The sequence below is a fragment of the Microcebus murinus genome, chromosome 1, assembly GCF_040939455.1.
Source record: "Microcebus murinus isolate Inina chromosome 1, M.murinus_Inina_mat1.0, whole genome shotgun sequence".
Taxonomy (NCBI): domain Eukaryota; kingdom Metazoa; phylum Chordata; class Mammalia; order Primates; family Cheirogaleidae; genus Microcebus; species Microcebus murinus.
Genome location: NC_134104.1, coordinates 57,054,271 through 57,310,202, shown reverse-complemented (window position 1 = coordinate 57,310,202; position 255,932 = coordinate 57,054,271). Strand labels below are relative to the sequence as shown.

The 255,932-nt window shown below is 38.0% G+C and overlaps 4 protein-coding genes and 1 long non-coding RNA gene across 10 annotated transcripts; 2 read left to right on the top strand and 3 right to left on the bottom strand.

Moving 5' to 3' along the window:
* Positions 1-33,816: 33,816 nt before the first annotated feature.
* On the bottom strand, positions 33,817-59,294 carry QTRT2 (queuine tRNA-ribosyltransferase accessory subunit 2). The gene is made up of 9 exons (XM_012787561.3): positions 59,158-59,294; positions 52,961-53,181; positions 52,119-52,174; positions 50,385-50,461; positions 48,167-48,379; positions 43,869-44,068; positions 41,356-41,507; positions 38,197-38,314; positions 33,817-35,809 (listed from the first exon to the last, which is right to left on the bottom strand). Exons 2-9 carry the CDS (start codon positions 53,158-53,160, stop codon positions 35,578-35,580), a joined length of 1,248 nt encoding a protein of 415 aa, XP_012643015.2. The 5' UTR covers positions 53,161-53,181; positions 59,158-59,294; the 3' UTR covers positions 33,817-35,577.
* Positions 59,295-59,499: 205 nt separating this feature from the next.
* On the top strand, positions 59,500-145,177 carry CCDC191 (coiled-coil domain containing 191). 4 transcript variants are annotated; one of them, XM_012787557.3, is made up of 17 exons: positions 59,500-59,637; positions 61,987-62,025; positions 67,679-67,820; positions 72,064-72,207; positions 77,918-78,096; positions 79,635-79,858; positions 83,478-83,631; positions 94,053-94,243; positions 102,462-102,711; positions 108,499-108,695; positions 110,270-110,382; positions 112,403-112,485; positions 113,247-113,348; positions 129,387-129,530; positions 131,517-131,669; positions 132,191-132,336; positions 144,009-145,177. In XM_012787557.3, the coding sequence occupies exons 1-17, from the start codon at positions 59,551-59,553 to the stop codon at positions 144,160-144,162; spliced, it is 2,502 nt and encodes an 833-aa protein (XP_012643011.2). In that variant the 5' UTR covers positions 59,500-59,550; the 3' UTR covers positions 144,163-145,177. The 4 variants fall into 4 exon arrangements, with proteins under 4 accessions (XP_012643011.2, XP_012643008.2, XP_075857680.1 ...); XM_012787554.3 differs by having other exon boundaries at positions 108,235-108,695; XM_076001565.1 differs by lacking the exon at positions 144,009-145,177 and having other exon boundaries at positions 108,235-108,695; positions 132,191-132,340.
* A 1,527-nt stretch (positions 145,178-146,704) lies between these two features.
* Positions 146,705-162,480, bottom strand: ZDHHC23 (zDHHC palmitoyltransferase 23). Of its 2 annotated transcripts, none has more exons than XM_012787551.3 (5): positions 162,006-162,480; positions 161,212-161,381; positions 155,318-156,028; positions 153,504-153,671; positions 146,705-151,368 (listed from the first exon to the last, which is right to left on the bottom strand). In XM_012787551.3, the coding sequence occupies exons 2-5, from the start codon at positions 161,370-161,372 to the stop codon at positions 151,101-151,103; spliced, it is 1,308 nt and encodes a 435-aa protein (XP_012643005.1). In that variant the 5' UTR covers positions 161,373-161,381; positions 162,006-162,480; the 3' UTR covers positions 146,705-151,100. The 2 variants fall into 2 exon arrangements, with proteins under 2 accessions (XP_012643005.1, XP_075857668.1); XM_076001553.1 differs by having other exon boundaries at positions 153,504-153,662.
* Positions 162,481-163,486: 1,006 nt separating this feature from the next.
* GRAMD1C (GRAM domain containing 1C) lies at positions 163,487-242,561 on the bottom strand. Of its 2 annotated transcripts, XM_012787545.2 has the most exons (18): positions 242,195-242,561; positions 237,601-237,750; positions 228,309-228,393; positions 215,832-215,935; positions 215,150-215,245; positions 209,628-209,708; positions 196,824-196,942; positions 193,648-193,780; positions 189,366-189,528; positions 180,147-180,284; positions 178,737-178,855; positions 176,790-176,932; positions 175,937-176,040; positions 174,386-174,562; positions 173,208-173,265; positions 170,573-170,683; positions 170,218-170,323; positions 163,487-165,397 (listed from the first exon to the last, which is right to left on the bottom strand). In XM_012787545.2, exons 1-18 carry the CDS (start codon positions 242,219-242,221, stop codon positions 165,314-165,316), a joined length of 1,998 nt encoding a protein of 665 aa, XP_012642999.1. In that variant the 5' UTR covers positions 242,222-242,561; the 3' UTR covers positions 163,487-165,313. The 2 variants fall into 2 exon arrangements, with proteins under 2 accessions (XP_012642999.1, XP_075857658.1); XM_076001543.1 differs by lacking the exons at positions 209,628-209,708; positions 215,150-215,245; positions 215,832-215,935; ... (1 more) ...; positions 237,601-237,750; positions 242,195-242,561 and adding an exon at positions 199,427-199,757.
* Positions 242,562-249,604: 7,043 nt separating this feature from the next.
* Positions 249,605-254,220, top strand: LOC105883929 (uncharacterized). Its single transcript, XR_012918877.1, has 3 exons — positions 249,605-249,776; positions 252,795-252,909; positions 254,142-254,220. It is a non-coding gene; the product is annotated as an uncharacterized LOC105883929 (long non-coding RNA).
* Positions 254,221-255,932: the final 1,712 nt, after the last annotated feature.

Genomic DNA, 255,932 nt, shown 5'->3' with positions numbered 1-255,932 from the left:
TAAGAAAGCTCCCTGTCCTCAAGGCGCTCGCTGCCTGCTCCTATGTTTGCACATGTTCTTGTCAGAAGGTGGTAGACAACCATGTAGGCTGCCAGATAATCTCAGAACTGAGAGCACCAGGCCAGGTGGCTGCCCAAAGCCATCATATGGACAATCTGTATAAAGTCCTAGGACAGATCCTAAACATCACCACTCCAACAACTAACATTAAAGGTATAATAGAAATAATTTGTAAATGTCATTTAAAATTACATTTAGAAGGAACTTGAATATCCTCACCATTTACCTTCTGACCCACAGAAGCTATTTTTTACTGATTGCTGAATCATGGTAAAAGTATAGATAATTTATGAAATATCATCCTGAACTTCAATAAATTTACTTTTAAGAGCTGTTAGAGGCTGGGTGTGGTGGCTCATGCCTGTAATCCTAGCACTCTGGGAGGCTGAGGCAGGCAGATCGTTTGAGCTCAGGAATTTAAGACCAGCCTGAGCAAGAGTGAGACCCTGTCTCTACTTAAAAAAATAGAAAGAAATTAGCTGGACAACTAAAACCATATAGAAAAAATTAGCCAGGCATGGTGTCACAGGCCTGTAGTCCTAGCTCCTCAGGAGGCTGAGGCAGAAGGATTACTTGAGTCCAGGAGTTTGAGGCTGCTGTGAACTAGACTGATGCCACAGCACTCTAGCCCAGGCAAAAGAGTGAGACTCTATCTCAAAAAAAAAAAGAGCTGTTAGTGTATAGACATGACAGATACCTGCTGCAATGCTCTTAAAACTTTAAAATGCACAAGAACTTTATAAGGAATTCAAGGCCTCCCTTGCCCTGTATGTATTCCTCTAACCCTTAAGTATATAATTAGTAAATATATACACTCCCAGTGATTTACTTACCTGTTACTCCTGAATGCTTTTAATGCCAGAATTTTTTAAATGTCTATAATAATGTTTATATTGTAGTGCAGTGGGAAAATTCTGTCTGCCCACTAGTTCCTATACCTTGTACCAGCTAGCTCAATAGGTTTATTGTATAAGCAAAGCTCGATCTTGAGACAATTAAAATCTGCAAAAGTAAAAATAAAAGTTTTCCCATGCAAAATAAACAGAAAACAGGTGAGACGGTGGGGTAAAAGATCATAGAATTTCACATCAAAATCAGAATTCTGTAGCCTGGACAACATAGTGAAACCTCATCTCAAAAAAAAAAATGCAAAAAATTAGCCAGGAGTGGTGGTGCACACCTGTAGTCCCAGCTAATCAGGAGGCTGGGGCAGGAGGATCACTTGAGCCCAGGAGTTCAAGGCTGCAGTGAGCTATGATTGCACCACTGCACCCCACCCCAGGCAACAGAGCAAGACTTTGTCTCAAAAAAAAATAATAAGAAGAAAGTTTCCTTTCTTTACATCACATATTCAACCTCTATGAGAAGCTTAGGGATGATAAACTCCATTTTATAGATGGAAGAAACTGAGGCAGAGGTTAAGAAAGGAGGTTAAGGAGGTTAAGAAGGAGGTTAAGAAATATGCCCTATCTGATAATTAGAATCTATTTAGAACTCAGGAAAATCAGCAAGAAAAATTCAAACAACCCCATCAAAAAGTTGGCAAAGGACGTGAACAGAAACTTTTCAAAAGAAGACAGAATAATGGCCAACCAACACATGAAAAAATGCTCAACATCTCTAATCATCAGGGAAATACAAATCAAAACCACAATGAGATATCACTTATTTCCAGTGAGAATGGCCTTTGTTAACAAGTCCCAAAACAATAAATGTTGGCATGGATGCAGAGAGATAGGAACACTCTTACACTGCTGGTGGGACTGCAAACTAGGTCAACCTCTGTGGAAAGCAATATGGAGATACCTTAAAGCGATACAAGTAGATCTACCATTTGATCCAGCAATCCCATTAATGGACATCTACCTGAAAGAACAAAAGATACTTTATAAAAAAGACACCTGCACTCGAATGTTTATAGCAGCACAGTTCACAATTGCAAAGATGTGGAAACAACCCAACTGCCCATCAATACATGAGTGGATTAATAAAATGTGGCATATGTATACCATGGAGTACTACTCAGCTTTAAGAAACAATGGTGATATAGCACCTCTTGTATTTTCCTGGATAGAGCTGGAACCCATTCTAATAAGTGAAGTATCCCAAGAATACTAAATCAATCACTTATTCAATAAATATTTATTGATCACCTTCCATGCACCAGGGACTGTGCCGGTGCTGGGGAACTTCAACAAGGAAAACACAGTCCCTGTCCTCAGAAACTTAAAGTCTAACAGAAAGGTAGAATATATGTGTGTAGTGATGGAGCTGCTTGTTGCTGACAATAAAGAATATTCATGGTGTTTGGAAGCCTTATATTCATCCTAGAGAAGGCTTCTTGGACAAGTACTGTCAGGATTGAGACATAATAAAAAACAAAAAAATGAGAAGGGTATTCCAGGCAGAGTAGACCCCGGAAAAGCTAAAGATAAGAAGCAAGGAACATGCAAGAAATTTCGAATAATTCCATCTGGCTGTAGAGAAGAGGCCCTAGGGATAGGGTGGGAAAGGAAAAGCCCTCATTTTTAAAGACCTCCTCCAACTCTGCTCAGGTGCCAGCTGAGCCAATGGTGATACTTCTTGCAGATGACCTCTAGATCTTGCCTCCTCGGCCCTCCATGTGCCCACCTCTGCCACACCACAGAACATCCAGTGCTGATTTATTTAACTGCTTCTCTCTGAGCAACACTGAATTTCAACAAATGCAGAATTTAATTTTAATTCCTCACTCTAAAAGAGGAGGAATGGCTAGTTGAATGGATGTGGAATCAGAGATGGTTAAAATTAAGGCAGTTCTGAGACTTTAAGTCAGAAATCAAGGGAGGTCAGGCAAAGAGATTTGTTTTCCTGAATGCTTGGGTCAGAACTACACAGAGAGGCAGAAAGGTTAAGGGGTACACTTAGGACTGGCTGTTTCCTGGAGGTCCTGACTACCAGGCCTGTGCTCCGATCATTCAGTATCTGCTGACATTAGAAAACTAAAAAAGCTTAATTTGAATCAATACGCAGAGAGCAGAGAGGGATGACAGGCAATTAACTTGATTCCTCCTTTCTACCTAATTGTCCCCTCATCAGCTTAGGAAGGGAGTGAGTTTCCATGGCTACCTCCTGACACAGAGACTCATTGTAGGTGATCCCAGTGTCAGCTCAGCTCTGTAGCACACACACCGGCAGAGGCACAACACAAGAGTCCGTGCCAAGCACAAGACCTGGGACCTCTTGCTCCACCCGCCCTCACGTCAATTAATCACCCTCTCTCCATCATTGTGCATTGAGTTCCTGCTTTGTGTAGGGTCTGCTGAGCACCGGGAGGAGAGGAGCAGTAGCTGTGGGCCTCTGAGGATGAATGTGCCCCAGGGAGGGTGCCCAAGGTGGCTCTGACCACCTCATGGGAAAGACGATGGAAGGAAATAAGTCAAGAACTGGAGTTCAGGCTGGGCGTGGTGGCTCACACCTGTATTCCTAGCACTCTGGGAGGCTCAGACAGGCAGATCACTCAAGGTCAGGAGTTCGAAACCAGCCTGAGCAAGAGTGAGACTCTGTTTCTACTAAAAATAGATTGAAATTAATTGACTGACTAAAAATATATATACAAAATATTAGCTAAGCATGGTGGCACATGCCTGTAGTCCCAGCTACTCGAGAGGCTGAGGCAGTAGGATTGCTTGAGCCCAGGAGATTGAGGTTGCTGTGAGCTAGGCTGATGCCATGGCACTCACTATAGCCTGGGCAACAAAGTGAGACTGTCTCATAAAAAAAAAAAAAGAAAAGAAAACAAGAACTGGAGTTCTAGTGCTAGCACAGACAAGTGACCCCAGGCAAAGGGTTTAGCCTCTATGTTCCTCCATTTCCTTGTGAGTAAAATGGGGACCTGAAGGCCTGGCCTTCCTTATTAGACCATTTAAAGATAGACAAAATCATGTATTAGAAGCTGTCTTAGTCTGTTCCTGCTGCTACGACAAAATAACTCAGCCTGGGTAATTTACAAATAATAGAAGTTTATTTTCTCACAGTTCTGAAGGCTGGGAAGTCCTAGTTGAGGGCACCAGAAGGTTCAGTGTCCGGTGAGGGCCTGATTTCTGCTTTTAAGCTGGAACTTGGTTGCTGCATCATCCTGAGGAGGCAGACACTGTGTTGTCACATGGCAGAAAGGCAGAAGAGTGAAGGCCTAGCTAGTTCCCTCTAGTGCTTTATAAGGCACTGATCCCGTCCATAAGGGCAGAACCCTCATGACCTAATCACCTCCTAAAGGTCCCACCTCTTAATACTGTTGCATTAGGGAATAAATTTGAACATGAATTGTAGAGGGGACACAATCTTTTAAACCATAGCTGAAGTGTTTTGTCAACTATAAAGCCCTAACAAATGTAAGCAATTATTATTATCATTGCTATTATTATTATTATCATTATTATTATTATTCCCCTAAGCATCTGTTTCTATCATGCATTCTATCTGGTTCACAACTCATCTAGAGCCTCTTTCTCAAGTTATTTGGCATAGTCTTTTCAACCTCCCACATGAAATCTGATTTTTCTCTTGTCTTTTAATCCCTACACATGCCCAGGATACTTGGTTGATTTATAATCTAATTGTTAGATGAATGGATAGCACCTACAGGGCACCCTTTCCGCTTACACAGCCAAGTGCATAGTGTATGAGCTAACACCCAGGCTGATGATGGCAGATGCTTGCTGAAGGCTACCATGGGTCCACTGTTCCTCTCCTCATCAGGAAATAAGGAGCAGAACACATCAGTTCTTCAAAACTGTCTGTCTTTGTCCCTTACAGTGTCTAAGCTGACACCTCTTCCTCTTACTCCATCTCTTCCTGCCTGGAAGAAGTGCCTTGGACATAGTGTTTGGCTTCCTAGGGCTGCCATAATAAAGTACCACAAACTAGGCAGCTTAAAACAGCAGCAATTTATTCTCTCACAGTTCTGGAGGCTAAAAGTCTGAAATTAAGGTGTTGCAGGACCATGCTATCCCTAAAGTCTCTAGGAGAGGATGCTCTTTGCCTCTTCCTAGCTTCTGGTGGTTGCTGGAAATCTTTCATGTTCTTTAGCTTGTGGCAGCATAATGCTTATCTCTGCCTACATCTTCACATGGCATTCTCCCCGGTGTGACTGTGTTCAAATCTCCCTCCTCTTATAAAGCACTGGATTAGAGCCCACTTTAACCCAGTATGACCTTATCTTAACTTGATCGCATCTGCAAAGACCCTATTTTAACATAGGATCACAGTCAGGTGGTAGGACTTCAACATACCTTTGGGGGGGGGACACAATTTAACCCATAAAATATGATGAGAGTAGTCTGGAATGCAAGATGACTTGGAATTTGTATGACATGGGAAAATGTACAAAAGGTGTTTCATTTAGAATACAAAATGCCAGATTCCAGCCTTATATTATTAAAACTACTTATACTATTCCAGAGTATAGACCCTCCGGAGGCATAGGTCAAGTCTAAAATTCCTGGAGATTAACTTTCTTATCAGTAAAAGTGACAAGTCTAGATTCCTAAGGCTATGATAAAATTAGGCTAACAATGCTAGAAGTATATAAATTATCTTCTGAACCCTAAAACCTGTGAACATGCTTATTAATAAAAAGTCAAAACTGTTCAAAGAAACCATTCTCTGTGTCTTAAAAGAGGTATATTCAACAGAAAACTCATTGGGGTTGGGGAAAGCTAAAAGGATATATCATGTATTTATCCCATTCCATGTGGGATAGAATATTCTATTCCACTCTGACTAAAGGTGGTAGAAGGTATTTTTCCCTGTAAGAAAAACTGATATGATTGAATCTTGTGTTATGCTTACACAGTTTCCATAAGACTCCATATTAAAGACCCTCAAGAAGTGTGTAATTTATCGCAATCTATAATCATGGGATTTGAGAGTTGGAAGGGACTTGATTCCAATCCCTTAGTAATTGCAGAAATTCTCTCTCAAATGTCTGCGACCCTTGATCATCCAGCTGTATTAAGGAGCTGGCTTACTTCTTCCCAAGACATGTGACAGTTTGTCCTTTAGAAAATTCCTCCCTCATTAAGCCAAAATCTGCTGCCTTATAAAATCTACTTTTTAGTTCCTATTGTCTTCTTTAGCACAGAAACCTCTATTCCATCTTTTCCCATGACAGCCTTTGTAGGATTAAGACAGTTCTCCAAAGTTGCAATTGCTTTATTGCTACTTCAAGTAACATTTTCTTACACTATTCATCTTGGTTGCTTTCCTTTGTATGTAGCCATGTTATTAGTTTCTTTTAAAATACAAAACCCCAAATGGAACATAATCCTCTCAGTGTTGTTTAACCCGTTCAGAATGCCATGAATTCATTATTTCCCATGATCAGGATATTCAATTTTTAATGACTCAACTCAAATTGCATTGACTTTATGGATTCATATTGAAATTCTAAGGAGGTTTGCATGCAGAATGGATAAGTTTAACGGGATATATGCCTTAAGGATCAATACCCATAGGAGACTGAAGGGAGTAGAATTCAGCAGGAGGAGGAGAAAAACTGTATTGAAGTCACGCAAAGAACCCAGACAACCCCAAAGGAAGCTCCGAAGAGGCAGAGCATTTACGGCCCAGCCAGTCATAGGATAGGGGCTACCTCTGGGAGAAGGCATGCTCAGGCAAAGAGGCTGTCTTCAACTGAAATCTTTCAGCTTTTAACACCCCTAGCAACTGGGGGAACAAATTCCTCAATAGGATCTGGGTGTCACATCACAGCATTCACTGCTGTGGTGCATCTTTTATGCCACTTTCTTCATATAATAAATTCCAAAAACAGTTTCATCAAGAATCTTTTTTTTTTTTTTTAACAGCACACCCCTCTCTGAACATCAAGAATCTTGTAGGTCTTTTTTCCTGTGGAAGGTTAGTGGGATGAACTATAATCTCTGCCACAGCAACTGATCTCAAAGCCAAAGTAACTCTCTTCATCACCCTCTTTCATTATCTACTCCAGATTTCTCTCACTATTGATTAGCACTCTCCTAGTCTCGGTGGTTGTGACAGTTTGGGTTTTCCAGAGAAACAGAACCAATAGTGTGTATGTAGATACAGATGCATGAGAGTGGATTTATTATGGGAATTGGCTCACAGAATTCTAGAGGCTAAGAAGTGCCACAACATGCTGTCTACAAGCTGGTAAACCAGAAAAACCAGTGGCTTAGCTCAGTCCAAGTTCAAAGGCCTGAGAACCAAGAGAGCTGATGGTGTAACTCTCAGCCCAAGACTGAAGGCCTAAGAACCTGGGAAGCCTGGGAAGTCCTGGAGTTTAAAGGCTGAAGAACCTGGATTTCTGATGTCCAAAGGTAAGGGAATATGGAAAGTGAAGGGAGAAGAATCCAGCAGGAGGAGTTGAACTGTATTCGAAGTTCAGAAAGAAGAAAGAAAACCCCAAAGGAAACTCTGAAGAGACAGAGCATTTATGGCTCTAGCCAGTCATGAGATGATGTCCCAGCTCCAGAAAAGAGAACAGGCAAATTCACCTTCCTTCTACCTTTTTGTTCTATCTGAGCCCTCAGCTGACTGGATGGTGCCTGCCCACATTGGCTAAGGACAAATCTTCCTCACTCACTCCACTGATTCAAATGCCTGTCTGTTCCAGAAACATCCTCACAGACATACCCAGAAATAATGCTTTACCAGCTATTTGGGTATCCCTTAATCCAGTGTAGCTGACACCTAAAATTAACCTCCATGGTGGTGGAGTGACCCTGAGGAACATAGTGACTTTCTCAAGCCATGGTTGCTGCACTTATCCAATTACAATCAACATTTGCCAAGGGAATATAAAGAGACAGTTCAGTGGATCAGCCAGGCACAAAGTGTATTCTTCCATGTCCCCACTATATGACAACATCCCTGCCTCCTTCTGGCGATCAAGATTCCACTACCCTTACCAGGAGGCTCCATCACTTACCCGATGGTCTCTTGGCATGAGGAGCTTCAAATGACTAGGTGGAAAACATAACTTAGAGCTTAATGGGATTTTAATGCTCTGGAGGACATATCCTTCTTGAAGAACAAAGATCTTTACCTCAAAACATAGCATTAGTGTAGGATTCAGTAATTCCACTTCTCATTATATAACCCAAAGAATTAAAAACAGGTATTCAAACAAATACTTGTATACAAATGTTCATAGAAGCACTATTCACAATAGGCCAAAAGATGGAAAGAACTTGAATGTTTGTCAATGGATGAATGGATAAATTGTAGTACATACATACAATGGAATATCATTCAGCCAGAAAAAGAAATGAAGTTGATACAAGCTATAATGTGGATAAAGCTTGAAGACACTATGCTAATGAAGAATCCAGACACAAGGTCACATATTATATGATTTTATTTATTTGAAATATCCAGAATAGGTAAATCCATAGAGACACAAAGAAGATTGGTGGTGTCTAAGGGTGGGAAGAAAGGGGAATGAGGAGTAACTGCTTGATGGGTACACAGTTTTCTTTTGTGGAGAGGGAAATGTTTTAGAACTAGATAGAGGTAGTGGTTGCACAATATTGAGAATGTACTAAATGTCACTGAACTGTTCACTTTAAAATGGTTAATTTTATCTTATGTGAATTTCACCTCAATTAAAAAATATTTAAATTATGAAAAAAAATTAAAAATAAAAAAGAGCAGGAACTGCTAACATTCCATGTTCTGGGACTGGAAGACTTAATATGTTAAGATAGCAATTTTCTCCAAATTTGTATATAGACTTAATGCACTCCCTCTAAAAATCCCAACAGGATATTTTTTCGGAAGCTTGCAAACAGATTGTAAAGTGTATATAGAAATGCAAAAGACCTAGAATAGCCAAAATGATTTTTAAAAAGAACAAATATCCAGAATAGGTAAATTCATAAAGACAGAAAGAAGATTGGTGGTTTCTAAAGGTGGGAAAAAAGGGTTTGGAGAATGTTTATTCCTTTATTTTAAAACTAGCTGTAAAGCTAGTTATCAAGACAGTATGGGCCAGGTATCACCATCAGCCTGTGATTACAGGCTCACACCTGTAATCCGGGGTGGGAGGATCATCTGAGCTGAGGAGTTTGAGACCAACCTGAGCAAGGGCAAGACCCATCTCTACTAAAAACATAGAAAGATATTAGCTGGAGAACTAAATATATATATATATATATATATATATATATATATATATATATTAGCTGGGCATGGTGGCACATGCATGTAGTCCCAGCTACTCAGGAGGCTGAGGCAGGAGGATCACTTGAGCCCAGGAGTTTGAGGTTGCTGTGAGCTAGACTGATGCCACAGCACTCTAGCCCAGGCAACAGTGTGAGACTCTGTCTCATTAAAAAAAAAAAAAAAAAAAAAAACAGTATGGTATTGATATAAGGATAGACATATAGACTGGAAGAAAATTGAGAGTCCAGAAACAAATTTTTATATTTATGGTCAACTGATTTTCAACAAAGTCAATCTATAGAGAAAAGAGAGTTTTAAATATATGGTGCTAGGACAATTAGATATTCACATGCAAAAAGATGAATTTATGCTAAGTGAAAGAAGCAAGACACAAGAGATTACATATTGTATTAATATTATTCCATGTGTACAAAATGTACAAAAAAAGAAAATCCATAGAGACATATAGTGGATTAGTGGTTGACTAGGGCAGAGGGTGACAAAGGGAATGACCAGTAAATAAACATGAGGGATCTTTTTTGTTATGCACTGATTTGTGTCTCTCCAAAATCCATCTGTTGAAGCCCTAACCCCCAATGTGACTATAAGTTGGAGATAGGGCCTATATGGAGATAACTAAGGTTAAATGAGATCATAAGAGTGGGACCCTGATATGATTGGATTAATGTCCTTATAAGAGGAGACTAGAGAGGTGGGTTCCCAGGTCCATGTATTCTATTGATTGGGTCAGCACATATAACAGTCACTGATTTAGAATGCATACTTTTCTCTAGAAGCTGGTGTCTCATCATTAGAAGGTATCATCTCCAAGCTGATGCCTCAGCCGTGCGTTTGAAAAGCTATTCTACGTTCCATTAGGCTGGAAATTTCTGGGAGGTGTGATATGTGATAGGAGCAGTAGATCCCATAGTCATGTGCACACAGCCACACCTCCATCTATCTAAGCAGTTACTTTAGCCTGATGCAGTGTTTGGCAGGATCCTGTTTCCATGGATTAAATGCTACATAAGTGCTGTCTGGCTGATGTTATATGAACAGGAAAGATAAGTATCAATTCCTATCAAAATGAATCAGAAGGTGGAAAAGGCCCATTATAATAAACTTGCCATTAAGAAGCTGGTTGGTCTCCTTGAAGGAAGAGAACAATGCTGTTGCTGGCAGGCTGGGTATTCAGCAGTGGTAAGAATTAGATCTGTCTTAGCAAGAGACAGACCGTGTTGTTGGGCCTATTCACATCTTCCATCTTAGCCACCATTTCTCAGCCATTTACCATCAAAATTCTGCCCCCATTATGTAAGAGAAGAACTATCTTCTCCTGATTATGAATATCAGTTAGCCTGGCTAGGACAGTGACCCCATTCCTTACCTGTTAGTCTGTTTGAGATAGGGAACCAGCAGGTCCTCTTCGATAAAGAGCCATAAAGCCTGAAATCTGATAAAATAAGAGATGCTGGAGAAACCAGCCTAGAGAAACTAGCTAGAATCCTGACGGCCATGAGAAACGACCTCAGGTTACCCTCACTGCTCATTATACCCTGCTTATAATATATTAGCAAATTAAAAGAAACTCCCTCCAGTGCCATGACAGTCTGTAAATGCCATGGCAACTCTCAGAAGTTACACTTTATAATTTAAAAGATAAGGAACTCTCAATACCAGGAACTCTTCGCCCCTTTACCAGAAATCATACGAATAATCTCCCCTCTGCTTAACATAAAATTAAATAGAAGGTACAAAATAAGACCCCAGAAACTCACAAAGTGCTATTCTCTGTTGTTCTGAGGGCTAGCAGCTGCCCTGTCTCTGCAGCAGCCTCCTTTTTTTTTTTTCCTAACTTTAATAAACTTGCTTTTGCTTTACTTTGTTGGCTCACTCTTGAATTCTTTCCTGTGTGAAGCCAAGCACTCACTTGACCTTCAAACGGATGCCAGTTCTGGGGTCTACTTTCCAGTATTACATTAAAGTGCCTGTTATGCCAGCACTGATAGAAGCTGGCTGACATCGACTAGCTAAGACATTCTGTTTCCTAGATTGCGTAGGGTCAACTGGCTAAATCATTTGCTACTACGCATAAGTAATATATTAATATATTCTTATCTCAGAGCATTTCTCTTGACAGGTGCTCTGCCTGGTGCTTTATCCATTAGGAATAATTCCCCTCCTCCCTATCTTTCAGGGACATCCCTGGGTGGGACTGCACTCTTGTAGTATACTAGTAGTCTATTTGGAGCTTGCTATTACATTCAGATCTTACCTATCCATAAACCAAATCAGCTTTTCTCCTCACTCCACACTGCCACATATGTGACCTAAGGGTGAGGCATCAGTGCAAGACTGGTAGGTGACAGAGGAGTCTAGGCCGTCTACTCACACAGCTTATTTGTGCTCTCTATCTCTGCCAATGCTTGATCCCAGATGTACCATTTTGTTTTCCTTATGATTGTTGGTGGGCCTGCCTGGCTTCATGACCGGGGCAGGGCGGGGGGGGGGGTCTGTCAGAACTTATGATGGGCAGTTCTGGCAGAATGGACATCTGGCATCCCATAGTCAGATGCTCTGTTTCTACCACAAACCAGTAGCACACCAGGAGCTATTTGTCTAAAGGCGTATAGTTCTTTGCTGCAGATAGTTTGCCTTGCTTCCAAATCCTAGGGGTATTTTGGGTTTTCCTATGGAAGCTTGCCATAAAATCACACTACATTTTTTCCTATCAAGGATACCTCCTATACCACAAGCTTTGCCACATCATGTGACCCAAATCACAGAGCAACTTGCACTACAGCCTGGTCCTGAATGGTTCTGCCAACTACAACATATGTCCATTCCAATTACAAATTGGAACATACATATTTGAGAACTAAGGAAATGACCCACTGTGAGTCATACTAGGCCAGTGTTACATTTACTACCTGGCTCCTATATGAACCCCCTTCTAATGAGGACCATGACAGCACTCTTGAGTTTCTAACAAATACAGACTCTGAGTTGGAAATTCACCCATAGAAAGTTTATTGGAACTTCAGTTTCAGTGCCTGTGTGGGACAAGGGACGATCAGGCATAGGAAAAGTAGAACTCTGATTCAGTCATAACAAAGTCTTCAGCAGATCCCATGGGGTTTTCAGAACCAGGGGTGGTCCTTCAGACTTGCCCTGCCTTTAGGCATATGGACTGGGCTTTTATAGGCCCATAGTGATGAATTATAAAAAGTATCTGTCTCCAGAAGGAAGCACAGCCTTGGGCTGATGGTTCTCTTCAGCTGAGGATCAGGCCTAGAGAAGGACTCAGTTGAGAGCCATTGGCCATTAGCTGCCAATACTCCCCACAGCTGGGGGAATTACTGCCTGAGTTCTGACAGGGGACTATAGGCAGTGGACCATAGCATCGACGACATAGATGCAACTAAAATTCTCAGGTGTTTTCTATTGAAGTTTTATTAACCAGGTCTCATTCACCTGGAACTTTTGAAGTAGATTTTTGGAGCCAATGCTGGATCTTGTATTTATCATCTATTCAACTAGTTGGTTTTAGCCTAGCATTCCAGCCTGATAAGTCACTTTGAATTTTAACCATGATATCTACTGTCTTAGAAGTCCTTTGATATTTAAATTATCTTCAAATGGAAGATGACATGAAAGGGCAGGCTGTCATGTTATTGATAGACCATTGAGGCCTAAATCCTTAGAGTCAAAGTCATATGATATTTGTAGGACTTGCACAGGCTATATCACATACTCTTTCAGCATCCATGAATACAGTTATCATCATCTGGCCCACAAGTTACTTTCATATCAGGGACAATATGAAAAGATCCCTGAAATGTTTTATCAAATTCAAAATTTGCCATTATATCAATTAGAATGTCTTTGCCCCAAATATCAGAAAACTGTGACTCAAATCTTCTTAAACAATGAGAAAGTTTATTATCACCATGGAGAAGTCTATAGGAAGTATGAGCTTCAGGCTGGTGAATTCAGTGGTTTAGCAATGTCATCATGGATTCAAGCTCTTCCCATCTCCCCTGTCTACTAACCTCAGAGGACTGCTTCACTCTCAGGCTGGCTCCCACCCCACACCTCCATGGGTACACGGTAATGATGGAGCGGTTTCAGGAATTATATCTGACATAACAACGTCCAGCAGCAACAGAACCACTCTTCTCATGTCATTTCTTTGCCTGATACCCCCAGTAGAATTCCCCCTGTGGCCTATTAACCAGGATTAAAGCACAGCAGCAATCCATCCTGGCAAGATGAATGGAATACCGTGATTGGATTAGCATTGAATTAATCATTTGCAGTGGAATAGACATCAAGGCTTGCTTACTGATGTCTAGTTGATAGAATCTAACCTAGTCTCCTTTATGAAAAACCTTTGGCCTTCAGGCACCTCTCCCATTTGCTGTAATTCCCAACAGATTATTGATAGAGGCTCTGAGAACCTCTCTACATTGCATATTATTTCAATTTCCTAGCATTTAATAAGCTTAAATCCACTTAGAGAGGTTTCCTATTTTCTTACTCTCTCACCTATGTGGTACTTCAAGCCTCACTGCATCTTCCTTTCAAAATTGAAGGTGGTACATCCTTGTATCTCTTTCCTCTGGCTCTTGCATCTGAAAGTTGGCTTTCATTTTCCCCACATCTCCTACAGAGCCAAGATGAGTTCCATCCTCTGTTTCAATAAGAAATCTACTCACACCAAGCAATTAATAAGTCTTAGTACAATTATCCAAGATTTACACAGTTCTGTGGCTGAAAGAAAAAAAGAAAAGAATTATCCAAGATTTGAGCAGAGTGGGGAAGAGAGGTAGCAGATCACTATCTTGCTGGTTTTGTCTCTCTCCTGTCTCTGCTTCTCACTACTTCTCTCCCAAACGTGGCTCCTAAGTCTTCTCCAATCCTTGTGCCCAAGCTCTGGGGCTCTCTATCCCTTTCCCAAGTGGGCTAATACCAATGGACTCCTTCCACACAAATACACTGTCTCTCTAAGAGAAATACCATTTTCTCCATCTTGTTACAATGACTTTTTGCACCTTGGAGAAGACAGAAGCAAAATAAACAATAGCAAAATAAACAACAAACAGAAAGTAAGAACTATTTCTGTTAACATCTCACTACCTCACTTACTCACAGAGCAGGGTGCTCCATATTTGTGCTTCTCCTTACTCTAAGCCTTTAACTCTGTTTGTATAGCTCAGCTCATTCCTGACTTTAGCTTCTTTTATTCTGTTCTTGAAGGTTCATGACAGTCTTTTGTGTTCAAGCTTATCTATAATCCCCACCCTTTGCCTTTTGTTCATGTCCTTTTTAAAAGCCTGAGCTCTGCAGAGAGCTCCCTGTACAACCACCTCCTTTAGCTGTCTCCCCCTTTATCACTGGAATTATTTCCTATTATATTATAATCAGGATTTTATTGTTTAAATCTCCCACCTCTCCCAAGTCGTGTTCTTTTCTAATGGTCTCACATCACAGCATCACACCTGTGGTAAATACTCTTTTGAAGTGAAGAGTTAATTTGTAATGCAAATAATGACTTCTTTATCTCATTTTCAAGTAGGAATTTTCATATATCAAATTTTCATAAAGATAAATTAGGGGCAAATTATTTCACACCTTTTCCTTCTTTGTCACTCTCCTTCCCCCTCCCACTTTCCTTCTGTCCTTTTCCCCTCTGGTTGTTTCCTGCCTCCTTCCAGGATTGGTATAAACCCTCTGGGTCTCTCTCAGGCTCTGCATTTACTGAGCTGAAATCCTGTCCATGGATTGGAGCGAGGCAAACTCACCTACCACCTGCCTCCAGAGAACTCCATGAGTGGAGCCAAATGAAGAAAGCGCTTCTGCAGGGCATTGGCTGTCTTGTAACCCTGACAGGTGGGGATTTCCATTTCCTAACAGCCCTGCTTTTATCAACTTCAATTAAAGTCCAGTTTCTTTGGTTGACAAATTCTAAGGAATAAATCTCTCTACGCCCCAGCTTTCTTAGGAGTGAAATGAGGGCAATGATCTTTGTCCTGTCAACTTTACAGAGTTGTTGGGAGAAAATATGTAAGAAAGTATAAATCAGAAAGCATGATTCATATATAAAAGAATGTCTACTACTTATGCTTCATCATAGGCATGTCGCCTGAAAATATCAAAGACAGAATTTTTGAACATGAAAATGAACAGAAAAAAAAATTGTCTTTAGGGAAGATTTTGAGCCAGGAACACTCAGTTTGTTAAATCAAGAACTGCCCTATTCCCACCCACATGGGGAGAAAGGAAAGGCCAGGTAAGTGGGCGTGCTTTGTGAGATAAAAATGTAATTGTCCTCCTCACTGACTTATTTTGCTGTTGAAAATACTATCAAGACAAAGCCATCTAGACGACTGAGATGGATGAGAGTGGAAAGAAGGGCAGGGCTTGCTCAGGATTTGCAAAAGGAGGTAAACTGGGGAGCAGAGGTTCTCTGAGATAACTAAAGTTGCCCTATGTAGAAAAGAAATAGAAAGGAAATAAAAAATGCTCTAACAAGAGAAATTAAATTATGCTTTAGAAAAAATAGTGAGAAACTATGAGATGCCTGTTAATGAGAAAGAAAGAATTCAGTAAGAAGCTAGAAAGAGGAGTAAATCCTTTCAATCCAGAAGAGAGCAAAAGCTGGCCTGGTAACTGCATGGCACCATCTCTCCACTCACACCCACCGCCACATTCAAACCTTTATCAGGTTTCACCCTGAGGATGTGTAGGAGAAATTTCAACATTCTTGAATTATTCATTTCATAATGAATTTCAATTGATGAGCAACATCACAGGGTAGAAATCACAATATGAGTTTTATTTCCTGTCAAGAAAAAAAATAGGAAGAACAAATAAATAGTTGTTTTTGTTGGGCTCCCCTGGTGATTACACACATATGACCTCATACTAATTCGCAAAGAGGAGACAGAGAACCAAGAGAGGAGAACTGGAGCATCCGACTGGCAAAAACACTAAATTCTGCAACCTAGATGTGGTTCATGAGAGTAAAAATGTCACCTAATTCAATGATTTATTTCACTTTTGAAATTTTTTTTAGAAAGTACTAAGGATTTTTATTCTCAAAATGAGAGATCATAACAGAAAACACAAATAAATTAATTGTTCTGATAATTGTAGACTCTAGGGCATCTCTATGGAAGAGTCAGCTGTTTATGTACTGATAGATAAAATACTATCCAAAACATGACCAGGAATTACAGACTCACACCTGTAATCCTAGCACTCTGGGAGGCTGAGGCGGAAAGGTTGCTTGAGGTTGGAGATTCGAGACCAACTTAAGCAAAAGTAAGACTCTGCCTCTACTAAAAATAGAAAAATTAGCTGGGTGTGGTGGAATGCACCTGTAGTCCCAGCTACTCGGGAGGCTGAGGCAGGAGGATAAGCTGAGCCCAGGAGTTTGAGGTTGCTGTGAGCTAAGGCTGATGCCATGGCACTCTAGCCCGGGCAACAGAGTGAGACTCTGTCTCAAAATAAATAAATAAATATAAAATAAAATAAAATACTATCCAAAACAAAAAGCAAGCATTTGAGACAGTGTTCAGGACAATGATGTACACAGTGAGAAGGAATAAAAGGCAGTTTCCCTACTTTCTTTCCTTCAGTAAGGTATGCATTGCATAAAGGTATGAGGCTCATTCTGGTGACAAATGCTTTCATACAGAAAATTTTGAATTCTTCTATCTCCTCTCCCTTAAAACGTTTCCGGCCCTCACCTGATAATGAACAAGGAAATCAAAATAAGGTGACACTACTTTCACATGAACTCAACACTATAATCTAACTGTAGTTACCATCTTTACTTAAAAAGTTTAACATCCATGTATCTATACAAAATCATTAGACTGAATTTTCTCCCTTAGTAAGTTTTCAACCAAATTGGAGTTAAATTAATCTCACATTAAAGTGCAAGAAAGGATATGCAAGACTAGTGTTTGTTGTTGCATGAAAAAGCAGTGTCCCTCCAACAGCACTGGCCCAAGAGGTACCACATGAAGAATAGACTGCAGGACAAAGTGATCCATTAAGTCTACCAAAATGCAAAATAAACCTCCAGTTTAAGCCCGGAAAAGGTGGTCCCTGCCAGGTGTGGCTTTTAACTGGACCCAGGTCTCAAACAGATCTTAGGCCCACCTACCTGACAGGGCTGGCACGCAGCACCAGCATAGTCAAGAGGCCCAAAGTTGTCTAATTAGACAGCGAACATCTCTATGGCACGATTTGTCAGCGCTCACATTGACAGTGGTAAAAGAATCAAGAAGCCTGAGTTTTTGGACTAGAACAAACATTTATTAACATTTATAGTAGGGAATGATCAAGTTTGTGTCTTGGGTAAATGATACAAAAATAGGTAATGAGGTCCCACATACACCACTGCTGAGATTTAATCTAACTTTAGAGCAATAAAAAATATCTTCTTCCATACAGCAAGGGCAAACTTTGTCTTAATGGTTCTCAAAAACCAATTATGTCTCCAGCTCTAGCCTCAGTTTAAGAGGTTTTCTAAAAATATACCTTTTCTATGTTGGAACAAAGGTAAAAGGAAATCTGGCACAAGAAACCCTCTATCTAGAGTCCCTGGAATAGAAAGAGCTCTAGAAGCCAGTGGTGTGAGCATGTTCAAGGCACAAGGTTTGAGATTATGGGTCTGTGAGGGTTGTTTCTTCCCTTCTATCATTGGGATGTCCATCTTGGGTGGCTTGAAGATTGCTGGATCTTTAGCCATTCTGGTGGCCTGGGCTGGGATTAGTTCCACTGGAGAGGGTTTCTGGGCTCCTCCATAGGCCTGGGTGGCAAAACTACCTGAATCATACTTCTGGAGGGATCTTGGTCCAAAGAGGCTCAATTTGCCTGATGGGTTTCTGTCCTTATCTCTACTTCCAGAATCCATGGTGCAAGGACTGGGGCCAGGTAAGGCTGTGGAAGGACCAGAAGTGAACCAGCCTCTGGGCCTCTGCTTAGGGGCAGAATGAGGGGTGCTGCTTGGGGTAGACTGGGCTGACATATGCTGCCTCTCTTCTTTTGCTCTCTCTCCACTCTGTAGCATAGACTGAGTGGCTTAAACAACACACATTTATTTCTCACAGTTCTGGATACTAGAAAGTCCAAAACCAAAGAGCCTGAAGATTTAGAGGCTAGTGAGGGCATACTTCCGAGATTGCAGATAACTGCCTTCTTGCTATATGTTTACATGGCAGAGAGCAGAGAGCAAGCACTCTGATCTCTTCTTATGAGGGCACTAATCCCATCAACAGGGCCTCACCATCATGATGTCATCTAAACCTAATTATCTCCCAAAGGCCTTACCTTCTAATGCCATAACATTGGTGTTAGAATTTCAACATATAAATTGTGGGAAGAAACAAATATTCAGCTCATAGCACCCTCTAATGAAATAGTGGATGTAAGAAATGATTATTAATTGCTGCTAAATCCATTAGTTGATGGTATTCTTGAAATGGATGAATCCAGCTGTAATACCTGAACCACTGACCAATCTTAGCACAATAAGGTGGGACTGCAAATTATTAAGAAATTAAATATGAAATGTCTGATTTCAAATCAAAAATTTAGTTTATTATATCTCAAATAAGAAGCAGTACAATTAATCAAAGTAAGCGCCTAAACAATTGACACAGTTTTGCCATCTTAATGGTAGCTTGTTTATGCCAGCAACAAAGAAGCCTGGAGAGCAAGTGGCGATGAAATCGCAAAAGGCATTTTCCACAGCTTGTTGAGAATTGAATTTTTTTCCTGGCAAGAAGTGGGCCAAAGCCTGGAAGAACTGGTAGTCAGTTGGTGCAAAGTCTGGTGAATGTGGTGGATGACAGAGAGTTTCCAAGTCCAGCTTGTGTAATTTAAGCATCGCTGTCTGTGTGACATGTGGTCGAGCATTGTCTTGCAAGAGGATTGGCCTGTCTCTATCGACCAATTTCAGCTGCTTCATTGAAGCATCCTCTTCATTTCACACGATTGGTTGCAGAAGACATTTGCTGTAATGGATGGACCAGGTTTCATGAAGCTATCTATAGTGGATAATACCAGAGCTGGACCACCAAACACACATCATTAGCTTTTTGGATGAGTATTCTGTTTTGAACAGTGTTTCAGCACTTCATCTTTATCCAGCCATTATGCCGAACGCTTGCAATTGTCAAAAATCATCCATTTTTCATCACACATAACAATACGGTACAGAAATGGTTTGCTTTTATGTTGTGACCGCAAAGAAAGGCAAGATTAGAGACAATTTCTCTTCTGACACTCGTTTAATTTATGCAGAACCCATCTATCCAGCTTATTTACCTTGCCAGTTTGTTTCAAATGGTCCAATATTGTTGGAATAGTAACGTCAAACCTTGCTGCTAATTCATGAGTAGGTTGAAATGGATTTACTTCCGCTGCAACTTTCAGCTCATCATTATGTCAGGTTCCAGTTCCCTGGTTCTTGGTTCCCAGTACTGAAGAATGGCTCCTGGTACTGAGTGGAGGGAATAAATGAGCAAACCAAGTAAAAGCAAGTGGGCAAAGCACCAAGATTTACTGAAGCACAGTACATTCCAAAGAGGGAATAGGTTTATCTCTATGAGTGAAGACCCTGAGATTGAATAGGATTCGCTCCTTTATACTAAGGTTTTAATTCTGTTAAGTTAGGGCTGAATATTCATGGCTTTTCTTGAAAAGGGGTGGAGAGTTCCCAGAATAGCAAGTCCTCCCCTTTCTAACCTTGTAAGGCAATTTCCAGGGGTTACCATGGCATTTGTAAACTGTAATGGCACAGTTTACAAATGGGTGGGTGTGATTTTACTATGCTAACAAGGGTAGGTCACTTGAGGGCACTGTCACCTTGCTTGTACGCGTCCTCCAAAGACCCCCTTTGGTGGCCTTGATCATATCTCTGCCTCTTTCAGGTTGGTCAGTCCTTGGAAGCCCCCTATCGTAGACCAAATATCTGTTCTGTTCTTGGGGACCCCCTTGACAAGGCATCCGTTCCTTCTTGGAAGCCCCCTCTGGTCAACTTGTTCTTCCCTGTTGTAGACAAAGCATCTCCTAGTGCCATCTGTCCCTCTTCCTCCCTCCTTATCCCTACCTAACAATTATCCACCTTGATCTCAGGTCACCCACGTGGTTCATTTTCAAGATTAAAATCACCACAATGAAACTTCTCAAACCATTGACATACTGTATGTTCATTAGCCACATCCTTCCCAAACACTTTGTTGATATTTCAGGCTGTGTGCACTGCATTGGTTCCATGATGAAACTCATATTTGAAAACAACATGAATTTTTGACTTATCCATGGTTTCACAAAAATTGTTCTAAAAAAATTTTGAAAGATAATCACAAGTCAAAACATGTGTTTGAAAGACTGAGGATGTACCTTCACAATAAATATAAAACAAGAAGTGTCAAAGTGAAATGTCAGAGATATCAACTGTCAAACTTAGCATTTAAGGAAATCAGACATTTCATAATTAATAACCTAATGGTACAATCTCTACAGAAAACAGTATGGAGATTCCTCAAAGAACTAAATGTAGAATTACTACTCCATCCAGCAATCCAACTACTGGGTATCTACCCAAAGGAAAAGAAGTTATTTTATAAAAAAGGCAACTGCACTCAAATGTTTATCACAGAACAATACACAATTGCAAAGACGTGAAATCAACCTAAATGCCTATCAATTCATGAGTAGATAAAGAAAATGTGGTGTATATATACACCATGGCATACTACTACTTATTCATAAAAAAGAATGAAATAGTGTCTTTTGCAGCAACTTAGGTGGAACTGGAGACGATTATCCTAAGTGCAGTATCTCAGAATGGAAGAACAAACATCACATGTTCTCACTAAGCAGGAGCTAAACAATGAGTACACACAGGGAGAAAAAGATGTAAAGGATATTGGAAACCAAGAAGGGAGGAGGATGGAAGGGAGTGAGGGATAAAAACTTACCTATTAGGTACAATGAACCCTATTCTGGTGATGGATACATTAAAAGCCCTGACTCAAGCGTTATATAGGCTATACATGTAACAAAAACATTTGTACTCTCTTAATATTTTAAAATAGAAAATAATAAATAAATAAAATCTTAGCACAAGAAGAGGGCCAACCATTGTCTGCCTCCAGAAGAAAAAACACACCACCACCTATGAAATCACCTTGCCAAAAAATCAAGCCCAAATCTGCTCAATCCTTTAGATCAATACCATCTAATGAAATTTAGTGCAAACCACTATATTTCATTAGAATATTTTTTGTAATTTATAAAGTTATATAATTTTAAATTTTCTACCAGCCACATTAAAAAAGTAAAAATAAATAGGTGAAAATAATTTTCATATTTTATTTAGCCTGATATACCAAAATCATTGAAATTATCACTGAAACATATAATCATTAATTATAATCAATAATTAATGTTTTATACCTCCATTTGTGCTACGTTTTAGAAATCTGTTGTACTTTTTACATTTAGAGCATATCACAATGAGATTAGCCACATTTCAAGTGCTCAATAGCCACGTGGATGCAGATTCAAACAAACCAATGGGAAAGAAGTAATGAGATAATGGAGGCAATGTGAGTACTGTCTAGGTATTTGGTTATAGTGAGGGCTTATTAGGTGTAATTAAGGGAGTCCTTATCTTTTAGATACATATTGAAAGATTTACAAATGAAATTATAAAACGCCTGGGATTTGCTTCAAAATAATCCAGTGGTGTCAGTAAGGGGAGTGAATAAGAATGTAGAAGACACGAGATTGGCCATGAGCTGATTGGCTGACACTAAGAAAATGGCACCAGCTTGCTGTTTAATGTTCTGTCAAGAATAGAGAGGGTCTTGTTTATTGAACCCACTGCAAATGAGATAATGGAATTAGGATTAGCTGTTATTACTGTCAATCACTTCTGACCCCAGGGGAGGTTATAACAATGGCCAGGATGCCTCCTCTGACTTTGAAGCAGACATGCAATTGTGGGCCCCCCTACACTATCACCCCCAAAGCTGAAGAAAAATAAAAAGACTGTGGCTCTAAATCTGCTCAGTTATATGGAGGGAAAATGAGGAAGTTTCAGCTGCTCTCAGGGAAGAAAACAAATGTTTCCAACCCAGCTTGAGCAAGAGTGTTCCCGGAGGAGAAGCTAGCATGGTGGAGACAGCACTCGCCTAAAATGAAACCTCCAAAGGGAAGATAAAACTCAGAGTGACAAGACTGGAGCTGCTATGATGAGTTAGCCATTCCTTCTGGTACTAAACTTTGGAGGTCTGGGTTTTGTTTTATCAAAGAAGGCAATGATCCTTTCTTTTGTGTCACTCACATAGCCTAGTCAGTCAGCAAATTGTGAATAATAGAATGAATGACAGAAGTGTAATCGAAGGCAATGTGGCATCATGGAAAGAGCACAGTCAAATCTGGGAGGAATTCCCAGGCCATTTTATTAGTAGCCTGGAATATTCTTCCCTTCGTAAAACACTACACATCCTTTTAAAAATTACTAAGTCAACCATTATCCCTATTGTCCCCATAAGTACAATAGATTCATATTAATCAAAATGCATGTTCTTGTTTTATTATAGTTGAGAAAACAAGGTGAGAAAGACTTTCACACTTTTCATACCATGGCACTTTGTATATCCCACTAGCAAAGTGATTACTATGCTGTTTTGTAATGAAGTATTTATTTCCTCCATTAAGCTGTGACTTCAAAAGCAAAAACCCTGACATTTTCACCTTTGAATGTCCACCATCCAGAAAATGTAAGACATAGTGAGAGGCAATACATGTTTAAATGAACAGATCTTCCATTCAACAAATATTATTGAACATCCAAATATATTAACAGTATGAAATGGTAGCTTTTAAAAACTTTTTACCTCCCAGTGAACATTCCAGTCGTGGCTGCTTTAGCTAGGATCTTATCACTGACTTCAAAATCACACACACAAAAAACCCCAGTAAGTTATTTTATAGTCACTATAACCCATATAGCCTCAACTTTGAAAAATTCATAACCAGAACTACTTTGTTTGATTTCCTCATGAGACATGGATTTAAATGACTTTTTGTTATTTTCTGAAATTTAAAGTGCATATACAACGCTATCACAATGAACACTCAACTGAATGTGCTGCCCAGTCTGAACTCTATTTCCAAATGTTGCTCCAAAAAGGTTTAGAGTAAATGCAGTGTCATTATAAAAGACCTCTACCTCCTGTGATTATCTTCTTAGACATCCAGATTAAATCACCTTTTTCAAAATTCTGTTAAAAAAAAAAATCAGAGACATGACTCTATAGAAACACATTTATTGAGAGTAGTCGGGTTATACTGTTTTTTATATCCATTGCAATGTCTTACCCCAGCCCCCAAGTGCCAGTGATGGCACAGTCTCTGGACCCAGATATTCCTAAAATCAAAGATAATTTTAAACAGTTATTTATCTGTTCCAGCCCTGTTTCCTCAAATATAAAATGAGAAAAGTCATATTTTGGGGAGGGATTATAGATTTGTTGGGAACCTTAAAATGAAGAACACTCAACTCAAACAGAATTAGTGTGAACTAATCCAGGCAGCCAGGTAAGAGGCAAACTCCACTCACTAATTTGGCCTACGGTTCTATTTCTTGATAATGAACAGACAGATAATGAATAGACACTTACAATTTGAATTTTTTAATCTATAGATATTGTCATTTGGTGATTTTTCTACCTTCTCTCATCTCTTAGGACAGTTCTTTTGTGGTTGGAATATGGTTTGATAGACTATATGAGTAAAGTGAAGTTTTTTAACTCTATGTAGAATATATGTAATTTTTCAGTTTGCTTCTGGTCTTTAAATTCCAAGAAGGCAGGTGATGTCTGTGGGGCTTTTGTCATTTGATCCCAAGTGTCTAGAGAGTTGGAAGTGAATACATTGAATACATTGAATACATTCATACAGTGAATACATTGAATACATTCTTCTACTAGACTAGAAGAATGAACAAATGCTAGGTATCAGAGAATTGGGATGAAGACTATGTGTATGATTGAGCCATACCCCTGCTGCCAAGATATTGGGAAGTCCCTGATCAAGATGTTGGCTTTTATGTGCTGACAGGCTGGGAAAAAAATGCCATAGACCACCAAAGACCCATGAGAAAAAAAGGATCATTTGATGAGACCCTGGAAAATGAATACCAATGCTTACTCCTTCCCTTCTTCTGATAAAACCCAACAACCCATAAAAATTAGAAAGGTATAATTATGGGAGACACATAGACGAGGGAGGAGATTATAAATGGCATAGTACATAGGAAAGGTTTGGTCTATATGATCTTCCTGAGCTGGGCTTGAAACACCATTTGCCACATCCCAACATGCCCATGATTATAATAATAAGATCAATGAAGCCCCCAAATTTTATCTAAAAATAGAATGGTCTCTGTATTCAAGAATCACTATTATCCCAATAGCTGGAGAGGCTACAGCCACTACTAGAGTGTCAACAATAATAATGTTTATACAGGCTGGGCTTGGTGGCTCACCACTGTAAGCCTAGCAACTTTGGGAGACTGAGACAGGAGGATTATTTGAGGCCAGGAGCAAGAGCAAGAGCAAGACCCCATCTCTACAAAAAATAGAAAAATTAGCTGGGCATGGTGGCACATGCCTGTAGTCTCAGCTACTCAGGAGGCTGAGGCAGGAGGGTCTCTTGAGCCCAGGAATTTGAGGTTGCAGTGGGCTATGTGTTAGGGTGGAAAGCCTAGTAGGTGCTCACCGGCATGGGTGGAGAAAGATTTCTCACACAGAGACTAAGATATGTAAAAGTAAAATTTGTTTGAGCCTCTTAAAGGAAAGAGAGAGAGTGAAAGACAGAGGGGGAAAAGTGAAGAGGGGGAAGAGAGCAGGGAGATGATGAGGCATCCCAAAGACAGAGAAGGGGGAGCCAGCAGCAAAGCCAATTTTAAGGGGGACAACGAGAGAATAAAATAGTGATGGCAGTTGCTAACAAAAGTGGCAGCAGGATGTCAAAGTTCAAGACTCGGTTTCTTGCCCTTCCTTGGAGAATTAATTATCACAGGAGATGTGAGTCTGTCCTCAAGACATGGTTGAGGCTTGGAGCTTGTTCTCCTGCGGTTTACTCAGGAACTCTGTAAAAGCAGAGTCTCAAAAAAAAAAAAAAAAAGATTTGAGAAGAGAGAGATATACATCTCTTTTCTGTTCATTCAGCTCTTTTCAGAAGTTGTGCAAAACAGAACTCCTGCAGGGTACCTGTTAGTGAGAGAACTCGTAGGATTGATCTTTAACTGTTATTGGGGAAATTGTGGGATTAGGTGTTCTCCTGTTATTTTTGTAAGGCCACCCTTTTCATTATGATCATATCACTGCACTCTAGCCTGGGTGACAGAGCGAGACCTTGTCTCAAAAAAGAAAAAAAAATTCTATACAGCACCTAGTATGTGAGGTAGGAGCAGTGTTAGAGCACCGAGGCGGCACTGAGGCAAAACAAGAGATAAGAAGGTAGAGAAGGGCCAGGGCTGAGAAAGGAAAGCTAGACCCCCGCTCCAGCCTTGCCTCTCCTTTCCTGTTGGACCTTGCATTAGTCACACTCTGTCTGGGCCTGGGCTCTGCCTCTATAAAAACGAGAGGGTTGGATAGATGATCTGTAACGTTACTTCTGGCTCTAAAATCACATCCCAAGTGTCACCAATGAAGCCTCTTTCTGACAAGGAGAAAGACTAAGCTATTTTTTTTCCCCTTTCTACAATTTAAATGTCCCTTTGCTTTTCATTTATATGTAAATGTATGAGCCTTTGACCAAAACAAAATTACCATCTCTGGGTCACTCCTCAGCCCTCTCATCATTAAAATGCAGAGCAGATTTCTGGAGCCAAAAAAGGATAAGGGAAGAGTTATTAAGTCATCCCCAAATACCAGTCCTACAGCAGCAGGGAGTCATTAGCGGGGTGGCCTGGAGGGCAACCAGGAGACGTGATCGCACAAGGAAGTTCAGCTTGGCACAGGCTTCCACCTAACTCTGGCCTTGCTTGTGAAGAACAGATGCTCTGTATACAAAAAACACAATTTAGGGAACTCAGAGAGTGAGATGTGGGAAAATCCTGGGCTTCTGGGTGATAGTACTGAGTTCGAAACCTGAATACCCTGCTTCGTGTCCTTGAGTGATTCAACCTCTCTGAGCCTAGTTTCTCCTCTATAAATTGGAGAAGATAACATCCACCTCAGAGGGCTGCCCTGAGCAATAAAGAAGGTAATATGCTGAAATACAGAAAGTACTGAAAAAATTGTAATGACAAGACATGTGACTAGCGATGTGTTAGATAAAGATGGAGAGGCAGAGGGCATGCTGTAGGCATGTGGTGAGAAGAAAATTAGTTACACATTCCCACTTTAATTATTTCAGTGGACAAATATGTCTCAAGCTGGGGCAGGGGTGGGGATGCAGATGGGGAGAATATTGAGGAATTATCCATACCTTACAGAGCTGATAGTCTGGTTGGAAGATGAGGCTCACAGAATTGAAGCCCTTAGGAAACCAAAGGCCTAGAGCACTGGTTGTTGATGCCTTCATGAACAAGGGAAGCCAGAATAGAAAGAAGCCCTACTCTTCCAATCTTGAGAGTCTAGGATTCTAGAAAAGCTTTTCAAGTTTTTATGGGAGATTGGTGAAAGAGGCAGCTTTGCTGAAATAACAGGAAAATATCTAACCCCTGCAGTTTTCTAATAAGAGCTAAAGATCAATCATGAGCTCTCCCAGCTCTTTCTCTCCCTAGCTAGCGAGCACCCTGCAGGGACTCTGTTTTTCACAAACATCTGAAAGGAGCCCAATAGACAGAAAGGAAATGTAAATTTTCCTCTTTACTTTCACCGGAAACTGCTTTTAGAATTTGTTTTACATCTCCAGGAAAGGTGATTGGAAAAAAAAAAAAAAAAAATTTGTTTTACAGCCTCAAGGTGTTCCAGAGAAGCCCCTGGAAGGACAGCAGGGAGCAAAGGCCAGGCCTCAGTTTCCTGCCCCAAACCATATCTCAGGGGCAAAAATCATATCCCCTGTGATAAACTTGTCTACATTTAAGAGATAGAGGGACAACTGAACCTCTCACAGCTGCCTGCTAATTATTACTCAGCCACTTCTGTTTCAACTGACATCACTATTTTTTTCTCTTCATCCCCCTTAAAATCAGCAAGCCACTTGGCCTCACTGCTGGTACCCCTTTCTCTTTCTTTGGGATGCCATGCACCATATCCCTGCTTGCTCTACCTGTCTTTCCTCTTTCTCATTCTCTCTGTCCTTGTAAGATAAACATTTTTTTTTTTTTTTTTTTTTTTTTTTTGAGACAGAGTCTCGCTTTGTTGCCCAGGCTAGAGTGAGTGCCGTGGCGTCAGCCCACAGCAACCTCAAACTCCTGGGCTCGAGTGATCCTTCTGCCTCAGCCTCCCGAGTAGCTGGGACTACAGGCATGCGCCACCATGCCCGGCTAATTTTTTTATATATATATCAGTTGGCCAATTAATTTATTTCTATTTTATAGTAGAGACGGGGTCTCGCTCTTGCTCAGGCTGGTTTTGAACTCCTGACCTTGAGCAATCCGCCCGCCTCGGCCTCCCAAGAGCTAGGATTACAGGCGTGAGCCACAGCGCCCGGCCAACATTTTTTTTTTTTTTTTTTTTTTACTTTTAGACATATTAATCTCTGTGTGAGAAATCTTTCTCCATCTACACTGTGAGCACCTATTAGGCTTTCCACTCTAACAATTGGTTCTTGGGTTGGACCTTACAGAAGGGGTAGAATTAGAATATGACCATTTGGAAAAAGTGGAAAAGCCCATGGCAATTGGAGGGGGTCAGATGATGGCAGGCTTAGCAATTCAGGCTGCCAACTTAACGGTGGTCTGGATGGTATTGGGAGCCACTGAAGGTGTCTAGTAAGGGAGTATCCCAACGAACATAATATTCATGAAAGCTTAGCGTGGCAGCAGTGAATGGTAGACATACAGGAGGTGGAGCATGTAGTTGGGGAGGACAGGGGTGAAGGCAGGATGGCTGGTAATCTTCCTTGAATCAGGCCTTGACTGCCTCCCCTGAGCCAGTCACCAAGTCTTGTAGATCCTCCCTGGAATATCTTATACCCATCCTTTCCATTTCCATGTATTACATCATTCATCCAAGGAATAGGTTTTCCAGCTGGATTTGACTGGAAGACAGGTGCCATTGACATAGGCAAGGAAGTTGAAGTGGAAACTAGTCTGACTGAAAGAAGATAGACAGTGAATTTGGTTTTTGACAAGTTGGATTTGCAGTAATAGCTGAATGTTCAGGTGGAAAAGTCAAGTAGAACTGATTTGTTTCAACATGACTGGAAGGGATGTTTTACCAAAAAAAAAACCTATGAAATCGGGAGAGTCTAAAAAAAGTTGAACATACTCTGTCACTCTCTTCTTTTCTCTTTTAATGTGTAATTACTATGTGGAAACTGAGCATATCTGCATAGTTTGTGTTTTCTTTAGTTAGCATTATGGGAAACAATAAATAGAATGGTGATGGAAAGGTTATTTAAGTTTGTTAAATTAAAAAATACATGAGTAGGAAATGGAAAATGTGGGTAAATATTTTAGCTTTGGGGGGGATGTGAAAAACTGGTATCTACTACATAATTGGATTTTATGAAGGATTTGTGACCAATATAAATGATGCTGGGAGAGTTAGTTCTAAGACAATATTTTATTGCTTTGGAAGGAAAACAGATCTTTAGAGGGGAGACCATTTTCTCACCTGTCCATAAAAACTAGAGGAAAACTTTACCAGACCACAGAGCTTGCAATGTTCGGTCTTGAGGGCTAATCTTGCCTAAATTTCTTCATAAAGGAAGAGTCCTGAAGATGCTTGCCCTGTTTCTCAGTTACTGCAGTATTCCTTTCCCCTCTCCTTTTGGTTTCTCTCTCCTTGCGCTTATCTATTCCCTCATGTGCCTTTTTAGATAGCAACTATAGGCCAGTGTGGTGGCTCACGCCTGTAATCCTAGCACTCTGGGAGGCCGAGGCAGGAGGATCCTTTGAGCTCAGGAGTTCGAGACCAGCCTAAGCAAGAGCGAGACCCCCGTCTCTACTAAAAATAGAAAGAAATTAATTGACCAACTAAAAATATATAGAAAAAATTAGCCAGGCATGGTAGTGTGTGCCTGTAGTCCCAGCTACTCGGGAGGCTGAGGCAGGAGGATTGCTTCAGCCCAGGAGTTTGAGGTTGCTGTGAGCTGGGCTGATGCCATGGCACTCTAGCCCAGGCAACAGAGTGAGACTCTGTCTAAAAAAAAAAAAAGAAAAAAAAAAGATAGCAACTATAAAGCAGCAGTTATGAAATGGTTATACAACTTTTGTTTGAAGCAGAGATGATTATGTGGTTTGGGAGGGAAAGGGGAGAAGGACTAAATAAAAAGAAGTGACTCTAAGCTGTTAAGAAAGAGAAGACCATTAATAGCAACATCTTGATTTTGTTATGAGACAAGCTGAAGCTATCCAAAGCAGGCAGGGAACAAGGTGATAATAAGAGAAAATGTGTTTCGCAGACAAAGGAGCAGACAGCAGGGGAGAACAGATCAGGGAGAAAGGCGAACATTAGGAAGAGTGAGCAGAGAGGACATGCTAATCCCTGTGAATCGTAGTGGGGGGTAGCACGGGGCTGTTTGAACTCCTTGGCAACTTCGGCCTGATCTCAAAGTGGATTGTGAGAAATGAGAACAAAAGAAAAGTTCACTCTGAGTTCCCCTTGCCAGAGCAGGGCAAAGTGCTTTGAGGCCAGCACTAAAAGATGGTAATGGTAGAAAGTAGAACCGTGTAACAGACAAAAATAAAAAAATAAAAAAAACAGTGTCAGGACAGTGGGAACTTACCTCGCACAAAGTGAGATAAAACCACCATTGACAAGACATTCAGCATAGGTCCTACCTCTGCTGTGTAAGTCACTTCTAACCAGCACTTAGCTGGCTAAAATCTGAAGATAATGCTTCAACTACTCTGAGAATATTTGTTCACTTGACAAGCAGTAATTGAGATTTCGATGTGTGTTAGCCAGGACTATTGCTATTAAAGCTGCAAGGTGCAATAGGCGCTCTTAAGTCCTGTACCAGTTGGTTTTGTGAGGCCAGAAAGCATCACTGGAAAGTGAGTACTGGGAAACTGATGCTGACCCTAGAAGGGTACAGGCCCCGCAGAAAACTGGGATGAGATGTAGGCCATCCAAAGTGGTGACTAGAAAGAAATGTGTTCACATTTAAACTTCTTGTGATGGACCAAATGTTATGTTCCTCCAAAATGCATATGTTGAGATCCTAACCCCCAATGGGATGGTATTCAGAGGCGGGGGCCTTTGGGAGGTAATTTAGGCCATGAGGGTTGAGTCCTCATGAATGGGATTAGTGCCCTTGTAAAAGAGACCCCAGAGAGCTCTCTAGCCCCCTTTCCACCATGTGAAGATATAAAAAGAAGAAAGTAGTCTGCAACTGGGAAGAGGGCCAGTTGTGCTGGCACCCTGATCTCAGACTTCCAGCCTCCAGAATTGTAAGAAATCTTTTTTTTTTTTTTTTTCTTTTTGAGACAGGTTCTCACTCCATCATCCAGGCTAAGGTGCAGGAGTGTCCTCATAGCTCACTACAACCTCAAACTCCTGGGCTCAAGCAACCCTCCTGCTGTTAACGGAAGCGCAGCACTTGTCCACGAGGCTGGATCAGAAGAACGAGGACAAGTAGTTGAAAAGAAGGAAAGAGATTATTTATTATTTTGCTGGCAAAGGAGGAAAAATGGCAGACCTTCTCTCAAAATCCAAATTTCCTGAACACAGGCAGAACTACAGAGCTTTTACAGGGAGGGCTACTCAGTTCTAGGCTATTGTGGTTAAGTATTCTAATCCTCCCCTCTTGGCCAACGACAATGCCTGTGACCTCAGCAGCCAGCAGAGGGGGCTACCTGGGAGATATCTCTTTTAACAAAGAACTTAACAGTGCCTCAGGGATGCAGGCCAAGTTGCAGTTACCAAAAAGGGTGGGGGAAGTTTTAAAGAGACAGAAAATCTTTATTTTTTTCCTAGGTCCTTCCCTCTGTTACATTGCCTCAGCTTCCCAAGTAATGAACTACAGTTATATGCCGCCACGCCCAGCTAATTTTTCTTTTTTCATACAGAGGGGATCTCACTCTTGCTCAAGCTGGTCTCTAACTCCTGGCCTCAAGCAGTCCTCCCACCTTTGCCTCCCACAGTGCTGGAATTATGGGCGTGAACCACAGCACCTGGCCTAAATTTCTTTTGTTTATAAGCCACCCAGTCTATGGTATTATGTTATAGCAGCGTGAACTAAGACATTTCTTAAGAAGAAAGATGCAACTGACTGCTAGTTTTTCCTCTCTAGGCCTAAAATTTCTTACCCATAAAATAGATGGTTGAACAAGAAATGCATACCTTCCCTTTTGGCAGATTTAGAACGATTCTGGGAGTTATCTGGGAATCATGCAATGGAGATGGATAACATGGATTCTCTTAATGTGGGAATCTGTAAACAGCTGCAGGAACTAGAAACTACAGGTACATTTTTTATACATTTTGATCAGTTGTTCGGAAATTTTTAATGCTAAAGATGCCAAATGCTTCCTTCCAGATTCTAAGCCAAAAGTTGCAAACGAGGCATCCCTAAGTTTTGATTGGCTAGCAGAATATTTTTTAAAAATTGATCATCTAAAGACTGTGAAATTTCATCTGAAAACCCAGATTTCTGGCTTCTCTTGAAAGATTGAAATATCTGGCAGCACTGGACCACAGCAGCAATTAGCTAGAGGTGGGTAGCAGCTGTCTTATTTAGATGGGGCACCTGTTCTCTAGTTTGATTGTCTCTACCACTCACATTAGGGCAATCATATAACTTGTCCAAACCACGACACTTTTGAGAACAAAAGGGGTGGGGCTGTTAGTAATTACACCTGAACCACAGGCATAAACTGGGATTTTTATAAACTATGAGAATGTATGATTATGCTAATTCACATTGCTTATACTAGGCTTGCTTCATTTTTCTTTGCACACTGTTATTTACATTTTGTGCTCACAAATCAGGGAGTCTCATGAGAAAGAAGTGAGAGAAAAAGTATAAAATGAGGAAGAGACATGAAGGTTGGAAAGAAAGCGAAGAAATTAAAAAGAATATTAAAATGAATGCCAATTATACCAAACCTTTAGGTAAAGGCAGAGGCTGGCTCAGCATGTAAGTTTGACCTTCCAGACTCCCTGCCCTATGCAGCACTGTCAGTTTTAATAAGCTGTAATCCCGTAGTTACAAGCAAGACTAATCAAACTGCAAAGAGCAGCCTGTTCCTAATCAGGAAGGCACAGTATAATCATTTAACTCTGTGGTTTCTCAGTGAGCTCCATGCTTCCTCTACAGAAAAAACATCCTGGATAAGATAGTTGCTTCCCACTCTAGCCTTGACCTTTTGATGGTCTTTGTTTGAACTTTTTATTAAAATGCTTTAATTACACAAATATTTGGTTTAAAAATGTTTTAGAATATTTTCCCTTTATCTTATTCCAGGGAATAACAAAATATTCCTCCCCAAAATATTAATATATAGGAAATCTCAGACTCCTATTGATCACCCGAGTTCACTTGAAATAATCACAGCCCCCAAACCCTTTCAACACTGTTCAAGGTGTGGTCAGTATCACACTGGGAGGGAGGAGGAGATTTGGGGACATGGAATGTTATAGATAACCCTATAGGTGCCAGCTCTGTACCATGGGCTACAGGTGCCAGGGCCAACTATTGCCCACAAGAGTTGGAGCCAGGGCCGAGTTGCAGCGCAGCTCCTAAAACACCCAATTCCCCAAGGCCAGGAGCCCCCCTATTGGGTCCTTGATTCTCTTAGTCCCTTTAACCCAGGAGCAAGTCAAAATAAGTAAGAATCTATTTCCTGCAAGAGTTAACTGTTGAGTTTTAGTCAGATGGAGCTAGAGACTAACTGGGAGCTGAGTAGCAATAGGCCCTTAGGCAAACTACTCAACCTTCCTGAGATTTCTGGTAGGCCCTCAGGCAGGTGATTCAACCTTCCTGAAACTCAGTTCTCCACATAGGAATAATAATACTAACACCTCACAGCCATGCTTTAAGGGTCAATAAGTATGGAAATCACTTACTAAGGTCCCGGTACATTAAAAATGCTCCATAAATTGTGAAATTGTGGTTATTATTTGTATTATGTGCTAGCATGTCCTTAAAGTCCCTAATTATAAAGAAACAGGTAAGGAAATTTTCATAATGTTTGTCTTTGAATGTCTCCTTTTAGGATTCTGCACTTAGTGCAAATGTTCTTAAAACAATGAATATAGATGAAATACAGAAAAAAAAATATTTTTCCAATAAGAAATCTCTGAAACATTTCTGGTACCACAGAAATTTAATATTTTGTTTAATAGACTCCCTATGACTTAAAGAAAGCAAAACACTACATTTTTTTAAATTAAAAATGTTTTACTGGCTATTGCCTTTAATAGATTTACTACATTAAAGAAAACGAACATTTTTTCAAATGTGACAATAAGAAAAAGACCCAGCAAACTAAACAATACTAGAAACAATTTTCAGTGTTTTGGACATAAATAAAACTCATAAATTTTATATGGATTCTGGGATATTTACCAATACTCCTCCAACAATGGGTTTGGCACTAAGCAGAAACAGGAACATATGAATATGTCCAATACATTTCAAAACAACCAGATCCTTGAGAAAGGAAACTGTCCTCCATAAGTACCCCTTGCCATTCATGGAGGAGAAGTTATAGGAATGTTCATGAATTTTTGAAATTTATGGATATTCCTGTACTACCAGAAAGAAAACCATATAAAGGGGCTCCCAACACATAAAACAAACAGTAGCTGCATAATAATCAGAAACAATATTTAGTAATGCCCACTAAATTTTGAACAAACAGGAAAATAGAGCATAAAATACATGTATTTCTTGCCGCTACAAAAACAGGTACATCATTTTGGTTTTGTTATTGTGGTTTTTATAAAAACTATATGTGTACATGTACATGTATATGTATTCCTTATTGAAAACTTGACAAATACAGAAATGACTTAGGAAGAACCCCCAACCCCAGCCTCAGGACCTGCTGATGCCAGTTCACCAACCACTTTAAAATCCATAGGCCAAACCTCTTTTTAGGCTCTCAAATATCTCCACTGTTGCCTATCTCAGGCACTACTACATTTTTTATCAGGCCAATAGTAATTAATAAACAAGGACAACAAGTAAGGCTTTAACTTTATCTGAAACTTTTTGTTCCTCAAATTTTAGAGCTAAAAGAATGCTGGATGTTCATTTAGTCCTATCCACTATGCCTGTTCCCATTTATTTAGGAGGAAACAGGCAGGGAGAGCTTAAGTGATTTGCCCAGGTGTCACAGCTGAGCAAGACTGAAACCAAAGCTCTAATTGCCAGGCCAGGGCTCCATCTAAGTGAACACACTGGAAATGAATCTTCACAAGTGATGGGACTATAGTTATGTGGTTAGACTATTAATGAGCCTGGAAGGCAGACCACAGTGGATCTGTACTACCAGATTGAAAGCCAGGCAAACTTTTGGCCCTAACAGGCAATTGCCTTGGCTCTAGAAAGACAAGTCACAAATACACCATGTGGCCAAATGAAAGAGTGTGACCTGGGCCAACCAATCACAGGAGCAATGTTTGAGCCCAAAATTCCAGGAAGATGTGAGTCCAGTTATGTCACCAGACCCATTTCTGATTGAAATGGCCACGGAAGCATGGAAGGCAAAAGTGTTCCAAAGAGCCTTCTAAGTATGAGAAAGAAAATCAGCCAGATTCCTTCTCCAATCAACAGGCACATGTCCACAGAGGCCAATGCTTCTCACAGTCATCTCCCATGAAGCCTCCATCCAACTCAGTGGTACCTCAGATCTCATCCCCCCTATTTCAAGGCTGTCCATTCCCATCTAAAGCTTATGCCTTTGAATAAATGAATCTCTATCGATTAAGAAAGCCTAGAAATTTTAAAGGTCATAGTTCAATTCTCTCTGATCAATTCAGGTCATTTAAGTCTTCAGAAGAAATCTTTTCACCCTTATGTGGCCAGTTTGATACATACATTCTTTATTTCAGCAGACCTTATTCCCAAACATAAATGATTAAAGCTAAGATCATTTCTTTTTCATTTCATCCCATGTTCTAACAGTGGTACAAGCTCAATGTGAAGAATCAAGCTTGTATTTGCAAGGTCTCAAGGTATTTGCCTGTGGATAAGCTCTTTCAACTGTGCCAGTCTGTCACTTTTTAGTGCTTCCCGGATAGAGTGGAAAAATCCAAAATAGTGTTCAAAGTTGTGCATCATAAGCAGGACTCCAGCCAGCAGCTCATTGGTCACCAGCAGATGGTGGATATATGCACGAGTGTGATTCTTACAACAGTAGCAGGAACATCCTCTCACCAATGGGTTAAAGTCCTCTTGGTACCTAAGAAAGGAAGTCACAATAACAGTCCAGAAAGTGAGGAGTACAAGAAATCCACAACCTAGGCTATCTGTTCTGCTGGTGAGGTTACCAATGGTTAATAACATCACCGGCAACTGTTAAGTGCTGTACATCTACTTAGGATGGCAATATAGTTAAAAGTTAAGAAAGAACACAAGCCAGGGAGACTTAGGAATTTTCCTCTGACTGATACAACCTCCTACTCTGGAGGTTTCAAAGGAGCATCAGAAGAAATTCACATGGTCACTTACTCATGTTGAGCATTACTAGTCACATGGTAAAAACACATAATGTTAGGAAATACTGTTCTAGTAAGTGACACTTCTCTCCCACTTGCTGCCAGAACTAATAACAGAAGACATGGTATTACCTTCTACTTGCATAGCTTTTTTGCAGTTTACAAAGCACTTTCACACACACTGTCTCATTTAATCTCTGCATCCACTCTTAGAGACAACTCACTTTTGTCATTTTACAGATGGAAGCTATGGGAGTTGAGAGGGAAGACTCTGGAGCTAGCCTGCATGGGTTTGATTCCTGGCTCTACAACTCACTTGAGCAAGTCACTTAACCTCTCCTGGTGTCTTTATTTCTCATCCATGAACCAAAGATAATAACAGTGCCCACCTTAGAGAGTCGTTGCAAGGATTAAATGAGTTAATACAGTAAAAGGGCTTGATCACTGCTGGGTGCATACTAAGTGCTAATAGGTGTTATTTTTTTTTATTAGCTATTAAAGAGAAATTAAGTGACTTGACCAAGGTCACATAGTCAAAAACAGAGCTAGGATTTGTCTTGAAGAAGCTATGGAAATTTCACCCCAAAATATGACTCCTTAGTATAAAGGATATTTTGAATTAAAGGCTCTTATGGATTAACAGGCACTTGGAAAGGGCTTTCCCTCTATCTGCATTAGGCAGACTGAACTGAGCAAAAGATCAAAGTGGACTTCCCTTCCTTTCCCTGTTATCTCAATATATTACAGAAAAGATCAAGAATACAACCAGACCTGGCCCAAATCATTTGAAACATAATACTTGTCTCTCAGGTTAATTTATTAATACAAGTCAATCTGAGTCCCCCTATCTATTTATCCTCCCTAGCTACTGTTTATGGCCCCTAAACAGAATTGTCTATACTCCTCATTTTCCCTCCTCCCCTCTAAAAGGTATGTATAAACATATATGAACTTCATTGAGATATTGGGTAATCATTATGTGATTCTCCCATGCACATGGGATTAGTAAATAAACATTTCTCTTATTAATCTGCCTTAATTGTGAAGTTGATCTTTCAGCCAACTTTTAGGGAAAAGGGCAAGTTTCCTGTCACCCGTATAGTTTCCAAATCTCTAAAACTTCAAGTCTAGTGCTCATAATAAGAATACTACAATTTCTAATTAAATCTATAATATAAAAATAATTTTAGTAGTAACCATCTATATTCTCTAACATTTTAAAAATAGAAATAAATATCTTTGGCTATTTTTCAAGAAGTTAAACGTGATAGACATCACCATTTCAGATCTACAGTCAAGAAGCCCAATAGAATATAGGGAAGAACTATAATTTTCACATTCTTTCATAAATTCTCAAGTCTATACTATTACTAGGTAGACATAAATAAGTCAGAATCCCTAGAATGTTCCTTCCCATAAGCCAAAAACACCCCAGCACTAAAACAAGTGTGCCAGACTCAAAACTATTCACTGGTTCACTGATGATTACCACTTTTGGCCAAATACAAAGTTGCAAGATTCAGGTTGAATATCACTAATCCAAAAATCTGAAATCTGAAATGCTCAAAATCCCAAAACTTTTTGAGTACCAACGTGATGCTAAAAGGAAATGCTCACTGGAGAACTTCAGATCAGGGATGCTAAGCCAAGAAGTATGATGCAAATATTCCGAAATCCAAAAAAACCTGAAATCTGAAACTTCTGGTCCTAAGTATGGCAGATAAGGGATACTCAGTTTATATCTTAGTTCATTCTTTATAGAGGCAAATATTTTATTTAAGACTTATAACCTATATCCTACTTTGTTGTGTTTTATCTTGAAATCTTCATTGTGCTGTCATTATTTAAAGTATTGGAAGGAATAAAAGACAGCAAACAAATGAATTTGGTCTAATATTTCTGACAGCTTTTCTAAAGCAATAGTCATCTAGCCTTGATTTTCTGACAAGATAAACAAATTCATCTGCAGAATAAAAAAGTTTTTCTGGAACCATATTTGAGAAGGCCTAAATGATATCCAACTATAAATATTTTATGAAGTCATAAATTGAAAAGGGAATAGTTAAACTTTTAAAACAGACTAAAATTAAAAAGTTTGAAACCAAAATCCAAACTTTAAAAAATTTCTTACTTTTTTTCCTTGAGATTAATTTCAAATGATGTCATTTCTTGATTGCAATCAGTTGTTTTAATTTTCTTTATTTGATCCACACATTTTATTTCTTCTTGTGTCCCATTCTGCTGTAATACTGAAAGACAAACCAATAAAAAGGCTTGAGTGAAGATAAGCAGCCACTGGGAGAATTTTATTTCAGTTATTATTTCATGTCCTTTGACCCTATAATTCCATTCCTAAGAATTTATACTAAGGAAATTGCATAAGAAAAGAACAGCGTAGCACTTTGGGAGGCTGAGGCTAGAGAATCCCTTGAGGTAAGGAGTTCGAGACCAGCCTGAGCAAGAGTGAGACCAAGTCTTTACTAAAAATAAAAAATATTAAGGCATGATGGCGCATGCCTATAGTACCAGCTACTCAGAGGCGGAGGCAGCAGGATTGCTTGAGCCCAGGAATTTGAGGTTGCCGTAAGCTAGGTTGATGCCTAGCACAGGTGACAGAGCAAGACTCTGTCTCAAACAAAAAAAAAGAAAAAAGAAAAAAGAGCAATATGCTCCAAGATGGTCACTGACCCTTTATCTACAACACCAAAACAATTTAGAGATTCGATAATATCTAAGCAAATTATGGTTACTAGTATATATTAATAACCTAAAATCTTACCATTAAGGAATGATTAAAAAACAGTTGTGGAGGTGTATGTGTACATGCATGCTGGAATTATTCCTATTCCTTTTTACAATGTACATGCAAGTTAACTGGGCTTTGTAACTGCCTATATTCCAAATAGATTAAAGTAGAACGTGGTTTTAATTGATGTATTCTGTATGGAGATCCTGGCCCTCCAAGAAACTCAGATTGTCTAGAATTAAATGGGAACCTGAGTTGTTCCCTTGAACTCTTTAGAAGGAACATTCCTGGCACTGCAGAAGAAAAACTAGCTACTCTACAAAAAGCCAGCTGCCTTGAACAGGGGCAAGTAGATAAGAAGTATTTTGAGAACAAATGACAAGAATCTTAGTGATAGCCGTAGGAGAAGGACAGATGGTATTGGGAAGGTAATTTTGTAGAGGTGAAAGGAAGAAGAGAAGTGACCTGAGCATTGGGCACAGAACTGTTATAATTTTGTTCCCATGAATTTGCATGCTGAAGTGGGAAACCATAATAAAGCCTTGATATTTTAGAAAATTCTTGTCATTTAAGGGAATTGGTGACAACTTATTTCTTTGGAAATTTCATTGTGTAGTTGGCAAAGGACTTTACTATATACACATACACACACAAATATGATTAACAGTTTAATAAAAATGTTCAAACTATTTCAGTTTTCCTAATCAATGAAGAAACTTGGCTTTCTATAACCAAAAAGGAATTTGTTCGTTACAGAGAACTCAGAATCAGGTTTTTAGAGCTTTGGATATTCATGGTACTTAAAGAAACAGTTACCTCGGCCGGGCGCTGTGGCTCACGCCTGTAATCCTAGCTCTTGGGAGGCCGAGGCGGGCGGATTGCTCAAGGTCAGGAGTTCAAAACCAGCCTGAGCAAGAGTGAGACCCCATCTCTACTATAAATAGAAAGGAATTAATTGGCCAACTGATACATATATAAAAAATTAGCCGGGCATGGTGGCGCATGCCTGTAGTCCCAGCTACCCGGGAGGCTGAGGCAGAAGGATCACTTGAGCCTAGGAGTTTGAGGTTGCTGTGAGCTAGGCTGGCGCCACGGCACTCACTCTGGCCTGGGCAACAAAGCGAGACTCTGTCTCAAAAAAAAAAAAAAAAAAAAGAAACAGTTACCTCTGTCCTGGTAGAAATAATTTAGTTTGTAAATGAAGTCATGAAAATTTATAAAGTATTAATGGTACATCTATTCACATATATTAAGTTCTGAAATGTCTAAAAGGACAATAAAATTGACCTCCTATAAATAAGAATTTGATCAATCTGATTTATTTTTATTTATTTTATTTGAGACAGACTCTTGCTCTGTTGCCTGGGCTAGAGTGCCGTGGCGTCAGCCTAGCTCACAGCAACCTCAAACTCCTGGGCTCAAGCAATCCTTCTGACTCAGCTTCCTGAGTAGCTGGGATTACAGGCATGTGCCACCATGCCTGGCTAATTTTTTCTATATCTTTTTAGTTGTGCAGCTAATTTCTTTCTATTTTTAGCAGAGACAGGGTCTCACTCTTGCTCAGGCTGGTCTTAAACTCCTGACCTTGAGCGATCCTCCTGCCTCGGCCTCCCAGAGTGCTAGGATTATAGGCGTGAGCCACCACTTCCTGGCCAACCTGATTTATTTTGCTTCTACAAGTAATCCAATTTAGATTAGTGCTTAAGTTGCATTGTGAAAGTACAACTTCTTTTGAATTAAGTTTTAATTATTTGTGGGGAATAAAGACTCTTTAATGAAGTTTCTGGCACTATTCAAATTTAAGGTTGGTAAGATGGAGGAAGAGATCAAAGGACAGTAGGGAAAAGGTAAAGAGAGCCCATCTGTAAAAGCCAGAGGGAAAACTGGACATGTAACACTGTCCTACAGAACTGCTTCAAGGAATCTCACCCCAAAGTCTGCATCCCAGTTCTTTTGCCATTTCCAGTTTAGTGTTATAATCTGAAACTGATTCTCTTAACTTCTGAAGAGCTGAACATGAAAAAAAAAAGGTAGCGCTGCAAAGCAACATTAGCAGAAAAAAACAGCTTTCACATCTCAAGTGTATTAAAAAAACCAAAAAAGCAAAAAGAAACACTAGGATCAGAGGATGGTGAGTCTCCCTGTATTTTAATAGCATGGGGTTTGTAAAAAGCAGACAAGAACTCTTTTGTGAAAAAATAAATTAACTTTTTACCAAGTAGTTCAAAGGTTTTATTTTCTTGTGATTTTCATCACAATTCACTCTGAATGTTCTTTTTTCATGTTGTTAACAAAAGAGGTTTTGTTTTTCTTGGTTCTGCTCACTACAAATATCATACCCTAATATTGATGAGCTACATGTATAGTATTAAGTACCTGGTTTTGTGTGCCAACATGCCACAGCACACAGATAAGAGATAAAGATGTAGTTTTATAAAAGACTGGCTTATATGTACATATTTCTGTCTTGTGACTCCAGTCAAAAATTAATAGGAAATAGAAGAAACTTAAGAATAAGACAGAGATTAAGTTCAAAAGACCTACATGTCTCTTCAGGATTTGGCTGGTAATCAAAGCTGAAAGTCAGGGCACAGCCCCGCTCTGTCACTTGATAAGGGAAAAAACTCTCAAATAAATCCACTCCTCTTTCAATACACTTGAGCACCTCATCTGGTCGGCTAACACCAGAGACGAGCCTGTAAAAATAACAGTAAGAACAGTAACATGAGGACAATGCCAGGAATGAAATCAGTCTTCCCAATGAACAGGGCACTAAAAACAATAGTAAGGAGAAACACCAATCATGGTTAGAGTGGCAGAGAGTGGACAGCAAGGTATGGTAGAAAGAACACAGGGCTTTGGAGGCAGAGACCTGGGCTTGAATCCTAGCTCTGCCATTTATGTACTTGCTGTCACTTTAGGAAAATTTCTTAACCTCTCTGTGTTTTAGTTTTCTCATTTGAAAAACAAGATCAATTATATATATATATATATATAAAAAATATGAAAGTATATATAGTCACTGACCACAGAGAAAAGCTCAATAAATGTTAGTTTCCTTCCTTTCCACTCTTAAGCCTTCTGAACAACCTCCTGGTGTTAGACTGAACTTTATAGCCTATCTATATACATTGTGTACATTTTTTAAGAGTACAAAGTTGTGTGCTTTATTTTCCCTTTCAAATACTCGGCTCATTATAACTGTATTTTGCCTATAATTATGTTTCAGAATTGGTTCAATAAAGACATTTTTTTCTATTACATTCCTCATAGGTTCATTTACAAAGCAACTCTTGCTATTAGAATTTCAACTCTGGCCATAAGCTCTAAGAATCTAGTTGACTTTCTTTATATTTTCTCCATTAATAAAATGTCTGCACTGTAGAATGAGATGGTGTTTTTCAAGGTACAGGTGGAACATCCCTAATCTCAAAATCTGAAATGCTCCAACATACCAAACTTTTTGAGGGCCAACACAACACTCAAAGGAAATGCTCATTGGAGCATTTCTGATTTTGGATCAAGGATACTCAGCCAGCAAGTATAATGCAAATATTCCAAAACCCAAAAATATCCTAAATCTGAAACACTTCTGGCCCCAAGTGTTTCAGAAAAGGAATACTCAACCTGTAATGGGTAAGGCATTCTGAGAGTGTTAATGACACTCACCCAGGTTTGGCCACTAATAAAAGATGTAGAGATCCACTATATCAGAGTGGGCTGGCTGGCTGATACAGTTATATGTTTGTTTTTCTACCCACAGCCCCTGTTCATGAACTGGCAAAGAAAAGCTTACAGACTCCCTGATTTCTAAAAGAAGTTCAAAAAAAGGCTTATGTAATATTAAACAAGCAGAACTCTTAAATATATGCCAGTTTTCCTGACTACAGTTTCCTTCAAGTAATGTAATGTTTTAGAACTCCTCTCCAACTGAAGCTGGCATTTCTACACATTTATAAAAAGAAAAACAATCCCAGCTTTCGAATTCAGTTAACAGACATCTGTGAGCACTTAACGCAAAGAAGTCCAGAAAATGACTAGAAATACTAGTGCTGAATTGTTATTTGTACTAGAATGAAACAAGTACAGCAGGGACAGCAATGCACCTAAGAGAACTAGGTTAAAATTAGGGGGCAAAGGCTGGCTGGGGTGATGGAAAATTCTTGTTCTGGGTGATGTTGATGCACATGTATAGATGTGTAAAAATTGAGCTGTACATAAGATTCATACACTTTTACTTAAGTTATACCTGGATTTTTTTAAAAAGTGGTAAAATTACATATTTTACATATCCAACAGCCCTAGAGATAATCAAACTTCCTAATATATGTTCAGGAAAATAAACAGCATGAAAAACTCACACTAAGTGGGATAGAAGGTGATAAAGAAAACTTTGGGTGGCCTAATATGACAGCTGCATTCAGAAACTTGGAATTTGTAGCTTTGTATCTTGCAGATGATCTCTTCTCACCAGTACACAGTGAATCCTGTGACTTATGGAAACATGAGAACTAGCCTGACTAGTGTTGCCGGTCCCCACATTTCAAAAAATGACACCACTCACTACCTGCCTCCAATCTAAGAACTTCTTATTGATAGAGGCCATCTTCATTCCACTAGGCATCCCAAATCTGTCCTCAGTCTGTCCTCAACTTTCCTCAATTTAAACCAGAGTCCTACATGACTCTAAACCTATAAACCTAGTTCATAATCTAGGTTTATGTCTCTAGGTTCTACATTATAATGAACAAAGAACAGTATTTGTACCAGCACAAGAATGAGGAGAAATAGTACAATATTTTCTCTTTCTTATGAAGATCAAATAAAATAACTCAGATGGCAATTATCATCTGATCTACATTCTGAAATCAAGGGCAGGACAGCCTTGATGGAAACTCCTCTCACAGTCAGCCTCAGCAGATTCAGCCCAGAAAGGACATAATCAACACATCCAAAGACACACCTCTGTACAGACTCTCTATATAATAACACACAATCAGCCAGCACTCCCGCCCTCTACTCCAGGAGGTCAGCCTGCATCCCAGCGGAACACTAGCCTTGGTTTGTCCTCCGGCAGCTCTGCAGTGACTGATGACAGCAAGTGCAGTCTAGTATCCAGCATTGTTGGATTCCCCTGAAAGCCATCCAGAAGGAAGCCACCTACAGGCCGCTTGGCTGTCTCTCGTGCTGACCTCAGCCTCTCCTCCATCACGTCTCCACCTTCAATCACTCCAATGATCACACTTTTCTGAAGGACCTGAGGTAAGAAAGGATTAAATGTTTTTAACCATTTTCAGTAACAAAGACCTTTGTTTACCAGCTCAATGGATGAAAGATATCAGTGGAGCTGCTGCACCTGAAGCATGTAAAGCGGATAGTGCTTCCTCCAAAGAAGCTTTAGGGCTCCAAGGAACACGCTTTGAAAAACACAAAACAGGTAAGAAAAGACCGAGGAAAAGGAGGTAATCAACATATGTATTTATAGTTTTGTTCTGGCTTAGATTAAATTAAACATACACTGAACAGGTGCAAGAGAAAAAGAATAAAAGAAAGAGTTTTAATTTGTTTAAATGACTATTCAGGTCTGCTTTAAGCTACTTCCAAGGCTCTTAGCTAGAGAGAACTTTAGGAATTTAGAAACTATTTAGTTGAGACAATTGACTATCCATCTGGAAAAAATATATAATAAAGACCACTACTGCATAGCATCTCCAAAAACAAACTCAGACCTAGTATCTAAACATAAAAAATATAACCATCCAAGTATTAGAAGAATACATTGAATATTTTTATAATCGTGGGGTGAGGAAGACTGTCCTAAGCATGCTAAAGTTTACAGGAAAAGGTTGACACATTTAAGTACAAAAACATTAAAACTTCTCTAATAAAATATACAATCAACAGAGGGAAAGGAAAACTTATTTGTGGAGGAATAAATATCTATACCATAAAAAGAGCACCAAAAAATCCTCTAAGGCAGGGATCCTCAAACTTAAAGTTAAAATGCAGATAACAACACAGTGGAGGTGAAAGTGTTAGGGAAATGGCACTTATATGCCCTGATAACCTGAAAGTAAAAATTAGTTCGGCCTCTTAGGAGGGGGCAAGTGGACAACACTTATCAAAATGTCAATGCTTTTATCTTTAGATTCTAAAATTCTACTTCTAACAATCTCTCCTATAAATTCATTCATATGCATCAAGGTATGTTTACAAAGACACTTAGAATAATGAAAAACTGGAAACAATCTAAATATCCATCAAGAGTAAAGGCTTAAATAAATTATGATATATTCACAGTATGACTCCCTACACAGCTGTTTTAAAAAGAATACAGTAGATATAGCAATACATGCAATGACAGGGAAAGAGTTTCAGAATATTATTAAATGAAAAACAAGCAAATTGCTGAACATATGATGATATTCATGTAATATATACATGAATATCTATATATTAATTATGTGTATGTAATTGCAAAAAATAAGGTTTGTAAGAAAATACACAAATCAACAGTGGCTCTCTGGTATAAAAGAGATGGTAACACTTGTACCCCCATAATACGCTAAAAAAAAAAAAGAGAGAGAGATAGGGAGTAAGCCTGGAACATTCCTGCTTCCATGGTAGACTTAGCTAACAGACGATTCTCTTCCTGCTACACCTAGGCGTGGCTCTAAGCACCTTGGAGGAAACCCATTTGCCATTCTTGACCTAGGGAATACATAGAGAAGAAAAGAAAGCCAAAAACAGAACCTTGAGAAGCTTCAATATTGGAGGACATTTAAAATAAATGGATCCAGTGAATAAGAGGCGAAAAGAATCATAGGAAAAGGAAAAGATGTATGCAGATATATAAAGCAGATATACACAGGCCTGCCCCCTTACAGTAATAGCACAGCTCTATTTGGAAAACTCCCTTTCAAGGGTATAAAAATGATCACAAAATTATTGTCTAAAAGGAACACTTAAGAATAAAGGGAGCACTATTAATAATTATACCAAGAAGAGTGTAAACATTAGAGATACAGAAGGACTCCAGCATTTGATCAATACAAAGAAGTAAGGTGAAATGATCAGGTTGATTGTAACAACATAGATGAGGGACTTGGTGCTCACCAGGCCTTTTCTAATAATCATCTTTGTTACACTCCCTGTCCTGCTTTTTACTTACCCAAACATTACCAGTCCTATAAGGATAATTATTGGCTCAAAACATTTGCTAGCAAGCCACCAACACTACCCAGACCATAGCAATGTCCCCACACTGAACTCCAATGGCAGATACTGTGAGTTCTATTCAGAACAAAAACTAAGTTTCCTCTAACTTTTTTCATGTATATTAACTTTATAAGCCAAATTATATATGTACACATATGGAGGAATATAATATATAATATATTAATGCAATATATTATATATTAATATAATATGTATGTGTGTGTGTATATATATATATTTTGAGACAGGGTCTTGTTCTGTTGTCCAGGCTAGAGTGTACTGGCATCATCATAGCTCACTGCAACCTCAAATTCATGGGCTCAAGTGATCCTCCTGTCCCAGCCTCCCACAAAGCTGGGGCTATAGGTGTGTCACCACACCTGGCTACGTTTTTTCTTAGTTTTTGTAGAGACAGGGTCTTACTATGTATGATGCTCAAGCTGGCCTCAAACTCTTACCCTCAAGTGATCCTCCTGCCTCAGCCTCCCAAAGTGCTAGGATTACAGGTATGAGCCATCATTGCCTGACCCCAAATTATATTTTTATTGCTAAATTCAAAATAACAATGTTCCTCAAACTCAATATGCTTTATCATAGCAGGACATGATCGTTGCTCAGGATTATTCCATATACATGATCTCAGATACTGAAATTCTTCCCTCTGATTCTTATCTTCTGTTCCCTTACTTCCTTTGCTCTCTGCTAGTAAATGCATTTTTTTTCCAATTTCATTAACTCTGCTATCATAATCCGTTATTTACTGCTATAGCTCCATCTTCCTCACCCCATCATAACCATTCACCATCAGCAAACATTTATTATATGTCAGGCCTTCTTCTACTTGATGGAGATACAAAAATGACACATAGAAATTGAGCTTAAGGAGGCCACAGTTTTAATAAAGACAAACACATAAGAAATCACTGTAATACAGTATGATTGGGGCTGTAATATAGCAGCACACAAATTAAAGGGGTAGAAAAGAATGACCTGAAGTTCCTGGAAGTAGCAGTGACTACTTTCATAGAATGATGAATGGAATTCAATGAGCCCAACATGGAAACAAGAGAAGGAATATGGCTGGAGATAAGAAACAGTCCAGAAGGAAATTTGTGAACAGGAGCACCATAATGAAATAGGCTAATGCCTCTAGGAATTGTAAGTAACTCAGAAAGGCCAGAGTGGAGTGCAGGCCACAGGAGAAAGTATTCCACAATGAGATAGAGGAGTAGGCAGAGGCACACATCACAGCATGCTATCCATGCCATGTAAGAGCTCAAGTGGAGAGTCATTAAATTCTTTTACGAAGTCGGTGAGAGGCAAAGGAATCATACTACTTATACTTATGAAAAAGAGTTTTTCAAATAGGGCTGTGCTAGTTATGTAGGGGCAGGCCTGTGTGACTGTCTGTTTGTATGTCTGCATACACCTTTTCCTTTTACCGTGATTCCTTCCCCATTTTATTCACTAGATCCTCTTATTCTGATTGCCCTTCAATATTGAAGCTCCCCAGGATTCTGTTTTTGGCTTTCTTTTCTTCTCCATCTTTTTACAAACATCTCTCAGATAAAAGAGCTGAAGATGGATTGGATAAAAATGAGAATGGAGGCAGAAAGAACAATTCAAAGGTAATCGTGTACAAAGAGATAAAGTGGTTATGGCTTAAGGTGGAGATAAGGAGAAGGAAGATTCTAGACATATTTAGGCAGATAGAATTAAAGAAGAGCAAACAACTGGAATATTAAATGTGAGTGGAAAAAAAGTCTTAAAAAGCTCAAATGTATGGACTGATGAAGTTGGTGGATACTATAAAAGAGATAAAGTGTTCAAGAAGAGCAAAAGGAAGCACAGATTTGTGCAGGTAAGACAAGGAGCTGGTTACCTCTGAGTCTGAGGGACAGTCTAGTGATATGACCTAGTTATAGGCTGGTAGTTATGTAATTCTAAAGTTACATAGAGTGATCTTGATAGTATATATAATTTTAGAATTATTCAGCAATTAAAACAAGGGGAGAGTAAAATAGACCAAGAAGTGAGGAGAAAAGAAGCAGGAGGGAGAACAGAAAAAGTGGTATCATGGAATGTGAAGGAAGTTGAGAGTTTCAAGAGAAAGGAGTGGTTAGTGGTGGAGTCTTACCTCTGACTCTTCCTGTAACCGCAGACAGTTATCTAGGAATAGAAGTGACCGGTCAACAGACTTTCTGGCCCTTTTCATGGAAGTTGCTTCCTCACAAGATGCCCCTCCATCTGAGAGGCACTGGAACCAGTCTGGCTGAAGGGCCTGCTGAATTGCCATGAACTTGGAAACAGTCATTTCCACTCGTCCTCCAATACCCCACACAGACACAGACTGCCACAGAGTAAGACAATGAGGAATTAGCAAAAGTAAAATGAAAATAAAAGGGAAGTAATAAAATGATAAAGCAATAATTCTTTACAACTGAAGAGATGGTGACACCTTAATATCTTAGACATGGTAGGCAACACAGTAGTACTATGGTCCAAATTCTCTAGGGACCTCATAGCTCATAGAGAATTCTTCAATGGCCATGCAAGCCAACATCTGAGCTAGCCAAGGATTTTTTGTTTCATTTCTCTAGCTTAGTCTTCCATTCTCCCCATCCACCTACTCTATCCCCATCCCATCCTTGCTGCTCCTGAATACACCAGACTTTGATTCTTCTCTGCTTTTGATCACATTGTTTCTTTTGACTGAAATTACTTCTTACTTACTTACTGAAATTACCTATTACTTCTTATTTTTTGTTAATACATAGTATGTATACATTTTTATAGGGTACATGTAATATTTTATTATATGCATAAAATAGGTAATGCATAGGGTGTTTAGGGCATGCAATGCATCACTTCAAGTATTTAGCATTTCTACGTGTTGGGACTCCTCCCACTTCTTTGCCTGGCAAAATACTGTGCATCATTTAAGACACCGAGTTCACATATCACCTACTCTAATGTGTCCCTAAACCTTCCTTGGCATAATCAATCACTCTCTCCTCTAAGCTCTTACAGCAATTTGGACTTACTTATTTTATAGAAAAAATACTGCTTATCACACTATTGTATATTTGTCTGACTAGAGTATCCCAGTTCATGTTTGTATCCCAAAAACACAGTCTAGGACCCCAGATATTATTAACATTTGGTCAGTGATTACTAGATTGAGTTAGATACAGAATTATGTGCAAAAATGCCATAGTTCAAGAGAATCTCTATTCTGCACTAAGGCATAAAAATTACTGCTTAAATGAATTCTCTCTCCCTTACAATTGGGGTAGATAATGAAGGTCAAAATATTTTCTTCTTTCTTTTTTTTTATTTATTTATTTTTGACAGTCTCTCTCTGTAGCCCTGGCTAGAGTACAGTGGGGTCATCATAGTTCACTGCAACCTCAAACTCCTGGGCTCAAGTGATCCTACTGCCTCAACCTCCGAGTCACTGGGACTACAGGCACCTAGCATTATGCCTGACTAAGTTTTTCTATTTTTAGTAGAGATGGGAGTCTTGCTTTTGCTCAGTCTGGTCTTGAACTCCTGACCTCAAGCAATCCTCCTGCCTCGGCCACTCAGAGTGCTAGGATTATAGGCATGAGCCACCACCCTGCCCCACCAAAATATTTTCTTTAGAATTCAAATTACAAAATAAAAAGAAGCTTAAAACAGAAGAATAATTGAAAATAGTGTTCTTAGGTATGGTTAGTAAGTATTGCTGACATTAATAAAGTGAGTGCAGGAAAAGTGTGTTTTTAAAGCAGCAGTACACACTGGAGCCTTGCCAGTATGCTGTTCTCAGGGATAATGCCAATGGGGCCACCTCTCAGATGAAGATTTTTAATGAAGTCCTTTTGATACTGTTCTTCAGTAGATAAAATCTCTGGCTGCGGACCCTGCTTTTTCAAATTCTGTTCTACCAGCAGGCAGTATTATAATATATTAAAGTTCTACTATATATAGTAGTACATGTGATAACACTCCTCAGCAACTTCCTCCACTCTTCCTGAAATTGTTAAAATTGCAAATAAAGCATGGAGTCAAAAGATTATTGTTTTTTCTTATCACAGCAATTTCTGTTTCTGGCATATAGCTGACCCTCCTCCACCCTCAAAGTTTTTGCTACACAGAAAACGCTAAGGATACATTCTTCACCTTAACCTCATCCTTAGGCAACCTCATCCTTACTCTAACTCTTATAAACCATCCCATCCCACTATAATCACTGAAATAAAGAGAAGGCATAAAAGGATCATCCCAAACGGTGGGATGCTAGCATCTGAGGAATACTACAGGCTGACTTCTGGAACAAAGCTGTAATCTTGGAGGCCCTTCTGAGAACACACCTTGTTTGTTACATAACCAGCTGGGCAATGGCTGACCGGATCATGCAGGGAGCAGTACAAGAGTGATTCTGGCATGCCTGTACAAACAGAAAAAAGAATCCCTGAAAGTCTTTACATTAACAATGACAGTGTGTGGTAACAGGGAACAGGGAACAATGTGTACTACTGGAGAAAGCAACTCTAAAGACAGTAAATAATTGTAAATAGTTGTGGGAGGCCTATCAACATGAATTAAAAGATTACTTTGAAACCTACTAATCTAAAAAAAGAATTAAATTTAAATGTTTATATCTAATATATAATGAGTTGCTACAAAGGAAAGGTGTATCTTAAAGTATGAGATACAATGAAGGTATTTAGTGACATGTTGATCCCACCTGATTTGATTTCAAGAATTTAATATCAAGTATGCTCATTCTAGGTACCATCCAAGGGGAACTAGTTCCTGGAAAGATGAAATGATATGGTCATAAGGTAATCTCATTAATAATAAAACTCATTAATAATATCATGGGTCCCTAGGGGCAGAATTTTAGAGAAGGTGTAGAATACTGCAAAGGGATCTCATTCTCAGTAAATTTCAGTGGCTTGAGATGACAGTTTCTTTGGTTCTTTAGTCAAAAAGATAATCATTAAAAAAAAGAACAAAAAAAAAATGGTTAGTAAACAAAATATGCTACCCCACATTTTCCATAAGAAGAAAAAAATAGGATTCCACTAAAAAAGAGAAAAATAAATAAATAGAGCATGCTAAAAATCTCTGCAGTTCTCCACCTTATTTTCCACAATTTCAATTATTACAATTATCTCCACAAAGCTTATATTATTTTCACTTAACTATATGCTCGTATACTTTAAAGCTGGTTATTAACACTGGCCTCAGATCAAGGAGAATGATATTACATAAATTCCTCTACTGAAATACAGGGCCTTGTGACAACCAACAAGTCATCATGCGTCTGCCATCAGAAGCAGAGGACTTAATAACCAACAGAAACAGGACTTTCACTCAGTTAGGCTGAGTCTTAGATATTGGGAAAAAGCTTCAGGAGAAAGTCTGCAGGAGATTGGTTCTCTAGCTATCACCGCTAAGCTTTTCCTATAAATAAATGGACATATACATCTGCATATAAAATCCTATTTCTGGAACAAAAGGTACCATCAACATATCAGAATATAGCTGTATATAAACTCTTCACCCTCTCCTGTCTGTCTGAGGTTTAAGCATAATGAGACTGCTTTGGATCTCACCTATCCCCCATGCAAGTTCTCATCCCTGGGTTTTTGCTCATTGCCCGGAGTGTCTTGCCCAACACCTGTAGGTTACCACCTGCTGCTAACGCCTGCTCTGCCTTGACCAGCTAAGATGACCCCTCATCTTCTCTCTCAATAATCCTTTCTTTATTCTGACACCTTCCTCATACACCCCAGAGCAGGGTATGTGCTCCTGCCTCTGGCCTGTCATGATATATGTTACATGTAAAGCAATCACTACATTCTTACTAGAATCATCTATTTATCTTTATGTCAGCTAGGCTCCAAGTTCCACAACAGCAGCAACTGTTTCCTATTCAACTTTATACTCCCAGTGCCAGGTTCTTAGATGTTCAAAGAATGCATATTAAAATAATGAATAAATACATGTATGAAGGAAAGTTGGTCAATATAGTCAACATTCAACCTCCAAACTCCAAATTAACACACACAAAGCACACACAAATAATTAATTTTTACCTATAAACTTTCCAACTCCTTCCTTATATTCTGCCAAGACTTCATGATGTTCTGCCCTATAAACAAAACAAAAAAATATATAACACAATAATGAATCATTCTGCAGATACTCCATACAACAACTGAACACCTCTTCTTACACAAATAAGCTATGTGATAATAAATGCAGTCTTAAATAACAAGTACACCATTATTCAAGAGTCCCAAGTAACTAGGCTAGGTTCATTAACCACAATAAAGGTCTTCAACTGGCAAGTGATTCTATGAGAAGAGAAATTGGCAAAGATCAGTTGCTTTAGAATACTTGGAATTTCTTTCTCCTCTTAATCCTTTAAAATCACTGTTATTAACACAGTACTGCAGAGGTATTTAGTCATATAGCAGCCTCTTCAATTAAGTATATAGTTAGTATGTACATTGCACAAAATGATCTAACTTCATTAGTTGTGTTTCCATAAAGTAGTACTAGCAAGTACTACTTGTACAGAGGCAGAAAAAATTTTGACGCTGGTACATGATGACGGTGCCTGAACTCCACGTTTAGCTCTCATAGAGCATTTCCTGCCCTATCACCCTGGGTGCAGTGGCGATGAGGCTAGTATAGAACTGTGGGTTTGGAGGAAAAGTGAAGCACATCCAACAGGTAGGTCTGGCCTGTGGCTTCCAGATTAGGGCCAGATGATATATAACGTCTGATACCTTTCTTTCTGAAAATCTAAAATTATGAGCAAAATCTAAAATCTAAAATATGAGCAAAAGAAATCTGTCTCTTTGTTGTACCCAGTTAAGGTAACTAAGCTGCTGCCAGAATCAACACTTGAATGATTGGTTCTAACACTTACAGGGATGACAGCGTAAGCTGAACCATGGCAGGAAGCCCATGAATATTTTGCAGCATTTGATGGGTGAGGTGTGGGGCAGAGCCAGTCTTGGTGTACAGAAGGCAGCCTGGAATGTCCATGGTGCGGTCCTCTGTTTTGCCCAGGTTCTTTATTTTTCCCAGGCGACAGCCATTAACTACCTTGGTAAGACTCAGCTTCATCCTAAGGGATTCCTCTAGGTCCTGACAAGAAAAGAACATTAAAGTTAGAAGGACCATCACAACATCTAAAGTCTAAGCATTTTGCACAGAAAGCAACCTACAGAAGAATGATAGCATGTTCCTTACTACTTCCAGTCTACAATTATCTTAGATATCACAAAAAGGAGAACAGGAAAAGACACAGAGAAAATAAAATACTTTCCCCAAGGTCCCAGAGTAATATGATGACATCAACTACTTTTAAATTAATTGGAATTTTTGTCTGAGCTGATGAAAACCAAATAAATGAGAGGACCGAATGAGAAAGACTAATCATGGAAAGGATGCCATGAAGCCAAGGTTCACTCTCAGCCTTGAAAATGTATATAGAGAACAGTCATACTGCTTAGGCCATACTGATTATTTTTTTCTTTCTCCAGTTTGAAAGAATACTAAACAATATAGCAATTTTTCCTAATAATGTTGTTAAGTAAAGAAAACAGTTTCAAAATAGCATTCTGGTGTTTATTAAAATATATGGAAGAATATACAACAAAAGATGAACAGAGATTATCTCTGAGGTAGGATTATTTTCCAATTATTCTTATATGGCATCTAAACAGGTAAGAAACTCTATAGTATACATGTAATCTATAAGCAATTTGTCATTACTTTTATAATTGGGAAAGACAAATATTTCCATAAAGAAAAAACAAAGAAATACTTTCTAACTTCTATAGCTAACAGCAGGGAAAAAAATCAGAAAACATTAATTATTTGTTGGCTGCTTTTAAATAATTTAGTATTCAGAGAAGCAAAATACTGAGTTCCACTTTTAAAATGCACTACAGAACTTGATAAGTATGCATGGCAGATCATTTGTAAAATGTCACCAGACATACCAACATTTTACAAATACTTCATTACATCTCTACAGCAAGTACCATACCCTCTGGAATTCTTACCAATTTAGCCAGACCCAGTTTTATTCCTTGATAAATTATTATAGCTATCTGACAGGCTCCAGCTATGGAGCCCATGCTCTTAAGTGTTATGCTACACCATACTCTGAAAGTCAACCATTGTTTAAGATGCTGCCAAACAAATAAGGCTTATCCATCATTAGTTAAAAATATTCAGAAATGCAAACATTACTTTTTTGAGAGGCATAAATTCTTATATTTAAATAAAATAGCCAGTATAGTCATTAGATAAGAATAACTACTTTGTGTATGGTCAAATAAGAGATTTCATGTTTAACATAGATTATAAAAGCTAGTATAACTGTTTAAGGAAAGCCTGGTCAATTTTCTATTTTCTATGACTACAACATCATTATTTCAAGTTATCACAAAGATAGAAACACAAAAATAAATGTTATTAGAACCCACTAACATAGAAACTGTTAAGGGAAAAAAGTTATATTTTAACAAAAATAGTGTAAAAGCTGTTTGATTCACTATTGTTACACATTAAAACTGCTAAAAGAAGAAAGTTTATTTCAAAAATATTAAAAAATATAATTATAGGCTAATAAAAATGTAATCTAGAAAACATAATAGAGGAATCATATTCCTTATTTATCAGACAATACTAATTTCAAGTGATAAAAATATTTTTTGTATTTTAAACCAACATAACTCTAAAGCAAAATTAAAGACAGTATTTTGCAATCTAAGTAACTCTAAAGAATTGAAGCAGGGTGAGCAAAGTACAAAGAAATGTACTTCAAAGCTAATACATCAACACCTGTTATTCTGACTGAATATTGAAATCAACCAATATGGAACACTAGATTTTTGAAACATAAATAAGAACTAATGAAAATATAATGATGGACCAAGATTATTAATACTGAAATAACTTAAACACTTCCTATCCTCACACACATCTGAGAATGGAAGAAACTGTATTGTCTGGAGCTATCTCAGAAAGGGCTAGAGACAAGAACTCATTGGCACCTCTCCTCACTCCAAAAATTGTCTTGCCTGAGCTGTCTAAAGTATGTAATGAGTTTGAATGTACAAACATGAGCTGCATTTTTGAAATTAAATTCATATTAAAGAAAGGAAGATCCTTCATATAGTAAAACTAGTATGTTTGAAAAATGATGTTTAGGATTCTAGAATGTTACCAACTTTCATTATCTCTCCCTATCAAACCCATGCTCTCATTTCTGTAGTTTATTAATAAATGATATAAATGACCAATAAAGTTTCTGATGAGCAAGAGATAATCTGCTTTTCCATGCTGAGTTAACTCAATGTTAGGTAAAAATGACAAACCCCAATGCTTTAGTAAAGTTGTACTTAATATCCCAATATGAATGATTGCCATTAGATTTTAGAAATGCTGAAAGTAGTTTCAGAGTTCCACCATTACCACCACAGACCCCAACCTGGGAACCCCTCATCACCATCATCACCCCCTCTGCCATTTTACAATAACAAATCTGAGGCTCAGCAAGATTAATTACAGGCATGGTCTAGAACCTAGGCCTCCTGCAGAGGCCTGTGCTATCTTTATTATGCCTTTTAAACGAGAGCAAATCTAACATGCTACAAGATGCATTCTGACTTTTTTTTTTTTAGAATATCCTGTAGCATACCATGGCCACTCAAAGGAAGAGAAGACTTTTCAAAATTTTATAGGACATCTGTAAAATATCTCCCCCCACAACACATGTGGAAAGTCATAAAAAGAAAGGAACTCTGAGCGAGGCATGGTGACTCACACCTGTAATCCTAGCACTCTGGGAGGCCAACATGGGAGGATTGCTGAAGGTCAGGAGTTTGAGACCAGCCTGAGCAAGAGCGAGACCCTTTCTCTACCAAAAACAAAAAATTAGCCAGGCGTGGTGGTGTGTGCCTATAGTCCCAGCTACTGGGAAAGCTGAGGCAGGAGGACTGCTTGAGCCCAGGAGCTAGAGGGTACAGTAAGCTACAGTGATGCAACTGTACTTTAGCCAGGGTGACAGAGCGAGACTCTTGTCTCCAAAAAAATAAAGTAAGAAAGTAACTCTCAAGCCATTCGACCTATGCCAACAGAATGACACACATGGTCAAAGAATGGCCACCTGCTATTCCCTCAAAGGCCTTACAGCCTTGTACTGCTTGGTGGGCTGGCTACTAGTCAGCCTTCTGCCTGGCAAGCTCTGAGTCTGATCTTGTCCATACACCCAGCACAGATCCATCACTCAGGGTTAGGCTCAAACCAACTAACCTCCAAGATTAAACAACAAAATCAGACTGCACAATTATTAGTCTGAGAGCCAAAAAAAGGAAAGTGGAACAGTCAATGCATTTTTGCCCTACAGAATGCCATACAGGAAGTCAAATATGCTGTGTAAGCACCGAATCAGCATAGGAATAAATCATAATCATACACATAAAGGCAACTAAAAGGAACCCCACTGGTTCTCTTAATACAGTAGCCCCCTTTCACACAGTTTCATTTTCCATGGTTTCAGTTACATCATCTGAAGTCCAAAAATATTTAATGGAAAATTCTAGAAAGAAACAATTTATAAGTTTGAAATTCCACACTCTTCTGAGAAGCATGGTGGAATCTCAAGCTGTCGTACTCCATCCCACCTGGGACATGGATCATCCCTGTGTCCAACGTAAACACACTATACACAGTCCCTGCCCATTAATAACTTAGTAGCTGTCTCCATTGACTGTCAATACAGATCAATAGTCTCCAAAATATAAACTGATTTTTATTTGCTTTTATCATCATCCTTTCCCTTTTCACTTGTTGTGGGTCTTTTCTAATATTTCTGGTGTTGTGCTTTTCTAAATATTCAAATATTCACACTTCACTTCTATAGATGGAGTTCCTAGGAAAGTATTAAGGAAAAACCATTAGAGTATAAGGACAAATGATAAGCTAGTGAATCTGTACCTTTATAAGAACACAAATTCCCTTCGGCAACCTGTAGCTGTACTAATGCCTCTGGTGCCACCCCCAAACCTCTCATCTATCAGGAGAGAAGGAATTTTTAAATGTTTGTTAGATGAATTCTCTACATACACTAATGGAAACATCCAAATTTCCTAAGGGAAAAGAGCAAGCTTGGGTGACCACATTTTTTTTGTGGAAAGAAAAACTATGTGCATTTAGAAGTACACAACTACATCTCTACCCCCAACCCCACATTCACACTCTATCTATGTTTGTCTATGCATAGAAAAAAGTCTGAAGGACTTCCAAACAATATGGTACACTGTGCTGACTTACAAATGACACAGAAATGCTAAAATTCTAAAAAACAGTAACACAAGAAGACTTTTCAGAGGTAGAGTTATTACGAAATCCTTACACTATTTGGTAGGTGGAGAGAGATACTGAATAATGTTAAACTTTATTTAGTATGTGTATTAAAAGTTCAGAAGTAACCAGTAAAAGATGAATGATAAGAATGCATAATTTCCAAACCCATTGGAGAGGGATGGGAGAGGACAAAGAAAAATTGATCAATCCAATAAAAGGCAAGAAAAAGGAAAACAGACCAAAAAAGTACATCAAAAATAGAAAAACAGAAAATTACAAAATAAGATGGCAGTAGTCCAAATGGCAGTAATCACAATAAGAGTTAAATTAATTTCACCACCTGAAAGATATAACAATAGCAGCAACTAATATTTATTGGGTATTTACTATATATCAAGCACTGTTCTTTACATATTAACTCCATTAATCCTCATATCAAATGCATAATATAGATGTTATTATTATCTGCATTTTACAGATGAGGAAACTGAGGCTGATTGATAGTCACCAGCTGGTAAGTGGCAGAGCTAGGACTTAAATTATAGAAGTCTAGCTTTAGAAGTTTACTCTAATAGGCTAGCAGCGTATTAGAAGTTCTATCTTGTCCGTAAACATAGGCAATGTTTACATATTAACAGTAATATTAAGATATAATTTTATAATCATAGTTTCCATTTTGCTACAGTGTTCTTGTTGTTCTCTACCCATTTTCTCTCCTCTGCCTTTTCTCCATCCTTCCAGCTTCTACAACCTTTCTCCATACTCATACAAATATTTAAATATACTTGTATATAAGAGGGGGTGTTTGTGGCCATGGTTTACTTTTACAAAAATGGAAACATACTATACTATATGCACTTCTCTGTCATCTATTTTTCTCTCAGGAATACACAATTGATATCTTTATCAAAGAAGAGACAGAGAACTAACTTATCCTTTTTAAAAAAACTACTTCGTGATACTGCATAGTTTTTATGAACACAACTTATTCAACCATGCCTTTTCTGATGGACACTTAAGTTACAGAGCTGGTTCTAGGATCACTACAATAGTCTGAGGTTTTGGCTTCCCTGACCTCATTTTCACCAATTTCAAGTCAACTTTAGTTTACACATCCTGGCATAACGCTTTACGTACATTGATTTTTAATCATTACAACACTCACAACGATTTAGGTATTATCCTCCCATTTTACCAATGAGAAAACTGAGGGTTCAAGAGTTATTAAACAAGTTGCCTAAGGTCATACAGCCACAAAGTAGCTGGGTTCAAAGCTCCCGCTCTAAATCTCCACTTTTCTTTAAAAACCCATGTAGCCTTCAAGAGTAAACTCTCCCTGCAAACATCTAGTGTCAGCCAATAAGACTGGATTTATCTTCGCTGCGGGGGCCATTTCCGGGGCTCCAGCTCTCGTTAAGCGCCTAGATCACGTATTGGAGATCGTCCCATCCTCCCAAGTATCCTGGGCAGTTCTGGAAAAAAACTTTCTGAGAATTTGATCCTTGAGCAGAGGCCGGTCGAAAGGGGACCCTTTTCTCTCAGAGATGTCGGCGACACTCACACGATTTGATAGAATCCGCAAGATCCACCTGGCAACCAGAAAAGGGAAGGGGAGACGAGGCGGGAATACAATTACAGTTACTGCAACACAACCAGGATGCGTCTCGGCACGACGCAACTCATCCATCCTGGCAGCTCCCACAGCAGGCGGAAAGGGACTTACGCGGAAAGTTTGCTACTTACGCGCAAACTGCCAACTCTTTTGGCCTTCAAACCTCCAATTCCTCACAGTTCACTACCACATGTCCAGGTTGCAGAATTCTTGGTCCCCTAAACCACCGCCTCCACTATGGAGCCAATCCGGGAGCATTGCGTCATCACCGGACGCCAGAAAGAGTCCAGGGCGAAATCAAAACGAGCCCCGGCAACCGCAAGGCCCACTGAGCCCTGCCGTGGCCATGGTAACTGTGCCAACGCGATTCGCCTGCGCAAAGCCTCCTGGGAGTGGTGGTTCGACGGCATCGTATACCTGCTTTCTTTGCGGGCGGAGAAACTACAACTCCCAGAGAGACCCGGAAGCAGCCCGCGCAGAGGAGCGGTTGCAGCTTTGGCCGGGTCCGGGCCTGAATTTGGAAAATGCTGCTGACACCCCAGGAAGGGTCCTCCTCGAAGAGGATGGGGCTGAGTCGTTGGAAACAGCTCACAAGAAAGCCGAATCCCAAGGTGATCCCAATCGGGAGCTTTGGGGGGCGGGGACCTGTCCAAGACTCTGCCCAGTCCCGAGGCCACGGGCAGCACCTACTGTGCTTCCTCCCTCTTCCCCACAGAGCATCCCTACCTGACACGCCCCTGCCTTGACCACCCGGGAGACGGTATTGAGCTGAGTGAAGTGCTTCTCGGAGCTTTTTGGGGTCTGGGCACCTTACGGCATTGCTGGGCAGTATTGTGGAAAAACTGTTTTCATCTAACGCTCTTCTCAAACAGGAGAGGTCTGCTTAATGCCTATCCAAGTGAATGAGAATTTGCAACCTCGCTTCTCCCCACCGCCAATTTTAGGAAACTTCCCACAAATTGTCTTTCTTTCCTTTTCTTTCCTTTCCCTTCCTTTCTTCTCTCTCTCTCTCTCTCTCTTTCCTTCCTTCCTTTCTTCTCTCTTTCCTTCCTTCCTTCTCTCTTTCCTTCCTTCTCTCCCTTCCTCTCTCTGTCTCTCTCTCTCTCTCCCCCCCCTCCCTCCCTCCCTCCCTCCCTCCTTCCCCTCCTTCCCCTCCTTTCCCTTTCTCCCTCCCTTCCTTCCTTCCTTCCTTTCCTTAACTTTCCTTTCTTTCTTTCATGTTTTGCAAATCTTAGAGAACTGATCTTTATTGAATGGGGGGAGATCTTCACATTAAATGCTCAGCCTATGTTCCTACCCTTGCGGTTTTTACATAAAATACCTAAAATGAACTCAGGTATGCAAGTGAATATTGAATATAGCAATACTTGATTCACATGGGAATTTCTAAATTTAACCAGCATTCAAAAGATAGATCCTCTTCCTATCTTTTTTGAAGCATTAGCACCTGAGGACAAGAAAAAAACTGATAACCCCATTTTAAACTTGAAACATATGTAAGTGACATGTGCAAAGTCACAGTCACACGGTGTGTGCTTTCCACAAGATACCTTTTTAACAGTCACAAAAATAAATGCTTTAAATGTAAGAGTACTAAAATGGAGAGGCTTCTCAGCTTTCAACTCCAGAGCAGTTTCACCAGCTGTTTTCACCCTTACATTACACTTTCCAAAAAAATATTCTGTGGATGTGTGGCCTTTGTGAGAGCCCCAGGCAGTTGTTCTTGTGGTTTATTCTAAATTTACCCTCTAAATGCACTCGACATACTGCACTTGGTAATTATTTTGCCCCAGATACTGGAGGGTGCAGACTGGAGCATTAGAGAGACTTGGAAACTGAGGCTGCTCCTCCTGCAGTGCATCAGTTGCATAATGGATTGGATCCAAAATAGGTTATGGATATAGCCTTGATAATGAAAGGTAAAGATTTGGGACAATTTCTTAGGACTCCAAAAGGAAATTTTTTTGCTGGTAGTGCTCATTGTTACTGCCTAGAGGATGAAAAGGTAAAAACACAGAGCTCCTTAAAGTTCAGTTGTGTTTTAATGGGATCAGTTCTTTTTTGTTGCAGTGACAAAATGATTCAGCAGGACAACTGCATTAATTATTTATCTGTAAGGTGATTTGAAGGGGAAGTGTTAGGTAAATGAAAGAGTATTATACTTTCCCACCTTCATGTGTCACTATGCTAGTTTAGATATCTCCTTATTTTTAAAACCCACCTAATTTTTAGTAAAGCAAATACCTCTATTTGTTAAGTGAAGATCGGAGGGAATTCTGCTAGCTTCTGGGAGTTAAAGTGAAGAAAGGAAAAGTCCTAATAATCTGATTTCTAATTTCAGGTTAATATCTGACTGATCTGGGTGGAAATTTACTTGTCTTCCACCTCATCTTCTGCTTTATAAAACGGAAGTCAGATTGATTAACCCTCACCCCACCCCAGTTCTTACTGAACCAAACCCTAGGTAAGATAAGAGAGCCTCTTGCTCCAGGCTTCTCCTGAAAAGAGTAAGGAGAGGAACATACCCTTCTCCAGGCTGAAGATAGGTTGGATAATCTGGCCAATTAATCAGTGCCTGTTTGGGTAATTAATCAGGGTTTTTATGATTTTTGAAAATCATTTTTATGGTTTTTATATCTAGCATTTTTATATCTTGGCTCTTAACCCTGCTTTAAAAAAAATACTGATGCCTGGGTCCTATCCCAGACCAATTAAATCCAAATCTCAGGGTGGGTCTAGACTAGAAATAAAAAGTCAGACAATGTCCCAGAGAAGGCTTCATGTTGTAGTTAATAATTACATCTATTATTGCTAATCAATGCTGAACTTTGCAATTGAAATTCTTTGGGGAAATGCTAAAGGACACTTTTCCATATGCTTAGTTAGAAGGATAGATTAAAATGGCAAAGATGATGAAGATATCACTGTGTATTAATATTCTGTGTATATTATCCACACAGCTTGCCTTTGACCCTGACAATGCAGAACCCTGGATTAAGGTAAGGATATTTCAAAATTAAAACAGAATTGAGAGTCAGGCATATTCAGATTGAAAAGAAATACTAATAGGTCTCTACTTTGTATATATCTTGCTATTTTTATTCCCATGTGACTATGTATTTGCCTTAATTTTATACTTTTTAATATTTTTTCATTCTTTTGCTTCTTATGAAAGCATTTAAGTAGGAATGACAGGAAAACATGTGTGTAGACATGCTCTTTTAAATGCCATGAGTATCACATGAAGAGGATTAAAGAAACAGGGAAGGAGAAGCCTTAGGAAAGGATATGGTGGCCTACCTCAGATGTTGGAAAAACTGTACTGTAGTTACATTGACATAGGGAACCAGTGGGTAAAAGCTGTATGTGGATCACAAGGAATAATTTTCTAATGACTAGAAGGATCTAGAAATGAAGAGGGCATTTTCATAACGAGATGTGTTGATGTGTTTTCTGTTGGACCTGGGTTGTCCTATATCAATGTCACAGGAGTAAGTAGGGAGAATGAAACAGGGAGATTGATAGGGGGTTGATGTTGGAGATAGGGTTATCAGAGTTTGTTTCAGCTATGGAAAATGCTGTGTACCATGCTTCACATGACATGGTTCAGGGTGACCATGTCACTGTGTTGCTGAAGTGGAATTGAGTGGAAAGTTGTTGGAATACTGATCAGACTGAAATGTTGAATCATCCTCAGAGATGTTGAAGTCACTTAGAATCAAGCTGATGCTTGGGTAAAACTGTGAGTCCTACAGCAGCTCACCCCAAATGCAATAGTCCATAGTGATTTGTGATTCATCCTCATCCTGATTAGACAAACTGACTCATCTTACTCCAGTGTATTCTGTGACTTGATTGAGCTTTCTAAACATTTTCATCAAGTCAGCTCTTTGCTCTTGAACCTTCAGTGATTCTGTGTGTTGTCAGATGAAATTTTGTACATTCCAGACGGGCATTTAAGGCCTTCTGTGAATCAACCTATAACATCAACTTAACCTGTAGCAGCCCCTATAGTGATACTCTGTGTGACTCTTGTCAGGCTAATCTCCTTCTCCTACATCATACAGCAGTTCCCTTTGCTTTTACTCATGCTGATCCTTCAGCCTAGAATATCTGTTCTCTCTGAGAGGCCAAACCAGACCCTTCCCTTATAGCTCAACTTGAGATGTTCCTCCTCACCCACCTCAATCACCTAATCCCATCCTCTAATACTCTTTCCCTTGGAATTATTTTGGTATGTATATACAGATATAACATCAAACATTTGCTTTTATACAAAGTGATTAAAAAATAATTGGTACTTCATAAATATATTAATATTATAGCACTATTATATATGGTCATGTAGTATGAGGGTGTGTCAAACTCATGAGGGTGCACATGAGGGTGTGTCAAACTCATGTTTATATCCCCTGGTTTTGAGGAAATGAAGGATTACATTGCAACTGCTGTGTCTGTCATCCATGGTCATCCATCCACAGGCTACAAAGGATCTGGAGGGAACCATGAAATTGATATATGCTATGGGACACAAGCAGCACATACTGAGCATTTATAAGATCATGGGAATAACTGAGATAGTTCCTTTACAAATTACATGCTTATTTATAACATAGTTACTGAGCAATAAACTTTTGAAGGTATTCAGTTCTTTTAAATCACTCCGCATTGCTTTAGAACTGTTCTTGAGTTGTTTATTACACAGATGACATGCGGAACCAAATATAAAAAAAGGGAACTTTTTAAGAACAGAAACTTTTACTTCTGTTTCCTATTAATGCCTACAACAGTGCTGGAACAGAGCTAGCCTTCAATCAGGACTTGGAATAAGTCCTGAAAGAATAAGTTGGAAAAAATGGTAAGGATGTAATATTTTAAAAGAAAGAAATACAGCGATTATTTATAATCCTTAGTATCATCTAGTAGTTCCCCCATCTTCATTTTATTTATTTATTTGAGACAGAGTCTCACTCTTTTGCCTGGACTAAAGCGCAGTGACATCATCATAGCTCACTGCAACCTCAAATTCCTGGGCTCAAGTGTTCCTCCTATCTCAGCCTCCCAAGTAGCTGGAACTATACATGTGCACTACCATGCCCAGCTAATTTTTTCTATTTTTAGTAGAGATGGGATCTCAATTTTTCTTGTGCTGTTCTCAATCTCCTGACGTCAGGTGATCCTTCCTCCTTAGCCTCCCAGAGTGCTAAGATTATAGGTGTGAACCACCACACCTGGCCCAGATCTTCATTTTACATGATGTCAAAATCACTTGCCTTGTTAAAGCCAAGCAGACATTTCTCTTTACTCCCTTATTTGTCAGTGCTGGATTCTATCCTTCTTTATCCTTCAATCTGCTTCTTCTTATCTCCCAAGCTCTCTACCTTCTTCTGTTAAGAACCTGTATAAATTCCAACTCAGGTAGGATGACACATCGTACATATTTATTTCTTTCACTCGTAGCCTGAGGAAATAAATCTACATAGCTGTGTTTGTTGTTTATTTTTTGTTTGTGGGTGTTAGTTTAAAAAATTAAGGTTGGCCCGGTGCGGTGGCTCAAGCCTATAATCCTAGCACTCTGGGAGGCCGAGGTGGGCGGATTGCTCGAGGTCAGGAGTTCAAAACCAGCCTGAGCAAGAGCAATACCCCGTCTCTACTATAAATAGAAAGAAATTAATTGGCCAACTAATATATATATATAAAATTAGCCGGGCATGGTGGTGCATGCCTGTAGTCCCAGCTACTCGGGAGGCTGAGGCAGAAGGATTGCTTGAGCCCAGGAGTTTGAGGTTGCTGTGAGCTAGGCTGACGCCATGGCACTCACTCTAGCCTGGGCAACAAGCGAGACTCTGTCTCAAAAAACAAACAAACAAACAAAAAATTAAGGTTGATCAATTTATTTGTATATTATTTACATATGTGTATATATTTGGTATATGCAAAATTCATCTTGCTGTCTTAGAATTTAAGAACCTAAAGGAAAGACTATGTATCAACCAACCTTAAATCCAATAAATGTCATATACCACCAATATAAATTTGGTCATATCAGACAGAGACTATGAGACATAATATGGGAAAACAGGTCTCTGCAGAGTGACCTCATAAGGAGTAAATGATATTTTTCTTGACTGTAACTCTAATAACATCATACTTTCTTCTGGTTCATATCTTTTCCTGTGTATTATGTTTTCTACATCTTTTTCAAATTACCCTTGACCTTTCAACTTCATTCCTCTGTTTCTGTCTGACTTGAACCTAATATATGAAACCCGTGAGCACTTGGACAGTAAAGCCCACCACTTTTGGCAGAGATACTACCAGTCTTTCCACAAAGGGCAAAAGAAAAACTCATTTTCAAAACAGGTCAGGTGACAATATAAATAGAGGAAAGTATACCTTTTTTGAATATGTTTCATTTACTTATTCTTTTAACATTTATTGGGCACCTGTGAACCACTTCTGTACGAGCGTTGACTATAGTCGATAGCCATAGATGAACACGCACAGTGACTTTAGCCGACAGCCATGATATGAAGGCGCACAGCCGAGCATCCATTTTAGCCAACAGCCATGATATGACTTTTCTAATTTTTCATTTATCAAAATAAAATTGTGAACATTTAAAAATAACATAATGGGCCGGGCGCGGTGGCTCACGCCTGTAATCCTAGCACTCTGGGAGGCCGAGGTGGGCGGATTGCTCGAGGTCAGGAGTTCAAAACCAGCCTGAGCAAGAGCGAGACCCCATCTCTACTATAAATAGAAAGAAATTAATTGGCCAACTAATATATATAGAAAAAATTAGCCGGGCATGGTGGCGCATGCCTGTAGTCCCAGCTACTTGGGAGGCTGAGGCAGCAGGATTGCTTGAGCCCAGGAGTTTGAGGTTGCTGTGAGCTAGGCTGACGCCACAGCACTCACTCTAGCCAGGGCAACAAAGCGAGACTCTGTCTCAAAAAAAAAAAAAAAAACATAATGAAACATTATATGTTACCTATTCTGATGTACATTATAAGGAAAGTTGCCTGTAAAGTAAAACAAGCTTTCAGTGCTTTAAAGCTTTCCTCATCACACAAGAGCAAAATGGATTCATAGTAAATGCACAGCACAAACTGTCGTGCGGACTGTTAGTGCCAGCTGTGGGCAAGGTTTCGAGGCCGGTGAGCGCCATACCAAAGTAGTTAAGTGCCTAGCACTGTTCTAGGTGGTAGGGGTTCAATTCTGAGAAGACAATAATCCCTGCTACCATTCTACACGAAGGAGACAATAAATGATAAAATATAGGGTGATAAGTGCTATAAAGAAGGAGGAGAAGGTGAACCATAGGAGAGTGGTTATAGTTTCACATAGGGTGGTCAGAGATGGCTTGAGAAAGTGACATTTGAGCAAGGACTTGAGAAAGTGAGGGAGTCATATGGATACCTGTAGGAGAGCAGATCTAGCAGAGGGGAAGTAAGGGCAAAGGCCCTGTGGCACACACTTGACATATTTGAGGAGGAACAAACAAGGAGGTCAGCGTGGCTGAAACAGAGTGAGCAAAGGGATGAGCAGCAGGCAAGGAGGTTGGAGAGCTCACGAAGGGCCTGGTGGCACAGGACCTTGAAGCACATTATAAGGTCTTTGACTTTTGTTCTGACTGATATTGGGAGCCACCGAAGCTCCCAATTTTGGGTGGAATTATAACATGATATGGCTTCCATTTTAAAGGGATCTCTCACTGCTATGGTGAGAGGCTATGCCAGAAAACCTGTTGAGGAAATTGTGCTTTGGACCAAAGTGATAGCAGTGGAAGTGATGGGAAGGGGTCAGATTCTGGATATTTTCTGAAATTAGAGTCAACATATTTCCTGACAGATTGTAAGTGAGAGAGAGAGAGATTGGATTAAAGAGGACTCCAAAGGTTTTGTCTAAAGTTTGAGCAACTGAAAGAAGAGTTGTCACTACCTGAGTTGCAAGCACGGGGGAAAGCAGGTTTGTGGGGAGGGGGAAAGTCAGGGATTTAGTTGTAAAATAAGGTTTTTTATACTGTGCAGGTAAATCAAAATGCTAAGGCAGTTTGCTCACCTCCTCCATTCCTTTGCCCAATCCTGTTGATTTGGTAGTGTTTTTACTGGACTCTGACTGTTGAGTTGAAATATTCTGGATGACTACAGTTCAGTGACTCTGTTCAGCCCAATTTTATTGAACTTCTAGTTTGCCTAATATATAGATGATGGGAGGCTCCTTTCAGGAGTAGTAATTTGAGGAAGTTGTAATTACTCTGCTTCTGGTTCATATTCATTTGCAAGTCATAGTGGCATGCAAACTAATAAAATACTAAATTTTTATTTAAAATAAAATATCCAGGTCTCAGAATCCCATTACTAATGCCCTAAACAAAAGTTATCTAAAGTTTAAACAACCTTTGGTTCAAATATAAGCATTGTGAATACTTGTTAGAACCTGGTAAAACTCTGCAAGTAATTTAATATTATATATGAAACCAAAAAGTTATTTGGGGTGGATGTTTAAACCTCAAAGCTCCTTCAAAAATGGAAAAATGAAAGAATCTTAGTAGTTGGTAGAAAGTCAGATTCTTGAATAGGACAGAAATTCTCTAACCCTGAACAAACTCATCGTCGTCTTAATGGAATTTCTTCTGTTATATTGAAGAGAATGGAAAAAGCCTCAGAACTTGCAGTTTTGAACGCATTTCCTGCCAGAAATTCAGACATACCTGGAAGGTTTTGGAGCCAAATCAGAGATTTGGAAATATCTGAACAAATAGAGAATCATGATGAAGTCTACACAGAAGGTGAGAGAATGTATTTTTTGCTGTGATGTTAACAATTCTTAAAGCATAACCCATAATGCATTTCATTGTAGGGGATGGAAACTTTTTAAAAATCTTGTGCTTAATTTTTCTTTCTTTCTACTGCCCTGAAGCTAATTTACTCTGGAGTTAACTCTAAGATTATAAGTAAGGCTATATTTAAGGCCCATTTTATTTCCTGAAATAGACCACATCCAGAGGCAGTTTGATGTAACTAGTTAACTGGAGTTAACTAGTCCTATGGCACAGATGATGGCATCTTAATTTTATCTGGTATTGTAAAGATACTTTGACCACAGTTGATGAATCAATTTTGTTCCTGATAAAGAGATCCTAAAATCAGTCTAACCTTGCTATCTTTCAAAAGCATTTACTCTTCTGGAATTCAGTGTTTTAGTTACTGATACCCTGGGGAACTCTGCCATTTAGGGATTGAAGGGATCAGGAGGAACCAGCAAAGGAGACTGAGAAGGGGAGGCCACTGAGGTAGGAGGAAAGTCAGAGAGTGATGTCCTGCAAGCCAGCTTCCTTTTGAATTATTTATGTCTCCAATTATTCTATTTATTTTTTCATTTATTCAACACATATTCTTAATTCTTACTGTGTCAGGTACTGTTTTAGGCATTGGAAGTACTGGTTATGAACAAGAGAAGCAAAGCCCTTGCTTTCATGAAGTATACATTCTAGAGTGGGAATAAAGAAAATGAAAAACAAATTATCAGGTAGTGATATGTCATTCAATTTTGAACCTGAATAACAGAGAGGCAGCTGACCAGTGGTGGCGGAGAGCATTTTAGGCAGAGTGAAAGGTGGTGTCAAGAACTAACATACACGAATGTTTATAGCAGCACAATTCATAATTGCAAGGCTGTGGAAACAGCCCAAGTGCCCATCAATCCAAGAATGGATTAATAAAATGTGGTATATGTATACCATGGAGTACTATTCAGCTCTAAGAAACAATGGTGATATAGCACATCTTATATTTTCCTGGTTAGAGCTGGAACCCATACTACTAAGTGAAGTATCCCAAGAATGGAAAAACAAGCACCAGATATATTCTCCAGCAAACTGGTATTAACTGAGTAGCACCTAAGTGGACACATAGGTACTATAGTAATAGGGCATTGGGCAGGTGGGAGGGGGGAGGGGGGCGGGTATATACATATATAATGAGTGAGATGTGCACCATCTGGGGGATGGTCATGATGGAGACTCAGACTTTTGGGGGGAGGGGGGAAATGGGCATTTATTGAAACCTTAAAATCTGTACCCCCATAATATGCCAAAATAAAAAAAAAAAAACCTTGGAGAAAAAAAAAAAAAAAAGAGAACTAACATACAGACAAGCCCGGCGTACTTGAGGAACTGGAGGAAGACCCACATGACTAGACCTTCCCAATACAGATGAGCTTGCAGGAATGAGCAGAAGACATATCACATAAGGCCTTTGTAGTCCTGGGGAAAGAATTTAGATTTTACTTTGAGTATGATAGGATGGCATCAAAGAGTTTTAAGTAGATATATAATATTAATAGGACAATTTTTTAAATATGTGAAGAATGGATTAGAGGGAAGAAAAAGAGGGAAAGGGGCAACAACTGGAAGGCTATTGCAGTAGTCTGGGTGAGCAGTAATGGCTATTGATCTCAAGTGGTTGGTAGTACTGGAGATAGAGGAATGAAATTGATTCCGAAATTGGCAGGGCTGATCTTGCCCACCCTACCCCCCCACTACCAATAGGGATACATGATATACTTTGCCTATTAAGGGTTCTGAGAAGTCCTGCAGTTAAAAAGAAATGTCTACTTACCCCATTTCCCAAGCTTCCTAGACCATGAACTTATTTTTATCCTGAAAATACCTATTAATATCCTGAGAAACTAGTGATTCATATTTAGGAAGTGCTAATGTATGGATAGAAAATGGCTTTCAAAGATTTATATCATTCTTTCTCCTTTCATCAACTATATTAATATTCTACAAGAGCTAGTGTTCTGAGGAATATTCTTTGAAAAACTCTGCTTTAAGATGGCTTATGTACTTCTCTGATCTGATGTGAGGTGTTTCTATAGTTTAACTCTCCAAGGCAAGTGTCCTTTGTTTTTAGGGGACATTTTATAGTAAATCCCCATTTACCAATGATTGGCACTTAGTAGATCTAAATTATTTACATTTAAATTATTATATACATAAAGGTCTGAATTATTGTATATAAGGATTAATCAATAAATCTTTCTCCCTCTACCTTGCTCTGAAAGCCAATAGTGTATATTTTTTACATTTAGTTTCTATTACTCTGATTATTGTTTTCTTATTTATTTTAAATGCCTCTTGACATCGTTTAATATAAATACCCCATTTCCTAAGATCTGTGCAATAATGATAACAATGATGAAGGTAATGCTAAAATAGATGTTTTTCTTCTTTGAAATCCCCATTCCCCCCACATAAGAGCTATTTCATAATGATAACAATGAAGATAATGCTAAAGTGGGCATTTTCCCCTATACCTATATAATACCTATATAATTTAAGAAAATTTTCTCAGTATTGTTAAAAAAGAAATCCAAATGGAAGTTAGCTTTCAGGATTTCACAATTTGATTTTCCTCCTACCTCTCCTTCTTAGTCATCTTTCTTGATTCTACCTTATCTCTTCAGCTCCTATATGCTAGAGTTCCTCAAGGCTCAGTCCTTGAACCTCTTTTCTATCTTCCCTCTACCTTTGGAAACCTCATCCACTTTATGGCTTTAGATACAACCTGTGTGCTGACAACTCCTTCACTTATTTCTTCAGGTTGGACTTCCCCCCTGAAACCCAGAATATTGTAACCAATACCATATTTGACACCCCTCTGTGGATGTTTCATAAACATCTCAAACCTAACATGTCTAAAATCCTTCCCCCTAAACTTGCTGCTCCCTTGGTCTTCCACATCTAAGTAAATGGCATCTCCATCTTTGCAGTTGCTTAAGCCAAAAGATGTAGATTTCTCTCTCTGGCATCCCATATCCAGTTCATCAGCAAGTCATGTTAATTCTACCTCCAAACATTTTTTTCCTAGAATCATTTTTAATACCTCCACTCCAAATCTAGGCCACCATCACCTCTTGCCTGGATTATTGTGTTTGTTTCCCAATTAGTGTTCCCTGCTTAAGTGCTTGTTCCCTATAGTTCATTTTAACATCATGGTCAGTGATCCTTTTAAAATATATCACCTCTTTGCTCACAGCCCTCCTGTGGATTCCCATCGTGGTCAGAGTAGAAAAGCTCAAGTACCTAGAATAGTGTCTAAAGGAGATTTCGACCACAGGACTATTGACATTTGGGGCTAGAGAAATTTTGTTGTGGAAGGGGCTGTCCTGTGAATTGTAGGATACTTATCAGCATCCCTGGCCACTAGGGGTCCTGAAACTTTTTAAACAGGGGGCCAGTTCACTGTCCCTCAGACAGTTGGAGGGCCATTGGAGAGTGTGGCGCACATTCCACTCATGTGCACTGTGGGCCCAGGATGAATTGGTTGCTAAGCAGGACAGGCAGCGGCAGCAAAAACACCCGGTGGACAGGATAAATGTCCTTAGCAGGCTGCATGTGGCCCTCGGGCCACAGTTTGAGGACTCCTGCAGATGCTAGTTTCACATCTTCCAAATGGGACAAGGAAAAATGGCTTCAGACATTGTGCTATGTCCACTGGAGGGCAAGGTTCCCCCCAGTTTATAACCACTGCTCTAAGCCTGATCCATGCCTGCTTCTACCTCATCTACTATTCTCCCTCTCACTCATCTTCAGCCATGCTGGCCTGCTTACTGTTTTTTCAGCACTCTAGATACTCCTGCTTAGGGCCTTTGTACTTTCTTTCTCTCTGCATAGAATATTCCCTTATATATCTACATGGCTTACTCCCTCACTGCCTTCCCATCTTTGCGCCAATATCTTAAAACTACAACACCCATATTCTATTTCTTGCATTCTTTTTCTCCTTTCCCTGCTTTGTTTTTCCCTTATATATTTATTGGCTCTCTTCCCCAATTAAAATGTAAGCTTCACATTGGTAGAGTTTATTTTTCCAGTTTTGTTCACTGCTATATTTCCAGCATCTAGGAATAGTACTTGACACATGATAAGTGCTCAATTAATATTTATTGAATTAATGAAAACAGTGAATGAAGAAAGTCTATGAAGTAATTGAAATATTTAAAAGATGTTTTTGTTTTATTGATAGCTCAGGAGTTGGTCAATGACTGGTTAGACACCAAATTTAAGCAAGAATTAGCAAGTGATGGAGAAGGTGATGCTGAAAACACTGTGTCAAGTATCACTCTTATGCCAGAAGCTCATGGCCATTTGAAATATGACAAGTTTGATGGTAAGAACTTATCTGATTGTTCTAAGCTTTAATATCTAATGAATGTCTCTAAGTATTTATAATTGTTTTGATGATAAATGATATATATTTGATTTTTCTGTGTTTTGCTTAGTTTTATTATTGGTTTTAATTTGTTATGATTGAATGCAGATTACTTATATCTTCAGTAAATTCAGGGTTTTTTTTAAACTAAAATATTCTATTACAGTTGTCCCTTGGTATCTATGAGGGATGATTGGTTCTATGGTTCCCCCTCATATACCAAAATCCTTGGGTGCTCTATACACATCCTCCCATATACTTCATCTGTAGATTACTTATCATACCTAATACATTGTAAAGGCTATATAAATAATTGCTATACTGTATTTTTTATTTGTAATTTTTATTATTTTATTGTTACTTTTTATTTTTTATTTTCTTTAGAATATTTTCAACCCATGGTTGGTTGAATCTAGGGATGCAGAACCCATGGGTGGGGAAGGCTGGCTATATCTGTAACACATTAATAGCAATTAATGCTGTGTAAGAGTGCCCCTTCCCCATATATCACTGGACTATTTACTTTGATAGAGACTACATTTAAGTATTCATATATCATTTTTATATTTACAAGATGCTTCCTAGTTATCTTTATTAATTATCACTTATAAGGGAGGTTATTACTTTTCTAGGTTTGGTTTTCCAGAGAAAAAAACCACTATTGTGTGCAGAGCTAGTGATAGGCGAGTTAGATGGCTATCTTGTGAGGAGGGTTCTTCAAATGCCCTCAGGAGTCTGAGGTTTTTACTTCTAAGCATAGGGATAGGCATGGCGATATTGGGGGCAGTTCTTCCTGCATGACTCAAACACTCTTAGTGAACACACCTGGCATCATCCCCCTTATTTAGGGCTCTACAAAATCCCAGCAGGGGTATCACAAAATCATGATCTCTTAAAGTTAGAAGAATCCTTCAGATCACCTAGTCTGATCCACCTTCCTTTCCTACTCAGATAGAAATCCTTCTGCGATGTCTCTAACCTGACACGTGGTGATGTCATCTCTGCCTGAACACCTCCCAGGATGGGGAGCGTACAATTGGGGGGAACCCATTCAGCTGTTGTGAGGCCCTAATCCTTGTAGAATTTCTTGTTTAGGGGAACTGAGATTTTGTCCTTAGTAACTTTTTACCCTTTAGTGCAATAGAAAATAACATGTTCTCTCTCAAGAACAGTCTTTTTCATTTTTTGTGGGAATTGTAATCATATCTGATTACTTGTATGCTTTGATGTTTCCAGATTAAATAGCACCAGTATTTTCAACAATTCTTTATAACATGGTTTCTAGATCTTATCATCCTAGTGCTGTCTTTTGGATATTTCCTAGTTTATTAATGTCATTATTACAGTGGGAGATGTCAATATTTCATATTTGTTCTAAAGAAAATATATGGAACATAGTGAAACTATTACTTCTTTTGATATGGTGCTAATAGATGTAGTTATATCCCGTTACTTAGATTGGCTGTTATCATCTAGTATCATACCAGGACTCAATCATGTTATGCTGGTACAGTTGGGGTTTTTTAAATCAAAATATGGAACAAAATATTATGTAATCATTAAAAAGGATTTTTACCAAAATATTAATTTACATATGATTATCTCAATGGACACAGAAAAAGCACTTGACAAAATCCAGCATTCATTTCTGATAAAAACTTTCAGCAAACTGATAATAGAAGAGAAATTCCTCAACTTGATAAAGGGCATTTATATAAGACATCTAAAAAACAAGTACCAAAATGATAAACATGAACCTTACTGTATCAAGAATTACATTAAATATAAATGGATTTAATTAAACACTCCAGTCCAAAGGCAGAGATTGGCAGAATGGATTAAAAATACATGACCTACCTATATGCTATCTGCAAGAGACATACTTTAGATTTAAGACATAAATAGACTGAAAGTAAAAGAATGAAAAGAGATATACCATGCAAACCAAAAGAGAGCTGGAATGGCTATATTTATACTAGAAAAAAAATAGACTTTTTAAGATAAAAATATTGTTACTAGAGACAAAAAATATACCTTCTAAATATAAATTAAAAGGGTCAATTTATCAAGAAACATAATTATAAACATATATATACTTGACAGAAGAGTTGCCAAATACATAAAGCAAAAACTGACAAAATTGAAGAAAGGAATAAATAATTCAATAATAATACAGTCATATGTCACTTAAAAAGGGAGATAAGTTCTGAGAAATGTATTGCTAGGCAATTTCGTGATTGTACTTACAAAAACCTAGGTGGTATCTAGGAGGCCGAGGTGGGAGGATCGCTAAAGGTCAGGAGTTCGAAACCAGCCTAAGCAAAATAGAAAGAAATTAATTGACAAACTAAAAATATATAGAGAAAAAATTTAGGCAGGCATGGTGGTGCATGCCTGTAGTCCCAGCTACTCAGGAGGCTGAGGCAGGAGGATTGCTTGAGCCCAGGAGTTTGAGGTTGCTGTGAGCTAGGCTGATGCCATGGCACTCTAGCCTAGACAACAGAGTGAGACTCTGTCTCAAAAAAAAACAAAAACAAACAAAAAAAAAAACGCTAAGTAGTAGAGCCTACTGTACACCCAGGCTATATCATATAGACTATTGCTCCTGGGCTACAAACTTGTACAGCACATTATTGTACTGAATACTGTGAATACTGTAGGCAGTTGTAACACAATGGGAAGTATTTGGGTATCTAAATATATCTAAACATAGAAAAGGTAGAGTAAAAATACAGTGTATAAAAGATGGTACACCTGTATAGGGCACTTACCATGAATGGAATTTTCAGGACAGGAAGTTGCTCTGGGTGAGTCAGTGAGTGAATGGTGAGTGAATGTGAAGGCCTATGATATTACTTACTATATATTACTGTAGACATTATAAACACTGTGTACTTAGGCTATACTAAATTTATAAAAACATCTTTCTTTCTTCAATAATAAATTAATCTTAGCTGACCATAACTTTCTTACTTTATAAACTTTTTAATTTTTTTTAACTTTTTGACTCTTTTGTAGTAACACTTAGCTTAAAACACAAACACGTCAACAACTGTACAAAAAATATTTTCTTTCTTTATATTCTTATTCTTTTTTCTATTTTTAGTTTTCTTTTACTTTTTTTTTTTTTTTTGAGACAGAGTCTCGCTTTGTTGTCCAGGCTAGAGTGAGTGCCATGGCGTCAGCCTAGCTCACAGAACCTCAAACTCCTGGGCTCGAGCGATCCTTCTGCCTCAGCCTCCCGAGTAGCTGGGACTACAGGCATGCGCCACCATGCCCGGCTAGTTTTTTATATATATATCAGTTGGCCAATTAATTTCTTTCTATTTATAGTAGAGACGGGGTCTCGCTCTTGCTCAGGCTGGTTTTGAACTCCTGACCTTGAGCAATCCGCCCGCCTCGGCCTCCCAAGAGCTAGGATTACAGGCGTGAGCCACCGCGCCCGGCCAGTTTTCTTTTACTTTTTAATCTATTTTGTTAAAAACTAAGACATAAAGACACACATTAGTCTAGGCCTACACGGGGTCAGGATCGTCAGTATCACTGTCTTCCACCTCCACGTCTTGTCCCACTGGAAGGTCTTCAGGGGGAAAAACACACATGGAGCTGTCTTCTCCGCTGATGATAATGCCATCTTCTGGAATAGTCCTGAAAGACCTGCTGTTTTACAGTTGCCTTTTTTTTATATGTAAGTAGGAGTACACTCTAAAATAATCTAAAATAACGATAAAAAGTATAGTAGAGTAAACACATAAACCAGTAACAGTCGTTTATTATCAAGTATTATGTACTGTACATAATTGCATTGCTGTACTTTTATATGATTGGCTGCTTAGTAGGTTTATTTACACCACCATCACCACAAACTCATGAATAATAATACATTGCACTCCACTGTTACCATGGCAGCATCACTAGACAATAGGAATTTTTCAGCTTCATTATAATCTCATGTGGCCACCTTCATATATGCTGCCCCTCGTTGACTGAAATGTTGTTATTTGACACATAACTTTAGTTGGAGACTTCAGCACCCCACTTTCAAAAATCTATAGAAGAACTAAAAAACATCAACAAGGAAGATATTTAGTATCATTAGTCATTAGGGAAATGTGAATTAAAACTACAATGAGTTACCACTGCATATTTATTAAAATGGCTTAAATTCGAAAGACTGACCATGCCAAGTATTAGTAAGGATATAGAAGAACTAGAACATTTTCAAAGTGCTGGTGGGAATGTAAAATTACATAACCACTTTGGACAACAGTTTGACAGTTTCTTAAAAAGTGAAGCATATAGTTATCATATGATCCAATCATTCCACTCCTAGGCATTTTCCCAACAGAAAGGAAATCCTGTGTTCCATAGGTTCTGTATTTGTGGATTCAAACAACTGCACATTGAAAACATTGGGGAAAAAATTGCATTTGTACTGTATCTGTACAGACTTTTTTCCTTGCCATTATTCCATAAACCAGACATCCTCAAACTACGGCCCATGGGCCACATGCCGCCCACCTAGGACATTTATCCAGCCAGCTGGGTATTTTTGCTGCAGCTGCCTGTCCTGCTTAGCAGCCGACTCTCCCCGGGCCCACAGTGCGCACTCTCCAACGATCTGAGGGACAGTGAACTGGCCCCTGTTTAAAAAGTTTGAGGACCCCTGCCATAAACAATACAACATAACAGCTATTTACATTATTAGATATATTATAAGTAAGCTAGAGATGATTTAAAGCATAAAAGAGGATATGGGTAGGTTATATGCACATACTATGCTATTTTATAGCAGGGACTGGAACATCCTCAGATTTGGGTATTCCTGGGAGGTCCTGGAATGAATCCCCCACAGGCACCACCGACTGTACACAATGTTTCTAACAGCTTTATTTGTAATAGCCAAAATCTGGAAGCAATTCAAATGCTCATCAACAGATGAGTGAATAGACAAATGTAGTATATCCATACCATGAGGTACTACTCAGCAATGAAAAGCAATAAACTATTGATACATACAGCATGAATGAATCTCAGAATAATTATACTGAGTAAAGGAAGCCAAACCAAAAAAAGGGTACATAGTATATGATTTAATTGATGTGAAATTCTAGAAAATGCAAATTAATCTGTAGTGACAGAAAACATGTCTGTGCTTACCTGAAGCAGGGCAGAGAGAATGGTGTAGAGTGAGAGGAAGAGACTACAGATCAGCATGAGGAGATTTTGGGAGTTGATCGGTATGTTCATTATCTTGACTAGCGTGATGGTTTTAGTGGCATATCCATATGTCAAAATTTATTGTAGATTTTAAATAGTATGTGCAGGTTATTGTATGCCAATGATACCACAGTAAAGCTTTTTTTTAAAAAAAGCAGTAGAGTTCTCAAGTTGTTTACACTGATGTAATATCTTAGATTTGGCATTGAAGGAGTTTTTAGTGACTTCGGTGAGGGCAATTCCTGAGAAGTGGAGCTTTTTCCCTCTTAGTTGAAGGTAATTGCTCAGAGCTACACTCATCCAATTGGCATTATCAGTTACTATTTTTTGAACACTCACAGCTTTGTATTTTTACTGTACTAGGATTCTTTATATAAATATGAATATTACACTAAAATTACATTTTTTAAAAATTTCCCTTTTTTTGTTGTTGTTCTGTTTCCCCCAGATTTATATGGCTATTTGGAGGAAGAAGAGGAAAGTACCACAGTTCAAAAATTTATAGACCATCTGCTTCATAAAGATGTGGTGGATTCTGGGATGTTGGAAGATCTTGGAAGGAAGGAAAACCAAGACAAGAAGCAGCAGAAGGATCCTCGTCTTACCATGGAGATGAGACATAAGCAGGTGGGAGGGAAAAACAAAATTAAAATGGATAACAGGAAGCAGTCTTTGTGTAACACATTTAATAAGCTTAAATAAAGACATAGGCTTTATTATGAAAAAGGGTGCCATCTGTGGTTTGGTTAGAAAGAATAAAAATAAAATATAAGAACTTCAGAAGAAAAATAATTCTCATAAACTGAGGGGAGGAAACAATTTAAGAAATAACCAAAAAAAGATTAATTGATTTTTGCCTAAGACTATAGAGGCAAACTTTGTTAGAATGTGGTACTTCCGGCTCCCTGCGTAATGGTGAGCTCTCTGGACTCCGAATGTGGTACTTCCAATTATAAATATGTAGATTGCTTGAATTTGGTTTTGTATTGAGACATCAGTATATTAATATTATGAATATTCTGGTCAATTTTGTAAAGATAATTCTTTTCTAGACAACTGAAATTCACTCATTTTGTGATTATAATTTTAAAAGGCGGAAAGATCTGAATTAAATCTAGTTCATCTGTTTTGAATTAGAAAGGCATGTGGGAACTTTTTTTTTTCTCCAAAGGGAATAGGTTATAGGAAAAAGACTGGTATCCCAACACTTTGTAAAGGAGCCTCAGAGAATCAGAATGACCGAGTCTTTACCATATGTCCAGAACTAAGACTAAACTGGCATTAATGTCTGTACATGTGTGTGCTTTTTTATAACAGTGAATTTCTGATTGCTAATTTGAAAATCACTGCTTTAAATCATTAAATCATTCAGATATGCCTCAGCACTGGGGATGTTGGAGCAACGGGTAGAAGTATGATTCTGGTTTAGATTTATGACAAAAGAGAGGGAAGAAGATTCTATAAGATATGTATCCATTGTCTAGAAGTCTTATCACAACTAGAGAGTAAGATAAGGGTAAAGTTAAGTGAAGCAGGAAGGAAATTTGTACCTAGCTAGGAAGTCCTCTAAAGAATTAATAGGTTTGAAAAAAGTGAATGTGCTTATTCACATTTTTAGTTTCCAAATATGATCCAGAATCACTGGTATATTTAAATAATAATAGAAATGAATAAAGAGTTGTGCTCCTCCTTAAGGAAATAAATCACTGTTCTATCCTTCACAATGGAGCCTCCAAAAAGTATCCCTATTCTTTCTTGACTTATAATTAGAATGCAGACAGGGCCTAAGTAAAAGCAGTAATGTATACCTTGGACAGTCTCATGGGTGGGAAATAATTACTAAATAAGAATCCAGAACTCAGGATTTGGCCCATTAGATTATCAGTTTCTCTGTGATGCAAATCACTCCTTGATGATTTGAGTCATCTTCATCTGACTTCATCTAAAATTTTGTATTGGCACTTACCCACTAAACAAAGGAATTCCCCCTATTCTGCCTATAAACAGTGGGGGCCTGAGCCACAATATTTCAAACTTGTGTTCAAAACTTCAGAGTGTATTCTAAGGTTTTGCATGTCCCTTGCTGCTTGAAAGGCTGCATTTCTTTTTCTTTTTTTTTTTTTTTACAAAAGGCTGTATTTCAACCCTGTTATATTCTCTTTAAGGTAAAAGAAAATCGTTTAAGACGTGAAAAGGAACTGGAGTGCCAGAGAATCAAGAAGGCCCTGAAAAAATCAGCCTTCTTAGAGGCTCAGTGTCTGGTGCAAGAAGAGAAGAAAAGGAAGGCTCTGGAGGCCAAGAAAGAAGAAGAGGAGATTCAAAGGGAGATGGTAAAGCTGCGGAGGGAGATAATTGAGAGGAGGCACACTGTGGAAGAAGCATGGAAAATGTAAGCCAGTGTGATAAGCAGTGTGGAGTTTTTTGGTTTAAGCAGTCATCTTGGAAGGGCTCTAAAGTTTTTAAAATGCTCAAACATTGCAATAACAAAAAACAAAAGCAAAATCACCCACTATTCCACCATCTTAACAAATTAATTTCATTTTTCCGTGTTTCTTCCTGGTCTTGGTCCCTTTACATACTTAATTACAACCATAAAGTACATTTAATTTGTTATCCTGCTTGTAATTATCAATAACACATTGCCTGGAGTCCTGAGGTCTGTATATTATTCCATTGTGTTCCTATATCATAATTTATGTAATGAATTCCTCCCCATACTGGTAAACATTTCAGATTTTTCACCATTATATTATTGCAATGAGCATCCTTAAGCATAGAGCTTTCTCATTCTTCTGAATTATATTCTTAGAATAAATTCTTAAGAGTGTATTTACTGAATTAAATAGATAAAGGCCTTTTTATGACTCTTAAAACATTGCCAAATTGCTCTCAAAGTGAGTTGTACTCATTTATCTATTGCCAGCAATGGGCCTCTTTACCACACTTTTCTCATCATTTTCAATATTTTTACACTTTTAATAGGTATCATTAATTATATTTATATGGCTACATAATTTTAAGGTTGAACATGTTTCCTATGTGTGTTCAGTAATTGTGCTTTGTCTTATTGTGAATTCCATGTCTTATTTTCTGATAATCATATGGAAAGTCACCATTGCCTTACTGCCACTGATAAAGAAAAAGAATATTGGACATAGGAGGAAAATAAAAGTAGTCCTTATAGGATGTAGTACTGTAATCCATCCTCATTCAGAAAATCAGCTTTATAAGTAAAATAACTGAAGTATTTATTCTGAGAAACAGCACTGATGCATGAACTGCGAAAGTCTTGGAACAATGTGTCTAAAGTGTCTGAACACTCAAACTGAGAGGCCAGAAAGACCTATTAGATAATCCTTCCCACCCTCATCAGCTTTTCCCCATGTGCTTGATTGCTCTTATTCTATCCAATTTAAGACAGCTCAGCAGTGGATGTGCTTCATTCCTTCAAGTACCAGACTCAGGCCTCCTCCAGATTGCTGTTCCTTCAGAAAGCAGTTGCCAGTGTTTTAGTGAGTTCCTTCTAACATCAACCTTGCTTTTTAGATTGATCCCAAGCCCTGGAAAAACTAGGCTGACCTAAAATAAATTGTGAAAACAAGTAATATTTGATGGTGGCAGAATGCTCTGCTCACAGTGGGCACTCAACGAATGTTCACTGACCAGTCATTTCTTTTAAAAGTTAAAATCTTATCTGTTGTTACAGTGAGAACAGATAATATGTTGTACTTGTTGGAGGATATACTGATTTAAACTTTCCAGAAAGCAATTTAGCAATGAACAAGTCATAAAATGGATTACCCTTGACCTGGGAATTCCAGTCCTAGGAAAACTGCTCTCAGAAAATGATCAGAAAGCAGACCTTTAAAAATTTGTACACAAAGATTTTTTTTTTTTTTTTGAGACAGAGTCTTACTCTGTTGCCCGGGCTAGAGTGCCGTGGGTCAGCCTAGCTCACAGCAACCTCAAACTCCTGGGTTCAAGCTATCCTCCTGCCTCAGCCTCCCGAGTAGCTAGGACTACAGGCATGTGCCACCATGCCTGGCTAATTTCTTTTTCTATATATTTTTAGTTAGCCAATTAATTTTTTTCTATTTTTAGTAGAGACAGGGGTCTCGCTCTTGCTCAGGCTGGTTTCGAACTCCTGACCTTGAGCGATCCACCTGCCTCAGCCTCTCAGAGTGCTAGGATTATAGGCATGAGCCACCGCACTTGGATAATTAAAATAACATTATTTATAATAGCAGACATTAATAAATGATAGAGAAATTATTAAATAATGATTGTACAATGAAATAGGGCTGACTTTTTTTCTGGGTGGAAATATGGATAGCTTTTATTCTCTAGTTTTTCACAATAAGCAGATACTACTTTCATCACAGATATATATATATATATATATATTCTAATGTTATTTTTAAAAATAAGATTCATGGTATCAGAACTATATTTCTTTAACTCTCACCATGACCTGCCTATAACCATCTAATATAACATTGTTATAGCATTAGTAGTTTGGAAATAGTCAGTAAAATTTTATTGTTAACTTATTTGTAAGCTATCATAAATCTGCTTTATTGCATAGTTCTAAAGTATTTGTTTCAAGGTACTTATTAATTACAAAGGAAAAGATAATAACTTTATACTGAAGCCACCTTAACAAAATGATGGTTAATATCACTAATAATAAAACATAACATTGTATGCCTCTGTATGATATATGAGAATGAATGAGAGAATATCTATACATTATTCTGGCATGCCTCTCAGTCTGAGTCTCCACAACTATAAAGTGAAGTTCCAGAAAGACTAGGTAACTTGTCTGAGTTTTCACAGCTGTTTTGCGGCCAGAGCTTGTGAATTCTGATTTCTGACTAGGATCTATGTTTGCCACATCATTAATAGTACATACTTTATAGACATACACATACCTGTGTAATAAATATACTCCAATAAGAAGGCCATAGCTATGAGCTTGCTTGAATTGGTGAGTGAAGGAGGGATGGGCTGGATGAGAAAAAATAGATAGGTGGGTGGGATTAGAAATAGAAAGGGGATTACCAGAAACATAAGCAACAGAGTTATTAAGAGATTCTGATTACTTATGTAAATGCCTTTTCCTTATTGTCATTAAGTTTTATTTTTTCTCTTTTCAGCTATTTTAGAATTATTCTAGATTCCATTCTCTCCTTAGTCAATAACACTTGATTCTTCTATTATTTTTCTTCCTAGAAATCTTCTCCCTAAAAAACTTTGTGGTATAACTCTCCTTCCTTTCTTACTTGAAGACCTCTTTTTCTTCCCCATTATAAGAAAAGAGAGGCCAGGCGCGGTGGCTCACGCCTGTAATCCTAGCATTCTGGGAGGCCGAGGCGGGCAGATTGCTCGAGGTCAGGAGTTCGAAACCAGCCTGAGCAAGAGCAATACCCCGTCTCTACTATAAATAGAAAGAAATTAATTGGCCAACTAATATATATAGAAAAAATTAGCCGGGCATGGTGGTGCATGCCTATAATCCCAGCTACTTGGGAGGCTGAGGCAGCAGGATTGCTTGAGCCCAGGAGTTTGATGTTGCTGTGAGCTAGGCTGACACCACGGCACTCATTCTAGCCTGGGCAACAAAGTGAGACTCTGTCTCAAAAAAAAAAGAAAAAAGAGAGAATTTATTATTTTCTAAATTAAAGAATACCTAGTAGTTGTTAACTCTCAAATTTTGATCAAAGTATGGTTCATTATTAAACACAATTAAAATACTAAAGTATCTATAGGACTTTCTACTTTTCAAAGTACTTTATAACAATTTTATTTCATTTAATCTGTATTTTATAAGGAAATAAACTAAGCTTTCCCCCCACCCCAAAAGTCACCCTACTACTTAGTTTTAGAGCCAGATCTAAAAATTTGTGTTTTCTGATGGAAAATTCAGCATTCATTCCACTACAGTAGGTAGTAATTACTCATTTTTAAATCTATTGTATATAAATATATTTTATAATTATTATTAATAGAGAGAAGAAAAGGCAAGAAGAAATTTCTCAAAAGAATCTAGAAAAAGGCATGTTTCAAAGTACTCACATTCTTCTGGATGAAGAAAAAATGGCAAAAGAAAGAAAAAGGAAACTGAAAGAATTATTAATCCAAACTTTCAAGGAAAATCAACAGGTGAGATTTGTAATGTCTCTTTATTCAGTGTTCTGGAATATAAATGACAAGGAGCTCCATCAGGAATGGGATAAAGTAAACACTAAGTCCAAGTGAGCCTCATCACAAATACCCAAAGTGCCCACACCATTTGTTCTGTGCTGCCCAGCTGAGCTGGTACACAGGGCACTATACTAATCTAAGCTAGTCTTTATATTTTCTCATGGGATCCTGGGAAATTGGAGGGATAAATTTAGTACTTCTTCCTAAATTACACTTTTCAGAATAGCATTTAACTGTAATACTAAGGTAGCTCTCTGACAATTTTTCAAATCTTGGGTTCCACTTTGATAGTCTTAAGGACCATTGTGTTCTAGATTATTCAGAAGATATGAAAACCAGTTACTTGCCTTTTGGTAGCTCAGATCCTAAGCAATGATATGCTTATGTCTGTTCTTATCTTTATAATGGTCTACATTTTATTTTACCCTTTTTCCGTTTCTTTTTCTTTCTCTTTTTGTAAAAATAACTGGCCAGTTTTTTATAGACAGATAAATATTCACCTCAAGCTACTTCAAGCAGGTTTTTTTTCAATGAAGTGGATTTGATAAAGGTATGAATTTGGGGCTTATAACATTTCAGGCAAAAGTAACTACTTGGCAGATTTGTAAATGAAAAGGTTGGATGAGAAAAAATAAATATGTATATTTTATATCCTACAATACCCACCCCAATGCTTTAGGCATTGCTGAAATTCAGTGAAAGTTAATGAAATAAATACATGAATGAATGAGTTTAACAAGACAAAAGAAAATGTTAGGAGGATATTGAGGCTTTTTGATAAATGTAGGGATAGGCTTATAAAGGCCCCAGAAAACAATAACAGAATATGATATGGGGAAAACTAAGATATGAGAAAAAATAAGGTGGTCAAGACAATATTTTTTAAAAAGATAGACACATTTGATGGCAGCATTTTGGACTGATAGGCAGGAAGTTGTAATTATTCAGACATTAAACAACAAAATTTGGTCAGAGTTTTGGCTTCAGGAAAAGAGAAGGAAAGGTGATAGGAGGAAATGGTAGGAGTTGAAATTAACATTTTGAGAAAGATTAACAAAGACTCTCAGATTCTGTATCCTTCATGAGACAGATGGAGTTAGTATATCCTCCTATAATAGCAGTTTAGATTTCTAAGAGAAAATAGGAAGAGAAATGAGTATTCAGGGGTCCATCTTGAGAAGGCATAAGGAAAAAGTACCATGATGTGTTACCCAATGAATGAGAGAGGACTACAACATACATTCTCTTAAACATTAATTTTTAAAGTGTATTGAAGTCCACCATAAAATCATACATGTTTTAGATGAAACTGGTAGATACAAATCTTAGTTCCATATACAGAATTTTACAAAATTAGTGACTCATCTAAAAACAGATTATTACTTGGTTTTAAAAGGACCAGTCAGTATATTTAAAAAGGGGAAATGAGATATAATGAATAAAGTACCCCTACTTTGCCACAGATTCTGCTTAATTTGCACCTATGCTTTATTGTTTTTAAGTTTTTATTTCAAAATAATTTTTGACATGAAGAGAAGTTTCAAGAATAGTGCAGAGAGTTCCAGCATACCCTTCACCAAGATTTCCCCAATGTTAACATTTTACATAAGCATAGTATAATTATTAAAACTAGGAAATTGACATTGGTTCAATACCATTAACTAAACTGTAGACCCTATGAGAATATTGCCAGTTTTTCCACTGATGTCTTCTTCCTGTTCCAGACTCAATCCATAACTTCACATTGCATTTTCTTAGCCTTGTCCAGTCTATGACATTTCCTCAGTTATTCCTTGTCTTTTATGAGCTTGACATTTTTTTAAGAGAACTGGTGAGGTATTTTGTAGAATGTCTCTCAATTTGAGTTTTCTGGTGTTTTCTCCTGCTTTGATTGAGATTTTGTGATTTTGGTAAGAATGCTATAATAAGTGATACTGTGCCCTTCTCAGTATATCCTATTAAAGAATACATAATTGTTGGTGTCAACTTCAATCACTTGGTTAAGTATGTGTTTGCTGGGGTTCTCCATTGTAAAGTTGCTATTTTTCTTTTTTCATGTCTTGTGGGAGATATTGTGAAACTATGTAAATATCTTGTTTCTCCTTAAACTATCAGCCATTAACTAACTGTAGCATACATTGGTGGATCTTGCCTATAACAGTTATTAATGTGGTATTTGTCTAATGGAGATTTTTGTATATTCCTCATTTCTTCTATGTTTGTTAACTGAAATTCTTTTAGAAAGAACTATTCCCTTGTTTATTCATTTATTTATGCAATTATTTACTTTATTCAATATGGGCTCATTGATATTTATTTTATTCTATGGCTCATAATCTAGTATTATAGCTGTTTACATTGTGATTCAAATTGTTCCAACTTTGGACATTGAAATAGCTGTATAGAGTAGTTGGAGGAAGACTTTACAGAATCTGTTTTTAGGAGTTGCTCTATCTCAGATTCCTTTAATTCCTGTAATTCTTTGTGCTTTGACTCTGGATTTTATTTGTTCCTCAAAACAATCTCTTAACATCTCATTTGGGCCATGTTATTTAATAGGAGACTTTCTGAGAGAAACAGGCTTGTCTTATCAAAACACAAGTTCAGGTGCAGCACTATTCAGGCATCTTTCCTACACATTTAATTGTCAAGTCTCTTTGCTTTATCAGTAACATCTGTTTTTTGTATAGAAACTTTCTGCTTCCAGCTTATCCTATTTTCTCTTTGATCTTGCGCTGAAATCTCTTGATTCAGCTATCCACTTGTCTCTTTAGCAGAAACAACAAGGGATTAACTATGAATCTTATACTATTTGGAAAGTGGCCTTCTTAATTCTCATCCTATTTTGAAATACATTTTTTTGTTTTCTTAATAAGATTAGAAACTCCATGATCTTTCCTGCTTGTGAAAAGTGAAAGGAACGAAGAAAGATGGGTGACACTAACCTGTATCTTAGTTCTCTGGGAGAAGGTTTTGATTTGCTTATTTGGTTGGATTTTTCTATTACAGAGTAGGATAGCAATGACCCAAAGGAATCATTCATTGTTAAAGTTATGCTTGTGACATAGCACCTTCCAAAGTCCACCTCAAATTAAACCAAGGAAATGTGGAGATACTGTATATGGAAAAGAGGCCTGTATTTTTTTTTTCCTGAGGATGATGGAAACTGTAGTTAAAAACCTCATTTATTTCCTGTGATTCCTCTTCAAAGATCTTAGTTTTATCAGGACTGCCTGCACACCACTGAAGCAAAATCATTTCTGAGCTGACACCTAGCAACCCTCCTCTCAGCAATGTTATCTTATGTTTGGAGAGGGAGATGAAGGGAAAAAGCCTCTTTGCAAAGAAAACTGCAGAGAAAGAGAAATGTCAGCACACCCATGAGAAAAATATTGGGATTCATGTAACTCTTCCCTCTAGGTTTATTGCCAAGGGCAATAAACCTAGAGGGAATGTTTATTGTGTGGTATACATTTTAGGAGATTTGAAGCATTATAGTTTATTTTATGTATCCAACTGTATAGAAATTTTCATCTACAGTTGTATCAGTTTATTAAGGAGGTTTTTTGTTTATTCTCTTGTTATGTTCTTTCTTCTCTCATGCTACGAGTAACCCAGATTTCCCATTCTCACAGAGGGGGCAGTGGTGGCCAAGTTACCAAAATACTGGGCTGGTGTTTTGCTTTTCAAAGTGCTATGAAGCTTTTTTTGATCCCAAAGGTTCTTATTTTTAAACATATGATTTTTCTGAAAAAAAAAGTAGCAATTACTTTTGAAAAAAGTAGCAATTAAATCTTTCTTTTAAAACATTGAGAAAAGGATGGCTAGCAGAGAAAAGGTTTTTCAGGAATAGGAAACAATATTGACATGGGTACAGAGTGATGAATAGTGCATGTGTATATGTATACACTTTGCAAAGAGAAATGGAAGCAAAAAGTACTGTTCAAAATTAAGTGTAATGAGATTGTTTCCTATTTGACCTCAAATTTGGGGATAATGCTGAGACTCAAAGGAAATAATGTTTGTAAAACTCATAAGAAACTAAACAAATATAAGGTTGTGGTATTACTATTTAATAAAACGCTTACTAAATTGAAAAATTGAGAAAAGGGTCTCTGGTATAAACGAAGACCATTCTCTAAAATTTTGTAGAATAGAATATCTTTTCTCCTAAACACTAGACGTTTCAGGTGAATATTTATAAGGATCTTGAGAGCCATGTGGGTGAGGAACAAATGACGTCACATCATTGTCTTACTGTCAGACTACCCTAAAGATAAACCAAGCATTCGTCTGATATATTCTGAGGCAAGCTGTGTTCTTGGCATAATTTGTGTATGTGGCCAAGGGTGGAGAAGGGTGGGCAGGGAATAGGGATTTTGGTGGAGAAGGGGAAGAAGGTTTCAAAGGAAGTAAAGGGAAAGGGAAGGAGAAGATGATGAGAGACAGTAGGTCTGCGTCTCCTAAAAACATGAGATCCTGAGAACTGATCCAGGCTGTGTTGGGAAAGGAGCCCTATCCTAATGAGTACTCAGGTCATAGGCTGCATTACAGTCACTTTTCTTTAAAAGAATCCAGAGAGTTTTATTCATTGAGAATTTACTATATGGTGAGACTAAGTGATTGCTTCCAGAAATTCTACTTCTTTTAGAGTGAAACAGAATAACATTTAGATAATTATAGCAATATTGATTATTGATTGAAGCTTTTTAGCAGAATTAAGCAGAATTTACAAAATGTCCTTATGTTAGTGGTACATGTTGACACAGTTATGGGTAAAATGATACAATATTTGATGTCTATGACAGAAAAAAAAAAGTTGGTAAGAAAGAGACAAAACAAGATTGGCTTTCTTTGGAACCCAGCAACAAGTGAGTCTTAGCACTGTGTTCCGGGAACTGAATATATTTTCTCTAATGTAATTAGTTATAGGAGTATAGATGGTTGAGGGCTAAAGGGGTGCTGTGATTCTTCTCTTTTCTTTGGGACAAGATTATGAAAATCAGGAATAGGCCGGGCACGGTGGCTCATGCCTGTAATCCTAGCACTTTGGGAGGCCGAGGCGAGTGGATTGCTCAAGGTCAGGAGTTCGAAACCAGCCTGAGCGAGACCCCGTCTCTACCAAAAATAGAAATAAATTAATTGACCAACTAAAAATATATATACAAAAAAATTAGCCGGGCATGGTGGCGCATGCCTGTAGTCCCAGCTACTCAGGAGGCTGAGGCAGGAGGATCGCTGAGCCCCGGAGATTGAGGTTGCTGTGAACCAGGCTGACGCCATGGCACTCACTCTAGTCTGGGCAACAAAGTCAGACTCTGTCTCAAAAAAAAAAAAAAAAAACGAAAATCAGGAATAGAATGGGTCATAGGATACTGCTTTTCCATGGCAAAATTCAGTGCTTCTCCTTCCTACTGAAGATTGATTTTGCCATGATAAAGATCTTCCTCTCTCCAGCCCCCAGGCACTTCATAGAATCCGTGGAATATTTTGCCCAGCTATCATGGTCCCCAAAAAGAAAACAAAAGTTGGAGTTATTGCTTCCTTTTGTAGCCTTAGGGTTTCTTTTCCTTTTGGCCTGGGAACAACAAGAAATTAATTGGGGCGTGGGTGTCTGGTCTGAAAGAAATGAAGCTTTCTTCCTGACATTCAAGCCTTGGCCAACTCCTTAGACCACTAGTTGTACCACAGTTAGTTCCATTCAGCAAAAATAGATTGTAAACTTGTTGACATTTTTGTCCTCTTTACAATTCATTGTTTATTTTTCTGTGACAGAGAATTTTGATGCAATTATCACTGAGCTTTCTGACAAAAGGGAAATAGCTAAGGAATTTTGATGAGTTACCCACTTCATTAATCAGAACAAGCATCTCTAGTGACAGGGTTAGAATTACAATGAAGATTAGATAGCAAATTGCTGTTCCACCTAGTGTCAATCATTCCCGGTGACAGCAGTGTGATTACACTTCAGGGAAGAGCTTTTCTTGCCAACAGAACAAGGGCAACTTCAGTGCAGGTAATAAATTTAGCAGGGCAAGCTGTCATTTCTTCTCTTCAGTGGAATCCTTAACAACCAAATGATGTCTTGTGGAAGATTTTGAGGGGAAGAAACCATTTCACTTTAAAACTTTGTAAATTTCACCTTGTAGTATTTTATTTTAGAAATTATTAGGAGTATATGCTTAGGAACAGTTCTTCCCACAGTGATTTTCTGTATTTTATTTACTTATATCAAACCTAAATTATTACTACAACAATGATAAAGAGATGGTAGAAGTTAGGAAGAGAATGCTATATTTGAAAATCTACCAGAATAAAAACATGGTACAAAAATAAATGAACTGGGAGAGAAATGGAGGCGAGTCAGAATAGTTACCTGGCTAGTTAAAACTTTAGTTCTCTTGGCTTAAAAGAAAAAGTAGTCCTCTTCGAACCCAGTTATGGTTTTAAATAATAGTTCTTATTCAAAGAGCAAAAAGATAGAGCACTATTGTAGTTTCGGAATGTAGAACTGAAGAGAAGAAGCAGGCCTGGGAGCAGCAGGGGGCGGGAGGAGTAGAGAGAATAAATAGATCATGTCTGTGGAAATGTGCCACTTCTCTGCCCTTCTAAATAAAAACAGAGAGCTAGCATCTTCTTCCAGAGAAGATAGGACTGCAAGTATATTCCTTGCCTAAATATTTTCTTCCAAGCACATTTATGGGACTCTTGTTTACCTGAATAATGTTTGCTACAAATCAAGAATAACTAAGTAGCTATTCTTGATCCATGCTTTGCTTTTTTATTTAAATTTTAATGCAATTGTTTCCACTGGTAGGTATTTATTCAAAGGAAAAGAAATTAGTATATCAAAAAGATACCTCACTCTATCAAAAAGATACCTCACTAATGTTTATTGCAGCACTATTTGCAAAGATATGGAATCGACCTAAGTGTTCATCAGCAGACAAATGGATAAAGAAAATGTGTGTGTGTGTGTGTGTATATATATATATATATATATATATATATATATATATATATATATGTATATGGCATGGAATACTATTTGGCCATAAAAAAGAATGAAATCATATAATTTGCAACAACATGGATGGAACTGGAGGTCATTATGTTAAATGAAATAAGCCAAGCACAGAAAGACAAATATCACATGTTCTTACTCATATGTGGGAGCTAAAAGAGTTGATCTCTAAAGGTAGTGAGTTGAATGATAGATATTAGCAGCTGGGAAGGGTGGGTGGGTGGCAGGGAGCAGGGAATGAGGAAATGTAGGTTAACAGGTAAAAACATACAGTTAGATACAAGGTATAAATTCTGTTGTTCAGTAACAGAGTAGTGACTATAGTTAACAGTGTAGACTGACTGTAGCACATTTCAAATTTATAGTTAACAATGTAGAGTAGAGTGACTATAGTGTATTTCAAAGTAGCTAGAAGAGAGAACTTGAATTGTTTCCAACACATAGAAATGATAAAACTCAAAATGATGGACACCTCAGATACCTTGACTTGATCATTACATATTCTGTAAATGTAACAAAATACCTATATATACCCCATAAATATGTAAAACATTATGTATCAATAAAAAAATCAAAATAAAAATAATTTTACTGGGATTGCTTTTTGAACAGGCAAGAAAAAACCAATAGCAAGTCAATTTCAAGAAAGCAGTTGCTGTATGAGTCTATCACTTTGCTGTTATTAACTTCTGAGTGGTAAAACTGTATTTTACCTTTAAAACCAGGCATTTTGCTCTCAACATCTCAACTCAAAATTTTCCTACCTAAATTCAGATATGTTCCTAACCAATGCTTTTCTACCATAGTAAGTTATATGTAGATTTTTTTTTTTTTCATTATAAAAGGAGCAAAAAATTTGTCCTTCCCTTTTAGGAGAGACTTTTTGCCTAACATATTAGAGTCATCAGGCTGCCTAAATCCTTAGGTGTACCACTGATTCTTTACTTTGTGAATTTAGTCATTATACCTTCCTCTACTTGAAGTTTTAGTTTGGTAAGATAAATCATAATAACATCTACAGTGTCTATTTTGTAGTTATGGTCTAAAAATTAATAAAATAGTACATGTAAATTGCTTTGAACTTTACAGAGAAAAGGACCATAGAAATTCAAGGACATTATTAATAGTATTGTTATTGTCAAGGTGGATTATGTTTGTACTGTTTCATCATTAGAAATAATCTGAGATAGTTAAAATTAGAAATAGCTACGCATAGAATATTTCACCAAGGCATTAAAGAAGAATCTCTTAAATGAATCTGGCAAATAGATGCCAGATATTTTATTTTGACCATGTCACACAAGTTAACACCCTTTTTTTCTATGCTATATTTTATGGAGCAGATAAATAATGGAAAAAGCATACCCCCTCAACCTGGCCCCTGTGTGTCTTCTCCTTGTTATGTCTGAAGGCTTATCCAGTAGTCAGTATATCTTCTTTCCTTCCTCCCTTCCTTCCCTTCTTCCATTCTTCCTTCCTTTCAGGGATTCAAAGTATAAAGGTCTGGAAAATGTGTCCTCCTTTGACATAATGGAAAGGGAATAAGGGCTTGTTAAAATTTGTCGTCGTTTCTCCTAGTGAGAAATTATGATAAAGAATATTGTAAGCCGGGTGCGGTGGCTCACGCCTGTAATCCTAGCTCTCTGGGAAACTGAGGCGGGCGGATCCTTTGAGCTCAGGAGTTCGAAACCAGCCTGAGCAAGAACAAGACCCCGTCTCTACTATAAATAGAAAGAAATTAATTGGCCAACTAATATATATAGAAACAATTAGCCAGGGATAGTGGCACATACCTGTAGTCCCAGCTACTTGGGAGGCTGAGGCAGAAGGATCGCTTGAGCACAGGAGTTGGAGGTTGCTGTGAGCCAGGCTGACGCCACGGCACTCACTGTAGCCTGGGCAACAAAGTGAGACTCTGTCTCCAAAAAAACAAACAAACAAAAAAGAATATTGTGTCATTTGTCTAAATGAATTCTAGCATATTCTTCCTTATGTTATTAATCTTTTTATTTATATATTCTCTCTCCCTATAACCTCTCAAAAGTAGAGATTAAATCTTAAACAATAGTGTTCAGAGTTCTCAAATTCAAACACAGTGGTAGGTGCTTAGTAAAAGTTGAAATGGTGAAAGTTAAATATTTTTACAGAGGAGGAAGCAGTAAATAGGGCTGACCCTGATAAAGCTGCCAAGTTCTTGAAGCTGGCTGTCAGGCATCCCCCATACTTCTCTCAAAGTCACTTCCTGTGTGGTTACTTTCTGTTTTTGTGCTCCCACACTCCGTGCCACTCTTAGATTTGCCATCCCATTTGTGAGACCTATTCCCTTCTCTTAGGAAACTCACAACATCATGGAAGTCAGTAACACAGTGAGTATGGCTTAGTATGATGAGGGATTGACTTCAGAAAGCATAGATTGCTCTGGGAACACAGTGGATAGGGGCTTACATTTGGGGAGAGGGGTTGGTCATAGGAGGGCTTCTTGAGGGAGGTGACTCCTGAAGTAGTAGTCAGGCAGAGAGAGAGCAGAAAAGAAGGACAGAGTAATTAGTATGAACATGGATAGGAAAGTGTGAAACAGCATGTTCGGTGTTAAGGCTGAAAGCTGAAAGTAATTTGATCTATAAGGTGCATAAAATTTGCTGAGAAGATAGAAGATATAGGCAAAGACTAGGTCTCAGCAATTTTCTTAGACTAGAATTATGAGTAAAGTACTACTCTGGGGACATCCTTAGGGTCAGTAGACTTTGTCTAATTTGTTGTCAATTGTATATAGTAGAAGATTGCAGGTAGTTTGAACATCTAGTCTTTCAAGGCTCACTAATGCCCTAACATGGTCAATAGTAGCCGAGCTGAATTTATTGTGTTTGTTAGCTGTTTTAATCTCTGGTACCAGAGACCCTATTCTATCCTCATGGGCTCTCCCATGCTTACTTGTGTAGGACATAAGTGGTGTCAGCAACAGGAATGAATTAAATGGTTGGTATTTTAAGTTCAAGACAGCCTGGCAGGGGAAGTCATATCAGAAGCAAGTCTTTCAAGCTTCTCAAACAAGCCCTTTACTTTATTTCTTAGATGGAAATTGTTATTCCAGCTCCTCACAGGACAGGTGCCTTACAATGAAAATTAAGTATTTTATTTTAAGTCATGAGGCTGAGAATGCCTCAGTTACACGACTTGAATATTTCTTGTCACTGTTAGCATACAGGAATTGTGCTTTGTTCTCTTCCATGAAGACAACACTTCTAGATTAGGTTAAAAAAGCATGAAGGGAAAATCTAAGGAGATGGCTCTCAATATTAGGTATTAAAAACACTATCGCTGATGGGTGGTGATATTCCAAATGTTTCCACTGCAGTGTCAAAAACGGTATTTCTCTGCCTGGCACAAGCTGATTCTCAATCAGAGGATTAAGCTGGGGAAAGCTGGGACCCTGTCCGACTGGAAGATTCAACTGAAGGTCCTGCGGGCCTGGAGAGATTACACAAGATCCCAGAAGTTGCAGCGGGAGACTCAAGCCTTGGAAAATAATCTTAGAGAAGAAAACAGGTACCATTACTTATACCGTTATTATTTATAAACATAGTATGTTTATCTAGTACATTTTCCTCCTGAAGAATCCAGAAATAAACTTTAAAAATGCTGTTGACTGGAATCATCTTAACCGCTTATAAAATATGGTAATCACAGTTTTTCTATGTTACATCTCAAACTAGAAATTTTCACTGAAAATTATAAGCAAACAAAATGATTTGATTAAAATATACTAATGTACATGATTTTCTTTCTTTAAAGGAAACAAGTATTAGGCTTTTCACTTGCCTTCTGGTGTAGTAGGATTGTACCTTGGACCATCTTACAATTCAAAAGAGGGAGTTTGGTTTATTTGCCAATAATTCTCATTGATAGAAATCACTGTCTGCACATAGAATGTTAATTAAGTACACAGGGAACATCCATCTGGGAAGGCCAACCTGCCAGGAGTGATTCCTCCCACTATGCTGTCTTTTGTTCCACACCTTATTTAGAGGTTTTTGACATCTTTATATTAGCTTCCTCTTATGCTTGTTAATGACACAAAATTTTACTTTCAAATGAAGTTTGCTTTATTCTATTTTCTTAAAATTAAATACATTTCTTTTTCTCATTTCCAAATTTAACTTTGCATTCTTGAATCAAAATCATAGCTATAGAAGGAACCATTTGTTTATTTGGGGGAGGGGGATTCATGTTCTTATGTGTAATCATTTCTCTACTGTCAATTCTATCATTCATTCTGAAAAATTGAGTGGATGGTATATGGAATTATTATGTAGAAGGGCAGTCCCTGGAGCTGTGCAATCCTGTGACAGCATCAGACCCTGGAGACTGATGCATGGCTTCTTGTCCTCAAAAAACTCCAGTTTGTATGGGAAAACAGGAACTAGAGACAGTGCAGGTGTTGAGTAGTATTGCGAACTGAGTAATACATTCCCATCTGCTGCTGAGGATGTGGGAGAGGGAAGCGTTGCTGTGGCCAAGGAGGCTTCTAAAGAGTACCAGGAAAGGCTTTATCAAGATGATGGGTCTTGATCTGGGGTCTGACAGTAAATAGGATGTTACTAGGTGGAGTTGGGGAGATGGAGGTGATGGCATGAAGTATAGCCATCCAGATTGGCTGGAGATCATCAAGCATATGGTTGTCAAGTTCATCAACTTCTGGAAACCCTTGAATGCCAGGACAAGAAGTTTAAATATTCTTTGGTAAATAAAGGTGAATATTTGAAGGTTTTTAAGGAGGAGGGTGACCTAGGCAATTTCCCTTTCCTACAGTATACTGGGAGAAATTTTCAATGGAAAAAAAAGGCAAATATAGAAATCTCTCTGATAGTTTGTGTCCAAAATCTGAGGACCTAGTGATTGATATAAGGAATTAGGATGATAGCTTACTGAAAAAGGAATAGCTGGCAAGATTTTTGGGGTAAAGAAGGGAAACTGGAGCTGTTATAAAGTTGAAGCAATGTGAGTAAGGGCATAGGTGAGTGGAAATTAAGCTGTTGAAGTTAAGTGGCCTATGAGATTTACATGCTAGAAGAAACTTGTATAAGAAAAATCTGGAGAATTTAAGATTCCATTCCAATTAAACTGTTTAAATATAAAAGCACTAAATGGGGATTTCATAATAGCATGATGTGCCAATTTTTTTAAAAAAGATCTTCTCAGAACTTTTTGTCTCATATATGTGAATTATTTTCAGGTGTCTATTTTTAAATGTTCAGAATGAGTACTAAACTTTTTTAAACTGCCACAGTTAGAAAATATTTAACTTGTAATAATTTTTTACTATAAAGCCTTAGAGCAAAAAAATCCTAAAGCAAGAAAGTACCTCAAGGATTGTCTGTCTGATTCAGCCCCTCATTTTACAGATGATAAAAGTAAGGCCCAGAGACAATAAATGACTCTCTCAGGGTTATGGAGCTAATAGAAGCTGGACCAGGAGTAAAGCTTTGTCTGTTTGATTCTGAGTCAGATACTTTTTCCTATGCCACAGTGCTCAGTCTGTTAAAACAAATAGCCTCTAGGTCATGGTTCCCTCAGACAGCCATGTTTTTCAGTTATGCTGCAATTTACTTTCATTTGTTGCAGATGGAAAATAAAAGTGGCAGTTAACAAATGGCAAGTCATGCTAGAAATATATGATGAAAAAGAAGTTATTAAAAACAAGCTTCCTTTGTGTTTTATTTCCTACAAATCCCTGGCTCTCTGTATGCTGTACTTTGTTCTAGAGATTGTTTTAGGAAATTAAGTTGGGTGGTTTTTGTTTAAAAATGGTTAGGATATTAAAGGTGGAGAAAAAAAGCTCATGGGTAGCTACTACAAGCGGAAATCAAGAAATTTCATGGGTTTGAGGGTATCAGAAGAGCACCCTTTTTGCTGTGCTTATTAGGGTTTCTCCCAGTGCCTCAATGGACATGAGTCCATGATGAATGAAGAACTCAGTTGCCTCCTCTCTCACTATTTAACTTGATGGGGTTTTCAAACATTCTTTCTAAACAGTGAGCTCAAGGGATGGAAGACAGCATTTATTATAATATGTTACTCATTGTAGAAACTTAACTCTCACACAGATTGACAAAACACAGGTGATTCTGTGGCCCATTCACCTGGACATTGAAATCATTTGTTATGTCCCTTATTCAGATGTCATCTGTGACCTCATCCTCCAGCTCCTCCATCCACATTTGTTTTGCCACCTGGGGTTTTTACTCGTTGGCCTGTTCCCCATGCTGGGCTTTTTTTCTTTTTCCTCTTTCCTTTCTGTTCTCCCCACCCTCTCTTTGGAGCAATAACAAATCCCTCTCTTGTTAGTATTTATAATTTTGCAACTATCTTCTCTTATTGAGCCTGTGCTCAGAGTCTCGCCTAACTCCAAGGATTTATTCACTTATTTCTTCTAAAAATGCATCTTGCTTTCCCTAATAGGAGTTGTGATCACTCTATTTTTGTCCATCTCTTTTTTTTAAAGGAGTAATGGTAATGGTGTTATAAAATTTCAATATAATATTGTGATATAATTTCAACATTAGCAAATATTTCTGAACTCTGAGGATTTGCTTACTTAGGTAATGTGGCAACATTCTATTACACACACTAAGTTAGACCTTTTGACATATGGTGGTTATTGAAATATGAACTGTGTTTTCTGTTTTCTTAGCATGTTCACTTTTATAAGCTGGTTCCAGACCTTCCACTCCTTCTCTCTCCCTCCTTCCCTGAATTTATGGCAAGCCCCAGACAAAATTGGGAAGACAAAATTCAGTCTTCTGCCAATGCTTTCTGAGCCCTGCTTCCCTGATTTCTCACTTCTCTCCTAGGAAGATCCTCTGCCCTTCACAACATTTTCTATCTTGCACCAGTGCTCTGGGCCTTTCCCAGACGTGCTTTTATCGCTTCCCTCTGTCCCTCAAGTCCCTCACTCTTTGTTACTGCAATCCTCAATTGATGTGTTCTCCCTTCCAGGAAACGTATTTATACTTTAACAGGAATTGTCTGAAAACGGTGCCTAAAACATAAGTCACAGTAATTTTAGGGTACTGTGGTAGGCTAGTGAAAAAACTGGCCCTTTGGCATTTCTCAAATGATGTCATTCATTTATTCGTTCGTTCATTCTGTTTGATGGAATGAATTTATTCAGTCAACCAGCTTTACTGATGCTTACTGTATACTAGACCCTCTCCTAAGTACTAGGAATGGGACAAAAAGTATTAAACATTCTTGCTTACTAGGAGTTTTTCATCTAAGTAGGGGAATTAAAGATTATACCTAAGTATTAAAAATAATTGCAACAAAAGACACCCTAAGGTAAATACTTAGGAGTGAAATAGACTTGGCTATTGGGCATTATAATCCCCTCAGGAGCTTTTTTTTTTTGTTTTTTTTTTTTTTTTTTTTTTGAGACAGAGTCTCGCTTTGTTGCCTAGGCTAGAGTGAGTGCCGTGGCGTCAGCCTAGCTCACAGCAACCTCAAACTCCTGGGCTCAAGCAATCCTGCTGCCTCAGCCTCCCAAGTAGCTGGGACTACAGGCATGTGCCACCATGCCCGGCTAATATTTTTCTATATATATTAGTTGGCCAATTAGTTTCTTTCTATTTATAGTAGAGACGGGGTCTCGCTCTTGCTCAGGCTGGTTTCGAACTCCTGACCTCGAGCAATCCGCCCGCCTCGGCCTCCCAGAGAGCTAGGATTACAGGCGTGAGCCACCGCGCCCGGCCTCCCTCAGGAGCTTTTTATAAATAGGAATTTATGGGCCCGACCTCTGAGAGAGGCAGAATGTAACTAAGTAGAAAAGGGTAGTTTTCAGTTTGAGGAAAAACTGGTAAACTAGTACATAGGCAGGCTTGTGTGGAAACAGGTCGGGGGAACCTGCCAGGCTCTTCCCTGCAGCAGGGAAGTGAGGCTGAATTGAAAATAGACTGTCAGATAGTCCCATTTCCAGTACTCCTGACTTCAGTGTTCTTTTGGGCAGTAATTTATGGAGTGTATCTGTTAATCTTGCTCGATTGTCCTTCTCTCTGTGCTCACCTGGGTATGCAGGTGAGTAGCCAGAAGCTGCGTAGCATCCGCAGCTAGTAAAGCTCCTGATATCTCTGTCAGACAGGCAGGAGGACCAGACTTTTGTATTGCCTGGCTCACTTTAAAACTTTTTAAGACAGAATTGTCTCATCTTCCACTTTTTCCCTGGGGGCTACCTGGTGCATTTTTGAAAGCATGAGCTTATTCATTCCTATTCCTACTGAACCTGCTCATCCTAAATGCAACTGTTCCTGTCACTGCTGTTTTATATTCTGCATCAGATTTCAGCACTCAATCTGATCACTAGTATGTGGTTATTTATCATTTCTCATTCGCTTTTAAAAAATTCAAGACACTGCCGGGCGCGGTGGCTCACGCCTGTAATCCTAGCACTCTGGGAGGCTGAGGTGGGTGGCTTGCTCGAGGTCAGGAGTTCAAAACCAGCCTGAGCAAGAGCGAGACCCCATCTCTACCATAAATAGAAAGAAATTAATTGGCCAACTGATATATATGGAAAAAATTAGTCGAGCATGGTGGCGCATGCCTGTAGTCCCAGCTACTCGGGAGGCTGAGGCAGTAGGATTGCTTGAGCCCAGGAGTTTGAGGTTGCTGTGAGCTAGGCTGACGCCACGGCACTCACTCTAGCCTGGACAACAAAGCGAGACACTGTCTCAAAAAAAAAAAAATTCAAGACACTTATTATATATCTACTAGTCTTGTCCTAAGATACCACTACTATCTTATATGTGAATTTTGTTATATATTTGCAGGTTTTTAAAAAAAATTTATTAGATTCTCAAATTTTCTTGTAGGATAGGTAGTGTAGTAGGGTTTATTGACACCATTTTTGAGAATGTGTCTGTGGCTTTGAAACTTTCAGTTGCTTGCCCAGTGTCCCATATCTAGTTAAGTGTCCGGACTTCTGGGTTCTAGAAGATGCAGCCATCGTTAAGTATCACTTGAAGTGTTGATCCTGAGCAACAAGGTTCATACCTAAATTCCCATTTAAACCTTTTGTATTTTATATTCCTAGGTCTGCAGAGACAGCCTTTCTCTGCATGCATTTATATAATTGTGATGATTAATTTATATTTGCTTGCTGGAAATTCCCTGATTTCAGCTTTGGAACATATTGGGACAGGCTGTTTTTCATAAAGGAAATTTTATGTCTTTAATTTTATAATGCTCTGGGAAATACCATTTCTTTAGGTGAGGATACCCAGGTGAATTCCATCTGACTAAGGTTTGAGGAAATTTAAGTGATTTTTCACTTTCAGAAATATTTATGGTTTTAGTGTCTTTTAAAAAGCCTGGAACTTGGCTTCTATGGAACACTACCACCCTGCTGAAGTGAACTTGAAGGGAGCAGGAGTGGAACCTGCCCTGTCTCTGGATCCCTGGCTTCTGTGCTCTGCTCTTCCACCTTATCCCACAAATACAGATATTTTAACTATTTTCAAATCCCCTATGTAGCCATTATAGTGTGGGCTTTAAGCACTATAGTGAACATGCATTTTTTTTTTTACTTTTTCTTTCTTTTTTAATCTTGTTATATTTATAGAAATATTTTTCTCTTTGCCTTTTTATAGTGTCCAAATAATCTCCTCCCTGACAGTCAAAAACCCAGTACTGGCCGGGCACAGTGGCTCACACATGTAATCCTAGCACTCTGGGAGGCCGAGGTGGGCGGATTGCTCGAGCTCAGGAGTTCGAAACTAGCCTGAGCAAGAGCGAGACCCCATCTCTACTATAAATAGAAAGAAATTAATTGGCCAACTAATATATATATAGAGAAAAAATTAGCCGGGCATGGTGGCGCATGCCTGTAGTCCTAGCTACTCAGGAGGCTGAGGCAGTAGGATCACTTGAGCCCAGGAGTTTGAGATTGCTGTGAGCTAGGCTGACGCCACGGCACTCACTCTAGCCTGGGCAACAAAGTGAGACTCTGTCTCAAAACAAACAAACAAACAAAAAAAAAAAAACAACAAAAAAAACCCCAGTACTGCTTTTGGCTATTTTGGCCATAAAACATGAAATTATATATTTCAGGTAAATTTCACACTTCCTAAGCAGATTGATGTAAATTGAATTTCACATTAATCAGACAGAGCAACATACATCTCCTATCCTGTGGAAATTTATGATTTTTTACTCACTTGAATGAAGTGTTATAGGGTTTTTTGTTTGTTTCACTGTTTACCCACTGATATTTTTGGGGCTTTGTTCTTACCTGTGTTGCTACCTAATTATTATTATTCTAAAATTTTTATTTCAAGGTTATTCAGTCTCATATTAGATATGTTATTTCCATAAAAGTAAAATATTATGTATAAATATTATCGCCTATATTATACTTTTATTACAAAAACCATCAGTAAGTCTATCATCAAGTATTTATTGAGTACCTATCAAGGCATTAGTGGGAAGCAATTAAAAATAATGAAATATGCTGTTGGCAGAGTTGCTTATTTTATAAAGAAATACAGACTAGAACAGAAATATCCAAGTATATCTCTGGTAGTAAGGGTAAATATTGTTTGGTGAAATTTTGTTTCCATTAAATATACTTTTGTTTCATATATACATAAATTATAGAAATGTTCTCCTGACTCATTGACTTAGGAACTTTATGATTTTCTTGCTATGACCCCAAAGAGTCCATGAGGAGATTTAAGCATTATATATGTTTAACAGAAATGAATATGCAAACAGTGTTATGGAGAACTTGATACAAGTCACCTTTACAAGGTAAAATCAAGTATGTGTCTAAATAATATTATATTTTAAACCTCAAAACTGATCCCTGTTGCCATGTAACACGTCCTAAGTTCACAACCCACTTCTTCAGGGATCATAACTAACCATCCACTTGTAGATGGATCTCAGAGACCACTATGCTTGAATTCTCGATTGGCTGCCACCAAAGTGTCTCCTAATGGACTTTCCCACTGGGAATGGACTGTGGCTGACAGTGACACCACTTCCCAACTCCACTTAGTCTTGTCCCCTGATGTTTATAAGGTTTCCAGGATCTCTTTAGGAAGGTCTAGCTGATTAATAAGTTCCATGAGAGCAAGTGCCTTCCCTTTGTCTTTCACACATGTCTAGTGTTTAGCAAGTATCTGCACAAAGGCAGTCGTGCATTCAATTCAAGGGTTTGCTAAATGAGTCCTTCTCTTTAGCTATCCTTTCCCTGGCCAAGTTCTTTCACAAGATATACCTTCATGGTTTTACTTTGACTTTTATAAGTCTTACATTTAAATATTGACAATTCATTTGTTAATTAGTATAGTTTTGTTCCTTTCTTTTTCCAAAACCTCTGCTTTTCTTGGATTTCCGTGCTTAACAGAATCTCTCTAAATTATGCATTTATTTTTTAAAAGTCATTATTTATATACCTATTCTTTTTGCTCCTTCCCCTCCAAAAGCTGTCAGAAATTATTTTATGGTAATCAAAAAATTTAACATGTCTTTGTGACATGATAGAACAGAGCAGTTAGTTTTTCTTTTTCAAGGTAATGCTTGAGGTACCAATACCGTCTATGAAGAGACCCTTTGCACTGGGGAATTTCTAAAGTAATTCCATTTAGCTTAAACAGAAGGATAAGCTAGAGTTAAATTTCTGGTACTACTTTGGACTTGTGCTTTATTCATGTTATCAATTAACAAAATGTAAATGGCTTCTTTATTTTAATGAAAGTGCTTTGTTACTTAGAAAACAACAACTGGCCACTGAGTATAACCGGAAACAAGTTCTCCAACAGTGCTTTACAAAATGGCAGCATTGGCGTGGTGCAGAGCTCCTAAAGAGACAGCTGGCTCAAACAAAGGAGGAAACTAGGAAGAAAATGGATGAGCTGCTGAAGGCAGTGTCACTAGGGAAACTCAGTGCAAATGGGTCATCAGGCATCAGTCTACCTGAGGAGGCAACAGCCATGGTGGGTCTACCAGCAAGAAATAGAGAGGTATGTTGTTTTTCCTTTGTTTGATCATCCGGCTTATTAAGCACTAGCATTTGAGCTTTGCACTTTTATAGCTAGTGTAAATCAGCCATTGTCAGATTGCCTTGTCTAGGCTATCAAAATATTAGAGCTGCTACCATGCACAAAGCTTACCTTTGGGCAGTATTTATTATCTTGAACAGAATCTTCTTTTTATAATTACATATAAACTTTGGAAGGTAGTAGGGACATAATATAGAGAGGGGACTTAAAACAACTAAGTGAAATCCTCCTTTAGGCACAGATAGATAAAGCACTGTTTGCAACTCTTGAACTCCTCTCTTTTGATCTTTGGACATTTCCTTTCTAAATGAGCTTGTGACTTATAAGAATTTTAGAATTTTTATTTTTCTAATAAGAAAAGTCATATGTACTAATTGTGATAATTTTGTAGGTAAAAAAATCCCAGAGAAAAAAGAAATTCTGTCATCAGTAGATAACCACTAATAACATGAAGTATAACCATCTAGTCTCCTCTCTTTTCAAGCCCATGTACATTTGTCTCTTTTAATTTTTTTTTTTTTTTTTTTTTTTTTTGAGGCAAAGTCTGACTCTGTTGCCTGGGCTAGAGTGCTGTGGCATCAGCCTAGCTCACAGCAACCTTAAACTCCTGGGCTCAAGCAATCCTCCTGCCTCAGCCTCCCAAGTAGCTGGGACTATAGGCATGCGCCACCATGCCAGGCTAATTTTTTCTATATATTTTTAGTTGTCCAGCTAATTTCTTTCTATTTTTCTTTTTTTTTTTTTTTTTGAGACAGAGTCTCGCTTTGTTGCTCAGGCTAGAGTGAGTGCCATGGCGTCAGCCTAGCTCACAGCAACCTCAAACTCCTGGGCTCAAGCGATCCTGCTGCCTCAGCCTCCCGAGTAGCTGGGACTATAGGCATGTGCCACCATCCCTGGCTAATTTTTTCTATATACATTAGTTGGCCAATTAATTTCTTTCTATTTATAGTAGAGATGGGGTCTCGCTCTTGCTCAGGCTGGTTTCAAACTCCTGACCTCCAGCAGTCCACCTGCCTCAGCCTCCCAGAGTGCTAGGATTACAGGCGTGAGCCACAACGTCTGGCCTCTTTTAATATTTTATTTAGCTTTTAAATTTTCTTTAGTCAGATCATTGAGGAAATCTAGCCTGTTATAATTCAGGAAAAGGAAGGCCATGATTTTTTCTTTTTAATACTAATATAATTATTCTGCTTGTCAAAAAAAATTTTTTTTGCATTTTCACAATATAACATGAGAATTTTCTATATGACTGTATATACTTCTGCAGCAGTATTTCTCACTGACAATATACCTCAGAATCAGACATACTAAATCAGGATTTCTGGGTGTGTGGTGGCTGTATTTTTTTTAAATTTCAACACGTGAACCTAAGACATATCCCCTGATTAAGGACTACCATTCTGTGCCATCATTTTATAATGACTACATGATATTCTGTAATGAACCATAAACTAGAATCTGTTTAACTCTTCTGTGGTCAGAGTTTAAGTTGTTTCCTGTTTGCCACTATTATAAACAACGTTTCAGTAAATATCCCAGTAGCTAAATCTTTGCACATATCCATGATGTTTTATTAGGATGATACCTAAAAATAGAATATGTGTTCTATTTTCATCTTAATATTGCTTTAATATTTGCATTTCCTTGATTACTAGCGAGATTAAACATTTTTATATTGGTTATACAGTCATGCACAGCATAATGATGGTTTGGTCAGCAACTGACTGCATATTTGATGGTGATCCTGTAAGATTATAATGGAGCTAAAAAATTCCTGTCGCCTAGTGACTTCCAGATGGTCCTGACCATGTGTAAGCCTAGGCTAATGTGTGTGTTTGTATCTTAGTTTTTAACAAAAAAGCTTAAACATTTTTTTAAAAACCCACAATAATATTTTTATTTTATAAAATATTTTTATTTTATATATATTTTTATATTTATATATAAAAATTATATATATTATATAAATGAGCTTTCTAAATGAGCTTGTGACTTATAAGAATTTTAGAATTTTTATTTTTCTAATAAGAAAAGTCATATATATTATATGACTATATGATTATATAATTATATATTATATATAATATATATTATATATAATATATTATAATATATATTAAATATATTTATATATTTACATTTTTATTTTATATATTTTTTTTATTTTAAAAATATTTTTGGCCGGGCGCGGTGGCTCACGCCTGTAATCCTAGCACTTTGGGAGGCCAAGGCGGGAGGATTGCTCAAGGTCAGGAGTTCGAAACCAGCCTGAGCGAGACCCCGTCTCTACCAAAAATAGAAAGAAATTAATTGACCAACTAAAAATATATATACAAAAAATTGGCCCGGCATGGTGGCACATGCCTGTAGTCCCAGCTACTCGGGAGGCTGAGGCAGGAGGATTGCTTGAGCCCAGGAGATTGAGGTTGCTGTGAGCAAGGCTGACGCCATGGCACTCACTCTAGCCTGGACAACAAAGTGAGACTCTGTCTAAAAAAAAAAAAAAAAAAAATATTTTTGTACAGCACACAGTGTTTGGGTTTAAACTAAGTGTTACCACAAAAGAGTCAAAAAGTTAAAAAAAATTTTAAAGTTTATAAAGTAAAAAAGATATAGTAAGCTAAGGTTAATTTATTATTGAAGGAAAAAATATTTTAAAAATAAATTTAGTGAAACCTAAGTGTACAGTGTTTACAAAGTCTGCAGTAGTATATGGTAATGTCCTAGGCCTTCACATTCACTTACCACTCACTACTGACTCACCCAGAGCAACTTCCAGTCCTGCAAACTCCATTCATAGTAGGTACCCTATACAGGTGTACCATTTTTTAATCTTTTATACTGTACTTTAATTGTACCTTTTGTATGTTTAGATACACAAATACTTACCACTGTGTTACAATTACCTACAGTATTCAGTACAATAACATGCTGTCCAGGTTTGTAGCCTAGGTGCAATAGGCTATACCATGTGGCCTAGGTGTGTAGTAGGCTATACCATCTAGGTTTGTGTATGTACATGCTATAATGTTGGCACAGTGACAAAATTGCCTAACAGTGCACTTCTCAGAACATAACCCTGTCGTTAAGCAATGCATAACTATATATATGGATATAGAAAGAAAGATACAGGTGCATAGTGACTTGTCTCTTCATGTCCTTTGTCCATTTTTCTATTCGGTTACATTTCTTATTTATAGGAGCTCTTTATATTTTTTAAGACTATTGATGCTTTTATATGTTACAAACAATTTTTCTACTTTTTCATTTGTCTTTTTGGCTTAGTTATGGTGTTTGGTACTATGCACAGCTGTTAAGTTTTTATAAAGTCAATCCTGTCAATGTTTTCTTTCATCATTGCACTTGTCATGTTTAGAAAGGCTCCTGAAGAAGATCCTGTACCCCTTCCCCTCAGTCCTCCAAGTAATGTCATTAAATACTTAACTCAGACATGTGAAATTAAATAGGGCACTGGAGGGTCCCCAGCCTTGCTTTTTACCCTGATTATTGCTAGTAAGTAGGCTGGTTTTAATTTAAGCTTATTCTCTCGGCAAAGGGGCATCATGAGGATCCTTACTGGGACTTATGTAACATTTTAGTCCCTTCCCCTAGGCAATTAATCTACCTTTATGTCAGTTAGATAATTTTTGTCTCCATTGAGACCCAAAAGAGACGTCTATCTTAAGAAATAGCTGTATGGAACATTTTACCTCACAAAGATCCACAGCTATTATCCTTAAATGAAGAAAAGTCAGCAGAACGTATTTTTTAACCTGTGCAAAACAGAAAAATCATTATATATGTTTAGACTCAAGGAAAAAAGCCTCCAAATCTCCAAAATCAAGAACAAAAGATTTTTTTCAAGAAAGGATAATATTATTTTAAAAAATAGAGCAAATGAAAGTAGAGAGATTCAATAGACTCTGCAGGTTACTAAATAAACTAATCTTTTCCAGAGTATAGAGTAAAATATGAACAAATAAAAATAAAAAATCTTTAGTTGGATGTTCATTAATTATACAGTCATAGGAAGCCATGTACTGTGTACCAAGAACACACATATTGTACCTTGAAATTTTTCAAAATTATCTGTTAGCTAATAGGTGATTTTCTCTAATTAAGCCAGACTGTTCACTCTTGTTCTATTAAGTACAATCTGTACTGTTAAGCTTTTCTTTCTTTCTCTTATTTTCACCCTAAAAAGTTACCATGATCTAAAAGAAATCCTGTTGCTTTACTCAAGGCTTTTTACACAGTCTTGCTGGGTTAATAACATGTCATTACCACAAAGTTTAAAAGAGCCTAAAACACACACCCGGCTTGATGCTAAATTACTTAAGCAGGTGTTCTCATGAATAAGTGTTCACTGACATTTCTGAAATAAAAGGTTATTTTCAAAAGTCTTTAACATGTCAAAGTTTCCATATATCACAACTTTCACTTCAGCTCAGTCTGTAGAAAGCATTTCCATCATCATGAAAAATATTTTTGAGTACTTTGAAGGTGGCATCCTATTAGAGCTAGAAGCTTCTGATATTAGATCGCTTTAAGTATATTTTTCTTTATGCCACTGCAAATGGCAGAATCAAAAATTGGTCAAATCTTAGACCGTGGAATCAAACCATTCTAGAAGAGACATTTTAACTTGACATTATCTTGGCCAGAATAAGCTTTTCTGAATAAGAATTCTTGTTTCTTTCTCCTCTGTATAGAACTTGTAATTGAGTATGATACTTTATTAATTAGATGAGATTTATATGATAAAGCTTTGAAAACTATTAGGTCTTATGCTAATACAAAATATTATTAGGTAACATTACTCATATAATGCAGATATTTGCCCAGTGATCCTGGGCTTTCAAATATTTTCTACCAATAGATAGATAGCAGGAGATAAATAGCAGGAGACTGTAAGGTAGGCTTTAAACCAAGCCATGATGCTAAAATAAATAAATACCCTGTAGTGTGGCAAATGATTGACTATCTTACCAGTGGCAGGAGAGGCATTGAAAGAACAGAGCTATTATTGATTTGTAAAGGTATTCTTTAGTTTTCAAACATTCTTAAGAAAGAATATATCCTTTAACACAATATTTTCAAATTTCTTCAAAATTCAGAATTCATGCATTTTAAAATTCCTGTTATGTGTATATATGTGAAGTAATCGCCCAATTCACAAATGAACTGTCTAAATTAGAAATTTATAAGAGAACATTTTTCCTATTGCAACTGTCCTGGCCCATGGCAGTGGTTCATGCAGCTGTAGCCAGTCTCCCACCCAGTTTTCATGGTAAGCGGCAGTCCACGTTTTAAGAGTAGCTCAGAGAGCTAAGGTTGGTGGCCTGTGAGTTAGCCAGGCCAAGAGCACAGAGCAACTCTAGCTGGGGTGCAGGGAAGAACAAAACAATACTGACTAGACGAATATTGGATCTCATCGGCACATCCTTTAAATAGTTGAGCTACAACATGTTCCTTTTCTCTCAGGTGACTGCCATGCCCTCTTTGTGGGAAAAGCCTGCCTTAGAGAGCAATGGTTGTATGTCCAGCCCTCCCCTAAGAACAACAACCAAGGACAACTTGCAGGATACCCTTCAGAATGTCCCTCTGAACACACCTGACAATAAGCAGCACAAGACCCTGCACACTGAGCCCTCCCAACAGTCTGGCAGCAGCGAGAAGCTCAGAACCACATGCCAAAAAGCAGAACCCATTTGCATGGGTCATTTCCACAACCGCCTTGTCTTCCAGCAACAGCTGATTGAAAAGCAAAAGAAGAAACTTCAGGAACAGCAGAAAACAATTCTCGAGCTAAAGGAAAACCAGCGGCTGGCAGAGGCTCAGCGGGCAGCAGAGCATGCCACAGCAGTCACAGACAAACACAGGCACCTGCTGTCAAATCCCAGAGGAGAAGAGGAACCAAAGGAAACCTGCCAGATGCTTCCAAAGTATGTCGACTGTATCAGAACTCTCTCTGGACTAGTTTTGTAGGGTTTTTCATTTTGAGATAGAGAGGCTCTTGAACTGCTTTGCCCTGCTTCTAAACTCCATGATCTTTTCTTTTACTTTACACTCTCAAAGCAAAGAAGCCCCATATGTTATGACTGGCACATGGCAGGTATAAATAGATATTTAAGGCAAGTGGCTGCCTATAAGGATCCAGTTACACAGTTTGCATTTGGGTCATGGCTGCCTTTGTCTGAGGAGCTCTGTTACTAACCAGTTAAAGAGAAAAATGTTTACTTGCTCTGGGTAACTCCTAGATTTCTGGGTTTCTGATTATGTTTAATGCTAAGAAGTTAGGTCATACAACATCGGGTCAGCATCGAACAGCCCACCTTAAATTTATTGTTGTTTGGGATAAAACTAAGCATCTTTGAGCCTGTAATAAGAGTCCAGATTTCTCAAAAGCCATTTAAGATGGTTTCAGACGTGTTAGAGACATACTCACTATGTGTGGGAAAAGATAGGATCAGAAATGGTGATACCTATTGATTTGAAGCACTAGGACAGGAATCAGAGTACCTTATTCACATTGGACACTCTGGCCAGTCACTCAACCTCTCCATACCACATTACACTAATTTATAGAATAGGTATAATAATATACAGTTATCTCAGAGAGTGAGGATTAATTAAAGTCTGTAACAGGCTTTGAGCTCCTCAGGTGAAAGAACTTTGAAGGAAGTTGGTTATTGGTCTGAATTCTTTTTTTTTTTTTTCTTTTTTCTGCAGTTTTTTTTTTTTTTTAATTTCAAAATATTACAGGGGTACAAATGCTTTTGGTTACATGGACTGCTTTTGTAATGCTTGAGTCAGGGTTATAAGTGTGCCCATCACCCAGATAGTGCTCATTGTATCCATTAGGTAGGTTTTCACCTGTCCCTTCAGACCCCTCCCCTCTGGTTGATTTCTGTTGAGTTTTACTTCCCTCTATGCATATGTGTGCTCATCAGTTAGTGCCAAGTTAATAGTGAGTACATATGGTGTTTGTTTTTCCATTCTTTAGATACTTCACTTAGTGTAATGTTCTCTAGTTCAATCCAAATTGTTGCAAAAGGAATTATTGCAAAAGTCATCCCTCTTCATGGCTGAGTATTATTCCATGGTATACATATACCACATTTAGTTAACCCAGTCATGAATTGATGGGCATCTGGATTGATTCCACATCTTAGCAATTGTGAATTGTGCTATGATAAACATTCAAGTGCAGGTGTCTTTTTGATAAAATGACTTCTTTTCCTTTGGGTAGATACCCAGTAGTGAGATTGCTGGATCAAATGGTAGGTCTACTTTTATTTCTTTGAGGAATCTCCATACTGTTTTCCACAGAGGTTGTACTAATTTGCAGTCCCACCAACAGTGTATAAGCATTCCTTTCTCCCTGCATCTACACCAGTATCTGTTGTTTTTGGACTTTCTAATAAGGATCCTTCTAACTGGGCTAAGGGGAAATCTCATTGTGGCTTTAATTTGCATTTCCCTGATGATTGAATTATTTTCCTATTTTTTCCCTCAGTGCACTTGTTGCTTCCCATGGGACTGAAGGCAGTAGAAGTGACTCCTGCAATTCTCTTTCTGGACCCAGAAGGAACCCAAAGCAGCTGATGGCAACCCATTCCATACTGAAAGGCAGGGCTGTCTTGGTGATGGCCTTGGTGGTAGTGATCTTTCTTTCTAGAATAGAAGATACTAGGATTGAATCCTGGCAACTCTAAGGTCTTGAGACTTGGCAGACCTGGTCAAAAGCTCAAATGAGTAGACATGTGAGGAGTGGAATGGAATGTGCCAGAAAACTCCACTACTTTTTTCCTGCCCCTCTTGCCAAACTCTTTGGCCTTCCCAGCCAACACAAAAAACATTGCTGAAAGGTGTATCATTTTTTTGTAATTTGAGATTTGGATTGTGGCCAAAAAAAAGGATAAGATAAATGAGTAAACTCTGAGTAGCTGATAAGGCTAAACACTGATAAAGATCACCTATCATTGTACTTTGTTAATGTTAAAATATTGATCAGTTTCCAGCAATGTAAGGCAAGTTATTATATCATTTTATAAGGAATTATGCCTTGATGATAGGATTTTAATAATGAAATATACAAACCAGATATTTTAATTTGATAACATTTTTGGTGCACATAGAAACTCTTATTTAAACTGAACAATACTATGAGAAGCATTCCTTGGAACACACCTAGTGAATCTGCTAATTGTTTTTACTGTATACTTAGTTACTCACTGTACATATGTTTGCATGTATGTAGTGGTCAGCCCTTTGATAGTTATATTGTGGATTATAAATTTGATTTTTTACCTGTGGCAAGATTGTTGCCCTAACAAGAAGTAATGACATCTGAAAGACACTGGGCCTGCAGTCAGTTTCTATTAGTAAAGAAATTAGCAGTCTTTGCACTAACTATCTGCTAGAACAGCAGCTTATGCTGACTTTGCCTACCATTGACGCTGATGAGGAAATGCCCAGTTAGCTGTGATCATTTTTTAAAAATTGCTGTTTGATCAAAAAGTTTGCTATTTTAGGATCCCAGTCTACTTGTCAAGTAGTCTTTAATGATTAGATCTAGAATAGATGGTGAAGAGGCTTATTACCAGAGACTCTGCTTCTCAGGGGTCTCTCACTTTAATTCCCTAATCTATTTCTGCCTTCTTAGAGACAGTCTCACTCCCACCATCTATGGTACCACCATTCTTTTGCAGCAAAACAGATACTATCAGTAAGAAATAGCCTGGTGAGTTTTTTGTTTATTAATTCTTTTTTATTTTCTTTTTTTTTCTTTTTTTACCCCCGAAGGATATGCAGGGAGATGTTTATTAATTATTAAAAGTTGGACTTAAATTCTCTTCTCTATAACATGGCACAAGGAACTGAAAGTAACAATTGGCTGGCTTAGGTGAGCAGAACTTGAATCTCTTCCTACCCATGCTCCTCTTCCTATGAAAGCCCCAACTGATTATAGAGTCATATTATCAGACCATCTTGCACATTTGTTTCTTTTGGATCGATATTTAATAGACTGTCAAGAACAGGAGTCTGACACTCAAATTTGTTCAGATGCCAGTTCTCCAAATGCCTGGTACAATTCCATTTCCTGCCCATCTGTATCTCCAGGCCTTAAAACTAGATTAAAATGTATTCATCGTGACCCCAAACTTTAGTTTGTTTGTTGTTGTTCTTACATATACAGACATATGTACAGTGACTTAAGAAAAATTAACAGACTCATTTAATAGGATTTGAGGAATGAGTCTATTCTCAAAGTATTTGTTAGATGTAATTAAAGTTTTCTACGTTCATCAAAGGTACAATCAAATTAAAATTCTGGTTTCTGGGTTTTACATAAAAGTCTATCATTAATGCTCATTACCTTATTTAATTCTTTTAATAAAAATGCAAACAAAAACATAATCAGTAAATTGTTCAGCATTGCTGAGGATGGGATTGTAAATCTTTAACATGTAGAGTGTATGTAAGGTCTATATATCACTGCATATTTTCTGAGATTGTAAACACTCAAGTTGCAAGAAAACTCTAACAATAACACTAAATTTTACTATGAAATAGAGACATTTCTTTTGCAGTGTTCCTCATATTTTTCAAATATTAAAAATATTGGAACTCTGTTACTATTTTCTAGCTATGGAAGAGAGAGCAAGTCAACGAGCTGAACGTAGGCGAATCTTGGCAGAAAGGAAGAAAAAACAAGAAGAAGAGAAATTGGTAATAAATTCAGAATCCAAACTGAATCAAGAAAAAGGATTTGTCTAGGTCTTTCTTAAAAAATGAAACCTTGCTTGTTCAAACCTCTTGAGACAATAGAGTTAGATCAACTTTGGAAATGGCTTTTGGCCTACTTGCCTGAATTCCATGAAAATTTTAGAGGAGGAAGAGGGGAGAAAAAAACATCAATATCATTAGCATAGCAGGAAGGAAATGTTACAAAAGTTGATGGGCGCTAACAAATTGGAAGATTTACACATAATCATATTAGCATGTTATAGATAAATATCCGACCTGACAAATTTGCAAAAGGGAATAGTTCTTATCTTCCAAAGTTTTGACCTAGACTGTCAGAAGTTAATTTTGCACCTATGAAGAAAAAATAAACAGTTCTAACAGTTTGGGTTTTTGGTTTTTTTGGTGAAATGAAATAGGTTTTTCCCCCCACATTGTTTACAATTTAGATTTAGCTTTTCACAAATGAAAGTAAGAACTAAAAAGTAATTATGATGACAAATTAATGGTCTTATTCATGCTCAGTCTATTATCCAAGTAGAAAAGGATCCTTTTGGAAGAACTTTTAAGTTACATAACTGAAAACATACTAGTTAGGTTTTCTACTTTTATCACCAAGTGCCTTCCAGATGCCTTCCAGAGACGGAGCAGGCACTTTGGTAGATACTTGACTATCCTGAACATAAAAGATCATATTCCCATACAAATTGAGGGTTCTGATTTTTCTGCATTCTAATCTTGATCAGGCCCAGTTGAAGGCCCAAGAGGAGGAGCGTCAGAAAAGGGAGGCAGAAGAAAAGGAGGCAGAACTTGAGAGAAAACGAGAAGAGAAGAGACTGAGGAAAATGGTTAGTAGTATCTGGTTGGTCAGTCCCTGCCTCTTGAGGCCTGTTGTATATGATTCTGTGGCTCTGTCACCTTCCCCAACCCAGAACTTGAGTCTGGAATACTCTTCTCTCATCTCCATCCCTTTTCTCTATCTTATTTAGTGGAAAGCTACTCATTCTTCAGATCTTAGCTCAAACATGACTTCTTCCAGATTAGCCTTTCTTGCCCTCAACAGCCTCCTCTCCACTCAAGGTCAACTTAGGTCCCCTTTGTAGACTCTTGTAAAGCATCTTTCCTTCACAACATTAATGATGTTTATAATTGTACATCTGTTTTATGGCTGTTTTATTCATTTTTACGTCTCCAACTAAACTGTAATCATAAGAGTCAAGAGAATAGTCTGGTGGTGATAATTATTACATTGGTTAGCAGTGTGCCTGGAATTTAGTAGGCACTCAGCAAATATATGTTGAATGAGCAAATATATGAATGAATAAGAATGAACAAATGAAAATAACACATAGAAGAAATAAAGAGCCAAAGCTCTTACTTTCAAGGTTATTAAATTCTAGTTGGGAAGATAAGGTCTAAAAATACATACCTGGTCAGGTATGGTGGCTCTTGCTTATAATCCCAGCACTTTGGGAGGTTGAGGCGGGAGGATTGCTTTAGGCCAGGAGTTTAAGACCAACCTGGACAACATGGTGAGACCTCATCTCTACAAAAAAATTTAAAAATTAGCCAGGCATGATGGCATGTGCTTATAGTCCTATATGGGAGGCTGAGGTTGGAGGATTGCTTGAACCTAGATGTTCAAAGTTGCAGTGAGCTATGATTGTATGACTGTACTCTAGCCTAGGCTACAGAGTGAGATACCATCTCTAAAAAAAAAAAAAAGAAAGAAAGAAAACATATAATGACCTGTCAGAGACAATATATTAATAGTACAGTACAGCATTTGCTATCATGTGCTACATAGACCAAAAGAGATCAAGACAGTCATAATATAAGGCAAGATCCATGAAAATTTTGAAGAAATTAGAGTCATTTTCATGGAAAGGAAATTTGAATGGGAAATTGTGTTAGGATTTTCCTGAGAAATAGAACTAGGAGGACATACATATAGGAAAATATTTATTATAAGGAACTGGCTCATACAATTATGGAAGCTAAGAAGTTCCATGATCTTCCATCTGCAATCTGGAGACCCAGGAAAGCCAGGGGTATAATTCCAGTCTAAGTCTTAAGTTGGGGGAGATCAGGGGAGTTGGTATAAATCTAGCCTCAGGGCAGGAGAAGACTAAGATCCCAGCTCAAGCTGGCAGGCAGGAAGCAAAAAGGGGTAAATTCCTCCCTCTTCCTCCTTTTAGTTCTATTCAAAAGCCCTCAATGGATTGGATGATGCCCACCAACATTAGGGAGGGCAATCTACTAAATCTACCAAATGCTAATCTCATCTATAAACACCCTATAGACGCACCCAGAAATAATGTTTAATCTGGAACCCTGTGGTACAGTCAAGTTGACAAATAAAATTAGCCATCACAAGTTCACCCTTTGTTAACTTGGCACCTATACACGTCTTCTTAAACCTTATTTTATCTGCAAATAAGGACAATAGCAAGACCATAATTCTACCTAACATGATATAACTATCCCACATACAACTGAAAACGTACTAACACCTTCCTCAGAAGAAGAAGTAAAGTCCTTGAGTATTTAATCTTCTCCTCGATATCCCATAACTTAAATACTATGATGTAAAATTAGCAATACTTAAATGCTATGACATAAAATCAGTACATCTTCTGTTACATGATAAGGGAATAAAAGAAAAGAAAATGCACAAATACATTCATAGCAAAATGATAAAATACTCATGACAATTACAGTTTTTGTTTCCATAACTTGATACATGGTCACTGCTAATATTTAAAACTACCTTCTTCCACTACCCACTCTGTATTTCCTTTGTCTTTAGCAAGCACTTCAGCTGCTATGTAGTCCTTCCTGGATTGAATTGTTGTAGTTTCCCATTGACCTTGATCACAGGGCATGGTAATACTAAGAGACACCCTAAGGGATCTCCTGTATTCTAGACATGTTCTTTCTCACCTCCATTGTGGAGTAGTAGTTCAGTTTCCCCGTGGCAGTCAGAATCAGTCACCCTAGCTTGCGCCATAACTCCCTTCTTTGCTTGCTGATTCAGTGACACAAGGAGCCCAAAGTAGCCAGGTGGCAGTCTTAACTTCCAGTTCAATGGAATTGTTGTGTCTCCTAGTGGAAGCTTTTTCCCTCTGCAGCCAAGACCTCCAGGCCGGTAGAGCATAAAGGCACGGGAACAGGAAGCAAAAATTTTGCTAGTGGGTTACTAGAGGTAATGGTGAGTGGTGCCACTTCCATTTCCATCTCTTGATTCCTGGACCCATGAATCCTCACTATCAGAGAAAACAGACCATGTATTCAACACTGATTCAGAACACGTACAACCTTCTGGAGAACCTTGCCCCAGCCCTGCTATTGCCACCTAGCAGATACTATAACTGAGTCTTCAAAAGGCCATTCTGCTGTTCTACCAAGCCAGCTGCTTCTGGATGGTGGGAAATATGGTAATCACAGTGAATTCCATGAGCATGGCCCATTGCCACACTGCTTTGCTGTGAAGTGAGTTCCTTCATCAGAAGCAATGCTGTGTATAATACTTTGATGGGGGATAAGGCGAATCTGTAAGTCCACAAATTGTGGTTTGGGCAGACCCATTGTGTACAGGAAAGGCAAATCCATAATCTAGATAAAGAGTAAGTATCTATTCTAGTAAGATCAAAACACTGCCCCTTTCATGATGGAAATGGTCCAGTGTAATCAACCTGGTCAGCTACCAGGTAGCTGGCTGATCACCCTGGGGAATGGTACCAGATCAGGGACTCAGAGTTGGTCTCTGCTGCTGGCAAGTTGGACACTCAGCAGTGCCCTTAGCCAGGTCAACATTGGTGAGTTGAAGTCCATGTTGCTGAGCCTTTGTATAACCTTCAGCCCTGCCACCATGGCCACTTTGTTCATGAGCCCATTGGGCAATGACAGGTGGCTAGGGAAGAGGATAACTGGTACCTAGGTCATCCTGTGTAAGGAGCAAAATGTCAGGGCATAATATATAATTCATCCTTTTCTAAGTCAACCTAAGAAATCTCTAAAAACAGCTCAGTTTCCTCCCTTAAAAACTATGGTGAGAGGCTCTATAACAGCATTTCCACAAAATATTTTCCATGTGACCCTACTGGTTTCTGAGATACTAAGTTGTCTTAAGAAAGTCTAAGTTCTGTGGTCAAATAAGTTTGGTAGATGCCAGTTAAAGTAAAACAAGTTTCTTTATTATTAAATAGTTGGCTCCTCAATACCTTTAACATGCTACCAGGCATTGCATAAGTCTCCAGAAGAGGGACACATTATACCAGGTAGTCACATATATCTGACTATAGAATCCTTTTGTTATTGAGCACCGAGTAACACCTCAGAACAATTTAGGGTCATGCTACTATAACTGAATGAATGATTTTAAAAATATACAGTATAAAAAATTTCCCCTCTCATATATGTTCACTGTAGAAAATTTGAGAAATACAAAAATAATAGGAAAAAAATCTCTGAGCTCTGCACTAAAAATTGAGTACTCTTAAAATCTCAGTAAGTATCTACTTCTGGTCATGTTAGGTTCATCATTTGTATGTATGTAGGTGTATATAGTTTTTTTTTTTTTTTTTTTTTTTTTTTGAGACAGAGTCTCGCTTTGTTGCCCAGGCTAGAGTGAGTGCCATGGCATCAGCCTAGCTCACAGCAACCTCAAACTCCTGGCTCAAGCAATCCTCCTGCCTCAGCCTCCCAAGTAGCTGGGACTACAGGCATTCGCCACCATGCCCGGCTAATTTTTTGTATATATATGTTAGTTGGCCAATTAATTTCTTTCTATTTATAGTAGAGACGGGGTCTCGCTCTTGCTCAGGCTGGTTTCGAACTCCTGACCTCGAGCAATCCGCCCGCCTTGGCCTCCCAGAGAGCTAGGATTACAGGCGTGAGCCACCGCGCCCGGCCTATATAGTTTTTAAGCTGCTTCTTTCATTTAAGATTCTGTCATGAGTATATTTACTTGCCATCCAGAATTCTTCAAGGTCTTTTATTTTATAAGGAGATTATCATTTTTTTAAATAAACTCTTTATTTTGGAATAATTAGATTTATAGAAAGTTACAAAGTAGTACAGAGAATTTCTATATACCTTCCCTTCCTTCCATTTATTTCCACTTACATTCTTATATTACTATGGTACATGTACTAAAACTAACAAACCAACATTAATACATTACTATAAACTCCAGATTTTATTTGGATTTCACCAGTTTTTCCATTAATGTTCAGATCTACTCCAAGGTACCACATTCCACGTATTTGTCATGTCTCCTTAGCATCCTCGTGACAGTTTCTCAGTCTTTGCTTGTTTTTCGTGAATGTTTTGAGGATTTTGACAATTTTGAGGATTACTGGTCAGGTGTTTTGTAGAATGTCACTCAATTTGTGTCTGTCTGATGTTTTTCTTGTAATTATTCTGGTGCCATGGGATTCTTTTGGAAGCATGCCACCAAGGTGTCAGTGGTCAGTGCCCTCCTAAGCACATCATGGCAGGGAGTGTGTAATATCAAGATGATTTATGTCTGGTGATATTAATCTTGACGACTTGGTTAAGGCAGTGTTTGGCAAGTTTCTCCAGTGTGAAGTTACCATTTTTCTCTTTTCATAGTCTATTCTTTGGAAGTCCAGTGAACTCTCAAAGTAGGCAGGAGGGAAAAGTAAGCTCACTGCATGTCCTGAAGGGAGGAAGATCTACATATATTATTTGGAGTTCTGTGAGGAAAATTTGTTTCTCTTCCTTCATTTACTACTTTATTCAAGCGTGGACTCATGTACAGTCAGGTGTCACTTAATGACAGGGATATGTTCTGAGAAATGCATCATTATGTGATTTCATTGTGCAAACATCATAGACCTTTTGTCCATTTCTTTTTTTTTTTTTTTTTTTTTTTGAGACAGAGTCTCACTTTTGTTGTCCAGGCTAGAGTGAGTGCCGTGGCGTCAGCCTCGCTCACAGCAACCTCAAACTCCTGGGCTCAAGCGATCCTCCTGCCTCAGCCTCCCGAGTAGCTGGGACTACAGGCATGTACCACCATGCCCGGCTAATTTTTTTTTTGTATATATACTTTTAGTTGGTCAATTAATTTCTTTCTATTTTTAGTAGAGACGGGGTCTCGCTCAGGCTGGTTTCGAACTCCCGACCTCGAGCAATCCTCCCGCCTCGGCCTCCCAGAGTGCTAGGATTACAGGCGTGAGCCACCGCGCCCGGCCTTTTGTCCATTTCTTAATTGAATTGTTTACTTATTGTTGGGTTTTAAGAGTTCTTTTTTTTTTTCTTGGAGACAGGGTCTTACTCTGTTGACCGGTCTAGAGTACATTGCTGTCAACATAGCTCACTGCAATCTCAAACTACTGGGCTCCCTTCTTTCAATTCTGATAGTGGCAATTTGTGTCTTTTTGTTCTTGGTTTGCTTAGATATAGAATGTTTGATTTCTTAAGTACTAAGTTTGACAGTTGATATTGCTGACATTTCACTTTGACACTTCTTGGGTTTTGTTTTTTTTTATTGGAAGGTACATCCTCATTCTTTCAAATTCACCTTTTGGCTCATGATTATCTTTCAAATTTATTTTAGAGCAATTTTTGTGAAACCCTGGATAAGTCAAAATTCCATGTTATTTTTGATAATATAAGTTTTGTTGTGGAACCAGTGCAATGCTCAGGTCAAAATACCAACAAGGTGTTTGGGAAGGATGGGGCCAATGAACCCACAGTACATCGATGGTTTGAGAAGTTCCATTCTGGTGATTTTAATCTTGAAAATGAGCCGTGTGGGTGACCTGAGACCAAGGTGGATAATCATGAGCTGAAAGCTGTAGTGGAATTGAATCCATCTCAACCTTTGCGTACATTAGCAACAAAGATTGACGTTACTATTCCAACAATATTGGACCATTTGAAACAAATGGGCAAGGTAAAGAAGCTGAATAAATGGATATTGCATGAATGAAACAAGCATCAGAAGAGAAATTGTCTAGAAGCTTGCCTTTCTTTGCTGTCACGACATAAATGTTAACCATTTCTACATCGTATTGTTATGTGGGATGAAAAATGGATTCTTTTTGACAATTGCAAGCATTTGGCACAATGATTGGATAAAGATGAAGTGCTGAAACACAGTCTAAAACCAAATACTCATCAAAAAAAAGCTAATGATGTCTGTTTGGTGGTCCAGCGTTGATATTATCCACTACAGCTTCATGAAATCTGGTCAATCCATTACAGCGGGTATCTACTGCAACCAGTTGGATGAAATGATGAGGACGCTTGTGATTAAGCAGCCAAGATTGGTCATTAGCTGGGGTCCTCAAACATTTTAAATCGGGGGCCAGTTCACTGTCTGTCAGACCATTGGAGGGCCAGACTATAGTTGAAAAAACTATGAACAAATTCCTATGCACACTGCACATATCTTATTTTGAAGTAAAAAAACAAACGGGCAAAAACACCCTCATGTGGCCTGTAGGCCATAGTTTGAGGACACCTGGACAGGCCGATCCTCTTGCAAGACCATATATAGCAGAAACAACACTACTTTAACTACAGAAGCTGGACTTGGAAACTCTCTGTCATCCACTGTATTCACCAGACCTTGCACCAACTGACTACCACTTCTTCCGGGCTTTGGCCCATTTCTTGCCAGGAAAAATATTCAGTTCTCAACAAGCTGTGGAAAACACCTTTTGCAATTTCATCACAACTTGTTTTCCAGAATTCTTTGCTGCTGGTGTAAATAAGCTACCCTTAAGATGGCAAAACTGTGTTAATAGTTTAGGTGCATACTTTGATTAATTGTACTGCTTCTTATTTGAGATACAATAAACTATACTTTTGATTTGAAATCAGACATTTCATATTTAATGACCTCAGTTTTTTAAATTTTATTTCCTTTCAAAAACTAACTTTTGGTTTCATCAATTTTCTTTGTTATTTCCATATTTTCAATTTCACTGATTTCTACTCTAATTTTTATTTCTTTCCTCTTCCTTAAGATTTTGCTCTCTTCTTCTAGTTTCCTAAGGTATAGGCTTAAATTATTGATTCCTTTCTCCTTTTCTAATATATGAATTTAGTATTATAAATTTCCCTCTAAGTTCTCTTTATCTTCATTTAGTTCAAAATATTTTTAATTTCCCTGAGACTTATTCATTGTCCCATGGATTATTAAGAAGTATAGTCTTTAAATTTTAAATATTTGGGAATTTTTCTAGATAACTTTCTGTTACTGATTTCTAGTTTAATTTCATTATATTTCAAGAATGTATTATACATTATATGAATTTGTAAAGTTTTGTTTTATGGTCTACCTTAGTGAATGTTCCATGTGTACCTGTATACTATTATGCTGTTGTTGGTCCTGCTGTGTAAATATCAAGTCATGTTGTTTGATTATGTTGTTTGGGTCATCTGTATTCTTACTGATTTTGTGCCTACTTATTCTATTAGTTATTGAGAGAGGAATGTTGAAGTCTGACTAAAATTGGGCATTTGTCTGTTTCTCCTTTTATATCTATCTGATTTTGCCTCTATATTTTGAAGATCTATTATTAGGTGCATATATGTTTAGAAAAGATTTACATATCTAAGTCTTTATAAAATTGAATTTCTTTTTTTTTTTTTTTTTTGAGACAGAGTCTCACTTTCTTGCCTAGGCTAGAGTGAGTGCCGTGGCGTCAGCCTAGCTCACAGCAACCTCAAACTCCTGGGCTCAAGCGATCCTCCTGCCTCAGCCTCCCGAGTAGCTGGGACTACAGGCACAAGCCACCATGCCCAGCTAATTTATATATATATATATTAGTTGGCCAATTAATTTCTTTCTATTTTTATGGTAGAGACGGGGTCTCGCTCAGGCTGGTTTTGAACTCCTGACCTTGAGCAATCCGCCCGCCTCGGCCTCCCAGAGTGCTAGGATTACAGGCGTGAGCCAACGCGCCCGGCCTAAAATTGAATTTCTTATAGACATCATATAGCTGTGTCTTGATTTAGAATCTAGTATGATAATCTCTATCTTTTAACCGTTATGTTTAGGCCATTAACATTTAAAGTGATTTTTGATATAATTTGATTAAAATATACCATCTTGTTAGCTGTTTTCTATTTGTTCTTTGTATTTGTTCTTTGATTCTCTTTTTCCCCCTACCTTCTGTGGTTTTAATTAGGCAACTTTATGATTCTGTTTTATATTATCCATGAAGTTATTTATACCTCTTTTAAAAACATTATTAGTGGTTGGCCTATTGTTTATAATACATTTAATTTCCTTCTACCTTCAAATAATACTTTAATACTTTACATATAGTGAAAGAACCTTATATCAGTATATTTCCATTGCCTCTCCCCCATTACTTTTGCCAGTCTTATATGTCATATTTTACTTTTATTTTTACTATAAATATCTAATACCTTGTTAAAGTTACTGCTTTATACAATTAGTTTTCTTTTAGTGTCATTAAAAGTAATTATACTTTACCTTCATTTCTTCATGTAGATCTGAGTTCTTAACCTATATTATATTCTTTTTTTTTTTTTTTTTTTTTTTTTTGAGACAGAGTCTCGCTTTGTTGCCTAGGCTAGAGTAAGTGCTGTGGCGTCAGCCTAGCTCACAGCAACCTCAAACTCCTGGGCTCAAGCAATCCTTCTGCCTCAGCCTCCCAAGTAGCTGGGGCTACAGGCATGTGCCACCATGCCCGGCTAATTTTTTCTATATATATGTTAGTTGGCCAATTAATTTCTTTCTATTTATGGTAGAGACGGGGTCTTGCTCTTGCTCAGACTGGTTTCAAACTCCTGACCTCGAGCAATCTGCCTGCCTCGGCCTCCCAGAGTGCTAGGATTACAGGCGTGAGCCACCGCGCCCAGCCTATATTATATTCTTTATGCCTGAAGAACGTCCTTTAACATTTCTTGTAGGGTAGATCTGCTGGCAGTGAATTCCTTATTTTTATTTGTCTAGGAATCTCTATTTCTCCTTCACTATTGAAGGATATACAATTCTGGGTTGACAGGCTTTTTTTTTCCCCCCAACATTCTAAAGACATTATTGTCTTCTTGCTTTCTTGCTTGCTTGGTTTCTGACAAAAAGTCTGCTATAATTCTTATCTTTGTTCCTTTGTAAGTGTCTATGCTGCTCAGGCTGCCATAACAAAATACCATAGACTAGGTGGCTTAACAACTGAAATTTATTTTCTCATAGTTCTGAAGGCTGAAGAGTCCAAGATCAGGGTGCAAACATGGTTGGGTTTTGGTTAGGGCTCTTCTTGGCTTGCAGACAGGCTCCTTCTCACTGTGTCCTCACACAACCTTTCTTTGAAGAGGAGGGGCTCTCTGATATCTCTTTTTATAAGGACATTAATCCTATTCAATAAGGGCACTACCTTTAGGACCTCATTTAATATTACTTCCTTAGTGGCCTCATGTCCAAATACAGCCACACCAGGGGTTGAGGCTTCAACATATGAATCTGGGGGGGGACACAGGCATTCAGTCCATGACAGTAGGTAACATGGGTCTCCCCCACCCCACCCAGCTACCTTCAAGACTGTGTCTTTGGTTTGCAACAGTTTGAATGTGATATACCTAAGTATGGTTGGTTGGTTGGTTGGTTGGTTGGTTGGTTGGTTGATCTTGCTTCAGTGGTCTTAAGTTTCTTGGATATATGGTTTTGTGTTTTGTCACTAATTTTGAAATATGTTTACCCATTATTTCTTCATATATTTTACCTGCCCCAATCTCTCCTTCTGGGATTCTAGTTATGCCAGTACTACATCATTTCATATTGTCCCAAAGCTTCTGGACGTACTGTTATGTTTTTCACTCTTTTCTTTTGCCTTTCAGCTTGTGTTAATTTCTATTGCTTTACCTTGAAGTTACGTGATTCAGCTGTTTCTTCCAGAGATAAGCCTGTTGAAGTCCCTCTTCATTTCTGTTACCATGTGTTTTTTATTTTTAGCATTTTTATTTCAAATCTTTTTTATAGTTTCCATGTCTCTGCCAAAATTGCCTATCTGATCTGGAATGATGTCTACTTTTTCCATTAGAGCCACTAACATTGTTATTTTAAGTTATTTAATCTTCTCTCTCTGATAATTCCAACATCTCTGTCATACTTGAATCTTGTTCTGATGATTGATTGCTTTATCTTTTCATGATGTGTTTATTTCTTGTCATTTGGTAAGACTTTTTGTTTTTGTTGCTGAAAGCTAGATATGTTGTTCAGGACAATAGAAACTGAGATAAATAGGCCTGGAGTATGGTGATTTGTGTTAATCTAGCCAGGAATTGGGCTATGTTTCAAGTTTGTTGTTGCTATGGTTACCACTATTGAGGTTTGTTGTTGCTGTGGGCACCAGGCTTTGGGTCTTCCCTTTGTGCTTCTCCCCAGAGAGAATCTGCCTCTTACAGTTCTCCCAGCTATAATCCACTCTTATTATTGGAGGTTTGTATAAGTGTGGTGATAGGGTACAAGGGACAGCATTCTCTGTTCTGATTAAGTCTTAGTCTTTGGAGTACACAGCATTGGGTACTCACAAGAATTTTTTTTCCTGCTCTAGAGTTAGAGCTTTTTTGCCCTCTCCCCTTCCCTTCTTTCAGCTTCAGAGAATACCCACCACAGTCTCAACCTGTGGTCTTAAAGTCCTTACTTCTGGAGCATAAGGCTCCTCCCACCCTTAGGTGAGAAAGGAAGAACTTGTCTGGGAAGAGTTCCCTGTGTGCCCTTCTCCCAGCTGAATGGTGCTACTGTACATGATGCCTTTTGTTTCCTAAGGAAGGATGCTCTGGACAGATTTTATAGTTGCTGCTTTTCCTTTTACCCAGACAAAACCATAGTGAGAATTTTCTCTGTATTCTTCCTGTTCCTCTCTTTGAAACCCTGGTAGGGTTCATAGAGGAAAAGCTTGCAAAAGGTTGGGAACCATCCCCATGACTGTGATCCCAAGGAGCTTCATGCTTCTCATGCTGGCCCACTCTAAGCCTCCAGCAATTCACCAAAATTTCTAGTTTAATTGTCTTGGTGGCTTGTGCCTCAGGTGACTAAATGCTTGGGTCCTGTGCCTCTCTGTGTCTACCTCTCCAAATTTGGGGATAGCTTCAGGTCTTCAATAAGTTCACAAAAAGTCATTAATGTGCTGTCTGTCCAGCTTTTTTCTTGTTGGAAGCAGACTGTTTATGCAGATTAAGAATTATGAAAAATATATTATTGCCAAGAGTTTGTTTTATTTCTCTCATTATACCAAGCCCCAAACTTTTCTTTTTAGAAACATTCATCCATAGCAATGGACAAAAAGATTTTGTTACATATAGTCTAGTTTCCATTTAGTTAGTCAACTGTAGCTATCTAAATTGAGATAGATGCATCTATAGACGGGCTGTGCTTGGGCCTTCTTTGAGAGCAGCTTTAGATCTAAAATGCACATGGCAGTTGTCTCCTTTTCCTTCTGGGCGAAGATACTCTGCACATTGTGCTTTTCCACCCAGTTTATCTTGTGATCTTATTCCTTTTGATGCACCATATTCTGCCAGGCAATTCTTTACTTCCTTATATGCTTTATATAGCTGTTCCCAATAAACAGCCTCCCAGGCCATAACAATGTTATTCCTTTGGACATCATAGTGGTGCTTCCAAACCAGTGCCTGCTGCGATTTCTCTGAATCAGTTGCATCTTAGATGTGTTTGATCAAAGTCTGCTGTACCTCTTCTAGTTGAGCAGTTTTTTTGCTGAGTTTACCAGCAAATCATCCGACCTCTGTGTAATTTTCTAATTACATAGATGAGCAACCCCACTGTTAATACAATAGAAAAGGTCTCTGGGGCAATTACATATATTTCTTTTGCATAGAAAATATAAGCTCTTTGCTCAAGGTCAGGAGTTCGAAACCAGCCAGCAAGAGCGAGACCCGTCTCTAGTATAAATAGAAAGAAATTAATTGGCCAACTAATATATATAGAAAAAATTAGCTGGGCATGCTGGTGCATGCCTGTAGTCCCAGCTACTCAGGAGGCTGAGGCAGCAGAATTGCTTGAGCCCAGGAGTTTGAGGTTGCTATGAGCTAGGCTGATGCCACGGCACTCACTCTAGCCTGGGTAACAAAGTGAGACTCTGTCTCAAAAAAAAAAAAAAAAAGAAAAGAAAAGAAAAATAAAAAAGAAAATATAAGCCCAGTTACGTGTGTGTAGGCTCCTGCTCCTTTATCCTAAAGGAACATGAAGAATTCCTCAGGAAAAAGCCCATGACAAGCTTGTCCTCTCTATTCAGGAAGAGATGGTACAGGGGCAAGACATGGCTACAGTTTAGTGTCCCTGTGACCCGGGTGGAGAACCTGGAGGAGCTTGTCAGGTACAGCAGTAAGATGGCCACTTAGGGGTCTCATACAGTGACCTTCTGAAAATAAAGATCTGAGCTCCTCTTAACATCCCATTGCTATATTTTTTTAATTAAATGCTTATATTTATCAGGCAATAACTTTTGTGGCTGTATAAATATGCTTTTAATTGATGGGTAGTTGAAGTTTGTGGTTGAAAAGATAATTTTATCAGAGAAGACGAGGCAAGATTTGAAGCCTTCCATAATTGCTTAACAAGCATATTTGCCCATTGAACAAATATCTCTAAAGCTTCTACTATGTGCTAACCATTGTTATGTGTTAGAATAGAGCATTTTGAAGGATACAGACAACAGCCTTGCCCTCAGAAACTTTATATGCTAGTTGGAGGAAACAGACAGGTTAACAAAAGAGTTAGGGAGGGAGAGGGATAATGGGAGTAGCAGGATGGGAAAGACCTCTCTGAGGAGGTGGTATTTCAGCTGCTGGTTGCTGAGGAGGTGTCTGCAATATCCTCCTGTCCCTGCCATTTAGGGACATGTTAAATGTGAGATGCCTATTAGACATCTAAATAAACATATTACATATGTGGTTGGATATATAAGCCTGAATAACAAGACTGCAGTAAGTAAGGAATCTGGAAGTCAAAAACATGTCAATGTTTTTAATGCTCTGGAAGAAGCTAAGATCACCTTGGGAGACTGGATAGAGAAGAGATGAGAATCCAGGACCAAGTCCTAAGGGACATGAATAATTATTCAGAAGATTGCAGGAGCTAGTAAGGTAGAAGGACAACAGCAGAGTTTACAATCAAAACACTGAGAGAAAAAAGTACTTCTGTTAGGGAAGGGGGTATTGGAGAACCCAGCTAAATGCTACCAAGTTCAATTTAAGGCACAGACAAGTGACTCTTAGACTTGGGACCCTGGAGATCATTCATGACCTAGTCAAGAGTGCTTTTAGTGGTGTGCTGGGAAGGGAGCCTCATTCCAGAGGAGAGCATAGGTGAGGAAATAGAGACTGAGAGTATAGATGAAGATCATATGGGTTCAAGAAGGATTTTTTAGTTGGTGATTGTTTTTTTTGTTTTGTTCAATTTTTAAAGATGGGAGATACAAGCATATGTTGGCATACTGATGGGAATGTCCCAGCATTAAGAGAGAAATTCATGATACAAGAGAGCAAAGGGTATAAATCACAAGAGTAGGTAAGCAGGAATACATTCCAGAGCAAATGGAAGGTAGCTTATAATGCATGGAAGGCAGAGAGTTTAGGGGCAGTGTCACCTGCCCTGTACTTTCCTTAACGTAGCTGTAACTCCTGATCTTTCTCTCAGAGCATAGTGGCTGATAAAGATACACATTTTCAATGAGTCTTATTTTTTGAATGTCATTTGTAATTACATAAAACATAATTTAAGTCAGAGAGAAACCCAGATTTTGTATCCCTTTTTAGCCTGAGTGAACTATGTGCTCTATGAAACCCTGGCTGCATATTATTCCCAATATAAGTGCTGTCTCAAAACAGCATTGTATCATGTCATCTGCACAGCAGATCATGCAGACAGGTGCTATTATAGATATTTTATATAAAAGGGAATGGGAAATGTGGTAATAGTGATGAAATACAACCGGCTCTATTGAAGAATCCTTAATTGAGGGAGGACGTACACATTTGAATTAAATCACTGTGTAAGAACACGAAATTCTGACTCAAACAGAACTCTTAGTAAATATTTTTCTTTGTAATTTTCCATGGAAATGTAGATTTTTTAAAAAGTCTGAAGATAATTTTGGGGGGAGACCAGAACATAGCCATAGAGTTATTCTGGGAGGACAGTTACACCATGACATGTACACGTGAATAGGTTCTTTTGGCTGAGCTTGAGGGATTTTCCAAAGAAAGGGTTATTGTTTGGGTTAAATTTTTGTCTGCAAGTTCCAGCTGCTGCCTTTATGCCCCAAGGACATTTCAGTGGATGTGGAAATGGTCAGTTTCTCTGTTTTCCCCTTCACTTAACCCTCGGCTTCCTATTACTACTCATGAGAAATTGTTGTAAATAATTTTTATTTCTGGCCATTTTCATTCACAAGTTTCTCAAGTGCCTGGAGTAAAGATTATAAAGCTTATTTGGGTTTAACTGCTTTAGAGAAGATGGACATTTCACTTTTAGGAATTTGTACAGAAATAGGTAGTTTGCATTGGAAGATAGAGCATTCCTCCCTTCTATATTAGCAATGTTCCAGTGCTGTCTCTGTCATTTTTTTCTCACAGGAGGCTCAGGCACATCAGTTTTTCAGAACCTGACAATTCACCACTGCCCTTTTCCTGACATGAAATTATGGGAAGCAAAGAAAAATAAGCTTAAATGAAATGTTTTTGCATTTATACCGCAAAGATGACAACTGTGAAGGCAGTCTGCAGTCTTTGTTGCTTTTGTATCTTTCACAGCAGGTGTCACTTGCCACCGCTCACCATTTTTAGTAGTTTTTTTCCTTCTCACCTTTCTTATAGGCTAGTTTCATTAAAAGAGAAAAAAGAAATAAAAGAAATAATGATATCTGTAAGGTAGACCATTAAGTCTCTGTCATTTTTCTCTGGCGCACTCCTCAGGATGCAGGTCTTCTTTTCTCAGTGCATCACCAGGGATAGTTAATCTGGTGATGCACTGAGGGATAGTTAAGCCCTCCTCAGAGGGGGGAAGGCTGCTTCATGATGAGCAAATACTTTTATCTTGTCTCTCAACTTATTTATTGTTCATCACTTAAAAAGAAAAACAGCCGGCGCGGTGGCTCACGCCTGTAATCCTAGCTCTCTGGGAGGCCGAGGCGGGCGGATTGCTCGAGGTCAGGAGTTCGAAACCAGCCTGAGCAAGAGCGAGACCCCGTCTCTACTATAAATAGAAAGAAATTAATTGGCCAACTAATATATACAAAAAAAAAATTAGCCGGGCATGGTGGCACATGCCTGTAGTCCCAGCTACTTGGGAGGCTGAGGCAGGAGGATCCCTTGAGCCCAGGAGTTTGAGGTTGCTGTGAGCTAGGCTGACGCCACAGCACTCACTCTAGCCTGGGCAACAAAGCGAGACTCTGTCTCAAAAAAAAAAAAAAAAAAAGAAAAACAGCCCAGTAGTAAGAATATTCTTCTAGGCTTTGAATGGAATATCTTTACATCTGAATAGGGTTATTTATGTCTAATCTCCCATAATTTAAATGAAGGGGCTGCATTGCTGGGTTTTTCATAAAGAGGAAAATATCCTGATCACTCTCCTAAACAGATGTTTTACTTTTTAGTAACTTGGTGAGTGGTGAATCATTTATGTGAACAATACTGAATAAACCCAAGAAATGCATATCCCTGATTCTTGAAGGACTCATGACCAACTTCTCCTAATCCTCTTAGCAGAACTGTTTCCTTTTCTTTTTTAATTTCCAGAGCTTATCATGATTAACATACTGTTTAGTAGTTACATGTCCAAATTAAATTCTTTAATTTTTTATTGAAATCAAACTCATGAGTTGTTTGGTCATGGCATTTTACTTCTTTATTTTTTCCAGAAAGAACTAGAGAAGCAGAAGAGAATTAAGAGGTACCAGCAGCTGGAAGCAGTAGCCAAAGAACATTATAAAAAGGTCTTGCTAAGAAGAAAAGGTCTAGAGCCTTGGAAGAGATTGAGAATTCAAAGCAAGCAAAACATGCAGGTACAGTGTCACACTGTGTCACTCCCCAAAACTAGAAAATGGACTTTCCCAAATACAACAAATGTCCAATTAGGCTTTCGGGGAGTTTGATTATTTAATGCCATAAGATAAATGAATTCAATGTATATATTTATTTGTTTTGGATAAGAGTTTAGATCTGGGTCTGGGCACAGTGACTCACGCCTGTAATCCTAGCACCCTGGAAGCTAGGCGGGGGGATCATTTGAGGTCAGTAGTTCAAGATCAGCCTGAGCAAGCGTAAGGCCCCATCTCTAGTAAAAACAGAAAAAGTTACTCAGGCATGGTGGTGTGTGCCTGTAATCCCAGCTACTCAGGAAGCTGAGGCAGAGGACTGCTTGAGCCCAGGAGTTGGAAGTTGCAGTGAGCCAGATTGTGCCACTGCAGTCTAGTCAGGGCAGCAGAATGAGACTCTGTCTCAAAAAAAAAAAAAAAAAAATTTAATTTGGTCTTCTAAGGTAGAGAAAGACTTATATTTGAACAAGTTGGAAAAATCTATAGTAAATTTTTGATTAGAGAGCTCCAAGATAAAAAGAATAGAGGCTTCTCTCAATTTTAGCAAAGTTTAAGAAAGAAAAAAGTTATTACCATAAGGTATAATTAGATTTCTGCTATAATAATAAAGTTGCATAACAAACAACTTCCAAATATCAGTGACTTACAACTCAAATATTTATCTCTCACACATGTCTATGGACCAGTTGTAGATTGGGTTTCGGTCTTCCCCACAAGCCTCTCATTCTGGTTCCAGCAGCTACTCAGGGCATGTTTTTCACCTGGCAATTGTCAGAGGTACAAAAGGCCAAACAAATTATGTAAACCCATATGAAACCTCTGCTTGTAGCATGTCCACTAACATTCCATTGGTCAAAGCAAGTCATAGCACCAAGCTCAGGATCACTGAAGGGAGAAGGCAGCTCCATCCACTCCATAGGGAGGCACAGTGAAATGATAATGGGTGTAGAATTCTATTATAGGGAACAGTAATCTACACAGAGATATATGAAATCAAACACTCTACCACACAGAGATATATGAAATCAAACACCACTGAAATTTATGTAATTTCCCTAACAAATGTATCCAGTGCGTAGAAAAGGGCATTCAGCTAAATGATCAAGTTCAAAACAGATCAAATGATAGCCTGTCTTCTGGCTCCTAGGCTGGGATGAATCAGGACAGGCATAACTCTCAGGTGCCACCGAGACCTCCTGTGGTGGTCATTTTGGCCAATAAGTATGACTGCCAAAACTCACTTGGATCAGTCACATTCACAGTGCCAGATATCTAGACAAATGTGTGACTATTTGGAGAGGACTAAGAAAGAAGAGTTTTCCCCTATTGCCTCTTTAAAGAATACAACAGTACTTTTGAAAATCTATGAACTCTTGAGTTGTCTGTTTATTTTGATAGAATGATACTCTGAGCCTTTTAAAATTGATAAGACATTAAATTATTCATGTTAGTTTTCCATCAAATGGCTTTGTGGTTTATTGATAATGTCTAAATTTCAATGCTAGTGACAGCTCATTCTACAAAACTAATTGCAAGTATTGGCATTTTCTCAATTAGACAGTGGTTAAGTACGTAATACAGAGAGGTTTGTTATGGAGTTGCCATCTAAGATCCAGGAAAGCAAACTGAGAATGCTCCCATCGCCCACTGCAAAATTCAGTGGAAATGAAGTGGTGGCTTTGGAGGCTGTTTATTCCATTTCCATAACCAGCCAGTCACCTTGATCTTCAAGGAGTCAGCATTGAGAAGCAATATATGATGTGAATCTATAACCTCCATATAATAGGGTCAATAGAGCTTTTAGGACATAAGCTGTATGGACCTTAAAATTCTTCTTCTCCAGTAACTGCCTAAATGTGGTTTACAGTACTGTCCACCAAGGTGATGTGTGTTTACTTAAATGATATAAAATTTAAGGAATAATTTCCTTTTCTCATTTAAAAAATTGTCTAGGTGGCAGAAGTACATTACTCTTTGGCCTTACAGAAGAAATGCTTGCTGACGTGGTTCCATTATAGTCAGGAAAATCTGGCTAGGAAAACGGCCCAGGCTGATCAATTTTATTCCCAAATATTGCTTAGGAGAGTCATCCAGAGCTGGCAACAGGTAAAGCCACAGAGAAAGGTGCTTTAAATATATCTGATTGCTCAATCCTATGAAAGAAAACTAAATGGAATCTAGAATTTCATGGTCATTATGTTTTTTAAGAACCAAAGAGTAGACAATCCAATTCATTACTTTGAAATAAACTTGAAAATCTCCAATTGATTGGTTTTTAATATAAAATCTTAAACATGTTTCTTTTTGCACAGTGTGTGTATACAAACAATAACGTGTCATTACATCAGCTCTTGTTATTATACTTGTTTCTTGTCTCACAGTGCTCAAGTGATTTTATTAGAAACCTACCCCTTCAATCTAGTAACTGGTTCTGTTGTTATTTTTATAATACATTGCAGAGGATATTATCTTGGCTGCTATGTTATTCTTTCCTCTTTATTCCTCTAGTGTCCTTTGTTCCTGTTTTGTTTCTGTTTCAATTCTGTCTCATTTGTACTGTTTATTTGCTCTAATTCTTTGTCCACTGATGATATTTGTCTCACTTCTATTCTTGTCCTCATCCCCAGCACCTGACTCATCTGGAGGAAGAAGCAAGAAAACTTTGTGTACATTTTCTTCAGAAAAAGATTTTCAGGGCCTGGTTTAACATGGTCAGGGAGGCAAAGATCGATTATCAGAGCAAGCAGAAGATTGCGGCAGAGCACAGCGACAGGTGAGGTTTTGATCTCCAAGAAAATTCACTGTCTGACTTCACCATTGCTCAACAATATATTATTCTTCTGGAATGTGTCTGAAAAGATGGGGTTTTGGGGGTGAGGCTAGGAGAGCAGGGCACTCAGAGACACCAGGCAGGAGTGGCAGTCTCGGCTCACCCACCGAGTAGGTGAGTGAAGAAAAGATAGTAAGCCCCCTGGGACTCCAGGGTCCCCCATCTTTAAAATGAGGAGAAGGAAGAGGCCTGCCCTTTTTACCTCACTGGGACTGGCAAGAGAATAAAATGATGTCAAAGACGTGAAACACACTTAAGCAAATGTACTATATTCTTTATTAGTCACATAGTTTCACTTTTTATGTTCAAATTCTTTTTGAATATTTATTGTGAAATATTATACAAAAGTGCTTAAATCATACAAATACAGGTTAATGAATTACTATAAAGTAGACACTCATGTCACCAGTAAGGTGAAAAGGTAGAAGATTGCTGACCCCTGGGCTCCTTCCCAATCACAGGTCTCTCCTAAAGATAAACTACTCTCCTGACATTTACAGTGAACACTTCCTGCCTTTTCTTTTTACTTTTACCTCCTAAGCATGCAGCCTTCAGTGCTATAGTTTAGGTTAGCCTGGTTGGAACTTTATATATATGGAATCATTCTTAGGCTATATTAATATTTAAAATACAGTATGTCTTATTTAATCCAGTGTCTTTGGGAAATAAGGTATTCTATATAAGTAAGTTCTAATGTTAAGCATTTTGAATGGCAATGTTCTTAATTTTATTATGCACTTCCCTTTGAGACTAAACAAATGATCTGTCCTTTTTTGGTGATTTGGTATCATTCTTTATGAGCATCAGTTAATGTGGTGGGCATATTCGGTGATGCCTCCAGGTTCTCAGGTGTGAAGACTGTTGTGTACGTGTAGAAAAGTGCCCCTTTTCTCACGACCCTCAGATTCACTTTTGGTTGCTTTATTTTCACTGGTGTATATGTGCGTGCGTGTGTATCTCTCTCTCAATTCCTTATAATTGTTTTCCCATCTTATTGCCACTAGGGTGCCCACCTCCACCCAAACCTGCTCATCTATAGTAACTGGAAATCAGTGGGCTGGGAAACAGATAAGCAAGATGATTATAGTTTTGTCTAAATTTAAATAAATACACAAAGTGTATTTATTTAATGCCCTCACAAAGTGAGGGCATTCAGAGGACTTCCCTTTGAATAAAATGCTTACACTTTAGAGTTTGAAGTTTAGGACTCAATATCTCTGTACTATGGAGAAATAATTTAACGTTTTGAAGCCCCCCTGTTTCTCTTTTATAAAATGAGGATGACAACAGAACCCATCTTAAGGAGTTATTTTGAAGACAAAATGAGGTAACATAGTAACTCACCAAATGCACTGCTCAGCCCAAAATAGGCCTAGTTTTTTTGGTTTAGTGTCATTTTGAATGTGTTATTGTTAAACATCCTTTTTACTTGCCTTTTTCTTTCTCTCTCGGCCACTGTATACAGACTTAGGGATTCATTTGGGGCTTTCACACAAACTATCTTGTCTGTTTGTGGTGTAATCGGGGTAGGGGACAGATGTCATGATTTCCATTTTCAGGCAAAGAAATAAGCTACAAGTGGGTAGGTGAATTGCCTAAGGTATGCAAATAACAAATGGCAGTTCCCTGGACTGCAACCAGGTTTTCTGACTCTAAAGCATTATCTTCTTGCTGCATCAGTCTTTCTCCCCATTTTTCTAATTCACCCTTATTTGTAAACTATAAAATATAATAGTAAGATAGTGGTCCTATTTAGAGTTTGAAGTTATGAAATCTATACAGGAATCCATGCTGTCAGCAAGAAATAAATTCTCAGCCAGTGTCTACTTAATATAAAAGCATTGTTGTGACTTCATCTCTTCCCACTTTGCTTTTTTTTTTTTTTTTTTTTTTTTTTTAAGCCTCTAAACATTTGGCATCACTTTGCTTTTTGTTTAACATGTTCCAGCCCCACTGGCATCCTATAATGTTCTTGAGACAACAAAGCTCACTTATACTTCCAAGGTTTCACATGACCTGATCTTCTCATCATGCAGCTCTCTGCTCAAATGTCACCTCCCTAATCACCCTAACTCCATCACTGTCTATCCATTAACCTGCCCTATTTCCTTCACAGCACTTAAGGCTCTCAGTAAACTGTTTACATGTTTATTATCTGTCCCTTCGAGTAGACTGCAAGTGCCACACCTTGCTCAGTACTGTGTTCTCAGTGCACGACACTGCTTAGTACATAGGTTTGCAGTAAATATTTGGTAAATGAATGAATAGATGGATTTTATTGGAAGACATAATATTTAAAGTCACAGGACCTTTAAAAGGAGCTTTAACATTAAAAAATTGATATTCAAAGTTATTACTCAATTTTATGTGAATGAAATGACTCTAAAACATTGGCTTCTTGCTGTATTGAAGAGCTGTTGGTGAAAGGGAAGAAAGGAGGGATGTCTGTTGGTTTTAGGACTGACCTTTAAATTGTAATAATATTCAGAAAAATGATTCCCACTAAGAACATGAAGTTTAATTTCACATATCTATATTGCTTCTGCATAATTTTATAAATCTGGCATTTATAAATGGTGGGACTAACAGATGTTACCAGTCTCTTGTTATCAGCAGTTATTTTGCAGTTCTGCAGACAGAGCTTGGTATGCATTTGTCTCATTTTCAGCTGGATCAGTATTTCTGATATTGCTTGTTATTGTGGTTCTTAACCACAGTACCATCATGAAGTAGATAGTAATGAAAATCACAGACCTGGACCCCAGAAAATGCACATATACACATCACATACAACTTTACACAAAATGTCAAGGAATTTGTGGACCCCAGGTGAATAACCCTTATCTTGGTGACTTAAATTATATTTATTACACAATAGACCCACATTTAATTTATCAAGACATATTTTCCAAGCATAAAAAATACCTAATAACATGATCCCTGGCTCTCATGATTTGGCAGAAAACACATCAGATAGATACATACATACATACGTACATACATAAAGGTTTCCAATTCCAGAATGGTGATATAGAAGCAATCTGGCTTCACTCCTTATCACAGCAAACCCAAAACAAATATGTAGCTCTGAGATTATCACCATCAATATGCCAGGACTCAAGTATGTGCATGAGACAGTTCCTGGGGCCACAGAGAAGTGAAAAAAAACTCTGAGCAGATGGTAAGAGACTCAGACTTCCATATCCACAGCACCCCGACCCCCAATCTGTCTAACACAAAGTACATGGAAAAATTTCCCCCAACTCATAGTTTCTACACTGGAAAAGTGAGATAAAGGTGGACAACCAGCTTCCCCAGCATCTTGGGCTCCCTAGCAGGAGACCTGTCCCTGCCTTAACCCATAGGAAGCATCACAAGTGCTGAAGGGAAAAATGTCCCTGAGGACAGCCAGAGACAAAGTGGGGAAGCAGGACTACCATCCCTAGTCCTGAAAATTCTGCTGTGTAACTAAGCCAAAGGAGATGCCAAATCACAGTGGCTGTTCAGCAGCACCACATCGTAGCAGGTTCATTCCACAAGTCCACTGGGCACAAACCCTAAGCCAGCTGTCCCACACTACTGGGATATCCTTTTTGGGATCTCTCCCATTAGGGATGGGCAGCACTCTGTTTACTAAAGCCTAGGCTTAAGGCACCATCTAGTGCCCAAAAGGAGGCTGTGCTCTGTTGGCAGGGGGAAGAGGGGAACTAAATAGGCAAAGAATTTAGGAACTAAATAGGCAAAGAATCTCTGATCAAATATATCTAACAAAAAACAAGCTAGAGAGAGAAGACTGGAAGAAATAACCAACCCTTCAATGCAAAGACACAGACATACATCCCCAAGAAACAATATCAAACAGGGAACCATGACCTCCCCCAAAATGCAAAGTAAGGAACCAGTGAATAACCCTAATGAAGCAGCAATATGTGAGCTCTCTGACAAAGAATTCAAAATAGCAGTTTTAAGGAAACTCAGTGATCCCTAAGATAACATGGAAAAGCAATTCAGAAATTTATCAGAGAAATTTAAGAGATTAAAATAATTTTTTAAAAATCAAATGTTGGAACTGAGAAGTATATCTGCTGAACTGAAAAATCATTAGACGCTCTCAAGGCAGAATAGATCAAGCAGAGGAAACAATCAGTGATCTCAAAGACAGTCTACTTGAAAATACACAGAGGAGAAAAAAGAATGAAAAGGGAGGAAGATCACATACAAGATAGAGACAGTTACCTCAAAAGAACAAATTAGAACAAAAAGAACAAAAGAATTATTGGTGTTCAAGAGGGAATTGAGCAAGAACAAGAGGTAGAAAGCTTATTCGAACAAATACTAACAGAAAACTTTCCAAAACTTGAGAAAGATATAAATATCCAGGTACAGGAAGGTCAGGGAACACCAGATTCAACCCAAATAAGACTACCCCAAGGCATGTAATAACAACACTGTCAAAGATCAAGGACAAAGAGAGGATCCTAAAAGTAGCAAGAGAAAAGAAACAAATGATATCAAATGATATATAAAGGAGCTCCAACTCATCTGGCAACAGACTTCTTAAAGGAAACCATACAGTCCAGGAGCAGGTGAGAACATTTTCAAAGTGCTGAAAGAAAAAAACTGCTATCCAAAAATACTGTATCCAGCAAAACTATCCTTCGAATATGAAGGAGAGATAAAAGTCTCCCAAACAAACAAAAGCTGAGAAAATTTACCACAACCTGATCCATCTTATAAGAAATGCTAAAGTGAGTTCTTCAATCTAAAAGAAAAGAAATGCTAACATGCAAACAAAATATATGAAGGTATAGAGCCCACTGGTAAAATTAAGTACATGGACAAACCCAGAATATTCTAATATGGTAATTAGTGGTGAGCAATTCACTGATAATACTAATATGAAACCCCAAATACAAATCTATCAAAAACACTAATAGCTACAGCAATCTGTTAAGAGATAGTCAATATAAAAATGTGAATTGAAACAACAAAAAGTCAAAAGTATGGGAATGAAGTTAAAGTACAGAAGGTTTTTTTGTTTTCTCTGTTTCTATTTTTTTGTGTGTGATCTAAGATTAGTTGTCACCTCTTTAAAATAACTTATGTCTATAAGATGATTTTTGTAAGCTTCATGATAATCACAAACTACAGTACATTAAAAATAAAAGCAACAGGCTGGGCACGGTGGCTCATGCCTGTAATCCTAGCACTCTGGGAGGCTGAGGCGGGTGGATTTTTTGAGCTCAGGAGACCAGCCTGAGCAAGAGCAAGACCCCATCTCTACTAAAAATAGAAAGAAATTAGCCAGACAACTAAAAATATATATAGAAAAAATTAGCTGGGCATGGTGGCGCATGCCTGTAGTCCCAGCTACTTGGGAGGCTGAGGCAGGAGGATCACTTGAGCCCAGGAGTGTGAGGTTGCTGTGAGCTAGGCTGACGCCTCGGCACTCTGGCCCAAGCAACAGAGTGAGACTCTGTCTCAAAAAATAAATAAAAGCAACAATTAAAACATACTACCAGAGAAAATAACAACAAAGGAAGACAAAAAAGAGGAAAGGAAGAGTTACAAAATAACCAGAAAATAAGCAACAAAATGGCAGTAATAAGTCCTTACTTATCAATAATAACACTGAATGTAAATGGACTCCAATTAAATTTTAATTCTCCAATTAAAAGATACAAAGTGGCTGTATGGATAAAGAAACAAGATCCAACTATATACTTCCTATAAGAAGTATACTTTACCTATAAAGATACACATAGATTGAAAGAGAAGGGATGGAAAAAGATATTCCATGAAAGTGGAAACCAAAGAGTAGGAATAGCTATACAGGTAAAATAGACTACAAGTCAAAGACTATAAAAAAAAAAAAGAAGGTCACTATATAATGATAAGGGGGTCAGTTCAGCAAGAGTATATAACAATTATAAATATCTATACCAACACCAGAGCACCCAAGTATATAAAGCAAGCTTTAATAGATCTAAAGGGAGAGATAGACTATAATACAATAATCGTGGGGGACTTCAACATCCACTCTCAGTAATGGACGGATCATCCAGGCCACAAAGAAACCTCAGAGTTAAACCACACACTAGACAAAATAGGTCTGACAGTGACAGAACATTTCACCCAAGTGATGCAGAATGCACATCCTTTTTCATCAGCACACGGAACATTCTCCAGAACAGACTCTGAGTCCACAAAACAAGTCTCAACAACTTCAAAAAGTAGAAATCATATCTAGTATCTTTTCTGACCACAATGAATAAATGTTACTAATAAAACTAGTTACTAATAACTAGAGAAATCTCAGAAAATATACAAACATAAGGAAATTAACATGTTCCTGAACAACCAATGGGTCAATGAAGAAATTAAGAAAGAAATTTAAAAATTTCTTACAACAAATGAAAATGGAAATACAACATACCAAAATCTTAGGGATGTGGCAAAAGCAGCCCTAAAACAGAAATTTATAGAATAAGCACCTATATCAAAAAAGCTGAGGCCAGGCACAGTGGTTCACACCTGTAATCCTAGGACTTTGGAAGGCTGAAGAGGGAGGATTTCTTGAGGCCAATGTTTGAGACCACCCTGGGCAACATAACAAGACCCCCCCCATCTCTATAAACATTTCTTTTACAAAAAATTAGATGGGCATGGTGGCACATGCCTGTAAGTCCCAGTTACTCAGGAGACTGAGATTGGAGGACGCCTTAAGCCCAGGAGATAGAGGTTATAGAGAGATAAGATCAGGCCACTGCACTCCAGCCTGTGTGACATGAGACCTTGTCTTAAAAAAAAAAAAAAAAAGGAAAGGCTTCAAATAAACAACCTAATGATGTACCTCAAGGAACTAGAAAAGCAAGAACAAACTAAACCCAAAATTAGTAGAAGGAAAGAAATATTAATAATAAAGATCAGAGTAGGAATAAATGAAATTTAGACTAAAAAAATATAGATCCATGAAACAAAAAGCTGGTTTTTTTAAAAGATAAGCAAAATCTAAGGAAAAAAGAAAGAAAACCTAAAATCAGAAATGAAAAGGAGACATAACAACTGAGACTACAGAAAAAATACAAAGAATCATTAGAGACTATTATGGTGAATACTATATACCACCAAATTGGAAAACCAAGAAGAAATGGATAAATTCCTGGACCCAGATAGCCTACCAGGATTGAATCACGAAGAAACAGAAAACCCCAACAAACCAATAACAAGTAATGAGAGCAAAGCTGTGACAACTAAAGTCTTTCATCAAAGAAAAGTCCAGGACCTGATGACTTTATTGCTGAATTCTACCAAATATTTAAAGAAGAACTAACACCAAATTTACTTAAAATGTTCAAAAACATTGATGAAATTAAAAAGGAAGGAATACTTCCAAACTCATTCTATGAGGCCAGCATTACCCTAATACCAAAATCAGACACAAGGACACAACAAAAAAAGAAAACTACAGGAAAATATCACTGAGGAACATAGGTGCAAAAGCCCTCAACAAAATACCAACAAACCGAATTCAACAACACATTGTATAGATTATTCACCACAATCAAGTGAGATTCATCCCAGGGATCCAAAAATAGTTCAACATATGCAAATCAATAAATATGATACATTACATTAATGGAGCCAAGAACAAAAACCATATTATTAACAGATGTCAAAAAAGCAGTCAACAAAATTCAACATCCTTTCACAATAATAACCCTCAACAAACTGGGTATAAAAAGAACACACCTCAAAATAATAAAGGCCACATATGACAAACCCACAGTGAACATCATTGTGAACAGGGCACAATTGACACCCTTTCCTTTAAGAGCTGGAGCAAGACAAGAATGCCCACTTTCACCACTTTTATTCAACATAATACTGGAAATCCTGCCCAGAGAAGTTAGGCAAGAGAGAGAGAAAAAAAAAGGAATCCAAATTTAAAAAGGAAAAAGCCAAATTAAGCCTTGTTCACAGATGATATGATCTTAAATTTAGAAAACCTAAAGACTCCACCAAAAAAATGTTAGAACTGATAAAGGAATTCAGTAAAGTTGCAGGATACAAAATCAACATACAAAAATCAGTAGCATTTATAGATGCCAACAGAGAATAATCTGAAAAAGAAATCAAGAAAGCAGTCCTGGCAGTCCCAGTGGCTCACGCCTGTAATCCTAGCACTCTGGGAGGCCGAGGTGGGCGGATTGCTCGAGGTCAGGAGTTCGAAACCAGCCTGAGCAAGAGCGAGACCTTGTCTCTACTATAAATAGAAAGAAATTAATTGGCCAACTAATATATATAGAAAAAATTAGCCGGGCATGGTGGCGCATGCCTGTAGTCCCAGTTACTCAGGAGGCTGAGGCAGGAGGATCACTTGAGCCCAGGAGTTTGAGGTTGCTGTAAGCTAGGCTGACGCCACGGCACTCACTCTAGCCTGGGCAACAAAGCGAGACTCTGTCTCAAAAAAAAAAAAAAAAGAAAGAAAAAGAAAGCAGTCCCATTTATATAATAGCCACAAGAATATAAAATACACTGGAATAAATTTTAATCAAAGAAGTGAAAGATCTATATAAGGAAAACTATAAAACATTGATTAAAGAAATTGAAGAGGACACAAAAAAATGGAAAGATATTTCACGCTCATGGACTGGAAGAATATTGTTAAAATGGTAATACTACCCAAAGCAATTTACAGATTCAATGAAATCCTTATCAAAATACCAATGACATTCTTCACAGAAACAGAAAATATAATCCTAAAATTTATATGGAACCACAAAAGACCGTGAATAGCCAAAGTAATCCCGAGCAAAAAAACAAAACAAAACAAAACAAAAAACAAATAAACAAAAACAAAGCTAGAGGCACGATACTACATGACTTCAAAATATACTACCAAAGCTCTGGTAATCAAGTAAGCATGGTATTGGCATAACAACAGACTCATAGACCAATGGAATGAATAGAGGATCCAGATACACACTTATAGCCAACTCATTTTCAACAAAGGCACTAAGGGCATGCAATGGGGAAAGCACGGTCTACTCAATAACTGGTGCTGGCAAAAATGGATATGCATATGCAGAAGAATGAAATTAGACTCTGTATCTCACCATATACAAAAACCAAATCAAAATAGATTAAAGACTTTAAGACCTGAAACTATGAAACTACTAGAAGAAAACACTGGGGACACCTTCCAGGACACTGTCTAGTCAAAGATTTTTTTTGTGGAAGATCTCAAAAAGCATGGGCAACAAAAGCAAAATAGACAAATGGGATTACATCAAGCTAAAGGGCTTCTGCAGCAATGGAAACAACAAAGTGAAGGGACAACCCACAGAATGAGAGTAAATATTTGCAAATCATCCATCTGACAAGGGATTAATAACCAAAATATATAAGGAGCTCAAACAACTCAATAGCCAAACACCAAATAATCCAAATTTTAAAAATGGGCAAAATGAATAGACATTTCTCAAAAGAAGACATAAATGGCCAACAGATATATGAAAATATGCTCAACATCACTAATTATCAGAGAAATTGAAATCAAAACCACAGTGAGATACCACTTCACACCAGTTAAAGTTGTTTTTATCAAAAAGAGAATAGCAGATGCTGATGAGTATGGAGAAAGGGGAATCCTCGTACACTGTTGGTGAGGATGCACTCATTGTGGAAAACACTACGGAAGTTCCTCCAAAAAAACTAAAATTAGAAGTACCATATGATCCAACAATTCCACTACTAGGTATATATCCAAAAGAAAGGAAATCAGTGTATCAAAGTGATATCTACACTCCCATGTTTATTGTGGCACTGTTCACCATAGCCAAAATATGGAATCAACCAAGGTACCCATTAATGGATGAATGGATAAACAAAATGTAGTATATACACACAACAAAAAAAGAATAAAATCCTGTTATTTGCAGCAACATGGATGGAACTGGAGGTCATTACATTAAGTGAAATAAGCTAAGCACAAATATCTATTATACATTTTAAAATAGAAGAGAATAATTTGAATGTTCCTAGAATAAAGATAAATACTTAAGGTGATGAATATCCTAATTTCCCTAATTTGATCTTTACACATTATATGAATGTATCAAATTATCACATGTACCCCCAAAATATGTACATATCAATAACAAATAAATTACTTAAAAAGAGATAGCTATAGACTAAATAAGTGCCAAACCAGTGATCATAATCATGTGTTTTAGGAGTTCAGAGCAAAGAAATAAAAATGTAGGCAAGGATGATGAGGGAAGACTTCCCCCAAAAGGCAGAGCATTTCAATTAGGGTTGAACAGTAGAAGTTAAAATGTAGAAGTCAGAAAACTGGAGTGTAGTCAGAAGAGAGAAGATATGAATAGCAGGGAAGAGTGGGAGACAGGGTCCAGGGTAGGGAGTGGGCTGTACAGCAGAGCACAGAAAGTTGTCAGAGGTGGACTGAATGGATAAAAGAGGAAAGCAATGAAGTAGTTCCACTCCTGGACTTTTTTTAAAAAGTAGTACCTCAACCAACAAAAACCAACATTATCAAAAACATGAAACAACCAACAGCCATAAAATTAATAAAGACTGACACGCATTCTAGGGCTTCATTAGATGATCAAGAGGCCAGAACAAATCCCATCTCTACCTTTAGTTATAAACAGATGAACTTAACTAGTCAGTACTTTGTTTTAGCGACATAACTCCACTTGTAATTCCACACACACACACACACACATCATGCTATTCTTGCCTCTTTGCCTTTACTCAGCATGTGCCCTTTCCTAGAAAGCCTTTTCTTTGCCTGACAAAAATTCAGACATCTCTTTCAAAAACTCCTACTCCTCAGTACCAGACCGGGAAGTGCCCTGTGCTTTCCTCCCCCACTGCACCCACCCACTGTACTGAAACTGTTCTCCATCCTCACTCCCTCCACAGACACTACTCTGGCTTACCTTGATGGCCCTTGGGTTCAGCTTTTGTGGGCCCTAATAAATCCTAAAAGGCCACTGCATGCTTCCCTTGACCACAGAGACAGTTGGCTTCCACATGTGACCCTTCCTGACCATGTTTCCAGAATGTGACATTATGGCATTTTTTCTCAACTGAAATTCAAGACTTGTTCTTTTTTGTTGGTGGTGGTGAGGTTACCACCAGGCTTTTTAAATAATTCTATGCACTGGGGCCTTGATGCATATCACGATGATACATTCTGCCTGCAATTTGCTTTGCCCCAAGGCCTGTGGCTGCAAGAGGGATCCCTTGCTTGGGTACAACATATAGGCTGTGATCAGATCAGCTGAGGAGTGCATCATCTCACAACCTGTGTTATCAGAGGCCACTGGGTGCTCTGCTCAAATGTCACCTCCTCAGAGTTTTCCTGACCATTCAATAGAAAATAAAAATAACTTCTTACTCTCATCCCCTTTTGTTGCTTTATGTTCTTCATAGCATTTCATTGTCTGAATCCCAACTGTGATTCCCACACCTTTTACATAATGTTTTATTCACATAAGAATTATTTTTATAAAGTTTTTAATGTATTTCAGATGAAAAGTCAACTTTTCCTTGGTTATTTCCTTCTTTTCTTCTTTATTCTAAAGGAGGATTCTCTGGATCACATTTTGGACATGGAAAAAGTTTGCAAAACTCACGAAAGAGGAAAGAGTAAAAGAAGAACGACGAGAGCAGCTCCGTAGGAAGGTAGCTGAGATTCTGCCAGACTTCCAGGTGCAGGCACCCAGAATTATCTATTAGTTATATGTCAGCAATCAGATGATCGGCCCTGAGTAAAATAAGTCTTTGGTGTGCCAGTGAACGCAGACTAGTGCAGTGCTAGGATGGGAATCTATTGGTCCATAATTTGCTTATGTTTCTCTACCCACATACATACCTACATATACCCGGTTTATTTTCCATGAGATAGTTCTTGTATCAAAGGAATTATTTTGGGAATTTTTATTTCCTTCTTTGATTTTTTTCTGGATTGCTGGTCATTCACTACAGCATTTATCACAGTGGGATCATCCAAAGGAACAGTCTAGAGCTCCACTGTTCAACTGTATCCTATATATTTTTAGCATAGTAATCTTTAAAAAGGACAAGTGTTTGCCTGCCTGAGCCTGGGAAGAAAAATGTGTCCTCATAGCTTAACATGACTTGTTGATAAATGTAACTTTAATAGAAATAAAAAGTAGTGAATACTTACAGAAGGAAGCATGAGTGATCAGTCTCTGGTGCCTTAGCCTCAGTGACAGGTATCTACCAGACCCTGTCCTTTTTGACCAAAAGGTATTCCACACAGAGGGAAGCAGCTTATTCTGGTTTCAGAGAAACTGGGGCACCAAAGATACTTCTCTTCTGTGCACCCCAATCAGCATGAAGGAAATTCCAAACTCTATAAAAGCAAGTCATTAAAACATCTGTTCCCACACTCCCAACTGCAACTGTCAATGCACTCAATTTGTCTCCTAGTCTTCTGCTCAGTTCCATCTAGATATTGAGATACCTATCTTGAATTCAAAGAATGTTTTAATCTTTAAGGTGCTATAAAGACTGATGAAATGCTCTTCTGCGAATTATCTTTAATAATTACCTGCTAGAAAAAAAATTTTCATTATAAAATACATGTTTATTATAACAAATTCAAGTAGTCTATAAATGCACACAGTAAAATGAGAAAGTTCTTTGTAGCCCTGAGGTAACTACTATTATTTGGTATGTTGAAAATTTGAGTTGGCAAAATAAAATTCTATGTTTTTTTTCAAGTGAATTTTCCTGTTATTGTCTTCTATTAATACTTACAAGAAGGGAAATCTAGCTACTCTAACTGCAGAATGATTTATATCCTTTTTTCATGGAAGATGTGTGGTGACTTACTAAGATAAGACAAAATATCCAAATTCAACTTTATTTCTTCTATAATATCTCTTTCCCACACATTTTCCTTTACCATGATTATACAGTTGTCATCTAAAAATTCAAGTGTTTTTAAGACTAATGGCCACTAAAGAAAATATAAAAGTAATTTCCCTTAATCTCTTTCCATCTAAATCACTATCTGTTTATACTTACTTAACTACATTACAGTTACAGAATATTGGCAGATATTAGCATCCACAAATGAGCCAAATGCCAATATGATTTCAATGCCAAGCATGTAGGTAGTGAAGGGTGAATTTCTTAAGTAAATACATGCCAGGGGCCTAAATAAAACCATAAAACTTAAGTTTTCTTTCTTAAGCTTTCTCTTATTTTTGCCTCTCATCAAGTATCAACTAGAAATTGAGTCTTTAGCAGCCCATATTCTGAACCTCCAAAAGGGATACAAGGAAAATAATTTTCATGTTGTTTCTTTTTTGTTTGTTTGTTTGTTTGTTTGTTTGTTTTTTTGTTTTTTTTTTTTGAGACAGAGTCTCGCTTTGTTGCCCAGGCTAGAGTGAGTGCCGTGGCGTCAGCCTAGCTCACAGCAACCTCAAACTCCTGGGCTCGAGTGATCCTTCTGCCTCAGCCTCCCGGGTAGCTGGGACTACAGGCATGCGCCACCATGCCCGGCTAATTTTTTATATATATATCAGTTGGCCAATTAATTTCTTTCTATTTATAGTAGAGACTGGGTCTCGCTCTTGCTCAGGCTGGTTTTGAACTCCTGACCTTGAGCAATCCGCCCGCCTCGGCCTCCCAAGAGCTAGGATTACAGGCGTGAGCCACCGCGCCCAGCCTGTTTGTTTGTTTTGAGACAGAGTCTCACTTTGTTGCCCAGGCTAGAGTGCCGTGCTGTCAGCCTAGCTCACAGCAACCTCAAACTCCTGGGCTCAAGTGATCCTCCTGCCTCAGCCTCCCGAGTAGGTGGGACTACAGACATGTGCCACCATGCCTGGCTAATATTTTCTGTATATTTTTAGTTGTCCTGCTAATTTCTTTCTATTTTTAGTAGAGACGGGGGTCTCACTCTTGCTCTGGCTAGTTTCGGACTCCTGACCTTGAGCAATCCGCCTGCCTCAGCTTCCCAGAGTGCTAGGATTTACAGGCATGAGCCACCGTGCCCGGCCTTCATGTTGTTTCTTGCTGGACCATCATGCAGATGTGACTTAAAATGTTACTGCTAACATAATGCCTGAATAAGCAGTATATCTGACCTGCAAAACTGGAAAAATAACCACCAGGAAAATGACATTTTAGGGCTAGGGTCAGGTCCACAGGATGGGATATCCAGGCAGCCAAAGAGGCAGCACAGATCTAATGCACGGTTTTCTTAAAGGAAAAAGAATTCAGAAGACACACAAAGAAACACTAGCAATTTTCTTTAAAGAAAGCACTTTATTTTCCATTTAAACAACTTGGTCACAGGACATTATCTTACATAAATGGCAGTAATTTGTAAAATCTCCATTTAAAAGGCCTTGTGTCTGAGTCTGAGGCGGTAAGAGGATAGGAATACAAGTATAAAAACAGTGCAAAATGTTTAGCCCACAGCCTCCAGGGTTGGCTTTGGAAGTCCACTTTAATGCTGTTGGCTGGGCCAGTTACATTAAATATTAAATAAATATTCCTGGGTTTCCTTTAGTCTAACATCAGACCCAGAAATGTAATCAAATGAAAAGGCTCAAGAGCCCTAACAACTCGAACCATCAAATTGCCCAGACCAAAGGATCACCACAGGTTGAGCTTGCGAGCTCTAAGACATGGTATTTTGTCAGTGGCTCCATCTGAAGAAATACAGAATTTTAGCTGCATCAATAACTAGAATAGACTAGCTCTGGTTTTAAAGCTTTGCCTTTTAAGTACGAATTTCTGGAGGTGAAAGGTGCCATCAGGAGGGCTTGAGTTCCAGTAAGTCACAAGCCCAACTCAGTCACAGCCACAGCCCCCAAGAAATTTGTTTCCACTAACCATTCAGTCAGTCTTTTGCCTGCTGCTGCTAATACAGTGAAACACTCAGTGCCAGCTGAAGTGTGGACACTAGTCCATTAGCAACAGGATTACACTTAGCTGATTCTGCAAAAGTTTATATTAATCACAGAAAACATCTACAGGAACAGATGAATTGTATCCAGTAGTAAGTTTAGCATGGCTTTCATTCTCCCTGTATGACCTTTGCAGTGTTTAAGATAAAATGGCACACATGTCAAGGTGCTGCTGAGATAACCAGATTCCAAACAGGTACCTCGAGCAAGTGTCTCTCATCATCTGTTGCTTGTTTAAAAAAATTCTCCTTTTCAAAATGCCAGGTACCAAAACATGGCTAAAATGAAGTTAAGTCGTATAAACCTACTTCCCTCGTTGAAAGAGACCCTTAAACCTCACAAAACATTAATTTTTAAACATCCTGGTTAAAACTGTGCTCCTAGATGTCATTTTTTTTTTTGCTTATATTAGTTGAGCTTTATAATAAAAAGTTAATGTCCTATTAAAAGGAAATATAGTCTGTTAAGCAGATGGTCAATATTATGTAGAATCTTATTGGCATTGTGTTTTCTGGCAGTGGAAGAGTCTGGTATAGAAAATTTTCTCTTGCTAAAAATATTAGAAGTACCAAGAACTATTGCATAAGAGAAGTTCGTAAGCAATCTTTCTGCTTAGGCAGATAGTACAGTGGAAAACAACAATTACTCCATTCACCAAGGAAAACGCTACTTGGATAACAAAGATTTACAATATCCTAAAAACAAACGTGTCGCTGAAGTAAAACAAACAGCACATTGTCCCCAAAACACACTTAAGGCTTTACTTGAGCAGCATCAGAGTAACCTACCGAAGAGGTGTTGTTAATGGTCGGTTCATTTCAAGAGGGCCCAGCTAGAACCACAAAAGTACTCTGTGAGCATCATAAGAAACATTTTAAATAGTGAAGGATTTTCTCCTTTCATATAACCCTGATCCTTACCTATTTCTCCCACGAACCTTTCAAATGAGCCCAGTTGTCTCCCCCAGGAATAGTTCACAGTGTGTGATAATAATGTAAGTGGTGAGAATATAGTAGGTAATTTATTAAGCTCCACATCCAATATGTTTATTAACAGAGCATGAGGATGTAGGGTGAGAGAAGGGGACCTGCTTGTTGGAATCACATTTGGGGGACGACTTGCTCCTCTGGCCAAGATTGCTCGTTTACAGGTTTGTGGGGCAGTTGTCCACTGCACCTCACCAAATGTTTTTCTGGGATTGAGTCACTTGCAAAGGCCTTGTCCTTTCAAAGACATTAAATTCTTCTGCCCTCTGGAGACAACCAAGGCCTATAATAAAATCACTCAAATAGTTCCAGGTCATAAAGAGGCTGAAGAGTCTAAGAGTATAAAGCAAGGATGTCCCAGAGCCTACAGAAACACTGCTCTTAGCTGGCCCCTCATTTGCTGCTCTTTTTGGTACAAATTCAAATGGCTTTTACCACGTAAAATCACTGATCTTTTGACAAGTTTGAACTTTTTTCTGTAAACTGCCCATCATAAGTCACAAGGAACTTAAAACAAGCATCTTAATTACAATAAACCAGAATAATATATAAGGAGTCCCTACCCAAATGAGGAAAATTGAGTTACCTCAACTCTATTAGGAGTGAGTTTTTATAAAGATGGTGATAATTCCTAATTCTTCCAAATGACTCTGGTCTTTTTGAATTACTCATCTGCATCACATCACATTTTGATTGTTGTTAAAGATTTGGCTGGAAACTAAAATACTAAATGTTTCTATGAATTTTTATTATGATATCAATTGCTAGACAATCTCAGTTGGCTGTGCAGCCAGCATTCAAGAGACATGACGACAACTACTGATTTCTGCCCACATGTGCTGTCCTTGACATTATTACTATCTCTCTTACCTAAAACCTGTACAGAAGGAAATTAGTTATTTCAGATCCAACTTTCATTCTAAATGAATATTCCATTCTGGACCAGAGAGAGGCCATCACTGTAGAAACCACAGCGTCTCCTAACATCCCCAGGCTAGCTGATTGGCTCATCCCAGTGGAATACAAGGCCTATCATTTGTTAAACAATCCATCTCTGGAGAGAGCAACAACAAGCCTGAATAAAAACTCGGTGACCATCTTAGGGACAGCCCCAATTAATTAATGGCAAGACTAGGGATGGTGCTAGCTGCAGAGGGTAGAATTGCAGGAAGCAGCAATATTTCCTCTTAACATCTATAAATCTCTTGCTAAAGCAGAATGCACAGAGTGACTGAAAAAGCTGGCATTATTTTCCCTATATTAAGCTATAGGCCAAGGCAAATTTAAGGATGAGGACTCATGAATTACCTTTGGGACTGCAAGACAGTACATGTATAAGACCCAACATTTCAAGAGGGCATTTTCCCCATGTGAAATTCTCTCATCTTAATTCTGTAGCAGAATGAATGACCCATTCTCTATAAATATCTAATCTTTTATACACCTTCAGTTTTGAGATATGATTAAAAGAACAACTTGGTATTTCAGGAAGAACTAGGAAAGAATAGTAATCCATTAATTAGTGGAAATTTCATATACCCTGTTTTTTCTCTCCTAGTGAGATACTTTTATTTACGGAAGGGTGAATGAGAAGTAATGTGCAAGTTAAGTGGGAAGATGTCAATCAACTCCTCACAGAAAGTTCATGCCAGAATAAAGCGAATGCCAGAAGACTGATTTTTGTGATTGAGTGCTGTTAAGTGGCAGCATTTGAAATACAGGAACAAAAAATGCAAGCCCTTAATACTAATCAACCTCCCTACCCAGGAAAGAGAGTAAAGTATTCCCATGAGAGTGTCTGTTCTCCCCTTCTAGCCACCGTCACAAGTGTGCTAGCACCTTACCAGGTAAAACATGGAAAGGAGGAAAAAACATTAATTCCTAGTGGAGTTATTTATAGGAAATCCAAACAGACAAATACAAAAATAAATATAAGAACTCATCACCTAAACTCATGACCACTGTACATTACACTAGCAATAATTATCTTTATAATTGTTATCAACTGTCCTTTCAAGATCAGATGACTAGCATGAATTCATTTGGCCATCTTCTCCTCTGAGTAGTTAATATCTAATACTTAAGGAGAAATTGAAATTCTCTTAATTGTACAATACAGTATATGCTAAAAACTGATTACCCTAGTAATATTGCCTTCAGTATTCTGACCTACATTTTTCTTCAGTCTTAGGATTTTCCTAATAATACTTCAGACCTCGTGGTGCTTTAGTTATTTTTTAGTGCTTTCCACATCCCTCCTCCCTCACATGACCCTCATGACAGCTCCGTGAGGTAGCCAGGGCAGGCATCAGTACCCCACTTTACAGATGACCCTGAGACTTGGGAAAGTGACTCAACGAAGGGTCACATGGCTATTAAGAATTGAAAGAGGGACTAGAAACTATCCTAATCCAAAACTCTTTCCCCCAAACTAATGGACGAGAATTGCTTCTATCATTTTGTGCATTAGCAATCCACATCCTTTTTAACTTCCGGTGATTGAGACAATAAGGTGACTGGCAAGGAATGGCTCACTTTTACTGCTTCAATATAAAAATCTCTTAAGTTGTGAAGTCAGAAAAATTAACTTCTTCCCAGTCCAGTCTCTAAACCTGAGCATGGCCCTATAATCCCTTTAAGAAACTGGGGTAAAAGGAACATCCTGCGTAGACACTGAAGTGTAAAATGAAAGAGAGACGGAAGGAGGAGCCATCACTCCTCGGCGAGCCCTACAGAAGGCACTTCAGACTATGTCCTCGGCAGGGTGGTGGAATGCACGTGTCCCCAGGGTGGAGAACTGGTGCCAGTTCCGCAGGAAACCCCGATTGTACTGGCCTGTGTCCACGATGAGCCCACAGAGGAGCCGGCGCCCGGTCTTCTGTCGAAGGGCCTGCTGGACTTCCCTCTCGGTCACGTTGTAGCTGATGTTTATCAGCTGGATCAGGAAGATGTAGGCCATACCCGCTGTGATGATCACTGAGTACCACACGCAGGTGAAGGACAGGGCCGAGCTAAGATGGAGGAAAGGCCAGTCAGGCTGCTGTTTTTGTCACATGGAGAAACCTATCATCATGCTAACGTTTTACACTTTTTTTTTACTTATTACTAAGGACTTTGGCACCTTCCCCAACCCTATGGAAGACACTCAAGAATGCCAATAACCCAACTTAGGAGAATTAACATATTCTATTTTCTTCTAAATTATTGGTGTCTCTTTTTCTAGTATATTATACCAGAATAGCAAGAACTGTTTCTTTGCATTTTGTATGCTCCATACAACCAGCAGAGTGCCTGACACAATGGTTTTGTTTGTTGAGTAATTCCTAAATTGTAACTAATGCATGAGAAAACAAAGGCACCACAAGATTGCTATAAATGTCCTCAAGGAGGCTGCAGGTGGGCACCAGGAACAGTGCTAAAGTTATTAATATCCACTGTTTTCAATCAAATGCTGTGGAACACAAAGAAGACAACTGTCAAGGTTAGTAGCTCTTTGCTCACTTATAAGAGATGTAGGAACACCATAACATTCCAAATTTGGCTTCCCAAAGCCAGAGTATCACATAGGGCAAGACAGCTGCTTTCAGGCTCATTAATAAGACTGTGAGGAGGGGCTGCCCATTAGGGCCTGCCATTTGGTTATTGCCATTCAAACAATCGCAACTTAAGAGCTGGTGGGAAATAAACTCATTCAGAATCTTTGTCCAGAAAGCTGAAGGGCCATGGAGATGATTAAATTCAAGGACCTCACCATAGAGATGAGGCGACATGAATGCCCTGCAGAGTGGGGTGAGAACCAATGGCAGGACTGGGTTCCTCGGTCACTGAAGTCACCTGCTGAGGGTAGCGACTTGCTCTGCTTTAGGATGTTCCTCATATCCATGGTGTTAGCGAGGAATTTCACAACCTAGTCAGATGTGCCACACAGCGAGGAATGAAACTTACCCAGAGGAAGAGGACCAATCTATTCTAATAATGCCCACAAACGTCTAGAACTAAAATGGCAATGGGAGATCTGTCCACAGGCTAATAAAAACAAATGCCCGCACAGGGGTACTGTCTAGAGGAAGCAGGGATTGTTCTGAGAACGAAGAGTGAGAAGAAAGACAAGGATCAAACCACAGAGCTCTGTCAGAGGAAAACGGTGTAGGAAAGGAAAAGAACACAGGCAGAGGGCTTCCTGGCATTCAGGGGAGGTGTCTTGTGCCATAGCTTGTGAATCTTCACAACATATAACTGGATCCCGACCTAACAATACCTAAGGAAATTCTGACCTACATACCACAGTAATCATGAGTGGTGATTTAAAAAAAAAAAAAAAAGTAGAACAGGAAAAACCAAGAGGAGATTAGAAAGAAAAGAAAGGTTACAGAGATGGTGAGTGCTCCTTAAAAGGGTCATAAGTAGTAAATGAAGATTGGGCTAAAAAGCACCAGAAAGCAGCAATGACGTGAGAGGAGATTCTTGATATTTATGACAAAATAGACTCCATACACACTTGGAACTGCTAGTTATTGTTTTAGTTTTACTATTGCTACGTTAGGCATATGTGAGTGGTTACAATCCTGGAAGTCCCTAATTAAAGCCTGGTTCTACTGGTAGACTTCTGGCTCTTCATGTTTTGTTTTGTTTTTTTTTTTTTTTGAGACAGAGTCTCACTTTGTTGCCCAGGCTAGAGTGAGTGCCATGGCGTCAGCCTAGCTCACAGCAACCTCAAACTCCTGGGCTCAAGCAATCCTACTGCCTCAGCCTCCCAAGTAGCTGGGACTACAGGCATGTGCCACCATGCCCAGCTAATTTTTTCTATATATATTAGTTTGCCAATTAATTTCTTTTTATTTATAGTAGAGATGGGATCTCACTCTTGCTCAGGCTGGTTTCGAACTCCTAACCTTGAGCAATCCACCCGCCTCGGCCTCCCAGAGTGCTAGGATTACAGGTGGGAGCCACCACGCCTGGCCTGGCTCTTCATGTTTTAAGGGTCAACAATCCTTTTGACATCACCTTAGAGAAACACATAGAACCACCGCACAATTTTGTTGGCAATTTCAGGAACGCCCATCATCCCCACTGCCTGTAACAGGCCCTGCTAAAGGCAACATCCATGACTTCTTCCATGGGTCTCTACGCTGTATCTGCAACTTACCTATAATTTGCATAAACTCCAGGACAATAGAAGAGAGCTGTGAAGACACTTCTATCTCTACAAATGGTGTCCAAGGTCAGCATGATCCCATACACCGAGGTGAGCAAGAAGATCAAAAGGGCAAGTATAAATGCTTGATGATTGGATTCTCCAACGCAGCTATTTATCCTCAAAACAGCACAGAGGAGAAAAAAAAGCAAACATGTTTTTAAAAGTTCTCTATATAACCCAAATAAGAAAGCTTTTAAAAGAGGGACAGTGTGAATTTCACTTATTAAAAAGCAAGTTCTCTTATTTTTCAATTTTAAGGAGTTAAACACTTGTCCACAGAGGGATTTGCTGGTACAGGCAGTCTCTCCTGCCTTCTGCACACAGGGACGCTGAGGTAGGCAGGGGAGATCCGCTGCTAGGTGAGGTTTTTAGGACTTCTGCAAACCAGCATCTGTAAATAACTGCTCCCCCGCAGCACACCACACATACACACACACACACACACACACACACACACACACACACACACACACACAAATAAATGATGAAGACACAGAAGTGGAATACCTAAAAATGAAAGCATCTGTTTACTTCTAAAGTCCCAGAAAAAAGCCATCCCTGTACTTGAGCCATGCACTTGAAGTCCACTCTGATGCCCTCTCAGCCCCCTTCCTGCACACTTACCTCTCCTGTGTCCCCTTCTGAGGGGACATATGCTACATGAGCAGAATCCTAGACAGGAAAGGCATGATTAATTGACCACAACTGCCTGGAGCAATAACTTACAAACATGCTACTTAGAGACTGCATTCACATCCGAATTAATTACGCTCCCTTTAGTTTAGATTTCCTCAGTAAACCTGCAACATTATCTTTAAACATTGCACTTGGCATCTTGTGGGCCTTATCTGTTTGTCACTGGATAGATGGAAAGTATGAAAGCAGCCCATCTCGCTGCAAATAACCAAAGAGAGAGTTTATCTAGTAGGGTCTCTATTCGATAATGTTAAGTGGAAGTCACTGGTAGCATAAAAAAAAAAAATGATTAAGGATGTATGGCAAGGCCGGGTGTGGTGGCTCATGCCTGTAATCCTAGTACTCTGGAAGGCCGAGGCAGGAGGATTGCTCGAGGTCAAGAGTTTGAAACCAGCCTGAGCAAGAGCGAGACCCTGTCTCTACTGTAAATAAAAAAAAATTAATTGGACAACTAATATATAGAGAAAATATTAGCTGGGCATGGTGGCGCATGCCTGTAGTACCAGCTACTCGGGAGGCTGAGGCAGAAGGATTGCTTGAGCCCAGGAGTTTGAGGTACTGTGACCTAGGCTGACACCATGGCACTCACTCTAGCCTGGGCAACAAAACGAGACTCTGTCTCAAAAAAAAAAAAAAAGGACGTATAGCAAAAAGACAAAACAGTCACCTAAAAATAAGGGTATGTTTTTTTGAACTCTATGTTCAAAAGGAATAGCCCAGGGAAATATACCTCTACTGATTCTGATAAATTCTTTTTTAAAAAAATCATTCAACTATAGATACTTCTATTAGAAAAGAAAAGATAAATGAAGCGCAATTCAAAAGAAAATTACAAAAAAACCCCACAACTTTTCTGCTATTCTTCTTCAGGAAATGACTGAAGAAACTAAATTTGTGAAACTCGAAAAACTGATGACTAAGTGGGAACATCATAGCAGCCCACAAATATCTACAAGGTGTAAAGCTGGGAAGCACAGAAATCCTAGCATAGCATAAAGGAGGATCAAATATGGCTAGAGTTTAACATGAATTTACACTTTTGAAGGCTCCAAATTTTTCCAACATACCAGACACAGTGATGATCCATTCTCCTCACACAGATGCCACAGATCCGGCAATGCCATGCCCGGGCTGGTCGCACCAGCTGGCACTTGGCACACCAGTCCTCCTTCGCCTTGGTGGGACTTCCAGCCGACATCCTGGAAGAGCCCTTAAGGTCATCCTTCAGCATGCGATTGTTGAGGTTTCCTGATATGTCTGCTCCAGGGAACCCTTTGGTCTTCTCGTGCCCCTTTCTGTTCAGGCATTCCATGTGGCTGCCACTTAGGGATCTGTCACTGCTTGCTGGATTGCTGAGGTAGCCTGGATTCTTCTTGGCTCTGTACAAGGCTAAGAGTATCAGAAATAACCCACAGGTGAGAACAGCCAGCCGAATGGGCCCCACGCGCCCCTTGGGGACCACTTCCTGCAGGAACACATAGTACATGTAGCCCAGTGAGAACAGGCCAAGGCTCAGGAAAAACAGAGTCTGTTCTTTCCTTCTGTGAGTGAGGTAGTAGTACCACAGTGCCAGCACAGGAAGGGAGGTCAAAACCACCACCCCCAGGAGGAAATGCCAGGAAGCCACGTGAAGGAAGACAGGCAGGAGGACGAGAGGAGGAATGATGCTGATGTTAACTTTTTTGGCTCCCCGAAGCCAAGGAATTCGGAGGCGATCAGAAATTGTATCCATGATTCTTTCGCAAGTCTCTGGCCGCACAGATTTACATGTAATCCATCTATTCGGAAAGAGCACAAAGAGAAGGGACTTTGTATGGGTTTGTTGAATTAAAAACCACAGAACACTGAATGCCAAACAGCAGGATAAACGATAAAAGAGACCAAAGGCCAAGTGTTTTACTTCCTTACTACCAAAGATTCTACTACTTACTACTACAGATTCACATGTCATTTTTTTAATAGGTATGAGAAGACATTACAAATTTTACAGTCTCCACTAAATAAATTATTCTCTACTAAACAAACACATAGGTATGTACCTATACTCCATACAAGTAATGTTCAGACCTTATGACCTATACAGTCCTAAGAATCTCAAAAAAATTCACAATCTAGTTGTGAAGACAACATGGGAATTCAAGAAATATTAGTTAAGTGACAAAGCAGCAACAAGCAATAAACTCCTATGATCAAACATTACAAGGTGTGCTCAGAGGAGAGAGCCAATACTTCTGAGAGGAATCATCAGAGGGTTCTTTGTGGAAAAGGTGGGACCTGTGCTCGACCTTGCTGGCCAGCTAGCATCTGTATGGATGGAGAGGGAGGGAGGGCGGCTTTCCAGTGGAAGGAAATTGTGCGGCACAAAACCTGGCGTGGGCCCAGGAAAAAAAGAGTCTATCAGGGCTAGGGGTCTGCATAGAGAAGAATGAAAATCAAACTAGTAACAGTATGAGCCAAATGACTGAGATAGGTGAACACAATGGTACTGTTGACTTTTTTTGGACACTTGGGCTATGTGATGTTCTAAATGTTTGTGTCCTCCCAAAATTCTTATTGAAACCTAATCCTCATGGCAATAGTATTAAAGAGGTAGGGCCTTTAGCAGGCGATTAGGTCATGTGGGCAGAGCCCTCATAAATGGGATTAGTGCCTTTACAAAAGAGGCCCGAGGAAACTTGTTCAGCCCTTCCACCATATGAGGAAAGTGCCATCTAGGAAGCAGGAAGCGAGCCCTCACCAGACAATGAATCTGCGGGTGCCCTGATCTTGGATGCTCCAGGCCCCAGAACCACAAGCAATAAATTTCTGTTGTTTATAAATTACCCAGCCTAAGATATTTTGTTATAGCAACCCAAATGGACTAAGAAATTGATACTGAGAAGTGGGGTGTTACTATGACAAATATCTAAAAATGTGGAAGCAGCTCTAGAACTGGGTAATGGGGAAGGGCTAAGAGTTTTGAAGTATAAGCTGGGGAAAAACCTATACCATTGTGACTAAGCCATAAAGGGTGATTCTGGTAAGGGCTCAGAAGAAGAGGAGGGTCTGTAGAAAGAAAGCCTCAAACTCAGAGATTACCTGAGAAGTCATCAGCAGAACATTGGTAGAAATACAAAGAGTAAAGGCCATTCCGATGAGATCACAGATGGAAATGAGGACCATGTTATTAGAAACTGGAGGAAAGGCCATCCTTGTTTTAACGTGGCAAGGAACTAGGTGCGATTGTGTTTGTGTCCTAGTGTTTCATGTAAGGTAGAACTCAAGAGCCATAAAACTTAGTAAGTGCCAGAATAAATCTCTAAGCAAAGTATTGCAGGGTGCTGCATGGTTTCTCTAGAATGCTTATAGTAAAATTCAAGAAGAAACAAATGATTTAAAGACAGAATTTATAATCAAAAGGGAAGCAGAAAATTTTCAGCCTTCTTGGCCTATGTAGTAACAAATAAGAAAGTGTGTTTGGGAGAGAACAGCAAGGCTGTGGCTAAGGAGATCAGCAAGGATCAGCCCCATGCTATTCATCAAGAGAATGGAAGAATGATCCTGAAGCATTTGGGAGCTTGTTGGGGCTACCATTCCAATCACAAGCCCGGAGTGCCAAAGCCTTGGGGAGAATGGTTTCATAGGAATGGCTAAGCAAACCCATGGGACTTCAGGGCTTGTTGCTTAGCACACCTCAAGTCCCTGTCCCCTACACTCTGCTGCAGTGCTCCATGGCAGCTCCAGGTGTGGCTCCAGTGGACCCAGGTAGAGTATAGGCCACAGTGGCCACCTCTCTGAAAGGGAGCATCCATATGGTGCCAACTCTGCAGACACACAGAGTGCAAGAGCTGTAGAGGCATGGCCACCTCCACCTAGATTTCAAAGGATGCCTAGAGTGCCTCAGGACTGAGGCAGAGAACTGCCAACCACACAGAGCCCCCACTAGGGCACTGCCCAGTGGAGCCATTTGTACAGGGCCACTACAGAGAGCCCCCACTGAGGCAATGCCTAGTGGAGCTGTGGGGGCAGGGTCGCTCCTAAGACCCTAGACTGGTAAAGCCACCAGTGTGCAACTCCAGTCTGGGAGAACTGCAGCATCGGCTGTACCCAGAAAAACTGTGGAGGTGAGGACACCTGGAGCCTTGGGGGCTCAACCTCCATCCCAGTATGTCCAGAAGGCAGGACCATCAAGTAAAAGATTATTTTCAAGCCTTTAAGATTTAATGTTGTTTGCCTGTAGGGTTGGGACCTGTCACTCCTTTCTTCTTTGCTGTTGCTCCCTTTTGGAATGGGAATGTCTATTCTATGTATGTCCCACCATTACATTTTGGAAGCACATACCTTGTTTGATTTCACAGGCTCACAGTTGTAGGAGAATATGCCTCAGGGTGAATCATACCTTGAGTCCCACCCATATCTGATTTAGATGATAATATTCAGACTAGATTCTGAACATTAGACATTTGAGCTGATGCCAGAATGAGTTAAGACTTTTAGGGCTATTGGTATGGAATGAATGTATTTTGCATATGAGAAGGACATGAATTTTGGGGAGCGAGGGTGGAATGCTATGGTCTGAATATGTGTCTCCCCCAAGATTCATAAGTTGAAACCTAATTCCCAATGGGGTCTTTAGGAGATGATTAAATCATGAAAGTGGAGTTCTCATGGATATGATTAGTACCTATGTTAGTCTGTTTGCCTTGCTATAAAGAAATACCTGAGATTGGGTAATTTGTAAAGAGGTTTATTTGGCTCATGATTCTACAGTACAAAAAGCATGGCGCTAGCATCTGCTTCTGGTAAGGGTTTCAGGGAGCTTCCAATCAAGACAGAAGGCCAAGGGGGAGCAGGGGTATCACACGGTGAGAGGAGCAAGAGAGAGAGGGGAGAGGTGCCACACTCTTTAAACAACCAGGTCTCCAGTGAACTAACAGAGAGGAGGACACCAGACCATTCATGAGGGATCTGCCCCCATGACCTACACACCTGGCCCCACCTCCAACACTGCGGATCAAATTTCAAAGTGAGATTTGGAGGGGACAAACATTGAAACTGTATCAGTACTGTTATAAAAGAGGACCGAAGGACCTTGTTCACCCCTGCCGCCATGTAAGGACACAAGAAGGCACCATCTATGAGGCAGGTCCCACCAAACAATAAATCTGCCAGCACCTTGATCTTGAGTTTCTCAGCCTCTGCAACTGTGAGCAATAAATTTATATTGTTTATAAGATACCCAGGCTGGGCGTGGTGGCTCACACCTGTAATCCTAGCACTCTGGGAGGCCAAGGCAGGAGGATCATTTGAGCTCAGGAGTTCGAGACCAGCTGAGCAAGAACGAGACCCTGCCTCTACTAAAAAAATAGAAAGAAATTAGTTGGACAACTAAAAAAAAAAATTATATATATATATATATATATAAATTAGCCGGGCATGGAGGCACATGCCTGTAGTCCCAGCTACTTGGGAGGCTGAGACAGGAGGATCACCTGAGCCCAGGAGTTTGAGGTTGCTGTGAGCTAGCCGGACGCCATGGCATTCTAGCCTGGGCAACAGAGTGAGACTGTCTCCAAAGAAAAAAAAAGAAAAAAGATACCCAGTCTAAGGTATTTTATTATAGCAGCCTGAATGAACTAAAGACAAGCTATCAAAGAAAGGTAGAGTTTAAGGAAAGATAACTTTGATTTTAGACAGATGATTTTAAAAAGTAGGACTAGAACATAGAAGTGAGCCGGAGATAACTATATGGGAGTGATACAGAGCAGCAGGAACAGTGGAAGCACTGGACACTACCTCCAGAAGAGAAGGAAATAGAGAGAGCAGAGGACTCAGGGGACAGCCCAGGGCTAGGAGGGAGGAAGAGTTAGCAAGGTTAATGGAAGAGCTGCAGTCTTGAGTGATGGTGGTTATGGAAACAGCATCATTTCTCCATTTAGTGCAAAGTGTTCCATTTTCTCAGTACACATTTTAGACTAAATCTCAAGTACCTATATTTAAAGACACCTATAAAAAATACTATACAGGAGATGGCATCAAGGAAGAATTACAAAGAGGTGATGGGGTCTTTAGGAGTCAAGGTTGGTACTAGACTGCAGGGGTCCTCAGGGGATGCTTTTTATGGCTATACTAATAAACCAAATGCTAAGTCAGCGATAAGCAGTTGCAATGACTTTTGTTAAAAAGTCAGAAGTAATTATTAACAGGAGAGCAAGTTTCCAATATCCCTATTCTCCTCACATTATGCCTTCCAGATGACAATAATTCTTAAATATGTAATTATGTATAAAATGGATAAAAACCAGGTTATTACTGTTTGGCACAAAATTATCTTTTCACATAGTGATTTCCATCACTGGGGATCGTGGTGAAAATAAAAGTCAAATATTAATATAATATGAACCATCAAGACAGTGTTTCTGCTCACACTGAAAACAGTCAATCCAGGGAGATACACGCCTGCTGGCTGGAGTTCCTCCCCAGAAACAAGGGGGGAGACCAGTACCAACAGCAGGAAAATGATCTTTCAATCCCCAAAGCCCTTTGTGGCAAGGGGCAACTCAGTCCCAAGTAGTCAGTCTCTAAATGCTGAGACCACTGAGAATGCAGGAACTTTCTGGAACTATGTATTCGTTTTAAACTTACAGATTCTACTGGCTTGCCTTTGTTTTTTTTTTTTTTTTTTTAATACCAACTTGCAGACTATCCTTTTATCTGCCTATTCTCTCTGTCACCTCTCTTTAATGAGAAATGATAATCTCCTAGTAAACTGAGCTGGACGGACAGTGACGGCTGTGCACTACTGCGTAATTCATCTTTATAAAATCCTCACACTTCATACAAAAGCCAACTCTCACTCTAGATGCTTGGAAATAGAATCAAGGGCAAATTCTAGCATTCTGGTGGCTGAGCTTAAAGTATACACGGCAGTTCTCGGAAGGAAGGGAAGGTGGGGCAGCAGCAGGAAGCGCTCTGTTCTTACCTATCACACCCTTCGTCCAGATCTTGGCAATCACACAAAGCAGCAGCCAGGTGGTTCTTTTCCCCATTCCGATCTATGTACTCGCAGCAGCACAGGGGCTCCAACTCAGGTTCTTCAGTTTTCTTATTCTTCACTGGCTTCATGCTGCCCTTCTGTGTCATGATTTGCACCTGTCACCATGAGGCGTAAGAAGCCCTCAGAAGGTAAAGGTGGAAAGAACACAACTTACGTCTTGTAAACACATCCACGCCTCTCTCTGATTAACCGCCAACGCCAGAGCAATCAAAAATGAGAAGAAAGAGGGGGAGGGGGTCCCGTTTTCACAGGCTTTTGTGGCTCCGCTTGGCCAGGCAGGGGGCTCCACGGCTCTTGGGGCTCCGAGCTGCCTTCACCGTCCCTTCCTCTCCAGGGTAGGCGCCGTCTGGGCGCCAACCGTTCCCATGGCGACAGCCGACCACGCACCCAGGACAGCCGGGGCGCGGGCGGTGGCGCTCACCTGCGGGTGCGAGCTGCGGAGAGCCGAGCGGTCCCGCCCAAGCCTGGGCGCTGGTGGAAACTCACCCTGGGCGCTGGGCAGAGGCGCGGCGTATGCCCGCTGGCACCGCGGACTCACTCGGCTGCTGGGGCCGGGGACCCGGCTCGGGGAATGCCAACAGGCTCCCGGGCAGCGCTCGGGGCTGTCGTCCAGCCTAGCCCCGCGCGGGGCGCGCCTCAGCCGCCCCTGCCAATCGCGAGGACGTGGGCGGGCCTCGAGCACCGCCCCGCCAGGAGAATGACCTTGGGAGGGAAGTTACCTGCCCTCCGGCCAGAGGTGCAGCCGCAGCCGAAGAGGCGGAGGCGGGGCGGAGAAGGGTTGGCTCCTTCAGGGGCGCGGACGCGTCTCGGAGCTCCGCTCGGCGGGGCTCCGGGTGTAACGGCTGCGGTCTCCGGGACCCCGGCTCCGCTCGGCCGCGCCCTCGCCACAGCCGCCCACCTGTGACCACAGCCCGCCGCGACCCGCGCTGCACGCCCGCCTCCCCGCGGCGTCTCGCCGGCCCCCGGCCCGCCGGGCGCGGAGCGGCGGGTCCACGCGCGCTTCCGGGTGCCCGGCCCCCGGCGCCGGGGATCCCCGCCCGCCCGCACGTGCGCCGCCCGCACCCCGCGGAGCCCGCGGGCAGGCCCCTCCCCCGGCCCGCGGCCCTGGAGCCGGGAGGCCACAAGGACGGGACCGGGAGCCGGTCCGGGAGGTGGGAGCACGGGGCGGGCTGCGCACCTCCGTCCGGCCCCGCCCTGGAGGAGGTGGCCCGGCCCCCGCCCGTGCCTGGGGGCGGCGCGTCCGCGTGGCGGCCTCCTGAGCCCGCGGGTGCCGGCGAAGTGCGGAGACGGAAGCACGGGAAACCCCGGAACCCGGAGGATTTCCGAACTACGTGAGACCGTGGGCGAGCCAGCCTTCATTCCGACGCCCGCAACAGGCGTTGGGAGAGATCTCCACTGCTACACGTTACCCAAGTACCTCCCCCAAATTCTGACCTTCCCTTAAAGGCCCGTCACTGCTGCCACATCTGTTAATTTATCCAACTTGTTCATTTTCGTGATTAATGAAAAGCAGTCTTTACATTAGACCAGCAGGCCTCTCTACTACTTTTGTTCCCTTAGTCTGCATATCTGAAATGAAATTACTGAGATGGGAGTCGTCTTTGGGTTTTATTTTTTGCACATTTTTTTTTATTTCGACATATTATGGGGGTACAGATTTTAAGGTTTCAATAAATGCCCATTTCCCCCCCTCTCCCCAAAAGTCTGAGTCTCCAGCATGACCATCCCCCAGATGGTGCACATCTCACTCATTATGTATGTATATACCCGCCCCCCTCCCCCCTCCCACCTGCCCAATACCCTATTACTGTAGTACCTATGTGTCCACTTAGGTGCTACTCAGTTAATACCAGTTTGCTGGAGAATATATCTGGTGCTTGTTTTTCCATTCTTGGGATACTTCACTTAGTAGTATGGGTTCCAGCTCTAACCAGGAAAATATAAGATGTGCTATATCACCATTGTTTCTTAGAGCTGAATAGTACTCCATGGTATACATATACCACATTTTATTAATCCATTCTTGGATTGATGGGCACTTGGGCTGTTTCCACAGCCTTGCAATTATGAATTTGCACAACATTTTTAATAAGAGTTTAGGCCCATGTACATGTTTTCACTATGGAAGGCTTTCTGGTTTGGTTTTTTTTTTTTTTTTTTTAAATAGAAAAAGAAAAAACTACAACTCAGACATTTTCAATTTTATTGATACTCAATTTAATAACAGGCTCCAGTTTTATAAACTGAATTCTGCATCCATACATATTTAGTCTTAATTTATAAACCAACTTAACTTGGATAATCTTTGAGGTATGTTACAAAGTACAAGTTTTAAAGAAACATCACAAAAATATTGTGTGTCAGTGATCATTTTTGTGAACTTAACAGAGGAAGTTTCAAGTTTTTAATCCAGTCACTCTGGTTCACAGCCAGATACTACGTAAATCCTTACCAAAAGAAAACAAGGTACCCCCAGGCTAGATGGAATTCACCCAGAGAAACCCATTTTCCCTCGTATGGTGTCAATAATTTTGATTATCTACAGGCATCTCAAAAATGACTTTAACAATGCCATGCAGCTTTAGTGAGGCTGGGAAAAAAGGAAACATTTGACTAAAGGTAATAATTGTTCAAACAGTAAGAATAAAACCACATTATATATATGTTCCAGGGAAACAGCTTAAGAGACAAAACAATAAAAACACTGTGTGAACTTTTCCTAACTCCTGAAAAAAAAATCTGATTTCAAGTTAGTTTACAAAGTCCTTATTTTCATGAACCACTTGTATTGAGACATATAAGTCTAAAAATTTTTCATGGAAGAGCCAAAGCTTATGTGTGACTTACAACTTTAAAGTCAGTGCACTTGTACTGGGACATACATGGCCCACAAGTTTTTATTAAGGAGCTAAAGTTTGTCTCTGACTTACAACTTACCAACTAAAACAAGCCACACACAAATATAAAGAATAAAGCCATACATGGCTATTGGAAAGACAAGATTATTTTCCATCTGATGGGTCATTTCCACCCTGAAAGACTGCTAACTAAACTGAAGCCAGGCTTAGTTTAAGGATGTTCTTGATCTGTCAATGCATATCCAGATTTTAACATAATCTTCTGCTTTTGAAAAGTCAGAGGGGTGTTCTTCATTTTGAATGTTGGTATCCTATATGTCTCCCTTCTCCTAAATTGACTCTTTTGCCATTTGATGTATGAAGAGGCAAGATAATCTCACCTCTGATAGCTATCTGGTAGCCATATTAAGAAAAAAACCTCTTTCTTTCATAAAGATACAACAACATGGCTGAAGAACCTTTCAGATAATAATCATCAACATGCAGATTCAAAAAGTTTGACTATTGAATTTACATGCTAAATAATGAAGACATTATAATACTTACCACACACAAACCTAGAAATGTTATGATATATGCCTGCAAACTAATCCTTTAAAATTAGTAATGATGTAGAGATTTCTTCTTTTTTTTAAGACTAGTCAAGTGCAGTAGTGAAAAGAGGGAAAGTAGTAGAACAGGAGTTAAATCTGTAACTGACTGTCAACAATCAAGTGAGATAATTTACTACCTTGGGACCAGCCAAGGTTTCTTCTTACATTGTCGTCTTTAGCCTCTTGAACTTCAACAGTGAAAGCAGCCTATTGGACCCATACTAATTTTGTACTAACAGATAAACTTAAAACATCAAACTTTAAACCTCAAGAGACTGTACCACTCCATTCAAAGTGTCTCACTTTCTTTTTGTATCACAGAAATTTAATTCCACAATATATTTCATGGTTCACTGGGGAAATTCACAGCTTAAAAATATGTATAAGAAGTGAAAGGATGGATTCTTAAGGCCATCAGAAACTATTACCAAATAAATGTTATTGAAGAATCTTCACATTAGAAATCCTAATAATGAGAAAACGGAAATATTCCTATGACAAAATCCTTCATCCTCTGGTTTTCTTCCAATTGTTTTCTTTTAGTTCCAAGTGTCTCTACAGTTTCAGTCCTTAGGATCACGAGCTTTCAACAGCCATGCCAGTCTTATTCTTATTTAGTAGATCAAAGGTTTTCTGAAGCATAATGAGTGAGCTCTTCAGCTGCAAGCAACATGATTAATTTTCAAAATCAGATTATTTAAATTTTTCTGATCATTTTTGTGCCACAAGTTTACAATTACATTTAATCTCAATTTGTTTCTATTGATACCTCAATAAAACACTGAATATAAAACACCTCACAGGGGTGGGGAACCTGTGGCCTTCTGATTTCAAAATTGTTCTTTTTAAAGCACCAAATGAGGCAAGGAAAACTTCGTCTTACTCCGCTGCTTTTAATAAAAGGATTTGATGTGTAAAATTTAGATTCAGTCAAAAGGCCGCACTTAAGGACCTAGAAGGCCATAGTGGCCTTAAGGCCACAGGTTTCCCACCCCTGTGGGGCTCTTCCCATTTGTTGGAATATTATACTTCTTCCTACTACTGTATATTCTACCTCCCAATAGGGCCCTTAATCAGATTATTCAAAGCAAAAAAGGCTTGTTTTCTTAAACGGTTTCTGAAGTCACAGTGGTCTCCTCACTATCCCCTAAACAACTCAAGTTCCACTTCTGGGTTTTTGCATGCTATTATGCTCATGTTCTTCTTCACCTATCTAAAACGCACTCATGAGCACTATCTCCAGGTAGTTTTTCCTTACCGTCATGCCTCTAAAATCCAAAGCATTATTGTTACTACTTAATGCTTTGACACTGAATTTTGTATTTTTTCATAGTCTTTAACAATACACATAGATATCTGATTTCTCTAATAAAATTATAGGCAACTTGAGATCAAGCATTATGTCTTACTATTTTTTGTATTAGACATTCATTCAACAAATACTTATTGCTCACCTATTATAGGTTGGGCACTGTGCTAAGCACTGGGTATACAAATGGTGAAGCGAACAGGCACTGGCCCTGCCTTATAGACTAGTGAGGGAAACAGAACTAAAACAAATAATCATACACATAAATATATACTTAGTTATTGTTTTAAGTGTTTTACTTCAGCAACTGGAAGATGGTAGTGTCATTTTCTGAAATGAGACCCACTAGAGAAGAATTAAGTTCTGGCTTGGAAAAAACTGAATTCTCTTTTGGATATGATCAGTCTGGGATGCCTGTTAGTCATCCAGGTGAAGATGCCAAGTAGGCAAGCAATTGTATGAGTCTAGAGCTCAGGGAAGAAGTGGAGATGAGAGAGATGGATTTGGGAATTGTGAAGGTTTGAATGTTTGTGTCTCCTCCAAAATTCATGTTGAAATTTAATCCCCAATGTAGTAGTAGTATGAAGAGTCATGGCCTTTGGACGGGGATTAGGTCATGAGGGCTCTTCTCTCATGAATGGATTAGTGCTCTTATAAAAAGACTGGAGGGAACTAGCTAGACCCCATTTTTGCCCTTTGGTCCCTTCCACTATGTGTAGACACCTAGATGGTGCCGCCTATGAGGAACAGGCCCTCACCAGATACTGAACCTACTGACACCTTATTCTTGGACTTCTCAGCTTCGAAAACTGTGAGCAATAAATTTCTATTCTTTATAAATTCACCCAATCTCAGGTATTTTGTTATAGGAATACAGACAGACTAAGACAGGAGTCATTGGCACATGTGGTTATTTAAAGTTAGGGGTGTGGATGAGATCACCTAAAGGAAAAGTAGTAGAAAAGGGAAGAGAATCTAACACAGAGCCGTGGAACATTTGGGCCAGGAAGAAGTCAGGTAGAGGAGATTTTAACTATTAATTTTAACTATTCATAGCAAAAATAAGGTTTTACATTATTCTAAGTGAAAGAAGCCAATCACAAAAGCCCATATATTATATGATTCCATTTATATGAAATGTCCCTAATGGGCAAATCCATAGAAATGGAAATTAAATTAGTGGGTGCCAGAGGTTGAGGGGAGTGAAGGATGGAGAGAGATTGCTAATGGCTACAGGGTTTCTTTTGGGGTGATGTAAATGCTCTGGAATTAGTGGTGATAGTTGTACAACTTTGTGAATAGACTAAAACTTATTTCAAAGGATGAAGTTTATAGTATGGGAATTATATCACAATAAGATTTGTTCTTTTAAAAAAATAGTTGTAAAGAACATAAGATTAGATATATTTCAAAAAAGGAGTGGTCAGCTCTGTCAAATGCTGACACTGCAGGATGAAGACTGAAAAAAAGGAACATTATTTTTATATGCCAGATGTCCCTGGGGACCTTAGCTCAAGCCATATTAGTGTAGGGAATTATAGGTAAAGAAAACCACACAGGAGTGAGATGAAGAGCAAATAAGTAGATTAAATACAAGACTCCAGCTTTGTTCCCTCCTGAAACCCCTATTAAAAATACAATAAAAGGTTAAACCCACCTATAACCTGTAAAAAAAAAAAAAAATACAGTAAAAGGATTTTTTTAAGGCATAAATCCATAAGGACCGAGAGAACAGAAAAAGAGACAACAGCAACACAACCTCGAAAACTGGAAAGCAGATGGATTACTTAGCAAGCCTGAAAAAGCGGAATCCTAAACTAACAGTAAGGAATGCTGAAAACCAACAAAATTAACCTCAGAGAAACCTCACAAGGCCAGGTATTGATAGCCAGGAATCTCTGAACGTGGGAATAAAGAGGAAGAGGTCAAAAAAGGATTGGAGGAGATTTGGGGCATCTGACCTTTCTTCAACTTAGGCAGACATCTGGAATTTTATTTTTGGGACAGAATAAAACAGAGGGGCTCTGTTTGTCTAGCTGGGGGGACACCAAGGCATTGATAAGGATAGTGGTACATAGCAAAAACGGGGATTATATGAAAAAGTATATATTGAATGCTGAGAACATCCCCTTCTGCCCTGCCCTCCCAATCTCTCTTCTTCCACTCAGCTCCTAAAATGCTACAGCCAGCCCTTAATACTCCAGGTGAGAGACTAGAAGAATCTTCTCTCTGTGGAGACTGATCAATCCTGTGACAAAATGCCCTAAAGATACTGATATCAATCAGGACTTCTCAACCAATAGCCCAGACAGATCTATAGAAAAGTTCCGGGTACACCAACCTGATTTATATGTTAAGAGCTTCAGATTCACACAAGCAGATGGCAGATGGCAGATTTCTAAAGAAATTCACTAACCCTAAAGATAGAAATTAAAATGGAGGGAAAGACTCTTGATGGAAAACGAGTATGCAAGAAGAAAAAAAAAATTAACTATCAGCAATATTCTCAGAGAGCTAAAGATACTGTAGCCATTTAAAAAGATTACAACACCACAAAGAAACAATTCAGAAAAATAATAGCTCTTCAAAATTACAAACTTATTAGCAAAAATTGAAAAACTCGGCTGGTGCAATGGCTCACACCTGTAATCCTAGCACTCTGGGAGGCCGAGGCGGGTGGATCCCTCAAGGTCAGGAGTTCAAAACCAGCCTGAGCAAGAGTGAGACCCCATCTCTACTATAAATAGAAAGAAATTAATTGGCCAACTAAAAATATATAGAAAAAATTAGCCGGGCATGGTGGCACATGCCTGTAGTCCCAGCTACTTAGGAGGCTGAGGCAGGAGGATCGCTTGAGCCCAGAAGTTTGAGGTTTTTGTGAACTAGGCTGACGCCATGGCACTCTAGCCCAGGCAACAGAGTGAGATTCTGTCTCAAAAAAAAAAAAAAAATTGAAAAACTCAATAGAAGAATTTAAAGATAAAGTTGAGGAAATGTTCCAGAAGTAGAACAAAAAGCAAAGAGGTAGAAGCTGGAAAAGAAAAGTAAGAATGCTAGACAGCCCTCTGATAGAAGGCTGACATCAGAATAATAGGAACTGTAGAAAGTCAGGAAAGAGAAAATAGAGGGGAGGAAATTAATTATATTACACAAGAAAACCTCCAGAGCTACAGGCCTTAGTTTCTAGATTAAAGGACCAGGAATGATAATGGCCTCAGAATTCTCAGTAGTAGCACTAGAAGCCAAAAGACAATAGAGCAATGTCTTCAAAGTTCTGAAAGACATCATTTTCAACCTAGAATTCCATGCCCAGCCAAACAATTAACTAAGGGAAAGGGCAGAAAAAAAATTTTCTGATAAGTGAACTCTTAAAATATTTACCTCCAAATTCTCTCTCTCAGGAAGCTACTATGTGATGTGCTCCATTAGAAGGAGGGAGTAAACCAAGAAAAGAAAACATGGGATATAGAAAACAAAGGTGACAGAAATAGGAATCCCCAGGATGACAGCTGTGCACCAGGCACAGAGGGCCCCGGACCTGACAGAGCCCGTGGGAAAGCTCCATCAACAGAAAACCTGAGTGATGAAGATTTTGAGAGGACATTTATAAGCAGATAATTAGGGGATGAAACACTTGTAAATACTGGTAAAAATAATTGATAATACTGGCAAAAATACTAGCAAAATAATTATGGAACATTTATGCAGTTGAATCCTACACAGCTGTTAAAAGAAGAGGAAGTGCTTTATATACTGATATGGAAGTATCTCCAACATATACCGTTAATAAATAAAAGCAAAATAATGAACAGTGTACATAGTAGCTACAATTTCTGTAAAAAGAGTTAATATTAAATAAAATTTTATCTAGAAGGATCAACAAAAATGAAATAGATGTATACATGCTGATTCGAAAACATCTTCAAAATATATTACTAATTGAAAAAAGAGGGTATACAACAGTGTGTACTACATACTCCCAATTTAAAAAAAAAACACAAGTGGCTATATACATAATATGCATAATACAGAAAATAGTAAGGGTAGTTGCCTCTAGGAGGGAGATTTCTTTAAATAATGGTATAGTAAATATTCTTTCAAAATCAGAAGAGCAACTGATTCATACTGGTATGAGGGTACTAAGTACACTCTGATAGTTAGAGTTGCCCACCTGTTCAAGCATCACTATGGAGTCTTGAAGCACTCCTTTTAAACGATGGGTCTGATCTTTGTGTTTTGGAATATTCTCTGCTCTCGACACCATATCAGGGGCTAAACTAAAAGAAAAATATAATATTCAAACTCTGGAGAATATCTTCTGATCTTTCATTTCCAGAAATCATTAATACTCCATAAATTTACAAATAAAGCACAAAATTAAACAAACAAAAAACAATATGTTTATGACTATAGGATAGTTAGTAGACCAAAATCTCTAAAACTAAAATTAAATTTTCTGCAACTAAAGAATTGTTGAAATAATATGGTGAATGCAGGCCAGGGGATGGGGAGGGGGAATGACTTACTGTAAAGATTTCTCTTCTTGGAGGTGAAGACGGTAAAAGGACTGAGCAGCATACTCTATCTTTGACAGTTTCAGAAACAGTGACACATTCAACAAAACTAGCAACAGCACACTAGGCAGAGCAAATCATACCAGTTAATCCACACTTATCAAGACCTAAAGTATTACTAATGCAGAATATACATGCAAAAGCTTTAAAAATATATATTATCTAGACTATTTTCCAGTTATTGTTACTGTTTAAATCAACTATCCCCACCTTACTAAATGAAATAATTACTTTTAAGTATTACTGGGTATTGAGGAAAAAGATGGAAAGTAACTAGAGTGGCAATAAAAGTCCTCAAATGACACCAACTCACAGATTGGGGTTGTCTCTGACCTCTCTCCTCTCTATTAAAAATCCCAGTCAGTGTTGATGTGCAAGCACCACCTTAGAAATTTACCAGGTAAGCTTTCAGGATCTATTTTTGGGTGCCTTTGGCTTAAGCAATTATATACCCATAATGCTGCATTTCAAAAAGGAAATGAAGATCCAATATGGAGTTGATCTTAGGTAGATCACAATGTATCTCTTATTCCCACTGGAAGCTAACAACAAAAAAAATGACCATTCAGCAAAAATTTCTTCATCTTGGACAAAGGAAGTATGAAATCCCAGATATACATTAATGGTGTCACATATGAAATATCACAGGTTAAATGAACTTAATGTATTGTTTTTTTCTCAGTAGCCTTTCCAGTGAATGGATATATACCTAATTCTACATATATGCAAATATATAGGTGGCATCATATCTTTCTACTTAATTTTTCTGTTAAAATATTGACTTGCCCTTAAAAATATATAGTACTCACCTGTATTCATCAAGAAAAGGGTTTAAAAAAAACTTAAGGTAGTAGCAAGAAAATCAAATCTATGAAAGTATTATGGCATTGAAATAGTATATAGGTGAACATTTCAACATTTGAGTATAAATTTCCCACAAAGTAATGCCAAAATCCACTGATAATATCTGCTATTCAAAATTGTCATAGCAAACTGATTTAAGCAGAATATGAAAGCCTTTTATAAAACTCAAAGGAACAACAAACATTTTCTATGTTCTGAAACCTATAATTAGAAAAAACCCAGCTAATATAGGAGCTTCATTCCAAAAAATTATCATGCAGAGCATATCACTGAGTCAGAACCAATTCAAATAAATCTAAGAGACTACCTCAAGATTCATATAGAGCCATGCCAATATTAGTACTCTCCATAAGACTGGCTAAGTAGATTCCTATCAAATATGCTGAGATTCAGACCAATTGCCCCAGTATGTCTCACCATGTGATGCTTGGATCACTTGGAACAGAATAACCTGGGGTGAGTGTTTTACAATACTGATTCCTACCATTCAGCCATAAAGAAAAGAATGAAGTAATGTCTTTTGCAGCAACTTGGGTGGAACTAGAAGCCATCATCATCCCAAATGAAGTATCTCAGGAATGGAAAAAGAAATACTCACATGTATTTGTTTAGCTCCCACTTATAAGTGGGAGCTAAACCATGGGTATACATGGTCACATGGAGTGGTATAACAGACTTTGGAGACTCAGAATGGGTGAAGTAGGAAGAGGAGAGGGATCAGAAATTACCTATCTGGTACAATGTACACTATTCAGGTGATGCGAACACTAAAAGCCCTGACTTCACCACCATACAATTCATCATCCATGTAACAAAACTCCGCTTGTACCCTTTATATATATATGGCATATACCCTATATATATGTATATATAAATTAATAAATAAAAATATTGATTCCTGATCCCTACTCAAGACCTACTGAATCAATCTCTGGGACTGGGGCTGAGAAATCTGCATTTTAGCAATCTTCCCAAGCGATTCTTATGCACATTAAAGGATAAGAACCCCTGATCTAATCAAATAGAGTAAACTAGTATTTCTGAGATTTCACCAGTGTGAATGTATAAATATTCACTTTAAAGTTATGGAACGTCCCATAAAAACTAACGATGGTAGCCGGGCACGGTGGCTCACGCCTGTAATCCTAGCACTCTGGGAGGCCGAGGCAGGCAGATTGCTCGAGGTCAAGAGTTTGAAACCAGCCTGAGCAACAGTGAGACCCCGTCTTTACTACAAATAGAAAGAAAATAATTGGCCAACTAATATATAGAGAAAAAATTAGCGGGGCATGGTGGTGCATGCCTGTAGTCCCAGCTACTCGGGAGACTGAGCAGCAGGATTGCTTGAGCCCAGGAGTTTGAGGTTGCTGTGAGCTAGGCTGACACCACGGCACTCACTCTAACCTGGGCAACAAAGCAAGACTCTGTCTCAAAAAAAAAAAAAAAAAAAAAACCAATGATGGTAGAAAATAAATTAGATTACTTAAAAAATAAAAACATTTTATGAATGTATCCTTTGTATTTCCTCAAATGTAATAATTCTGAAAATCATACATCAAAAACTATCAGACTGAAACCTATAAAATTGCTGTTTTTGTAGGCCAACATTGGTCAAATAGTGGCAATCTCTATACAATAATATACAGATATATTTAAATTCTTTTGGAAATTAGTTAAAAGAAGAAAACACCAGCAAAATAATGAATCCACAGCAAATACTTACAAAAGACTCATCACCACAATAAGAGCAATGCTACAGCTTTCCAATTCCTTTTTCTTTCCTGCAGATCACAAGAAAAAGGCTACATTAGAATAAGGATTATGATTATAGCTGATAACAATTTAATGTTCATTTGAAAAGAGCTGAAAACAAAATTTTTAAAATTCTTTGTAAAGACAAAATTATTTAGGATAAATTCCCTGCACCTCTTTTTTGATTTCTGATATCCTGAGTAATAGGAAACAAATCTACAAAGAGAAAACCTACAGCAGTCATTCAAATTTGGCTTATATTACAAATTAATTTACTCTAAAATTAAGTAAGCAATTCAATACATCACGCATGATATCTAGCTAAGTACTATCTCTGCAAATAATATTTGAGCTGGGTTTATGTACAATGTTTCCCTCCTCAGAAAAAAAATCATCCTCATCTATTCATTCTTGTGTCCAAACTTTTCAATTTCAAAATTAAAGAGCCATTAATCTTAAATAGTAGATAAACATCTTCACACTAAGATGTAAGTCTCAGAAGATTTGATAATGTAGCTGGGTGAGAAGGCATAACAGTTTAATAGCTCTGAGAGGGAGGGAATAACAGTTAATAGAAACAAGATGTCTTCAAAATTGAGAGTGGGGATAATAAAAGTCAAGTTCCATCTTTATAATTTTGCTAGGCTGGCCCTAAGAGTACATAGGGAGTCAGAGCAACATATTTAAAGGTAGAAAGCAAATGTCTTTAAATGTAAGCAGGAAATAAACGAGCAAATCGGTCCAGAAGCAAGAAGGTGGTAACTATGCCAGGGACTGTGGCAAGCTGGGGAGCACACATTCTGCCTAACAAAGCAGCTACTATTACACTAAGCTCCAACCAACTGCTGCTGTGAAGGATTTGGGTCCAGGGTTATCAGATCTGAGTTTTTATATAAAAATGTCCAATTTTTAAAATGTCATGTGGGCCAAATAAAATACTTCTATTGGCCATGTGTCTGCCATTTTACAACCACTCCTTTATATTTGTTTATTAGTTACCTTTTAAAAACTCACTGTTTGATAAACATTATCAAAAGGGAGGGAACAGCGGGAAACCTCCTAACTGATATATCTTACAAACAAGAGGCACATTCTGCTTCATAGAACTGAACTAGAATTTTTCATCTCTGTTTACCAGGTGACAGCTACCTGAAATACCCATTTTGATCTCTAAGCCCACATCTCCAGAGGAACGCTGAGAAGAAAGTTTAGGAACTGTTTCTGTTGTTCGGTTGAATGGTCGCCTTCTCCTTCGCAGGCTGCTAAGTTTTCCAGGGTCTTCAATGGATTGATTTAATATAGATTCTTCCACTAACAAATCTGATTCTAAGAAGGAAAAAAAGAGCATCTTCAGATAGTGTGTATACAGTATGGCTACCTTCTCAACTATAAGATACAGGGGTTTGGGGTTGTTCTTTTAATTTAAGCCTTGGTAACTTTAACTCTTCCTTAGGTTCTTAGAACCTAGATTCGTACTTTACTCTTAATGAAAAGGTTTAAAGAGCACAATGACCCTATAATGAGAGATTTTATTATTCTAGGAAGAATATATATTAATAAATGATAGGCTCATCTGAGCAAATTTGCCATGTACTATATTAAATATTAATATAATGATTTCAGTTAGGGAAACAATAGGCTACCCAACTTACACTAAATCATTAGAAAGATTTCCAAGACAGGTTATGGTATTTGTTAAAGTTAAAGGAAGGAGTAGCATACAATAGTTCTAATTTTCAATGAGGGGTTGTAAGAAAGGAATACTAGTAAAGAAAATCTGCAAATAACCTAAAAACCTCATTTTTGTCATTTGTTTCAACCTTTTCCTTTGCTAGATTTTTTATTAGAAGCTCATTATCCAGTGGCCAAAATAATTTTTGAGTTTCATTTTCTTTGCTCCTGATGAAGAATTTAATAATGAAATAGCCAAAGGAAGAAAGGAAAATAATCCACAAATCAGATGAATAAAGCCTTAAATTACCTTGAGCTGACTGACCACCAACTTTCCTTCAACTAAAATTAATTATGCTCACATATGTATATATACATTTTTTTCTCACATATATATATTAAGAAATACCCAAGTAGAACAACTGTATCACTTCCCACAGTCAGCCTCCAGAACTCACCTCCACCAAACCATGCATGTATATAATACCATTGCTACGTGGGCCTGCATAAGGCTAGGAAAGCTGCATCCAATGAGGGGGGTATGGGCCTAAGGACTCTCCAGATCTTAGCACAGTATGTATCTATGAGCAGGTTATGCAGTCCCTCACTGCAGCCAGCCTCCTTGGCTCCTTGCAGAGGGCGTATGGCAGCTCTTAACTATGTGATCTTGACAAGTCATTTAACATCTCTGTGTTTCATTTTCCTCTTTAGTAAAATGGAAAAAAATAATTGTATCTACATAACATGGTTGTTATGCGTGTGAAACAGTTAATATTTATAAAACACATAGAACTTTTATTATATGTCTGGAACATACTAAGCATTATATAAATGTTTGTTAGACCAATGAAAATTAAATGTTCTGAAATCCCACAAGTGGTAGAGCAAGTAGAATAGTGGGAACCACTTCAGTGGGAGTCATTCCAACATCATCTATCAGTTCCTGCTCTGTATTCAAATGAAGAATCGATCCATTTTGTTAATAAATGCTATCTTTACAAAAATATATAAATCAAAAAATTTACAAACCAAGCTGCTTAAAATAGTCCTCCAATGAACTCCAGGAATTCTTCTCAATTAACGATCTGACAAGGCCCCATGGCTGTTTTCTGTATTTCAAATCTGTGGAAACTCTAATAGAATAAGAAGGAAAGAAGAATATTTATTTAAAGAACAGACTTTAATTATATTAATGTTGCAATTAAATGTAAGATTGTATTCAGTGGAAAGCCAAAAGGATTAAAATTCATTAAGATAAAAGAAAATGTGTTCACTGATAATGGCTTCTTTAAAAATTAATGTATGCTGATAATAATTCCATCAAATTTTCCTTCTAAGTACTTGCCACTTTATCTCTTTTCTTTCTCTAGTCTTGATTTTCTTTACCTAAATAGAAATAAAGGCTCAAAATAAATGCTAAATTTTCTAAATTCCTTGTATAAAAACCTCTAATGGTCACACATTAGTTGAAAGTAACTACATTAACTAAGACTAAGCCATCACTCTCTTTAATGCACCACCATTTCCATTTCCCACCGCAGCAGAGTGAGTTACTGCTCACTGTATTCCCTAAGAACTCCCAGGCCCCTTGCCATTAAATGGGGTCACATGACTGGCTGTGGCCAATGTATTGTGAACACAATTCTACAGCTCTCTTCCTAGGGCAACTGAAACAATACATAGTCTGGAACATACAGTTCAAAAAGCCTTCTTTAGCTGGCACTTTGCAGGAAAAGCCCCACCCCTCTGATGACCACTACTGGACATGTAATTTGAATAAGAAATAAAGCTCTGTTGTGTAAAGCTACCACTAACAATTCAGGATTAATAAATTAACAGAGCATAATCTAGCCTATCCTCTAACACATTCATTTACACTCACCTTAGCCTGCATTTCTGTTTTGAAGATCGGATGATACAGTATCTGTTCAGGGTATAGAAGTAATCATGGTAGGGGACATCATGTGTCAGTACTTCTGAATCTACCAAATAAAACCGTGCTTCCCGACTTTCTTTATATAGTATCTGCCAAAATAAGATTAAAAATTTTTTCCATGTACATGTTTCATGTATGAAGTTTCTTGCCAATTTAGAACATATATACTAGGATTCCTTCGGAGGAATTACACAAGACATGAGAAACCTGTATACAAAGCTAGAAGAGCCTCCACGTTGGCTCTGCTGTCTATGAATTAAGAAGGGACCTACAGAAATAGTATCTGCTGCTTCTCTGTCATTTCATTGTACAATTATTTCTTTCTTTTACGAATGAGTAGGGGAAAGGAACATACATAATTTCTTATGTATGTTATGTTATTAGTTTATAAAGAGCGTTTGTTTGTTTGTTTGTTTTTGAGACAGAGTCTCACTTTGTTGCCCAGGCTAGAGTGAGTGCCATGGCGTCAGTCTAGCTCACAGCAACCTCAAACTCCTGGGCTCAAGCAATCCTTCTGCCTCAGCCTCCCGAGTAGCTGGGTCTACAGGCATGCGCCACCATGCCCAGCTAATTTTTTCTATATATATCAGTTGTCCAATTAATTTATTTCTATTTATAGTAGAGACAGGGTCTTGCTCTTGCTCAGGCTGGTTTCGAACTCCTGACCTCGAGGAATCCACCTGCCTCGGCCTCCCAGAGTGCTAGGATTACAGGCATGAGCTACCGCACCTGGCCTATAAAGAGTTTTAAATGTTCTAGTTAGGAGAATAATTCAAAAATCAATTGCACAAAGTAAGGGCCTCACCACAAAATTCACCAAAGTTTAACAAAACCACCCTTCACCAAAAAAGTGAAGGGGGGGTGGTAACCAAACAAAATATTGCTTACCCTAAACAAAATTTAAAATGGTTGTTGGGCTAACCTTTCTCCTTTTAACCATACCTTTTCTAAATAGCCTCTAAGGAAAACAAAAAAGAGGGGGGGAACAGGAGGTTCCAAGGTTATCAAAGACTTCCAAATACCAAAATACCAAACTTTCCTTAAATGTTTGACAATTTTTAAGGTGTTTTTAAAAGGTAAGGAAATAAGTTATTTTTAACACTAACAGACAAAACTACAAGAGCACAACTGGAAAACAGATATTTCAACACAAATTGGCCAAAAACACACTCTACCATATGACAATGCCACACTGGCCATAGAGGAGGAGCATTAAATAGCTCATACAGTATTTAATTTAGAAAATTTAATCTCTTCTCCATGTCACAGCAGCCATCTAATTATTTGGCCCTAACCCTTGACATGATCCTGTGAATTAGATTTCTGTGGTGTTCTTTTTTAAATCGTATATTACAAAAAACTTTAAACATACATAAGAATAGAAATGAAGGACAATGAACCCTCTGAGCTCATCAAACAGTCTGAATAAAATTAATTCCTGCCCAGTCTTGTTTCATCTGTCCCTACCCCTACATCCCCTCCCTTCACCACCATCCTCTGCCTGGCTAGATTACTTCTAAAGGAAATCCCAGACATCAGTATAATTTCATCCATAAATACTTCAGTATATCTCTTTATAAATTAATTCTTATGTATATCTCTTTAAAAATATAATTTTATTTAAAACATATAGCTACAATACCACTATTACACATAAAAAAATTAATAATTCCTTAAATCTCATAAATACCTCTTTAACAAGTAGTATATTTGAATTAGGATTGGGTTGGTATGGTTTATTTGCCTCTTAAGTATCTTTTAGCCTGTCACAGTCTCTCCTTTTTTTCTTGCCATTTATATGTTGAAATTGTCTTGTAAACTGGTGGCTATGACAGGCATCTTCTCTCTTCCCACACGCATGATTCTTTTGGAACACTGACAGAGCAGACGTACCTGCTTTTCTGTGGCAGTGGTGCATTTTCCAGTCAGTGGATTATTAAGGACGATAGTGTAGGTCATGGTTCTCAGCTGATCACCTCCAGGTTCTGCAGTCCAAGGGGTAGATACTACATCTAATCACAGCAAATATAAAATGAGTTAGTTCTAGAAATTCGAAGAGTCTGACTTTAAATGGAATCAAGGGATAGTTTTAGAATTAAATTTTTATTTTTGACCAGTCCTAACCTCCTTGTAACTGTGTATTGTAAGTTTAGTACTGAAGAAAAGAGAGATTAAATGTTAGGCACTCTTCTTATATATGACATATTCCCCATCTCTGATCCATTTATTTCTAAATTGTTTTCTATTAATATACTTTTTTGTTTTTTAGAAGGTAAAATAAAAGTTGGCTCATCTGTAGGCTTCTATTTAACACATAATCAATTTATGAGTACAACGAATTTCCTAAATGGAAGTTTTTTTTGTATTTTCATTGAAGTATACCATAGATACTGTAATCTCAAGGATACAGCTCCATGATTTTCACAAAGGAAATACACATATGTACCACCACTCAGATCAAGATATAGAATTTATACCAGCATCCCAAAAGTCCCCTCACAGGCTTTACCTACCTGACTCTCCACAATGGTAATCACTATGCTGACTGCTGCATGTCCATAAATTTATTTTGCCTGGTTTTTAACTTTATATAAAAAAATTAAATAGCATGTACTATTTTGTATCTGGTTTCTTTTGCTTAACGCTGTGTCTGTGAAATTTACTCATATTGTTATAAATAGTTGTGGTTTCTTTTTTCATTACTATGTAGTATTCTTCCGTGGGAACATACACACTATTTGTTTTCCACTCTATTACTGATGGCTATCTGGACTGATCTGTGTTTTGAACCATTATAAATAAGGCTGCTATGAACACTGTAGTATCTGTCATTCAGAGCACACAAGTACCCATTTCGCACAGATGTATATCTAGGAGTAAAACTGTTGACTCATACAGAATTCACAGCTTTAGTAGATACCACCTAACCATTTAGCAAAGTGGTTCTTCCAACTTATACTCCACCAGCATTCAGCTGAATCTGAATACACAGAATACAATTCACAACAGAACACTTGTGAACTGGGTTTAGCCTAACTGAACTGGTACTTTAATGAATAAATTTAGTATTAGTTTTCAAAGGGTCTCAACTTAATTGTGAGTAGCATATGCCTAATTAAACAATTATACTGTTCACATGTGAACTTAACCAAACATATACCAGTTTATATATCACCAAAATAAAATCAAAGCATGTCTATTTTGTTTCCTCGCAACGCAAATCAATTTTTACAGTAGGCTCAACCCTCTAAGGATAATAAAATCCTTCCAAACTTATCATCAGGTAAGAACACAAAAACCAACCTATTATATTTCTAGAATTGGCAAATTTCTGCATAAAGTGTGAACTGGTGAACAGCAACTCAAACATTCTCTCAGCACTGATATGAAAAATACGGTTGATATAAAGTCTTCCATGAAGATCTTTCTCAGGAATATTTTCTAGAAAAACAAAAACACAGACCAAAATAGATGTAATCAAAGACAGGTAAATTTAAGGTTTTATGGGGTTTTGTGGGTTTTTGTTTTGTTTTTGGCACAAAATGGTTTTTAAATGTGATTATAATGATCACCACATTCCAGGACAGTATTAAAACTCTAAATTATTAGTATATACATATATATTACATATAACTATACTTAACTATATATAGTTAACTAAAGTATATATAATCAATATTTTAAGGCCGGGCCCGGTGGCTCATGCCTGTAATCCTAGCACTCTGGGAGGCCGAGGCGGGTGGATTGCTCGAGGTCAGGAGTTCGAAACCAGCCTGAGCAAGAGCGAGACTCCGTCTCTACTATCAATAGAAAGAAATTAATTGGCCAATTAACATATATAGAAAAAATTAGCCGGGCATGGTGGCACATGCCTGTAGTCCCAGCTACTCGGGAGGCTGAGGCAGGAGGATCACCTGAGCCCAGGAGTTTGAGGTTGCTGTGAGCAATGCTGACGTCACGGCACTCACTCTAGCCTGGGCAACAGAGTGAGACTCTGTCTCAAAAAAAATTTCAATTGCCAAAACCCAAAAGATATAGAAATATTTAATTTGAATGATATCAAACCTCCAGCATATATCATTCAAAAGAATATTTCAAAAGCTACAAGGGCAATATAAAGACACATAGGATGGTTTCAACAATTAGCAAGTCCTATCTCTGAATGCTTATACATTCAGCAAGTCATCAATGGCTATAATATCTTCTGCACTCACTAGCTTGCCAGTCTGAGTTATATTTCAGCCTGACTTAATAATGCCGATTCCCCCAAGATATGAATCATTGTATTTACAACCCATTCTCAATGCCACACATTAAAAGAAGTAATCCTTCTGAAAAGTAATCTTCCAAGCTAAAAAATGCCAAATAGACTATTACATTTATTCTGGAAACTCAATAATGACAATTATGTCAAAATCTACTGGTAGCTAATGAAGAAGCTCAATACCTGCACAGCTCTTCTCATATCTCTGGAAACACTATATAAAATAGCCCAAACTTAATATGGTGCTTACTATACATTAGACATTGTGCTAGCATCTTATAAGTATTGACTCTTCTTGTCTTCATTGCAATCCTGTGAGATAAGTGGTAGTATTATCATCATCATCTCCATTGCACAGATGAGGTAACTGAGTCACAGAGGATTGGCAAGGCACCATGGCTAGTGAGTAACCTATATAGATAGAATTTGAACCCACTCTAGCTCCAGAGCACACAAACCTAACCTCTTTTTTATACTGCCAGGAGTTTAATTTAGAAGAATCGGAAAGAAAAGAAAAAAGACAGCTAGGAATAGAAGCCTGGTATAATAAAAGAAGCATAAAGCAATCCAATATGAAATTTTAATGATTTCAGGACTGGGATTATTTATTATTATTTCAAGAATTATCCCCCCTCAACACAGAATGAAAACTGTGACAAAGCTTCCCATGTTCCAGAAATCAAATCCTAAGAATTATCTATATAAAGCATCTGTCAATATTATTCAGTTTGGTTAAGTAAAAGGGCAATAATCTATGGATCAGAAAAACTCTTTTAGCTCTGGCTTCATCCCCAACTATCTCTATTTCTCCCTCATTATATGATTTGTGTCTCTCTATTGTGTCACAGGTACAAAGAACTTAGGGATATAAGGTAGATAACGATTTTCCTTCTCCCTGCAACAATACAATACTACATGTAGGCAAAACCTATTCACTGCAATTTCAAATAATGGCTCCTTTAGTGTAGAAATAGATCATGAAAGTAGGCAATTTGCTAAGGTTTTGTGCGGTAACTTCCTAATTAGTCTTCGGAAACAGCTTTTTCTGCCATAGAAATATTCACAAAGAAAGCAAAAAACTATAGGTAATTCTATTGATCCTGCTCATTTCTTTCACAGAACCTAACCCAATTTGTAATTCTGTTTTTAGATGATTTGCTTATTATCTCTCTCCTGCACTGCATTCTTAAGTTCCATGTGAGTAGGGACCATGTTGATTTTAAACACCTATGTATATCTTGTGCTTGGCACATATGAAGTATTAGATAACTATATTTGAATTAATAAATTACTACTGAAAATGCTAAAAATATCTTAGGATCTACTTATTTCTAGAACTTTGAATTTGGAACCAAATTTTTGAAAACTTTTTATTTTGGAATAATTTGAGATTTACAATTAACTAAACTAGGCTTTAAGGTTTTTTTTCTTTCCAGTAACATTCTTTTCTGTACAAGAATCCAATCCAACATACCATGTTGCATTTAGTTGTTATAGCTCCTTAGTCTCCTCCAACCTCTGACAACTTCTCATTCTTTCCTTGTTTTTTATGATTTTGACATTTGAATCTTGTCACACCAAGTTCTGTCACCATGACATAGCCAGGTATCTCATACCCTCAGCCAAGTTGTCAGCTTTTACTCATGGCTCTACCTCCTAGGCAGATGCTTCACAAGGCTTCCCATAACATAATAAAGAGAGAGGGTATAAGAAGTAAATCCTGACAGCAGCAGAAATATATCCTTAAAAATTTAGCCACAATTTTTTTGTACTTGTAGATATGAATACATTGTGTCAACTTGTCTTCATTTGCCAGGAAACTCGGATATTCTAAACTCGGATATTCTAAACTATGGTCAGGTATTTTACAGAAGGCCCCTTAATTTAGGCTCATCTCGTGTTTTTTCATGATATTGGGAATATGAAATTTTGGAAAGAATACCATAAAAGCAAAGTGCTCTTATTATCAAACTCAGGGAATACAGGATATCAACATGATTTATGATAATGTTAATCGTAATCAGTTGGCTAAGGTAGCATCTAGAAGATTTCTCGACTGTAAAGCTAGTATTTGTCCCTTTCCATACTGTACTTGTTGGAAATGAGTCATCAAGTTCAGCCCATACTCAAAGGGAAAAGAACTAAGCTCCACCTCCTGGAAGGGGGAGTATATACATACTACATCTGGAACTCTTTAAGGAAGATTTGTGCTTTCTTTTCTATTTGCACATTTATTCAATCATTTATTTTTATCAGTATGGACTCATGAAAGTTATTTTACTCTTCAGGTTATAATCTAATACTATCACTATTTTGTTGCTCAAATTATTTGATTTGGCCATTAGGAGCTCTTTCAGGTTGACTACTATATTCTAAATTCTTTTGATACATTTCTTCTTTCTTTTTGTTTTTTAAGCACTTCCTTATATTCTAGTATTACAACATGCTCCAGGCTCATCTTATATCTTCCCTACTCAGCCCTATCATCAGCCATTTCTCCATGGAGCCCTGGAACTATAATTTTTTAAAAGTAAGCTTCTTGTTCATAGTTCAAAGGAAACAAATTACACTTATATTTATATATCTCAGTATATTTTCCTATTTTTAAACCCATTAGATAAGATATTGTGAATTATGACTGATAAAAATAGAATTTGTAATATCACCACCAGAAATTAACAATATGTTTTATATATAAATTTGTTCAAGGTAATAAACATATGAAATAAACTATTTCCATCTGGGATTAGTCATTTACAAAATTCATGATACTTAAAAGTCTCCTACCTAAATAACATCACCAATAGCATTGCTTAACATGTTAAGATAGCAGGTGGTATATTAAAAATGGGGAAAGGAATACTACTCAACCCACTGGCAGGTTACTAATTATTTCCAATAAACAGGAAATATTATTTCAAGCATATCAGTTTGAAAGTGGCCAAGAGAAATGGTACAAAGTGAGACAAATAAACATAGAAGTACATGGACATTAAAAAAAACCCTGAAAACATGCTGGAAGTCTTTTGAGGGTGCGTGAAAAATGTACTAGGTAGGTATGCCAGAAAACCAATTGATTTGGAGTTTAGCTTAGTAACTAAGGACACATAATTTGTTATATCTCCCATTTTCTAAAAACTGGTAACCTGCTATCTTCTTGACTCAGGGCATTCTTTACAACTGAAAACCCAAGTTCAACTGGAGCGTGTATTCAAAAATCCGACCAAGGCAACTGTATCACAGTTACCTGGTTTAGCCTCATAGCTGCTTCCCTCACATGCCAGCCTACTCACAGCTTTTCCTCTGGCATTCCCCAGAGGTCTATTTGTCCTCACCTTTATTAATTAATAGGTATCATTTGATATTCCTACTCCTGTTACTCTTTGTTTGCCTCTAACTCATCTTGTTCTGTCAGTTACAGATCATGGATTCCAATTTTGCTATTCTTATGTGTCCCTCCCACTGCCTAATCTTTGCTTCAGTCTTAGCTTCTACTCCCAGCACCAGTGACTTTGGTTAGGAAATCCTGTCACACCAAGTTCTGTCACCATGACATAGCCAGGTACCTCATACCCTCAGCCAAGTTGTCAGCTTTTACTCGTGGCTCTACCTCCTAGGCAGATGCTTCACAAGGCTTCCCATAACATAATAGAAGAGGGAGGGTGTAAGAAGTAAATCCTGACAGCAGCAGAAATATATCCTTAAAAATTTAGCCATAATTTTTTTATACTTGTGGATATGAATACATTGTGTCAACTTGTCTTCATTTGCCAGGAAACTCGGATATTCTAAACTCCTCCCCCAAACTGACCAAGTCTGTTAGCTTTCCCTGGCTGGGGAAAGTCTACCAGCAATAACCCTTTAGATAAACAAAGAAGTTCTGTGGCTTCTTCTGAAAATTGTTATATATCAGAGTTTTAAATTATTAACAGTAATATGGTTTGACATATTAAAACACAATGCTTAGCATTTTGTTCAGCAACTGGGTACCCACAGCCTATTTCTGGGAGTACAAAAATGTTCCTAAAAAAGGTACCCTTCAATCTTGGTGGGTTTTAAACTGGTTAGTATAGAGTAAGAGCTTTTAAAAAAAGAAGCCAGTCAAAGCAGATTCTAGTCTAACTTTCCCTCTCTGGGCTTCAGTTAAACTCCACATCAAAGGGACTGAGCTAGAAGTTCCTTTAGGTCCCTTCATGAGACACTTCATGATGCTCTGCTTTGTTGGTTCCTGGCAGGGATACACCGGTCTAGAGGGAGTCTCTATGTCAAACCAGCCTAGTGCCCCTCCTCCCCAAAACTATAGTCTACAGGTAGTAACAAAAAAGGGGGGGGGGAGAGAAATGTTTTCATTTTCTTACTCAGCCTGCTCACTAAAGTAGATCAAAATACTATCGTTTTAAATAAAATGATGTTTAAAGTGATCTGCCAGTGGGGCGTGGTGGCTCATGCCTATAATCCTAGCACTCTGGGATGCTGAGGCGGGAAGATCACTTGAGGTCGGGAGTTTAAGAAAAGCCTTGGCAAGAGTGAGACCCTGTCTCTACTAAAAATAGAAATAAATTAGCCAGACAACTAAAAATAGAAAAAACTAGCAGGGCATGGTGGCACACACCTGTAGTCCTAGCTACTTGGGAGGCTGAGGCAGGAGAATCGCTTGAGCCCAGGAGTTTGAAGTTGCTGTGAGCTAGGCTGACGGCACAGCACTCTAGCCTGGGCAACAGAGTGAGACGCTGTCTCAAAAAAAAGATCTGCCACCCACCTAGCTCCCTCTAAACCCATACACATATTTCCAAATCTCCTGGGATGGTTTACTTCTTTTGACCTTTACCATTGTCTCTCCAGCTCACTGACTTTAAGAATCTTTATAATGTTACAACTTTAAAAATATAAAAAACAGATTAATTATCATACACATTTAATATATATGATAAGCCATCAGGAGTTCTTGATTTGTTATCTAATGATAATCTAGTAAGAAAAAAATCATCACCCCATTCACTTTAAATAAAACCTCTACAAGGAGGGTTGAATGTCACATGTAAATTCTTCCTTCCATACTTCTACAAAGGCAAATGGTCTTTAAAGGGGCACCAGCAAGGAGTAAAATGTGATCAGGGTTCACATGCAATACAGAAACGATATCACTATTATTCCTTCTTTATTTCTAGAGATGTATATAAATTTTATGAGTTTTAATAGTATCCTTTATGTAACTTATCATTAATGATATTTTTATAGGAACTTAATAATGAAACTACTTTTTAAGGACCATTCTTATAAAACAGCAGGTGAGAAAGAAGAAAAAGAATCCTTGTTTTGGTGTCACTTACCTATTTGGCCACTGGGGGCCAGAGTAGATCTTCCTAAAGCCCTAAATTCAGTCAGACAGGGTATGACTAATTTATGCCCTGCTGCATACTAAAAGCACAAATGGAAAGGACACTAACAGTCGATACCCTTAATCTCTCCAAATGTGTCCCACTGCACTGACTTCAATGTCAATGATCTTACAGGTTTTTTCTTAAATCCTTAAAATGCCTACTTAGTAAGTATGACAAGTTCCAAGTTATTGGTACTAACTTGAAGAAAGTAGAAAGCACATGATTTGCTATAAAGTTTCCTTTAAATATCTACTTTTTATTTTTATTATATTCTCTACTTTTGCATCTCTCTCCCTCCCCCATAACATACGTTCTTAAGCCTGAAACATGAGAAATACTAAACCTTTGATCTCTTTTTCAGCCCTAAAAGCAGCATAACATGCAAACTAACATATTTGTTTTGGAAGTTTTAAACATATGTTTAGAAAAATTAAATTTTATATTAGAGGAAACTCACATTAATATAGTAAACTTACGTTTATGTTAAAATGGTTGGGAAATGGCTCACATTGACTAACTCAATTATTATTGTAACACAGTGGGGATGCCTATTCTTGATTCCTTCCAAGTTAAAGGTGCTGCTCAGTTAGTATAATTCCCGGCCTCTCTCTACCCCTTTACGCACTCCATGCGTAGGAAGTGGATTAGTGTTATGGAATGAATGTTTGTGTCTCCCCAAAATTCTTATGTTGAAGCCTGGTGGGTAGCTAACCCCTAGTGTGGCCGTAATTGGAGATGAGGCCTCTAAGGAAGTAATTAAGTTAAATGAGGTCATAGGGTGGGGCTTTGATCTGGTACTGTTAGTGTCCTTATAAGAGGAGACACCAGAGCACCCGCCCTCTTGCTCTCTCCCTCTCCCCCCTCTCTCTGGGAGCAAGCTTGAGGAAAGGCCATATGAGGACATAGTGAGAAGGAAGCAAGCCAGGAAGGGAGGTTTCTACTCACCAGAAACTGACTCTGCTGCACCTTGACCTGGGACTTCTATTCCCCAAAATTATAAGAATATAAATTTCTGTTGTTTATGTGGTATTTTGTATGGCAGCCCAGGCTAATTAATAGTTTGTAAATATGGAAGGAGTATGCTGGGCCGGCTTGGCAAACCTCTGCCCTTCTTTCTGGGATGTGAGTACCCATATAAACTGGTACTCCTCCAGGGACAATCTTCCCTCTACCTGGGGAGGAGGCTGAACACGGCCTGTGACTGATGGGTAAGTCTATCTCATTCTTCAACTAGGCAGCCTGCGTATCTTTCACACACACCTACATTCTCTAATTTCATCGCTATTAGCATCAGAGGTGATATTTTGGTCCCTATCTGACTTGGTCTTTGTTATCTTTCCCAATTTGATTACAACAGAGTGGTCAATAAGGACTGCTATTTGTTAAGCCCACTTAAGACCTCAGGTGTACATGGATTATAATACAAAACATGTAATTAAAAAAATCATCCAGAATATAATACTTTTAAAATTCAGAAGGCCTTTGGGTCATGATTCTGATTATTATTTATCATTATATTAGAATTAGGCTAAATCTTTCTTGGCCTTCTAAAACCAAATAAGTTGCTTTTTAATGCCATATGGAATATTATTATCATTTGTATTTGTAATAAATTTCAATTGTAGAATGTCTTCCAAAAGTGAATTGAAATTAAATGGAAATTTAAAAAAATTAAATGGAAGGACTATAATAAAAATAAATCAAATTCAAGAGCAATTATGATAAACTGGCATTCTGCCTTCAAAAATTCGTCACATTATTCTAAAATATAACCACAGTCAAAAGCTTAGATCTTCACACAGAGAAAGTTGAATATTCTTCTAAGTAACATCAGTGAGTAAATTTTTTTAAAAAATCATTTACTGATAGAATGATTCCTCTTCTAGAAATTTTGAGAATCATCTTTATTCCTTTTTGAAAGCTACACAATAATTTAAATTAATATTCATCTCAGAATATACCCTGCCATGACTACTTGCTTTCATAATTATATACAAAACAGGCTTAGAGTAACCTTTGCTAAGGTGTATTACTAAAAAAGGAAGAAAAGAGGCTGGGCGCAGTGGCTCACACCTATAATCCTAGCACTCTGGAAGGCCAAAGTGGGAGGATAGCTTGAGCTCAGGAGTTTAAGACCAGCCTGAGCAAGAGCAAGACCCCATCTCTACTATAAATAGAAAGAAATTAGCCAAACAACTAAAAATGGAAAAAAATTAGCCAGCCATGGTGGCATGTGCCTGCAGTCCCAGCTACTCGGGAGGCTGAGGCAGGAGGATGGCTTGAGCCCAGGAGTTTAAGGTTGCTGTGAGCTAGGCTGACTGACGCCATGGCACTCTAGCCCAGGCAACACAGTGAGACTCTGTCTCAAAAAAAAAAAGGAAAAGAAGAAAGACTGGACTGAGAGACTTGGTAACTAATCCTAGCTCTGCACAGTTAAGTGACATGATTTTAGATTTAGCCCGTCCAGGTCTCATTTTCCCTACCAATAAAATGAGGGGTAGCCTAAATGAATAACAGGTAACTGTACCTTTAAAATGTGAGCACCTTATGCTGCCTGGTATATAGGAGTACACATGCAGATTTTTATTAACAGATTTGTTCTTCCACTAGCACTGTTCCATTGCCTTAAGGCTTAGAATTTTAAAAGCTAAATGTAATGAGGATTCTTAAATTCCAAGCTTCAGAAGGAAGTGGAGACAGGTTAGACTCAGTAGCCTCTTTCTCCTTTTTCCTAAAAACTTCTAGTCCTTTTTGGTTCTTTATAGGGTGATATTGTATCTAATGCAACTATATTCTCAATCTGCACATACCTAATGCAAAGATAAGCATTTGAAGATATAACTGAAATTTACTTAAAATTTATAAGAAATTCTTTACCTTCATCAAAAGAATCTGAAGTGCTGCTTTTATCCAGAGAAAGATATTCATTTTTATTCAAGTCCAGTGATTTTGATGGCACTCTACTTAACTTCTTTTCTGAAGTTAGTAAAGGACTCTTTTTGATCTGTTTCTCGCTTTGGGGCTCGTCTTTCCCTAACCCCTAAAAAGCAAACAATGCAGTTTAAAAAAAACACAATATTTAAGCCTAGATTTTACAGTGAGAACTTTAATATTAAAGATGCTTTAAATACAGCTCTTTGAAAAATACAACATTTTGTTATACTTACATCATATTTCCAATGCTACTAAATGTCAACCCATAAAATATCAGTAAATAATATATATCATTCTGAAGTCATTTTCTTACACAGTAATGAACAACAAATTTATAAAAAACATCATATAAAAAGAACTCACAGACAGTTAACATCATGTGAATCACTTAAGCAGAAGGGAAAAGGGACAGCGGACAAAAATAATGGAACAGTCAGTTTTCTGGGGTGAGCAAGAGAGAGGAGCCAAACCCAGTTAGCTTCCCCAGCCAGTGTCTGCCCCATCACCTCAAGGAAGAGAACTCACCCACATCTCAAGACCTGAAGGGAAAAGGGAAAGAAAATGGAGAGATAAAAGTCACATAAGAGTACAGCGAGGGAGAGAAGATTAAAAGGGAAATTAAATTTCACAGCAAATTCACAAGACACAACTGGCTTTGCTGTAAAGGGACTAAGAGATTAGGCATTAAGATATATTCAACGTATGCTGTCTATACTTTCTGGGATGGTTTGTTAAAGATATGTCATTTCAACAATAAATTTAACGGTAGGAATTTAGTACAAACACTACTGTTATGTTAGTAGTCAAGTAGGATGTATTTATCAGGCTTAGTAAAACACTATAAAAATCTACATAAACTACACAGAAAAGTATTATCTTGCATTGTCTATGTGTGCACAGATGAAAGAGAGCAAAAAACATATAGACAATCCTTATACTTCTTGTCCCATGAGATCCTTGAGCAGCACTGAACAGCAGAAGCAGCTCCAGGGAGAATACAGGTTTCCATTGGCCACTCAGAAAGCAGAATAACAACTGGGACCCAGGACAGTTTATTAGAGGATTATATTAACCTAGTCAGAAGACTGATTCTTGAAGCAGAGATCATTGCTAAAATCAAGATGATTTATTTGGGAGTTCCAACTATTATATAAAGCAACACGCTTATTTAGTTGACTCGGGGCCTCTTTCATAGGTACTGAGTAGAGCAAGTTTCTCTGTAGCTCCACAATTGTTTCTCCTCTTATTGCAAACTAAGTGATATTTCCTATATAAAAAACATAGATAGATACTTGTAAGAAAAATAGTAGTCACTATATTTTAGTGGTTGGCATCTTGATGATTTTTATTTTCTCACATACTCTTCTATATCTCTATCTGAATTTTTCCAAATAGTCCAACAAACGTTTTCATCTGGGAAAAAAGTTATTTATGACTTTTTCTTATTTCCAACTTTGCTGGAAGTGAAAATGAAGCAAAGTAAGTCAAATTTGATATTCATTGACATCTGAGAATCTCACCATACTGCACTTGAATGCAAAAGAAAAAAAAGGACCAAAACCTCTGCCTATATTATTTGTATCCTATAACCTGAAAACACCTACAACACCAATCTAAACACTGATGAATGTATGATCTATCTTAAAACTTTAAGTTATTCACTTCCTTTGTACCAGTAGAAAGTCACTAAGGGTCTCTAGATGAATACATTTAGCAAGAAATCCACAACACAAAGCCAGCCACTGCTGCCTGAAACAAGTTGATAACTTGGTGGCCTTTCACATAAATATATTCCCTTTCGATGCTTTCCCAACATTTACTCAGAAGAGATGCTGGGAGTTCCCTGGGGGAGGGTGGAAAAGGACCATTGGTGTCTGCAAATTATAACAGTTTATGGTTATGAGATAGTTAATGTGTGTCAGAGACTGTTCTAAGTGGAGTCATGCATCATTTAACAATAGGGATACATTCTAAGAAATGTTGTCATGAGGCAATTTTGTCATTGTGCCAGCATCACAGAGTGTACTTACGCAAACCTAGGTGGTATAGCCTACACACACCTAGGCTATATGATATAGCCTATTGCTCCTGGGCTACAAACCTGGACAGCATATTACTGTACTGAATACTGTAGGCAACTGTAACACAATGATAAGTATCTGTGTATCTAAACATACCTAAACATTGAACAGGTACAGTAAAAATGTAGTATAAAAGATAAAAAATGGTACACCAGTATAGGATACTTACCATGCATGAAGTCTGCAGGAATGGAAATTGCTCTGGGTAAGTCAGTGAGCGAATGTGAAGGCCTAGGACATTATTGTACACTACCAAACACTTTATAAGCACCATATACTTAGGATACACTTAATATATAAAAACTTTTTCTTTCATCGATAAGTTAAATTTAGCTTACTGTAACTTTTTTAACTTATAAACTTTTTAATTTTTTTAAACTTTTGACTCTTTTCTTATAACACTTATCTTAAAACATACATTGTACAACTGTACAAAAATATTAAAATATTTTCTTTCTTTATACCCTTATTCTATAAGCTCTTTTCTATTTTAAAATATTTTAATTTTCTTTTTTACTTCTTAGACTTTTGTGTTAAAAATTAAGATACAAATACATGCATTAGTCTAGGCCTACACAGGGTCAAGATCATCAATATCACTGTCTTCCACCTCTACATTTTGTCCCACTAGAAATGCTGTCATGAGGCAATTTTGTCATTGTGCCAGCATCACAGAGTGTACTTACACAAACCTAGGTGGTATAGCCTACTACACACCTAGGCTATATGATATAGCCTATTGCTCCTGGGCTACAAACCTGGACAGCATATTACTGTACTGAATACTGTAGGCAACTATAACACAAAGATCTTTAGGGGCAATAACATGCATGGTGCTGTCATCTCTTACGTTAGCAATGCCGTCTTCTGGAATACTTCCTAAATGACTTGCCTGGGGCTGCTTTACAGTTAACTTTTTTTAATAAGTAGAAAGTATAATATAATAAATACATAAACTAGTAACACAGTCATTTATTATAAAGTAGTATGTACTGTACCTAATTACATATACTATATTTTTATATGCCTGCCAGTGTAGTAGGTTGTTACACGAGCATTAGCACAAACATTTAAGTAATATATTGTGCTGTCATGTTATGATAGCTATGATGTCATTAGGCAATAGGAATTTTTTAGCTCCATTATGATCTTATGGGACCACTGTTGTATAGGTGGTCCATCATTGACTAAAACATCATTATGTGGTACTTTCATATATATTAATTCTTTTAATTTTTATTAAAAACCCTATGAGGTATTATCTCATTTTATAGGTGAGAAAACAAAGGCAAAGTTTAAGTAATTAAATTAAATTAAACAGTTAGCAAGTGGCAGAGGTAGAATTTGAAGCCAAAGCCCTGCTCTAAACCAAGAATTTCAGCTTTGGCCCCAAACTTGCTTCCCTAATCAGCAGAACAAAAGCTCTGCAGTATGAACACTCTGAGCATTCAGAATGTGGTCTCTAAATACCATTCTTCACTAAAAAATAATTATGGCTCACTAAGAAAATGGCTGATGCTACATCTGGGGCAGAAAATGTACAAAATGTGCCTGAAAGAAAGGAAGCCATCAAAGGCAGCGGGGACAAATTGAGTATCAAAAAAATAATAACTCCAAGTGATCAAAACTTGTTGAAATAAAAAATTGATACACTTACAATGATACTTGAAAGAATAAAGGAAGAAACTAACTAACTGACTCTAGAGCTCAGTATTTAACCCGACCTGCCTGCTTTTAGTAGGCAGCTTAAGCAGCGTCTATTGTTACTCAAGCTCAGGGGCTCATCTCTCCCTTCAAAATAGACTCTTTCCACCACACACACTATTCACCCTGGGAAAAGTTCTGCTAACTACAAATTTCTCCATCTTGCTATTTTTTAAATTATATTTATCCCTCGTATAGACTGATGCTCAGGGAACTGCCTGGTAGTTCTGCTGCACTTTATCCAGCTCTAAACAAAAGCACACATTTTTCCAACAGTGCCTCTGCTACCTATAGACTTAAAACTCTTCTCTTAAAGTAAAGTAGCAGCCTGACATCTCAAGTTTTTAAACATTTTATATACTGTATTTTTATTTGATCTTATATTATGAATAACATATAACTGTATAAGATATATTTTAAAAGAGATATTATATACTAACTCCTTTTGCTGAATTCCCATCGAGTGACTCTGTCTCTGAAACCCGACTAATTGATTCACGGGTAAAACTGATTGACTTGGATAATTTTTCATCTCTCTCCCCAGAGTTATCCAAGCTGCTTCGTCCTGGACTTCTGTAAGAAACAAATCAATATTGGAAAGTAAGGTCACCTCCACACAAATAAGTGATTTGGTTTCCTCACTGAGGTCCTTTTCTATTATAAAGTATTTTGACCACAAATGAATTATTGTAACGTAACAAATAAGCCTCTACTTATAATATGGCTATCTTCTTAAATCACATGTAAATTGACTTCATTTTTTAAAACAATTAAGATACGCTCTTAAGAGACTTTATAAATTTCAGAAACTATTAAAAAATTAACAAAGTACATGTGGCCACCACAGCAACTAATCAAATGAATACTGCTTATTTTAAATTTCAGTTGTGGACAACCACAAAGCTTCAAAAGGAATAGAGTACATGTGTAAGTTGGATACCGGTCTGCACCAAAAGACAGTTTAAGATCTTCCTTCTGACCCAGTCCCAGCTGAGATGGCAAATTCCTCCCAGAAGTGGAAACTCGTGATGTCTGCACATAGAGCCCATCAACTAGTCCTGCCCCCTTCTCGTTCTTCTCAGCCCTAAGAGCAAGGTTTAAGAAATAGCTCAAATGATCATAGGGTCAAAACTACAATAAATGTCCCGGAATCTGTTTTCCCTTTCTCAAGGAGTAAAAAGAAAGAAAAGCACATAAAATACAAAAGGAACACAACTGATCTAATTTCCAGTGCTCAACCTTATGGAAAAATTATTATTCCCATATAATCATTGCTATGTATAGACTTAAAACTCTTCTCCTAAAATAAAGTAGCAGCCTGATATCATCCTGAGGAAGGAATAAAAAAAGCTAAAGGGTATTTCAACCCTATTTAACTCTGCCCCAATAATAGGAAGGTCTGTGACCAAAGTCACTCCTGGTCAGGCAGAATGACAGGGCTCTGAGGGAACCAAATAAGAAAATGGCTTCTTGGGATTAGCCCACTAGCTGAGTGTCTGTACTTTAGGACTTTAAGAATAGAGGTGAGGTGTAGAGAAATAGAGAGGAAAGTTGTAGGAAGAGGGAAAGAGAGATTAAGAATGAAGAGAAAGAAGATGGAAGAGCTGAGGAAATAAAGGTTTGAAACAGATATGCTTCTTTCAGAGACTGGAAAAATGAGAATAGAAGTAGAAGAGAGAATGAGGATTCTGCCACATATTTTCTTAGAAAACACTCAATCACCAGAAGAAAAAAATAACAGCTTTGCTGGTGACCTCAAAAAGCTGGTCCCAAGAGTGTACGAAGCAAATAGTCAAAAATATTTATTCTTTCCTTCTTTGAAGACTAGAAAGTTTTCAAGTTGGCAAGGACTTTAAAGATCACCTAATCCAACTGCTTCATTTCATAGATGAATAAACTAAGGATCAAGAAGGTTACAAGATGTGCCTGAGGTTGCTTAGGTACTTGGTGGCCCAGACTAGAATCTAGATCTCATTTATCACAATCCAAGGCTCTTTGCATTAGAGTAATCACTTTTCTATCCAACGCCAGTACCTGAGACAGTCTAGTAAACTTTACAAGAGGAGCAATACAATTGAAATTCTTAAACTTTCCAGAAAACTAATAAAATATACATGTGCAATCATATTAAAAATACTATAAAACATTGATGCTAAACTGACACAATATACATAGGATCAGAATAACTAGAAGATTATCTAAATGAGTAAAATTTCTGTAAACACGCTGAGATTTTCAAAATATTTCCATTTTAAGATTTGCTAAAGAATTTTTTAATAACAGCTTTAAGATATAATCCACTTACCATAAAGTTCACCTCATTTAAAATATACAATTCAGTTGTTTACAGAGTTGTACAACTATCATCACTGTCTAATTTTAGAACAGTTTCATTGCCCCAAAAAGAAACCCATTAGTAGTCATTCCCCATACCCATTAGTAGTCATTCCCCATTCTCCCTTCTTTTCAGCTCTTGGCAGCTACTAATCTACTTTCTCTGAATTTCCTGATTCTAGACTCCATTACACATATGTGGAATCCTACAATATGTGGTCTCTGTGGCTGGCTTCTTTCACTTAACATAATGTTTGCTATAGAATTGTAACATATTATCCTTACTTGCTTTTTTTTTTTTTTTTTTTTGAGACAGAGTCTCGCTTTGTTGTCCAGGCTAGAGTGAGTGCCATGGCGTCAGCCTAGCTCACAGCAACCTCAAACTCCTGGGCTCGAGTGATCCTACTGCCTCAGCCTCCCAGGTAGCTGGGACTACAGGCATGCGCCACCATGCCCGGCTAATTTTTTATATATATATCAGTTGGCCAATTAATTTCTTTCTATTTTATAGTAGAGACGGGGTCTCACTCTTGCTCAGGCTGGTTTTGAACTCCTGACCTTGAGCAATCCGCCCGCCTCGGCCTCCCAAGAGCTAGGATTACAGGCGTGAGCCACAGCGCCCGGCCCCTTACTTGCTTTTAATGCTATGGCTTTAATTTTCAATGGATAAAATGTACTTGTACAGGTTAATAAAAATGTCTACTCTTCTAAATGAATACTCATTTGTCAAAAATAATCTCTCCCTATTCTTACTTTGTTTATCACATTATCTATTACTCCTTTGAGTCTTACCATTTTCTACCTTGTATAATAATTATTTGTATTCCCACAGTACTATACACTCCTTTCATTAATGTATTCAATATTTACTGAGTGCCAACTACATGCCAGGCACTATGCTAAAGAATCCTTGAGGAAAAGTCATGCTATCACTGTATCTTTCAAAACACCTACCATCTAATATATTTTATTGTTACCTATAAACTCAGAGATTTCACTAGGTACTTCTCTAGATCCTTAATAAAAAGGCTTACAAAAAGTAGGCTTTAAGCAAATCCTAAGTGAAATAGTTGCACAGTCAACATTTCCTTGTATATCCAGTATTTGCTTACCTATTTAGCAAACTTTCTCTGTCCACCTTTTACCCTATTCAACCACAGAGAACAAAGAGGCAAATTGCACCCAAGGATGAATTAATAAAAATTCAGAATTAGTATGATCTAAAATAATTGTTTTGATTAATGATTAATAAATCTTTACATTTCAAAACATTTTGTTGTACCTTGGCTGCACATTATCCTCAATCGATAGTGACAAGTTTTCCATCTCTTCGGCATTTAGGCCTAGCTCAGTGCCATAGTTCTGCTGGAGCAGCTGCCAGAATTCCTGCCTAGTCAGGCTCTAAAATGACAGAAAAATTACACTGAGTATTGGAAAATATAAAAAATAATATAGCATAGTGATTCAAAGTATGAATTTTGAAGGCAAAATGACCTGTTGCATAGCTACTAGATGTGGGCTTTCAAGTTGACCAATCTACACCTTCTGCTTTATGTATCTATAAAAATGGGCTAATAAAGCCTATCTTCCAGAGTTGATATGCAAAGAATAGATAAAATAATTTTTAAATGTGTATTATAATAACTGCTGTAAATGGGAGGTAAAAAATGTTTAAAATTTTCTCTGTATAAAATAATTTTGTTCCTAGTTTCTGGTAACTACTCATCTACAGTTTAAATTCTGCACTCCAACCAGTCTATCATGACCACTGGCATCACTATTTAGTCCTAAATGTCAGCTTGGAACCCATCCTCTTGATCCATAATGTATCTGAACACTTTAACTGTTTTTAAAACTTTATATGCCAATAAATTTTAAATTATGTTTTCCTAAAATATAAAATGTAGGAGGCTAGACTTCAGAATATTCCTTTGATTTATTTTTAATAAAGTCCAGCTTATTCTTTCTTTGTAGGTAGCATATCAGTGTTAAAATCATCGAGTACCACAAACTCATGCATTACATAGGAAAACAAAAACAATATTATGATAACCAATGGTCTGTGTTCTAATAATATTATAGATAATTACATAATTAAGTAAGATAGAAGGAGGCAGCATTACACTTGAAGCAACTGTTGGCAAGATTCTTTCTCATTCATTCAACAGATATTTATTTAGTACCTAACGAATGTGTATTACTGTACTGGATGCTAAGGGGGATAAAAATGATGTAGAAGTTAAACTCCTGGCCCCCAAACGACTTACAGTTAAAGAGACATGGGATGCTCTTAAGTTATATGACAAGATATAGTGTGATTATGCACTAAAGGAGTAGTAGAATCAAAAAGGAAAGTCTAAAGGAAGGAAATACTACTATGGATTAAAGGTAATCAGATAAGGCTTTACACTGAAGAAGGGTTTTCAACTGAGCTGAAAGAAGGACATGAATGAGTGAATGGAGAAATGAGAAAATTTGGGGAGAGGGAAACCAACTGAAAATACAGAATAAATACATGAACATAAGTAATATTTGTTTTGAAGTCAGTTAACAGTTTATCAGCTTAATTGGAGTAAAAATTTTAAGTTGGGAAATAGTACAGATAAATATAGATTGATGGGGCCAAAACATACAGATGCCTTGAATGCCTTACCAATATTCCCTACAAAAAATACAACTTCCTTTTTCTTTTTCTTTCTTTCTTCTATCTAGTAGCTATGGTATTTTTGTTTGTTATGTCATACTAGATGACCTTCATTACATTTCATGGGACCTTAAAGAGATTAAGAACAAAATATCTGCACTTCAGACTGCTAGTACCTAATCTGCCGTGCTCAGATTAGGATTCCACAAGAGCAGGTGATGAAAATTCATATATTATTATTAATACTTCAAAAAGTCAAAAATATTCAAATAGTTACTTTCAATAAAGCTATTCAAGCTAAGTAAAATGGCAAGGCTTTTTGTTCTGAGCTGAATTATACTAACCTAGAGTGGATATCTCAGGCTGACAAGAACTCTCATTGGAAATAATGTATGTCTAACAAATAGTGATGTTCTAATATTTATTATTTAATACATATCACTTATTTGGTAGACAAAGTCTTTTGAAGCATAGTGTTCACAGAAGAAAAATAAAAAGGACCATTATTGGTAGAGACCCTAAAGGAACTGTCCTTAACCCTAAAAGAATATGCACACATTTCTTTTCTGACTTCCACTCCAGAAGAGTCACCTGTAAACTTTTTTTTACAATAACAGTTCATACTACTAATAAACTCAATCTTCCAAAAACATTATCTTTAAAATATTTTTAGTATCATAAAAGGATGGTTTTATAAAGAGAAACAAGCAATATTTCAACTGTGTGAGATTAATCTTTTATAAAAACATTTCAGAAAAATAGGTATCAAACTATTCCAAAGACAGACTAAAGCAAATAGATAAACCAATGATAAATACTCAAACAGCTTCCTAACAGTGAAAGAAATAAAACTTATACTATAAGCAAAATCTAACAAAAATGCAATTCTATTTAACTACACAAATAAATGTTTTAAATATTTTATCAAATACTATCAGGAAGTTAATAGCAGGGAAATTTCAATATATTTTTTAATCTATTAATTAAATATATATGTAACAGGTTAGTGGTAAACAAAGTGAACTCATTTAATTCACCATCTTGTAGATTTACTAATTTGTTAAAAATGATTTTTTCTACAGTTGTTCAGTCATCATAAAAATTACAGCCATGCTGAACATTCAAGCATTAAAACGTATGCTCAGCCTGATATTCATAATTCTTTTAATAATCAGCAGCTGAACCAATCTGAATAACCTTAAAAAAACAACCTATTTTTTAAGCAAAAACTGACCACCTACCTGAGAACAAAAGTGTCTCCGTTTCAGCCTACAGAGTAGTTTAACAAAATAAAGATGAACCAAGCAGTGATCAGATAAGGCTCAAAAGTCAGAAGATCAATTTCTAGCCCAGAAAGCTTCGTATTCTAAGTATGCTGCAAAGTGTTTATTTGAAGCAGAGTTCCAAATGTTTAATGACAGCTATGTAAAATCACTGCTTCAATCACTAATTTTGTTATGAGAAACTTTTCCTTATCAAAGACAAGCTCTAATGTAGTTTAAAGCACATTATTTGTCACTTCCTGGTTTGTAGTATCAGCACTCTCCTCAAGCTTCAGGTCAGAATGCAGAATTGGAAGTTATACCTCACTCTACAGGTTCCTAAGCCACTCCTACAAGAAGAGAATAGGTACACACAGTTTCATTAAAGGGACAGTTCCCAATTTTTCTGTTCCACACAGAGATTAGAAACAACAAAATGCAAATGAAAATATCTTCCTTATGCTCAATTAATATAAAACACCTATTGCAATATTATTTTAATCTCCTTTTTAAAATGAACTGTATTAAGGGTTCAATTTTCTTCTCCATGCCAGTATTTTCTATTCAATCTGGCAATGTCATTTTTACTTCTTCACATGCTACTTCTCTAGTACTGAGGCAGCATTCCCCTCAGACTCCTGCATTAACCCTTTGTAACTACCAAGGATTCCATTTGAGTACTGTAAGTGGAACATCAGGAAATAGCAGGAAAAACCAGAGGTTCAGGTGGAGCAATTCCTATAAGCACTTGGCAAATCTTTCATCATTGAAAAGTTTAAGGTAACCTCATGATTACCCAATAATTCTTTGCTTTGAAAATAGGTCTGACTTTAGTTTGATCAGAATAATTTCCTGGCAGGCACACTACAGAGAGTCTCATCTACCAATTCCAATTTATTTCTCAGAAAAAAAGTCTTCCTCTAAATAAAGAATTAGAACTTGCCCTAATTTCTACCTAGTTGTTCCATTTACTTTAGTAAAGTATGTAGACAGGTCAAATGGCTACTTGATGAGGTATAAGAATCAACCTTTTGGGGGTTGCTAAAATCTAATCATTTTATACAATGGCAGAATGAGAGCAGAGTAACACTAGGAATAGCACTCACTCAAATGAAGAAAGCACACTATGGGAGCTAGCTTCCACTGTCTAAAAACTAGTGTTTTTAGCATATTATGGGAGTTTTCATTGAAACTGTAGATACATAACCTACTCTACTATGGTGAACAAACAGCTATAAGAAAAATATGCATTAACTGTATTATAATTGCTATTTATATACTTTTTGGCTATATATAAAAAATCCTCATATCAAATCACTGCTGCATAGAGCAGAGGTCAATTCAGTAGGCTTAAGGGAAAACAGAAGCTAGAACTGAGGCCCCAAGAAAGTCCGACATGCAAAGGATAAGTAGAGGAGTGGGCAGCAAAAAATATTAAGGGAAATACCAAAGGGGTGAGGGGAAAATCCAGAAAGAATGATGTCATAGAAGTCAAGGGAAGACATTGTTTCAAAATGCAGGAAGTGTACAATGGTGTCAGATGCTGCTGAAAGGTCAGGTAAGAGGAGCACATGATGAACACATGCATGGCAAATGCAAGCATTCAGAGTGGTGAAGCAGCTTGGCAAGCCAGTTCACCATGACTTGAGTGTGTATGCATATGCTGGGGGCAGGAGGGAGTCAGTGGGGAAAGAGGAAGCAGCCAGATCCTGAAGAGCCTTGCATGCCATGCTAAAGAATTATCAAAATATAAAAAGCCACCTAGTGGTTGGTTTCACATAGAAAATAACAAGTTCAGAATTGTCATTTTTAAAGTAATGATTTTAAAACTACTACTACTACTTGGTAACAACTTCAAGAACAGATTAGGGTATTTAAAAGACACAGTTAGGAGACATAATGGTTCAAGTTAGACATGATGAGGGCCTTGGTGACCAACTAGACACGGTTGGCAAAGAGGTAAGAAACAGGAAAGGTCCAAGTTTCTAGCTTAAGTGACTGGGTATGAGGTGGTGTGGTCCACCAACCAAAGGAAAATAGGTGGAGGAGTTCTGCTAATCAAAAATGTAAAAAAGAGGAAACAATATAAGAATACAAACACATCTACACTGCCAAGCTAGTCTATATCAAATGTGACTAAAATATTTTGCAATTTTACATTTATTTCTTCCACATAGGTTTGAAGGTTGCATTTATTAGATTTATAGCACTACTAGGAAACTTCTAGAATTCCAAGTAGCTCCAAAGGAATGATCTTTGGAGAGTGGCATGAGGAAGAAAAAGGAGATTTGATAAGGTTGAGCAGTCTACAGGAGAAGGCTGGATGACACTCTTTTAAAAGGCCTCAGAGGGTGACATCAGGTTTATAAACTGACCACTATTTGCAGAATGTCCTCAGCACTGTCACTGTCCTAGAGTTGGGCTCAGAGAGATTGACTTTAAAAAGCCATACTCATAAGCTGCATATACTCACTCAGCTGGAAACACACTAATGCATAGTGGGTAATATCCCTTTCCAGTGATGAGTAATCTTTTATTCTACTACCCATAACACCTGAACACCTTGGAAGTCAGATTAGTAATCAGAAAGTTGCATGATAAGCATAAAATCAGAGCAAAGGGAGACTGGTGGGGCATGATTTCATCTCTGTCTCATCTCCATATACTTCTCTACTGATCAAAGTCTGCCTCTGTGATTCTACTTTACTGTCCTAAGTCTTAAGTTCTTGACCTAAGTCTGACCAAGCCCTCTCCAGACTAACATACTCTTTCTTTATATATGCTACATATTCAATCAAATGTTTTAAACCCTTTTTTTCCCAACACACTTGAGGAACAGGACACCCTTTCATCACCCTTTTATTTAGTGATTCCCCAAACAGAAGCTAGAGTGACATGTATCAGAATTGAGAAACGGTAGGTATGTATACACTCAAAAAGCTCCCCTCATCACTTCATCCCTGACCCTAACACATACTACCTTCTTCTGCCATTTGAGAATAAGTCTGAAAGCCATTCTGTCTCTTGAAACCTTAAAATTTTAAATACATGCAGATTTCTGCTCTATTAGGCCCTGGATATAAATATTCATTTTCAGAATGTACTCTTAAGTTTCTCAGGAGAGCTAACATCCCCAGAGCCCCCACTGACTGGCAAGACAGACCACTATTATCTCTCTGAGACAAAAACAGAACAAGTAGTAAACTATGATTCTATACACATCCTGCTTGTATTATTAACATCAGTAATTCTAAATATAATAATATCAATAGGGATATGAAAGGATTAATTGAGCTTTAACCAAAAAAAAAAAATCTTTTAAATTTTAACACTTGTTACTACTGATGACTTTATAAACCCTATTTTCTTTCTAATTTAAGTATACAGAAAAGTTTTATTTTGGCAACTGAAGATACTTTAGTGCTTCAAGATAATCATTAGTTCTCACTGCATGTACTGAAGGTTAAAGAAATTGAGTTAAATATACATGGAACTTAAGGTATGCCCTGAATGCTATTTCTGACACTAAATTTCTGTTTTCTCCCCGTCCTTTGCCTTTTTCCTAAGGTAAAAGAATTTAAAATTTATTTTAAATTAAGAGTAGTAGACTTTGAAATCTTTCAAATCTTTGAAATTCTACTAAATTGAGTCAATCAAAAAGCATTTATTGAATATCTGCTACATATAATATATAATTTATTGTCCAAACTGGCACACTTTTGAGAGTAAAGGGGGCACAATTAACAATCACTTTGACAAAAGCTTAAACCCAGACAGTTCCAAACTACTGGGTAAACCAAGCTGTATGCCAAACCAGCTATGTGGTAAACACTGAGCTTGTCAATGGACATACAACATGAACAAGACAGACATGGTCATTGTCTTCAAAGTGTTTATTAGTTAAGTAAGGAGAACAGAAATAGAAGAGTTGACACCAGCAAACTGGTATTAACTGAGCAGCACCTAAGTGGACACATAGGTACTACAGTAATAGGGTATTGGGCAGGTGGGAGGGGGGAGGGGGGCAGGTATATACATACATAATAAGTGAGATGTGTACCATCTGGGGGATGGTCATGCTGGAAACTCAGACTTGTGGGGGGAGGGGGTAAAGGGCATTTTTTGAAACCTTAAAATTTGTACCCCCATAATATGCCGAAATAAAATAATAAAAAAAAAAGAAACAGAAGAGTTGAAATTATAATGAATGTTATAAAAGAGAAGTGCAAGATGCTGTAGAAAGGGGAAAGAAAGGACCTGACTTCAGGTTTACTAATGAGTTTCAGTTAGAAATAGAATGGGAATAAGATGGTCATAGTTTGCAGGCAGACAGAACATGTTTGAAGACCTAGCACAAAAAATAAATGTAGAACATTTAAGATGACAAAAATGGAGAGGGTATACTGAGACATGGCTGAAGTGGGCTAGATTATACAGTCACTATATAAAATTTTGGATTCTTATTCCAAGGGCAATGGGTATTAAGCAGGAAGCTAAAATAAGCAGGCTTTTTTTTTAAAAAAAGATAACTTTGGCTGTAGTATTGTTCAGGGTTCGACAAAATGTTTCTGTAAAAGGCCATATAGTAAATATTTTAGGCTTTGTGGGCCATATGGTATCTGTCGCAACTACTCAACTCTGCTGTTGTAGTGTGAAAGGCAGCCATAGAAATACATAAACAAATGAGCATGGCTGTGTTCCAATAAAACTTTATTTATGGACACTGAAATGTGAATTTCATATAATTGCCACGTGTCATGAAATATTATTCTTTTGATTTTTTTAGCCATTTAAAAACATAAAACTATTTCTGTGTGCAGACCATACACAAACAAGGCAGGACTGTGCTTGGCTCTGGTATAGAAGAAGATGGAAGGGGATATAGCTGGCTTACACTAAGCAAAAGGGCTAAGGGGGGGAGTGGGGAAGGACCTATACTTATACTGAATCATGGTTGTAAGTTCTTTACAAAAGACAGAAAACATCAATTGTTTGTATTAAAGAATGTTGATGCCACTGTCCTCTGGCCCCACAGATCCCAGATACTCAACGTGCTGTCTATAAAAGGGTGCTAAACTCAAAGGTTGTGAACTAAACTGAAGTGTTATAAATTACTTCATGAGTGATCATACTGACAGTTTAAACACGTCTAAACACTGAGTACTTATGTTTCACTAAGTCAAACATTGGAAATAAACTGTCCTTTCTGAAGCAATGCATCAAAGGAGTCTTATGAATGATAAAAAAATGGTTCTTTTAAAAACATTATTTTTCAAAGGCAACATATTTGGCTCTAGTCCCTCTTTTGTGGATTTATTTTACTGGACCAATAAATAAAACACATGTACACAAACATGATTTTACTATCATTTCATAGTATTTAATCAAAAAATCTTTTTTCTAGATTAATTTGCTTTGTTTTTAAGGCTTTCTCATGTAAAACATGAGCAGAATAACACACATTTACTTTTACTCTCAGAATTCCTAATTACATGTAAATGTGAATATTCTTAAATTGTCTAAAAATATTTTGAATAGATGTTAAATGCATTATTCAAATTATTTATCAGGTTGTTTTAATAGAATTTTATAGTTATGCTATATATTTTATGGATTTTTTATACAGTATTACACAAGATCAAGAAATCTAACCAGGGGGGGAAATGGGCATTTATTGAAACCTTAAAATCTGTACCCCCATAATATGCCAAAATAAAAAAAAAAAAAAAGAAGGTAAAATAAAAAAAATAATAAAAAAAAAAGAAATCTAACCAATGTGGCTTTCTGACTTAAAACACTAGAAGGCAAATGAGGCTCACAAAATTATAGACAATACCAAGACTATACCAAGCACCTAGCATTGTGCCTGGCACTTAATACGTTATAAATGGGAGTTGCTGTTATTGTTGTTTTAGACAGTAGTAAGTAAAAAAAAGAAAAACATTATTCTTCAAAGATCATTAGGAGAATACAAGAGACAGAGTTTTTGGTTGTTTTTTCTAGTTCCTTTTATGGGTGAATTCTACAGAGCTTAAAATTTCACTTAGGACAGTTTTGTTGTTATTGTTCTTGTTGTTGTTTTGAGACAGAGTTTTCACTCTGTTGCCCAGGCTAGAGTGCTGTGGTGTCAGCAAGTTAAGACAGTTTTAAAACTCAGATCTCACTTCAACTTTAAGTTCTCTATAGTATTTAACACATAATATATGCTTAAACATTTATTTTTGACTATAAGGCAGAAACAGACATTAAATGTTAATTAAAATGAGAGGACAGTGTCCACTTGAAATTGAGTGGACACTCAATTCATGGACACGGGGCTCCGGGGAGTCAGGGTGCCCAAATGCTCGGAGACTTATGGAGGGGCTTGGACTTGGGGCTTCCCAGCTAGTCGGTCTATTCCCTTCCCAAGGGTTGGAGGGGTTTGGCTTGGCAAGCTCCCTGACCCCCACCACTTCTATCCTCTCTTCCTTCTCCCCTCTCCTCCTTCTTCCCTTTCTCCTCTCCATCTCCATCTTCCAACTAATAGGCCACTTCTCCAGGAGTTCCCCTCACTCTGGCAAAGTGAAAGCATCCTAATAGGCCACTGCTTGGGAGAACCTGTCCTCACCAGTGGAGTTCAAAAGGCCATTCAACCCAAAGAGCCCTGGAGGCCAAAATTTGTCTACTTCAGCGAGGGACTTAGCTGGGGAATGGGGAGGAGAGGAGGTTAAGTTCCCAGCTGCAGTGTATATCCTCTCTAAAGAAGGAGCCTTTCTCATCTGTAGGAAAACTCTACTCTTCCCCTAAACCATTTTTTTAAATAACAGCTTCACTGAGCTATAATTAACATACCATAAAATTCATCCCCTCTAAAGGGTACAATTCAGTGGTTTTTAGTATATCCACAGTTGTACAACCATCTCCACTAATTTCAGGACATTTTCATCAACCCAGGATACCTTCCATCCCCCAGCAATAACTGTACTTTCTATCTCTATGAATTTGCCTATTCTGGACATTTCATAAAAATAGAATCATACGTGTTCTTTTGTAATAGGCTTCTTTCACACTGCATATTTTCAAAGATCATCTATGTTGTTGTGTGTATCAGTACTTCACTGCTTGTTTGTTATTGCTGAATAATCTATCATTGTATGGATACGCATTTTATTTAGCCATTTATCAGTTCATGGACACTTGGGTTGTCTCCAGCTATTAAGAAAATGCTGCTATGAACATTTGGGTACAAGTTTTTGTATGAACATATGCTTTCAATTCTCTTGCACATATATACCTAGGAGTGGAATTGCTGGGTCATGTAGTAACTCTATGTTAAACATTTTGAGGAACTGCCAAACTCTTTCAAAGTGGCTGCACCATTTTACAATCCCACCAGCAATATATTTGAAGGCTCCACATCCTCAGTTTCTCTGCATCCTCAAATGCATTTGTTTGTTTTTAAATTTTTTTTCAGCTTTACTGGGGTATCATTAACAAATAGGAATAGTATGTATTTAAGGTATATAACTTGATATTTTGATTTATGTATACATTATGAAATTAAGCTTTAATTAACAATTAAGCTTTAATTAACATATCCATCACCTGACATAGTTCTCATTTTCTTTCTTTCATCTTTTTTTCATGGTGAGAACACTTAAGATCTATGCTCTTAACAAATTTCAAGTATATAATACAGTACTGTTAACTGTACATGCTGTACATTAAATCTTCAGAACTCAATCATTTTGCATAACTGGAACTTTATAACCTTTAATGAACATCTCCCAATTTCCCCCTACCACCTACCTCTGCCCCTGACAGTCACCATTCCTCTCTCTGCTTCTTTGAGTTTGACATGTATAACTCCCTCTTGGTACTGGCATATAACCTTTTGTATATGCTGCCAAATTTAGTTTGCTAATATTTTGCTGAGGACTTTTGTGTTTATGTTCATGAGGGTCTGTAGTTTTCTTGTAATGTTCTTTATTGGGTTTTGGTATCAAGGTAATACAAGACTCATAGAATAAACTGTGAAGTGTTCCCTTCTCTATTTTTTGGAATACTATATGAAAGACTGGTGTTAATTCTACTGTAAACATTTGGTAGAATTCACTAATGAAGCCACCTAGGCCTGGGCTTTTTTTCAAGGGGAGTTTCTTTTTATTACTAATTCATCTCTTTCCTTGCTATGGTCTATTCAGATTTTCCATTTCTACTTAAGTCAGTTTTGGTAGTATGTGACTGTCTAGGTATTTGTCCATTTCATTTAGGGTAACTAATTTGTTGGCATGCAATTGTTAATAATATTCCCTTATAACCTTTTTATTTTTGTAAGGTCAGTAGTAATGTTACTTGCATGCATGAATTTTACAATTTTAGTCTTCTCTCTTTTTTTCTTGGTCAATCTAGCTAAAGATTTGTTAATTTCGGCTGGGCACGGTGGCTCACGCCTATAATCCTGGCACTCTGGGAGGCCGAGGCAGGATGATCGCTCAAGGTCAGGAGTTTGAAACCAACCTGAGCAAGAGTGAGACCCTGTCTCTACTAAAAATAGAAAGAAATTAATTAGCCAACTAACAATGTATAGAAAAAATTAGCTGGGCATGGTGGCACATGCCTGTAGTCCCAGCTACTTGGGAGGCTGATGCAGAAGGATTACTTAAGCCCAGGAGTTGGAGGTTGCTGTGGTCGAGGCTGACACCACTGCACTCTAGCTCGTACAACAGAGTGGGACTCTATCTCAAAAAAAAAAAAAAAAAAAAAAAAAGATTTGTTAATTTTACTGATATTTTTTAAAGAAACAACTTTTGAGTCTGTTGTCTATTTTTCTATTCTCTATTTCATTTATCTCTGCTCTAATCTTTATTATATCCTTGCTTCTGCTTGCTTTGAGTTTAGTTGCCCTTCTTTTTCTAATTTCTTAAGGCAAAAAGTTAGGTTATTAATTCAAGATCATTCTTCTTTTTAATATAGGTGTTTACAGTTATAAATTTTCCTCTTAACACTGTTTAAGCTGCATCCCGTAAGTTTTGGTACACTGTGCTTTTGTTTTCATTTAACTCAAAGTATTTGCTAGTTTCCCTTGATTTCTTCCTTCACCCTTGATTATTTACAATTGTTCTGTTAATTTCTACCTTTTTATAAATTGTCCACATTTCCTTATGTTCTTGCTTTCTAATTTCATTCCACTGTGGTCAAAGAATATATTTTGTACTATTTCAATCCTTTTAAATGTATTGAGCCTTGTTTTATGACCTAGCATATGGTCTGTTCTAGACAATGTTCCCTGTGCCTTTGAGAAGGATGTACATTCTGCTATTTTGGGATGGAGTGTCTCATAGACATCTTTTAGTTCTAGTTAGTTTACAGTGTTGTTAAAGTCTTATATTTCCTGTTCATCTTCTGTCTTGTTATGTCCATCACTGAGAATGAGGTATTGAAATCTCCAACTATTATTGTTGAACTGTCTATTTTTCCCTTCAATTCTGCCAGTTTTTGCTTTATATATTTTAGGGTTCTGTTACTAGGTGCATATATGTTTATGACTGTTATGAATTCCAGACAAATGGGCCCTTTTATCATAAAATATTCTTCCTTGTGTCTATTAATTTTTGTTGTAAGGTCTATTTTATCAAATATTACTATACTCATTTCCCTTCTTTTTTGGCTACTGTTTGTATGGTATATAATTTTTCTTCCTTTTACTTTCAACCTATTTGTGTCTTTGAATCTATCTAATATGCCACTTATAATACAGCATATGGTTGGATCATGTATTTTTTCATTCTGCCTATCTCTACCATTTGATTGAAGTGTTTAATCCACTTATGTTTAATTACCATTTTGCTATTTGTTTTCTATGTCTTGTGTCTTTTTTGGCCCTATTCCTTCATTACTGCCTTCTTATGTGTTAAAAAGATATTTTCTAATGTAGCATTTCAATTCCTTTCTTTCTTTTACTTCTTTTATTTTATATTTTTTTAGTTATTTTCTTGGTCGTTACCCTGGAGATTACAATTAACATCTTAACTTGCAACTATGGATCTTATTGTGCTTGAAGTTTTTACTTGAAATTTGAATAATCTAGTCAAAATTAAGTTCAGAAAAATAAAAAGGAGCTCTTCAATTCACAAATACTATTTAGGTACATAGTAGGAGTTTCTTATTATAATAAGCAGCTGTCTCTATGAATACTTACCTTATCTAATAATACATTCTGCCACAACCTAAAGATACTGAGGTAACTTCTATCCCTGGCACCAAAAGATGTAAAGAAAAACTGCAAAGAAAAATAATAGGACAATTTTAGTGTCATGGAAAATAAGGGGAAAGTAGCTGTCATGAAGGTCTGCAGGGGTTTATATGGTCAAAGCAAACTAGTGGGTTAACACTGCCTACTTATATACTATTTCTACTTTACTTTTTGCTATAACAGAAGAAAGATAATTCTTGTGTGAATAAGGTATCTTTAAAAATCATATCTTACAACAAATGGTATCTTATAACAAATGCAATTTTGTCATTATATACTAGAAAAAGGGTCTTGAAATAGGTAGCTATTTATGTTCATTGTTAAACTATTAAAATCAATCTAAATAAAATTATGAAAAAAAATTTATTTTATTCTGAACTTTGCAAAGAGATATGAATTGGTTACCATTTGAGCCAAGTATACACAAAGAATAATAAAAAATACACATGGATTTCAGAGATAGATTTATTTTAAGAATCTTAATTTTAAATTATATTAGCTTTCAAAGTCTTCTAAAAACTCCAGTAATACATAATTTCTGCTAATTATAGATACAAGTCACCCATATTAACACTGAACATTTCTTTGAATGTTATAGAAGAAAAGTAGCATGTTTCAATCTATAAGTCTATGTTTACATTTAATTGATTTTTGTAAAGTCATATTTTAAAATAGGCTTTTATGAAAAAATGTAACAAGAGGAAGCCCTAAATACAGTCTGTCAGTGTTTCATCTCTTCCACACCCTAGTTAGTGACCTTTCATGACTGAGTAGTTTCCTTTACAAAGGAGGAAATTCAGTTCTATGCTAAATGTACTAAGATGTAAAAAAAAAAAAATTATATTTTGGGTGTTAATGCTTTTCGTACAAAGATTTTAAAGTGCTATTTTTCAATTCATTAAATTAAAACCTTGCTATATAATTCTTTATAAGCAAACGTTTTACAAAGAGGATATAATCCGGGAGCTCTTCCAAACAGAATTCTATACATAATATGTGACCTAACGATCACGACTTATACCTATTTCTTTTTCTTAGGCCAAATTTTTTTGCCTAATTGTCATAATCTTACAACTTTGTGTTCAGATATATAGATTTTTAAAATCTCTTCATCTACCTCATTTTCACCACTGTGTTATGCTTGCTACTTCCGGCTTCTTAAACTAAATACCTTGTTATTAACTTCATCCAGTCTCCTACACAACCACCACATTATCAACTCCCTAAAACTCCAAAATTTTTGGATAATCTATGTAAATTACCACCTTCCCTTATTCTTTGCTCAATAACTATCTTCAAAAATGTCTTAATAAATCTTGATCCAATAATAGCCTTCTTAATTTGGGAAGGAGTTCTACATAATGATATCTCTAAGCAGTTAGAACAGAACATATTCTAGAACCTGAAACAACTACGAGTACCATGATTAACCTCCCTTTAGTCATAGAATACATAAAAGGGATAAATATTTAGCAGTACAAAGTTTTCCCCATGATTATGAAGAAAGAAATCATGGAGTTAACATACTGAGAAAGTTAAGACCAGGGTCTCTGCAATTAAACTGCCAGGGTTCATGTTCTGGCTTTACCACTTATTAGTTCTGTGATTCGGGTCATTTCTCTTTTCTTAAATTTCATTACCTTCGCCGGGCGCGGTGGCTCATGCCTGTAATCCTAGCACTCTGGGAGGCCGAGGCGGGCGGAGTGCTCGAGTTCAGGAGTTCGAAACCAGCCTGAGCAAGAGCGAGACCCCGTCTCTACTATAAATAGAAAGAAATTAATTGGCCAACTAATATATATAGAAAAAATTAGCCGGGCATGGTGGCACATGCCTATAGTCCCAGCTACTTGGGAGGCTGAGGCAGAAGGATCACTTGAGCCCAGGAGTTTGAGGTTGCTGTGAGCTAGGCTGATGCCACGGCACTCACTCTAGCCTGGGCAACAAAGTGAGACTCTGTCTCAAAAAAAAAAAAAATTTCATTACCTTCAAAATGGGAATTACAGTAGCAGATTTTTGTAAGAATTAAATGAGAAAATATATATAAGAGTTTAAAATAGCATCTAGAACACAGTAAGTGTTCAGTAAATGCTAGTTGTTATTATCATTATTAAAATCAAAATTCTTGACCCTGAAATTCCATTATATATGTGAGAAACAGTCACATATGAGCTTAAGAAGGCAAGGTCAGGCTGTTTATTGCAGCATTACCTAATAACAAAACATTAGAAATAACCTAACGGTCAAGGAAACCATGGTAAATCCATTCTATGAAATATTATACATACTTTAAAGAACAGAGAGGTAGGCCTATCTATATGTGCTGACCTGCAGCTCCAAGACATAATGCTATTTTTTCAAAAAGGAGAGCTGATAAACACCACATATAAAAGTACATTTACTTTTGTAAAAAAAGGTTAAAACTATATGTTTATATATATGCATACATGGATGTAAATACAAAGGAAGAAGGTCTGAAAAGATATATACCAAACTCATAATAGCATTTGCCTTTAGATAGAAAAACAAGTTGAGGTTTATGGGCATGGAATGAGGATGTTAGTTTTAGAATTGTTTGATGATTTTGTTAAACAATGAAATGTATGAATTGTAAAATTAAGAATAAGCATATTTTACTTCTCCTTTCCTTCCTGATCTGTTCAGCCCTAAACCAGTTGTTGGAACAGAGAAAAGTTGGCTTCCGTTTTAGGGGTACAGTTAGGGGCAGAGAAGCTGCAGTAGCCCAAAGCAGGGTGTCAGAACCAGAAAGGAATGAAGAGAAATATTGCCCCGCAATGGAGCGTCAGAACCCAAGTTAGTAAGAAGAGCTGCCACATACGAAGGTGACATGACAGGCAGTATTAGAAGAAGAATGGGGTGAAAAAATTATGTGGGAGAGGCACGAGTCAAAGCCCAAGGAGGGTGACCATGTAAAGAGGACACACCACGGCATGGGGTGTCAAAGCTCAAACATGGGAAGAGTGTGACCATGAATGAGGGCAGCCTACAAAGGCATGTCAGAGCCACACCAGGTGAGGGCAGCAAGGTGTGAAAGAGTCCGTGAGAGTGGTCTTGTGTTGGGGTATCAGAGTCTGAACAGGGTGGGGGCAGTGACCACACCTAGTGATAGACTGGCACAGAATGTTAGAACAGAAGCAGGGACTGGAGGATGTCTCTATAGAGGGCTACCTGGTGCAGGGTAAAATGAACATGGAAGGGGCTTAGGGTGGTAGGGTGGGGTGTTAGCCCAGGGAGGGTGAAGAGTTTTTACATGGTGAAAAAAAGCTTTTAGTTCATGGTAGGATGGGCAGCAGAAGCAAAGCTGGATAAAAGGGCATCCATGTTGGGTAGGGGTGGCAGCAGAGATTAATATTGGTCATACAGGCCAAATAAGTAACTAGATTGAGGGTAATGGGGGAACCTTGTTTCTCATTGCCAGAGAAAGGAATTATAAATATGGAAAAAGAGAAAATAAAAATGAATTCTGTAGTGTTGGATTAGAATTGAAAGTATTGGTATGAATTCATGATTTGGGATGGTTGGGAGGATGATTTGATAGATAAACAGAGTATACATTATGTATATGGATGTGTGATTACATATAATATATACCCTTGTTCTGTTCACTTAGAGGGTTTGGAAATAGTGACACCCCAAAAGCCATGAACATATTGTCTTCTAAATATCAATTTCCCCTAAAAGAAACCAGGACTCCTTGGAGAAGTGGCCTATTCCAGAGCTGGGGCAAGGAAAGCCTGAAACATCTTATATAAAAAAGCACACACTGAGAATAGTCAAAAGGACACTGGAGCCAGCTTGAAGGAAAAATTTGGAACAATTTGAGCAACAAAATAAAGATAGTAATGGATTAAAAATCACTGACTAAAATAAGAAACCATGAGTTCATATTGATATAAGTAAATGAATGAATAAATTTAAAGTTTGGTTAGAATGTTGTATTTATACAGTATCAAAGGACCTTATCACAAAATACTTATTATTACAAAGAAAATAGACTAACTTTAGAGTAAAGCCTGCAGGTGCCACTTTAATCAAATGACCAAAGTAAATATCATCAGTAATGGAAAATGAAATCATGTGCCATCTGATAGGATGCAATGGAAAGGACAAAATATCACTTCCATATACTTCTTCCAAAAGTACAACACCTAAATTTAATCACAAGGAAACATCAGATTAACAAAATTGAGGGATATCCTACAAAATAACTGATCCATAATCTTTAAAAGTATCAAAGGCGTAAAGTCAAGAAAGGTTTAAGGAATTCTTCCAAGAAATTAGAGAGCATGATAACTAAATATAATGTGTAATTCTGAATTGAGTCTATTTGCTATAAATAATAATATTGGGATAACTGTGGAAATTGGAAGGGGTCTAAGGATTGAAAAATGGTTAGAGATCAATGTTAACTTCTTGATTTTGAAGGTTATATTGTATTTTTTTAGGAGAATGGCTGTGTTGGATGGAAATACATGCTAGAATATCTAGGGTGATGAGGGATAAGGGTCAGAATTTACTCTCAATAGTTCAGAGGGAGAAGGTCTTTGTATGACACTTGTAAGTGTTCTACATAGATGAGATTGTTTAAAAATAAAAACAGCCAACCATGTGCAACATGCCAGTGGTCCTAGCTACTCAAGAGGACTGCTGGAGCACAGGAGTTCAAGGCCAGCCTTGGCAACATAACAAGACCTGTCTCTAAAAAAAATAAAATAAAAATAAAAATTAAAGTGCATTCAAAAGAAACTTTATAAGATTAAAAAGTATAATTATAAAAATTTAATGTCATGGTACTGTTTCTCTCTCTCCCTTTCTCCTGTTCTTTTTTCTCTTTCCTTTTTTTATTTCCTTCCCTTCCTGCTTCCTTCTTTCTTTTTCTTTCTCAGCACTATGCTTCTAATGTTACACACAGAGCCCTAATCAATTTCTCGGGTACAGAAATATTCTTCATATATCTCCACTAAGAAATGGCAGATATTATAGGTAAATAACAAAAATGATGACAATTAAAGATAACTACCGCTCTAAAAATATTATGATTATGTGTTTATTGGTATGCTACCCAAATCTCTGTCCACCAGAACCATTTGTTTTTATTACTTGCTATTGTGCAAATTCTATTACTAGTAAATAATAATAGAATTATTAGAATATTTAAAAATAATAAGGACATTTTGCTAATGTTTACCCTACCTACCTCTTATAATGAAGAAATGAAAAATGTGAGTGAAAGTTCTTCGTAAACTATAAAGCACAAAAAGTCAGCAGTCATTTAAATTTTATCACTAATAACCATTCATGCATACAGAAATCTAGTATTAAATACATTATATCTCTATCAGATATTCCTAACTCCAAGAAGAATTGCCTATATTCCCAACATTGATGTTTGGTGTGAGGTAGATTTTCTTCACATTAAGAAATATGACAAAGGTAGAAAAGTTTTTCACCTTTTCACCCTCTGTAATGATCTGGATAGCATTTGGGATGAGTCGAGCAGTTTTCTCCTTGGTCATGAAGGTTATATTCTTTAAAGCAATAGAAATCTAAATACATAAAAGAATAAAAAAGAAACTGTATTTTTCAGACACATATATAACACAAAATGCCAAGTACTACTTCAATCTAATCCGGAATATTCCATTGAAAAACCTGAAGGAGTTAATAGTCACATGGTTGATCTCTCTGGGAAAAGCAGGGCAAGCAGTCAGACATTCTCTTTTTCAGTGCTCTCCCCCATCAGCTCCTATATCTAACATTAAAACAAAGTGTGAAAAGACACGTGGGTGTTCATGTTCCACATTAACACACAAACACACAAACAAAATTCAGACAGTCTGTCACATAAGACATGGTTTTTGGCAGCCAACAGATATATGTTCAAGTTTTTTTCAACCTGAAATTTCTTTCTCTAACTATATTAAATAAGTACAAATGAAGCTCAATGTATTCATTTAGAAAAATATATTACAAACTTACACAAACAACATGTAAATGTATTTATGCATATATAAGTATAGATGCACAAATATAACATAAATTTACTTTGGAATTATCTAAAATACATTGTTTTTAGAAGAACTGTATATACTTATATTTGTATCAACAAATCAAATGCAAAATATGTCTTACTGTCGTTTCCCATCTGAAGATGTTGCTATAGAAACACAGCCAGTTTTCTGAAAGGTATAGTCGCCCCTGAAGCAAAATGTCCCTCTGAAGAGCACAAGCATAATCTATATAAACAAAAAATGAGAAACAGCTTATTCACAAAAATCTGGCAACTTGAATTAACAGTATACTATTTCAACACATGGAAAGTCATCACTTTTTGCTCCCTAGTTTGTTCATTCATTCATTCATATACTTTGGACACCATACACCAGATGTTTTGCTGTACACTAGGATTAGCAGAAATGGCTCTTGCCCTCATGGACCCAGCATAGTGGGAAAGCAAAAAATAAACAAATAAATACAAAAATAAGTATGATAATAACCAAAGTGTGGGAAAAGCTGTAAGAACCTATAACAAGGGCTCTGCAGGTACAGAGGGCAGGGTAGAAAGAAAGTACACCAGGAAGGATTCCACTGAAAAAGTGGTCTTTAAGACCTACAGATCAATAAAGGGTCAGCAGGCTCATCAGGGCACATGCAAAGGCCCTTTGGTAGAAAAAAACAGAGCACACTGGAGGAACTCTAAGAAGACAGATCTCTGGGCTGCAGAAGCTGGTTCACGTATGGTCTCACAGGCCACGGTAGACTGTGGACTTCATGAGAAGCCACTGATGAACTTACCATGGAAGGGACAGGATGGGATGTGTATTATTAAAGACCACTTTATTCACATTGAGAATAGATTCTGATAAATCAGCTGGAAGGCCAGGGAAAAGCTAATGGTGGCTCAGACTAGGAGGTGACAATATTAAGATACAGAGTAGTAAGATTCAGAGATATTCAGATGATAGCACTGATGGAGAACTGGTGATTGATTAGATGCTGAACAAGGGAAAGGGAGGGGTCAAAGATGACTCGGAAAACTATACATTTTAAGTCAGTTTCAAAGTTGATCCTCTCCACCTCATCACTGAAACTCAGCAAATCAAGAGTCTGCCTACCAAATAAGTTAACACCCTAACACCATGCCTCCAAGGTTAAGATCTGGCTCTGTGGCCAGTATAAGCTATAATGCCAAATTATCAGTAATGCAAGATATAAAGGGCTGCTGTGAGGAGATTTAGTTTAACTGCTAAATTTTAAAACTCTATAAAGTAATTAACAATTTTAGGTACATAGATTTAGTCATATTAAATGTCTAAGAAAACACTAAAAACTGAGCAAAGTAATTCAGTCTTTCACAATGCTTCCTTCAGCAAAACCAAACCGAGATGCCACAAAACAAAAATTCCTAGTGAATAATTAAGCAGATTAAGCTACTCATTAACTAGTATGCATCTTTAAAGCAGAGATTAGGCTAAAGGTCACTTTAAGGGTTCCTGAAATTTTTGTCTAAATTATCAAAATGTTCTATCAATTCAATGCTTCTCAAACTTCTGTTCAGAAATACCTGGCAGACTTATTAAAACACAGATTGCAAGGCCTCTCCCTCAAGAGTTTCAAATTAAATAGGTCTGGGGTGAGGTCAAGAGTTTGCATGTCTAACAAACTCTCAGGTGATGCTAGTGTTGCTAGTCTGTGAACCACTCTTTGACACTTTGAAAACCACTGCATTATTTGTACATTAACTTTGTACATTAACCATATACAAAGCTATAGTAACCACCTAGATTATTTAACTGAAGACTATTTGATATACATTGGCAGACTTTTTTCAGTGGTTTTAAAAATGGTGTCCCTAAAATGGGTGTGTTTTATTATAATAAATTTATTTATTTATTTATTTTTTTGAGACACAGTCTCGCTTTGTTGCTCAGGCTAGATGAGTGCCGTGGCATCAGCCTAGCTCACAGCAACCTCAAACTCCTGGGCTCAAGCAATCCTTTTGCCTCAGCCTCCCAAGTAGCATGCGCCACACCATGCCCCCAGCTAATTTTTTCTACATATATTAGTTGGCCAATTAATTTCTTTCTATTTATAGTAGAGATGGGGTCTCATTCTTGCTCAGGCTGGTTTCAAACTCCCGACCTCAAGCAATCCACCTCAGCTTCCCAGAGTGCTAGGATTACAGGCATGAGCCACTGTGCCCGGCCTATAATAAATTTATACCTCAGTAAAATTGATTTTTTCAAAAATGGCTTCCTGGCAATGTGTACTATGTAAGAAATAGAACATTTTTTTTAAAAAAGCAAAGGAATTTTACTCTATATTTTGCTCCCAATTTACCTACTGATAAACAAACATGTACCATAATAATAATCAGCATTTCAGGATACAGTATACTGATTTGAATTATATTAAAAATCTGATTTGTTTAGAATAGAATAAGAAAATAATGTTAATAAAAATTGTTTTGTGGATTTTATAACTTTATAATAAGCTACTAAAAAGTCAGAGTTAAAATTAAAGAAATTAACCAGGTAACTTTGGTCCCTTTGATGCGTGCATTAACATAAACTTACTAGCCGTTTAACATGATCAATTTTTGGTACAAGTGAATGACCCCTAACTCCTAAAGATGTATTTTAGTAACTAAAACATACAAGGGATACATAACAAAGCACTATGGGAAGATAGGTGGAGGGAGTCGGTACCATATACTTCTACAGTAAGCTTGCACAGTAAGTAGTATATATGTATTTACATAAACAAGATGTACTATCTTGTTTTAACCAAGAATATAGGCATTCTACCCATAGAGAAGTGACACTAAATTAAGAGAACATGTTTTTTTAAACAATCATGTCAGAAAATACATATCCTAAAATATTCTTTTCTAGCAGCCATCATCTTTGGGAGCCCAATAATGCTGACACTGATTACAAAAATAAAAAAGATGCTTTGGAATGACATTTTTAGAATTGCTTTCAGATTTAATAATTAAATTACAAGAGATAACCATTCTCTTTTTTATACTTTATGTTGTTTTTTGTTATTTTGTTTGCTTCTTACCTGAAACAACTGTAAGATTAAATGCAAATCAAAAAAGAAAAAAATTAATTTTCCCTGACGTGAAAATAGAAAGAGACATCTCCTCTCCCTTTTCTTAGAGAACTTTCTTTAGAAAACTTGTAAATTCTTACTCTACCTCTTTGAGATGTATCTGAATCTTTTTAAAAGTTATATAGGCCTTTCATTAGTTTTGCAACAGAGGGATGTTTTCTCAAGGACCTGGGAGCCATCTCTTTGAAATGTAAATATCAAGGGAATTAACTCCCCAATCTCCCAATTTCTCTGAGAATGTAGGAGCCTAACTTTGGTGGGTGTCTTGCTCTAAATTACAAAACTACCTCTTATCATAAAGATCTGAGCTTCTTTTTCCTTTGGATTAAGCCAATTAATTAACACTGATGGTCAATTACCAGGTCAATTCTGGATGAACTGGCACCATATGTGTGACAAATGGTGACAGTCAGGTCCTCTTATTTGAAGAGTAGTTATCATTCTTTTGTATGTAATGGGTTGTATCTGTTTGGCTATATAACAGGGTGAGATTTCTTTCTGTCTTCACTATCTCTTTTGTAGATTGCCTATGATGCACATTACATTCTGGTTTAATGCTTAATCGATAATAATCTGTTTTCTTTCTCTTCTACTTTTGTGGAGAGATTTTTTGGGTTGGTAGGAGATTTTATATTTAATTATATCCCCCAATTCAACATTATCCAGCTTGTACATCCACCTTGTTCATTTAGGTAATCAGAGCAGTTAAAAAATGTGAGCAGTGACGTCTCTAAAAAAGTATACTTTTTAGTGTACCCAAGCCGAACACTTTCAAAGGGATAAACAAGTGTGAATTTGGAAGTGTGAATTCTGTTATTTTAGTAAAAAATCAGTACACAGAAATTCTAGTCCAAGTTGAGAGGAATACTAGACATGTATTTATTTCCCCCTCCTTCTCAAAAAATGTTTTGAGGTGACAGAGAAGACATATAAGAAATTAAGTTCATAACAATGATAAGGGATAGGTATAAAAATAACTACATTAGCAGATTGAAAGCTTTGATAAATATTTGAAAGACAGAAAGTGTATAGTAATGGAAAAAGTAGAGTGTGGAGAAAGCCTGAGCTCAAAAAATATACAGGTAAAGTCTGCAGCAGAGTGTCCCACATCTGGACACTGAGAATAGGCAAAGACTATACACTTAGAATCAGCAGGTACAAGGAGGGATGATAGAATAGAGACAGATACCAGTACCTGACTGATAGGCTTCCTGTGGTAGAGGTCAGCCACACAGCACCTCCTCTAACACAGTGCCAGTATTTACCTCCAAGCTCTAACGTAAGAAAAAAGTAAAATGTTAGCATAGCTCTAGGAAAGGCTACAATTCCTAATATAAATATTGGTGTCCCAGAGCAAAGGTCTCATTTTGGCATTTAAGGTTGGGTATGGAAATCTGCCTTCTCTCTGTACAAAGTGCAGGTCTGTGAGTCAACACGCCTCCTTTCCACTTTCCCACACAGACAGGAGAGTGTTCTCTTGGGTACACAGAGGTATATGTAAACAGAGGTAACTCACTCCAACTTTTAATCAATTAAGTCTTTCATTCATGTAAATGGACAACCATAAGACTGTATAATTCATAGTCTCTGATACACATGCCTTCTCCTGCCATCCCCCACCCCACCCTCCCACCATTGCGACCCAGTCTCCACTCATTTCAGGTTAAAACAACCCCCAAGAACAAATTAGAAAAAGTTTACTATTTTCCTATTGTATAATTAGGGACCATCTATTCCTTGAAAGTTGAATAAAATTATTTGTAAAAACATGTGGGTACAGGTCTTTTTGTTAGGTAGAGTTTTGTGTAATATTTTCTTTTTAAGGATTATAGATTCTTTAAGTAACACACTATGCTCCTCTTAGTGCATTTTAATATATTCCAGCCCAATTTCCAACTACCAGCATTTCAATCAAAGACTTTCTCTCTCCATCAAAGCCTCACTCTGCCCATACTCATAGTAGAACAGAAGTTTTGGGGAATTAATGTATCTCCATTAATACCATATTTCTAAAAGAATTGCTGAGTCAGATGTATTTTTTAATACATATTTCTTCGGCCAAGATTAAGAGAGAAAAAAGAGAAGGCATAAATAAATATTAGGAATGAAAAAGTAGATATATATGTTGGTGCTAAAGTAGATTTTTAGAAAATTCGGGGGATACTTGCCTGAATTACAGATTCACACTTGGGATGGGTCAGCTCACAATTTAATTAAAATGACTAGACTCCATCAGAGGCAACTATAAGCCCTTCAACTATTAATATATTTATCACTATTCAAATGTTTGGCTAATTAGAATATATGCATTAGAAAAGGGTTTTCATTGATGAAATAAGTGGCTTATTCATCAGCATATTGTGTACTAGGCAGGGGATCACATTGATGAAACCAGTTTTACCAACATGCATGGATTGATTGAAATATTTTAGAAACCCTTTTCACTATTATTTGTATACCATATGAAAACCTAGTAAGGCTTTCAAACTTAGTTAGGTGTGCATTTAATTTTCTAGATTAGAGATACTCAAACTTTAATGTACATATAAATTGCCTGGGGATGCTTGGAATTCTTCTGGAAGATTTGTGTCTTCAAGCATTTATTTATATCAGTATGGACTCATGGATATTTATTTTATTTTTCAGGTTATAATCCAATCTTACTATTATTTTATTGTTCAACTTATTTCAACTTTGACTACTGGGAACTCTTTCAAGTTGACTCCAGTATTTTTTTTTTTAGCACTTCCCTACTTTCTGGCACTATAAGGTGCTCCAAACTCACTCATCTTGTACTTTCACTGCTCCAGCCCTAGATTGGGCCATGTCTTCAAGGAGCTCTGGTTCCTTTTTCTGCCAAATGGTATTTAGAGATCAAGATCTGGGCCTTGGACAAGCTTGTTGCCACTGTGGTATTATTGTTTCAAGGCCCTCCCAGTAGACAGAGCTAGGGAATAAATGTAAATAAACTAACCTGTCCTTGGGTACAGTTATGTCACTCATTTGTAATACAGTTAGTTTCATTTCATAGAGTTAACATTCCATCCTGGGATCGCCTGATATCCTAAGTTGATTTTGAAATTTTTAAACAACAAAGTTCCCTCTGTAAAGGTTTGAAAAATGTACAGAGTTCTGTAACCACCACCAAAGTACAGTATAGAACCATTCCATCACCCTAAAAATTCTCCCATGTGGCCATTCTCCCATTCATAACACAGCAACCACAGACCTGTTTTCCATCCCTATGGTTTTACCCTCTCCACGATGTCTTATAACTGAATTTATACAATATGTAGATTTGAGAGTTTTTACTTTTTTCACTTAGAAAGATTCATATAACAATTGTTCATGTTGCTATGTATATCAATAGCCTGTTCCTTTTTATGGCTCAATAGTATTCCATTGAATAAATGTACGACAGTTTGTTTCACCTGTTCGTTGACACCTTGCTTATTTCCAACCTGCCATCCAAAGTGGCTGGCTGTATCATTTTGCATTCCCACCAGTAATGGATGAGAGTTTCTGTTGCTTTTTAGCCTCATCACCATTTGGTGTGGTCAGGTTTTTGTTTATGTTTTAATTTTAGCAATTCTAGTAAGTGTGTTTAATTTGTATTTCCTTATTGTAATTGATATCGAACATCTTTATGCCTATTTACCATCCATATTTCTTCTTTGGTAAAGTGTTTGCCTGCTTTATTAATGGGTTGTTCATGCTCTTATTATTGACTTTTAAGAACAGTTATATTCTAGGCTGGGCACGGTGGCTCACACCTGTAATCCTAGCACTCTGGGAGGCTGAGGCGGAAGGATTGCTCAAGGTCAGGAGTTCGAAACCAGCCTTAGCAAGAGCGAGACCCTGTCTCTACTAAAAATAGAAATAAATTAATTGGCCAACTAAAAATATATAGAAAAAATTCGCCGGGCATGGAGGCACATGCCTTTAGTCCCAGCTACTCGAGAGGCTGAGGCAGAAGGATTGCTTGAACCCAGGAGTTTGAGGTTACTGCGAGCTAGGCTGACGCCATGGCACTCTAGCCCAGGCAACAGAGTGAGACTCTGTCTCAAAAAAAAAAAGACTAGTTATATTCTAGACACAAGCTTTTTAAAAATCAGATATATGATTATCAAATATTTTCTTCCAGTCTGTGGCTTGTATTTTCATTCTCTTAATATCTTTTGCATAGAAAAAACTCCATTTTTTATAAAGTCCAATTTATCAATATTTTCTTTTACCAATTATACTTTTAATGTTGCATTTAAAAACTCATCACCACATCCAACGTTACAGGGATAATCTGCAGAAAAACACAGATGTTACTCCTGTAGAAGTTTTATAGTTTTGTTTTACATTTACAACTATGATCTATTTTGAGTTAAGTTTTGTTTAAAGTGTGAAGCATCAGGGTTCATTTCTTTTGCATATGAACATCTAATATAGTTCCAACATCATTTGTTGAAGAGACTATTCTTTCTCTATTGAATTGTCTTTGTACCCTTGTCAAAAATCATTTCACACATTGTATGAATTGAGCTTTTTCTTCTGTTCCATTGACCTATCTATCCATTTGCAAATTCTACACTGTCTTGATTACTATAGCTTCATAATAAGTCTTGAAATTGAGTAATGTGTGTCCTTCAGCTTTGTTCTTTTGTAGAATTTATTTGAGTATTCTAGTTTCTCTGCTTTTCCGTATACATTTTAGAATCAGCTTGTTAATATCTATGAAAAAGCTTGCGAGATTTTGATTGCAGAGAGTTCAGGTCCTAACAACATTGAGTCTCTCAGTCCATAAGCATCTATTTAGGTCTTCTTTACTTTCTTTTTGTTTGTTTGTTTTGGGGTTTTTTTTTGGTTTTTTTAGACAGAGTCTTGCTCGGTTGCCCTAGGTAGAGTGCAATGGTGGCATCATAGCTCACAGCAACCTCAAACTCCTGGGCTCAAGCAATCTTCCTGCCTCAGCCTCTCAGAGTGCTAGGATTACAGGCATGAGTCACCACGCCTGGCCAATGATCCATCTTTCATTCCTGATATTGGTAATCTGTGTTTTCCATCTTTTTTCCTTGGTCAACTAGGATCTTGGTTTACCAAGTTTATTGATCTTTTCAAAGAATCAGCTTTCGTTTCAATGATTTTTCTGTATTTTTTTCTGTTTCAAGTTGTATTGAATTACACTTTAATCTTTATTATCTCTTTCCTTCTGTTCACTTTAGGTTTAGTTTCCTCTTCTTTCTATAGTTTTATGAGGTTATAAACTTAGGTTACTAATTTTACTTCTATTTTATTTCCTAATATATGCATTTAATGCTATCAATCTTCCTGTGTGTACTACTTTAGCTACCTCCCACAAATTGTTATTTTGTATTTTTATTTTCATTTAGTTCAACTGCATTTCAGATTGTTTACTATATCCTGATTCTTATAATTCTCTGTACCCTTGGACACTGTGATATGATACTCCTTTCTTCTGGATCTTCACAGCCTCCTTGATTTTTCCTTCTGAACCTTTTACTGGATTCTCCTTTTCTACTGATGCCATCATTCTTTTAGTGTTCTTCTAACTCTGCATGCTATCCATGGTTGAGCTCATCTATTCTCCTGATTTTAAATGACAATTATATTCACTATTCAAGTACCTAATATAAATCCAATACTGGCCTAGATGTCAGGGTCACAAAAAAATACAGATAATGGTTCTGTAAATATATGATAGAAAAAAGCACAAGGCACTTATTGGAATGCATAGCAGGGATACCTATCCAGAGATGATACTTAAAGTAACAACAGTGGAAAGTGATTGGATCAGAGTGGAAAGTGGTGAACTGGAGTTCTATAGGGACCTTTCTATGTCAAATATAAATTCTTTAGTTGCTGGATCATGGAAGATCCTGGAAATCCTAGAAAAGAGGCCAGGAGATCCAAGGTAGGAGGAATCACATGGGAGGCTTAAAGCCATGGCTATTTACCAGTCAATGCTTCAGTATTTTAACAATTACTACTGCTGCTCTAGTGGATGGTAGCTTAATATCAGACCTAAACTGAACCCAGTCAAGTTTACAGTTAAAAGCTTCCCTTTATCCTTCAAAAGTGGAGAAATAAATAAAAGCAAATAAATAAATAAAAGTTTCCCTAAATGAATGATATTTAAATATTTAAAATACAAATAAAAGATAACTGTGCACAGAAGAGGGAAAACAGTTCCAGACAGAATAAAGTAAAATGGCTTAGAAGTAAAAAGAAATGACATGTCTAAAGAATTTAGACTTTAGAAGGGCTAGAGACTGAAGGAAACTTGAAAGTTACAGTGAGAAAGAATATTTAACATATTATAAAAGGCTTTATAAATTAGGAGATTGAGCTTTATTCTAAGGTCACTGGAATGCCACCCATGAAAGGTTTTAGTCTGATCAGATTTGCATTTTTGAAAAACCACTATAGCTACAGTACAGACTGAAGCCATCCAAGACTGAGGAAGAGATCAGTTAGAAGGCTATTGTGATATATACTAAATCTTTATTTTCAGATAATATTTTAAATATACATACTGGGTATTTTGGGCATCTCAAAATCAACCCCCCAAAATCAAAATAGTTGTCTTCCTCCAAGATGGTAAGTTATATCTTCCTCTGTACTACTTCTGTACCTTGTTAATATTGTTCATGTCACCCTGAGTCCCAATGATTTGTTTATATATCTCCCACCAGACTCTGAGTTCTTCAAAAACAACATGGTGTTTGGCACATAATGAGTGCTCAATAAATATTTATTGAACTAATCTATAAAGTACAACATTATAGTTTTATACTGCCAGGGAGGTGTTTTAAAAACTGAAAGCTTAAATTAAATTTAGAAAATAATGGTTAAATCTAGAGCTCAAAGCCATTTGCATAGAATGATCCCAATTATATATTTTTTATTTATATGGTTATGTGTGTCACTGATGTTATTTCTGGATGGTACAATTAGAGGTGGTTTTAACTTTATACTTTGGAAATATTTGTATTTTCCAAATGTCCTATACTGAACAGGTTTACTGTAGCAGTGAGAAAAAAAATACAAAAATGTGTATTTTTGAAAGCAAGTATATATACTGGAAAATGTCTAGAAAGATAGCCACAAAATATTAACCAAAATTATATATAGATATTAGGATTACCAATGATTTTCATTCTTTTCCTTATACTTTCTGATTAGTTTTAATGTTTTATGAAAACTATATATATATATATCACTGTATAATCAGATTAATTTCTTTTAAGAATGCAGTGGTATGTAGGATACATTTAGGAAAGGTTTATATGAAAAGTATTTGATTTTAAGTGGCAGACTGGCAAGAAACATTTGTAACACATACAAAAAAGACCTAATTTTTTAAACATCTAACAAGATGTCTGGTGCACAAAAAAGACATAGCCTACTAAAAAAATGGGCAAAGTTTATGAAGAGAAAGGTTCACAGAAAAAGAAATACAAATGACTTATAGACATATAAATGGATGTTCAACCTCCCTCACAGTTAAAGAAATACATATTTAAACAATGATTAAGGCCGGGCGCTGTGGCTCACGCCTGTAATCCTAGCTCTTGGGAGGCCGAGGCGGGCGGATTGCTCAAGGTCAGGAGTTCAAAACCAGCCTGAGCAAGAGCGAGACCCCGTCTCTACTATAAATAGAAAGAAATTAATTGGCCAACTGATATATATATAAAAAATTAGCCGGGCATGGTGGCGCATGCCTGTAGTCCCAGCTACCCGGGAGGCTGAGGCAGAAGGATCACTCGAGCCCAGGAGTTTGAGGTTGCTGTGAGCCAGGCTGACGCCACGGCACTCACTCTAGCCTGGGCAACAAAGTGAGACTCTGTCTCAAAAAAAAAAAAAAAAAAAAAAAAACCAATGATTAAACATCATTTCTACCTACCAAACTTTGATAAAGCAGAGTTCCGGAGGTGTAGCAAAACAAGTACTAACATATACTGTTGATGAGAATGAAAATCGGTACAGCCTCTTTGGAGGGTACCTTAAAAATAGTGTAAAACTTTTAAATGCTCATTACTTTTTGTTTCACAATTCCACTTCATAAAATTTGTCCTACAATATGTGTGAACATGTGGGCAGACATAATGTACAAGAAGGTTCAATGTGACATTAGCGTAAAAGATAAAAAGCAACCAAAATGGCCATCGATAGAGGACATGCTAAATAAATTATGATACAATCATTCAAATGAACACTAGGAAGCCATTAAAACAATGAAGTGGAACTATAAGTAGTGCTAATAAAAAAGAAGTCTAGGCTTTGCGCCATGGCTCACACCTGTAATCCTAGCACTTTAGGAGGCCAAGGCAGGAGGATTGCTTGAGGCCAGGAGTTGGAGGCCACCCTGAGCAACATAATGAGACTCTGTCTCTGCAAAATATGGAAAAGTTAGCTAAGCATCGTAGTGTGTGCCTATAGTCCCAGCTACTTGGGAGGCTGAGGCAGGAGGATCACTCAAGCTTAAGAGTTTGAGGTTGCAATGAGCTATGATGATGCCACTACACTATAACCCAGGCAACAGAGCAAGACCCTGTCTCAAAAAAAAAAAGTCTAAAGAGTCAAACCAATAATCATAGTTTGTTCCCCTTTAAGTCATTTTTTATATGTGTATTCCTAAATACATACAGAAATTTCCTGGAAATATACATAAGAAATTGCTAACAACAGTTATCTCCCAGGAAGAACATTAAAGTGGTCTTGGTTGGAAGGACCACTTACTTTTCACTATATGATTTTATACAGTATTTGAAAATTTCCTCATAAGAATATATTACTTTCAATAAACAATGTTTTTAAAAATTGTTTTAATTCATTATTATATTTACTGAGCTGAACTGCCTAGAAATTGTTACATTAAACAGTCCCCAATAGTACCAAAAATCTGAGAAATTCCTATAAATAAATTTTTTAAATATATACTAATATGAAAACCTTTTCTATATTTTTATTTTCTTGATTCTATATTAAACTTATATCAAAATAAATCACTTTTGTAAGAAAAAAATGACTAAATTTTTTCCCTAAAGCCTACTTCAAAAAAAGCCTTATGAATAATTACATGAATAATGATTTAGCCCTAGACCATTTTATTAAATTGCTCTATAACTGCTAAAAAGCATATTTTTCCTGGGGAAAGTTAATATATACTGAACATCAAGTTTAAATTTTCCCTATGACCATATGGAACATGCACCAGAATAAACTGTGACAAATCATTTCTTTTTAGTTCTATTTTCTTAGTACTTAATATTCTTATAATTCAGAAATCACTCATCCCCAAATTACAATTACAACTTAGTTTTACATTGTCTAATTGTGAATAATAAAATGTTGCTTATCTTGAAAACTATTTTCTGTCTAGCACAAAGGCCTAAATTTTCTACATATACTGTCACTCATCAGTTCCATTATGATAATGAGATAAAAAACACGTTTTTTACAAATTTCTGTCTTTTTTACCTGCTATCAGCTTCTCTGTATCAGGTAGATGTGTGAACTGTCTTTTGTATTCCTCATTCCTGTCTTTATAGGTGGAACCTGAAGTCTGCAACAATAAAAAGATTAAATCTCTGTTTAATTGTAATTGTAGTGTCTTAAAAAACAAATTTAAGATCATATGCTTTCTATACAATATTTTGTATGTTCTTATATGAAAAAATCCACATAAACATTTCTTTTTTTTTTAAATAGATTTAGAGGGCACACAAACATTTCAAAAAACACCAAAAAGAAGCAAAGGAAACTACTTTCAGCATGATGCGGTAAGGAGTTTGGAAGTCTGTCCTTTCTGCAAAAACAAATATATAGCTGGAAAAAGACTGTTTGAAACAATCATATTAAATGATTGGAAACTGACGAAAAGCATACGATAAACTGAGAAGTATTTGTTCAAGAAAATCTACTAAACTTGAGTAAGGATTTTGGAAGACCGAGGCACTGTCTCCTGGGCCTGCTCTCATTACTCTTTATCCTCCACCAGGTAAATTGGTGCAGTGGTTCTACAAGGGTGAAATAGACCATGAAAACTAACCGATATGTTGACCGAGAGTGGTGAGTTGATTTTGAATGGAAAGCGGAAATTCTATGCCCAGAAGTGAAAGGTAAAACCCCGAAGCTATCCAGGCAATTGTGAGAGTATAGGTCCAATTGGAGCAAGCAGATTCGCAGATTAGGAAGATTTAAGAGAGAGATCTTGAAGAAGAGGTAGCCACAATGGGCTTGATAAATTCTCCACGTATTCCTGGCTAAACAGAAGCTGCATAGCACACACTAGAGAGAGCCCAGACTATCTACCCATGCCTGGTTAGAGACACAGGAAGTAGTATCAAGAGAACATTAAAACTGGGACAAACTTGAAAATAGCCAGTATTTGAATATATTCCCCAATCTATACATAGACCTGTCCGTAGAAGGGAAAAGCCTTATTAGCTCTATGTATTTGAGCATTTCATGGAGCAATCACTGGCTGATATAAGGGGTAACTCCTAGGAATCCAGCCTTCAAAATAAAAATAACAACAACAACAATAAAAAAACTGAGCAGAGATGTTAGTTCCCACGTCACAGGTCAAGACAAACATTTCGCAGATTTACTTCATACAAGTTAGTAAAACAAACCAACCAACAAAAATCCTAATGACAACCATTGGCAGCAAAAGGAAAGCAATCAGAAACCAGAGATGCTACAATATATTATCTAAATTGTCCAATTTGTGACAAAAATTATAAGACATGCAAAGAAACAGGAAAATGTGAATCATACTGAGGAAAGAAAAAAGAACAGGCAACAGAAACAGTCTTTGAGGGTCCTCAGAGATTGGAGTTAGCAGACAAAGATACTAAAGCAGTTATTATAAATACGTTCAAAGAACTAAAGAAAGCTATGCTTAAAGAACTAAAGAAAATTATGACAACAATGACTCAACAAGTAGAGAATATAAACTAATAGATTTAAAAATTTTTTTAAATAAATGGACATTCTGGAGTTGAAAACTATAATCACTGAAATTAAAAAAATCCACTAGAGGGGCTCAAAAGCAAATTAAAATGGCAGAGAAAGAATCAGTGAACTTAAAGATAGATCAGTAGAAAGTATCAAATTTGAAGAAGAAAGAGGAAAAAAGACTGAAGAAAATGAGCAGACTCTCAGACAGCTGTAGTACAACATCAAGTGAACCAAAATACATGTAATGGGAATATCAGAAGGAAAAAGGGAAAGGCAGAAAAACATTTGAAGAATAGTCAAAACTTTCCAAATTTTATTAAAAACATTAACCCATTGATCACAGAAACTCAATGAATCCCAAGTAGGCTAAACACAAAGAGAGTCACACTTAGACACAAAATAGTTAAATTGTTGAAAGACAAAAGAGAAATGTTGAAATCAGCAATAAAAAAGTGACTCTTCATATACAGGTGAACAACAGGTGACTTCTCATCACAAACAAGGGAGAGAGTAGATGTGTTTTATAAGACTAATAAAGGAGGCCAGGCACGGTGTCTTGCACCTGTAATCCTAGCCCTTTGGGAGGCCAAGGCCAGAGGATCATTTGAGGTAGAAGTTAAAGGTCAGCCTAAGTAACACAGCAAGACCCTATCTCTACATAAAGTAGAAAAAAATTAGCCAGGTATGGTGGTGCATGCCTATAGTCACAGCTACTGTGTTTCCCCGAAAATAAGACAGGGTCTTTTATTTATTTTTCCTCAAGAAGACACTCTAGGGCTTATTTTCAGGGAATGTGTTATTTTTTTTAAGTACAGTACTACAATCTACATTTATTCAAATATAGTTAAGTCGTCTTCTTCTGGAACATAATAACTCTCCAAACACCGAATTCCATCCTGAATTGCTTGCGACCCTATTTCCTTTAGAACCATTGGCCCCAATCTCTCATGTCAAGCAATAGAGCTCTCATGGGGCAGATGAGAAGGGCTGCTCTTCTTCTTTACAGCTCTGCAACAAAATGCATGGGTTATGCAGATGTCCAGCATAGCCATGCCCATCACTAGACTAGGTCTTATTCTCGGGGTAGAGCTTATATTGTGCAAATGCTTAGAAATCCTGCTAGGGCTATTTTAGGGGAAAGTCTTATTTTCGGGGAAACACGGTAGTCAAGAGTCAAGGCTTGGCCGGGCGCGGTGGCTCACGCTTGTAATCCTAGCACTCTGGGAGGCCGAGGCGGGCGGATTGCTCAAGGTCAGGAGTTCAAAACCAGCCTGAGTGAGACCCCGTCTCTACTATAAAAATAGAAAGAAATCAATTGGCCAACTAATATATATATAGAAAAAATTAGCCGGGCATGGTGGCTTGTGCCTGTAGTCCCAGCAACTCGGGAGGCTGTGGCAATAGGATTGCTTGAGCCCAGGAGTTTGAGGTTGCTGTGAGCTAGGCTGACGCCACGGCACTCACTCTAGCCTAGGCAAGAAAGCAAGACTCTGTCTCAAAAAAAAAAAAAAAAAAAAAAAGAGTCAAGGCTTTATGAAGAGTTCTCAATACCAAAGCACGTAAGTCCAAAGTATCATCTCCTGTCTCCTATACCCATGTGGCCACTACAGCTAAGCAAACTCCTCAAGGCTGCCTCAGCAGCAGCTCGTATGCTTACAACTCTGGTAATCAGTTCCCTCTTCTTTTTTAGCCCTTGGGTATTTCCCTTGTTATTCTGTGAGCCCAGACACACACTATAAAAAGATGTTTGAAACATTTTATCCAGAATTCTAGGTACTTTCAGCAGAAGAGCATTTACGTTAAATAGTCCCCTCCCCACAACGCCAGAAGTGTTGGTTCCTGTTGCTTTATAAGTAAATGTAAAAAAGTTAAAATATATCTAGGTTTATCAAATAGTATCTATCTATACTTAAATTTTTTCAAATTGGATAAAACGTGTTTTTTAATCCAATATAAATTGGAAAATGAGTTTGTTCTCTTTTATCAGTCACCAAAGTGAAAATCTGAAATATCCTTTACAAGCTTGAATAAATCCAATATATGTTGTTCTGGAGAACAACATGATTATAGGAAAACTCTTCTCCAAAGTTGCCAAAGTATGTTACAAACACACTAATTAATCCCCTTGGGCTTTTAAAAAAATTTTTAAAGTACAACATTAATTAATCCTCAAGGTGTACCTATAAATCAGGCTTGTGGTAAGTTTTATCCTCCACTTAGAAGTATAAAAACTTACCTGTGAACAATGTGACTATGACCATTTTATAAATCTGAATCAATGATAAAGTATAGAATCAAGACTTCTGATTTCTTATATAATTAAAGAAAACATGATTGTGATCTAGAAAAATTCACATCTAAACATTTTCCATTAAAACATAATTACACTAGTTATTATTTTAATATATGTAGAAAATGTTTGAAAACCTAGACTTTTTTTATTCTTAAAATGCTTTAAAATAAATGACAGATGTGAACTCTAACCTCTTCTAAAATTCTCCTAGTCCATCTTTTTTTTCTATTTCCCTTCCTAAATCAAAGATATGAGGTATCTGAGATTTCATATCTTCTTTATTCTGTGTATATTTGTCAAGATTTTCCAATATACAATTATTCAAAGAAAAAAACACAAAGGAACCCTGAACAAATTTAGTTATACAACTCAGAAAACTTTATAAATCCCTCCCCTTTTAAAATACAATTATCAACTAAACCAACTATTAAAGAAATAAGTATATACAAATGACAAATATTTTTAAAGGAGAAACTTAAAATTAATGAAAACAAAGTACAAAAGAATACTTCATATTAACTATCCAAAGCACCATTAGTTCTATCAGAAAATCCAATTAAGTATGTCATCTTCTAAATATACACAATAAAAACTGTTCAAAGCTATTTTCTACTCCCAACAGTTGCTAACTCTACATCATTAAAAGAAGACACACTAAATAAATGCATCTGCTGCAGATATCTCTCCTATGGGACTTTAATCCACTTAGAATATACCATTATTTTAGTCAGGAAAAAAAGTCTTTTGAAGATTTTTTAAATCTTTGCTATACATTTTCACTAACAGTTAAAGGGCAAAAGCATAAGTATTTATTTGCCATTAACTTTATTTTAAATTTCATTTCTTAATTTCATACAACCTTTAACATTTCATCGGGGTTTAAAAGTTAATAATAAAACTCATTTCTCACATACTAGGATTAAGTATTTTAATTTTTAAATTAAAAATAAAACATACAATTATGATTCTTATCTTTATATTACAAGATTCATGTAGAAAATATGAAGCTGTTGATTTCACTAACAATAGCTATGAAGAGTTCATCATAATTCTCTAAATTCTTGCTGTCAGGCCAGGTGCGGTGGCTCACGCCTATAATCCTAGCTCTATGGGAGGCTGAGGTGGGCAGATCACTGAAGGTCAGAAGTTCGAAACCAGCCTGAGCGAGACCCCATCTCTACTAAAAATAGAAATAAATTAATTGGCCAACTAAAAATATATAGAAAAAATTATCCAGGCATGGTGGTGCATGCCTGTAGTTCCAGCTACTCAGGAGGCTGAGGCAGGAGGATCGCCTGAGCCCAGGAATTTGAGGTTGCTGTGAGCTAGGCAGATGCCACGGCACTCTAGCCTGGGCAACAGAGTCAAACTCTGTCTCAAAAAAAAAAAAAAAAAAATTCTTACTGTCAGAAAGACACTGATACTTATTAACCAGTCTGTTAAACAGCATGAGATCACTACTAATTAAAGACACACCAGTGTTGTAATAATGTGCCCCAATGTCTAATTTTATAGGTGAGGTAACTGAGGTCAGACACGTTATACAATATACTGAAGATAGTTGCACACTGAACTCACCTGGGACAGAGTAGACATTCTATTTCAGATGTTTTGTCCCTAATCTCCAATTTGTTCAATTATATCATGCTGCCCTCTAAATTCACTCCTGTGGAACAACTGATTTAGCCAGACTAGAATATATGAGTTATTTTACATTAGTGAATCTTCTAGATCCCTATAGTTTAACTTTTTAAATACCAAAACTTTAAAAAGTTATTAATACTTTTGGTAGAAACTTTCCTAAACTGAAAAAGCAAACTCCAGATTCCTTCAATTGTTCCACTGAAATGGCTCTGACATGCTTAATTCTTTGCTTAAGTACCAAGTTGTGCACCTTATAAATACTTGCTTGTTATGCTACCTGTCTTCCTTGTGCTCACTTTGGATCCCTCAGTGAACTCCCTCATCTTACTGTTTTTATCCAATTCCTTCTTTAATATGGGGAGAATGAAGAACAGAAAATAGCAACATAGTGGAGTCCATGGTAAATGCAGATGAATTTAAAATGGCAGAGAAAAAATGAATTAGTTTCCGTACTTTTTTTTTTTTTTTTTTTTTTTTTGAGACAGAGTCTCACTTTTTGTTGCCCAGGCTAGAGTGAGTGCCATGGCGTCAGCCTAGCTCACAGCAACCTCAAACTCCTAGGCTCAAGCGATCCTCCTGCCTCAGCCTCCCAAGTAGCTGGGACTACAGGCATGTGCCACCATGCCCGGCTAATTTTTTGTATATAGATTTTTAGTTGGTCAATTAATTTCTTTCTATTTTTAGTAGAGACGGGGTCTCGCTCAGGATGGTTTCGAACTCCCAACCTCGAGCAATCCGCCCGCCTCGGCCTCCCAGAGTGCTAGGATTACAGGCGTGAGCCACTGCGCCCGGCCAGTTTCCGTACTTTTTAAACATCTTTTCTACCAATTACAGTACTGTGTTAGAGCTGCATAGACCTTTGGCCTCCACTTTAAGAGGTCCAGGTTGCTAAACTTTTTGATCTTCTGTTATCATTTCTTGCTTCTATCCATGTTATTATCAACTAATTCCCCTCACTCCAATATTCAATTTATTTAAGCTTATAAAAAAGTGGAAAAAATATATTAAAGAAACTTCAAATGAAAATTTGGGCTGGGTGCAGTGGCTCATGCCTATAATCCTAGCACTCTGAGAGGCCACGGTGGGAGGATCACTTGAGGCCAGGAGTTCAAAACCAGCCTGAACAAGAGTAAGATCCCATCTCTACAAAAAATAGAAAAATTAACTGGGTAGTGGCACATGCCTGTAGTCCCAGCTACTCAGGAGGCTGAGGAAGAAGGATCACTTGAGCCCAGGAGTTTAAAGTTGCAGTGAGCTATGATGTCACCATTGTACTTTAGCCCAAGTGACAAAGTGAGACTCTGTCTCAAAAAATAAATAAATAAATAAATTTTTAAAAACAAATGTATACAAATGAAAATTTGAAGAATTCTCCAGATATATCAGCATAAATTCTGATTTAGCTATTCAGGGTCTTTTTGGTTTTGTTTCCTTCTGAATCCTTGATAGTTCTAGTTTCTGGGTAAGGAACCTCTGGAAAAGTCTGTAAAACTTCTGAGATGCTGTATTTGCCTTTAAGTCTATTCTATGTGAATTCACATAAAAGTTCCTTAAAGTGTTTGCAATCAGCGTAGGGACCCAAACAGAGCCAAAGTAAACCTTTGACACTCTAAACTAGTGCTTCTCAAACTTTAATGTTCATGCAAATCACTTAGAAATTTTGTGGAAATCTAATCAGTAGGTCTGAGGTTGTGCTCAAGATTCTGCATTTCTAATCATCTGGCAGGTGATGACAAGTCTGCTGGCCCACATGCTACACTTTTTGTAGCAAGGATCTAGAATACATACCTCTTTTTTCTCTCTTCTATTTCTAAATTTTCTCATTCCTTCACTTTTTCCTTTTCTTGCATTACATTTTTTCCTGTGTAAGTCTACCAAGAGTAACCACAGTAACTACCGTGTTTCCCCGAAAATAAGACCTACCCATAAAATAAGCCCTAGCAGGATTTCTAAGCATTTGCACAATATAAGCTCTACCCCGAAAGTAAGACCTAATGATGGGCATGGCTACACAGCGTATCTGCACAACCCATGCATTTTGTTGCAGAGCTGTAAAGAAGAGCAGCCCTTCTCATCTGCCCCAGGAGAGCTCTATTGCTTGACATGAAAGATTAGGGCCAATGGTTCTAAAGCAAATAGGGTCGCAAGAAATTCAGGATGGAATTCGGGGTTTGGAGAGTTATGATGATGTTCCAGAAGAAGACGATTAACTATATTTGAACAAATATAGATTGTAGTACCGTACTTAAAAAAATAACACATTCCCTGAAAATAAGCCCTAGGGTGTCTTCTTGAGGAAAAATAAATATATCCGGGGAAAAACGGTACTTATCCTTGTAGATAGCACTTGGACCTATTAAAGTCCCCCAATCTATAATGTGAACTAAAAATAAAATCCTAAGCCCTCTGCTAACTGAATATACCCATCTCAGCCAAGGGGACCCCAGACACACCTTAAAACTGAGTTCCTAGCCATGATGGGATGGGAAAGATAAAGCACAATTACACATAGGCATGATTTTCCTTCATAAATATTCATGACTCTTTCTATGGCTTGTTGACCATCCCACTCAGTTTAAAATCGTGTTCCTTTTGTCTATCCCTTGAAGCACACGAGCCTAGCTTCTGGATGGGGCTCTGCAGAACCCCACCTATTGGAATAGCCACCCAATAGGCTGCTACCCTTTGCGAGAAATAAAGCTCTCCTTTTTCTAAACTATAAACCTTTTTAATTTTTTTTTTAGTTAACAATAACATAACCTATAAAAATCACAGTATAGAAAGGTCAAAACTCTATAACAGTCATAAACTTTTTCTAAATGTGACCAAAAATAATATAATCAATATAGGATGTGTTGTTATTTTGGTCTATTTCTCAGTAATTCAATATTTTCCTTAGGATATGGTTCAAAAAACTTATAATGTAAAGTTTCTTATTAGGAAGTCAGAACTTTTCAGTCATGTCAAGATTAAATAACATTCCAATGAACTGAACTGCTAATTATGAAAAAAATGATGGTACTTGTACTAATCTTCATAAGCTGCAAATTTATGTCTTGTTTTAGTCTACTCTAAAATTGCAAGAAAACCTGCTACCAAGGATACCTTGTCCTCAAGAGATCAGCTTTCTAATGAACTAATTGGAAGTCTATATGCCTTAATATCTTATATAAATTTTACTTATAGTTGTATTATACCAGATTTTATCAAATGGCTGGTAACTCTCATTGGAATTGCTAGATTTAGAGTGAGCCCTTTAATATAACAAATGTTAGCATTCATATGGTAATAGATATAATATCCTCAAAGAAGACTTTCAGATCTTAATGTGCCTAATCAACAAGCACTAGTCTTGTTTTACAGTGGGGAAACCTGACACACATCCAGGTTATGCAACCAAGTGAGCACAATGCAAGTAGAATATGAAACTCCTAATTTTAAAACTCATCTTATAGTCATTATACACTACAGGTCAAACATTGTTAAACTTACTTTTAGGTACAGGAACTTTTTAAATCAAAATTATATAAATTGTGGCTTCTCAGCAACATTTAAAAATATGGTTTCTGTGTTATGTTAGTCTCTTGACAATACAGTGAGCAACAGTATAAGTGGAGTCCAATTCTCTAATGTGATCTTCTCACAAGAAAATTGAAGCAGATAATTCCACTCCATCAAACCAGACAACAGTGCATTCTAGTGGCCAAAGGAGAGCATAATCAGAAATGTCTTTGGGATTCTGGAAAAAAACCTAAACATCTAAAATCTAGATGCTAAGAAGAAAATATTATAAATATTATATGAATTGTTGTAGACTTAAAGAAAATTTTCATGCAAGATTAAAATGAATATATATAAAAAAAAGATTACCCAAAAGCTCCAGTCACCACTCCAATTGTGTAAATTTGGTCCCTGTTTTTTAGCTGACACTATATTATTTTCATCCACAGTTGGACTAGGATTTTCCTCTACTTCTTCCTGTAACTCAGTGGCAAGGCTTGACTCCCCTTCATTTATCACCTAGAAACAAACATCACACCATTTAAATCACCTGTTGAGAAATGGCCATTTTAAAAAGAAAAGAATTAATGTTCAAAACATAAATTTATTTTAAAAAGACAGTCTTTAAATACCGAGAAGACAGTAATGCATATATTTTTGCTTCTACAGTTCATTCATTTATATGTGCAACAAAGATTTTCCAACTACTATTATCTGTTAGGTAGTTTAGTTGGCATTAGGGATGCAAAGATGAATAAAACAAAGTCCTTAGTCTCCAGATGTTCACAGTCTGCTAGAGGAATAAGTAAATAGTAAAGATACAAGGTAATGGGAGTGTCAGTTGGTACAATCACTTTGGAAAACAATTTGCAATGCCCAGTAGGGCCAAAGATAGACATAAACTACAACACAGCAATTTAACATACACATGGAGTCAAGGATGTTTGCAATACTAGGAAAGTGAAGATAATCTCATTAACCATCAATAGAGAAAATAGTATGAAAGCTCTGGTTTATACAAACAGTGGAGTTTAAATGAATAAATCAGATGTCTCAAGCAGGCACAGGCCTCCAATCTGTAGAGCACTCAGGGCAATGATTATACTCTGCAAGATATGCCCAGTCAGGTGGTTTGCTCATGACAGAGCAGTCATTAGGAAGTTAATAAAAGAAGACAGAAAGGAGGAGTTGGGGAGGAGAAGCCATGATAAAAGCACATGGCTCACCAGGATGCTTAAATGCCTCTGCTGCTGCTGCTGCTGCCACCACCATCACCTATATCTCTATTGTAACAAAGACCCTGATCCTCAGGGTTATAGGGAAGAGCACCCATGGCACCCCCACGGTGCGGCAAAATGTAAGTCAAACCCAACTTACACTCGGGTTTCTTAAATCCTACAAACTAACCACTGCCATTGGGGAAGCCCTTAACCCTGATGATACTGATTTGAGGCTCACTGTAAGAAATTTGTAAATATAAAAAGAGAACCCCCTTACCTGAGGTATATCCAATATTCTCCAAAGAGAGAGAAAGAAAAAAACAAACCTAGATAGAGGGTGGAGGAAACAGACAAATAAACAACCAAACAAAAAAACTGAAACAGAATTCCATAATTTGACCTAGTTGGACATACAAAATTTATTAAAATAATTTATACAACAAACAAAAGATAAAAGATTGGCTTTTGTGCCTCTACAACTTGGGTTCTGAATTAACTTCAACATCTGCTAAAATGCATCCACTGGCAAATCTTCATGGCTTTAATCAATACCAGGGCTCAAGGAACAGTTATATCTGAAGATCCCAGTAAATTTAAACAAGGTTTCCCCTATAATTTTAAAACAGGTACTCAACATAAAATGGACAACAAATAGGCATGCCTCACTTTAACCATCAGAATGATTGCCTTGCCTAAATTCTCCATGGTCAGGGTATACATTGCCCTAAAATATCCCATAGTGGCCATGGTCACTCTGACCCAACGAGTAATAAATTAAATTTAAATCAAGTCTTTGGAGCTTACAAATTGGATTTTTAAAAAGTAGGATACCATGGACCACTGCCCTCAACCCCTAGTGAAAATAATACACCCCAATGTGAAATAAAACAGGGCCTCAAGTATCGAAACTCATTATAAGACCTACTTAGTGAAAGAGTGATTACCCCTACTACTTCTCCTCCATTTAACAGCTCTGTTTGGCATGTTAAACTTGGAAAGAGTGAGTGGTGCCTCATGGTTGATTATTGCATCCTTGATGCTGCCACCTGACCCGGGAAGGCCCCTGTACCCAGTACTATTGAACTTACTGCCTTCACCTCCAGAGAAACACAGTATACCTTTATCCACAGAGTACCTCAACAGCCTTGCTGTCATATGCAGCCTTTACAGGCAAGATCTTAACTGCATCCACTTTTCCCCAGGAGTACAGGGGTAACATTACATTGATGACATTCTCCTCTGAGAGCAGTCTTTTGACTCACTCACAAAAGAGCTCGCAAAAAGAGCTTGGGCCATTGACCCCACACATTGTATAAGGCCTCCCAGTTTGGTTATATTTCTGAAAATTATTTGGTAAAACAAGGGCCACTCCATCCCTGACACTGTCAAGAAACAGCTACTGACCCTCTTAGCACCCACAACATTAAGTCCAATATCTTTTAAATCTTTTTGGGTTCTGGAGGAAATATAATCCTCATTTACAAATTTTACGTAAGCCCATTTATGCAGTTACTTTCAAATCAGTCCACCATGAATGCAGCCTCCTCTAAGAAAAGGTTCTAGATTTGTCCTAATTGTAAAACAGACACTCCCATTGGTACTATCCCCCCATGCCACCCCTAAAAAACACAGACACACACACAGAATCCTTCACTGTAAAGGCTTTAGCAACTCCTTCTCATGACTCATGGTCTCTGGACCACCCATAATGTCCATAAATTGTCCACAGGCTTCTGGCGCAAGAAACTATCTCCTTAGCCCCACACACTATATGCCATTATAGCAAATGCTGGCAGGCTGGGCTCTTCTGGAAATAGAGGCTCTCACAAGCCTTGAGCCCATGACCCCCCCATAACCACTTGCCCATCATGCCTTGGGTCATGGAAACAGTATCCTGCAAGCTCAGCACAGCCAAGAACTCCTTACTAGAAGATAGGGTCAAATCTGGGCCTTCCAACATCTCCCACCTGCAGGGCGGCATGGCCTCCTCTGTCCTCATTGCCTAGGCAGATGCCATGGTACCAGAAGAGGTCACTGCTCTCCTGGATCCTCCTCTGCCTCGGGAGTAACTTGGGTCAACTGAGTGAACAGCAATGGGAGTTTGGATACTTTACGGAAAGCATCACCACCATTACGTGTGATGGAGCTCACTGTAAACCTGCTGCTTTTCATCCCTTAACCAGGATGTCCTTGAAGCACAGGACCCAAAGGTAAGCACAACTGGCTGAACTTCAGGAAGTCATCTTAACACTGCATTCTCTGGTCAACACTTGGCTCCATTTGCACATTTTTACAGACTCTTGGGCCACTGCTTGAAAGTTGGCCCCTTTAGGGTAAAGAACTCTGGGACTTTCTTGGTTCACAGATACCCAAAATATAAATCAAGGTCACATATGTCTCTACACATAATAAAGCCACAATACAAGTCCTAACCATGACACTTCCTCTCCCCTTCAGAGTTCCTAACATTACTGATAGTGACCAAAGCACTCATTTTATCTCTGAGCCTGAGTGCTCTTTGCATTGTCGTGGGTGGGAGATTCAAACCAAGCAAGCCCTTTTCCACACACAGCAACCCTCACCCCATCCCACTCCCTAACCCCAATAAAAGTCAGCAGCCAGTCTCCTTTCCTTGCTCTGTTAAGCCATTTCTGTGCTGCTTTAGAGGACTGCCCTGCTTTTCCCAGAATTCTCAAGTATGAGGCTTTTTCATATCCTCATGGTGTATATATGGCATCATTGGTTTCTACATCTGAATCAAATTCGGGGTGGGGGTCCTTTCTGGCTTTCCAGGGTGGCTACAACAGAGTCCTATCTCTCTTATCAACTCAGTGGTGCTCAGCAAAGTCACTCAATCTCTCTAAATCCTTGACTCTACAGTAGGGGAAATAATTCTCTCTAGTCTAGACAATAAGCTTACTGAGAGCAGGGATCATGTTTGTGTTACCATCTTTTCTAGAACACTCAATGCCAGGGACATAGTTGAATGAATGATTGAGTTCATGAACATCTACCTTGCCTATTTCATAGTAATGTTTTAAGAATCAATTGAAATGATATTTGCTTGTTCACTCAACAACTAATTGTGCCTCTACTGATCGGTAAACTATAAAATGCTCTCCAAAAGGGATAACACTGAATGCAATTCTCTAAAAATAAAATATATACATACGCACAACCAATGTAAAAGTAATGAGGATAGTGTTCAGAAATGCAAGTACCCCTGCGACAAAAGTAGGCTTCCCTCTGAAGTTTAATAAGAAAGTTTTTCCGTTTTGTCAAATAAGGTAGTAAACAAACAACAAAAGTAGCTGAAACCAAAAAACTTGGTTGGTGGCACAGTGCTTCAAATCATCTGGGCCCTTTCTTTCGTCAAGGGCCGATCCTGAAGGAAGCGGGTGAGACTGGAAAAACGTGACACCGCGTCAGCATCGCGACAGCGGAGCCCGACTCCTTGGGGCCCGAGGCCGAGACGTCCGCTCGGGGACTTTCGGACGCGACCGGGGCGCCGCCCGCCCGCCGGGAGCAGACGTCCCCGCCGCCGCCCCGACGTCCGGGGAGGCTCGCAGGAAGCGCAGGAAACCGTTTCCTCGGTAACAGCTTTCCCAATGACTCCGAAGAGCGCCGAGAAAAGGAAAAGAAGGAATGGACTGTCGTAATCTGAGAAAGTTCAAGCAACCATCGTGAGGAAAACTGCCGTGTAGAGCCACCGCTTGGGAACGTGCCCGCCGAGGCCCGCTTACCTGGCGGCCCGACGGAGCGCCCTCCATCGCGGCTCCCTCCGCCGCCGCGCTACGGCGCACGCGCGCCCCCGAGCCCCCGCGCCCCCCACCGCGGGCAGGGGGCGGCCCGGCGCGCGCGCTCCCGGCTGCCGGCCCCGCCGCCTGGTCCTCCGGCCCTTCGAGTACCACCTAGGGTCCCGCCGCGCGCCTTGCGCCCTCTGGCGGCAGCTGAGGATCCCTGCCTCTGGCGAACTCGGAAGGATGGCTGTTAATTTCTTAGCCCGGAGGAGGCTACTCTTTGCTAGAGGTCCGAAAGAGCCTCACCTACTTCCCAACCTCAAAATCCCGTGCCTGCCGTGAAATGGCACACCTGCCTCAGTGGGCGAAAAAGTGAATTGCGTGGGAAAGTCTTATTCCTTCAAATAAGGGATTGAAGTTGATAAAAGACCGCTGAGTATTGCGGATGCTTCTTTGATTCTCAAAAAAAAAAAAAAAACTGTAAAAAAGACATTCTAGAACAGCTGGGAAGGATTCAATGTAAAGTGTTTATTACAGTGTGTGTTATGGAATAATTAATGATTTATGGATAAATTTATGGATATTCATTTACGAATAATTAATTTGTGGTTGTATTGGAAAGTGTCTTTGTTAGTAGAAAACTCATACTGAAGTATTTGGGGTATAGCAAAGATCAAGTATCATAATGTCTGCAACTTGTTTTCAAATGTCTCAACAACGATAAATAAATACAGAGAGAGAGCAACATATTGGCAATTATTGCATCAAAATGGAGAATATAACACTATTCAGTGATTCTTCTACTGTTTCTGTATGTTTGAAAATCTTCACATAAAGTTGAGGAGAGGGGAAAGAATCCAGTTCCACAAAAAGTGAGATATTGGTTATATTCTTAAAATTTATATTGCATATTAAAGAACAAATTACCTAATAAGATAATCAATAAAAGACAAGTTTTTACCCTCATCCTGTGAAACTTTGCATAGACTGTGTTCCCCATTAAAAAATTCACAGAACACCAGTATTATAAATGGCCATTCTGTGATCATGTTAAAGCAAAACAAAACTAAGGCCATTGTGTAATCATGTCTAAACGCAGACAAAAACGTGGTGATGATTGCAACTACAAAAATGACTAAATATCTCCTGATGTTGGTTGGCTAAGATGACTGCTGCTTCTTTCCCAATCACAGCTTTAGTGTCATTTTATTCCTCTTACCTTCTAGATGAGATTTATTAATATTCCCAAATATTGCCAAGCTGTGGCAATTCTATGATTTGTTCATAGATGGCACTCTAGCCTGGGCAACACAGTGAGACTCTGTCAAAAAAAAAAACAAACCACACTAACATACTATTTTTCCCCTATTTGGTTGACAAAAGTACAGAAGTTTAATAATGCATTCTGTTGACAAGACTGTGAGGATACAGGAATTCTCATGATGGGAGTATAAAATGATACAGAAAATTTGGCAATAGCTATAAATTTTTTTTTTTTTTGAGACAGAGTCTCACTGTGTTGCCCAGGCTAGAGTGAGTGCCGTGGCGTCAGACTAGCTCACAGCAACCTCAAACTCCTGGACTCAAGCAATTCTTCTGCCTCAGCCTCCTGCGTAGCTGGGACTACAGGCATGCACCACCATGCCCGGCTAATTTTTTCTCTATATATTAGTTGGCCAATTAATTTCTTTCTATTTATAGTAGAGACAGGATCTCGCTCTTGCTCAGGCTGGTTTCGAACTCCTGACCTCGAGCAGTCCGCCTGCCTCGGCCTCCCAGAGAGCTAGGATTACAGGCGTGAGCCACCGCGCCCAGCCTATAAAAATTTAAAATGCATATATTCTTGCAGCAATACCAACTTCTGGGATTTTTCCTATAGATTTAATTGCACACATGCAAAATAATGTGCAAAGTTATTCATTGAAGAATAGTTTGTATTAGTAAAAGTTGGAAACAAATCATCATCAATGGGGGACTGGTTAAGTAAATTATGTACCTCCATCCATCATAATTTGGAATTCTATGCAGTTTAATAAAGAATAAGAAGGAATTACATCAACAAAAATGGCAGAGAAAAGAACTCCAAAAGTCTGTATTTCCACAAAAGCAACACATAAGCTGTCAAGAACTGTCAGAACCAATTTATTTGGAACTTTAGAAGCCAACCAAAACCCTACAACAATAAGGAACAGTTAAGAAAAAACAGCTGTGTCTCAGTAAGAGAGCTTTGTGACATTTTATTCTAACTTACCCTGGTACCATCCCCCACCCCACAATAGCCCACATTCCTAATACTGGTTCCCAGTATCTGAAGGAGCAGTAGGGACTTATTCTCAAAGAATCCGTGGCTGTTTGCTTTGACCTGTTAGGTGACTGAAGGCTCAAGGACGTACTTGCCTTTATTTCACCTAACTCAGAACTTTTCAGGGCTGGGACGACTACCTTGAGGTAAGGGAGAGACATTTTGTTGAAAACATCTGAAGGCAAATGGATTAGCCACTGCCACTTGGAACAAGGGATAAGAGTTAAGGCAAATAACAGACAGTCCGAAAAGCTTAGAAGAAAAACCTAGAGAATATGATTCTTTGGAAAATAAGGGCTTTGAAAACCTCCCACAAATTCCTGGGAATCCAGAAGGCCACATTCATGCCCAGGCCTTGGAGCATGTTGAGAAAAGACATAAGAATGCCCAAAACTCTCACCTCTGGCTGATTTTCTGCACAGTTCATGCAGGAAGGAAGTCTAAGGCAGAGTTGTTACAAACTGCCTGGCTGAGTTTTAAAGGCATGCCCAACACACAGAGACCATCTGCAAAGACTGGAAGATCACTCTTTATTTTTATTTTTTATTTCCCTTTTTTTTTTTTTGAGACAGAGTCTCACTCTGTTCCCTGGGCTAGAGTGCTGTGACGTCAGCCTAGCTCACAGCAACCTCAAACTCCTGGGCTCAAGCAATCCTCCTGCCTCAGCCTCCCGAGTAGCTGGGACTACAGGTGCATACCACCATGCCTGGCTAATTTTTCTATTTTTTGTAGAGACATGGTCTCACTCTTGCTCAGGCTGGTCTCAAACTCCTGAGCTCAAGCAATCCTCCTGCCTCGGCCTCCCAAAGTGCTAGGATTACAGGCGCGAGACACTGCGGCCCAGCCTTCCTTCTTTTTTTCTAACCTAATAGTACAGAAACTTCTGTGGCCACACATGACAAAGAATACAAACTTTGCAAAATTAGTTCAACTTGTATTAGGTATCTAGAGTAGTCAAATTCATAGAGAATGAAAATAGAATGTTGATTTCAAGGGGCAACAGGAAGGACAGAATGGGGTGTGATTGTTTAGCGGGTTCAGAATTTCAGTTCTGGAGATGTGACTGTTGGACAGCAATATAAATATACTAAATGCAACTGAACTGTACATTTAAAATGGGTAAAATGGTAAATTTTTGTGTATATTTCACCGTAATTAAAAAAATAGTTCATAAAAAAATCACTAACCAAACAACCAGTAAGTACTAGAACAAGTACCAATGACAAACCCTAGGGATGGGGACAATCTGATTTCCAGAGTTGCCACATTATGGCATTCAAAATGTCCAGTTTTCAACAAAAAATCACAAGGTATGTAAATAAACAAGAAAGTTTGGTCCATATATAGGGAAAAAATAATAGAAACAGTCTTTAATGAAGCCTGGACATTGGACAGACAAAACTTTAAATTGTCTACTTTATATATGCTCACAGAGCTAAAAGTATTCATGTACAAAATAGAAACCATGAGAATAATGTCTCACCAAATAGGGAATATCAATAAAAAGACAGAAATTATTTTTAAAAATACAGAAATTCTGGAGTTAAAAGTACAATAATTGAAATGAATAATTCACTAGAGGAATTCAAATAGATTTGAGCAGGCAAAAGAAAGAATCATTAAACTTGAAGATGAGCCAATGAGATTATACAGTCTAAAGAGCAGAAAGAAAAAAATAGTGAAAAATGAACAGAACCTAAGAAATCTGTGGGACAGTATTCCACATAATGCGAGCTCTAGAAGGAGAGGAGAGACAGGAACAGAAAGAATATTTGAATAAATAATGGCCAAAAGAAGAATGAGGAAACTCTTTATGTACTAATATAAAAAGATCTATAAGAAATATTGTCAAATAATAAAAGCAGGTGCAAAACTACATATCGTGCCAAAAATGCATACTCTGAATCCAATCATCAAATTGAGGAAACATCAAATTCAAACTGAGAGACATTATAGAAAATAATTGAATCGAACTCTTCAATAGTGTCAAGTTTATTAAAGACAAAGAAAGACTGCAGTATTGCTTCATATTAAAGAAGACTAAGGCCGGGCGTGGTGGCTCACGCCTGTAATCCTAGCTCTCTGGGAGGCCGAGGCGGGCGGATTGCTCAAGGTCAGGAGTTCAAAACCAGCCTGAGCAAGAGCGAGACCCCGTCTCTACTATAAATAGAAAGAAATTAATTGGCCAACTGATATGTATATAAAAAATTAGCCGGGCATGGTGGCGCATGCCTGTAGTCCCAGCTACTCGGGAGGCTGAGGCAGAAGGATCGCTCAAGCCCAGGAGTTTGAGGTTGCTGTGAGCTAGCCTGACGCCACGGCACTCACTCTAGCCTGGACAACAAAGCGAGACTCTGTCTCAAAAAAAAAAAAAAAAAAAAAAAAAGAAGACTAAGGACATATGGCAACTAAATGCAATGTGTGATCTTGGATTGGATCCTGAATCAGAAAAAAAATTTTTTTTTTTGGCTCAAAAAGAGATCATTGAGACAACTGGAAAACTTTGGATAAAGTATAGCTTGATTATTGTATTTATTCAATGTTAATTTCCTGGTTTTGATAATCATATTATGGTTAGGTCTAAGAATGTTCTTGTTTTAGAAAATATAGTCATATACCACATAATGACATTCTGGTCAATGATGAATGACATATATGAATGTGGCCCCATGAAATCATAATACTATATTTTTACTGTACCTTTTCTATGTTTAGATACACAAATACTTCTCATTATGTTATAATTCTCCACAGTATTCATTCAGCACAGTAACATGCTACACAGATTTATAGCATAGGAGCCATAGGTGATACCATATAGCCTAGGTGTGTAGTGGGTTATACTGTCTAAGTTCCTGTAAGTATACTCTATGATGTTGGCACAAGAATGAAATTGCCGGCCGGGCGCTGTGGCACACGCCTTTAATCCTAGCACTCTGGGAGGCCGAAGCAGGAGGATCATTTGAGCTCAGGAATTCAAGACGAGCCTGAGTAAGAGCGAGACCCCATCTCTACTAAAAATAGAAAAAAATTAGCTGACCAACTAAAAATATACAGAAAAAATTAGCTGGGCATGGTGGCGCATGTCTGTAGTCCCAGCTACTCAGGAGGCCGAGGCAGTAGGATCGTTTGAGCCCAGGAGTTTGAGGCTGCTGTTAGCTAGGCTGACACCACAGCACTCTAGCCTGGGAAACAGAGCGAGATTCTGTTTCAAAAACAAAATAACAAAATTGTCTGATTACACATTAAGTGACACATGACTGTATACATTGATGTATTTAGGAGTAACTCACTCTCAAATGTTACAGAAAAAAATTATGTTTTTGCTGTTGCACAAGTGCAAGCACAGAATGGACAGAGTTTTATTTATTTATGGTTGATTGTTACCAGGTGAGTAAGCTACAGCAAAGAGAAGCAAGGGAGATGAATATGTATTCAGGTATGCAGCAATAATCATTGTACCTGAAATCCAAGCCAGGTAAGAAGCAAAATAAGGTTATAAGAGTATGAAGAACAATGAAAAGTGTTAGGATTAAAAGTTTGTAAATCTAGTTGGGGTTGAAGTATTGCAGGTAATAAACAGAGGTGATGAGTTAGAAAGACAGAAATAGTGCTTCAAAGTGAGATTATGGACAAGTTGCAGTTATGATGATAAGTTCTCTGATGTGAGCCTGAGAGTGAGTGGCTGACTAGAGTGGTGGTTAAGATTGTTGGGGGAGAGGTCAGGGAACTAAGAAGCCAGCGACTGAAAGTATAATCTTGGTGGCTATTGAAATCACCAAGTATAAAAAGAGTAGTGTGTGTGAGGGTAAGATGGCCTAAGGGGGGATAAAAAGGGTAGTGTAAAAGAAAGTGGGCCAGGCGTGGTGGCTCACGCCTGTAATCCTAGCACTCTGGGAGGCCAAGGCAGGCGGATTGCTCGAGGTCAGGAGTTCGAAACCAGCCTGAGCAAGAGCGAGACCCCCATCTCTACTATAAATAGAAAGAAATTAATTGGCCAACTAATATATATATATATATATATATATATATATATATATATATATATAATTAGCCGGGCATGGTGGCACATGCCTGTGGTCCCAGCTACTTGGGAAGCTGAGGCAGAAGGATTGCTTGAGCCCAGGAGTTTGAGGTTGCTGTGAACGAGGCTGATGCCACGGCACTCACTCTAGCATGGGTAACAAAGCGAGACTCTGTCTCAAAAAATAAAAAATAAAAAAAGCAGAAAGTGACCTTGAGCAAGGAGTAAAAATCTTTAATATTAAAAAAGAAGAACATGAATTATGAGTTGACAGATGACTGTAATAAAGAAAGGAAGTTGGTGGCATAATTTTCTGACATGAAATTCAAAGCTAGGGTGTTAGGGAAGAGTAAGGAAGAGTCTGGAAGTAACCGTGAGAAGAAAGGAAGGCAATCACTTTTTCTCTGGACCCATTGGTGCTCCAGTTACTGTACCTGCATGACAAATCACCCAGAACAACAATAATCATTCGTTATTTTTCACAGATTCTGTGGGCCAGGAATTTGGAGCAGCCTGAATGGGCAGTCCTCGTTCGCAGTCTCTCATGAGGTGGCCCTCAGTAGTCATGTAGGGCTCCAGTCACCACAAGGCCTGACTGAGGCTGGAGGGTCCACTTTCAAGGTGTCTTACTTACGGGGCTGGCAACCTGGTGCTGCTGGCTGTTGGTCTGGGGGCTCAGTTCCTCTCCACATGGACTTCCCCACAGGGCTGCTTGAGTCCTTATGGCGTGGCAGTGGCTTTCCTCAGAACATGTGATTCAGGACACCAAGGTGAAAGCTACAATGCCTTTTATGACCTAACCTCGGCAGTCACACACTGTCGCTCACACTGCCTTCTACTGGGGTCAGACAGCTCTGATCCACGGAGGGAGGTGACTGCACAGGGAATGAATACCAGAAACCCAGGACCAAAGGGGGCTTCTGAGAGTAAAGCTAGCCCAAGTGATGTGACGGCGTGGGAGAGAATACAGCCCCCACTTGAGAGGGCTGCAGGGAAAGCAGTGTCCTCAGGGGAAAGCCAGGTTTCAGTTATACAGCAAAGTGAAGAGAGACTTTAGAGAATTTTCAGAAAAAAACACAGAGAACTTGGGCTGTGGGGCCTTTTGTTATCTGATCTTGAACTCCACAGCACACCAAGGAAGGAGTCTGGGAGTTGGGGACAGGTGGTGACGCCAGTCGTGTTGAGGAAATAAACCAGCAGGACCACGTGCTGTCCCCAGGGCTGCCCCTTTATTTCGTCCCAAGGAGCCCAGAGGCCAGGTAGGGACAATGTGTCACTTTTTGCCCCTTCACTAAGTAGAATTTTCCTGAAGTATAGCTCTCTAACTTGCATTTAATTATTAGAAAAAGTTTTAAGGACTTTATAAACTTCACTCTTTCAAACTTTTTTTAATGTTCAGTATGACTGGTTTTAGTACAGATCCTTAGAAAATGTCACTATTAGTTTTTATCACTTCTTTTCAGTCCTGCTAACCCATAAATAGTGAATTAATATATCTGCACATGTGCATTCAATTTTGTCCCTTCCTGAAATCTATTCAAACTACAAGAAGAGGAGTGTGGATAGACAGGGAGAGCAAAGAGGAGGCAAGAGGTTTTGAACTTTTACAAAAAAGAAACTTTTATGAGTTGGAAAGCAGTAGAACAAGAGGCAACTGATTTATAAAACTGATAACAACAAGACCCAAACTGACCTTGGGGAAAACTGAGGACCAACCTGATTTATGCCACAGAGACCTCAAAAAGCGTGGGAATTGGCCCGGCACGGTAGCTCACGCCTGTAATCCTAGCTCTCTGGGAGGCCAAGGCAGGCAGACTGCTCGAGGTCAGGAGTTCGAAACCAGCCTGAGCAAGAGCGAGATCCTGTCTCTACTATAAATAGAAAAGAAATTAATTGGCCAACTAATATATATAAAAAAAATTAGCCGGGCATGGTGGTGCATGCCTGTAGTCCCAGCTACTCGGGAGGCTGAGGCAGGAGGATTGCTTGAGTCCAGGAGTTTGAGGTTGCTGTGAGCTAGTCTGACGCCACGGCACTCACTCTAGCCTAGGCAACAAAGCGAGACTCTGTCTCAAAAAAAAAAAAAAGCATGGGAACTGATAACGCCAAAATACTTCTGGAACTGGTGATAAATGAGGCAGTGAGGGGAGGGAAGTAGAATAGCAGCTAAATTAAGAGGTTTGGGGTCAGAAGGCCCCCTCCTCCCCTCTAAGCTGCAAGGCAACTGTATAATTTTCACAGGTACAATGCCTTGTGCTGCAGAAACCGCTCATTGAGGAACCAATAAAGACAAACTGTGGGGTATGAAAACCAGGAAATAGAACTGGGAGGGAGACACACACACACACACACACACACACACACACACACGAAGGCAATCCCCAAGAGGATGCTGAAGGTAGATCCCAGAACGGCAGCTGAGGACGAGGTATAGAAGGCAACCAGAGTTCAGATGGAGCAGGCACCTGAAGGCACAAACTGAGTGCTGTCATCTTCAAGATCCCTGTTGTCCTTTGTCTTCTTTTGAGCTGAGGACAGAATCCCCCCACGACCCACGCTCAGATTCTTTTCCGTACTTAGCTCATGAAGTTCCTATTTTCCCTCTGTGTTCTGCTGCTTCACCCCACAGATTTCCGCGTTGACTTAGTCCTGAGACCTGGAGGTAGCTATGATGGAGTTAGAAGCAGAAAACACAGAGCAGTCCACTCTCTCTGCTCCTATTTTTGCCAGATGTCCAGTATCTAGTCCAGGTCTCAAACTAGTGTGAGTCCCACGCTTTGTGGGAATCCCTGAGGCTCTTGCCCACTGACTTCCCTAAAAGAAAAACTCTCAAGGAACGTGAAACCAGATCATGACCCATTGACTCTAATCTGTTTACTTTCTCCTAAAAGCTTTTGTGTGATAGTGGCAGCACCGCCCTTTTGCTTGCTCAGCAAGATTGGTCCTTGATACTCAGTTTTCTTATTCTCTTTTTTCTTTAACTAAGGAATCTATTGTTTAGGGATACATACATGGACAATATATCTATAAACTAAAACAAGACACGGGGCTGGGCACGGTGGCTCATGCCTGTAATCCTAGCACTCTGGGAGACCAAGGCTGGTGGATTGCTCAAGGTCAGGAGTTTGAAACTAGCCTGAGCAAGAGCGAGACCCCATCTCTACTATAAATAGAAAGAAATTAATTGGCCAACTAAAATATAGAAAAAATTAGCCGGGCATGGTGGCACATGCCTGTAGTCCCAGCTACTTGGGAGGCTGAGGCAGAAGGATTGCTTGAGCCCAGGAGATTGAGGTTGCTGTGAGCTAGGCTGACGCCACGGCACTCACTCTACCCTGAGCAACAAAGTGAAACTCTGTCTCAAAAAATAAAATTAAATTTAAAAAAATATAAGTTAGAGAAAGGGATAAGATTTTCTGGGTCAGTAAAATGAAATGCACTGGATAGAACAAGACTGGTAAAATAAGGATGTGTGTGAAACAGAAGTTAGTATTGGGGTAAAAAGAAAAAAGTGCAAGTTGATAAAGTTCCTAGGTCATTTGCTGAGGGTATTGAGTTTCTAGATTCACATTTCATTAAACTATAAATTATTTAAATCCACCTTGACCCAATTTCTGAAATGAGATGCCTTATATTATCTAATGTAGCACTATAACCTATGGTGTTAAATAAATATAACATACTGAATTTGACCTACCATCTCTCTCATCCCTCTCCTATGCCTTTGCCTCAATGATATCCATCCACCTCTCAATTTTAGCATTGCTATTTTAAGTAGAAATGCTTTACTTTTACAAATATATAAGCAAATGTTTTCCAATAGACTACTGATAGTATAATTAAATTCAGAGATCACCAAACATGTTGAGACAATGTTTTCCTTTATATATAATGCTCTTTCTGGAAATTAGACATTTTTAGAAACTATGTTATCTATTCATTTAATCTAATAGGCCACAGGAGTATTATTTAATAAAAATCTCTAGTGAGATCATTAGCAATTTAGCAGTTACAATTCATGGGTAAGTGTTAATTCTGCACACTAAAAATTAGAATACAAATTGTGTTCATTGTGATTTGAAACTCAGGCTGAAAATATGTAAACTATAAAATGTGTAATATTTTTTAGTAGCTATGTTTGTTAGAAATGTATTAGAAGAGAATACAAATATCAGTGGGTATCTTACCTTGGATCATTTAAAAATGTGCATTTAAAAATGTGTACAACCCCTGGAAAACAGCATCTATGTTTTGGATTGTATGTATTTGGATCGTAGAACAGAACAAAGATATTGGAGAAAGAAATGTAGACTTGAATTCTCTATTTTCTCAAAGCGAAGGCTGCACATTGAAGATCCTTTCTATAACAAGAGGCAAAAGTGATCAAAATGGGTAGGTGTCTTAATGAAGAAACACTACTAATATATTTAAGATATATCGCTTGAGACTCTTAGTGAGAACTTCTCAGAACAAGATGCTCCTCTGACCATATTCAACATGACTGGGAAAATCATAGTAGTTATTTTTTCTCAGTGAGAGTTTCCGTGGAAGAGGAAAGGAAATGTCTTCAGTTCAGTTCCCTAGAAGCCTGAGAAAGAGATTCCTGTGAAAGCAGCTTATGGAGCGGGTGCTGCTCAGTGACACTAGTGAGGGAGCGAGGGAAGCAGGAAAGGGAGAGTGGAAGACACCAATATGTGTGCCCATGGGGAGCTCTGGAGTGTGAATGTCATCACAGACTTGTGTCACCTTGAGGAAGGAGGATTGGTCTTTGATACCCTCATATTGGCGTGGGTCCATTCGGGTGGTGGCTGGGGGAAGAGAGGGCTTGAGCTTCCAGGCATTGCCAGCTATGGCAGCACTGTTGGTTGCAGGCAAGTTTCAGTACAAACGCACTGCTACGAGTCCTTAGCAGCCATCTCTCCATTAGAGAACAGGTGAACTGGCCTAGTAAATGGGATATGGTATAACACAATATGGATATAATACAGAAAATATTTGTAAGACCTCACTATTTACATTAGTTGCCCATTTTGACTCAAGAACATTTTTGCTAATAGCCATTAATATATTAAAAATAAAACTGGATTCTAATCTTTAAATACCTTTTTATTTAGCATCTGGGTTCATTGATATTTAATACTTTTAAAAAGCAAAATGAAAAGGTTAAATTACCTTTCATAAAAGTTACTGAAGTCTTCAGTTTAAGTAAAGCATATAGTTATATGTTTAAGAGGAAATGTTTTAAGTAAAATAGTGAATTTGAAACCTGACTCTAGTGCTCACTAGCTGTTTGATATGTGCAAGTTACTTCTGTGTGCCTCATCTGCTGCATTTGGGGAAAAGGGGAATAAAAACAGTAACGTCTTCTTAGTTTACTGTGAGGATTAAAGAATAGATGATGGAGTTCATTTCTAGATCTGGTAATAGGTTGGGCCACACATTTGGACCAAACTTCCTACTAAAAATGCTCTATAAAACATTTTTTTAAAAAGCTTCTGTAAAGGATCAAAAAACTGACAAGACAGAATTATCAGGCCAATAACTAAGGGACCCAGAAACATGATTGAAGTAATGAAGCTGCTTTTGCCCTGAATCTGACCAAACCCTGCGGTTTACTTTTCAAGGCCTGGCGAGATGGAGAGAAGACAAACCCTCAATGTGGAGAGTCTAATGGGAAACCACCAATCCATAAAGCTGGGAGCGAACTCAAAGAAAGCCCATCCCATGACCTCACTCCAAAGGGATCAGAACATGAGTTGGGAAGCACATACCTGAACATTTGTAAGTGTAAACCAGCCCTTATGCTGATTTGCAGACCATATTCAAAGAAATGAATAGGTGATCCAAAGAAACTTCAAGCTGTACATTTAGATTAATGTCATTCTAGAATTCCTTTTTTATAGAATTCCAGCTAATAAATATAGAAGGAAATTAAGGCTGAATAATATTAAAGTCAAAAAAAAGAAAAAAAAATACAAGGAATGATAAAATTAGATATAATAAATATACAGTGATGGATCTAGACTTGTGCTCTCCAATACAGTAACCACTATCCACATGTTGCTATTTAAAGCTTATTAAAATTAAGTAAAATTAAAATTTAGCTCCTCAGTCACACTACCACATTTCCAGTGCTCAACTGAGGAGTGGCTACCATATCAACAGCATAGACTTAAAACATTTCCATCACTGCAGAAAGTTCTGCTGGGCTGCCCTGGTCAAGGAAATGATCAATGATTGCTAAAACCATTAGATGAAACATGAGGATGTTAAAATGGATGAATTTGGCAACATATAAACAGATGATCAATCTTAATGAGCACACACACATACACCCATGCAAACACACATGATTTTTTAAAACACATACAGCCATAATAGGACTTGTATACATAATCTAAAACTACAAATCAACAATAAAAAGCAAGACAACCCAATTTTTAAATGGATAAAATATTATAATTTAATGTCTGGAGAGCTCCAACAAATTGGCCACTGAATTTGGGGTAGCATGACTTAAAATACAGGTGATACAGCACATGCAAAATTCTGTTTGGGAAGACACTTCAAAGAGACAAAGCTGCAGAGAGGTACATTTGTAATTGTGCTATTTGTTATTTAAGCAACTCTATAAATAACAGGGATTTGATTATCTAATCATGGTTAAACATTCTCCTGAGCATCACGAAAGAGGACAGTATGAGTGAACCCTCAAAACTTAATTGGCAGCACTTTAACAAAAGTAATACCAATAGATGCTGCTATAAGAAAGAAATGTATTTGGAAGTGGTGTCTTGCCCATTTATTTAATTTTTAATTTTAACTTTTTTGAGTAGTTAAGAGTCACATAATTAAAAATCAGGAAATATGTTCCATTAATTTTGAAGTAGTCACTTTCTGAGGAGTTTTGCATTTGATAATTAGTTTTATATACAATCAGGCCAACATTTACCTGGAATCCTTCTAAAAGTATTCAGTAAGCACTTACATTTTAACTGATGCTATGACAGTCAGTCTGGCTTTTAACTCACAAGTAGGGTTGCTAAAATTTCTGTCATTTGAAAACTACCTGCATGATTTTTGCCATATGCTCTTACTTCCTGTGATTTTATGTACTTAATATTTTTTTAAGTGACTCACTTAAAAAAATACTGAATAGTTTGGCCTCCTCCCTAACTAAGCAAATCCTTGAAATCATGGATTTAAAGTACTAAATGTTTGCCTCTATACATTAAAATGCATGTTATTTATCTCTCTCCTAAAACTGTCTCATGGACACAGATGGTGCCTTGCAGATTCCCTTTTGAAGAAAGACTTGCTGCCCAGCTGCCAGGAATGTGGTCAGCAGACAACCTCCAGCTATCACCTTCTGGGTCTGCAGATGCTGGGAAGCACCTAATCGGAAGTGACAGCCT

Excerpts from the sequence above, each read along its gene's own strand:
- ZDHHC23 (XM_012787551.3), bottom strand. The coding sequence starts at position 161,372 with ATGACACAGAAGGGCAGCATGAAGCCAGTGAAGAATAAGAAAACTGAA. Across the intron at positions 156,029-161,211 it reads CTGGACGAAGGGTGTGATAG|ATGGATTACATGTAAATCTG; the intron begins GTAAGAACAGAG and ends CTTTCCGAATAG. Across the intron at positions 151,369-153,503 it reads GGAGTTTATGCAAATTATAG|CTCGGCCCTGTCCTTCACCT; the intron begins GTAAGTTGCAGA and ends CCTCCATCTTAG.
- GRAMD1C (XM_012787545.2), bottom strand. The coding sequence starts at position 242,221 with ATGGAGGGCGCTCCGTCGGGCCGCCAG. Across the intron at positions 209,709-215,149 it reads TCATTACAGAGGGTGAAAAG|TTTTTCTTTACATCTTTTGG; the intron begins GTGAAAAACTTT and ends TTTTCTTTGCAG. Across the intron at positions 174,563-175,936 it reads GGACTATTTTAAGCAGCTTG|AATCAGATTTGTTAGTGGAA; the intron begins GTTTGTAAATTT and ends TTTCCTTCTTAG.
- QTRT2 (XM_012787561.3), bottom strand. The coding sequence starts at position 53,160 with ATGAAGCTGAGTCTTACCAAGGTAGTTAATGGCTGTCGCCTGGGAAAA. Across the intron at positions 48,380-50,384 it reads CTGGTTATGTAACAAACAAG|TCTGTGTCTGTGTGGGGTAT; the intron begins GTGTGTTCTCAG and ends ACTCTGTGGCAG. Across the intron at positions 38,315-41,355 it reads GCCAAATCCTGAAGAGACAT|TATTACAGCAGAATGGGACA; the intron begins GTAGGTCTTTTG and ends TTTGTCTTTCAG.
- CCDC191 (XM_012787554.3), top strand. The coding sequence starts at position 59,551 with ATGCTGCTGACACCCCAGGAAGGGTCCTCCTCGAAGAGGATGGGGCTG. Across the intron at positions 79,859-83,477 it reads GTGGAAGAAGCATGGAAAAT|AGAGAAGAAAAGGCAAGAAG; the intron begins GTAAGCCAGTGT and ends TATTATTAATAG. Across the intron at positions 108,696-110,269 it reads ACCTGCCAGATGCTTCCAAA|TGCACTTGTTGCTTCCCATG; the intron begins GTATGTCGACTG and ends TTTTTCCCTCAG.